The following is a 288,358-nucleotide window of genomic DNA, read 5'->3' as shown; positions in this document are numbered from 1 at the left end:
TTCTTATGAGAAAATAATTATGGGCTTTTAGTTATCTTAAAGAGAAAGAGATATGAGTTATTTACCATGGTTTTTATGCATCAGAAACCAGTTGAGATGAACAGATATGGAATGAGATGTCTGTTGTGGTAGGTAAAGTTCATCTTAAAGGGACAGGGCATTCTGGTAAAGATTCTGAAAATTAAATAGAGAAACGAATTGGACTCTAAGCCTGGAAATGTGGTTTATGCACCTTGTTTTACTAACTAACCCAGTTTATAAGTTTCTTTTTTTCCACTGGTGACAGCTGAACACCTGCTCCCTATACTCTGTATTTCGAAAATGACTCAGTAGGTGGTGCCTTGCATAGCAGCTCCTTTCACGGTACAGGTGTTTAAGATATAGGCCAGTAAACACATTCAGCAGGTTCCAAAGTTCAGCTGCATTGAAACCTTTATGATTTTTGAAAATTGTAAAGGCATCTGAAGCAACGCCTTGATGAAAATACCATTAGGAAGTTATTTCCTATGAGACCAACAACACAAGTTGATCCAGAAGGGAACAGGAGTCCACAGTTTTGTAAATAATACACTAATAGCTCTGTGTTAATGAAATAATTTGAAATTTGCAAAAGTGAAGAGAATGGCAAAGAAAAGAACTATTACTATCTTCTAAGCATGGCCTAATGTTAAAATCAAACAATTGCTGTAGGGAAGTCTTTCTAGTAGCTGCCTTGCAATAATTTTGTTTGCAGCAAGGTTAAGTATCTGTTTATATCCAAGTTTTCAGCATTTTTATTCTGTTTAAAGTTGAGCACTGATTTGACTGGACCGGAAGCTGGAATTCAATTTACTCATATCACTCTGTTAAGACAGAATCTTATTCAGGAAATTTGAAATGCAAAAAAGCACTAAATTCATGCAAATTAAAACCACAATGAGATACCACTTCACACCATTAGGATGATTATAATCAAAAGGACAGACAGTAACAACTGTTGAGTTGTTATGACCAGAATGGATGTGGAGAACTTGGAATCTTCATATTTTGCTGGTAAGAATATAATGTAAATTGGAGCAGCCCTGCTGGAAAGCAGCTTGGGCGTTTCTTCAAACTTTTAAACCCCAGAGTTACCAAACGACCCAGCAATTACATTCTTTGGTGTCTCATTCCCAAGAGAAATGAAAACACATTAATGCCCGTAACAGTATGATAACTCATAATAGCCCAAAAGTAGAAACAACTTAAATGTCTATCAACAGATTGAGGGATAAATAATACTGGTACATACATAGAATAGAATACCACTCAACAGTAAAAACAGATGGACATTGAAAAGACTATGCTCAGCGAAAGAATTCAACTCCAAGAGGACACATGTTACAGGACTGCATTTATGGGGCATCAGGAATAGGCAAGAAAGTGGATTAGTTATTGCCAAGGGCTGAGGGGAGTGGATAACGGGGAGTAACAGCTAATTAGTCTGTGGTAATGGTTACACAATTCTGTGAATATACTGAAACCATTTGCATTATATACTTTAAATTGTTACATTTTATGGTATGTGAGTTATATCTCAATAATGATGTTAAAAACTAACATTATACTTAAAAAAGACAAGCTAATTTTTAGATACATCAGATGCAATTGTTCCAGGCTATGAATTGCTCTTTGAGAAAAGAGGCTTAAGTGAGATCTGTATTTTTGTCTTGCAAAAAATGAGCTGGTATCCAATGGTGATTTTCCTCAAAAGGAAAAACAGCTATTACCTTGCTGCTTAGTTTATTCTACTTATAGGCATTCACTGTATTGTTTCTAGCTGACCTGAGTCTTATTACATTAAGATGTTTACCTGTCTACAGCAAGGATATTAACTGTTTGGAGGGTTAAGTTTCTTTCTTCAGAAAAATGCAAGTAGATGTAAACCACAAAGTCTTGCATATGGTTTAGGAATCTTTAGATTAACTCTGATAATTACTTAATGTGGACTGATTAGTCAAAATGACCCGTAGTGCTAAGTCTACAAAACATAATAGAGAGTCAAGATGACATGCATGTGAGCTCAGAATCTTGGACTTCTTTATAAATCATCATTGGGTAAATTAAAGATGTCTGGTCCTTACAGTAAAAACTAACAAACAACCTAAAAAAGAAAAACAAAAACAGAGGGAAAAAATGAGCCCAAGTATAAACCATGTAAGAATAGATATCTTCAATTTATTTGTGTCTTATAAAAAGTTTCAAGTGTTGCACATATCAAAAATTTAATAAATGCTAGTACAATGAATGAGCAAATAGCTGAATACTCCCTGTGTACATTAATTGATATCTCACATATCTATTAACTAGTCCAGGACTAAACATTTCAAACTCTATTCGTGGAGTCACAGAGTTATTTAGAAGTACTCCATAGGTCAGATAGCTTTCTTGTGGCATTCCATATCTGCCTTTCTAATAATAATTCACTTTAAAGTTGAAAATGAAATTGTCTCAAATAATAAGTATTGAATAAGGAGCAGTAAGTATCTCTAGCTTCTGTGCCTCCCTTTGGGAAATACAGTCTTTATAAACTTAACTAGCAGTATGCAGCATTTTTTCCTTGTTTACCTGTTAGTGGTTGTGGGTTTGGAACATGAATTATTGCTGGTTGCTAAAATGGTCATTGGGATGATTATGCCACAACGCCAGAATTATTTTACACACGGGAGATGTGTATTATAACATTATCAGAATTTACTATTATTGGAATGAAGATCATATCTGAGGATTTGAGAGAATTTGAGTGTTGATGGTTGGTGGATGGAGTGCCCTAAATTTACAGAGCAGCTGAAAAAAAAAAATCGTCATGGGCCATAAGGCTATGTCTGCATCAACATGATCACAGTAACTGACCAGATACAAGTGTGATTCTCTGTCAATGAATTTAACATCATGGAAATTTACCATGTGAGAAACAAGCTTGTCACTAAGGGACCTGTGCATCTAAAAAATAATAATAATAATCTTAGTGCTTCAGTCTGCTCTCGGGTCAAATAAGGCAGCTTTGATTAGATGAGCTCTGAGTTTCTTTTCATATAAAAAAGTAGCCTAGACGTTGTCACAGCACACAGATCCTTCCAAGTACATGTCATTCAGATTAATTAAAAATCTCAGCACTCTGGGATACATGTATTACCGGCACTGGATTTGTTCCGACAGTATTAATGTTCTTAAAATCTTCATCAAGTACAACTCTGTCATAACTGCTCGATTCTAGTCCACCCAGCCATGAAATGAAGGAATGAAGGGTACAGTCAGAAGAATGTGGTTCTACTCCCAAGTTTTTTAATCAATTGAGAATGACAGTTACCAGGTTATTTTATCAGTTAATTCAACAAATATTTAATAAGCACCTATTGCAAATCAAGTGTGGGTCTTGGTACAAAGGTTACAATGGTAAATTTGTTCTCTCTCTTTGTGGAGAATGGGTTAATGAGATTTGTTAACTGGTTGGTGTTTATTTGCTTTGTGATTTGTGTGGAGCAGAGCAGGAGTCCCAGCCTCGGAATTTTATAACTAGAAGAAACCTTAGAGTTTATATATTTCCACCACTTTATTTAACAAATGGGGACCTTGGGACCCTACAGAAGTAAACAGGCTTGTCCAAGGCAGTAAAACAAGTGATGAAAGATTTAGGAAAAGCAGAAATTCTGATGGCTAGCCAAATCCTCACTGTCTGTTTATAGTAGTTGCATGAATGACACGTTGCCCAAGAGCAATATAATGCCTCGTGTGACTGCGTTACACTCTGACCTTTAGGATGATCTTTGCTTGTTAGGTGGCATTACTGGGAAACACGAATAAGATAAAACACCAAAATGCCTAAGAGTAAAATCGGATTCACCTCCCATTAACACACTGCTCATGAGTGCTTGTCTTCTAGGGGTGCTACTTTGGAAGGCAGTTCTTTCAGGATTATTCCCCCTCATATTTTATGTTTATTATTTTATATTTGCTTTCCTCTCATCCTCTTGTGAAGATTTACCATGATTGAATGACTTTATTAAATTGAAAATTAGACATTTTTAAGCAGACATCTTGAAAAAGACCTTTCTATTTGCTGCCGACCAGACAGATCTGAGTACAGGGCTTCATTGTTTTGCGGAAGCCCTGCCATCTAGAGGGTGTCTTTGGACAGTCTTTACAACTGTCTAGATATACTAAGTGGTGTAGTGTACCAGTCCAAGTCTCAGAAGACCTTGGATTTAGCCGCAATCCTGTCTGCATGATCTTGGGTCAGCCACGAAATGATTCTGTACCTCAGGTTACTAATCTGTAAAATGAGGGAAATGTATAATAATCTTAAAGCAGCTTTCAACTCTGAATACTGTTCCATTTTGGTTAGAAAAATGAAGTTAAATGCCTGTTCGGGTAATTCTTATACTGGTAGTCGCTAGTGCTGTCACTGATACGTCTGTTTCCTCTTCTGGGCACCTCACAGGTTTGTTTTCCCTCATTCTCTTGAAGTTATACATTGCTGAGCCTGCTGTTTGATCAATAAAATGTAAGTGGAAGTTCAGTAGGATGTGAGACCAATAGCCACCAGTTACAAGTCTCAGGGCATCAGATAAACTCTGGAGAAAATGCTGCAGAAGTTGAGACTTTGTGTATGTTGTATGCCGATTTGTGTGTGCATGTGGAATGCTATCTGTAAGTTTGCTTATTCTGCCTCAAAGCTGGATGTGCTTGAGCCTCTGGGAGGCAGGTTGTCAGGACCCATGGTTAGGTACGTGTGGAGGTGAAGGAGACACTGCTTCCGTTTAAGAGGATTCTGCTTCACAAAGGAGAGCTTGTGAACGAACAAGGAAAAAATTCCTTGCTTTGAAAAATCAAAGATTAGATTTAGTCAACAAGGAAAGAACTGAAATTTGAAAATAATTTGGTAAAGAACTGGTTTCTAGGGAAAGTAGAAGAGTAAATAGTCAACTGGTACTGAGAAAATAACATCGAATTCTTGGGCAGTTTAGCAAACAAAACAGAGAAGGAAGAACAGAAATTTTCAGGAAATTAGAATTAATGCAATCCATTAAAGTTGTGGAATTCTGAAATATTTCTTTATTCTCTGTTCAAGAAACATCAAACGTATGGGAACATTGCCTATTAAACCGTATTTATAGATCCATTGTTTAGAACCCAGGATGAAAATTTCTTACAGTATGTTTTTTAAAATGGACCCCAAGATGTTTTGGCCAACAAACATATTTAAACACTAATATCAAAGTACTCTATAAATATTTTTTCTAGTATGTGAAATATAGTTACAATGCTGAATACATAAAGGAAAGACAAAATAAAAAACAGCACTATCTTCAGTTTTTGAAATAATGGAATAAATTCTTAGCTATGATTCAAAATATAAAAGAGACCATAGTAGAGAAAGATATCTGTATAGGCTTATGACATTGTTTTGCCAAATTACATGGAAATCAATCTAAGAATAAGGAAAATATTTAAATAAAATTCATATCAAAAGAGTTAAACATCTTAAACAATCAGTAATAGAAGGAAGAAACCAAGAATGTTATTCTTCTCTGAACTTGGAGTTGAAAAAAAACAAGGCTGGTAGAGATGTATTTACAAGTTAATTCTTTCTTAAATACAACGAATAGAAATTTACCAATACCATGTTCAGAAAAGTTTTAAATTAAAAAAGAGAAAAATAACACTGATACTAAAACCTAAAAAAAGAGAGCAAAAATCCAGCCTCACTTTAAAATACTATGAAATATTAACTAATATAATTTGGCAGTACATTAAAGTGAAAAATAAAATTAAAATAAATTCATCTAAATATGTGTTATTTAAATTTGTGAATTAAGTAGCATTTTTTATTTATAGGTCAAAGACAATGAACATGTGATCATTTCAAAAGTGATGAAACAGGAAAGGATTATTTCTTAACCATATTTTATACAGTGCATATTTTAGGTTATTTGCCTTTTAATTTATCATCTATTCATAAATACTACATTATCTGTTTTATTCCCCTATTATAAATCCGTATGTTATCCATTTAGTTATATGATACATATCTCAAAGTACTCATAAAACGTTTAAGGATGAAATGTAGAATCATAATCAAAGCAATAAAGATACGATTTAACATAGTGTTGGATTTTGTCACAGGCTTTGTTGAATCTATTAAGATAATCGTGGTGTTCTGTCCTTTATCCTATGGATATGGTACACTATCTTAATTGATTTCAGATCTTAAACCAGCTTTGCATTCCTGTGATAACTACTTGATCGTGGTGTAGAATCCTCTTTGTATGTTTCAGGACTTGTTTTACAAATATTTGGTAAGCATTTTTGTGTCTGTTCATGAGGAGTATTGATCTGAAGTTTTTTTGGGATATATTTGGCTAGCTTTGTTGTCAAGGTAATACTGGTTTATTTTGTTGTAACAGCTTTCACCACTGGGAGCTCCTTCAGGTTATGTCCTATGTTCTTTTAACAAGCACCCCTCATTTCTTTTAGTACTTCCTTACTTTGTGCCTCTACAGTATACTCCAGACTCATTTGTGTTTTCTCTGTCTTAGCCCTAGAATCAGATCAGCCATCTCTCCAAGGATCCCTGGTGCCTTTCATTGGAGAACAGTATTAAGTTAAGAAGCCAGTATCTGGGCACTAGGTGTGCTTACACCTACTGAAGTATCCCTGCTTCCAGACCCTCAGCTAGGAGACGTGTGCCTGTGTACTAACCCACGTGTGCGTCCTTAGGAATCATTATTTCTCTATGTATCTGTGCGTGTGTTTAGTATGAATATGGGCTTGTACTGATGTTGCTATAACCCAGCACCACAGGATTCATTTTGGTCTCCCCCATGTTGATTCATAACTTCTTTCTATAACAGTGAGAACCTGGCTCCCATTATCCATAACTCATTCTCTGTCTTTGTTTAGTCCTAGTATACATGTAATGTGATTTCAGAATTACTAACCCATAGCCCTATGAGAAACACATTTAAACACAAGAGTGTAGCATTTGTGTAGAGTTCTTTTTGTGTCTAGCTTTGCAACATCCAGACAAAACATATTGCCTACATTTGCCACCCTCTTCAGCAAGGTTATGTGTACATTTATAATCCAGTCATAGTCATTTGTCACCGTCTATATTCCATCCTTGAATCCCCCAACATCCTGATTGATTTCAATTTGCATGTAGTGAAGTTCACTTTAAAAAACTTTGTTTTTTAATTTACTATTTTGATGTACACTGCACATGCATAATAGTGCTGTGCATTCACTCCCTCAGTGTTACATAGAACAGTTTCATCACTTTAGAAGTATCACTGTGTGGTCCGTTTTTAGTCAACCATTTCCTTCTCCACCAACCATGCTAGTCTCTGTCTTCTGTTCATAGATTTTTGATTTTTCATTCGTACATCTAGTAGGGATGCAAAACAGGATAGCCATTCTGGAAGAGTTTAGCCAGAATATTCTTATTATTATAATGAAGAATCTTAACTTTAATGCCATCAAAATTATAAATCACTCTATAATTAATGCCTTTTAAATCTGCAGGAAGAAAAATTTTTTTTTGTACATATGGGTCATGCAGATCTTTTCCTCTAAAAACTTCATTTTTTAGCTTTGTTTTTGACGTACATAATTCCCCCGAACTGATTAGTTACCTGGATCCTTACATAAGGCTTACCAATTATCCAAATGCTGTTTCACTATTTATATGCCTTTCCTCTTGATTATCGATCCTGTTTACTTTCATCTTCACACATCTGCTCAATTGTATTAAATACTGAACAATACATGTAAATGAAGTAGAAGTTTTAAGTGATATTTTCTATCAGAGAGGGCTCCCTTTTTTATGCTATGCAGACAGGGTAATGGGTTGATCACCTCAATCAACCTCCCAAATGAATAGAAAACTGAAATGGGTCAGAACTGAGATTTAAGTAACAATCACTCTGCTACGATTAACCCCTGATCCTCAGGTGTGGCCCCACTGCGTGTCTGAGGGGCTCTGTAGCTTCTTCCTGAAAGAATCTGGGAGGTCTAGCTCTCTGACTTTCCCATCTTCAAAATCTGGTAAGTGCCCTGATTGCCAACAATTTTTTTTCCTCATCACTTCAAGTTCTCTGCAGGAGTTCTCATTCAGAGTTTTAGAAACAGTTGGCTTAGTTACCTCACTCCTCAGTAGTACTAGGATTTGGCAAATATACCAAGAAGAAAACTAGCTTCATGTCTGAGTCTCTTCAAATTCCCGATTGTCACAGCAGCCATTCATGTTTCTCTTGTGCATAATCAGCAAATGTCACAATGGTTTTTAATTGAATAATTCTTTCTTGTCTCTTCATTAACATGTGAACTTCAAACGTGATATTTGCCTGTATATTTTTCAGAATACTAGGTATAAGGTAGGCATTCAGTAAATATTTGTGGATGAATGAAAAATGTATAATCCTTATAAGAATATTTCATTTTTATATATTTTGTATTATGACCATTTTATTGACCACATAAGTATAGCTAATCAATTGGATTTATTAATTATTCTATTTTTGGTAAATTTTTTTGTAAATTTTTCATGTTCATTTACATGGTTATTATTCTCCTCTGTTGAATTAAAGTCCAGGGATATACCTGAGAGTTAAAGCACACACAATACTTTTGTAAAAAAGACAATGACAGCTTGGTCACAAGTGCAGTAATGTTAGGTATTTGTGTTCATGTTTTATTACTGATTTATAAAGCATATAACTGTCTCTTCAGAAAACTGTATTTTACTTTCTTTTAAAACTATTCATAAATATCTATAATATTTTCAAATTTTTGAAATAGTCATTTTTAACTTATTTCTTCAAAGTTTTTTTAAATTTAATATATATTTATGCAAGTCAAAACTTTGAAAAGAAGAATACATGATACCCTACAAAGAAATGCAAAAGATATACTAATCTCATGACCTTTAAAGTACCTTCCTAATTTAAGCCATAATGACATTTCAGCATGTTCAAGAGAAAAATGAGTGGAGCATCCTCTGAAGTATTACTCTGCTGATGTAAAAGGTTAATGAAAGAAGTGATCCTTTCTAATTTATATAAATGCCATTAAAAGCGTATGACAAAGTGTAGCAATGGAGGGTGATAATTTCTGTTACAGACAATGTGCTCTAAATGCTTTTATTTTTACTAGAATCCTGGTTTTCATTAGTAGTTCATTCTACAACTGATAGTGCTTTATTGAAGTGGAAATGCAGAACCAAACATCTGAAAACATAGCCAATGAATACTGTCTTCTCTTTTTAAATTTAAAATGTTATCGGATCCTTTTTATACCAGTTGCACACAGTTGCCTTAGATGCACTGCTCAGTAAGTTACTCATCAGCCTCACATGACTATTTACATTTAACTTAATTAAATAATATTTAAAAGTTGGGTCCTCAGTTGCATTAATTGGCCTCATTTTAAGTGCTAAATAGCCAGATGTGGCTGGTGGCTACCATCATGAACAGTGCAGGGACAAAACATTTCCAGCATCACAGGAAGTGTTCTTGAACAGCACTGACTTGAGTTTTCAACAGATTGGGGTTGGAATTTGTGCTTTTCATTGAAAGAGAACTAGATCTAGACCAGTGAAGCTGCTTTTGAGTTATTTTCATTAGTTTCCCTTTGAATGTCATGTTTTGGAGCAAGACATGGGCTGTGAGCCCACTTGAGGATTATTTTGTCCAGCTCTTTTATTAATCAGATAAGACTGGACAACCCAGGGAAGGTTATTTTGTCACAAGGAAACAGGCTGTTGGTTGGTAGGTTAGTGGTAAAGCTGGAATTGGTACTCAAGTCTCCTGATGTGAAGTTTATTTCTCAGTCTACTAGACCACGTTGTCTCATTTAAGATCATTCCACTCTTGGTACTTTACTACCACCAGAAAAACAAAAGAATCAATGACCTCGTTGACAGTACATCAGTGTGAAATCATCGGTTACTCATTAAATTATGTTACCAGAAATTTATTTTCATTGTGATGAGGAAATAGCACATCATTTCTGGATCCTAACTGAGCATTATATTTCCTATCATTTTTCCATATCATAATTATTTGGTAGTATCCTTTTCATAAACAAGTATAGATTTATTTCCCAGTGGATCTGAAAATCAACATTAATTGTAAGTCAATAGAGAAAAAAGACCTCACTCTTCCCATACAACCTGTATTCACTATGACTGTGGCATAAAACACAACATATTAGGTCTACTTACACATCTCCCAGAGAGATGGAGAATTTCTTCTTCTTTGACCATTTTATTTATTTATTTATTTTTAATTTTTAAAATTTTATTTTTTATTGACATATAATCAGTTACATGAAAATGAATGTATGTATGACCGGGACATGAGACTGTAAACCAGAAATTGACACATTGAAAATTTCTTAAAGTCACTGAACCACATGGAAGTTTTGTGATCCATGGTCATTCATACTTATAATGAATATAAGTTAATTTTTAAATGATTGAGTAAATCTCTGGTACCACTTGGCAGTACTTAGCTTCTTTATTATCTGCTATTTCCATATCTTTTGATTATGTTGGGCTCTCGATGCAAACAGCATGAACTTTACTCTTAGTTATCTGAAAAACAACTTACTGATTTATATGACTGTATCTGTATTCCACTGGTTTTTAAGAATCCATCTGAAACAAGGTGTCTTAGCTTTCATATGCCTCTGGGAGAAACGGCTAACTTCAGAAACAAAAACTAGTTTATACACCCCCTGTAGTAAGAACCCAGAGAGATAATCATAGCACTTGTGTTCCTGTTAAAGCCAAAACTGCTGTGACAAACGGTCCTGAGTGGCAGTCCAAGTAGTGAAGAGCTTACTAAAGAGTCGTTATAACCGTCTTATAATTGTGCTTGGAAGGCTTCTCAGGAAAAAAATCAGATGGTTAAAATGGTAATGACAGGGGAAGTGAAAAGACTCTAATGTTTTGTAAAATAATAATCTGGTATGTTATAAACATTTTCCATAAAATTAACAAGCTTCATGAGGTATTTGGGGGTGTTGGAATAAGAAGAGTAAGTACATTCAGAGAAAATTAAAGGCAAGAAAATACCCAAGTTAATTTGCAAAAGATAACTAACCTAAAGAATGAACAAAATATGTCTCTTGGTGGTGATACGGGATTGCAGATTTAGGAGGAACCTTATTAAGTCACATATTCCAGTCTCTTGCTCATGCTGGAATGCTTCCTATGACATTTATTCAAAAAATAATTTTGAGCACCGTCTATGGGACAGCACCCTTTTCGGTCTGTGGGTGTGGAGTCAAAACAAGAGATGGAATTACATTCTAGTCATGGGATTCAGATGCTAAACAAATAAACAGAAGTATAACAAGTTAGGTAAAGAAAAAGGAAATAGAGGTGAGGGGTAATGGCTGTGCTGTGTGAAAAAGAGGACTCAGGAAAGGTCTCTTTGGATAAGCTCATTTTTGAGCAGAGTTTTCATCGAAATGAGAGCGTAAACCATGCAGATAATTGGGAGGAGACATTTCAGACAAATGAACATTTTAGGTAGAAGGAACAGTAAGGTCAGACACCCCATGCCAAGAAGGTGTTGGTGATTCTGTGGTCAGCAACAAGGTCTGAGAGGTTGGAACAGAAGGAGAGGGGGGAAGGGCTATAGAAAGTGACGTTAGAGTCACTCAGACACACAGCAGCGTGAGACTTTGTTTGCACATGAACTTTGGGCTTTACTCCAGGTAAAAAGATGTTATCAGAGGGATTTGAACAAAAGACTAACAGGATTGGGTGTGATTTTTTTTTTTTTTTTAAAGATTTCCTAGAAGAGAATAGGCTTCCAAGGCCACATGTGGAAGCAAGGGTATCCTTAAGGAGCCATCACAACAAGCCAAGCAAGCGATGAGAATAGATAGAGATGGGGTTTGGTTGACATAAGAGACAATAAATGGGAAGAGTGATGAGATCGTCTGTTCATAGTATGCATGCTACGCCATAGGATCTGCTGTTGTATTGGATGTAAAAGATGAGAAAAAGAAAGGAAGCGTTTTTGTGATTCTTTGACTTTCAGCCTGAACAGTTACCTCTGAGATTGGAAACGTAGAGGGTAGGAGCCGATTGGGAAGATTGAGAGCTCCTTGAAGGGCGTGTTAAATTTGAGGTGCCTAACAGACATCCAGGAAGGGAGGTTGGGATACATTTATTTAAGTCAAAATTATCCTACGTCCACCTCATACCTAATGATCATTATTCTGTTTTCTGGAAAGTAAACGTAAGGAAACCATTTCTCTCCCATCACAGCCTGTGCAGACTGCAAGCAGATCACTTTGCCCTGTTGATCTTCTCTCGTGCAGGCTAAGCGTCTCACTCTGACCAGTCCTCATCTCACACGGTTTTCCAGTCATGGGTGTTGCGAGGTGAGTTTCCTCATCCCCTCACCAGGTCTTTAACAAGCATGCATATCAAAAGGTCTGGCCAGAATTTGACATACGGAGTTTCTTTGTGCATCTGACTTGGGTGTAAGTTTATTTGTACCTTCCTCCTCCTCCTTGTGTCGTTGTTGAAATCATTATGTTGTACAGGCTACACACTACGTACCTTTCTGCACCACAGCCTTCAAAACCGATCGCTATAATTGCGATTTTTCTTTTCTTTTCTGGTTGGCATTTATTTCTACCTTTAAAAATTCCTAGGAAGGCCACCAATCCTTTTTAAGAATACTATTCCTGGGCAGTAGATTGGTGAAAGAGAAGCATTAGCATGGTTGCCTAGAAACCATAAAGGCATTCAAATAAGAAGAACGGGGAAAATAAATGAAAACATCATCATGATGACATTTGATTCAGGTGGGAAAATGACTGAAGTATTTTGTGCAACCTTGATTTGATGAAACAATCTTTTTCACCAAGGAATCCTCTTTGCAGACGTGAACTAACTTGAAGATTAGTCACTATATTGTGCTATACTGTATATCTTCATCACATTTACAATATGCCCTTTAAATTACTGTATTTGGCAATTCTCTTGTTCATGTCACTTACAAAAGGTCAGTCTTTATCCCCATATATTTTCTTTCATACCTGTTTATGTATGAAAAACTGTTCAGAGGTTTTAAAGATTTTTAGTAGCAAATATTGGCTCACATACTAAGTCAACAGTTACTTGATTTTGGAAGAGAGAGATTTGATGTATAATACTGACAAGAGATTAGACCTGTGATCGGACACTCTTCCTTTCCTTATATGTTTTAAAATTCTATAATCCAGTGAGCTTGCAACACTTAGTGTTAGAAATAAGGAATTGAATAAATAGATTTGGTTTGCTGAGTTTAGAACCGAGTGAGATATATTTGGATATCCGTTTTTCAAAGCTGCTTTGTTTCTCTGAAATCACTCATGCCATCCTTTCACCTTTAAAGTTCTGCTAAAAAGCAGTTACTAAACTTAACGTTCAGCTGTATTCAACAGCAGAAGGCCAAAAGGAACTTTTTGTCTTGCAACTTAACATTATGCATTTTCAAGAGACGATTACATATTTCTTGGTTCTTTTTTCTTTTTATCTTACCTCATTTATTCTTAAATATTTCCAGAGTTGTTGCTCATCCACTTGATACATTGTTTTGTTTTACAGTCTATTAAGAATTTTAATAGCTGAAATATTTGTTATTCATTTCTAAGTGGACTAAGTCACTAGGTAAAGGATCAAAAACCCAAAGTATTTTGATATAACAAAGTAGAATATAGCAAATAAAAATCCAATCAGAGTGCTTTAAAGAAAATTAAGAGATAAGAAGTAGGTAAAGATAAGGGATTCTTCTAATTATTTTTATTAAAGCATTAAGTAAAGGAATGTCATGTGATGTCATAGAATGATGGAACTATAAAAGTTTTAAATACAATTTAGGTTGATAAGTTTCAGAGAGAATAAGCGGTCCATTCTCTCACAGCCTCTTTTTCCAGCAGATGTTCATTCCCAAAGCACTGATGCTTGTGCGAATGCTGTGTGGTTCCCAACTACAACTGTGGGTAGAGGAGAGGACAGGGAGATTGTTTATCTTTCAGGAATTACAAGTGTGAGGCCAGATGCAGTAAGTTGATGAGGGCTTGTTGAGCTAAGTCATAAGTAGTCAAGGGCTGGAGTTGATAACATGGCGGTCTTGCATATGATCGTCATCTACCAATTCCCGAAGGGAAATCTTATAAAATCATGAAAGGGAATAATTGAGAGTAATTGACTCTTCTCTGTGTAATGATCTCTATAAGGTTATTAAATGGTTGCTTTAGATAAAAATATTTGCAACAAACTAGCCAGATTGTAAATTCCATGAAGATAAAATCCTTGCTCTGAGCTCTTTCTGCAAAGTCTACCAAAATAATTAGCACCTAACAGGTATTACTTATTGTGGTTCTGATATCACATTTTTTTCCTTCCTTCTCCCTTCTAATAATTTATTGACTCTTTCCACCAAAGATAAGTAGCTGTGGTACATATTTTGCCTTTACCCTCTTAACTTTTCATTTTCTTGGTACTTACTTTATCATTCACTGACCCTTTTCTGAGTCTGGCTGTTTTACATGTAAGTTCATGCTGAATGGGAATGGGTACTTTGTACTAATAACAGCAAACTAGAGGTCCCTGGGGGAATCCTCACAGTCGACAACATAGAGCTTAGCCTTCACTTTACATGTATCAGGCAGAAGGCATAGCTTGGTGGTAGAGCACATGCTAAGCATGCATGAGGTCCTGGGTTCAATCCCCAGTACCTCCATTAAAATAAATCAGTAAATAAATAAACCTAATTACCTTCCCCCAAAACAAATCCAAATAAACATAAATAAATACACATAAATAAAATATTTTTTATAGTAAAATATTTTATCCATGAAGTATCTTTGCTTCTGTCAGATATAAAAAGTGCTAAAATTTAGTTGCATTTGTTTTCCTTCATCAAAATACGGGTGGTGTTGAGATCAAGCTGAAAGTGACTTTCTTTTCTTTGTCCTTCCTGCACTCTTGGGCTTGCTGTGTGTCTGAATGCAGGAGCAATGGGAAGGGGCACCCAAGGTTGATCATGAAAAAAAATAGCTTAAACCAATAAACTTTATGAAAAATGACACTAGACCGGGCAGAACACATCAGTCCTCCTCTCACACATTTCCCTGAACTGTTTAGTGCCCATCTTTGCCTGGGCGCCATTGCCTTTCATATCTCTAGGCTCCAAAGACTACCTGTGGGAACTGAATTAGCCAACTGCTGATTATGACGTACTTACTGTGTGTCAGGCACTGTGTTTGGTTCCACACATTTATGACCGTAGATACTCTGAGATTTATTCTGCTAAAAACTCTCCCTTGACATGGAAACAGTTAGTGAAACTGCCAAGAAAGATCTTGTAGGGACTTTCAAATTATTCAGGGTTATTTTAACACATTGAATATAATCAGCTTTGTTAGAATAGAAGTTTAATGATGACAAGGCAAAAATCTGACTGATTTTGCATGATATCCTAATGCCCAGAATGGTACCTGGCTTATAGTAGGAACTCAACAAATACTTACTGAATAAATGAAAGAATGTCAAATTACATACAGCCTTTTACAGCCATTGATAACAATGGAGGTAGAATCATCAGTGCTCATGAAGTGATACCAAATAAGTGAGGACAACCACAAAGCAAGAGCTGCATAGAAAGTTTGGATCACAAGATTTTTCATGAAGCATCTCTGGTCTATATGTGAGAAAGTCATGAATGAGCAAAAACAGACACTGCTGACTGAGGAAATTCTTTTTACCTGCATAGCTCTGAAGAAATAAACAACATCTGTGAGTATCAGTTTCCTAATATCAGTTTCCTATCTTCTAAATAGGACAACTACACCTACCTTTCAGGGTCGCTGTGAGGATTAGAGAAAAATCTATACATCATGGTGCCTAGTTCTTAATAATCATAAATAAGAGGCTTAATTTTTACTTATTAAGCACATATTTATCAAGTACCTACTGTGTGACAAGCACTCTGGTAGATACTGGGCTATAATGTGAGCAAGAAAAACACTGACTCATTGTCTCAGAGCTGAGATTTCAGTGAGAGGAGGAGATTAATCGAAGAACCATTCCAATAAATTCAAGGCAGTAATTGCTTTTATAATTAGTAGTGCTTGTATTAATATAATTAATATTAATGATTTTAGTTTTAATTCTGCAGATGCTTCTATAAAGAATGAAAGTAACTGGATGTAAGAAATCTGTAAAGGGGAGGGTTGCTCTCTTTGCCTGTTGGACATTTAGGTGTGATACTTTAAATTACACAATCACATCGCATGAGAAGCTTTTACAAAGCTTCTAACTTTTGAAAGGGACTATCAATTCTATGACCACACTCCCAACCAGTTTTTCTTTGTATTAAATTTGAAATATGATGACTGAAATATTAACACTGAATACTAAGAAATTTTGAATCATCTAACTTTTATGATAAATGATACATTGATCTCCCTGCATTATTAACAGAAGTATCCACAGCTCCTGTAGAGCTGACCTTGATAGATGCTTTAAGTCTCCAATTCACTGAAAACCTTTATAACCATGCAGCAGGCCAGAAATGAATATGATAAAAGTTAGAAAAATGACTTGTGATAAGAAAGGGTCTTAATTTACTCTTTTACTCCAAAAGGAGAACAGAATCTAGAGGTAATAAAATAAGTAGAAGAAGATAGACATCCAGGTCTTAACTTGACTTATGTGTTCATCTTATTTGAACAGAAATCTTACTATTTTTGACCCACTATATCATTTCAAATAGACATAGAAGCCTTGGAAGTGAAATATTTGTTTATGAAATATCATTTTAATCTTGAGTGAAAGTAATGATCTTTGTAGTAGCATTTAGTGAGAAAATAGATAATGTTTTGTCTCTTGAATTAATTAATTTGTATTAGGGCTAGTATATATTAGTCAGAGAAATGAAAAAAAAAATGTATATACATAGAGAGAGAGAGGTTAAGAGTCCCATGATCTGTCCACAAACTAGGAAACAGGGGAGCCGTGGGATAGTTTCAGTCTGAGCCCAAACTCCTGAATAGCAGGAGAACCAATGGGGTGAATTTGGTGCAAGTCTGAAGTCCTGAAAACCTGAGGGTCAAAGGTGTGAATTCCAGGCTCAGGGCAGGGAAAGACAGATGTCCCATCACAACAGTCAGACAGACTCTGAAGTTTTGATAGTGCAAGCTGCTACTTTCATCACCAGTTTGTGATATAAATATTTTAGATCATTGAAGCCATCCAGAGTGCTATCTTAAATAGCTTATACCATACATTTTATAGTTTGAATGCTTCATTATTAAACACTATTACTTTCTAAGATTCACACATTCCTGAGAGCAGAGACACAGTTGAGTTAATCAGGGAAAACTGTAACCTATGCACCTTCTTTTTAAGTGAAAATCTGAAAGAGTGACGTTTCCAATGATTTGGAGGGTGTGACTAGTAATTTCTTTTGCCAGTCACGGAAGGCTATGTTGAGAGCCAATATCAACGGACTAATACTCATTCCTGACAGCTATGTGACAGTCACAGCGTGTGAACACTCTCCATGTGTTGTTTCACTTGATTCTATCCCAAATTTGACATTTATATATATATTTTTTTTTCTGGAAGAGAAAACTGAGTAAACAGATTTGTCAAAGTTGATGTAACTTTCAACAGCAGATCAGTGGTTTTATCTCAGATCAGACCCTTAACTTCCTTTTCAGAGGCAAAGTGTGGAGAGATGTGGCAGACTAACAGACTGCCTCTGGTCACCCTGGAGGGCATGCAGGAAGCTGAGCTGAATAGGACCAGGATTACCTGCACTCATCCGCTCATCCGTGACCATTTCCCTCAGAATGTGATTAAAGTGTAGAATATTCATTGTTCTCCTTTACTTTTCAAAAAGATATTTTTGGAATAAAAGTCACCAGGAGCATTCAGTTTTAATAAGATGAATAAATGTGTCTGAAATTTCGCAGGGAAGTATATGGCTAAAGAGCAAAAGTAACAAGATTCAGTTTAGAACTTATAATTGTTTAAGACTAACTTAAACCTGGTATTCTAAATATTCCAGCAAGTTACATTTGCTCGGGAAAAACTCATTTTTCTGTATAGGAGGAAGAAAGAGGAGGGTAGAAAGTAAAGAAATGGGTATAAAGCAAGGATGGAGAATAAATGATGGAGGGACATATACATGAGGCTATTTGAAGGGAGCACTTCAGGTCACTTCTTTAAGAAGCTAAAAAGCTACAAAATCCATGCCTTGGTATCAAACTAGAGTAATCACAGTAGGTATTTTCCTCTTGCATTGATTCAAGTTTCTGTTACATCAATTGTGCATATTGCTAATTAATTTCCTCCTAGAATTTGGCAGTTGAAATGCTCATTGCAGCCCAGAATTTTTCCAGCTTGCTTTAAATAAAACCTCTTGGTAATATCACAGCAGAACTCCTCTGTTCAGACACAGCTCTCTGGATCAACTTCAATTATCATGTTTTCTAGTGGAAACCAGTAAAAGCAACTAAGTCTGCCATCTGAGGTTACTCAGATTATCTAAGTTAAGGTTTCTGAAGAAAGAACTGCAAATGATACTCCAAGTGTTTGACAAGGAGACTTGTATTTTTCTAAGAGGCTACTATGTACGAAGGGGTTAAGTCAGATATTCAGGATACTGGAAATCTGAATCTACCTTGAAAATTAAAGCATAAAACCACAAGAAGCTGCTGCAACTCTCTGGGTAAAAGGCATAAACACACAGTCAGTGAGGTCACACAGTTTCCTTCCTCTCCCTGGAGCAAACAGAAATAGTTGCCTAAGGGATGGAAAAAACAAGCCTTTGGGCTTTCTGACTGCATAGGAAAATTCACAACTGGAATCAGCTTCCCCTGTGACGCTTATGGAAAAGGCTTTCGAGAGGAAATAAAACTACAATGGGCCCATCGGTATCCACAGGTTCTATACCTGCAGATTCAACCAATCACAGATTTAAAATATTTAGGAAAAAATTCCAGAAATTTCTAAAAAGCAAAACTTGAATTTGCCTTGCAGTGGTAACTATTTACATAGCATTTACATTGTAATTTATAACTGTTTACATTGTATTAGTTATTGTAAGCAATCTAGAGATGATTTAAAGTATACTGCAGGGCATGCCACAAGCTATATACAAAAACTGTAACATTTTATTTAAGAGACTTGAGCATCTGCAGATTTTGGTATCTGAGGGGCTCCTGGAACCAATCCCTCATGGATATAGTTGGAATAACTGTACCTAGCAACCCCAAATATAAAGATGCTCTGGTACTGTGACTGAGATGTTTCTCTTAAATCTAGAATTTAGGTTAAATGGGTAGAAGAATGAAATTTTGCCTGGAGCTTCAAAATTAGTGTTAAAGTCACATTTATTTTACTGGAGTAAAATATGTTTATTAAAAGGAAGTACTTTCTGATGATTTTTCCTAACTTAATAAGAGAAACCACTATATATATGTGTGTATGTGTACATATACATATAATTGTTTGCACTCAGATCAGTGAGGTTACAATAACCAAGACATGATCAGTTCTTGATTGATAATGATTAAAATAAAGAGCAAACTTAGTCAGAATTCACCTTTACCTTAACAAAAGACAGAATACTTTGGCATAAGTCTAAGATTCAATTTTAAGATCTCAAGATACGGAATAAGAATGGATTTAACTTTTGGGTAGCTGTTTTGCATTTTAAAAGAGCTCTGCTTGGTTTTTATATCGTTGATATGAAATATTTGATTTAATATCTGATTTTTATTTTGTGCTCATTTGATGCAGTTTGTTGTGCATTCTTATGAGTTTTAAAATATTTTGCAAATTAATTTTTAGTGTCTTTAAAATATTTTATCAGATACAGATCTTTATTGCATTTTAGCTAGATTCCTTTTTCTCTCATGCTTTGTCTTCACTTTTTGAAATACTTTTTTCATGTTCCAAATTCCTCATTTTGTTGAATGTACTAAGAAAGTGCAGGGTCACTTAGGGTCCCATTAGGTAAAAACGTTCCAAACAGATGTTTCAACTAAAAAAACTGTAAGGAAAGTCCTACTTTCAAAGTGTTGCCAGTAAATGTAACCAGTGTTTCAGTTTTTTGTCCCATCTCAGAAAGAATTTAGAGACAAGATGCAGTGGTTAAAAAAAGTAAAGTGAGAATTTATTAAAGGATGGATAGTACACTCTCAAGGGGAGAGCGGGCAGGCTCAGGTGAGCGGCTGCCCTGAGTTTCTTTGCCAAGTTGGTTACATAGGGTGTAAAAATGAATGCGCAGAATATTCATTAGGGAGGGAAGGGTCTGGGGTCATAATCCCTGATTTTCATCCCAACTCCACCTTCTCAAAGGGAGGAGGGATTTTTGTCTTTATTTAGTCTGCATTGAAAGTGTCATGGCGTCAGTGCATGATGGGTACTTCTAATCTGCAAGGCTAATTTTATGGAAATGAGGGCATAATGAGCAAAAGGTTATATTCGGACACTGGGGATTCTTGGCTTTTCTCACTTTTCTTTGTTGGCCAGAGGTTCCTGCTTTTCTTTCTCTGCCCAGGGACCCCTGGTGCTTATGTGATATATGCTTTCTTGCATTTGGCCTGTGGCCCTCCTTTCTGCCCAGTTTCTGCCATTTGGTCTGTGTCCTCCTTTCTTTGCTCATGTCTAGCTATCTACCTGCTCTAACAAAAGTGGAGTCTGGGTAAAGGGAACAGATAAGTGTAGTGCAGCACCCAGAAACTAGCAACTATGGGAAACCATCATTGTCCCTTAGACCTGCAGGATCCAAGGATCCTTCTGGAGACTCCTGTGAGTCAGAGCCTTGGAGAAGGAACCAACATGACGGATTATACAGTTATGCAAGGATTTGGCCAGGCCATTGCCAGAAGTGCACAGCCAAAGCAGAAAAAGGGAGAAGTCCAAAGACTCTGTTTCCACTCAGTGTCCAGTCTCCTGACTGTGTGTCCCCCAGATCTGGTCAGTTGGAAGTCAGATGTCAAGGATGGTTGGGTGATATAATCAGTAGGGGCCAAGGCAGGTCTCAGGGCACAGGGTAATGAAGAATAAAGGAAGAAATGGGTCTTGGGAGCAAAATGAGTAATACTTCTTGGCATACTTTCTAAAATATAATTCAGTTTCCAATGGCAGATCATGTTCAAATTATGTTTTTCTTCTTCCTTCTTAAGTATTATACTGTCTTTTTTTCCATGCTGCCAAATTTTTCAGTTTCTTCATTTCATTTAGTTTTTACTTACCTTCATTTATTGGGCTATCAGGTCCTGTTGGTTTTATACATTAACAGAGCCTCATGTCTTTTCAGTCTTTCCTTTGAATATTTAACTTATTGCCATTAATATTTACCTGATTCTATGCCAGATAGATTTTATATGTGCTTAATTTCTTAATATCTTTCTCATATCTCTCTTTATCTTAATATCTAAAATACTATCTTGAGTACATTTTCCAGCTTGAGGAAATAGTCCCTGATCTACTGCATGATTTTCTCACTTTGATTTTTTTCCCATGCCATCTGAAGCAGTCATTTCATTCTTTTTCTTTCCTTGCAAAAAAAATGACAATTTCTATAATACTTAATCCTTGAACTGTTCCAAGTTAATTCCCTTCCACCTCCACTATCCATTATAAAGTGGCTCCTATATTTCACTTTATTCGCCCTCCTTTTTGTTGCTTATATGATCTGGTAACCCCTGAGTAATTCTAATAGAAAGAGATATTAATGGGGGAAATTGAATCAAGAAACAGCTCTCTATCAAAGAAAACAGGTTCCATAAGTGTGTGTTTGTGTGTATCTAATTCTCTTCCCTCTGGATGGTGAAAAATTTGTATCTGTGCAGTGAGATAATGCAGTAAAGTAGATTGCCACTTCACAAGGGTAGTTAATATCTCTCTGGCTTCGTGTAGATGTGGTGAGTGGAAATTACCCAGCTACTTGGAAGCTCATTGATAAGCAAGTCCACTTTCAGAAGCGTTTCAGAAGAACAGAGAAAGACAGAAGAGACTGCTTAGGTGCTACTAATTTTTCATTATCATTACTCATTATTTCCTTCAATTAGTTCTTATATATACATCATGTAGATGAGAGAATTCTTTTTCATACTTCCTTGCTTAGAAGACATTTCTTGGAGTCTGTTATAATTTCTTCAAGAAATTAGAGTTGAGAAAAAAATTTTTCATTGACAGTGGGAAGAATCTATCTAATTTCTTCAGCCATTTCTTTTATATTTTGGACTTAAATTTGTATAGGCAAATACCTTTAAGATGAGAGCCTGGAATAAAGATCACATTTTATATTTATATTAAACAATTTTGTACCTTGTTTTTATTTGAATTTTTAAGATTGTGTTGTATGTGCTGAAAACCTAGATATTAGATTTTTCTTCAGGGAGTTTTTTTTTTTTTTTAGGATCTCATGTTACTGTTTGAGAGAATAGTTTGGGGCATTAGAAAATATTGCTTCTCTTATATAGCAGGGATTAGCTTTCTTTCCTTGATTAAACAGTACTGGTTTTGAAAATAAACTTACTTCTTATTGGTTCTGTGAAACCATATTTGTAATGTCTTTGATAGTTTCTATGAAGTAATTTACTGTGTCTTTCTTTTTCTTACTAGTTTTTCATATTTAAAATATCTTTTTTTCTCTTGTCCTCCTTACTTGCCCCCAAATTCTATATACTCCGATATGTTAAGTATTTCGATAATCAAAGAGAGAAAGCAGCAAAGCTAATAATTTTATAATTACTCCAATTCCTAAGGTAGAGCTATACCAGTCGATAACTTTCAACTTCATACTATCTGTTAGTATTTAGTCTGATTGCTTACTTTTAAAGACAAATTTTTAAAACATAAGTACAACATTTTAATAAGTAACTATTAAAAATACTCAGGAACCTTCAATATAATGTATGCAGCTTCACAGAGAGGAATTCAATGACAGCTTTAGTATACTGCATGGCTAACACACCTATGAAAGAAAAAGCGTATTTCAAAACTCCAACCAGTGGAGTAACCTACAGGGGAAAATAAGCTAACATCTTTCCATCTTTACAAATTGCTGATCAATAAATTACACTTTCAAAGGAGCTGAGTAATTGCTATATGAGGCTTGAAGTAATGGAAGCCTCATTTACATATTAACAGACATTTACAGCAATAATTTTTGTCATGAGTATGTATATGTTTAACATGACAAATTATACCAGTAATTCATATTGATTAATGCATAATAAAAAGGCATTGCAAAGTCTGAAAATACATATTTACTTAGTATAGAAAAAGTGCAGCATTAATTTAAATATTAAAATTCATTGTGAAATACATGTAGTCATTCTTAAAGCAGCTTCAAATTTTTCAGGGTAGGAGAAGGAGGAGGGTATATTCCTAGGTTTTAGGAATGATAAATTTTATAAAAGGCAGCAACAAAATTAACCAGGAATGCTAAAATCATCACCCCCCTAAAAAGGAGCTCCATTCCCGTTAGCTGTCACTTCCTAGTCCTTTCTCCCTATAACTCCCATCAAACGCAGATATTAATTTAAGAATTTTACAACAGTATATTTTCATTTCCCTTATCCTATCCATAATCTGTATATTTTGGAGTTTGTAATATATATGTCAAAGTAAAATGTACGACATTGTACAACGCATAGGGTATGAGTGATAAAAATATTCCAAAATTAGCAATGACGGTTGCAGAACTCTGAATATACTAAACGCTAACCTGCATACTTATTAGACTATAAAATAGTAGAATATATAAATTACATCTCAATAAAGCTATTACTGTTTTTTTAAAAAAAAACATTGAACCTTGGAGAGCTCTCTCTCCACACACACACATACACACACACAACATACACATCTTCACAGTCAGGTGCACAATTTTCAAGAAAACATGTATTTTCCTGGTTTTGGGGAGGGACGGACAGGATTTTGCTTTCTTAAGGACATACATACATTCACAAAGATCAGTGATGTAAATGAATTTAACTAAGAAATGATGCAGGCGATGAGACTTGAGTACATTAAGTGTGGCTCATAAGGCCAGTTCCTTCATTGGTCTGTGACTGACTCTAAACTGAAACTTGACTAGAGCTCCAGACTTTTCCCAGGCTCAATTACTATTAAAGTGCCACTGGAACCCTTAGAGGACCGTCTCCTATCCTTTCTCCTCTGTTTTATGGTCCATATTCATTTAAGAAACACTTGCTAAAAACATATTTTGTTCCAGATATTATTAAAAATAGGCCTCAAGGAGTTCGATAGGGGGCCAATCATAAGATGGAAAAATGGGTTTATACATATGTATGAGCAAGGTGCTGTGGGCTCACTAACAAAGGGATGACTTAATCTATAAGGAGTGAGTGTTTGAAGGCAGGCTTTCCGGAGGACTAAGTGGGTGGTCTACACTGGATGTCTCTCAGGCCTCACTTCTTCCTCTCCCACCATTCTGCTGGAACTGCTCTCCACCCAAACTGGGCAGATTGGTGACCACATTGCTGCTAAATTCAACCTTATTAAAAGTACCTAAAGTAAATTTGAATGAGGTTTAAATTTATATCACATATGTTAATTTCCCTTATCACATAAATAAAAGTTATTCTTGGTGGGAAATTCAAGAAACACAGCAATTAACATAAAATTCTTTCTGTACCTCAAGCATACAAGTATCTGTTTCCTAGTTAGCTAGTAGTATTATTTGTTTAATGTTATGGTCACTTGTTTATTTTTATTAAGCTAATCATCTTTAATTTTCATAATAATTTTTAAGGACTCTATACTATGATGCCTATAAATTGGTATAAGCTCTTTTTCTCTCATGCAGGCTGCATTTTCTTTCCAAGTTTGTCACTTGCTCTTTTGGTTGTGATGCTTTGGTCTGGATCACTGCAGGAAACAGATGGCGCAACCGAAGGGTTTAATTTAAGCGTTTACAAAGCTCTGGGCGTGGTTAAGGGACCAGACGAGGGATAATGAAACACCCAAGGATTAGCAACAGCAGGGAGCCACCCTCTCTAGGCCTGGAGGGGCAGCAGGAGGGAACCATGTTACCGAAGTCCAGCCAGAACTGGAACCACAGAAGAGGATCCTTCTGATCTCCTGCTGGTGCATTCATAGGCTCATATGATCCAGAAGCCTGAAGGCAGTGGGAGCCCAGTGTCCTAGTTCATGGGAATTGGTCTCCAGGAACGCAAAGCAGAAAAGAGGAGAGCAAAGACTTGATAGACAGAAGTTCTTTGGTTTATAGAAGTTTCTGTGTTTCACGTCGTCAAAACGAACTGTTTTCTTCAGTTAGTTTCCAATTTCCTCATTAAAGTATCTTCTTCACCCAGAGGTCATATAACATTTTTCTCATACTTTTAGTTGAGTTCTGGGTTTTGTTTTTTAATTTTCCATCTGACTGGACTTAGTTCTCCGATGAGTCATTGCTCTTTCTTTCCTCAGGACTTCCACTCTTCTTTTCCTTCTTTCTATTATAAAATTATAAAATCCTTATTTTTTTAATCTCTAACAAGTCAGAGATCTTACGTTCACAAGTAAGCACAGTGCCTGGCAAATGGTAAGCGCTATTGCGGTCTTGGAGCCAAATAATCACTTCACAGTGACAGTGTTAAATTTTACCTTGGTGCTCCTGGAAATTCTCCACAGGTAGTAAGTCTCCCCACTCTTCTGTGCTCCAGGATATGGTTTCATGCAAAAAGCTACCCTTATAAATATGACATAAATTAGACACTCAGATGCCTCTTTTTCTTAAATATGACCGGACCAAACAAAGACTCTCCAAATTTGCTCTTTACTTTAGAAATGATTAGCTGAATTGTTTGTACCCACTGACTAATACCTGCTAACTTGACTTGAGCACTTTAAACTTCTCTCCCCCTCCCCCACCTTGAGCAAACATGAGAACCCAGAACAACAGGTTCTTAACAACCTCTCCCGAATCTGCTGACGTTAGAAAAATACATCGACTGTCATATCAGATGGTTGCTCATCTCACTTCCTCACCCTTGAATCTTGCCTTGGTTACACCTTTCCATAAAAGAAGAGCCTTTTACCTACCTGACCTTTGAGTCACTTAAAGACGTTATGGTCCTTGTGGTCAGAGTGCAATATCCCTTTCCTAACCTTTTCTCCCTCTTGCAAAGACCCCTCATCTTTTTTGTTAGAGACCCACCTCACTGATCACAATCATCCTTTTGAATAAAGTCTCTCTTTACTTAATCTGAGCTTGTTATTAATTATCTGGCAACCCTTTTGCCCTTGCCCATTTTATGGCCGCTGGAGTCTGGGGAAGGGCTGCTCACTCACTCAACATTCATGGAGCCGCAGTTCTGTGCTGGATACTCTGCTAGATGGTGGAGAGACATGAGGAGAAAGGCATTGTCCTTTCCCTCGGGAGTCACAGGATGGTTACAATGCAGAGTACTGAGTGCTGTCAGCACACAAAGAAGCAAAAAAAAAAAATCGCTGTTGACTTCTGAGAATACAGAGGGGTCCACTTATCCCTGGGGGAGGTAAGTCAGAGGATGTTTTCAGAAGTAGGTAGTGTTTCAGATGATCAAAATGTCTTATAGAATATAATCAATTCAGAAATGTATATTGTAGGCAGGAAGCCCTGCTCAAGCTGGAAATGTCAGGCGTAAATAGAGCTGAGGCAGTCAGCAAAGGCTTCATTCGTAGACAGGGGAGGTGAGCCTTGAAGAGCAGCAAGGCCTTGGATGGCTTAGAAAAGTGTGCTAAATGTTTCAGACAAGCTTTATGGGTACCGGGAGCTGGAGCAGAGATGTGTGTTGAGAAGAAGGGACAGACTCGTAGTCAGTGTTTCCAATTCTGTGCTTGCAGCACCCACTAGAATCCACACTGTGTTTAGCTCATATCATACCATTAAAATCATCTCTTTTATTTTCTATTCTCATACTTTGTTCTCATTTTGACACCAGTTCTAGATCTAAACGCACAAGAGAGCATAGCCCCTGCACACATTTTCCCCGCGCAGGACTCAGGTGAGTGTCGGCTCTATTTTCACGGCAACGTCAAGCACTTTAGTGACAATGAACAGCAGCTCTAGCTCCAACACTGACTTGCCACCAGACCATTTCAGATGTCACTGTAGAGAAGACTTCACGACTTTATGGAGTCCATATGCTGAAGTGAACATCTTTGGGCTGAGGTAGATTTGACAGTTATCCTAAGGATGGAGCACATTTGTCGGAGTTTATTTTCTGCTTGTGACAGATCTGCCGTGATGGTCCAACTGACTCAGACCTTATGGTTAATTTCTCGCATTAGAATGTGATTTCTACCTTGGTAATCCAACAGATGGTCTCTTTCTTGCTGTCTTGGATATTATGAGAAAGTAGATCAAATTCAGAGTCTGGTGAAGCCACTGTTGAACTGCTGACACAGGCCATGGGAGCCTTCACATACATGCACAAAAATGAGGTATTTCTGGCCCTCCCTGCCAGCTTACGAAGATGAAGTGCTGTGGCCCCACATTGTGCTAAGGAGCGGGGCTGGGGAGAGAGGTTCCAGGGACACAGACAATCCTTCCAGTGTTTACTTTGCTAAATCTCATGGCAGGAAGTTTTCTGTTGTCTTCTAGAGCAGAAGATAGTATTTTTTTTTCCCTCTAATGTTACCAACCAGTGTGCTGGCCAAACTCTCACATAAGAGGTGTTCAACGTGAAGAACTGCAGTTTTGAAAATAGATGTGCTTGTAGCATGAGAGTAATTTTGATTGAGTGACAAATTCACATTTTTAGCTAGGTAGATTATATAAATGTTACTTGGTTTTGTGAAAGCTCTACTGGAAAACTGCATTTTAACCATCAGGAAATGTATTTCAGTATTGGCAGCTTTTCCTGGCAAAGATGTGTGAGATGATCACTTTACTTCTTACCACCCCTCATATTTCATAGCCACTCTCTAAAGCAAGAGTTTCAGTTACCGTATAAAGCATGCATTATTTCCATGTTTATTGGAAACCTTTCAATATCTAAACATCATTAAAACAACAGATATTATTTTTGCTATTTTATATTCTAAGTTCACTGAACATTTTATCAGACGTAATAATTTTGAGCCTTTATTATGAGCTTATTTCTAAATATTTTAAAAGAAATTGTATCTCCAATTGAATATAAATATAAATCCAATGTGAAAATGGATTTGGTATTAATAGATATAAGATGCAGGCATTTTATCAGAAATTTTTAATTCTGTACTATATGATGTATTGAGAATAAACTATAAATCTAAATGTGTATATATCCAATAGAATATTCAAATTTCACAGCATTTATGATGACAAGAATTGGCTTTATAAAATAGTTTATTTTTATTGTTAGAATTTATTTTTCATTGTTAGAATTGAATAACCTTGGATGAAAATTTAAATGTTATCTAGAGGCCTGTGAGTTGACCTGAATAGTTTTTATTTTCAAGCTGGTTATCATAGCCAGCACCTGTAGAAATTTCACCTAAAAGTTCATTCTCCTCCATTATGTCTTCACTAGAATGTGCAGACCAGACTGCTAAAGAAATGGCCTAACTGAATATAAACCTAGAATTATCTTAAGATGTATGATTTGATATTCAAAATGCCTAACAGTGCCTGGTATACCGCTGATGGTCCTCTTGACCTCCCCGTCTCCTAGTAAATAACAGGGCACATGTTTTTAGTTCCAGTTTCCTTTTTACTATATTAATAGACTAATAACACAAAATTCAATTCAATAAAAGTGGTCAGATCAGTGCTCTGGCTTAATGGCCCAACCCATCCTTTCACACTCAACATTGTCACGTGCAGAAAAGTCCAGTCAGTTATCTAGTCCTTTCAAGGATTTGACTCTCTCCGAGTTCTCCACTTGAACATCTCAGCACGTGGCCCCCCACAGCATGTGATTTGGTTATCTCATGCCTCTGCCCTTCACTCTCCTGACTCTGCGGCTTTGCTTATTTTGCTGCTTCTGTCTGAAATACCTATAAATCCTGTTCATCGTTTACACCTAGGCTCCACTATCACTTCTGCTCTAGGACCTGGACCAGTCTCTTCCATAGTAGGAACAAATCCCTTCTTCCACTGATTGCCCAGATTACTGTTCTATACTTGAATCATAGTGGTTCCTTTATTTTAGTATTTTTATGCTTGTATCTTTTACAGTAATGTCCTTAACAATGGGTAGGACCTGTTTTGTCTGTACTCTTCACAATGCCTTGTCCACTTGAGCTTACAGTAAACCACTCATGATCATTCAAGGAAGAATGAAAGAATGCATGCTTCTGAGTTTAAAAAAAAAAAAACTGTTGAAGAGCTATATACAAATTTTAAAAATAAAAATTTATAGACACATATACATATTTGCTACTTTTTTTATTTGTTTCAGTGTTACTGAGGGCTAAATCTTGCCCCTCCCAACTAGAAACCACTGGTTCATTCTCTATTATCTGTGAGTCAGTTTTGTTATATACATTCATTTTATTTTTTAGATTCCACATAAAAGTGGTAAGATACAAAATTTGTCTTTCTCTGTCTGACTTATTTCACTAAGTGTAATATCCTCTAGGTTCATCCACATTGTTGCAAATGGCAGAGTTTCATTCTTTTATATGGCTGAGTAATATTCCACTGTGTTTATATGTACACCACATCTTTATCCATTCATCTGTTGATGGATACTTAGGTCACTTCCATATCTCGGCTTTTGTAATAATGCTGTTCTGAACTTGGGTGTTCATCTTTTCAGATTAGTGTTCTCATTTTCTTTGGATATATACCCAGGAGTGGAATTGTTAGATCATACAGTAGTTCTATTAGTTTTTTGAGGAACTTCCATTACTGCTTTCCATAGTGGCTGCACTAATTTACATCCCCACCAACAGTGTACAAGGGTTTTATTTTCTCCTCTTCCTCACCAACATTTATTATTTGTGGTCTTTTTGATAATAGCCATCTGACAGGTGTGAGGTGATATCTCATGGTGGTTTTGATTTGCATTTTTCTGATAATTAGCGATGCTGAGCATCTTTTCATGTGCTGGCTGTCTGTTGTCTTCTTTGGAAAAATGTCTAGTCAAGTGTTCTACCCTTTGCTTGTATTACTGTTCTTACCTTAACTGACTTACTTGATGAGAATGTAAAGTCATAAGACTGCACATTGTCAACATATTCCTAACCAAAGACTAACTTGACATCTCCTGATGAGCTAAATCCTGCAATCCCTGGCACATGGCTGTTAATCAGAATCAAAAGTAACTCAATGAATGTTATATTAAAATCATACACACATATATAAATACATGCGCAAATATCTTGTTTCTCAATATTTACTAATATTGAAAGCACCGTAACGCGCTGAAAGTGCTTTTGCAGGTAGATGAATTCATGTTAATATGCAAATTGAATTTTCCTACCAAATAAGGCAAGGTGACCAATTCAGTTTATTTTAGGAGTTGATGTAAATATAGAGATATATGTGCATATAAATCTGTATGTATGCACACATACATCTGTATATATATGTTATACACAACTGTGAAAAAATACTCTGTTTTATTTTCTTAGTTTTATGGATTAGAAAATGATACTTACGTAGAGTGTTTTGCCCAGACTCACACCGCATGTTAGAGATTATACTCTAGAGAAATCCAAGTCGTAGGGTTACCTTCAGACTTCCCAACTGAGTCTGAGATAATATGGAACAAAGGAAAACCATTCGTTGTTGATCTTTGCTAAACTTCTGACCCTCCAAACCCATAAGCATAATCAAATGGTAGCTATTAAGCTGTTAAATTTCTGGGTACACAGCAAGAGAAACTAGAACAACATACAAAGAAAGTAGAAGTTGCTGCTTGCTCACATTTTAACAACAATATGGAACTATAGGTTTTTTTCAGAAGCAGAATTTGATATTCCTCACATAGCTTCCCAGGATGATGTTCATCTTTTCAAAATTGCGAGAGGTTTTTATTGCTTAAAATGGGGAAGAAATCACTTTTTTAATTTTGGACATCTCTTTTATTCATTGACATTTAAATGAATTCCTATAAAAATAAGAATGCTTAAGTCTTTGGATTTTAAAATAGATTTTCCCTAAATAATCGTTTTGCATTACATTTCCATCTTAAAAAGTATAGTACTAGCTCTTAAAATGCACATTGCAATTTTTTTCCTTTGTGAAATAGAGAAATGTAGAAATACGGCAGTATATAAAAATATTAATATATTACACATCCTAATTTAATCGAATAGTTAAATGCTTTTGTCTACAACTGTTTAAATATCCTGATCATTGTATACTTTTTGACATATTTTCTAAGTATTAAATTATATATTCTTTTTAAATAAAATTATTACATAACACCAGAATTAATGTTAACATGGTGAAATTTAATCATGTTCATATTTTTATTGAAATTATTATCAATTTTTTTGTTTTTATAGACACATAAAATATATGGTAAATACACATAGTATTTTTAAGTTCATAAAGTCAGTTTATCCATTAAGAATTTTCTGAAATTGTGTAACGTTCAAAATTGTACTTGATAGATACATCGCCCAACCATATGGAAAACAAATTTCCTTTCTCTTTAGCACTTTGATTCCAGTATATGTGAGGGAGATGTGAGAGTTGGTTTGCTTTTTATTTTTTATTTTTTTCTGTTTTGGATAAAGCATCCTGGGGAGGAGGCCAGAGAAAATATCACGAGGGTTGGAAGATTCACACAAAGTTCATTTACCCTTTTCATTGTTTGGAGCTGAAAAGTGCTATTTGTTCTTCTACCTGGTGACTTCCAAGCTGTTGTGAAAGCAATAATCCGGTGCTTATGTAAAGGTGAAACTGCACTCTGGCACGCAGATGAATGAGTGTGAATGTCAAACTCTGATTAAGAGTTGTCTACATTTTCTGCTAAAGAGTCTGCAGGACTTTTTTTCTATCTCCTTGCCAAACGCAGTGCTTACACAGTTGGCTGGGAAATAAAGCCATAGAATACATAATATTATTCGCTCTAGAATCTTCAAACTGTATTTATAATCCTCTTCAGGAAGATGGTTCCTGATCTCAGTTGTTTCTTTATTCTCACCATAGTCATGGGTCTTTAAGAAATAAATTAATTTGTACTTAATTATGTAGTTAGTATTCATTTGTTGAGTCCTTACTACATGCCAGGCACCACCCTAATCACTTTACAGAAATTAATGCATTTAGCTTTCACTACTACTGAGACAGGACCTATTGTCTTCTTCATATTATAGCCAAGGACACTAAAGAACAGTTTACTCAGGCGTCATCTTTTCCAAGAACTCATCCTTGAATTTTACTGCTGCCAAATAATCAATCCTTCTTCTACTTTTCCTATATTATTCAAGTATTATATGCCCCATTACATTGAAATAAGTTACCTATTCATTTTATCCCTACCAGACAAGTGTTTCTTTTCCAAGAAAGGAAAAGCAATATAATTCATTTTTGTGTTCCTAGAATCTAGGAGGATAATAGATATATATAATACATGCTTTCTGAGTAAATGAATGTGAAGATTAGGGCTTAAATCTTTAGTGAACTGGGTCCAGGCCGGTAGACCATCTAGATGGTCTCAACAACACCTTGCTCTCTCAGGGAAGGCTGTGTCCTCGAATACGGTTCCAGCTGTGGGAACAGTGGGCAGAATGTATTCCAAGGACAGGCGAAGGGGGTGAGGATCCTCCCATTGCCAGGGTACAGCTTGTGGATCAACAGGTGGTTGTGTGCCCTTGATGACCTCCTCCAATAATAAACTCCCCTCTTAGAACTGCTTTTGCTGCATCCCATAAGTTTTATATGTTGTGATTCCATTTTCTTTGGTTACAAGATACTTTTTATCACCCTTTTAATATTTTCTTTGATTCACTGGCTGTTCAGGAGTGTGTTGTTTCATTTCCACTAATCTGTAAATTTTAAGGCTTCCTTCTTGTTACTGATTTCTAGCTTCATACCATTGTGGTTAGAAAAGATATTTGATATAATTTCTATCTTCTTGAATTGTTGAGACTTGTCTTGTGGCCTAATATGTGATCTATACTAGAAAATGCTCTGTGTGCACTTGAAGAGAATGTGTCTTCTGTCGCTGTTGGATGGAATGTTCTGCACATGTCTGGTAGGTCATTCGATGTTATTTAAATCTCTGTCTCTAAACTGATTCTTTGCTGGGTGATATATCCATTGTTGAGAGTGGGGTCCTAAAGTCCCCAACTCTTATTGCATTGTTGTTAAATTCTCCTTTTAGTTCTGTTAGTATTAACTTTGTATTTGAAGGTGCTTCTATGTTGGGTTTATAAATATTTACAATTGTTATATCTTCTTGGCTTATTGACCCCTTTATCATTATATAGTGGCCTTCTTTGACTCTTTTAACCATTTTTAGATTAAAGTCTGTTTTGTCTGTTATAACCATAGCTACCTACCTCTGATTTCTTTTGGTTGTCATTTGCTTGAAATATTTTTTTCTGTCCTTTCATTTGCAGTCTATGTGTGTCTTTCAAGCTAAAGTGAATCTCTTGTAGACACATATTGTTGGCTCTTTTTATTAATCCATTCAGCCACCCTATGTCTTTTGATTAGAGAATTTAATCCATTTATGCTTAAAATAATTATTTATAGACATGGACTTACTATTGCCTTTTTGTTTTTATTGTTTTCTGGCTTTTATAGAGCCTTTGTTCCTTGATTCCTCTCTCAGTGTCTTCTTTGTGATTTGATGGCTTTTTGTAGTTTGACTACTTTATTATAATATTTTTGTATATCTACTACAGATTTTTCCTTCGTAGTTACTGTGGGGTTTACATCAAATATCTTATATTTATAACATTCTCTTATAAGGTAATAAAAACTTAACTTTGATAGCATACAGAAATTTTGTACTTTTACTTCTTCCTCCCTCATATTTTAAATTATTGACAATACAATTTACATTTTTTTAAATTCAAGTATAGTCAGTTGCAATGTGTCAATTTCTGATGTACAGCACAATGTCCCAGTCATGCATATACATACATATATTCATTTTCATATTTTTTCATTAAAGTTTATTATAAGATATTGAATATAGTTCTCTGTACTATCCAAAATTTACATTTTTATATATGTATCCAATAACACATTATTGTATTTATGGTTGTTTTTAATATATTTGGTTTTTAACTTTTACATGAGAGTTGTAGGTGAATTGCACACCATAATTACAATATTAGAGAATCTGACCTTAACTGTATATTTACCATTACCAATGAGTTTTACATATTCATACATTTTTACAATATTAACTAGTATCCTCTTACTTTCACTTGAAGAACACCCTGTAGCATTTCTTAAAAGGCAGGTCTAGTGTTGAGAAATTCCCTCAGCTTTTGTTTGCTTAAGAAAGTCTTTACTTCTCCATTTCTGGAAGAGCTTTGCCAGCTATAGTATCCTTGACTGAGTTTTTTTCTTTCATTTAAAAAAATATATTATCCTTCTCTCTCCCGGCCTGCAGATTTTCTGCTGCACAATCCACTTACAGTCTTATGGAGGCTCCCTTGTATGTGACAGATTGCTTCCTTGCTGCTTTTGAAACTCTCTCTTTGTCTTTGAGTTTTGACAGTTTAATTACAATATGTCTCAAGATAGCCCTTTTCAGGTTTAACATATTTGAGGTCTTTTGGGCCTCATGAATCTGGATGTCCATTTTTCTCCACATTTTTGGGACATTTTCAGCCATTATTGCTTTAAATAGACTTTTTCCCCTTATATTCTCTTGGGATTCCCATAATGCATATATAGTCTCTCTCAGAGGTTTCCATAAGTCCCATAGGCTTTTTATTTACTTTTTTTAATTCTTTTTTCTTTTTGCTTCTCTGACTGGATAATTTCAAGTGACATCCTCTGGTTGCTGATCTCTTTTTCTGCTTGATTATGTTTGCTGATGAAGCTTCTGTTGAATTCTTTAGTTCAGCCATTGTATTCTTCAGCTCTAGTATTTCGGGGTTTTTTTTGTTTTTATGATTTCGAGTTGTTTGTTGAATTTCCATTTTTTTTCATGTATTGTCTTCCTGATTTTGTTTTGTGGTCTGATTGGGTGTTTTTGTAATTTACTAAACTTGAAGAGGATTATTCTGAAGTCTTTGCCATACAGGTCATAGGTCTTCATTTATGTTGAGTAAGTTACTGGGGCTTTATTAGTTTCCTTTGGTGGTGTCATATTTACCTGTATGATCCTTGTATCCTTACTTTGATGTCTAAGCATTTGAATGAGCAGTCTCCTCCTCCAGGCTTCGTAGTTTATAAAGGCCACAGGTACTGCTCGACAGTCATCCAGAGTCACTGCCATGCTCTCTGGTTATACAGGCCAGTGACTATACTTAGCAGGTGGGCGGTGCTGCTGGCCTGGTTCCCTGACTTAATATAGCTGTAGGGTGGGCTCCCTGGCTTACTGTATCCCCTGGACAGGCTCCCTGGCCTGGTGGGACTGAAGGGTATACTCATTAGTTGGGCATGGCTGTGAATTCATTTCATTGCCTGGGAGGAGCCACAAAAACAGTTCTATGGCCAGTGAGGCTCACTAGCTGCAGTCTCAAATCAGACAGAACTGCCCACCAAGCTTCCTGGCCAGACGGGGCCACCCGCTCAACTCTGTCAATGGGCGGAGCTACTGCCTGGATCTCTGCTTGGGCACCAGGCAAGCGCAGCCGTAGGAGGGGCTATGCGGCTGCCTGGGTTCTCCCCTGGCCGTATTTGGGTTTGATGCTTTCCTGCCTCTGAGGATAGTGTGTGCGTGCGTGTGTGTTTTACACTTTGGTATACCCTGTGGTTTTTTTCTTGATAGCTGGACATGATGTTTTGGGTAAAAGGAATTGCTGTAAATAAGCCTTTATTAATGAGGAGATAAGGTACATGTTGGGGGAAGCATTCTATAGCACTGTAATTTGGTCTCGGTGTCTTATTGAGCCTGTGTCTCTGGAATGTAAACTTCCCAAGTGTTGCTCAGTCTCACTGCCCCTTCGGGGGGACAGGACAGCTGGAGTGGGCAAGGGTTGGATATTTCCCTTCTCCCACGTGGAGAGCTGACTGCAATTGGATCTTCCCTTTTTCTTTAGGTCAGGGCTCTCATAATATCCGAGATAATTACCTATTTTCTCCTGAGGAATGCCTTGTTAATAAGAATAGAATGGTCTAGTGTATTTCAAAATTGTTTTCCCCTCTTCCTCCTCGAAGTATGAGGGGATTTTTTCCATGATAGTCACTGTGTGAACCTGGTTGAGCTTCTGAAGGTAAAACTCACAAATACATGGGAACCCCTATGACTGGCCCCCTCTGGGAGTTTTTAACTCTCAGGCTTTCCCACGTGCTAGCCTTCAGCAACCGATCAATTACAGTTTACATTTTCCTACCCCCGTGCTGGTTCCCACAGGGGTTTCCGTTTGTGAGTCTGTGTTTCCCTGTGCGTCTCTCCCATCCTGGGGGCAGTGATTTGCCCTGCTTCCAAGAAGAGTTGTTGATTTCTCAGTCTATTTTTACTTATTGACAGACCAGAGACTTCCAAGCTTCCTGCATGCTGAACTGGAAACTGGAAGTGCTGCGATTGCTTCTTAAAGGGTTAAAAGTGAAATTGCTAGGTTAAATATCATATACATGATTTAAATTTTTATGCATATTTTCAAAATATTTTCTAGAAAACTTGGACCAAGTTTTATTATATGTTAAAGCTGCCGAGTTTTATGCCATCTATTCTTCAACTTGGTGTTGTCTAAGGGAGTCAGCAATAGACCCTTCCCCTAACTGTGTGAGCAGATAAGGGACAGGTCCACCAGCTGTGAGCTCTGGAACTTGAGGTGGTTGGAATGAAGTCATTAGTCATTCTTCTCCCTTCAACAAAGTTCTGTCTCTAAAAGGGAAGGGACTGGAAATTCGACACCATCTTCCAGAGATTTCCAGATACTGAAAAGATGCCAATCAGAACCACTCTGGCAGAGATGATTAGCTGTCCAGCACGACTGTAAGGTTGACCTTCCAAAAGATGCTAAGTGCCAAACTGCTCAGTAAGGAGCTACACTTCCTGGTCCCACCTGGAACCAAGTATGGCTGTGTAACTAGTTTTGCCCATTAAATGGGACTAGACGGCCTAGGATTCAACTTAGAGTTTATAAGAATCAGTTGGAGCATTTTCTTTATGCTCTCTTCCTCTCACAGGCTGGATGCAGAGGGTTCTGGGGACATTAGCAGCTGACATAAGCCTGGACCCCTGAACCATTGTGAGGAGGAAACCCATCTAGAGCAGGAACCTCCATATTGCCTTACAAATTTTAACAAAACATTATTTTTTTAAAGTATTCATCACTGCTATTTATGCCAGATAATGTTACCCTAACTGATACATAAAACCAATAAAAATAATTAAAATGTCACCAATTATAATAGGAAATAAGCAGACCTGGAGGAAGATAATATCTGCTGTAGATGTGCCAATAACACTTAGCTGAATCCTAGCAACCTATGCGGGTGATGCAATTCCAGAGTGAATTAAGCTGATTTGCACAACTGGAGGTAAAGACACCAGCTCAGCCTAATCTTAGTTCAGTACAAACTGAAGGTTAGGCTTCTGCTCAATGTTTGCCGACCTCCGAGAGTGCCCGGCATGGACAGTTCTCTCTGCAAACACATCTGTGCTACCCGAAGGCATCCAACCTGCGAGAGAACAGTTCTCACCACACGGTTTTTCCCCTGCTATGTTCTAGATAATGTGCTGGAGACACAATGCCAAGAGAAAGTGATTCAGCTTCAGATCTAACAACCCTGGTAACCCATCAATAGAAATAGCAGCCTAATCAGAATGCCACTGTGCAGTGACCCACTCACATTTTGGATGTTTCTCTCCAGTGTTGGCAGTCTACAAATGAAGGCAAAGGTTAAGAGCGGTTTTCAGACCCACCATGACGTGATAGTTCCACTGTCTGTTGTCACTTATTGATAGAGCTGGCAGAACTAGAATGTGCTTTTTCAAACTCAGTTAATCTCTGAGCATCCATCCTTTGCCCTGGAGGAATGTGACGACACACATCTGTCAAGTCCCAGTAAAGAAGGAACTGTAATCCCACTTCAGGGACTGAGGCTTGCCATCTGCTAAGGGCTCAACTGTGCCTTTTTAGATATTTCAGTAAACTAATAAGGAATGTGAAGACATTATCTCAAATTTTGGTGAGTTGCTGTGAAGTCACAAATTAAATTAAGCACAAGGCTGATGTTCTCAGGATGAGACAGAAAGTTTCCTGTCTGGATATTTGTTGGCTGAGTAATTCTTCTGGGAAGAGGATGAAAAATGTTTTATTGATGGACACTCTGTTCATCACTTGTTGTATAAGACTAAGAACTTGGCATAATTTTACAGTAAATTTCGCTGTTTAATAACAAATATATGGTTTTATGATCCACATTTTATAATTGTAGGTTTTCTTCCAGGTGCTCAATTCATTCCTGTCCAGTGAGTTTTAAAAATACAAACTCTAGTGTGAGTTAGGGTTGTTAGAGAAAAATTAAAATCACGAAAAGTGAAAATTGAATTAAAATCACCCTTGATCCTCTTTTAACCATTTTCTGTTTTTCCATCTAGGCTTTTTCTACACATCTTTGTACATGATTGAGAGCATGGTACACACATATGCCCTGTTCTTTTCACTAAATTTTTAAAACGAGTTTCTCATCTTGCTTTATCACTACCAACTTTTTCTTTTTGCTGTCTTCAAATGTGCCAGGCCTGCAGACAACTCACATGCAACTTCTTCTGCCTGGAGTGTTCTTCCCCCAGCTGTAATTATGCTTTGTTCCTTCACTTAGTTTAGAGTTTTTGTTCATATTTCTCTTTCACAATGCTCCATCCCTTCCTTTATTTTTGTCCCTGGCTTTTATTGCTATCCAACGTACTATTTACTTTGCACATTTATTTTGTTTATTGCCTATCTCCTCCCCTAGAATGGCAGCTTTATGAATGGAATGTTTTTCATTAGTTTTAAATACTGCTTTATACCCAGTGCCTAGAATAGTACTTAACTCATAGTGGACACACAATAAGTATTTTTCAAAAAATGAGTGTATAATGGATAATGTTATATCATTTTATCTATCATATTTTTTGTCCATCCCCTACTTTTCTGATATATTGTTTTATATTTTATTATAAAAATTTATTGCAAATATTTAACTTAAACTGTAAATAGTGAAGCTTTTTAAGTACAAAAATCAATAGAAGAGGCCATAAAACTTACATATTTGATTCAATAAAGATGCAAAATTTTTATATATCAAGAATATCAAAATCAGGAAGAATACAAATGAACAACTGTTGCCAAATGTGGCTACATTCATTCTGAATGCAGAAAATACGGATTTGGAAGTCTGTGTGTCCATCTTTACTTCCTGAATGGCTCTGTCAATTTTAAGTTCAGAATAGTTCATCTCCCTTCAAGAATGTAACACATTTATGCTGATTTTATTTTGTATTTCTTATTATTTGATGTTTCACATTTCGTCTTTAACTGTATCTGTAAATTTAATTGTTTGTTGCCTTGTGTTTGTCTTTAAGTGACCAACTCTGGTAGACAACTATGTTTCTCACCTGTCCTGAGGTCAGTTCCCTCTTCCCCTGTCAACAGCATCCTGATTTTTCTCCGGGATCCCTTCCCGGCTTCTTTATTTCTACTGTTAACTTAGTATTCTCATTACATGGGAAAATGATTATTGTTATAATGTGGGAAAACTTAATGTGAGTATAAATATATAGTATTTAGTCACTTTATTAAAATCTTAAATTAGTTCAAGAGGGCACTTAACTCATTTTCTTGTGGTAGCAATATGGCCCTGGGAGAAGACATCTGTCCCCTCTGGCTTCTTGTCATGTGAATATCATCTAATGTGGCCTTTGGGTTGGACATCTGTGCCGTGCTGGCACCAGTGGAGAAATATGACACAGTCTACTGCTGAACTGGTTCATTCTTCCATACTAGCACACTTCATAAGCATTAAAATACACACTTTGAAACATCACGCTAAAAGTACCTGCATCCCCTAGGGTCTTCGTAACATCACTGAGTCTGAGTATGCTTCAGCCTCTTTACACAGCATACGGGGACACCTGTTTCTCAAGGTCAAATGATATGTGTATGAGTATATTGGATTTATATTTGTTTATTGTATATTCTTTCTGTTCTTCTTTCTCAGATTTGAGTGACCAAGTTTTTGTTGCTGAACGTAAGTATGTGAGTTAGGAAAGAAATTAAAGTTTTAGGATTTTTTTTAAATTTATTTTTTGTGATTTCTTAAATTTATCACCTTGTTTTCTCCCTAAGAAGACAAGAATTGTAGCACTCTTCTGTATAGCTTCAATATAATACATGTGTATTTGCACCAAAAAGTAGGTACAAGGAAATTTTAGCAGCAATTTTTTATAATAACAAAACTAGAAACAACCCAAATGCCCATTAAGAGTATGATTTTAAATGGTTTTATATATTCACACAACAGGAAAAATATAGTAGTTCATAAACTACTGCTATATTTTATTAAAAAAAATAGTGTATAACATAAATATAATGTGATAAATAAAAGACTAAACAATAAAAATTAATGTTAACAATAATAATAACAAAGTACAGCTGCATGCAATAAAGTGACAGAATCGTTCCACTGCCATTTTGAGCTGCACATACCAGGTGCAAAAGAGTATGACTCTCTGCTTACATGAAGTTCAGAAATAGCCAGAACGAATCCTTTGTCCCCTGGAGAAAGCAGCCGGGGTGGGGGCAGGTCTCCGGAGGCTGGGGATGCTCCTGTCTTGGTGTTGAAGTTTGTGGTTTTCTCTCTCTCCCTTGATCTGGCCTGTGGTTGTGTCCATAGCCATTTTCTGAGCTGTGCACTTAAGATTAGTATGTTTTACAGCCTGTATATAGCATTTCCAAAAAAGTTAAGAGTAAAAACTTAACTCCAACCTGCCCTCTTACTACTGCTTCAGTCTACCTCTTCCTTCATAGCCCACAGCCGCTCATCTTCCAGATGCAGACAACTCAAAACATACTCGGTGCTCTGGATGGGTTGCTCACTTGTTTTTTTAAATTCATTTCTGGAATACGTATTCCCCTTTTGTTTCTCTAGTTTCTCCAGGATTGAATTTTGTGGAGAAGTCAATAGCTGATGCTTGTTTATCATCACAGAATTGACCAGCAGCTTCCTAAAATTTTGTAAACGACCTTTAATATGCCCAAATGCTTTCCAAAGTGAACATATAAATGTACTATTCTACAATAAAGGCAGGGGTAGAGGGTCTAGCTCAGTGGTAGAGCACGTGCTTGGCATGCACAAGGTCCTGGGTTCAATCCCCAGTACTTCCTTTAAAAAAATAAATAATTAGCCCCCCCCCCCAAAGACAAAACAAACATACAACCGATGCAGCAGTATGCTGGCTTTAATGTACTATCACTAGCTTTTGGAATCATATCTTAATGTGTATGCCTTGTGTATCTTACCTCACTTTTGTTCACTTACATTCATCTCAATTCTAGAAAAATCAAACAATGTCTGGTATATGTTTATTGTTTGTGTTTTCTTTTGAGTCGTTTTACTATGCATGTCCTTTGCATACGCATTTGTTAGGATTGTGATGTTCTTGTGATGGGGAATACACATTTCACATTGTCAGCCATTCTATTTCTTACTTCGATAATTATAGGGAAAAAAATGAAAACATTTTGAAATGTTGTGAACTCAAGTACAAGATTAAAGAAGCCAGACCTTCTGTCTGTCAGAAGGCAGGGAGTGAGGAATGTGGTATTTTAATCACTGAAATCACAGATGCTTTTACATCGAAAAGTGCAAACATTATATATACTTTATTTGGTTCAGAACCTACTTTCCGAGTTAATGGTATTTTTGTTCAGAAAAGAAGCTAAAACACCGGGGGCTTCTACTTTCTTGTAGTCTCACTTTACTTGGTGTGATGCTGGCAGCAGAGCATCTGTCAAGTAGAACAGATGTTGTCGGGAACAGAAACTTCTCTGCAACCAAGTTTCAATCTGCTATTTGCATATGCTGCTGAGCACATAGATTACAGTTTCCTTTCAACAGAAGAAAGACAGTTTATTTCACCGGCATGTGTGTTCCCTCTTTGGCTCCTAAGAGAAAGGACAAGAGCTGAGTTTTATATTGCTATTCAAAGAAATAGAAAGAGAACAATTTTCACAGGAAATTCATAGCCCTCAGTGTTTCCCTCTACAAGATATTAAAGTGGATTTTTAAAGCATAGACAACATTGAATCCACAAGAGTGGCTTCTTTGGAAGCAGAATGGAATGAGGTACATGAGGTGCAGATCTATTGAGCAGCTTCTTTAGAATCATGGAGGCAGAGTTGTGTAATAACATACTTTGTAATTGCACGGTTTTATGGTGACTTCGAGTCAAATATTACAAATAAAAGCCTTGTAGCTTCAAATGGATGTGCTCCGGGCACTGCCTTTGTGGAGGAGCTGCATTATGCTTTGGGAAACCCATAGAACAAGATTTTTACTTCTGTAAAGAAGCCTAGAATTGTGGATAATAGGAGGAAGAAGGAAAAAAATAATGAAATATAACATATCTTAGTAAAATATAATTTATAGCACGTTCTATATATTCTGTTTTATAGTAATTAAATTCTAATCCCTTCAGTGGTAGGAGAGAAACTGGATGAGTATGAGTTACCACAGCTGTAGCTATTTCTTTTTTTTCATTTTTATTGGGGTAAAGTATATGACATAGTTTGCCATTTTAGCCTCTTTTAACTGTACAAATTTGTGGCATTAATTTACATTTACAGTGTTGTTCAACCATCTCCACTATCTATTTCCAAACTTTGTCCTCATTCCAAAGAGAAACTGTAACCATTAAGCAATAGCTCTCTGCTTCCTTGTCTCCCCGCCTTCTGGTAATGCCTGAGCTGCCTTCTGGCTCTGAGTTTCTCTACTCTAGATAAATGGATCCATGTGATATTTGTACTTTTGTGTCTGGTTTATGTCACTTAGCATAATGTTGTCAAAGTTCTTCATGTTGCAGTACCTATGAGAACTTCAGTCTTTTTTAAGGCTGAATGACATACCATGTGTATATATGATATTTATTTAGTCGTTTGTTGATGGACACTTGGGTTGTATCCACCTTTGGTTTTTTGACTTTTAACTGCTGACTATTGTGAATGATGCTGCAACAAACACTTATCCAGTCTCTGTTTTCTTTCTTTTCTTTCTTTTTCTTTTGATCTGTGTTAAACCTCAGCTAATTTGAATACCAGTAATCCAACATTCATGTCTATTCAGGCGGAACCAAGGCTGTGTTTTTGTGTCTGTACTTGGCGAGGTATTTGTTAGCTTTTAGTTTGTGGTGTGGTTGCTTTGTGGAAGCCTGGCCATTTTCACAAAGTATGGCACAGCTGTAAATGACCATACACACCTTGCTGGTGAGTGTAGACCCACGGGGGCTTGTCCAAACTACTGGGCCGTTAACCTGAGCATGAGGAATGTGAAATCAATAACCCTGATTGCCAAATAAATATCCAAAGATAAATGTGTGTAGAGACCTCTGGATGCCTTTTCAAATCCTCATAGCGTGGTCCTCAGAGGCAGAAACTTTCTTACTGGCCTTTTAATCTCACGGGTTCCTTGTATGGTTTTTCCTGTTTATCAAACTCGGAGGGAAGATACTGTTTGCATTGCTGAGCCCTATCTTTGACAGTATGTTGTTACATCATTTTAATTTTGAATGACCTTAGATGATTCTCCAAAGGCCAGGCATTTTCTCTTTCTTTTTATCAAAATAAATCTAATAGGACCTCTACTTGTTAATAGGTTTTTAGCCTTTAGCTTATGGTATATGTGAATGATGACAACCACTAAGACCACAATGAAAATAACTAGCATTGGATGGGTGCTTGTTCTGTTCTTTCTGTATATTAGTGCATTTCATCCTCTTGAAACTTCCAAAGGATGTATTGTTTGTATTCCATTCTATAGATGAGGGAACTAAGGCTCAGAGAGGTAGCTTCACTTGCCCAAGGTCACAGGGCTTGAAAGTGATCAAACCAGAAGCTGAACCCAGGCAGACTGTTGCCCAAGCCTGCCTTTTTAACCATTACACTATACCTAACAGTCAAAGACCACTTCTTTCCCCAAACTGCTAAGAATGAGAGAGATGTACTATTTAGCAGCAGATTTTGAGAACCATGTACTTACAGTTCTGTTGGAAAGGGTACTCTCCCCGCCAGTTTTATCGAGATACAATCACATATAATATTGTATTCGTTTAAGGTGCACAACAAAATCATTTTATACATGTCTATATACTGTAAAATAATTACCACAATAAGTTAAAGTCTATGACCTCACATTGTTACAATTTTTTTCTCCTGAGGAGACCTTTTAAGATCTACTCTCTTAGCGACATTGTTAACAATACAGCACTGTTAACTATAGTCATGAATGCACAGAGAGGCATATGAAAGACACACAGGGAGAGCACCATGTGAGGATGGAGGCTAGAAGGGAAGCAGCTAAAAGCCAAGGGACGTCAGAAATTGCTGGCAAACCCCCAGCTAGGAAGAGACAAGGAAGGATTCCCTGCAGGTTCAGAGGGAGCATGGCCCTGCTGCTACCTTGATTTTAGATTTCTAGCCTCCAGAACTGGCAGATAATAAATTTCTGTTATTTTAAGTCCCGCAGTTTCTGGTACTTAATTATACCACCCTAGGGAACTAAGACAACTTTCTAGTATGTCATCAAAGTTATTGTTTTTTCTGAAAGGCATTTATTAATCTAATTTTATCCTTTACCCATCTGGTAGTTAGTTAACTTGTTGAATTGCTCATCCTGCCTCCTGATTTTTAACACTGCCTTTGTCATATTCCAAGAGCTTCTTTTGAGAATTTCTCTTTCTAGTTTCTCAATACTGGTCCGTTGATGTATTCTTTTATTGCTGCTTTGATATCAAAGGGAAATTTAAATATAGAAGGAAACATCCTCTTTTATTCTTCATATTCTTCATAACTTTTCTGTATCTTCATGGCTGTTTATTTTTACATAGATGTTTTAAACTTATCTTTTAGTTCCTCAAACTTGGTGGGGATTTTTATTTGAAACACACTGAATTTACCAATTACGTTTTAACAGATTATTATCCTCGTAAGAGTGGGTCTTCCAATACAAGAGCACGTTGAGTCTATATAGGTTCTCATTTATATTCCACAGTAAAGTTTCACACATTTTCCTACACAGATCTTATGCATTTTTAGACTTACTACAAGACACTGAATTGGTTTTGCTCTGTTAATGTTTTCTTTTAGAAATTACATGTTCTATATAAATTGTATAAATATTTGCTGCTATTGAATTTTTATATTTTGGTCTTCTATCTGGCACTTAACAATACTATTAATTTATCTGTAGATTCTTTTGGATTTTTCTAGGAAAACAGATTGTCTGCAAATAATAACCTTTACTTTCTTTCCAGTTCTTATATACTTCTTTGTCTTGTCTTTTTGCACTTGAAGGGACCACTGATACATGCTAAATAAGTCTTAATAGTGAATTTTTTTCTTTTGAGAATTTGAGAGGAATAGTTTTGTTTATTCTGGTTTCATTTTTCTGTCTTACAAATTTTAAAATATGCTGTTTACTGTAGGTCTTTACTAGACATCATTTGTCAAATTAAATAAATTTCCTTCCATTTCTAAGTTCTGATCTTGAGTGTTATATTTTTCTCCTTATTAATGGCTTGGAGATTGTAATGTTACACTGTTTGAGTTCCTGTGAAATAGAAAGTTTTCTATACATTCTGTGATTTTATGCATTGTTTGATTCAGTTTGATACAGATTTTTGTATCTGCAGCAATAAAAGTGATCTGTACTCTGAATTTCCTTTTTCTACGATTTTCTCCGATTTAAGTACCAGAATTTCACTGGCCTAATAAAATGAGTTTGAGGGATATTACCTATTTTTCAAATCTCTGAAAAGAGGCTGCTACTAAATCTTGAATATTTAGTAGAATTTGCTTTAAAATTTTTTATAAGCCTAGAGCATTACAGTGTATTCATGAAGGTAGTAAGTTTCTCAATGCTGATTCAGTTTCTTTAATGGTTATAGGTTTATGATTTTAAGTTTTTTACTCTTAAGCCAGTTTTAACAAGTTAAATTTTTATTAAAAAGTATTAATTTTCAAATTATTGATTTGAATTTTTCATTTTATGCTATATTTTTAATCAGTTATGTCTTCTTCCTCATGTCTTCTTTAATCTTTATTTGAATAGTTTATTTTTCTAGATTGACTTTGCAAGAGATTTTAACTTCTGTTTTTTTCAAGAAGAAGCTTTGGCTTTTGTAATCTTCTCTAACAGTTATATGTTCTGTTTTATTAATTTTCTCCCTTGTCAAAAATATTCCTTCATTATTTATGTGGCTTATTTTGGTTTTCTTTTTCTTTCTTCTTAAGATGGATGTTACCTCAGATTTTTTACCTCTCCTCTTTATTGCAAAAAATCTATACTTTCCCCTCAAAAAGATTCTTTGGCTGTGGGGTGGGCAGAATAACACTCCCTGCCCCTCACCAAAGACGTCTGCATCCTAACCCCTGGAGCCCATGAATATATTATGTTACATAACAAGGGGCCTTTACGTGGCAGGTGGAATTGAGTTTGCTAATCAGCTGACCTTGAGATGAGGAGGTGATCCAAGATTAGGCAGGTAGACCCAATGTACTTACAAGTCTCCTCGTAAAGGAAAGAGAGGGAGTCAGAGTCAGGGTATGAGATGTGAAAATGGCTCAGCAGGCTGCTGCTGGCTTTGAGGGTGGAAGTGGGTGTGGATGAATGAATGCAGGTGAAAAAGGCCAGGGAGCAGATTCTTCCTACAGCATCCAGGGAGGAATGCAGCCCTGCTCAAACTAACTAAGACCCATTTGACTTCTAAGGTCCAAGAGAGTAAGATAATAATTCATGCCGCTTTAAGCCACTAAGCTTTTGTCAATTTGTTTTAACAGCAATAGGAAACTGATAAAGGCTGTATTCTGGGAATTATTCGGTTTTGAATCTTTAAAATGTCCATTATGACTTATTCTTTGAACCATGAATTACTCACATTGACTATAATTTTGAGGATTTCAAAATCCAATGAGAAATCACTGAAGTTGCTAATAAAAAACAAATACTATTTTTAATCACCTGGCATTTTCCAGTGGATTATAGGTGTTTGAGAAGTTCTTAAGAGATGATTAAACAATGCGGATATCTGTATTTAATATCTAACAATAGTAGATGGCTACTCCACATTCTGAGTACTTTCATTTGAAAATTAAAGGGAAAGCTGTTACACAATAATAAATATCTGTTCATTTAGAGAAAAAACATTCACACTCAGGGTATTTCCATGTGATTCACCTACCTCCTGTGTGAGATCAACTTTACAAAAAACCTAGGAAAATTGTCTTTATCATAGCTATGTATGAGTTTAACTAAAAAGATCATATGAACCAGGACCAGTTTGATAGTGAACTCACTATTTTACCCAACTAAGTTGAGCTAAAGTCTGAAAAGGTATTTTCAGAAACATTTGACAAGGCCCTCTTGTAATCTCCAGATAAGAGCCACACATGTTGGATCCTGTAATAGATTTTATCATAATGGAGTTTCCCAGAGGCACTGTTAATACATGACATTTTTCTACCGGAAAAATTAAAGTAGACACATGGTCGGCTTTAGAAAAGGATTTTTACAGGAGTACAGAGTTGAAAGAAGGGAACAGGGCTTTCCCTCCAGGTTACACCTTTGGAAGCCCTAAGAATAGTAGGGCTGCCTTTATGACTTTGAAGCTCAGACTGGGGCTGATTCATGTATCTTGAGTGACTACTCAGCAGCCTGAGCCCGACGGTGGTGCGTGCAACTTTGGCTGGTCATTTCCTGTGATCCACCATCCCCTAAAAACAGCATTATTTCAGAGACTTTCAGACACATATATTTGTACCGTTTAGGATTGCACCGTGGGGATGCTATACATTGCTGGCTTCAGCTACTAGCAAACACATTAGTTATTCCCCAGTTCCCACATGAACGACATCCTATAGGCTCCCCCTAATTGGATTAGAAAATAGAGCTCATTTTCACATCTTGGAACAAGGCGATTTGATTAAATTAAACTGTGCGTGACAAAATCGATAAAACTCATCAATTCAAATCAATCAGTTCCAATAAACAGACAATCTGGTTAAAGAAAAAAAAAAAGGAAAGCAATTAAAACCATAGCAATGTTTTAACCTATTCTCTGCTGATTCACTCAAAGTTTCAAAACCCACAATGTATATGGAGGAAAACACGAAGTAGCTTAATTAAGTGTTCTTTCATAGTTAGGGTGTCTTGCTCTGCTTCTGTAATTATTAAAAGTGATTGTCTTTCACAAGCAGCTGTAACAAATACACGCAGGAACAGAATTAGAGAAATTCCAAACTGTAACTACACAGGATATGTATCTATATTTTGTTGTTGTTTTATTTACTGGAACGTCATAATCAGTCCCCAAAGTAATTAATGTCACCTCACTTTGTTACATCAGCTTGACTCCTTCAGTGGCCCTTTATTAAGTCGTTTAAAAAAAAATCTAACAGAGACATTTTGGGTGTATACATTCAATTGTTACTAAAACTCTACAAGTTACATATGTGTTCCATTTAGGCAGAGTAATAACAAAAAGCCTTCCAACATGCATGCTGTTGGGAATAACTATTATTCTTCTATACTTCTGAGTTTTCAGAAGTTGCCAAAGGATTTATGTCTAAGGTTTGATAGTCGGTGGGGTCAGTGTGACGGGTCCTGAGGGTGAACTGAGTAGACTGAGGCAAGCAAAGCACCCACTGAAGCCCACGCTACCTGTCTGGCTGCCTGCATAAATCTATAGGGGAGCCGCCAATTTTTCTTTTCTAAAACTGATCATTTATCTAAAGTGATATATGTCAACTTTCAACTATGTCTGTCATTCCAAAGGTCCTTTAAGTGGATAAAACTTGACAAAAGAAGATAGTCACTGTGCCAAAGATGCCTGAAAGGCACTTGACAGAGGTGGTACGATTTCACTGATGGTCTGGCCAGATCCAAGACACCAGGTGGGCGGAAGGCATTTTGCAGAAGCCCATCCGAAGCCTACCCTGTGTGTGGCCTATAGCTCCTTGGCAGCACTCTCGGTCAGCCACCCTCCCCACACCCTCATCCCCGTCCGGCTCCCACTTGTCCTTTCCTGCTGCCTGTTCCTCCTGGGGCACAGATCATTATTTTACTAAGAGTATCTGGTCCCCCCAAAGCCGTGTCTTTTTAACCGTGTCTCAAATGAGGCATGATCTAGCTGCTTTTCCAAACAGCAACGCAGACACTAGCCTCTGAGTCTGAGAGAGGTTCTCGCCCCAGGAGAAGCTCACCTCCAGAGCAGTTGGTGTGGCTGTTTGCTTCTCATTTTCTCAGTTCCCAGATTTAAGAGACTTAAACCCCTCAAGTTGCTTTGGGATTGAAGAAAACAAACACAAATCAAAGCCATGTCTCTCAAAGAGAAGGCAGAAAACTGAAATAAAATTTTTGCAAGAAAGAAAAAGCAATCTGGACATCAAAGTCAAAGGCTTAAGAGTCAGAAGCAAAATGTGAAAAGTCAAGTTACTCATTGTTCTGCAGTCAGTAAGAGATTTCCCAGACATAGGGAAGAGAGCCCACATTTATGGATGACCTACTGCGTAGCCCATTGACTCTCTCTGTGTGACTTCATTTAATGCTCTCTACCAGGTACTTATTAATATCCCTTGTATGAGAGCAAAATCACAGGCTTAGAGAGGTTAAGTACCTTGCTCAGAATCGTGCAACTGCAAGACACTGGTTCCAGTAAAATGCATCTTAGGAAGAGATGAGAACAATGGATGAGAAATAATAAACTAATTCCCCAAGAGTCTGACATTCGTGTGACCTGAACAATGATCCACTAAATTCTATGCACCTTAGATCCACCTCCACGTACAGAAAGATTATACTATTAGTTTTACAGTATTAAGTGTTGTTAGAGACATGAAAAATGAACTAAAAGAATAAGCTTTTAGTAAAATTTGTTGATTTCTTGCTAAAGTACCTATAACCCCCTTGTTATGTAGTACAAAGTATAGGAGGTCAATACGTGAGTGATTGTTATTTGATTTTGTTGTAATTTTTAATTTTTCAGTGAGATAGTTCTCCGACAACAACTCATTTCTGCAAAATTTTTATGAAAAATGTGAGTAGCAAGCAGAATAGATTTTTGAAAAAGTATCCATAAAACCAAGAGAGCTGGGTCTCAAAACATTTAAAATTTAGGTTTTGAAATTTCTTAATAATGGGCAATAGAGGGTGAACACATAAGCCGTGAGCACAGACGATTTGCTTGCTTGTTTGTTGACCTGGGAAGGTGTTACCGGTAGATATAACCGGTGTTCTAGGTTCTTGTCCCATCCCAGAAGGAATTCAGAGACAAGACGCAGTGGTTAAAAAAGTAAAGTGAGGATTTATTAAGGGATAGATAGTACCCTCAAGGGGAGAGCAGGCAGGCTCAGGTGAATTTATTTTGGCAAGGTGGTTACATAGGCTGTAAAAATGAACGAGTGGAATATTCATTAGGGAGGCAAGGGTCTGGGGTCATAGTCCCTGATTTTCATCCCAACCCCACCTTCCCAAAGGGAGGAGGGATTTTTTCCTTATTTAGTCTGGATCGGAACTGTCATGGCATCGGTGCATGATGGGTACTTCTAATCTGCGAGGCTAATTTTATTGAAATGAGGGCGTAATGAACAAAAGGTTACATTCGGACACTGGAGATTCCTGCCTTTTCTCACCTTTCTTTGCTGGCCTCTGGGCCACTTATCACCCCCAAAGGTGTGGCCACTTATTAGTCCAGAGGTTCCCGCTTTTCTTTTTCTGCCCGGGGACCCCCTGGTACTTAGATGATGTAGGGTTTCCTGCATTTGGCCTGTGTTTCTCCTTTCTGCCCATTTCCTGCCATTTGGCCTGCGTCCCCCTTTCTCTGCTCGTATCTAGCTATCTGCCTGCTCTAACAAAGGTATTATCTAAATCGATGAACCATCTTATTCATCCCACATGCCTCCAAATGATGTTTTGATAATTAGCCAAATCAAAACCTCTTGTCAGTGGATTGCAAAAATTCTACAACTCTTCATGTATTCCTGGCCTTTGAAGTGTGACTCTGCAGCTTTCTCCCATGAAGAGGTGGAGTCTTTTCCCTAACCCTTGAGATGGAGGGACGTTATGACCTCTTTAACCAACAGAAAGCAGTGGAAGTAGCAATGTGCCAGTTTCAAGCCAGCTTTGACTTGGAGTCCTGCCACTGTCATGTGAGCAAGCTTGGGCTAGCTTGCTGGGGAATTAAACCCCGTGGAGCAGAGACCAGCCATCCCAGGTGAGACCAGCCAGGCCCCCTTTCTTATAAGATTTGAAGGTTCTTTTGATGACAGGACACAAAATTTAGTGACTAAAAACAACACTTTTTTTATTTTTTCATAGCCCTGTGGGTGGGCTGGCCTCAACTGGGTGCTTTTCCTTTAGGACTTTTTGTATAGTTGCCCCCAAAAGGCAGTCACGGCCTGAGCCATCTGCAGGACCCACAGGCTGGTTCACACGTGGCGGGCAGGGATGCTGGTTACTGGCTGACAGCTCAGCCAGGCCTGTTGACCCGAGGGCCTACACGTGGTGGCCTTGCCCTGTGGCTTGGGCTTCTCTCATCATGACCAAGGGCTGCTGGGGGGAAGTGTCCTAAGCAGGCATTCCGACAGGCCAAGGTGGAAGTTGTGATCTTATGATCTAGCCCCCAAAGTTCCAGAATGTCATTTCTTCTGTATTCTGTTATTCAAAAAAGTCATTAAGGCCATCACAGATTCCTGGGAAAAGGAATTCGACTCCACCTCTCAATGGGAGAGGTAGCAAGGAATTTGCAACCATCTTTAATCTGCCATTTCACTCTCTAGTCAAAGACAGTTTATCTTCTTCCTACATGAAAAATGCACTCACCCTCTCTGAAGGCCCCCAGGTCTCATCCAATTACAGCACAAGCCGAAAGCCCCAAACTGTGTTGTCTAAATCAGGTCTAGGAAGGGTGAAGCTCCTGAACTGAGGTTTTTCACGTGCAGCAACTCAGGAGTAAGTCAGCCCCTTAAGGTTCTTAAAAAGCTCTTTTTCTACTCTGAAATGTTTGTGATTCATGCTCTTAGATTTTTAGAGGATCTCTTCTTCTGTATCGCAGAGGATCTAAGAAGCTCACCCTTAAGGTTCTTAGAAGCTCAAATAAGCATAAATTAAATCTTTCAGGTGTCTCAATAGTCTTTTACGCACATGCTTGAGGTCTTTATCCTGAAGCCGTGCTTTACTGATACTGTCCTAGGCCATCTCTAAATTAGAGTTTCTTTACCAGAAGGAAGTAGGGATAAGAAAACAGAATATTTTGATCCCAGTTCACATCTATATCCTATAAATTATGCTTAAAATTTGACAGTTCCTTCTTCAGGGTATCTTCCTGTCCATGTGTTTAATCATGGACAGCATTTGGCACCTTAAATCTCCTGCCAGCTCCATGATCTCTTTCAGTTTTTCACGTCACCTGCCGGTGATGGTCTGGCCAAATTTTCTGTCACAACTTGGCCATTGTTGCTTTTTCTCCAGCCTCCAAAATTCTGGCCTCCCTTCCCTCAGTGTTACACTAACATCCTGAGGCTCTGCTCACTGCTAAGTTCCAAGACAAGAACATGCTTTAGATATGAGTTATGATCGAAACCCACTTCTAAGTATCAGCTTCTGTTCTAACTATCTGATACCCCTTCACAGCATTACTGTGAGGTTCATGTACTATTTCCTCTAAGATACTTAAACTTTGACGACAGCTGATGGAACCTAGTGCTAACTTTGGGACCACTATGGCCTGGGAAAGTAGTTTGAGGAATACTGTTACACGCCTAGATTAGTAGATGGAAAGGAGATAGTTCGTCATTGACTGTTAACTTGCCTTTTGTTCAGAAATATCACAGGTGAGGTTGCATCTGTGTAGGAGGAACAGCATTCTTCTTTATTTTCATTCCTTTCCTGAAATTTATCACAGAATTTTTCAATAATACGCTTTACGAAAGGAAATAAGATGTTCTCTCTTGTCTGATGCAGAATTTCTAGATTTAAAGATTTTTTTCCGCTAACATAAGGAGTATATAACAGTCCAGCAGAACACATGAGCTTCACCTAGGGATGGCACAGCTACTGAATTCTGTTGCTCTTGGTTTGATAATCCATGCCCCAGGCATCAAGCAGGCAGGAAGCCACCAGATGGTCACTGATGTAATTTCTGTCATTTATTTCTATTGATATTCAGTCTACGAGGAGTACTGGGAATTATGAAATTGGTTGTTTTATTTTAAAATCATTAACTTTTTAGTGTCAGTCAGAACTTAACAGACAACCTCTATAAATTAGTCTAGAGATATAACAAAAAATACTTCAAAGTCAGATGGTGTTGACCTCCACAGTTCTGAGTTGGGGCTAAAATAACAGAAAAGAAAGCCAGAAGCAGGAACAGCCACAATCCGTGGGCACTTTGTTGGCTTGTTTATGTAGCAGTTCAGACTGAGGTGTCATCTGAAGGAACAAAGGACAGCAGATGATTTAAAGAGCTAGAGCCATATTGAAATGTTAATATTTTTGATGATTTAATGATTTTTAGGGAAATTAGAATATTCTTTTTCTGTGTAATAAAAGGAAATGTCATACTGAGTTTAAGACCACATGTCAAAGTATATGGAACTCCAGATTAACCCTTAAATAGCAGAGGATGAGTAGCGACCACGTATTGTGCACTTAAAGTGTGCTTGGAACTGCACTAGGTACATGACATACTGTCTCATTTAATCCTCACCTGATTTCATGAGATGGAAGATATTTACTTATTTTAGAACTGAAGAAACTGAGGCCAGAGAAGCAAATCATGTGCCAAAGATCACCCAGTTGGTTAACAGAGGTGCCAAGATTTGAAACCAAGTTTGTCTAACCTCAGCGGTCAGGCTTTAACCATTATTTCTTAGTCACTGGCCTTGTAGGCCCTTGGCAACCTCACTGAACCACTGACACCTGTTGAGTTTGCTGTCAGTTGTATTTGTCTGTTTCACAGGTGTTACACATTGCCTCTTTTCTGTGCAATTGTTTTGTTTTGTTAAAAGTTAACTTGCATGATACTGAGAAAATGGACTGAATCCATTTACTGCCACTTGCTCTGAGAACTTGATTTACAGAATATCTCTGAGCTCGTCTCTCCGTCCCCAAAGTGGGAACAGTAGTGTTGGCACTCAGCTCTAGGCCTGTTCAAGAGCCAAGATATTTACCTGTTCTGTTCATTGACGTATTTTAAGCATTTAGAGCTTGGTTTGTAGTAAGTGCCCAGTATATAACTGTTGAGAGGGTTGCTACCATCACAAGAGATGTTTCGTGTGTGTGCTTAGAATGTTGCCTTGGATTAGCGCCAAACCATTTACTCTCAGTGCATGGTAGGTATTATTATTAACTTGAATTTTCAAAATGTAAAGAACAATACATATGTCTGTTGTTATTTTTAGATTTTTCCCGTAATTCAGTGTATTGAGATACTGTGATTTTTTTATTCTCTCCTGCAGCATATTTATCAGTGCTTCTATTCCCATATTAATTGAGCATGCCTCTTATATTTTTTTCTGACTTAATTATATGAATATAAAACTGGACAGGTCTTAGAAATATAAACTTGTAATAGAATAGGATGTCCGCCAGGGTGGGAGACTGTGAATTTAGGCTTCTATCTAGAAGGCTGTTTATTCTTTCAGACTCCTAGAGATTTATCGCTGAAAAGTGACTGATAAATCACCAATATTGTAAACCAAAGAGCCAAACAGCTTTTAGCAAGTGATTACCCCCTTCCTCTCTGTCTCCCTCCTGACCGTTCTCACCAGGTCCCTGAGCGTCAAAAAGCATCTGGCAGAAGACGGAGGACGTGCCTGCTGGGATGTCTTCTGACCTCATTTGCCATTTGCAGTAAAGATTTATCAGCTCCAAATGGAAAGAAATAGGAATTGATTGTGAAGGCAAACGTCAGGCTTTCATTCTGAAAAAGAAGCAAGACATCCCTAATTTCAAGGGAAAATTTTGCCCAAATATTAGAAAACACAAAGAAAAAGACCCAGATAGTTTTCTTCTTACGGTTCTCATCCCAAATCACTCGTAAAATTGAAAAATCTCTTCTTTTTTTTTCTATTTAATTGATTTTAGTGAGGTGTACATTAGTCAGAAAATCAAACTGTTTTTAAATTTATCGTCCTTTTCAGTTATCCTATCATAAAACATTTTTTGAAACTTTAGAAATGGCACTAGAATCTCATTTTGAAAAATCAATACAGAGACATGGTAAATAAGATAGACTGACTACATGAATTTATTTTCTCTTCTTCCACAAACTCATTAAAATAGCACAGATGAGTGAAAAAGAAAATGAGCTACCCAGGACAAAGGCAACGAGAGATGAGGCAAGAGCACAGGAAATTTCAAATAATTTTTGGAAGAGGTTAGAGTGGTGGTGAAACGACAGAGCAGAGGAAGTTATAGGCTAAGTACTGCCAAGGAGTTCCAGTGAAAATCAGGTTCTCAGAATCCCTGAAAAAAGAGGTGAAGAAAAGTGCTAGGGAAAAAAAGTGGAATCAGTTGAAAATTCATATACAAAAGGCTGAGACATTCAGGTCCCCACCTACGTTCTAAGGAGCCAGGTAATTATGACTCTCCCATCCCTACAAATTCTTTGTAGAAACTGAACCGGCAAGTCTCTTGATCCTGATAAATCAGGTTTAATGGAGTACAGCTGTGAGGGGCTGGATTGTACATGAGAGAATTCAGGAGTGACGTTACCCCAGACCAGGCTGCGTGGTAACGTGGTGGCTCATGTTCAAGCGTCTAGTCTCTGCTAAGTTCTAGAAGATGCCAAAAGCTTTTCCTCAAAAAGAGTAGTTATCCACAGGGAATGGCAAGATTTGCTCCAAAATCCTGAGTCTTCACTGTGATTCACGTATAAGGGCCTAAGTTTCCAAACATCACCGCTGCTTGCCACTGACACTTCAGGCACCGTCGAATCTACCAGACCACGTGGTGCAAGTGGCCGCGCCTTCTCTTGCCCCAGGCCACACTCAAACCCAGCAGCTTTTTGGGTCACTTGGTAATGGGCTAGAGCAGAACACTCAACAAGGAGTAAGTTGCCTCCAAAACCCAAACAGCAGGCTCTCTAGACACTGTGTGACCCCCTTTTTTTGGGGGGTTGTAGGAGGGGCCAGATGCAACAACTCTGCCTTCACTTCAGAAGGAATATCTTGACATGTGCTACATTACTGAGCCCCTAGAAATACCACTGAGGTGGAAGTTCCCTGATTTTTCTGTTGCATTTATTTCGCAGCCTCTGACAACCAAGTATCTTAGCAATAAGTTCAGTCGTTGCTACTTCCTGCTCACTGGGTCCAGTCCATATAACATAATCAATGTGATTGATCAGCGTGTTACCTTGTGGAAAGGAAAAAAGAATCAAGTTCCCTGAGGACTCAGTGGTGACATAGGGTCAAAGGGTTGATCTTCCTGTGATAATGGTTCCATTGCTGGCTTTGCGCGTTGGAAGCAAGCTGTTCTGATGGTCTTTACTAACAAGTGTCAAGAAACATTATTTTGCCAGATCGATAGCTGCGTAACAGATGCAGGGCACGTAGTCATTTATTCCAGAAATGAAACCCCATCTGGAATAGAAGCTACTGTTCGAGTCACTGTCTGCTTAAGTTTGATCATCCGCAGTCATCATCTAAGCTCCGTCGGTCTTCTAGCCAGGCCAGAGGGGTGAGCTGAGTGGGGATCGGTGGCAGTCACCACACCATGACAGCCCTAGTTCCACAGGTCAGAGAACGAATGCAGGAATTCTGCCAGTTCTGAGTATGTCTGTTCTGGTTAGGCATTCTAGAACTTACTCTCCCATGTCCTTTAGGGTTTTGCTCTAATATCACAGTGTTGGTGAGTCCATAATCACTCTACCTAAAAACACACTTTGTCCCCTGTTTTACCAAGCCCAGGCACTCTGTTCACTTTCCAGACTTCATTTTTTTTCAATTGAATTTATCTCCATTGATAATATTACGTATTTTATATATTGTTAATTGTCTCTCCATGCAATAGAAGCTTCATAAAGACAAGAATTTTTGTCTGTTTCATTCATTGCTACAGCCTAGAAGTGTTTAAAAATTTTAGATAATTGAAATAATTACCTGGCACAATCAGAAATAGAAATTATGTATTGAATACTTAGTATGTGCCAGGTCCTTACCCAAAGAACTTTTCCATGTGTTTTATCACTTAATTCTCAAAATAACCCACTGACGTATCATGCCCAGAAGGTCTTTTCAGCGCCATTCCATGTCAATGACATGGTGCAGGGAATAGCTTTTATAAGGGGAAGTTCAGCTGACATAACTGGGGGTCACCAGGCAGCACGCCCACAGGGCCCCAGTCTTCCCGTTACTTCACATCACAGCCAGGAGGTCTGTGATAGGTTGTAATTTGGAGAGTCCCCCATCGCCCCATTGAGGGTCTTCCTTCTAAAAATATGAGGAAGTGGCCTCATCAGTGGAGAAATGCACACAGTGTTTGGTGCTCCGAGGTCTGGATTTGGGGTGCCGACACTATCAGGTTTCCTAGGAAAGACAGCTGCCCTCTCCTGGGACTTTGAAACCACAGGGCCCTTGGGGGGTCATAGACAGTCCTGGCTCTCCTACCGGTGAGGGGGGGGGGAAGCCTGGAGAAGCTGAGCTCCATGCTGTGCTTCCAGCTAGGGAAAGGAATATTCGTGCCTCATTCTAATGGGTGTAATTATTGATCTGTGGTTCGGGAGCAGAGGCAGAAGTCAAATTGAGACACAGTTGCAGCGATGCCATCAGAACAAGCATGGCAAGGTCTGAAGCATGGAAGGCCCTTCAGAGAGGTCTCAGGTTGGCCAGCCCTTAGATGCCACGGATCCCAGGAACAGGCATAGACTCAGGTAAAGCAGCTCCCTGGTGGAGGGCAGTTCACAGCCGGGTGCTGATCTTAGGGCTGTCTGGAGCCTGACCTGCAGCTGGAGAAGTAAACACCCTGGTGGTCAAGCCGGGGGACCCGGCCAGTGGACCGCGGCACGCGCTGCTGTCTCTGCTGTGCTGCTCAACCAAGACATGGCGCTAGGATTCACGATCCTACCGACCTGCAGTTGGTTCCTTCATCCCTTGTTGCGATGAGCACTTAGATACTGAGCAGCCAGAAAGGCAATTACACAGAAAAAGAAATCAACACTGAAAGGTCTATCTTTGTTGAATAATAAACAATGAAATCATTTGGGAACATTTTTATAATACAGTGCTCCCGGTAACTCAAAACACACAAAATTTTATTGACAATTATAAATATTTAGAGCTGAAAACTAATACTAAAAACTCAAAAGTGCTATGCAAATAGTAATTTATTCATTGCTTAAGGTAGCGGGTGAATTATTATAATCTATTGTATTAAAGTAATTTGTCATTAGAAAGTGATTAGTAAGGAAATTGCTATTAAACAATCTCTTCAGTTACACAAACTAAATTATTGCAGTGTGATAAATTTGTGTAGGCAATAATCTTAAGCAGAACTCTGTGGGAATTGAACCATTGAGTTATGTATCAAAATGACTAAATTCTTAAGTGAAAAAGTATGTGAAGCTGATTTATTATTACTATCACTACCACTAATTCATGGAACACTAAATTATACTTCTAAGCTGTTGGATTTAGTGATATTAAGCAAGTGACAGTTCTCTCTTTGCTTTAGTTTCTTGATCTATACCACTGAAACAATACTACTACCAGTCTCTCTTCTATTGGACAATTAAAATAAGCATATAGATGTGAAGACTTCGAAAACTAAATAGCAATAAAGAAATGTAAATTGATAATAATATTTTAGATACTTCATAATGTTGACAGCCAAAAAACTGTGATGGAAAGCCAGAACTTAATCTCTAAAACTTTATATTTTTTAGAGCAGTTTTAGGTTCACAGCAAAATTAAGAGGAAAGTACAAACACTTCCTATAAATCCCATTACTTCACATGCGTGGCCTCCCTTCTAACATCCCCCCCAACCAGGGGGTCACATTTGTTACAACTGACCAGCCTACACATAATAATCACCCCAAAAAACTAATTTTTCATTAAAAAACTTTTGAGTCATATGTGAAGCTAGGTGAATTAATCTTTTCAAACTTTGCTTTTTTCATATGCAAAAGGGGATAATATCTATCTCACAGAACTATGATAAAGATATAATACTAATGGGAACACTTAATCTAAAAAATTATAGCTGTATTGAGATCCTTACCATTAGCATTTCCACCACACCATCACATCATCACCATCATCACCCCCATTCCTGTCACCACCAGCATGATGGTCTCCTGTCATCCTGTGTCCCCTCAAAAGTGTAAGAAGCAGAGGGAGTGCCGTATTTCAATTTATGCCATCAAATTGTGCATTTCCCTTTGTCCAATTAGAGGCAAGGAAGACACTGGCAAACAGTTACAAGTTAAGGAAGGAATAACCTTCCTTAGCGTTTTAAGTGACACAGATTAGGTATAGAACAGAAGTTTCTGCATAAGGCAAGGTGAACCTGCTCTGAATTTTTTTAATTTAAGGAAAAAACCTGATAAATAGTGATTCTATATTTAAGATAATCACCAATATCATATTTAGAGTAATTAAAAATTTCAGGACAAATCCACCCAAATCTTTATAAATTAAATTAAGATTTATCAAATTAAATCTTACTTTTAAGATGGCAGATCAGTGGAGCTTATGATTTATAACCTCTAAGTCATTCAAGAAAAACGTCTAGTTTTGTTATCTATAAAAAGAGATTATTTTTTATCTCAAGGACACTTCAGTGCTGGCCTCAGTAAGATTTTTCAGAATTCTCAGAAATGCTTCTCAACAGTTGATGTATCAAGTGTCCTTTTTACAAGCAACCTTTTTGCTAACTCCTGAAGTCCTTATTGCAAATGAAGTCATAAACACATTGGTCACAGTATTTCTGAGAGTTACTAAATCCGGGAGGTGATGGATTCCCTCTGCCTGTATCTGGTAGCTGGTTTCTAAGGTGGCCCCTGCTGATTCACGCCCTTGCAAATGCCGTACCGAATCAGTGTTGTCTCTGCCTCTGTGTAACCAACAGAATATGGCAGAAGAAGTGATAAAAGGGATCCCACTGTAGCTCTGCTTTGGTCTTCCAGATTGCTCACGCTGGGGCAGGCTGCTGTGAGGCCATGGGGAACCTGAAGCAGCCCCCTGGAGGGGCCACGCTGGAGATGAGCTGAGACCCCTAGCCACAGCCAGTGCCAGGGTGCCTGACCTAGGAGGGAGGCAGCACACAGGTGGATCTTGCAGACTCATTCAAGCCTGCAGCCCCAGCTAACATCTAACTGCAATTGCTCGAGAGAACTCCAAGTAATAAATTCCCACTGTGCCTTTTCTGCGTTCTGGCCCCCCGAATTCACCATCACAGTAAATTGTCATGTTCCACCAGCCACTGGGGGAGGGTGCAGTTTCTGATACAGCATTCGATAACTGAAACACTATGCTTTTTTCAATTCCCAGAGGAAATATTCCATCATTTTATTGCTTTGCTTAAGAGGTTAACAACTATTTTAAGTGTGTGTGTGTTTGAGAGATATAATAGACAAAGAGATAGAGAGCACACTGTTTGAGGGGTTTTGTGAAAATCTAAGATATTTCCTCAATAATAATTAAAAGCCAAAACCAAAACCTTCAGTTAGAGTATTTGATGAAGCAGAAATGGCTACTTATCTATCAAAATCTGTTTTCCCCTTTTATGGAATATGATCTCAGTTAGAAATTGGCTTTGGATTCAGATATTACATGTCCAACAACTGCCCTCCCTCCATGCCTTCATGGCTTATTGTGATCACTGCCCTCCTCTGAGGTACCGCAGAGGGGAGGGACATTCACCAGGCACGGATAACTACTTTGGACTTAGGTAGTGAGACAGGAATTTCACTATGTAGATTTCATTACATATTTGGACAGACTATTTGTTTTGTATGCTTAGTATAGCAGGACAGATATATTTAGATTCGTAGAAGTAAATGACTTTTTGGTTTATCTTCTGTGCTCTTATATCACTGACTATTTTCACATGGATTAAAGGTTCCTTAAGAAACCCACCCCCTTAATAAAGCCTATGGCTTGTCATTTACTGAAGGTTCGCTATGTATTTTTTGAGATTAGGATGAGGACATTTTGATAATTAGAGTACATAGTGGTGTAAATGCAAATAAATAATAGTTTAAAAGTCTTAAGACCTAGGATATAAAACAAATACCAAACTTTACCTAATGCTTAAGATTGATCTTGTGTGTCAATATAAAAAGTTCATACTGGAAATGGAGAGCTATGGATGCTGTATGTTCATTTCCCCATGATTAAAACGGTAGATTTTTTTTTCCTTAAGAAGAACTTACATATCAAAACATTAGAGACTTTGTATAGTCATATTGTATGTATGAGTGCAAAATTTACATGTCAGATTTATAAAGCATTATAAGATCCAATGCATCTCGACTAATGAGAACCCTCACATGGCTTAGGCACTAAAAGAAAACTTAAGAGAAATGTAAAACATTTCTGAATTAAATATACTCAAACAAACCCTCAGAGTTTTGAAAAATCACCTTGAAGCAGAAAATCAAAAACTAAGAGTGGGAAAAATAGAAAGAAAATGAAACTGAACAAAGGAAAGAAGCGGAAGAATAAAACAAAAATTGTCTCAGCAATGAAGATTATGAGTTACCCAGGGGAAAATACAGTCAAGTTAATATTGGACACAAAATAAAGGGGATGAAACAACAAGAGAACAACAGCAACAACCCAGAAGTCACAGCCGTCAGGAAAAACACGGTGAAAGTGAAGGCGGGCAAAGAAGGAGCAACACCCGTAACTGCTGTCCCAGAAGGCAAACGAAGCAACAGAACAGATATCCAAAATTCTAACCCAAGACACATTCTCAGAAGTAAAAGAAGACCTGTATTTCTGTATTGAAAGGATACGTCTGAAACTTAGGAAAAATTAGGAAAGATCAACTGTAAGACACAAACTAGTAAAATTATTAGACTTCAAAGATAAACAAGGGATACTTAAGGCCTCCAAAAAATATCCAATAACTTACAAAGGCTAAAGGCAACAATAGAGCAGCTTTAAAAAAAATAGTGAAAGAAAACACTCAGTGAACCAAGGCAGAGATGTCACGTCCAGACGAGCCATCCTTTAAGAACAAGGCTACAGAAAACGTTATTAAACACACAGGGACTTGAGGGGTTCTGTATCTTTGGGCCTTTCTTGAGGAATCTGTTAGAGCATAAGCTTAATCTAGTAGACAGCGGACTGGGAGAACTTCAGTAAATAAACTAATTATGAACATTTTAATATATACGAATGGAAAACGAAGAATTAAATGGAGGTGGGGACAAGCGTGGAAGACTCACGTGTATGGTTACAGATGATGTAACACAGCAGAAATAGCGAAACTGAAAGGAGAGAAGTCGGGGAAGGAAGAGAGTCTATAACCTCACTTTTATGGCCAGTAGTCCATTACTGGCTAAGGGATACCATTCAACAAGACAGCAAAATAGTAAATAAGAGATGAAGGGATTAAAAAATTTTTTTGACTTGTATAAGGAATAATGTCACCAATCTTCTCAAATGCCAAAATAAATAAATGAATAAAGCAAAAAGGATACACACTTGTAGGAAAATCCTATGGCAAATGTAACAGAATACAGAACCAGTCCTATTAGTAAATGAATGATGTTAACTCACTTTTTTAAAGAAAATGATTTTTAATGTAGCTCACAAAGCAAGATCCAAATCTTTGCTCTGGAAAAGATATTCTAAAACAAGTGGATCCTGAACACTATAAATAAAGAAATGGCCAGAGGCATGCCATTCCCATGAAGACAAGAAACCAGGATGTGATCTTGATAGCAGACAAATCAATTTCAGTAAAACGCATGAAATGTTACAAAGAAATATACTTTTAAGCTAAAGTCATAATTCAAATTAAATACAACAAAAATAAATACATAAAATAACACATCAACCATCTCCATGAAGCAAAAACGACAGGAAGGACAAAGTAATAATAGACAGAATACTAATTTACAAGACAGCAAATGGACAAAAACATAAAAGCAAGATGAGGAAAATACATCCGTAATGGAAAAGACAGACATGTATCAAAATTTATACTACAGTAATAGAGAGTTTAACATCTCCTCATACGCTCAGGGAGTATTTTCAAACATTGACTTAATGTAGATTACAGAGAAACCATCAGTAACTTCCGTAACATAGCAATATTGCAAGTGTTATGATCCCTCAGATCACCGGGCAATAAAGCTATAAATTATTTTAAAACAGCAATAAAAAAAACATTTCCACCTGGAAATTTTTAAACTTTCTATTAAACAAAGGGTAAGCACAACTTACCCTTTCCAAATAAAAGTTTCCAAATAAAGTACAGAATGGGAGAGGAATAATTCACAATAGTGAACTGATAAATAATAAAGAAGTATTACAAATAATAAGCTAATATTTGAAAGCCTTGGTAAACTAGAGACATTTTTCAATATATAAAATATTTGCATATAATTTCCTCAATAGATACAGAAACTATTTGATAAAGTCTAATCTATATATAATGAAAACTCTATCATCAAACTAAGATTAGACACTAGGCACTGACTTCCTTACAAGTTTACTTGTACCACAAAAATCTATAGCAAATAATCAAGATATGTTAGAAATATTCACTTTAAGTTTTAGAAGATGAGCCTCTACCCTAACACATGCTGGTCTTCTATCCACTCCTGTAAGGAAAGAAAGGGGAAAAAAGAAAGATGTTAAGGATGAGAACAAAAGAGAAAAAACTATCATTATTTATAAGTTATAAATTATTTCTAATTATCTCGAAAACTTATTATTTCTATCTCATGGAAATAATAAGCATTATTAGAACTCACAGAATACTAGGCAAGTTTACTGGGTACAAAATCAGCTTATAAAAATTAGTATTATTTTTCTATAATCATAACTGTCTAGATAAATATATACTTTTACAATGGTAACAAAAACCATAACACATCTAAGGATGTATTTAACAAAAATCACTCAAGGTCTCTCTGATGAAATTTTAAAATTCTATTAATGGATTAAAAATATCTGAATACACTGAAATTACATGTTCTGGGATGGGAACCATTTAATAAATAAGATTTTAGATCTCCTCAAATTAATCTAAAATTAAATGTAACCCCCCCAAAAACCACATCTGGATCTTTTTCAGCATTTTGTAAACTCATGCTAACATTTATATGGAAGAAAACTAACATTACAAAGCCACAGTAATATGAAACTGTATACTCAGGGAAAAACAGACATATATTCCTATGGAACATAATGGATTCCACAAAAGTATATGTGAATCTACTATACAAAAAACATAGCGTCTGAATCAGTAGAAGAAGAAATAATTTTGAGTAAAAATTGCTAGGAATATGGGCTCCCTGCATAGAGAAAAATAAAACTGTGTCCTAAATACACAACACAGAAACAGGGACTCCATATAGATTAAAGACCTAGTTGTCTTCTACAGAAGAGTATCTTTCAACATAGGAGTCCTAAATAGAACCCTAAAAGTACAAATCAAAATGACTGAGGTTACAAATAATAATAGTTAGGAATTTCTTTTCAATAAATGATACAGTGGGCAAAAGAAATGAGAGATTAGAAAATTATCATCTATAAAACAAACAGGGAATAATATTTAGGACATAGAAGAAATTCCTAGAAATCAGCAAAAAAAAAAAAAAACCCAAGAACCCCTGCCCCCAAAATAAACAAATGCTATCAATAGGCAGTTCATAAAATCTGAGCCCCAAAAGGTGAACAAGCATATGATATTTAAACTTAGTAATTAGAGAAATGCAAATTAAAACAGTAAGATATAAGTTTGCACCTGTCAGATTGAAAAAAAAGAAACGCTTATAATGCCAAACTCTGATGGTCCAAAGGGATATTTTATTTATGTATTTATTTATTTGTTTGTTTATTTATTTATTTATTTATTATATATATATATATATATATATATATGATCTAGCTTTCCATTCCTGAATCTACATCCTTGAGATAGTCTCACACCATTGAAAGGGATGATTGTCAGGGTTATTTGTGATAGGGAGAAGTTGGAGGCAATCTTGTTAGCCATCACTGGTGAACAGAGAAAAGTAAATCTTAGTGGATGCACATTGTGGAGTACTTGGGTAGGTTTTATGAGCAATGGACTAAATATACAACATAAATATTCGAATATATTCTTGAGTTAAGTAAGAAAAACAATAAGCTCTCCAGCACAATTATATTCACATGAATTAAAGTAGCTTGACTTAAAAGTTCAATGCAAATTTCACAATAATACATAGAAATAATACACATCAAATATATTATAATGGTTGCCTACAGAAGGCACAAGAATGGACCTGGCAAATGGGATAAAAAGGAATACATTTATACACACTTTGGTGCATTCCCACATGCATGTACATATATGTACTCATGCAGATATACATGCATACATGCATAAGACGAGAGAGAAGACACGTGAACTCATGACCATGGCGTGCCTTGAACCGAGGAGTTGATAACCACAATAATCTACATCTGAGTGTAAAAACTAACAAGTAAGTCATCCAAATCCAAAATAATATAATATGAAAAAGGAAAAGAACAATTAAAATGTTTCACATTCATTATACACTCAGATAAAATTTATTTTTGATCATTTTTTAAATGATCAAAATTAAATATTGGTATCTGCCCTTACTTTAGGTAACTTGCCAAACTGTCTTGCAGTTTCTTGGCAAGCTGATAGTAAAGCAGGTATCTTTTCAGAGAAAGATATTCTGGAATTCAAAGCATTGGGGGAATATTTATATCATAGGCAAATTTTCATAAGACTTAAATATTTTATATCTCATTAACACATCAATAACCATTAACATAATTGTTTGCCACATTTTAAGTTTGACCATAAGGCTGTATTATAATGTGTGGCTGTATGTGTGTATGTTTTGTAAAGGTAGGCTTTCTTCAATGTCATATTCTATCATTTTATTTATTGATTTCTTTTATCATTTAAGAATATAAACATCTACCTTAATGTAAAGAGATACATTTATGTATATTAGGATTTACTATGGGATAAACAACATATTTTCTTTAGTGATCATTAAACAAAAACATAGCACGTGGTAAGAAAGTACATGGCAATATTCATCTTCAATTAAGAAACTACACATATTCCCATGGGGTTCCGTTCCTTGTTCTTCATTTCACTGGCTGGTTCTTCTAATTTAAATTTCAACACCGAAGCCATGTCCTTCCTTAGTGCGTTCTTCTCTGACCGCCAAATCCAAAATAAAACCCCCATCATGCCAACCTTAGTTTTTTTGACAGCATGTATCATTAGAAATTTCCTTTCTCTCTCTCCCTCCCTCTCTCTCACCACACACACTCTCTCTGTCTTCTTACTTTGTCTCGAATATAAGCCCTGTAGGAGCAGGAACCTCACCTGTCTTGTTTTGCTATATTCTCAGCTCCTAAAATACTTAGTACATGGCAACTGTTGAATGAATGGTGGAATACTGAAGGAACAACTAAATAAGTTAGATTTAATACAGTTTCAAAAACTGACCCCTTTGGGGCTGTTGTCGATTAACACACACATTTTAAAGTTTTTAAAATTTAAGTAATAGATGCACTTGATTAAAAACCAGCAGATTTTATAATGAAAAGAAATAGTCCTCTTATTCCTCCCCTCTCCTAGTCCCAAGTCCCAGTGACGACAGTTGTTGGCATTTCTGTTTTTAATTTTTCCAGCAGTTATCTTCCTGCCTTCCAGTGTGATGCTTGCACTGGTACAGGTGGGCAAATCTCTGATGTTATCTGTTGATTTCCTTCTGAGATAAAGCTCTAGATCACTTACACCATATTATACCTTCACTCTCTGTGCTCCAGCTTTAGTAAAACTCCATCACAATTATCATTTCCAACACTGGTGATCCCTGCAATTTAAAATAACACAAATTTTAACCCCTCAGTATATTTCCCCATCATCTCTGGATGGCATCTCTCATTCTACTGATCTTCCTCCCTCATCTTCCACAACCTCTCACACGCCCACCCCAACATCTGTACATTTACCTTGATTTGACATGACTGATGACACTGCATTTTGTGATTTAACTATAGGTTGATTCTAAGTATAAAAAACATAAACAGTGCTTACATTTTTAGGGTGAACTTACCACAGAGCCAAGTCTTGTATACAAATAGTACAACCTTTTCTACCGATTCAATGTCATACAGTGTCAAGTTGGAAAAAAGTCGTATTTTTTTTAAACCTCCAACTAAAGCGTTCAGTACTTACTCATGTTTTTGACTGTTTTGTGTATTCTGGCACCTCCTTTTTCTTTACGGAATACTTTCTGCCCAGAGGCATCCACCTTCCAGTGCTGGCTTAACTTGAATGCTCCTAGTTCCACTACAGACCTGTCTCACTGGGGAAAGAACCAACTGCCTTTCTGGTTCACCTAGTGTTTTGTTTTGGGGGATTTTTTTTTTAATAACATGACTGTCTTCTTTCTTGATTTATTCCTTTTTTTCCCCAAAGAGTTTATTCTCAATTAAACAACCAAGACATTGCCTGTAGAAGGAATTTAATTTAGTTTTAACTTTTATATGTCTGAAATGCCATTTCACACCTCACATTTTAAAATAGTTTGTCTGGATATAAACCTTCAGTTGAATTTTTTTTCCCTCCAAACTCAGAAAGATTATGACATTGCCCTCTGTTATCCTAATATACATAATGATGAGTCAGACACCAGTCTGAGTCTCGATCCTTTGCAAGATACCTGTTTATTACTTTCTAGATGCTTTTCAGAATTTGTACATTTTCCTCTGGGGGAATTCGTCCGCACTGTCCCATTCATGATGCCCTCCCCGTATTATCTCTGCTCTCTCTTTACTGGTAAAGTATAGAACCTCCCTGTTTCCTACTTTATTACTGAGTTGTTCATTTTGCAAACCGATTTTAAATTTTCAATGATCTTAATTTTTAATTTCTTTCTTTTCCATAGCAGCAGTTTTTAAAAGAATGCAATAAACACTTGAGTCTAAGGATATAACTTAGCACTTTCTTTTTTTCTTTTTTTTTTTTTTAAATTGAAGTATAGTCAGCTACAGTGTGTCACTTTCTGGAATACAGCATAATGTTCCAGTCATGCATATATATATATATACATATGATCATATATACATACACATATATATATATATATATACATATGATCATTTTCATATTCTTTTTCATTAAAGGTTTTCACAAGATATTGAATATAGTTTCCTGTGCTATACAGAAAAAAATTTTTTAATCTATTTTTATATATAGTGGTTAACCTTTGCAAATCTCAATCTCCCAGATTTATGCCTTCTCAAGACCCTTTCCCTTGTAACCATAAATTGTATACTATGTCTGAATCTGTTTACTGAGTCTGTTTCTGTTTTGTAGATGAGTTCATTAGTGTGCTCTTTTTCTTTTCTTTTTCTTTTTTTAGATTCCACATATGAGTGATATCATACATTATTTTTCTTTCTCTTTCTGGCTTACTTCACTTAGAAAGACGACATCCAGGTCCATCCATATTGCTGCAAGTGGCATTATTTTATTCTTTTTTATGGGTGAGTAGTATTCTATTATATAAATATGCCACAACTTTTTTTAAAGCTTTTTTTTTAATTGAGTTATAGTCAGTTTACAGTGTTGTGTCAATTTCCAGTGTAGAGCACATTTTTTCAGTTATACATGAACATACATATATTCATTGTCACATTCCTTTTTCTGTGAGCTACCACAAGATCTTGTATATATTTCCCTGTGCTATACAGTATAATCTTGTTTATCTATTCTACATATGCCTGTCAGTATCTACAAATTTCAAACTCCCAATCTGTCCCTTCCCACCCTCCTCCCCGTTGGCAACCACAAGTTTGTATTCTCTGTCTATGAGTCTGTTTCTGTTTTGTATTTATGTGCTTTTATTTCTTAGATTCCACATATGAGCAATCTCATATAGTATTTTTCTTTCTCTTTCTGGCTTACTTCACTTAGAATGACATTCTCCAGGGACATCCATGTTGCTGCAAATGGTGTTATGTTGTCATTTTTATGGCCGAATAGTATTCCATTGTATAAATATACCACATCTTCTTAATCCAGTCATCTGTTGATGGACATTTAGGTTGTTACCATGTCCTGACTATGTACTGCTTTTGTGAACATTGGAGTGCGTGTATCTTCAAATTTGAGTTCCCTCCAGATATATACCCAGGAGTGAGATTGCTGGATCATATGGTAAGTCTGTTTTCAGTCTTTTGAGGAATCTCCATACTGTTTTCCATATTGGCTGCACCAAACTACATTCCCACCAGCAGTGTAGGAGGGTTAGCTTTTCTCCACACCCTCTCCGGCATTTATTGTTTGTGGACTTTTGAATGATGGCCATTCTGACTGGTGTGAGGTGATACTTCATTGTAATTTTGACTTGCATTTCTCTGATAATTAGTGATATTGAGTATTTTTTCATGTGCCTATTGGCCATTGGTATGTCTTCATAGGAGAATTGCTTATCTAGGTCTTCTGTCCATTTTTGGATGGAGTTGTTCGGTTTTCGTTATTAAGCTGTATGAGCTGTTTTTATATTCTGGAAATTAAGCCCTTGTCAGTCTCATCATTTGCAAATATTTTCTCCCATTCTGTAAGTTGTCTTTTTGCTTCACTTATGATTTCCTTTGCTGTGCAAAAGCTTGTAAGTTTTGTTAGGTCCCGCTCGTTACTTCTTGCTCTTATTTCTATTGCCTGTGCAGACTGCCCTAGGAGAACACTGCTAAGATTTATGTCAGAGATATTTTGCCTGCATTTTCTTCTAGGAGATTTAGCATGTCTTGTCTTATATCTAAGTCTTTAAGCCATTTTGAGTTTATTTTTGTGTTTGGAGTGAGGGAGTGTTCTGACTTCATTTATTTACATGCTGCTATCCAGTTTTCCCAGTACCATTTGCTGAAGAGACAGTCTTTTCTCCATTGTATATTCTTGCCTCCTTTGTTGAAGACTAATTGACCATAGGTGTGTGGACTTGTTTCTGGGCTCTCTCATCTGTTCTACTGAGCCCAATATCATGCTATTTTGTGCCAATATCATGCTATTTTGACTACTGTAGTTCTGTAGTATTGTCTGAAGTCTGGGAGGGTATTCCTCCAGGTTTGTTCTTTTTCTTCAGTAATTCTTTGGCAATTCCGGATGTTTTGTGGTTCCATATAAATTTTAGGATTACTGGTTCTAGTTCTGTGAAAAATGTCCTTGGTAATTTGTTAGGGATAGCATTAACTTGGTAGATTGCTTTGGGTAGTACGGCCAATATTAACAATATTTATTCTTACAATCCAAGAGCATGGGCTATCTTTCCATTTTTTTTAGTCATCTTTAATTTCCTTAATTAATGTTTTGTAGTTCACGTATAAGTCTTTCACCTCCTTTGTGAGATTTATTCCTAAGTATTTTATTTTTTTGGATGCAATTTTAAAAGGGATCATTTCTTTACTTTCCTTTTCTGGTACTTAATTGCTAGTATAAAGAAATGCAACTGATTTCTGTATGTTAATCTTGTATCCTGCTACCTTGCCAAATTCTTTTATTAGCTCTAGAAGTTTTTGTGTGGCGCCTTTAGGGTTTTCTATACAGTTTCATGTCATCCACATACAGTGACAATTTTACCTCTTCTGATTTGGATGCCTTTTATTTTTCTTGTCTGACTGCTATGGCTAGGACTTCCAATACTGTATTGAACAGAAGTGGTGAGAATGGACATCCTTGTCTTATTCCAGATTTTAGTGGGAGGGCTTTCAGCTTTTCACCATTGAGTATTATGTTCTCCTCAATTACTGTTATGAGTAATTTGATTTCACTGATCAGCTAGCTAAATCAAAATAACAGCCAAATGTAAGTGGCTAATATTTTATTGAATTTACTGATACAATAAAACTAAGTCAGTTGTACATGTAAAATGCACTGGCTGAATATCAAATATGGGTAAATTACGTAGCAGCAAGATCTGTGAAAACTTTATGTTGAAAACCATAAGTATAATTCCTGCGTTTATTAGGACCATTTGAGTGACAGTGGTAAATTAAACACAACTTGACAAAGATGCTGGAATTACCAATGTTCATTTTTTCTTGCAGATCTCATCATGACATGGTTCTTACAAGTCCATGTTCTTTATGCTCAGATTAGATTTATTAACTAAATCATTATCTCTTACTACAACCATCAGTTTAATTTTTCTCTAGCTTGAGGATGGGATTAATAAAATTTTTTCCTTTCATAAAGAGGGTATAAAGAAAAGCCTTGTTCTGTCATTTCCAACAACTACTTTTCTAAGTATGGAAGAGTAGAGGAGGAAATATTAAGGCCACCTCTATACTCCGCTTTACAGAAGAAGAAAGCGAAGCCCAAAGAGCAGTACTGATGTACTCAGCTTTAAGCAAACAGAGAAAGGGTTAGAACCCTGACAGTCCAAGACTGCTGCATTTCACACAGGAACATACTTTTTAATCAAATATCTGTGGGGCATTTTTGTTTGTAGTTGTTACAGAAAACTCACGTTAAACATGACCAAAGCAGAAGTCAACATCTTTGCTGAAAATGAGCCTCTCCTCTTTTAATTCGTAATTCCATCAGGGACATCATCGTCTCTGTCCTTTGTACAACGTACCTGGGAATTACCCCCTACCTCTCCCTCTCCCTGCGTCTCCAGCCAATCAGCAGGTAGACTGGATTGGTATTTTTTAACTTCATTCTAATTGATTTCCTTCTATTCATGACCCTTTGCCTTTCTCGTTTATCTGGCAAGGATCCCGACTCTTTGGTGTGTTATTAAGGGTCCTCTCTTATGTGGCCCCCACCTCTCCAGCCACCCTCTCCTCAGTTCCTGCCTGCTCAGTGCTGGTAGGAATGCACCGTTCCTTCTGCTGCTTATAACTGGAATCTCTCCATCCGTTATGATCAGGCAAAAGCAACTTACTAAGACTCACATTAATCATTATTATTGAATACCATACCAACATCTGCTAATGGATAGGAATTGTATGTTTCTCATTTTGTATATGCCAGCACCTAGGGCAAGCCTGACGCATTTGTATACTTCAAGATTTAATTGATTATTCACTTTAACACAAAGAACACCAGAAAAAGCCAGGAGAGCATATACTTGCAAGTGTCCAAATTTCCACCCTAGCTCAGCACTAATAATGACATTACAGTTAGAAGAAAATGTTTGTATTCTAAAAAAAAGTTATATGGGTATTTGTGGAATTTTCAGATGAAATTATGTTTGCAGTCTAAAATTGATTGCATAAATGAACAATTTTTCTATTTCATCAGGTATCTAAGCATTTAATATTTAAAATCAGAAAATTGGAGTGATAAAAATATGTAACCAACAACGTAAGTACCATTTGAAACAAAAAAGACAAGAGTAGTTGTTGGTGACTATTTTGAAGCAAAAAGGCTAAACAGGAAAGCAATGGGCCTTTTTTGCTCCCAGGAAGTCTGCTGATTGGGAATTATTAGGGAACTAGTTCTCCTTTGACTAGCCCACACTGATGAGTGTGATGTCGTCGCCGTGTTCTGGTGTACACGAGGACCAAGTGGGAAAAAAAAGAATAATCATATTCATTATTGATGGTGAATAATGAATTATTCTACTTGGTTACTACTCATAAGTCATTAAAATAGAATGAAAAGAGAGCTGGACAGTTAAAATGATTCAATTTCTGCACTTCTAAAAACTGGTATTTATGTTCACTTTAACCAAAAACTTTCCTGCACTGTCATTTAATGTTGACTTTCCTGCAACTTCCTTTTTTCCAGTTTGATAATTTCACTCTCTCCTGACTTCTAAGGCTCACCAAAATAACCTCCCAGCACCATGCTCACACTCTGAGATGGAAAAAGCGTTAGAAAAGTGCGGGTGGGATGAATGCTAAAAAGGTTCTAATGAGAATATCTGTTTTCAAGTGGCTGTTTGCCTGATACTGACATTTTTTATTCTTATTCTTTGTTGTCCTTCAGTCTTTGCTATACAAAGCCTTTCTTGCTTTCTTCCTCTCCCAGGCTCCCGGCACAAATGAGAGGAGCGATTAAATCCTTGAGCAGAAACGGTCATAAAATGTGGTGGAGAAAGGTCAGTCTTGAATTTCATTGAAATATTTTGTTCAGTCAGTAACAGCAAAGGTCAGTTGGGCTCTGAATGGGGTTTTTGCATTCATTTTCTGCCCGCCTCAAGATGGTTCATGTTTGTAGAATTCTATCTTTGAAATGGTCTGATTTCTACTTGAAGTATTGTGTGTGTTCAACAGACATAAAAAGTAAGGATTACTGAGTAATCAGTAAACACTAGTGCTGTTCAGTGCATCACGGTAACGTTCAGGGAAGAAGTAGGTATTTGTTATATCCTCTAACATTTTAATATGAATATTTTGTGAAATTATGTGCTACTAAGAAATTAGGCAAAAAGGACTCACAATGAAGAAGTTTTTTTTCTTACAATCCATCTATCTACAAACCCAGGTACCTGTGCATCTGCCCACCTTTCTTTCTTTCTCTCTCCATCCTACCTATCAACTCTTCCATCCATCAACCCATGTATCTACCTATCCATTCACTCACCCTTCTTCCTCCCTCCCTCCCCATCCATCCACCTATCTATCCATCTTTTTACCTACCTACCCTTCTACCCACCCACCTTTCTTTCTCTTGGAAGAACACAGTTTATCAATACAAACATCAGAAGGTACTCAGTGGCCATTTCCTCTAATTCCTTCATTTTGTGGATAATATAATCCATCCATTGATGTTATGTAACTCAATTAACCCCACTTTCTCAATCTATAAAAGCAGCAATACTCTGAGTACATTAACAGTAAACCTCCTGACTCTTTGAGAGGCCATTCCCTGATCATATCTATTGTTTACAATAGATTGCTACATAAAATCTCTCCTGCCTCAATGTGTTTAACCCATCTTCTTTGCATATAGTATTTAAAAGTCCTGCTTGCTTAGACAGAAACTTTACTGTGGCCAAGATTTCCTCCTGTAAAAACAAGCCAGAGAGTAAAGGAGAGATTGAGAAAGAGATAGAGAAACATACAAACCAATGGTTTCCAAGATACTGAGCATTAGGCAACAAAGAGCAGTGACCCCTGAAATATGGGAAACAAAGCAGGTCAGCCCTCTGACTGCTACTGCTTAACGCCTGGAGAGGATTTGTAGACACGGCGGAACGCAGGGGCCGCGGCATCCTCTGCGGTTACACCCACAGTGAGGAAGAGGGGAGCCCACACCGAGGTGACTGGAGCTCTTGGGAAGAGACTTCCTGGTATGCAGCAGAGTCCTGACTGGCCTGTGGAGGTGTGGAAACAGACTGAGGCTATTGAAAGAGCCCGCTAAGACGATCAGAGGCAGAAGTACCCTCTGGGGATACTTCTGAATCTGAGTCTTGACATGGTGTGACGTATTTCTGAAAATATGTTGAGTGTTTACTATGTGCTGTGCATTTGAGAAAGAGTAAAATAATTTTTGTCTAAGTGTTTAGGTGTTAGGGATACAGCAGGGAACAGAACAAAAACCTGTGCCCTCGTGGAGCTTCCGTGATATCATTTACATTTTCGCTTGAGTGGTGTCCTTTTAAAGTTTATTCTGTGCTCTCTTACGTGACCCTGAGTAAGTCACAACTCCCCACCATAATGGCGAGATTCTGTTCATTGCTGCCTGGGCGTACATTCTACAGTGTCAGTCCTAAGTAGCTTTCCACTGGTAGGATTTAAGACTTGATATCGTACCACATTTTAGAGCATCAGTTACAGAGGAACAGCATTGCTGTTCAAAAACTTATCTCTGGCTATTTCATTATTCCTTTTGATGAGGCTCCACGTCTGACAGGAGAAGATAGTTTCATCTTCTTCTGAGGAAAGCTGAGGGACTGAAATATGGAAATGCCACCAAGTAGGTGCCTGAAGGTGTCAAATACACAGTGAGTACCATCTGCAACCACTTAAAAACATCCTCATTAAGGAATGATAAAATCTCTCATAACTGTTAATACCTTCCACAGCAAACAGCTCTTGGCAGTTTTTTTTACCAAGTACTGGATGGATAAATATATCAGTGAATGAATGAGGTGAAGGGGGCACAGGTTGTAGAAGTGTGTTTTCCAGCGCAAGCAATGCACGCCCACTTCTTTGGTCCACTGAGAAACAGTGAAATAATTCTTGTCTAAAGGAAGCTCAACTAGTTCCATCTTATTCCTTACGTTGTCTGTTAGAGAGCTGTCTCCTGCCTTGTGACTAATTATACATGCCAGGTACAGAATTTATTCTAACACATTCCCAAACACATTTTGCTAAAGCTGTGATTCTCACAGCAGCATTAAGAGCCAAAAAAACAAAATGCAAGTCTACAGCCTTTCGATGTTATTTGTTTCCAGAATGATGGCTATTTATATTTGAAAGGTTCGGTACTAGAGGTAAGTCAACATCATATAATCTTCTAGAGGATATCTGAGGTCAAAGTTACAGAGCTTTGTAAATCACTGTGAGAAAAATGACCTGGAACTTGAACACAGGAGAAGATTACTGGGTATCCCCTGAGTGAGGGCTTGTACTTTTGACCGACTTTATAGGGCTGGACTGTTTTACAACTTCATTGGAGCATAAGCTAATTTGGAGATTTTTGTCTGGTAGAGATGCAAATATTTTTTATTTTGGCATAACAGCCAGACCCCCAAATTACGGTGTATTGTAACCTGCTTTCTGTCCAGCTCAGCTCTGCGAGTCTGCCTATAAATACCTCGCTCCTCACATGCTCTTTAGACCAGCTTTACCGTCTTGTTCTCATTAATGTAATGAGTTCAATGCAATCTTGGACATATGCTCATATAATATTTGTATGAAAATCATGGTTTTCAATCTTTTGAAAAATTTTTAAACAATAGATCTTTTTACTTACTACCCTTTTTTATCTTAGTGGGTCCTGCAGTTCTCTTTTAAGGGGCTCGAAAGCCCCTTTTCCAAGGGGCTTTTTTAAGGATGGCATCATTGAATGAACTCTACCACAAGCCTAGTCCTCTCTCTCAATACTGCATAACCTGAGTAACGCCTCCTCATCCGTACACGGTGAGGTTGTACTGGATGGTGTCTCAGTGTGAATTCTAAAGAGTGAGTACTAAATAGATACAATATGAGACTTATTTCCTACTTAAATTTTAGAACATTAGTTTCCGAGCATAAACATGATTATTCACTAGATATTAAAGGCTTCACTTAGCACATACACTGAAACTGGAGCAATTCAAAATACATTAGCATGAGCTTCCCCCCAAATAATTTTATGAGTCAGTCCATATTTTTATGCTGCCTTCTCTATGTAGTTTACCCTGATTGCTCCAGCTTGAAGGAGTATCACCCTCCTTGAAAACTACAACTGCACTTTATATGCCCCTTACATGACGTGTGGGTCTGTGTGTGTGTTTACCCCCGTCTTCTCAATTACAGGTAGGAAGCAGTAGGGCCCCGTGGCTCCACCTAGCCTGCACGTCTCAGGGAAAGGAACTTGGGCTCTACTACTGTCTCTCTCTGTGTGTAAATTAACAAGCACTGGGAGGATGAGGCCTCGGTTCTCAGTGGCCAGGAGAGATGGAGAGACTATACGAGATGGCACGTTTCAGAGGGAGACGTATCAGTATTTGCTAACCCGCCACCTACCCATTTCAGTCCTGACCCGTCTGTTTTTCCTTTCTCCTGGGGAAGACGTGGTCCCTAGTAGCTCCTGGAAAAGCGTTACGGGAGGATGCAGTTATATCCAGTACTTGGGAAAGAAGTGAATGGACTTGGGAGGGGGCGGGGTAAGTGAATCAGAACTGATGTGGCCCCTCACCAGCCACAGGAAAGCTGATCAGGTCTACAGATCTTTCTTAACTGGATTATAGTTCGAGAGCACTGAGGCTGAGATACAAACATTATTGGGGGGAGAGGTGAGTATAGAGAGGATACTGAACACACTAAGCCCAGTTCTCCCCAATGCTGAAAACAGTAACCAGAATTGATGACGCATCTGCCACTTACTAAGAGCTTTACTTTCACAGCTGGCAAGGAAGGTGTGACTTTCATCGTGTGGATAAGCGAACTGACCTTTAGCAGGGTGACTGTCCAGGCCGAGGTCACGCAGAGCGGAAGAGCGGAGCCATGACGCAGGCGCGGGTCCGTCTCTGCTCCTCTCCTTTCCCTCTGGGTTTCTGCAGCGCTGGCTCAATCATGCTGAGACCACCAGGACCCCCTACTTCAGAGAAAACAGGAAAAGGAAGTGGAGTCTTTCCAGTTGCCTCAAACATTTTGTTGAGAATGAGTGGTTAATTAGCCAAAACTAACTCATTAGTGACAAGAGAAATACTGAAGTCAGCTGACTAATACTTAAGTCCATAAACACAGGCATCTCAGACTATTTCCAGGGCTGACTTAATATTTCACATGCATGGTCACTGGTGAACTTCCTTGGCTTAAAGTGCTGCAGAGTTGATTGTCAACGATTCTTTTCATACTAGTAGCTAACAGTTATCGAATTTTGCCCTGGGCCAGAGGCTGTGTTCAGCACTTATGTGGGTTATCTCATTTAATGCTCACAAAACATTTGTGTGTTGGGTAGTATTACTGTCCCCACATTGTTTATTGTGTAAAGTAACTTGTCTAAGACTTTGCAGATAAAACTATTGATTCACAGCACCACTGGGTTGAATTATATACACTTGGCATTTTCAAACATTAAGATGGTGTTCTCACTTGAAGTCTCATTTATAAAACAAATACGATGAAACCAACATTCTATGAGCAAGATTAGAACATAACGAATAATAGTTCAAAACTTTTCTGCTTAGAAGGCTACTTTTGGTGAAATCAAAAGCAAGTGATAGAAAATCCTAGATATTTAAGTTAAAGCATTTTTACATAAAACCGAATCATGGATAGCACAATCATATTATACTTACAAACACTTTATAGGTGCTGGACAGTGACAGTCTCTCAGCATGATTGGGCCATTTTTATAGTTTCCCATCAGGAACAATGATTGTATCCATGGCAACAGGTACTACGAATGTATTGCACTGTTATTAACTCTCTGGGCTTAAAGATTTCATTCAGCCAGGTTAAAAAAAAGTCATCTTCTTACTTAGACAAATAAACAAACATATGCCTCTGTATCAATATGATAGTGGTTTGGTATCTTAAGGTTTGTTTTGGGTTTGTTTATATATAAAGTATATATGTGTAAATAAACACAAATATAAATACTATATATATAAAGTATTTTACAGTTTTTGAGTAAAAGTTTTTCCAACATTCACCTCATCCTACCTCAAATTTTGTCTGGTTAATTTCAGATATGCATGATTGTGTCTGACTTTTAAAATATGAATGTGGATTCAATTTCTGACATCAATTATTTTCACTGGTTCTTGTGTAGATTAAAAGTACACCACAGAACTGTAATATAAGTGCTACTGCCAGTTAGCCTTAGCACTCACTCATAAACCCCAAATTAGAGTATTTTCTTCCATTTTAATAGTCTTGTTTTGAAAACTGCATTTCTCAAATGGTTTCATTTAGTTCCTGAAAATGTGGTACATCACGATGCCGGTAATACACGCTGGGCTCTCCTTTCTGCTTTTTGGATGCTGCCCACTTCTGAGCATCAGGGGCAGGTAAGGACGCCAGGGCCCTGGCACAGGCCGCGCTCCTCCCGCTCCCCCGCCCCCTCCTGGAGAAAAATCTCACCAGCGGTATTTTTCTTGAGAAGCCTATGATTCCAGAAAGCCCTGTATTACAGTGCTAACCGCCTGTCTTACCTACCTCTGGCCATTCTTTTTCCTTTCCGCAGGTCTGGATGGGGAGCAGGGAGGTGGGGGAGAGAAAGGGAAGCCTGTCTTTACACCTGGGGGCTTCACTTCCTTGTGCCAGGACAAAGCGGCATTTAAAGCGTCTGCCTGCACAGCCCCGGCCGGTGCAGCTTCACAGCTAGCTTCCTTCCCCTTAGGTATGTGTTTCAGTGCCTTGTGATGCGAAGTTACTTAATTTGGTTTTGATTATTTTTTTTTAGATGAGAATTTCAGAGAAAGCAATGAAGAGAGGGAGGCAGGGAGGGAAAGTTTTCCCTACCCTCAGCAGCTGAGTACGAAGTGAAGACCGTGGAGCGAGCAGGAGCCTTTACTGCGCTCACCTGACCTCAGCCCAGACCAGGGGATGGAGGGTTCTGTGACTGGGCAGAGGCAGGACAGCCCTGGAAAGGGAGTGGCCCTGAGTCAGCCCCCCAGGTTACCTTGCAGACGCCCTGGGAACGGGTGGGAAGCTGGGGCCAGCCCTGGAGAGGATTTTGCTCCTCCTGGCAAAGGCCTCCTTTTCTACCAATTCGCTTTTGATTCCTCTTCCATTTGATGGGGGCTGTGATTAAATACAGGGTGATGAGCGTAAAAATTGTGAGTTAGAAAACAGCTGCATTAGTTAGTGAACTACAGGCTAACTAAAAAACGAGCAAAACTGGAGGCTGAAATAAAACTCGGGGTGATAAGGATCGAGACACAAAGGTGAGGGAGTGGAGGGGCAGGGACACCCTCGGGCAGCAGGGACTGCTGGGAGGCAGGGGCGTCTGCGTGAGAGGCTGACAAGTGGGGCGGGGAGTCTGGGTCCTCGCTCACAGTCCGCAAGTCAGACTCCACCCACCCTCCAAGCACCCTGAGGACCAGGGCAGCGTGGCCCTTGCGCGGCCAGTTAGATGCCCATTCCCTGAGCTTTAAGAGATCCTGACTCTGAGCACTTTGCAGCATTCTACGAAGCCTTCCTAGACTCTTACTCAGCTCAACATCCTCATCCGAACACAAACCTGGTGAGTTACACCTACTGTCCAAGTGTAATGAGGCCCCAGAGCTCAGCCCCGGCCAGGATGCACAGGAGTCCAAGGTGGACGCTTCACCCACCCTCTGCGGCCTCTCGGCAATGCTGCGGTGCTTCTAAAGGGGGGTGGGGACTCCTGGATGCAGCGTTACCTGGAAAATGAATCAATTTTCCATGAAAAAGGCCTTCCGTGAACATATCTCTTCACCTTATCCTATTTAAAACACACGTGTGAGTAATTTCAAACTGCCCAACCCCCTACAGACATTCCTTTCTTCCCTGTTTGATGTGGCTGTGCATAGACTACAGAATTAAACTGCAAGTTGAATCCATGCCAGATAGAAGTTAGATAAAATATTTGCGTAAATATCCTATAGGCTATCTTGAGATAATGATTTTTATATTGAAAGCTGTCACTGTGTATGTGTGAGTGAGGAAGCTGCACACTTCACTGATATTTAAAGAAAAATCTGAACTAGGAACTGTGTCTGTAGTGTTCAAATGATCACCCCCGTTGTACATGTAAAATTATAATTTTATTTATCAATTGTACCACAATAAAGCTGAAAAATATGGTAAAATGAAACTGATATATACTATGAGGAAAATGGGTGTTAGCAAAATAAAAAAGAACAGCCAAGAAAAGCTAAAGACTTAAACTTTATACCAGGCTGTTACTGGTCTGTTAATTTTAGTGATAGATTGTGAGTGCACCAGAGTCCAGAATGAAATGTCCTTATTTGGTGCCCCCTCTTCATCTACTTCAGCCCCGGCACATGACTGACAAAATGGCCACAATAAATGCTTAATGAGTAAGTAAGTGATTTATGTAGACTAAGTGGTTTGGATTCATCAGTCTAAAGTACAGATAGGCTCTGTCTGACCTCTGCTACCTAATTTTAAATACCTGCTCAGAGATGAAGGGTGGCCATCAGGTAGGAGAGGAATGCAAATACTATTAGCCAGGAAAGACTTAAACATAAGACAAGACACTATACACCTCCTAGAAGAAAACATAGGCAAAACATTTTCTGACATAAATCTTAGCAGTGTTCTCCTACAGCAGTCAGTCTACCCAGGCAACAGAAATAAAAGCAAAAATAAACAAATGGAACCTAATTAAACTTACAAGCTTTTGCACAGCAAAAGAAACCATAAGCAAAACAAAACAACAACCTACAGAATGGGAGAAAATATTTGCAAATGATGCAACTGACAAGGGCTTAATTTCCAGAATATATAAACAGCTCATACAACTTAAGAAAAAAACAACCCAATTCAAAAATGGGCAGAAGAACTAAACAAGCAATTCTCCATATAAATTCCCAATAGGCACCTGAAAAAATGCTCAATATCACTAATTACCCAAGAAATACAAATCAAAACTACAATGAGATTATCACCCCACACCAGTCAGAATGGCCATCATTCAAAAGCCCATGAATGACAAATGCTGGAGAGACTGTGGAGAAAAGGGAACCCTCCTATGCTGTTGGTGGAAATGTAGTTTGGTACAGCCACTGTGGAAAACAGTGTGGAGATGCCTCAAAAAGCCAAAACTAGGTTTACCACATGAGCCAGCAATCCCACTCCTGGACATATATCTGGAGGGAACTCTAATTCGAAAAGATACATGCACCTCAATGTTCATAGCAGCACTATTTACAATAGCCAAGACATGGAAGCAACCTAAATGCCCATCGACAGATGACTGGATAAAGAAGAGGTGGTATATTTATACAATGGAATACTACTCACCTGTAAAAAGAATAAAGCCACTTGCAGCAACATGGAGGGACCTAGAGATCATCATTCTAGGTGAAGTAAGCCAGAAAGAGAAAGAAAGGTACCATATGATATCACTTGTATGTCGAATCTAAAAAAGGAAAAAAGAAGACACTAATGAACTCATCTACAAAACAGAAACAGACTCACAGACATAGTAAACAAACTTATGATTACCGGGGGGAATGGGCAGGAAAGGGATAAATTGGGAGTCTGAGATTTGCAAATACAAACAACTATATATAAAATATATAAAAACAAATTTCTACTGTATAGCACAGGGAACTATATTCAAAACCTTGTAGTAACCTCTAAGGAAAAAGAATATGAAAACAAATGTATGTATATGTATGACTGAAACATTACATGGTACACCAGAAATTGACACATTGTAACAGACTATACTTCAATTTTTAAAAAAACCCATAAATAAATATCACTAGCTAGAGTTTTGTCAATATAGTTAAGGATGCCTATGAAGTACTGAAGTTCTGGGACATCTGAAACGTCAGCAGACGTAGACGAGCACTCAGATGTAAATACGTATGTCTGCAGGAGGTAACAGAACAGGAAGTCTTTATGTCATTAAATATTTAAACTAGTCTGAGCAGTAAGGTTAACGCTAGGAGGAAGACTTCAGTCAAGGTCAGTATGGAGAAAATGGTTAATAGCATTTTTACCTATTTTGAACTAAACATGAATAAAAGCAGAAATACAATTTTTACTTGGAGTATTTTTTCTAAAGCTAAAAAATAGTCAGTGTGGAGGCAAACCCACAAGCTATTGTTCTTTTCACAATGCCTGGGATTTCGAAGTGACCAGTGCACGGGGAGCAGGCAAACACAGTGTTCCTTAGCTGCAGATGTGTGGACCCGGATGGTCTAAAAGGGCACGGACATCCCTTGACCCGTGGCCCCACACAGTGGTCCATTTATCCAACACTTGTTTGCAACTACAGGGAGAGTACTGGGCTTCTCTTCTGTGCAAGTGGCAATTTCTTTATCTGAGTGCAGGTGGTGTGAGGTGCTTAAGATGGAGAAATGCCTCACTATGATTTTTACAAATGCAAAAAGCAGCAGGACAAGAAGGGAACTCCCAGTTCTTGTCACCAATCCCATCGCAGAGGGCAGGAGGGTTACAGCCGGCTCCTGAGAGTCTGGCAGTTTGGAGGTTCCTACTGGTAGGAAGAAAGGATAAATAAGGTGACTGTTGTCATTCCTATCTTGCAGAAAAATTTTCTCAGCCAAATGAAAAGAATAGTAATTTGGTCAATTCCTGCCAAATGCAGTAGGCATTTGCAACAATGAGATAAAGCAGTGCATTCATGGATACCTCGGTTCTGTCGCTGCCGTGAGGCCGGGTACTCAGCTCCACATCTCCAAGAGGTTGGGAGGGCGGAGGCATCTGAGGTGGGTGCTAGGTGTTCGGCTGCAGAGGACAATCGGACCGTCTAACGTGCTACCGTTACTGGTCTGGTCCATGGACAAGCAGCACAGTTGTTAACCGAGTGCATGTCAGACACGCAGCAATCTCATCCCCTGCCCCCGCCCCCCCGCAGGCCGGACAGAATTACATCTGCATTTTAACAAACATAATGCCCACTGGATTTGCCTGTACACTAAAGTTCGCGATGCAGTAGTTCACAGCATTCAAAGAACTGGCCAAGCGCACACCTGGTCCTAGAGAGCGTTACCCTGTAGAGAGGAGAGCCAGCAGGCAGAACACAGCGAGGGAAGGGGTGTAATGGTGATTCTGTGAGTCAGGCAGCCATTCTGGTCCACAGGCACGCTGCCCGGTGCCGGCAGGCCTCCCGCACCCTAAGGCCTGAGGGGTCAGGGCTGGGAAGGGGGAGGCTGAGAATCCAGCCTTATTCCCTCAGGAGGTGGTTACATTCTTGGTGGAAGGACTAGGCTATCAGGAAGGCTGGACGTCAAGTCCGGGTTACATTTCTAAGCAGGGATTCAGGATGCTGCTTAGAGGACATGCAGTCTGCCTGCATACCTGTGGGACTAAATACTTGAGTTTGAGAGGATTTTGAATTTGAGAATCTTGATACTCAGGGTCAGTTCAAACACCTGCAAGAGCACATCCGCCCTGCCTGACCAATCGCAGCAACTCCAACTCCCACTAGTCTTAAAGGGTGTCTTCGCTGAACCTCCTGACACGCTGCCTTCTCTGGTTAGGGTTGCCTCTCCAACCTGAAGGCAGGGCTCACCGGATCTGTAGGAAAAAAAGGAGGGCAGGAGATAATGAAGTTGTAGGTTTCCATAAGGTAAGCATCACCATGTGTTCAGAACCATTTCCTTCATCATTAGTACTTATTTTTACTATGAGAATAAGTGAAACAAAGTTTTAGAAAACTATTGTGGGAACAATTTGCTAATGATTGCTGGAAACTCAGAGAGCAAGGGTGGTACCCTTAAAAGTCCATCGTTGTTCATTCTGGGCACACAACAGAAACTCCGAAGGAGCTTTTTTAAAGTGGTAAAGTCAGAGTCCCACCCCCAGAGGGAAGTACGAGGTCCAGGCAGAGTGAACAGCTGCTGCGTTATGAGATCCTTGGTTCTCTGGGGCAGAGTAGCTGAATGTAGAAAACATTTTTTTTAAAGTATCTATCACTTGAATTTCTTTAAAAAAACTCCTGATCATGCAAACCAATGTTAATACATTGTGGGGTTTATGACAGAGCTAGAAGTGAAACATAAAAATAAGGGCACAAAGGAAGGGAGAGAGTGAAAAGAATTATATTGTTGTGAAGTCTGCTACGTTGCTCAACTAATACTATTTGCAGATAAGCTATAGAGATACATGTCGTAATCTCTGACAACCACCAAAAAATAACAAGAGTGGTGTAGCTAAAAGTTCAGTAAAGTAAAAGAAAATGTGAAAAGACAAACAAACAAGCAAAACCAATGAGAAATGAGATATATAAGTAGTTACATTAAATATTAATGGATTAAATGCTTCAATTTAAGGGCAGAGTTTTCAGACTAGCTATAAAACATTCAACTATACACTGTTTAAAATAAAAACACTTTAAATATAAGGCACTGACAATCTGAAAATAAAAGGGCAGGAGAGGATCTTCCATGTAAGCACTATGGATAAGAAATTAGTGTGATATATTAGTGTATTACAGACAATAAAGAAATGCAGAGATTCCTCATCATGGTAGAGAGGTCACATCATCAAGAAGATGTAACAATCATAAATGTTTTCCCATTAAAAACAGAGCTTCAAAATACATCAAAACAAACACTGGCAGGACTGAAAGAGGACACACAAAAACCACAGTGATGGCTGGGGACTTGAACAACTCTCTCTCAGTGACAGAACGGGGAACCACACAGTCAGTGAGTACATACAAGACTGGAACAGCACATCAGCCAGCTTCCCATAATTGCTGTGTACAATGCACTAAACTCAACAGCTACAGAACACCCAGTCTTCTTGAGTAAAATAGTCCAGTTAGACCATACGCAGGCCCTAAAACAAGTCTCAACAAAATTTAAAGCACCAAAAACCTTTACAAATCATGTGAAGCTGAACCAAATTTTATTCTTACTGCTTAAAGACTTGTGTTGTATCTATTTAAAAAATAAAGATTTGAGCGTAAGTGTCTATAAAAGCATAACAGACATCATGTATCGGTTCTGGAGGGAGAAGACACCACTAGACGTTTGAGATAAAACGACTGCCACAACTGCATCTTGAGCTAATATTCCTAAGCCTGAACATGAAAAGAACGATGTAACTAATTTTTGTTATGTAACTGTTTCTACAATAAAAAAAAAAATACACAACTTGATTTGCAGAACAATTTGGGGGGACCTAATTATAAAAATGTTTATTACATAGTAATTCGTAAAACACAGGAAACGCATTTTCAAGCACTTCAGAAGATTCTACAGTCCTAAACTCTACCAATTATAAAGTGGGAGGAAAATAATGTCATTAAACTGCCGATTTCTTTATGTTAACTTAATAGTCGAAATTAAGTATACACTTCAAGCCTGTTGCTTAAGACGAGGTCCTCACAGGAAAGCTGTATTTCGGGATTGTGTGTGGGAGTGTGTGTGTGTTTTCAGCTGAGTTCCCACACCCTGAGGAGTGTTACCTCTCCTGTAGCTTTAGACCCCTCATTTGTCTGAGCTTGAAGATGTCCATCGTGGTTTCCTTACGTTTATAATGATGCACTTTTAGTTCATCCCCCTACGAGAAGGCATGTGGTCAGGGAAGTAGGCAGTCCCCTGAGTCAGAGCCCACAGACAGGTCAGGTGTCAACGCTGCCATCCAGTCTGTGAGACGTCAGGAAGTCTGGACAGTTTTGCCAGAGGGGAAAAAATGTCTGTATTTGGTAGGATGATATTAAGAGTTAAATAACATAGATGTATACAGAAAAGCACTTTAAATCAAAATATATGACTATCATAAAATATATAACTGGAAACAGTGAAATAAAAATCAAATCTAATAACCAAGATTTAAGAGAATTATACACCCATACAACTGCACAGTATGTAACCAGCAAAAACCATGCATTTGGAAAACAGACAATGATAATGGGAAATGCCAATAATAAATAAAAATAAAATTTTACTTTGTAACGTCCGTATCTATGGCGTCCAGGTGTCACAAACGTCCCTGGAGCGCACAGTGGAGTAAGTTATTCCAATTAGTTTACATTAAAATTAGCACATTGACTTTTCTGTCCCAGGGACACCAGCTGATGTGGAATCCTCATGCACCTCTGGAGGACCCCCCGGGGCCTCACACGTGCTCACAGCCTGTCCGTTTAGCCTGTCAGTGAAGGTAACAGGCATGCTGTCCAGCTTTCCTGCGCAGATTCTCCTGGATGCTGACCCTGCCTGAGAAACTCCCTACAGCCACACAGCCCCACATGGGGCTTGTCTCCAGACCCTCCAGAAGAGGGCAGCCTTGAGTCGGCAGAGCGGCTAGAGGTTCCAGCTGGAAGTGGGTGGAGTCAAGTCCGTGCTCGTGGGCATCTGGCTCCCAGGGGAGCACTAACTCCCGGAACAGTCCCTCCAGCTTTTCGCCTCACGAGCTCCCCTCGCTGGGGCGCAAAACGCACTCAAATAGCCAGAAGGAGCACAGATGCCAGTTTTCTCCAGCCATATAAATCTTCACTGAATGCCATGCACCAAAAACGCATAGACAAAGCCCTTGTCCCGTCTAATTCCACCTCTGCAGAAAACTTTAAAGCCCTCACGTTCACCAGCTTTGCAAGAAGACAGAAGGCCTTTCCATAACGCCCTCGCCCTTCCAGATGGATTACAGCCGATCACTTCTCCTAGAGCACACTCGTGTCTGTTATGCTAGTCCTGGGCTGAGACAATTTCTTCTTTGCTATGATCTTATTTTCTGACTTCTCTAGAAGGAAAAATCAAATTTAATTCTATGATAACATTCCAGGAGAAAAGAGGAGTGAATTCAGAGAAAAGAGAGAAAAGCCTAGTTGATTTAATTTTTTACTACCATAGTTTTCTGCTTATTGTTGGAAATCTATATACACAATCAATATGTTTACTTGTTTGTTTGAAAAAAAAGCCAAGGACATTTCAATCCCTAAAATTTGGCCATGTAACTTAAATACAAATAGAGAGGTGCATACCTGTATTTCTATTTATACCTCTGGGGCAGCTATGTTTTGTTTTATTTTGTTTTGAATACCATAATACAGAGTAATTCCTCATTACTCGTGGATTTGTTTTGTAAAATGATTCACCTGAGAAGATTCCAATTCCATGGGAGCATGACCAAAAAAATCATTCTTCATTCTAGTTTAGCAATGGGGCTCTGAATTAAATTTGCTCTAAAGGTCATTTCGTTTCAGAAGTCACTAAAAAATAATAATAAATTGTACATTTTCCTTTGCTATTTTAAATGTTGCAACTGACTCTGAAATACATACTTTCTTTTGGGACTGCATGTTCATAAATAGCAGGTTTTAAAAGCCTTAGAGTCAGAATCCATAATGCACTGGCTCACACAAAGGAAGAAAATTTAAAGTCAGAATGAAAAGAAGTGAGAGTGTTTGAAGAATGGGTGGAGAAGTTAATAGCTATGGTCTGCAAAATTCTGCACAACCTCTTCCTAACACTTAGAAGACACCTATCACCACAACACACACACACACACACACACACACACACACACACTTTACATTTGCCTTCAGGCACCTCTGCTCTTTCCCCTAAATAGAATAATCTTTAGATCCATGCAATGGCCCTGTCTTAACTTTAACACTTACTGGGAGATGTCACAAAAAAGTCAAAGGACAGGAATGTAGGGTGGCCCAAGAAATCTTCTGTATTTAAAAGAGCCAATAATTTGGGGGGATGACATTGCTTTCCAGAAACTCACCTCCTATTCTCAACTGTTCTGTCTCTTTGGCCACATTAGTTGTGTCTTTAAGGCTTTGCCGATCAATTATGCTCTTCAATTAAAAAAGAATCAGAAAAGTTGAATGGTACTTATCAGTGCGGAAAAGGTTAAAAGGGAATTTTGAGGGCAACTCCTTTATTAGTGTAGAATGTGAATTTGAGAAAAGTACCACTAGCACGAGGGGGACCGTTCAGAATGTGAAGTGCGTTAGCTCCAGAGTCACACTAGGGAAGCTGCCTCCTGCTTCTGCTTCTCCAGTTGTGTGTGTCCTCTGGCAGTTTTCTTAGTTTCTGTCAACATTAATTTCCTCATCTATAAAGTAGAGATAATGACGGTACCTACCTCTCGGGTAGGGTACAGTAAAGATGGAACAAAAGAATGCACGTAAAGTACACAACACACAGTAAATACACTAGGAGTGTTTATCGTTATTAAAGTACATTATAAAGTTTAATATTTAGACCATATAAAATGGCTTTTATCCTGATAAAAGGTAAACATTCATTTTATAAGTGGGGATTGGTAATGTGTGGATATTTTTAATATATCAGAGTTTAATAAGGAAGAATGATAAAAAACAAAAAAATTTTATTAACAATCATTGAAAATTGTCTTCCAGTATTTCTGCAATTGAAGTGTTTCCTTGTTTAAGTTTTCAGTAAAACAGTGATTTTTTTCCCTAAACAGATGAAACTTCTACAATATTAAAAAGCCTGTCATAACTGTTTTCATCATTCACAATTTAATCTACAATTTACTGTGGGCTTACTTTCTAAGAGGTTTATACATGACTCCTTCCCTCACTTAAAATGCTATCAGTTACATCACATGCAATACGTCAAAACTGTTTTTCGGAGGCAACTCGAACACCAAAATGTTGCTCAACTTTTCAAAACTGAACACTGCTTACTTCACAGTTCTACACAGAAAGGCAGCGTCGCCTAGCGCGCCCGCGTCAGCCGTCCACACGACTTGGCTACACAGTTTGGAATATGTGTTCTCTTCTCATCACCCGGGCAAGACAATTAACAGTATATGATGAGTTTTCAAATAAATGTTGGGATTGAAGTAAAATGACAGCCGTTTAAAGCCTCATTTGAGTCTTCATCACTTAACGTATGATTTAAAATGTTGATTGAATGAGACCAGGTATTTCCCCACCTGGCTGAGTTAAACAGAGCTTTTACCAAATGTCAGAAACCATTTTGCATATTAATTAAAATACGAGTGGCTCATTTGAAGACAATGTCAGTACAGTCCCTAGAATGGATAATTAATGACTTTTTACAACCAGGGTGTCTGCCATTTAGCAATAACACTAAGAGTCATTCATCTACCTGCCTCATTGTACTGACTCCACAGACAGTTCTAATACAACATTCAGTTTAAGGTCAGAAAAATGATGTTAATGTTAGCAGAGCTTATCACTTCCTCCTTATTGTGTTAAGAAGCAAGTGGTAAAGAAACTAACGTGTAAAGAAAACAGGAAAGGGCTAAAGAGATGTTCGTTAGCGTGATTCTTGTCCCGTGATGTTATTCCTATTATTCCATTTTTAAAATCCTGCTAAGAGGAAGTAATGGTTCGCTGCAGCTTTTCTATTTCCGTCCAATTGACTGAGTAGACTCACTGGATGTGCTCAGTTGACCAAGTCAGCTCAAGTCACAAATCTCATTCTTTACCAAAGCAGTCATCGCATCCATTTTGTTTCCTTCGTGCTGCCTGTGAAACCTCCCAGCAGCCCCCCCCCCCAGATTTATTAACTGCAACCCAGCCGTTTGTGCGGCTCTGCACTAATTTGTCTTATAGACCTAGAGTCACCTTCACTCATCCTCCATCCGGTTTTCAGCAGCTCTCACCAGCTCTCTATCATCTGAAGGTGTTCAGTAGCACCTATGAACTGATGTCTGCAAACTACTCGCCAGTCTCTGCCCCTCCATCATATGCCAGACCATCCTTCCTGTGCTCTCTCACTCCCCTGTTTCTACCCTAACTGGATTGTCCTCACAGATCTAGCAGCTTTAATCTTATCCAGCCCTTAAAGGTCAGGTTACATTCCATGCCTTCAGTGAGGTACCTCCTGACCACAGTAACCCAACATCATTGGCGCTGATTATCTTCTCTACCATGACAGAGCACCTGGTCTTACAACCTTACAACACCCACACCTCAGTCCTCTAAGTAGATTCAGGATGTACTGAGGGCAGGTATTTCTTCTGTCACTCTGCTGAGTAACCGAAATAAACATCAAGAGACTAACGGATAACTGTGCAGTATTATTGTCATTTTTCGCTATTTATTAGCTTTTTTTTTTTGCCTCAAAATCACTTAATAATTTCCACAGCAGCAGGAACACTGTTGAAAAACACAGACTCTAAAAAGAAAGGTTCAAAAAAAGGAAAGTAAAGAGTCTTTCATCACAGGAGATAATTAAAAAGCTGACATGAATAAATTCTTGTCAGATTTCCTGCATTGGTGTTTATAGACTAGATCTCAAAGTTCATTTTTAGATAAAGAAACTAATCTAAAGGAACTAGAAGATGGGAAGATCTTTTCTCTCTCAGAAAGGTCTTAACAGCAGCCTTGATGATCGGGAATTTAAAGCGAGGTCAATGAAAACACACCATCAGCATACCTTGATATGAAGTCCAGAGTAAAGATGACTGGGTTTTTCTTATTCCTTCTTTTCTGCAGATTCCTTTTTTCTAATTTCTTAGATCCAGAAGAAACACTCTAATGAACAATACAAAGAAAAACCCCTCTTAATGTGGAGGGGGATTACAAAGATATTATTGAAAAAAGTTACATAGGGAAATTGGACGTAGGTTAATGTTCCCTTTAAATCTTAGACTCCAGGTGTCTTTAGACATACAACTGTGGAAACCTAAATACTGGCAAAGGCATGGAAATCAACATACAGTCTCAAATACAGCTCTGCTCTAAGCTCTATAAGGTCAGAGGCTGTTAACACTCCATGTCAAAGACAATTTCTAACACATACCAGGCATTCTTAGGCATTTGGTAACTGAATGAATGAAGAATCGTGCATACATTTTACTTAGGCTGCAATTATTTTATGATACAAAATTTTAGTAAAATATATCCAGATTTTAGTGACATATATAGCATTTTCTTAATTTTTCTTATTTTTATAGTTGAAAACTTACCATGGGAAAAGTTCCATTTGCTATCATAGCGTTTTCTCTTCCCCTGTCGGTCACACCAATTGCTTACCAGTCATGATAGACGATGCTGGGACCTTGCATACCCTCATATGTTAGCCCCCTTTGGCCTATGTGGTTAATGATAATTTTTTCATTAATTCTCCCTTATTCCTAAAATATAGCTATTCTTGCTTGGCAATCATTTTAGAAAACAAAGGGGAGGGGGAAGGAAAAAAACAAAAAAAGGAAACACTCCTTTGTCGGAACCATCAAGTTCGTCAGACACCGCAGGTCCACAGCAGAACGGTGTATGTGACAGAGTCATGTAATTCAGAGAAAGCGACAAAGGCGTCAAGAGAAGAGGCTCCAGGATGGCTCCTCTGGCAGGTTTTAGTGAAACAGCAGCTGGGTCCTGGCAATAAAACACAGTGGAACCTGTTGATAAAATATGCTGACAAGTGCTTTCAATCTGTTCAAAGATATGGTCATTCAACAAGCATACGTTTCAAAGCACTTAAAGATGCTTAACAGGAGGATGTACTGCTCTGAAAGATTACATTTATGAGTCAACAGTCATAGCTCTATTAATGAATATTATCTTTCATTTAGGATTTAAGAAACGTAACCTGAGGAACATTATTTCCGTGTCTGTAAATTTTGCTAAAAACTTTTTTTTTTTTAATGACTTCTTCAGGCCTTTTTTAAGTAAAAGGTAAAAATTTCAGGAGCTTGATACCATTTGACTTGAATGTGAAGGTCTGGACATTTTAGGAGTTTTATTGTGAAAAATGACCAAAACAAAGGTAGCTCCCAGAGCTAAAGACTGCGACACAAATATACTATGGAAGGAGCATGACTCAGCACCTAAGTCACAGGTTAGATGCTGAGATTTAACACTTAATTCTGATTTTTTTTTTCTGGGTGCTAGCTTTATTTCTTATCGGCAAACTATATAACATCACATTAATTATCCAGGTGAAAAGTAAAAATGGAGCAAATAAGTCAAAACAGAAAATAATTTCCCATTATATTTACTTTTTACATTAAAAATAGCTTAAACTTTACATTAGACATGTTGAATGTACTTACTATGTTCGAGTATCATGACAGCTCTCAAATACATGATGAAATTGCATACAAAGCATGTCAAAAAGTGGCTTTTTCTTTCTGCTATCCTGTTCAACCCACCCTGCAACAGCATCACCTGACCAAGTGCCACTGACAAGGAGGAAGCTGCCTTCTACTGTGTTGGTTCAAAAGCCCCCAAGTTGAAAAAATTAGTTTTAAACTGAGAAAAGATTTCGAACTTTCTACCTTTCATGGTCTAGTCAGAATGAAATGGCGATAAAAGAATTAAAGTCAGGGTCTCAACGAGACAGCTAACTCCCATGTTCACTGCAGCCACGACGTGGGAACAGCTTAAATGCCCACAGAAAGATGAATGGCTTTAAAAAAATGTGATAAATGCATACAATGTAATATTAATTAGTCTTAAAAAAAAAAAAAAGAAAGAAAGAAATACTGCCATTTGTAACAACATGAATGGACCTGGAAGGCCTGCTGAATGAAACAGTCCACACAAGGAAAGACAAATACTGTGTGGTCTCACTATATGTGGAGTATGAAACTGTTAAACTCATAGAAGCAGAGAGGAGAATGGTGCCAGGGACTTGGGTTGGGGGGGATGGGGAGGCGATGGTCAAAGGACACAGAGTTACAGTTACAGAAAGTAAATTGTGAAGGTCTACTTACTGTACAGCATGGTGCACAGCTACGATGCTGTTCTGTATACTTAAATTTTCTAAGAGGGTAGGTCTTATGTTGTATTCTTACCCCCCCCACACACACACACAAATAATAATAATGAAGGAAGTGGGAGGAAGCTTTGGGAGGCGATGGGTATGTCTACGACCTTGATGGTGGCGACAGTTTTATGGGTGTACACTTACTCCCAGGCTCATCAAGTTGTGTGTATTAAATATGTACAGCTCTTTACATGTCAGTCATACCTGAAGTTAATTAAGTGCTTTTGTTAAGAATGAACTGGTGATGATACCAGCAAAATACTTTTAGCAGAGAATATGCTAACACCATTAAAATGTTCATAACAATTTCTACAGATGAACGTGTACATCTCTGTCTCCTCAGTTTTCAGTTTCCCCATTTAAAAAGTGAAAAAGACAACAAGGTTAAAAAAACCCTACTCATGAGCTAATTGCTGACAGTGACCATGGGTACTGTCATTCAGATGTCAGCAGAATGCCCCGAAACGTTAACTATTCTACTCCACTGCCACAACATTCATTTTTCCATAAAAACTGAAATGCAGCAGCATGATATTTATCATTAAGCTTCCTGGATGCAACAGTGGTATTCACAGCTCCTGCAAATGTCACTATTGGCTGCCGAGAACTGGAGCTGAGGAACCCATTTGTGGATCCAGGAATTATCCAGGGAGCATTTAACTATTTTAACATTGTAAACTGACTTAATATACACTACTGTCGCTCCAGTGTGTATCACATGGAGACGTACAGAGTCAACCAGAGAGAGACTGCTAACTCCAGCTCCTGTCCTCTAGTGGACTGTAGATGGAAAGTGGTACGCTACCCTGAAGGAACAAAGGTTATAGAGAGTGGGTTTGGTTTCTTTGTTAAATCTTATCCTTTATTGTTCATTCACTTGAATAAATATATCTGTATGATACCAACTGCTGAGCCTAAAGCAGAAGCAGCCAGAATAAACGAGATGGAGCCACTTCAGGGAAGGAGCTCTCAGGGAAGCGCAGAGGCAGACATTTCAGTAAGCAAGCACAGTTTAACGAGCTAAACGCTGTAACTGAATCATCGTTTTGAGTGTATTGGAAATAGGGAGCATGGAGCTAGGCATTAGGAAATGAAGTAAAGCTTCACTGAAGATGGGGCTTTGTCACTCACAGAATCAGAATATTCAGGACCAATATGATAACGTCAGCAAAGGAAAGAAAATCCTACACAAGAGGAACAGTGTGTGAGAAGAGCCTGGTGCTGAGTTTTGACGCTGTTTTACTTCCCTTTGTGTTTGCTCAAAAGAGAACGAACAGAAGAAGCAACAGAGCCAAGAGACGGGAACCACAAGAGCTAAATTAAGTTTAGAAAGGGAGAAACTTAGGAAAGACTAAAGGGCACGTCTGAGGTTGCCTTGGGCTACTTCGTTCAGCAACCTGGCCTCGTGCAGAAATAGCGGGTGGACAGGTGGGGACACGGCTTATGACAGAGACAGAATAATTAAGGCACGAAGTCCAACAGAACGAGCTGATCCACAGACTTTCCCCTGATTTGTAGATGCTTCAAGCTGAGCGGTTCTGCAAAACACTTGGTAAATAACAAAGACTCCAGAAATACAAAAGGATATTCATAGAATACGAATCTCAAATATCAAATTGTAGAAAAGACTATAAGGAACATCCGTGGATCTCTCAAACATGCATACTCTAAAATTACATAACTCCAGTGTAATTATTTCTGATGGAAACTGAATTCTCTTGGTCCCACTTTGACATTTTGAACATTTTTAGATTTTCACCAAGACCCTAGTGATTTAGTGACAAAAGCCCTAATTCTACAGAACACACAGCCTCAATTCTCGGCTGTATCCCGGAGCTGCCTTGCGTCACCTGTCTAACCTCCAGGGTCTGAGATCAACCACGTGTAAGCTGGGGGCAAACCTCAGTGCAGCCTCCTACTGCAGCTCAAGATGGGCCGCTGGAGTTCAGTAAATATTGATTGATGGTAATAGAGACAGCATCACTCTTTTTAGAGATGTTGTCACTCTGCCTGCAGGAAATCACTGAGTGTCTGTGCTATTCAGGACAGTTTCCATGGCAGCAGAAATTAAACCCCAGCAAAGTGGAAGCTGCACAAAATTCATGGGCCAACATCACTCAGAACCTTGCATCACCCATGGCTTTTCGTACTGTCTGGGTGCAGACGACAGACTGAGAATTGTCAATACGCCGGCACTGTTAGCAGTAAAGTTCTGGTGGCCGTGCCCTGGCTCTCGGGGGATTATAATCTTTCAAAGCTAAATTATGCATTCTTGGAGTGGTGGAAAGTGAGACACGCAGTCCCTTCTCAGGTTTTTGCCTCAGTCCAAGGGGGAGAAGGTTTCTGGACTTGCTGAGGCTGTACTGGAGAGAGCACGTCCAGACTCTCCCTACACTGGCTCGCAGCTTCCCGGGTTAGAGCGGCCAAGCTTTTGGGCAGAATTTGACATATTCATTGGGCTACATTATTCACAGTTGCATACCACTCTCTTAAAGGCATCTCTCCCTCAGTTTCTTCCTGAACTTTGCCTCTACCATCACGGACACTGCGCTGGTACCACGTGGTGCCCTCCTCACTCCTGGAATTGGTGGCCCTGAATCAGCTCTGAAGAGGCCCAGTTTCCTCTCTTCTCTTCACATCCTCCTAAGAATGTGAGGACTAAGACAAATCTATTCCAAGTTTCACTTCATCTTTAAATCTGAACCAAGACTTTTTTCACTCAGCTTTTGCCAATACTTTCCACCTGTATATGAACTTACATTAATAAAACAAGCAGTTCATGATTCTTGTGCGTGTACATTACAGAAGTCCAGAGTGGAAGGGGAGAGTGTAATGGCTATGATTTTAGCATTCTAAAATTAACATTATCGATCCAATATCTGACAGTAGTAACAGCAGCTAACACGCCAGGTATCCCTTTCAGGGTTTTACACGTGCTACCTGATCCACTCCTCTGAACAATTGCTAGTATCATATCCATCCCATATACACGGACAGGGAGGCACAGAAAAGTCCCGTAACCTGTCCAAGATCCACAACAAGTAAGTGTTTGAGTCAGGAGTACAGATGCAGGCAGGACTCAGGAGGTCTGAGTTTTCAAACACGATACGACTGTGCGCTCTTTGAAAGCTCCCTCATGAGTAAACTCAAATATACCACGATGGTGAAACTGATTTTAAAAATCGGAGTATATGCCAACATTTCAAACTTGCGAACTGCTACAGTCAGGCAAGTGGAAAGGCTGAGTAAAGACCTTACAATAAAGGTTGAAGACATTTGAAAAAATACCCCTAAGAAGCATGCAGGAGTCTGGGGAGGATTAAAAAGGTGAGCGCTGTACTTTCAAATGCTGTTTACCTTTGAAAAAGTAATGGGTTTCATGAAGGTTCTCTGAACCTTTGGGGTGATGTTATGAAATAAGCTTGAAACTTCTGCCACAGTTTCTTGCTTTCGTAAATTATTAAAATAATGTACCTCAATAGTAACATCCACAGTTGGTTTACTAGAGAAGACATTTTCACCCCTAAAATCCATTGTAATTAGCATATGGAGACATGTGAATTCTACATTTCTGGGGAACATTAACAGGTATAACAACATTTCAAAACCTTAAAATTCTCTTTGACCCAGGAATCCCACTTCTGAGTGTCTACCCTAAGGAAACAGAGATGTGTAAATTATTTAAATACAAAAGTGAGTATCGTGCCGGTCATATCCAAAATACTGAATAATTGGAAACTAGAGAAATCTCCAACAAGAGGAACGTGGTGAAAACAATCTAGGTATTGCATACATGTAATAGAAGACCCTGCAACCATTAAACCAAGACTGGAAAGAATGTTCAATAACATCACACACTTAGGTTTAAAAAATGCAGACAAAACACAGTGCATACAACATGATCTCAACTTTTAAAACGCCAATTTGTTTAAAAATAAGAAACACATAAAACAAAAAGTCAGTAATACTCTAGGTTGAGTCTTACGAGATATTTTTATTCTTCCCTAATGTTTATCTCAATTCTATAAACTGTCTTCAAGAACACTTATTTTCCTTGACGTAAATAAAAATGAATATAATTTGGGAATGAGTTGCCTTTAAACATAATATTACAATATATTTCAAAGCGAAAAAAAAAAGCAATTGCAAAATTGGTCATATCCTGTTTGCTATTGTAGGCTATTCATAAACTGATATAAACTGAAAGTACTGTGCATTAAAATTGTGTGAGTTGTTATGGAAACGCTGCTTAAAAAAAAATAAGGCAAGAGTAATAGCCAATAGCAGCCAACAGACAAAGACTTTCAGTCAATAATAATCTTGAAATATTCTGCAGCAGAAGTCAATTCACTGAATAATAGTCTTTAAAAGTGGAGGGATACACCCTGGACTAAAACTCAACCTTTAGGAAAAGAAAAGAACAAGAGAGAAAAAAGAAAGGAGACGCTGATATGGAAAAGGGTAACGATATTCTCTTCCTTCTAACCTGTGAGGCAATGTTATTGATTATCACGAATAAGGATGTCATAAAACTTCCCTTAATTCTACCCATTGAATCAAATGAGTTGTTTTTTTTTTTCCCAAAAGTTGCATCTGCAAAAAATATCCTCTGTGAATAAATACAAGGGACATTGAGTATTAATAGGTAAAATTTCCATTTTCAGTAATCTGGAGTGCAGAAGTCCACACGTCACCTTTTACTTACATACATATGTATAAGCAATGCTAGAGAAATGTTTGTAAATAAGTCTTTTTTAATGCATTTGTGAGCTGAAAAAAAGTAATGAACTTAAACTAAAAGCAAGTCTATAATAATGGTGGGGACACAAAATTAAGTGGAAGAGTAGAGTCATGCCCACTTGAAGCCATTTGTTGAACCAGAGAAAGTCACTTTTAGTTTTCTTCTCGTCTGTGGGTCTTGAAAGTATAGGAGACAAAACAGAGACAGCCTCTGCTTTAACAGACACACCTCTTCCCTACTGGCTCCCCTCCCCCACAAAGCCAGCAGCACACAGGGGTGTGTGCAAGCCTGCAGGGGAGGCGGGAGGAATGCAACCCCCGCCCCAACCAGGGAAACACAAGTCTGGGTGTTGATCACAGAGTGAAAACATCTTCCCTGACATTCAAGTCTTCATTAGGGCTCAAATGGTTTTGCAGCCAAACTTCAAATTTATTTGGATTTTTAAAAAAATCTCAGGCCAGGAATTAAGTTAAAGTGGCCTCCAAGGACATACAAGGTTCCAATCTAGTGACACTGCTCACTCTGGGAAATGTGGACTGGAGAGAGAATTCCTAGATGCGATCCCTTTGTACTATTTGAATTTTGAAACATCTGTATTATAACATAAAAATTAAGCAGTCATAGACTGAGAATGTCTCTATGTTCCTGGTTAAGGATTGCTCATAGAATATTCCCAGAATCTGTGGATTTGTAAAGATTGATTCTTTAGAAAATATCACACAAACTAGAGTATAAAATAAAGATGTTCTATAAACTAAATGCTCCCTATTTTGTTAAATAATCAGACAACACCTCTCCTGAGGACCTCACCTATTATTCTGAACCTGTGTGGCTGTTTTATAATATATAGTGATATGACCATTTTTTTCTCATGTTATTTTTAACTTCTTTGGTCTGAAAGATACCTTGGAATCAGAACTGCCTCTAAAAATTAGAAATGAAAGACCTAACACTTCAGTGGCCCATGCATTTGTTTTCTTGTTTTTAAAGAGCTTATTAGTTTCAGAAACAAAGCAAAGGAAAACAAAGAAACCTAAGGATGGAAAAGAAACATTCAGGCACAAAAGTGCTTAAGATTTCTGCTTGCCAGAAGGATGTTGATACCATTGCTCCAACTTTAAAATAAAATCCAACAAAGGATGCCTTATAATAATGAACTTAATTTCAAGCTAACTGTAATGGCTTTACGCATGTGTGCGTGCGCACACACACAAATACATTTGATTCACAGAAAGTGCCAGAATATGTGTAAGACAGAGGAGAACACTTGGGACTCTACACATACTGAGTGAGGGGTCTTGGGGGAGTCAGGACATATGAAGCAAAGGATCTAAAAACCAGAACTCCTGAGCAAAAAGCTGGTTGCACATTTCTAATGCGAATTTATCCGTCCTCACCGTGGGGAAGAGAGTTCAGGTTGCTATCTGGAATTGAAAGGCACGTGCAGTTATCAGAGAGACTCAGAAACACTTTCCTGGTGGACACTGGCTCAGAAAGTGGCCACGTGTGATGGCCCAGCTCCAGGGACAGTCCCCGCCCCACATCCGAGCTGGAAACGAACTACGTGGACAGAAGCAGGGAGAAGAGGCCTGCTCACAGAGAACACGTGCATATTAACTGAAATAGGATCCTCTTCAAATTGTACTCTTGTCAATTACCATATTTCTCGAAGCAAAACTGAAAACTAGGCGTAAGCAGAAAAAGACAGTTAACACTAATGGGATGCTTACTGCTTACCAGCTACTATATTGGACACGTTTATTGTGTTATCACCTTAATTTAATAACACACTTATGTCAGATTTGTACTCTTATTCCCATTTTGTATTCGAGGCAAAATGAGATACAGTAAACTGCTTAGGATTTTTTTAAAGCTATAAATAGAAATGTGGAGTTTTGGTGCATTTGTCTTCGACTGTACATGAAGAGCACTGCACCAAACCTGAGCCCCACCACTCACCGCACACACCGCGGTCCGAGCCTACGTGTGATCAGTTACATCCTATCCTCCAACAAGGCTGTGTTCTTAGTTCCCACTTTCACAGAGAAGAAAAACAATGCTTAAGAGATTAAGTGATAACCAATGGCACAGAATTTCAACAGCTGCAGCCAGGAAGGAAATCCGTACCCGTGCAACTTCAAACTCTAAGTATTCATCACTGCCCTCTCCTTCCTCTGTATTTACAATTCTTGCCTGGAAACTTCTACTCGCTCTGGGACTTGCCGGATTATTAGCACTGACCCCTTGACGTTCTGGGCTAACTAAACAGAATTATAAAATCTACGACATCGCATTGACCTCAGGATTTTAGCACCATGATAGGACTTAGAACAGCCTGTCTGATAATAATTCCGGGGACCAACCTGTAGTTTAAGACAGTTAGGGATTATTGCCTGTTGTCATAAGGGAGGACACTCTTAGAAAAACCTGGAATCCCTCTCTCCAAAGAATCATATAGAGTTAATTAAAGAATTTGGGCATCGGGTAAGGAAGTGAGAGTGTAGGCAGTTTTATTAAGCAATGTTTGTCTCAAAGTAAAGCAGATCTGTGTGTAAGGAGGCTAATACCAGTCCTGGGCTGCAAAGTAGATTCAGGGCTGTTTCCTTGGGAGATACAGTGTTAAGATAAACACAGAATGCTGTGCCTGGAAATCCCTTCTCTGGAATCTGCAACACTGCTTCTATGCATGGGAGACTCAGCTGATTCACAGAAAAGTAGGCTGTTCCATTCTTAGTGAAATAGTATCAAACAGCAAAGTGTCTCAGGGTCTACAGTTTTACTTTTCACAAAACTAAGTCCTTTCCTTCTGCTAAAACACAAACGAAGTTTTTACAGGTTTACAGGGTTGAGTGTGCAACTTCTCAAGCCTAATGCAAAAAATGCATGTCTATCAAGACTCCATAAGTCTCAGCTCTTCTCCCCAGCACCTTACTGGCTTAACACCATTCCCATGGCCCCAGTGGCTGAGGTCCCATGAGCAGCAAGGAGCCACGCTGAAGGTGCCAGGCAGGGCAGAGGAGCTAGGGCAGGAGAGAGTCCCTGGGGATGACGCTGAAGGAGGCGGGAGGCTCCCTGTAAGGTGGGCGTGTGTGGACTGGGAATGGATCCTGTGTAGCTTCAGGTAAGCGAACAAGGCAGAAAATACTGAAAAAGGATAAAATTTTCCACACTCAAAAGCAGAAAAACTGACAGGGAAAGTAACAGGAGTCCAGCAGTCTCTGGGAGGGAAAATGAGAGTAAGGGCGGCGATGGCTCGTGCCTCGGACCACCTTTCAGCAGCGTTTCAGCAAGAGTTTAAGAGGTAGGATGTTGGAGAAAGAGACTCAGACACAGAAAACAAACTAATGGTTACGGAAGGGGAAGGGATGGGGAGGGATAAACAAGGAATTTGGGATTAACAGATACACGCTATTATATATAAAATAGATCAACAACAAGGTCCTACTGTACAGCCCAAGGAACGACACTCAGTATCGCATAACAACCTATAATGGAAAAGCAGCTGAAAAGAATATATATATATATATATATATATATGTTTGTGTATAACTGAATCACTTGGCTGTATACCTGAAACATTGTAAATCAACTACACTTCAGTTAAAAAATTTTTTTGGAAGAAGTAAGATGGGCAGGGAGGGTATAGCTCAATGGTGGAGTGTGTGCCTAGCATGCACAAGGTCCTGGGTTCAGTCCCCTGGACTTCCATTAAAAAAATAAATAAATAAACCTAATTACCTACCCCCTCCAAAAATAAAAGTTAAAAAATTTTTTTAAAACGAAGACGTTGGAGATGTAACCAAAGGCAACAGTTTTATGTAAGAGAAGAGAAAGCTAAAGTAACGAAATTTAGTTATTAGAGAAGATTACAGCACTCATCATTTCCTCAGTTACAAATGGAAACTCAAGAGTTGTGCCCTGGAATGGCAGATACTGCTAGATGACTCTTAGCGCTGGCTCTCCACTCACCCCTTCTCACCTGTAATAGAGCCTTCGATTCCAGCTGGGCACGTGGCTGTATTAATAAATACTACATTTCCCACCCTCCCTTGAAGCTAGATGTGTTCATGGGCTAATACATGGACAATAAGAGGCAAGCAGAGGTGGAGTGTAGAGTTCTAGAAAATGCCCCTGATTACCATTTTTTCCCTAATTCTTTTGCAAGTGATGGCTGGAACCTGAGCTACATCCTGGACCACGAGGTAGAAGCCACATGCCAAGGAAGGCAGGTCAGCAACCTAGACAGGGCCCTGATGATTTCATGAAGCCATCATATCAGAGCTAGACTGCCAACCTCCAACATCACTCATGAGAGAAGTAAGCATCTGACTTAATCCACTGTCATCTGTGGCTCTCAGTCGCTCACTACCACACACAATCCTAGATGACACATTTGTCCTTCGCTTCAACAGCAAAGTCCTAGGGCTGGACAATGGCTGTGCTGTATCGTGCCCCCAACTAATGTGAAATGCCACAAAACTGTATCACTTACAGAGGCAAGTTGAGATTAAAACATAATAAATAATATTCTTGGGCAAAAACATGTCACTGTATTTGAAACACATAAAGATTGAATAAAACTCTTACCAGGCTGATTTTTTAAACTGGAGGCCACGAAGCATAGTGCTCAAGAGTTCACAGTCTGGAAACTGAATCCTCTCTCTGCCGCTCACTGTGTAAATGTGGCCAAATTACTCTGCTTCTCTTTGCCTCAGTTTCCACATCTGTTAAAATGAGAAGCATTATAGAACCCATTCTCCAAGGCTGCTGTGGAGAGCAAACGAGTTAGTATTTGTGCAGTGCTCAGACTACTGCCTGGCAAATAGTAAACTGTATCAACCAGCCTACCTAACTGAAAACCATTCCATTTCCATCAACAGCTACATTTAAGGTCGGATAACAGAATGCACTTGTTGAGGGGGACACAGAGTAGGAGACAGCACTGAATGTTACTGCAGAAAGTAGCAGAAAGAGAATTTATCACCCACAAGCCCTCCTTCCCCCGGATCATTCTAAATGTGTAGGAGAACTGGCATAATTCAGTGTTAGGGTTTGCAAATGTCACTACAACTGTCAATGAAATGGAAAACTCTGTAATATATTTAAAGAAATAACCTGAAGTATCTTTTTTTCCCCCATGAATTTAGTTGCCTCCCAATGCTGACTGCTCTAGTTAAATAATGAATAACTCTTAGTAACTATCTGATAGAATTTTTCCATCTATTTTTTTGATATACAATTGGGTCATAAAATAAGTCTGGAAGTAACAGACTAAATTTTTTACAAAGGTCATCATGCATTATTTTTTAATTTCCTGCAAGAGGAAAAATTACAATTTTCTATGAATTTTTCACAGAAAGTTCAGAATGTTACGGATATGGAAACTTTTAAACGGTCCTTGTAGACTGTAGACTTCTGTATAAACCAAACAGAGACATGAGAACCTCTCTTCAGTAACATGAACAGGTTCAAACACTGTAACTGTCAGAACCACAGTCAAGGATGCTCCTTGTCCTTCATCTTCCCTTATTGTCAGGTTTTGGTTTTTTCCTTGATATGTTATCTCAGTCTTTACACGGAGTGAAAGTATGCCAGCCAGTTCAAATCTCTGTCACCACTCAGTATACGGAAGATAAATTTATAAAGAGTGAGCTTGGAAGGTCTGGCTGGGAAAATACAAAAGCTCAAGGAGGAATCACGCAGATGAGCAGCTGGCCTTCCTTCTCATAGAATCGCAGTTCATAAACTTCTCTCTATGAGGCTTTTGCACCACACTGGGAGGCTCCCAAATATAACTCCATTACAGAACCATCTGAAGAAGCTAAAAAACATCCACAGAAGAAAATGTATGATGTTCAGTATTTGTCAAAACATTTCACCTCTGCGGCCACTGACCCCGTAGTGACAGGACTAAGATGGTTGACATCAGAAACACAGCTCGTGCTCACTGGAGAAAACTGAAGGGGAATTTTGAAATAAATCTTTAAGAGTGGAAGACATATTTTTAAAAGTATTTTTTGGATATTTAAAATATACTAAAATAATTTCCCACCATTAGCTGCCTTAAGAAATCTAAGGTTTTGGTTTTCTTTTTCCTTAGTCCACAGGTCTTCACAGTCAACAACATTTATTATGACCCCCTTGTACTTGGAACTTAACTGGGCATCTTGTATTTTATTTTTGCTCAGAGATTTATTCTGCCAAATTCTGCCCATTCCAAGTCTACAAACACAGACTGGGCAGGCGAGATTACTGGAAAGATTTAATACTGTGCTGGTTACCTTAGTAATGAATATAGGGACAATTACCTGAGGGAGTTTGTTTAAAAATCAATATAGAAATGACCAGAGCGTACCTAAAATTATTTTTTCTCCCTGTTTGTTTTGAAATTTTCATTGGGTGAGATTTTATTTTTAAACTCTGCTTCCATCTGTTCTAGTCAGAGTTCTGCTTAAGTTACTTTGGTAACTGAAGGATCCCAGAATCTCGCAGACTCAACACCCGGGCTGAAGAAGCAAGTTTGAAAATGGACCCAGAGCAGTGGAAGTCCAGTAACTGAAACTGCAGTTGAGATCATGTCATCAGATGAGGCTGGTGCAAATGCCACTTCCTCTACCACTGGCAGGGCCGCTACTAAGGACACTTGGAGGCGCGGCTTCATAATGGGCGAGGCCGTGCCTGCGTGGGGGCCAAGGGCACACGGGAACTCTCGCGCCGTCTCCTCTACACTGCTGGAAAGCCATTACCACTCTGAAAAGTAAAGTTATTAGAAAAAGAACAAAGTATGGAAAGGGAAGAAGAGTTTAACCGTAGGTGGAGAAACCGGCAGACATCATCCTAAACAAAGTGATCAAGTTACTTTTTAAAACTTTTTTACTGAGATACAGTTATATTAGTTTCAGGTGTACAACATAACAATTTGAAATACGTCTATATTGGAAAATGATCCCCACACTAAGTCTAGTGAACATCTATCACCACAAATAGTTATAATGTTTTTTCTTATGATGAGAACTTCTAAGATCTACTCTCTCAGCAACTTTCAAATATGCACAAGTATTATTAACTATAGTCACCATGCTGAACATTTTGCCCCCAGGACTGACATTTATAAATTATAAATATTTTTATCTTTTGACCACCTTCACCCATTTTGCTTACCATAACCCCTCTACCCCTGCCTCTGGCAATCACCAATCTGTTCTCTGTATCTATGAGTTCTGTTTGGTTTGGTTTCTTTTTTTGTTTAAGATTCCACATATCAGTGAGATCATATGGTACTTGTCTTTTCTCTTTTGTACTTATTTCATTTTGCATAATGCCCTCAGTGTTCAACCAGGTTGTCACAAATGGCAATAGTTTCCTTCTTTTTGTGGCCACTGTGTGTGTACACCACATCTTCATTTGTTCATCCATCGGTGGGCACTCAGGTTTGTTTCCAAGTCTCGACTATTGTCAATAATGCTGCAGTGAATGTGGGGGTGCAGTCATCTTTTCCAGTGTTTTTATTTCCTTCACATAAATACACAGAAAAGGAGTTGCTGGGTAACATAGGAGGTCTAGTTTTAATTCGTTGAGGAGCCTCCCCACTGTTCTCTGTAATGGCTGTGCCAGTTCACAGTCCTACCAATAGTGCACAAGGGGTCACTTTTCTCACATCCTGGCTAATACTTATTTCTTGATAATAGTCATTCTAACAGGTGTGAAGTGATATCTCATTGTGGTTTTGACTTGCATTTCCCTGCGGATTAGTGATGGTGAGCACCTTTTCATGTACCTGCTGGCCATCTGTGAGTTCTTTGGAAAAGTATCTATTCAGATTCTCTGCTAATTTTTTTAATCAGATTTTTTGGGGGTTTTCTGCTGTTGAGCTGTATGGGTTCTTTACATATTTTGGGTATTAGGCCCTTTTCAGATATATGATTCGCAAATATTTTCTCCCATTTGGTACGTTGCTTTTTCATTTTGCTGATGGTTTTCAAGGTTTGATGTAGTCTCACTTATTCATTTTCGCTTTTGTTGCCTTTGCTTTTGGTGTCAATTCAAAAAAAAAAAAAAATCATTGCGAAGACCCATGTCAAGGTGCTTATCACACCTATGCTTTCTTCTAGTTTTATAGTTTCAGGTCTTTATGTTTAAGTCTTTGCTTCATTTTGAGTTGACTTTTTGTGCATGGTGTAAGACAGTGGTCGAGTTTCATTCTTTTGTGTGTTGCTGTCTAGCTTTCCCAGCACCATTTACTGAAGAGACTGTTCTTTCCACACTGTACATAGTGGATATCTGTTTTGCTTGATCAGTCTCACTTTGCTTTTCCTCTGATAACAAAGGACTTTTTTTTAAATCTGGAAATGCTCTTCTTCCACAAGGCAGGAATGTTAATCACATGCTGGTTTCCATGCCTTCTACAACCAGGCTGGGTCATCTGAGTGTCTCCAGAACCTTGAGATGAACTGATGGCCACACCCAGAACATAAGTCCTTTTATCAGGTACAAGCAGAATCTTGGAGAGAAGGAAGCTTTCCGAGATCATGGGTTGCCAGGAATCACATGGGCCAGGCAGTGCTTATGGGCTCATAATTTAGCTCACAATCTGAGATTTAGACACATAAGCTCAGTTCACAGGTGAGAAGATGAGGACTCAGAGACCAACAGCTTCCTCAAGTTCAATCAGGAAGTAAGCAGAACCGTGGGAGCTTTCAGAAGATAACATTAACTTCTAATTATTAAGAAAAATGACACAAGATTCTTTTTTTTTGATTGAAGTATAGTTGACTTATAATATATTGGTTTCAGGGGTACAGCACAGTGACTTGATATTTTTATAGATAACATATAAACAAAATTCTTTTTTTTTCACTCCTTTAACCCACAGCTCAACTTCCAAAGATCTTACGCTTAATGCCTTATCATAGAAAAAATAAAGCATCAGCTATTTCCCAGGCATTTGATCTTACTCAGACTCACTTTTCTAGAGTCTAGGAAAAACTTGTGAGAAGAGAATAAAATAACCCCCAATTATCACGTATAATTTTGAGTAAGCTCAAGAATGCATGCCTTGGATTTAAAGAGTGCCTCTGTGTCAAGCACAGTGTCTCACACTTTCCGAAGGAAAGCAGATGTCTTCCTTTCGAGCCTGTGGGAGATCTTCCTTGCACAGTCCTGTTACTACTGCCACGCGCGCTGTCACAGCGCATGTCAGCGGCAGAGCAGCCACCTAAGCAGCACCTGCCCGTGAATGTGAGCAACAAGACTAGAAAATCCCTCTCCCGCTTTTGCCTTGATTTATTCTGCCAACCGGTTCTGTGTCCACACTCCAGGCCGGGCTGATACGTGAAAACGCACAACTTATGCAGCACACGTCAGGGGTACACCAGCCCCCAGATAAGCCGAGAATTCAGATTCTTTGCCCAGGCCAACAATGTTAGCCATGAAAACAAAGCTGTCTCCAGCAGCCCACCTGTTATTAAAATGTATGTGACAGACTCGCGCTGATCTGCCACCTGTCAGTGAATCATTTGGCAGGAAATTTTCTCCAACGTTATAATGTAATTTTCATGTACGCCCACAACACCTATGGTAAAAGCAAAACAAAGATCTGTATTAAGAACTAATATGTGCCAGAAATAGTCATTAAAAATGTTCCATTGGATTTAATCCTGCCAGATATCCTATAAATTCCCTCCCTTTTCAAATAAACTATTCAGAGAGGTTAATAAGCTGACCAAGGTCACAAACTAGCAAGGGAAAGGGGTGGGAATCAGACCCAAGCCTTACAACCCAGGGCAAAACTCTCTGTGCTCCCACTACTTCTTAGAGGTTTAGATGTACGCCCTAACGCATCTTTGTTGTTACTGTTGTTTTTGCACAAAAGAAGTTTAAAAAATACGCAGGTTCTATAGGACTACAAAATTCACAGGCACACTAAACACATTAGACCTTACACCTTCTTCACCTCCAGTTAATTCCATGCACTAGTATCTTACACACTGGCCCGATTGGTGGCTGCCCGATCTCTGAGCCCTCCTGGGAGCCCGGTGACAAAGAACACACCGAGTTACAGAATAGGTCATTCAGTGTTTGGAAATTCTCAGACATAAGAAAGTTTCTAAAATTTACATTGAGCAGAAAGGTCCCTGTGTTAAACATCTCTCTCTCCTAGTCTCAAGTCAGACTGAATAGAGTTATTTATTTCCCATCACGACACTTTCAGAATCAGAAGACAGTGCTGATTCCTCCCAAAGTCTGCCTCTGGGTGGGATCAACACTGCATCTTTAAATGGCTCCCCCACCCCCTGACACAGTTTCCAGTCCCACTTCTCTGGTACCCATAAAAGAACATAATATGCCAGCTGTGGACTGACTAATACAACAGGGTAAGGGAGGAAATTTCTCACAAATTGTTCTAGACACTATATTTCTGTTTATATAGGCTAAAATTAAATTTGTTATTTTTCTACATGTCAATCATGCCACATTGTTGACTCATAATGAGTTTAGACTCAATTAAAACACTTGATCTCATATAAATAGCTAATAAGTCAAAGTGGTACATGACAATTAATATTTAAACTAAGATTTAGGAGTTAATTATCTATATATTGTTAGTTTCAGGATTAACTGAGCAGTTTTTAAAGATTATAATTCTTTAAAATCATAATCCTTAATAATAACTAAGAGATATCTGTTAATATGTCTACAATTTCTCAGGCATTACAGGTCTTATTGAATGAATGCTTACAACTGCCCCATGAACTAGATATTATTATTCCCTTTTTACATACACGGAAAGCTAGAGTCAGCCAGATTAAAGTCCCACAAAGCAGGACATGTTGCAATGAGGTTTAAATTCAGGTGTGTTTGATTCTAAAATCTCAGTTCTTTCCAGTAATGGACCACTTTATGTCACTCTACAAATGTGACACATTGTCTTCTGTAATCCTTTAATGATGAAAACGCAAAACCATAAAATCTGAATAAAATGCAAGTAAAGACCCCCTACAAGGCTTAAAAAAAGTAGAAATCAAAATCTTCACAGGATGGAGAAGTGAAACATCTATGAACCCACTTAGCGTCGTTACTTCATCCAGCTTCGTATTTCTTACCTGCAAGGATATCACAAGTCTTGGCCAAATGCTTTACAGACTCTCACCTCTCTCTGCTTCTGTCGTAGCTCTATGAAACCATTAACCTTACTAAAAGAGTAAGTGTCAGCAGGTGTTATTCTGATTTATTTTAATAAATTCATGTTGTAGTCTAATTATTGTTATTTCCATGTTTAAATATTTAGAAACATGTATTTAATAACCTGCTCTAAAACTTTGCTATCTCAATATTAAGAACATTGTTTATATCTCCAGAATGCAATTATTTCTTTCCCGCCCTCTTTCCTTCCTTCCTTACATAAAAGTCACATTAAGTACCTGCTGTATACTAGACAGTATGCTTGGTGCTGGAAAAACATACACAGAAACAAATCAGGGTTTAACATATTAGTGCAAGAAAGACATGTTAACACGTCAGTATAGCAAATTAGCATTCACTGTAATAAAAATACGTACAAAGCATTGTGGCAACACAAGAGAAGAAGTGCATAATGTGGTATGGGGCCGATGACATTTACATTTAAGCAAGTCTTTGAAAATAAGGAAATGCTCTCCAGGTGGACACACCAGGGGAAGGACAACTCAGACAGAGGCAACAACAAATGGAAGATAACAGAAGCCACAATCAGTGGGCCGTCAGCTGAAGACGAGACATCACAGCCAATGACATATTTTGAAGGATCTTGTGATGCGTGGTCAATATCTGGTACTTTATCATGAGACATAAGAAGCCATTGGAAGATTTTAATAGATCATATTTATCTTCTGGAAAGATAACTCTGGTAGCCATGTGGAGGACAGATTGGAGGGAGGTGAATCTAGAGTTAAGAGGGCCAATTAGAAGGTTATTGTACTAGATCAGGTGAGAAATAATAACAATCTAGTTTAAGAAACTGGCAGGGAGATTTGTAAACCTTTGTGCCATGGGTGTCATGGTTAAGAGAATGGGCCCAGGAGCAAACTTACTAGCCACACAACCTTGGATAAACTAACATTTTTCTGTCTCACTGTGCTCATCTGGAAATGGAGTTAATAGTGATACAATGCATATTACGCCAGATAGTTCTCAAAAGAGATCTTAACCATCTATATTATTAATACTATTATTAGGAAGAAGAATCAGTTTTGAGGCTCAGATGCAAGATGATGAACTCACATACTGAATTTGAAATTTACGGAATATTCTCCCTGGGGCTCCCGAGAATTCTGGATACATTGGAGTCTCAAGAAGACACAGCGTTATGTATCTGTGGCTCTCAAAACCATCAAGGTAGAAGAGACAATCCAGGAAGGATCAGGAGGAAGACAAGGTTAAGGCTGGCACTTGGAGGAACACTTTCTCTCAGAGGCAGATGCAAGAAGAACCTGCAAGGAGATTTAACCAGAGGAGTGGGGAAAGAAACTGGAAAGAACGCTCCGTAAGTCTAAGGAGCAGAAAGGTTGAAGAACAGAGGATAGCTCAACAGGACCAAAGGTGAACAAGAGGACAGATAAAATGAACACAGGCAGGGATGGTATTGGCAGAATGATGCTGGCAGAATGTGCTGTGTTAAAGAATCAGTGGGATGAACGAACTGAAGAAAGTGCACATCAGTGATGCTTTTAGGAAGCACGGCTCTGGAAAGAATAGTGGCTGGAGGCAGTACTTCTACAACAGAAAATGGGAAGAAGACAGTGAAGGAGAATTTAAACCCTGAGGAAAAGAAGGTAATTTTAAGTTGTACAGGAGGTTAGAGGAATGAGGATTCAAGGCACAAGTGCAGACTATAGCTTAATAGGAAGAAAGATAAATGCTTTCACTGAGAAGTAAGGAAAAGACATAAAGATAAATAATACTGCAATCCAGTAACATGGGTAGACCCTGTTTCCTCCGTGAAGTAAAAGGCACAGTCACCCCCTGAGAGTAAGAAGAATGGGAACAGTTTGGGAACCACATGAAGGGTTGTTATACATTAGCAGTTGTCCCTGTAGGAAAAAGAGAGAAAATGAAATAAAAATTTCTAAAAGATCACCATGCTGCACTGAGGACCAGATCAAGGTTGAAGACCGTAATCTGTACACACATCTGTACTGTTATGTCATTTTCTTCAGTAATGGCTGCCTACCAGAGTGTAGCAATGTGTACTAAGCATTTTAACCTCATTTTTCTCCCTAGATGCCTAGAAATGTGCCTTGCACATGGTTGTTCATTTTATTTAATTTATGGTCTTAAGCAGATGATTCTACAGCCTTCATGCTTGGATGTTTAGTTTCAAAGAGAGAATCTAGTACAATTTGTTTCTCTAAATCCTGGCTGTTAGATATTCCTTAAACACCCCACGAGAGAATGATGCAGATGCATGAAAATGAAAGTGAACCTCAAATTCCTTAAATGTTATTCTTACAGCATAAACGATTACTGAAATGTATTCTTTGGTAGATTTGCTGTGCCATCTGGAATGGCTTCCGGCATTCGGAGTTACACTCCTGTTCCCAAGTCATGGTGGTTTCAGCCAACTAGAGACAAGGCCATCTGGAAATCAATAATTAGCACCTTTTTTGTATTACTTCTGCTCAATATTTGCTTTTAGGTCACTAGCTGGTTTAAAGATTCTATATTTTAGTAGGTATTGACTTTTTGTAGGCATTTTTGCATATTTCTATGTATTTCTACTACCATCCCCCGCAATGTTCTATTTCTAATAGTGTTCTCATTACAACTAGCTTTGCTGAGTCTGTTCCTTTTATTTTCGATTCATGTTCATGCAAGTAGCTAAGAGGCTAAATGTAATTGGGAGCCTCTATTTTTCTCATTCTGGATATATTACATTTTTTTTCCATCAGAGATGAGAAATTAACTATTTTTGTCTCCATAAGAAAGTTTTCGCCAAGTCAATTTTATATTAACTGGGTGTTTTCTTTTTGTCTTTTACAACTGCAAAATATAGCCTGAAATCCTTCTGTGATCCTAAAGGAAACAAAGTCAAAATAGGATTATTTATACCTGCAGAGAATAGGCTTAGAAGATAACCTGTAATGACTGCTTCACATGCAGTAGGTGCTCAATATATATGAATGAGTGGCTAAAAGCTTTATCACAAAATAATATATAATTATCAAATGATTAAATATTTATGGTACTTTTCATAAGAAAAATAAAATTATAGTTGTAGTAAAAATTTATCTACAATTTAATATTTAAGCCTATACTTTCAACTCATCTGTATTGTCCAGTTGTTAATTCAAACTTTTTTTTAATGATTACTCTGACTTTTACAGAGTAAGAGAACACATAAATATAAGTGTTTCATTCATTAAGTAGATAAGGCACATCTTTCAAAATAAGGCTTTCTAATTCATCTCTTCTGAAGTGTTAATTAGTTCATCTTGGCTATCTTTTCCCCTTGATACAAAGATTCGAAAAAATTCCTGTCAAAAAACGATGCCCTGTAATGATCGTCCTGGTGTTCCTTAAGGCTAAGATATTATCTGATAGAGGCTTGAATCAGATCCAGACTCATTGCCACCACAGACAGTGCTAAATAAATACTTAATGATTGCTATGAATTATGTTAAAAAAATAATATCCAACTGAGTAAACCTGAGGATCTAATTGGCTTTATTCAATGATTCATGAGTAGGGTAGCATCCCACGCAACAAACAGAAAGGAGTTCCAAAGAACTATGCAAAACGTGAGAGCTTCACCGCAGAAGTGGGCAGCGAAAAGGAAAGAGCAGATTACTCTTCTTCCTCTGGGTGATAGAAGGGGTCTATGAGGCAATCTAGAGATTACCTCACTACCACTGACCAGGAAATTCCAGACTGACTGGCTTAAGATTACATTCCTGGGAGAAGTTGAAACTGAAATTAGGTTGGGTAGTAAGTGTTGGTTTGCTGATATGGAGCTTGGCATAGGTGATTCCATTTTGGGCCTGTTGTCTCTTTTTTAATGATTATATTTCTAGTATCAGCTCTGCCAACAACTACCAGTGTGACCTTGACAGACAAAGAAAGGAAATTTTCAAAAAGGTCTATTCAATAGGAAGATAAACATTTATGTATATCTACACATGCAGCATCAAACTGCATAGAGCAAAAATTTTAAAAGAGGTAAAGATAAATCCCCCAAAATACAAAAGAATTTTGGCACATATTTCTCAGTAACTGATATAATGAGCAGGCCAAAATATCAAAAAAGATGTAGAACATTTAAAGATATTTCAACATTAAATAATTTATACATAAAATACAGAATTTAACAACTGCACAACATATTACTATCAAGCACACATGGAACATTTGCAAAACTTGTTATAAACTAAACCAAAAATCAAGTATCAATAAATTTCAAAGGAGTGAAATAAAACATATCTCTGTCAGTGGATCTGAGCTAAAAATAGAAAGGAAACTAGAAAACCCACAAATGTATGAAAATTATGTAGCATATTCAAAATAACCCATAGGTCAAAGAAGAAATCAAAATGAAACTTAACATGTTTGAACTTCAGGAAAATTAATATATAGCAAGTCAAAATGTGTGGGATGCAGCTAAAGTTGTCTTTAGAGAAAAATTGATAATATTGAATAAGAAAAACTGAAAATAACCATCTGAAGATTAATTTCGAGGAGCTAGAAAGAGAACAGAGAGTTCTATTCAAAGAAAGTTATGAAGGAAAATAATAAAAAGAACATAAATCAATAAATTGGAAATCAAAAAATGAGTCAAGAGAGCCAATAGTTGGCTTCTTAATAAACTGGCCACAAGGATGATCAAGGGGAAAATTAAGGCACAAATATTAATCACCAAAAATTTTAAAAGAAAATATCACTAAAGACTGGACAGATATTTTAAAAAGTATGTAATATATAAAATTATGGGGGAAAAAGTCAATTTGAAAATTTAGATAAAATACCAAAAGTTCCTAGCAAAAGATATTTTAACACCTTCATTGTGGTATGGTTCCTGGATAGTAATCAACGCGTATTTCAAATGCACAATTGGATGCATTTTAATAGATACACACACCACTGAAACCACTACCACAGTCCAGGCAGCTAGCATTTCCATCACTCCCCAAAAGGTGCAATTTTAACTGGCACCAGGTAAAAATAGCAGAGCATTTTATCTAATAAAGATACTGAATCTGTAATCAATTTTTATAAAATAAAACTTCAGGTCTAGATACTGGTAAAATCTTCCAAACATTTAAGAGAGAAAAAACACAATCTAACACAAGATCTCCTGCACTGTATAACAAGAGAAGATACCTTCCAGCTCATATTATGAAACCACTATTACCTAGATGCCAAAATCTAACAAGGACATCCCAAGAAAGGAAAAGCACACGCCAAATTCTCTCATTAACATGGTATCAAAAATCTCTAAATAAGATATTAGCAGTATGTTCCATACAATGTTTCCACACAAAAATGAAATTATGCTTTTAACAATGTTTTCCTGGTAACTACTTTCTCTCTTTCTGAAATTCCAGTTTGGTTCAGATGAGTTTAAGAATATCCCACCAGACAAGAAAATTTGCAGAGTTCTGTGCTTTGTTTTGTTCAAGAGGGGTGGGTGTGACTAAGGTCCTGAAAGGGGAAAAGGAGTTTCCACTTTTGGCAAAACTGTCAGGAAACACCTTCTACCAGAACACATTCTCGCCTCTCCTGAGCAGTGAATCATCTGCTCCTTTTGGAAGAGCTGCTTTAGAGATCTTAGATTTTCCCTTTTTGTGAACATTTGTGATAATTTTTGAAATCTCAGATATTTATGATAAATGCATACAGAAATTCCATTTGATTCCCCAAGATTTGACTGTATCATCTCTTAAGGGATATGAAGCAAATACACATATTTATTTATCACAGGGAAACAGTACACTGCATTCTAATAATGTGCTTCATCCTTCACAATTTATCTACTTGGAAGCCTCTGTTGGGGAAAATTACATAAACAAGGTTATCTGTGAAGAATATAAACTCAAAGAAATATTAAACTTTTCTATAGAGATGAGATGTTGTGATGGATACCTTCTAAGGGATCCTTCTGGATAAACTGACGTGACTTTGTTATCAGAAGTGATTTCCACTTAGGAGGATACACGCTTTGGCCTGATGACATGTCGCATATGAATCACCATTCCACCTCCTGCAGGAAAAAAATGCCAAATTTCTTGTTTAGCTTAGAAGAATACGAACTTAACTTACTGCTAAATCTTTAAGAACAAAAGGAGTTTTCTATCGCAAGTTTTATTGTCAAAGATAGCCACTCTCCTTTTCCTTCTATTTTTTATGCACTTCGTGTTCAAGGCTGACAGTTTATCAAGGGGCTGGATTGCCCCTAGGGTACCTGGAACCCCTGGTAAAAATCTTTCTTGGGACCCCTGTCTACATGAATAATTTGAGTCACCCCGAATCAAGAGGCCAGCACCATCCTGGTCACCCAGTCTCATATGCCCCCGGAAACAAATAACAACTTGCCTAGCAGGAGAGAGACATCTGCCTGGCAGCCCTCCTAGAAATGGGGAGACCAGAATAATGCCACAGGTGCAAAGCTAAGAGCTGCTCTGGGTATCTGGTGGACCCCACGCCAGGGATAGACGGTGGGAGAGAAGGAAAGAGCCACAGGGACTAGGAGCCTCCATGGATCTGGACCAGGTTCAGGGAGCCCCTCTTAAACAGTGCTGCCACCCAGCAGTTTCCAGGCACACAGAGTGGACTTACAACAATTTCCAAATGTTATATGAAAATGATGATGTATTTGATATGTCATAAATGTACATAACATATGATGTATCAATGAGAATATTTAAAATAGAAACTATAAGAGAAATCTACAGAAATATTATATAAAAGGAAACTATTACTTTATATTTGTCAGAAGAGATGGAATAACCAAAATATAAGGATCTTGAGACAAAATAATGATATATATCAACCTATGTATACTGATAATAAAAAATAACTTCTTTTGACCTGGTCACACAAATACATGGACAAACTTCAAAAAGTATAATAATACATAAGATATTCTCTGACAACAGAACAATAAACTATAAGCTATCAAAAAGGAGTGGGAAGATAAAGGAAGGACCAATTTAATTACTTAAAGGGGTAAACTTTTATTATTAAAATATCTTGAGTAAAATAGAATAGCAAAATAAAAATTACAGAATAATTTTAAAATATTGGTAACAACACAGTTATATTAAAACCCCTAGAAGTTTCACTTCTAGTTATAGTTAAGATCCTACTGGAAAGACCTTATTTTTTTTTTCAAATAATGGCTATAAGCCCTGGACATTATAGAAGGATAGCTACCTCATTAGGCATCCCATAGCATAGTTACACGAGTCATGGACAACTCTGGCAAGGCGTACAAAAGCAAAGGAGAGAAATTGCATGTTGTGCATTCACAACTTTTTTTTTTCTCAGGTAAGTGGGCTAGTGAGGGCATTAGTGGAAAAATACGGTCATCCCTGATTGGGGTTCCTAAAGAATAAATCCCAGAAGACATGGGCATTCGAGAAAGAGTAATCCCTCGAGGGAAAGGGCTAGATGGTCGTCACCAAGTTTGACTGACCTAAATCTATGACTGACTTCAGAATAATGGATGTCCACCAGCCAATCACCAGTCAGACCAGAGCTGCTATTGGAAAATCAGAGTTTACAGTTTAAGTCTCATTTATATAAAATGATAAAACAAATGAAATAGCATTCATCACAGAAAAATATTAGAATCCAATGCCCTCATAACTTCTGTCATAAGATCCAATATGCAATTCAAAACTATTTGACAGCCGACACATCAGTAAAATGATATACAGAAAATAAAAATCAATGGTAACAACTCTGAGTGAACCATATATTGGAATTAACAAAACAGAACAGCTACTATAACCATTACCAAAGATGTTCAAGAACAGAAACAAGAAACCAGCCTTGTGATGAAGCAAAAGGTACAAAATATTTTCAGTTAAATAGAAATCATTTTTAAAAGACCAAATGGAAACCCTAGAAATGAAAAATAAAATGTTTGAAATAAAATACTCACTGGAGAGACTTAACAGCAGATTAAAGATAGCAGAGGTAAGAGTACATGAATCTAAAGATAGATTAATAGAAATAGCTAATATGCAGAACAGAGAAAAAAGTGAGCCTGAGAGACCCATTATAGATAATATCAAAGCATCTAACATAAATAATTGGAGTGCAAGCATAAGAAAAGATAGAATGGACCAAAAAAGTATATAAATATATTTGAAAAAACAATGGCCAAAGTTTCCTAATTTTGATACACACGTATATAAATTTAAGATACTTAGTGAACACCAAGCAGGAAAAACATGTAAAGGACCATGTGAAGACACATTATATTCTAACTAATCACAGCTCAAAATACACAGCAAAAGAGAAACGAGGAATTTGGTCAGATCATTTTGAATTTCCTTCCAGAGGAAGTGGTCAGAACCCACAATTTGATCAACATCTCTCCTTAATTCTATCTTGGCCGATTTATCTGTTCTCTTTTCTGTCTTTTTTTGATTTTTTGTTTTGTTTTTTTGGTTCAGTGTTGGAATCAGAAAATGTAGATGAGAACAAATGTAATTTTCTAAATTAGAAATTTTGCACATTGAGGTAAAAGCATAACAAAAAACATCACATTTGATTATAAAAAAAGGAAAAGGTGGTTATCACCAAGAGTCAGATGAAACAGCCAAGTCCTTGCATAGCATTTTAAACAATCTCTTAAGTAGAAATGTTACACGTAGAGTGGTAGATCTAAGAAAAAGGTCAGTAGACCCATAGTTTTCACTCCATTTCTCAGGTCATTATCTCAAGCTTCTTGCAAATTAAACTTTAACATGCCTCTCTGTGATAGAAATCCAACTGTCTTTATTTAGCGAAGATAGAGGCAGCAAAAATTGATTTTTTTTACTATGGCATATTATAACAAATCGTGGTCCATTATACTTTATGAAACCTGCTTTATAGAAACCTCTACCAGAAATTTAAATGTTTCTAGTCATATGTAAATTCCTTCTCTCAATATTATCCTCAGGGAAAAATAAATGCCAGTCACAATGACATCCATAAAAAATGTCTCCTGCTCATTTGTATAAAAGATCAGCCCGAGATTTCCGGAAGATGGCGGAGTAGAAGGATGCTCGCAGGTCACCCTCTCCCACAGATACACCAAGACCCACAACTACAGATCCACTCAGCCAACCAGAGCACCGGTGGAACTCCGACAGAACATCACCCTCTTCAAAAGATAAAGACGCCAAAAATCTGGTAGGAGAAAAGGAAAAAAGAACAAAATGCAAAGCAGCTCGGGACGGGTCCCGCGGGGAGGGAGCGGCAGGGGAGGACTGGCGCTCGCTCGCTGGGTCTCCCCTCTCCAACTGAGAGGCCAGCGGGACGGAGGGGGAGCCTCCGAGGCTCAGATCTGTACAGAGCAGCCCTTGACTAACAGAACTAAGTTAAACGGGCACACAGCGTCCCCCCCACACCCAGCCTGAGACGCGGGCCGGCAGCGGCGGGCAGGGCCAGGCTGCACAAGCCGGGCGGAGGACGGGGGCGGTTGCACGGAGGCAGCCCCGGGGGAACGCAAGGGGCTGCGCGCCGTGGCTGTGGGTGCACAGGGCAGAACAACCTGGGCCCTCCATAAAACAGAAAGGTTGACGTGCTCTCCGGGAAAGGGTGCACACCCCCATCTCTGAAATCCCGCGGAAAGTTTTTGGGGGAAGAGAGGCGGGGCTCAGGCGCAGCCGCCAAATCCTCTGCGCTGAGCGCCCAGGCGGGGACGGGGGCGAAACCTGCATCCGCACCGAAGGGCTTAGCAGCCTCAAAGGCCAGACTGAGACTGGCCTGCAGCCCAGGGCAGATAGGGTCCTTCCATCCTGGTCACTCAGAGAACTTGCTCCACAAAGACAAACAAGGAGCTGGGTTCTGGCTTGGAGCAGGGACAGGGCTGTCCCTCCGTCTTCCCCGAGCCCACCCGCGGAGCGCAGACCAGGGCGGAGGCGCAGCCGCACAGAGAGCAGAGCTACCGGCCGCGCAGGTAGAGCGAGAGCGGCCCCCCGCCTTTCGGGCAGGAACACAGCCCCTAACCGAGGTGCTGGGAGGGGGCACGACCCGCCCTCCTACCCGGCCAGTCTGCAACATCTGACTGCGGCATCGGGAGGGGCAGCGACCCGCCCGCCCACAGCAGAGAGCTGCACCTGACCCAGTGTTAGGAGGAGGCGCGATCTGCAGGTGCTGGGAGCAGCACGGAAGAGGGCGCCAATGGAGGGCCTCTGAAAACAGCAGGCTGAGCTTCCAAAACAGGACGAAGAAAGACTTCACATTAAAAGCACACAGACTCCAGGAGAACACCGACAAACCCCACTCCCCCTTTTTTTTAAAATCTGTTTTTACCTATTCTATTTCCTATTACTCTCTTAATTTTTACTTCTTAATTCATTTCTATTTCTCTTGGGTTTTGATGTCCTGTTATTGATTAGACACAGGTTTCAAATACATCTATTCATCTCCCCCCCTTTTTTGTAAAGGTTTTAAAAGGACGTCTCAACCCGATTAATACTCTGCCTCAACTCGCTCTTCTATTACTCATTATACACTGTTTTTAAACCCTCTTTCTCTCTTCTTTTAAAATTCTTTCTCTCTCTTATTTTTTTTTCTCTTTTTTCCTAAGTTCTATTCCTAAATAGGCATTAGATAGATAAAATCCTTAAGGACCAAAATAAACAACTGATACTTCATAAACCAGTGCCAGAGAGGTATGAGCAAGATGAAGAAGCAGAAAAACCTTTCCCAATTAAAAGAACAAGAGAAATCCCCTGAAAGAAAGATCAACGAAATAGACATCGATAGCCTACTAGATCAAGATTTCAAAAAAGGAGTGATCATATTGCTGAAGGAATTAAAAGAGATAGTGTTTAGAGATATAAAATATGTCAAAAATGAAATTGAAGCTATAAAGAAGAGCCAAGTAGAATGGGTAAACTCATTGACAGAGATGAGGAATGATCTAATAGCTGTGCAAAGCCGACTACATAATGCAGAGGAACGAATTAGTGATCTAGAAGACAGGGCAATAGAAAGCACCCATTCAGAAGAACTACAAGAGAAGCAAATAAAAAATAATGAAAATAGCATAAGGGACCTAAGGGATAACATAAAGCGTCCCAATCTTCGCATAATAGGGGTCCCAGAAGGAGAAGAAAGATCAAAGGGGATTGAAACGGTTTTTGAAGAAATCATGACTGAAAACTTCCCAAACTTAAAGAAGGAATCAGATATCCAAGTACAGGAAGCTCAGAGGGTCCCAAACAGGAAGAACCCAAATAGACCCACACCAAGACATCATAATCAAGATGGCCAGAGTCAAGGATAAAGAAATGATTCTAAAGGCAGCAAGAGAAAAGCAAAGAGTAAGTTACAAGGGAACCCCCATAAGGCTCTCAGCTGATTTCCCTACACAAACACTACAGGCCAGAAGGGAGTGGCAAGATATATTCAAAGCCCTGAATGAAAAAAAGATGCAGCCTAGGATCCTTCATCCAGCAAGGCTATCCTTGAGGATAGAAGGAGAAATAAAGAGTTTCACAGACAAAAAAAAAGCTGCAGGAGTTTAGCAACACTAAACCCATGCTAAAAGAAATATTGAAAGGGCTATTCTAAATAGAAAAGCAGCAGGATGCTACAGAAATGAGAAACTCACAACTGGAAAGGTGATAACTCATGAATTACAAATAAAGTAAACATGAAATTACAAAAGAAGACATACAAATCACTGAGAGTGGGAGAGGGAGGCAGGGAAATATAGAATATTTTTTTCTTTCTTTTTTAAATTTTTTTTAACAGTAGGATGGGTTTGAGATCATGTTACTATCAGTTTAATAAAAACAGTTATAGTAATGGGTTGACAGATTTACAAAAAAGGGTAACCACAAGCCAAAAATGTACAAAGGAGTCACAAAAATTAAATAAAATCCATGATATTACAAAGGAAAATTACCAAACCACAAAAGGAAGAAGAAAGGAACAAAGAGGATATACCAATTCAACTGCAAAGATAAGTTCAAAATGGCAATAAACACACATCTATCATTAATTACTGTAAATGTTAATGGACTAAATGCTCCAGTCAAAAGACAGAGAGTGGCAGACTGGATAATAAAGCAAGAACCTTCAATATGCTGCATACAAGAGACCCACTTTAGGGAGAAGGACACATATAGATTGAGAGTGAAAGGATGGAAAAGGATATTCCATGCAAATGGAAAAGCCAAAAAAGCAGGTGTTGCAGTACTGATTTCAGACAAAATAGACTTTAAAACAAAGGCCATAAAGAAAGATAAAGAAGGACATTTTATAATGACATTTTATAAGGAGTGATACAAGATGAGGATATTACACTCGTTAATATATATGCACCCAATATAGGAGCACCTAAGTACATACAAGAATTACTAACAGAGATAAAGGGGGATATTGATGGGAATACAATCATAGTTGGAGATTTTAACACTGCATTAACATCACTAGACAGATCTTCCAGACAGAGAATAAACAAGGCAACAGAGAAATTAAATACTACAACAGAAAAACTAGATTTGGTGGATATTTTCAGAGCATTACACCCCCCAAAAATAGGATATACATTCTTTTCAAGTGCACGTGGAACATTTTCCAGGATCGATCATGTACTTGGGCACAAAAGAAACCTCAACAATTTTAAGAAGATAGAAATTATCTCAAGCATCTTTACTGACCACAATGCCATGAAACTGGAAATCAACAACAGAGAAACAAAGGAGAAAAAAAGGAAAGCATGGAGATTAAACAATATGTTATTGAAAAAACAATGGATCAATGAGGAAATCAAAGCTGAAATTAAAAAATACCTAGAGACAAATGATAATGAAAGCACAACCACTCAAAACCTATGGGACACAGCAAAGGCAGTGCTAAGAGGGAAGTTTATAGCGATACAGGCCTTCCTCAAAAAAGAAGAACAATCTCAAAGAAACAATTTAACCCACCAACTGAATGAATTAGAAAAAGAAGAACAAAAAGCCCCCAAAAAGCAGCAGAAGGAAGGAAATAATAAAGATCAGAGGGGAATTAAATACAATAGAGATTAACAAGACCACAGAAAAAATCAACCAAACCAAAAGCTGGTTTTTTGAAAAAGTAAATAAAATCGACAAACCTCTGGCCAAACTCACAAAGAAGAAAAAAGAGAGAGCACGAATTAGCAAAATAAGAAAGGAAAATGGAGAAATTACAACAAACAAAATAGAAATACAGAATATCATACGAGAATATTATGAAAAACTATATGGAACCAAACTGGATAACCTAGAGGAGACGGACAAGTTTCTGGAAACATACTGTCCACCAAAACTGAATCAAGAAGAATCTGAACACTTGAACAATCCGATCACTAGAAAGGAAACAGAAATAGCAATTAAAAACCTCCCTACAAATAAAAGTCCAGGACCGGACGGCTTCACCGGGGAATTCTACCAAACATACAAAGAAGAACTCATACCAGTCCTTCTCAAACTCTTCCAGACGATTGAAAAGGAGGGAATACTCCCAAACTCATTCTATGAAGCCACCATCACCCTGATACCAAAACCAGGCAAAGACACTACAAAAACAGAGAATTATAGGCCAATATCACTGATGAACATAGACGCCAAAATCCTCACCAAAATTTTAGCAAATAGAATCCAACAACACACAAAAAAGATTATACATCATGACCAAGTGGGGTTCATCCCAGGGACACAAGGCTGGTTCAGCATACGCAAATCAATCAGTGTAATACATCACATCAACAAGAGAAAGGACAAAAACCACATGATCATCTCAATCGATGCAGAAAATGCATTTGATAAAATTCAACACCCATTTATGATAAAAACTCTTGCCAAAGTGGGTATAGAGGGAACATATCTCAACATAATAAAAGCTATATATGACAAACCTACAGCCAGCATAGTACTCAACAGTGAAAAACTCAAAAGCTTCCCACTAAAATCTGGGACAAGACAAGGATGCCCACTATCACCACTCCTATTCAACGTAGTCCTCGAAGTCCTAGCCACAGCAGTCAGGCAAGAGAAAGAAAGAAAAGGGATCCAAATTGGAAAAGAAGAGGTGAAAGTGTCATTATATGCTGATGACATGTTACTATATATAGGAAACCCTAAAAGGTCCACACAAAAGCTACTAGAGCTGATTGAAGAATTCAGCAAGGTAGCAGGTTACAAAATTAACGTTCAAAAATCAGTTGCATTTCTTTACACTAACGATAAATCAACAGAAGAAGAAAGTAAAGAAACAATCCCCTTTAAAATAGCACCCAAAGTAATCAAATATCTGGGAATAAATCTAACCAAGGAGGTGAAAGAATTATACACAGAAAACTATAAACCATTGATGAAGGAAATTAAAGAAGACTTTAAAAAATGGAAAGATATTCCATGCTCTTGGATTGGAAGAATCAATATTGTTAAAATGGTCACACTGCCCAAGGCAATCTACAGATTTAATGCAATCCCTATCCAATTACCCAGGACATATTTCACAGAACTAGAACAAATCATAATAAAATTCATATGGAACCATCAAAGACCTAGAATTGCCAAAGCATTACTGAAGAGAAAGAAAGAGGCTGGAGGAATAACTCTCCCAGACTTCAGACAATACTATAGAGCTACAGTCATCAAGACAGCATGGTATTGGTACCAAAACAGACATATAGACCAATGGAACAGAATAGAGAGCCCAGAAATGAACCCGCAAACTTTTGGTCAACTCATCTTTGACAAAGGAGGCAAGAATATACATTGGAATAAAGACAGTCTCTTCAGCAAATGGTGTTGGGAAAACTGGACAGCAGCATGTAAAACAATGAAGCTAGAACACTCCCTTACACCATATACAAAAATCAACTCAAAATGGATTAAAGACTTAAACATAAGACAAGATACAATAAACCTCCTAGAGGAAAACATAGGCAAAACATTATCTGACATACATCTCGAAAATTTTCTCCTAGAAGAAATAAAAGCAAGAATAAACAAATGGGACCTAATGAAACTTACAAGCTTCTGCACAGCAAAGGAAACCAGAAGTAAAACAAGAAGAAAACCTACGGAATGGGAGAAAATTTTTGCAAGTGAAACCGACAAAGGCTTGATCTCCAGAATATATAAGCAGCTCATACGACTCAATAAGAAAAAAATAAACAACCCAATCCAAAAATGGGCAGAAGACCTAAACAAGCAATTCTCCAAGGAAGACATACAAATGATCAAAAAGCACATGAAAAAATGCTCAATATCACTAATCATCAGAGAAATGCAAATCAAAACTACAATGAGGTATCACCTCACACCAGTCAGAATGGCCGTCATTCAAAAATCCACAAATGACAAATGCTGGAGAGGCTGTGGAGAAAGGGGAACCCTCCTACACTGCTGGTGGGAATGCAGTTTGGTGCAGCCACTATGGAAAACAGTGTGGAGATTCCTCAAAAGACTAGGAATAGACTTACCATATGACCCAGGAATCCCACTCCTGGGCTTATATCCAGAAGGAAATCTACTTCAGGATGACACCTGCACCCCAATGTTCATAGCAGCACTATTTACAATAGCCAAAACATGGAAACAGCCTAAATGTCCATCAACAGGTGACTGGATAAAGAAGAAGTGGTATATTTATACAATGGAATACTACTCAGCCATAAAAACCGACAACATAATGCCATTTGCAGCAACATGGATGCTCCTGGAGAATGTCATTCTAAGTGAAGTAAGCCAGAAAGAGAAAGAAAAATACCATATGAGATCGCTCATATGTGGAATCTAAAAAACAAAAACAAAAACAAACAAACAAACAAAAACAAAGCATAAATAAAGGACAGAAATAGACTCACAGACAGAGAATACAGACTTGTGGTTACCGGGGGGTGGAGGGTGGGAAGGGATAGCCTGGGATTTCAAAATTGTAGAATAGATAAACAAGATTACACTGTATAGCACAGGGAAATATACACAAAATGTTATGATAACTCACAGAGAAAAAAATGTGACAATGAGTGTGTATATGTCCATGAATAACTGAAAAATTGTGCTGAACACTGGAATTTGACACAACATTGTAAAATGATTATAAATCAATAAAAAATGTTTAAAAAAAAAAAAAGATCAGCCCTTGGTAGCTTCCATTGTAGAGGCAAGCTCAAGTAGTTCACTTTGACAGGCTCTGCCAATTGTAGTGGTAACATTTTCCAGTTTATTTTATTTGTTTGTGCTTAATAGATGTCACTTTTATTTTTTATTTGTACCTGTGGTCTGACATTTCCTATGTGTTCATTTCCAGAATTTCTGAACCATAAAGCAATTCAGGAGCTGATCCCAAGCAAGCTGCTGACCACAGCTGCCTACAATTAGTGATATTTCACATCAGCTGAATTCTACTAAAGCAAAACAAAAACAATTTTTTGTTGTTGAAATTCCTAGGTTGGTGTTAAATCAAGAAATTCTTAGGTTGGTATTAACCACTTCTGAAAATTCATTTTTTGACAGGTTCTTGACTCCAAGCTCTCTGTGGCAACACTTTAGGAAAAATGTGATGTTAGTGAAGCCCGTTTTGTGTTGGTCCCTACTTCCTGATTTTCTGTTTCTCTCATCTCGCGGTGCCTCCTGGCCTCACCTGCTCATCACCCCCAAACTCCCATTGTTCATGGATTCTAGCTCCGCCTCAGAAGGTTTAAAAGTTTTTTATTGTAGACATCTTTTGTATTTAATTGGAAATAATGAAGAAACTTTGTACAAATACATTTTGTGCAGTCTAACAGAGAGCAAAACCTTCAACCACCAATCCACCTCCAAATAGATAATTTCAGGTACCAAATTGACTGACATCTCTTAATTCCCCTGATATCACAGTCTGGCAGTGCAGCTGAGCTGGGGGTTATCCTGCCACAGTTTTGTGGGTGCCCATCAAAGATGTAAGTTTCCTGAGTCAGATATGAAGGAAATTTTATTATTTACATTTTAAAACTGCAAATTGCAGTAGCAAGAGTATCATCTTTTTTTTTAACCAATTTTGCAAGCTCCAATTTCCACAGGGTACATGAGGAAGACTAGATAGCATCTACACACACAGTGGGTTGCACTGCAAGAAAGGAAACCAAATTTTTATAACAGTAAAAGGAAGACATTATCATTGACTTGACTGCGTTAGACAGTAAGCATGCCTGCCCATTGCTCCAGAGGGAGAGGCACTGCCTCTAGCTTCTGAGGTTTTGAGCTAAACATCTTGAAAAAATCACCCAGAATTAAAGACAACTAGTGCTCAAAAAAATGGGTAGAAACAAGAGAGATCCATGGAGAATTATCTTCCAACAAATACTTGGTAGTTTTTATTTTATAAAACCTTTTTTAACTTGTGGCAAAATACCATCAAAATAAATCTGTAAAAATTTTGAACACAATCAGGTTTTAGGCTATTTTTTAAGTTATCAAAATGCATTGGATTTGAGACAAGAGTAGTTTGCTTGGCATACATGATGGGATTGTTTCCAAATAAAGAAGTTCCAAAGTTCTCTTGTTAAGTCCATCAAAGAGTCAGTGACTTCAGCTAAACAGGAGAAAACAGAAATGTCTGCTGGTGAGTCAACTCAGTGAAAGTTAATGGGAAAGTCCCACATCTAAGAGCTGCCATTGTTCTCAGAGGGAAGAGACCCCTCAAGTCACAGTAATGGGAGCTGGGGCCTGAAAGGCAGCAATACCAAACCCTAACTGGAATCAGGTATCCAATCTAAATTGGTCCTAAAATCATGCAACATACTTTCCTATAAAAATAATTAATGTTTGGGGTTTCAACTTTCCAAAAGAACAGGAAGCATATTATATATTTTCAGTAGTACACTCACGATGAAAGGCCCAAGTGAAAGGCTTTTTGTAAGAAAATATTCGTTTAGTATCTGTTTATTTTCAGTGTTATCTCTAAATGCAAGAAAATTAGCTTGCAATAAACAGGATAAGAAGAGAATCAACTAAATGGGCAACTATAGAGCCTTATTTTTCGAATATCTGAAAAGTAGTTGAGTTTTCCTATTTTATATAGAAGTGTGTCTTTAAAATGTGGAGCCTAATTAGCAAGCAATAAAACTGTCTTGCCAAGTGGTTCTAAAGGTCTAGCTCATTAATAACAAGAAGAATCAGCACCAAGCTAGAAGACACTGCTACTTTAAATGAATTACACATGATCTTATAATTTGGGGGTTTATAGCTTTAATTGAATGTTTGCACCACATACAATGTCACAGTCTTAAAGATTTCACTGAGCAATTCCATCTGAAACTTGACACATTATCCTGTCTTAACAAGGTTCATGTGTGTGTGTGTGTGTGTGTTCACCTAGATTTCCTTTTAAAAGAAAAAGATTAGGTTTTTAGACAGGCACAACAGAACATTATTTTCTGGTTTTAATTTTCTTACAGTGACATTAATTATTTTTTCCAAAGTTATTGAGCACCAGATATATATGAAATAGCATGTTTGTCACTGGCATACTAAGATAAATATGTCACAATCTTGCACTGGCAAAATTTACAAGCTAGTAATTGATTCAGATATGCAAACAGTATTTTCCTAAGAACAGCTTTTCCTAGCTTAATCTGCTTAATTCTGAAATACTTTTTCTTCAGATAATTTTAGTTTTTAGAGCTAAATGGGTCTTTAAAACTCATTTGGTATGATTCACATGTTACATATACACATATCCAACACTATCAATCATAATTATCAATTATAGTATCAACTGACAAATATATATCAATATATAATTGATCAAGTATGCATTAATTTTATATATATATATACATATACACACGTATATGTATTTAGCATCTCTTTGGGATATCTACATCTCTTGCACATCTGTCCAACGGGCTATAAATCAGAGGTTCTCATGACCTCCTCCCCCTTTCGATTAAATTAATTAGCTAAAGTAACTCACAGAACTCAGGGAAACATTTACTTACATTTACCAGTTTATAATAAAAGGATATGATCAAGGACACAGATGAACAACTGGACGAAAGACAAGGTATGTGGGGTGGGGTGTGGAACTTCCATGTCCTGTCAGAGCTCACCACTCTCCCCACATCTCCAGGAGTTCACCAACACAGAAGCTCCCTGAATCCTAATCTTTTGGGTTTTATGGAGTCTTTATTACATAGTCATGATTGATTGAATCATCAGCCATTGCCAATTGATTGAAACTCAGCCCCTCACCCGTCCCCAGAGGTTGCGTGGGGAGGATACTGAAAGTTCCAACTGTCTAACCACAGGGTTGGTAACCCTGGTAATCAGCCAGCAAGCATCCTAAGGGCTTTCCAAAAGTAACCTCATTAACAATATACGATACCTTTATGACTCTTATCACAGGAAATTACAAAGGTTCTCATGAAGCTTTTTACAGAGAATAACAAACCAATTCTTAATTTTACATTGAAATGCAAAGAACATAAAATAGCTAAATCAATTTTGAAAAAGAACAGAATTTGATCATGATTTCAAATTTTAATTTAAAACTATAGCAATCAATATTGTACAGTATTGCTATCAAGATAGGTATCTAAATCAAAAAAAACATTCTAAGGAAATCAGAAACATACCCATATATATAAGGTTCATTGATTTTCAGCAAAGTCATCCACACCTTTGGGCACTGGGAAATGATAGTCTTTGTACCACACAGTCCCTGAATAACTAATGATCCACATAGTAAAAAAAAAAAAAAATTAACCTTGATCCTTAGCTTACCCCACACATGAAAATTAAATCACAATGGATTACAGACCTAAACATAAAAGCTAAAACTCCAAAATATTTAGACAAATATCTAGAAGAGTCCTTCAGTCTTGGAGTAGGCGAAGATTTCTTAGCTACGTAACAAAAAGCAAAACCTTCAAAATAATTGATAACATGAACTGAATCTAAATTTTTAAAAATCTGCTCTTCAAAAGTACATTTTAAAAAATGCAAGTAAAGATGTGAATGTCCTGTGTATGCTGATATATTCTGCACTCACTATTAGATTAACACAAAACAAGCATGGAATAAATAAAATTACTGAAGCCAAAAGTCAATTCTATAAAAAGACCAATAAAATTGACAAATCTCCGGCAAGTCACGAGAGAGAAAGAAGAGGCAGAACAATAAAAGATTATTAAGAAATAAGAGGAGTTTAACTCAGATATCACATTAAAAACATCAGGGAAGAATTTTATGGACTTTCTTTTACTATACAGTTGAAAACCTAGATAAAATGGAAACAGTCCTAAAATATATATAACTTCAAAAATTACTGATATTATGAAAGAGAAAACTTGAATAATTCCAGTCTTACACAAACTATCCCAGTGCAGAGGAAAAAAATAAAACACTCTCTGTATTATCTTTGAGTCTATAAAATCTTCAATATCAAAATCAGGTAAACACATTTAAGAGAAAGAAAAGTTGCTTGCCAATCTCACTCACAAACATAGATGAAAAATCCTAAACAACTGTAAATTAGCAACCGAATACAACAAAGTGGCCTCTTCTATTCCCTCGAAGTACAATTGTTCTTTGACCTCCAGGACCTTGGTGCTTTCTTAATTTTCTAGGTTATCAACTTCCACTTGGCTTTGATTGTTTCTCTCCTTACCTTGGACCCTATAGCTAACCATCTCACTTATGGTATCACTAACACCGCCCATTCCATAGCTCCTTGTATTTTCCACCAAATCCATCTTACAAAATATTTCATCCAATGGTCCATTCTCTTCACTCTTGATACATATTATTAAAGAAAAAGGCACAGCTGTGCTTAAAATAGCTGCATTATAAACATAATTTGTAACCTCATCTGCCCTTTTATTGGTATTTTCAGTCATTTTAATTAACTCCTTTCTCTCTCCTCAAAGAAATTTCATAATTTTTCTTAAGACTTCACACTTATCCGTATCAGTGCCTCTCCAGTTTGTCCCACCCATGAAACAAGCGGGCCTACCTCCTGCTTCATAAAGACAAAGAATGTAAGACATAAATTCTCTCATTTTCACTTCCCTATACATTCAAACATAGATATTTTTATCCAACCCATTTTTCTTTCTCTCTAGGATCGTGAGTCATTCTTTTCATACTGGAACATTCTACCTACTGCCATGCTTCACTGGGACATTCATTTCCATGGGATTCAGTGGGATATCCATTTTTATCAGCTTTCTACTTTCTTCACTGCCTGGCAATCACAGCAGATCTAAAAAAAAAAATAATTAGACTTTGTGGTCTATATTTCAAATACTCTTATCAATATCTCATATTATGTTGACACATCATTCATTCTTTTACTGCCCTATAAATTCCACCCATGGAACACAGCTATTTGTCCTTGTCTTCTCCATACTTGCTTCAGTTTCCTGAGTATTTTCAATAAAATTAAGTAACCAGGATATACAAATATATATAATTTTAAATAAAATCATAATTTTATTATCTTTTCCTCTGAAAAATATATTAACCTCTGACAAAGCTATCACACAGCTCTCTTTCAGATGACTAGATAAGAGGAAACTCCACATTGATTTGAGACATCTGAGCCTTTCCTGACTACCAAAGTCCCCTTTTTTCTTCACATACTGGTTCAATCCTTTCTTATCCCTCTGGATGGTGATATCTGTCTCAATCTTGCTATGATTATACAATTTCTTCTAATAAACTTTGCAACTGCCAAGGGGGCAAAATCGTTATTATCAGAATTCAATCTCATGGCAGCTCCTCACTGTCTATGTCACATAGACAGGAGGATTCACCCTGTCCTTGGCCTTGTTAATGTGGTTTGTCCACAGACCGTTTCATCATCTCCCAACTACAAAGATGTGAGAATACCTCACCTCTCAATGTACTGAAGAGAACTGGGGAATGTCAGAGACTTAACACCCAGATGGACATAGTCATTAATGATTATACTTCTTATGAATGAATCCAGTCACTTTAGAAGCAAATTAGAAGGGGTTAACTCTCACTCGAGCCCTGGGCTAGCTCTGAGGATTATCTGATTGGTAAACAATATGCCCAAACCCTTTCTCTTCTACTCTCAGCAGGACCATGTGCACAAGAAGAACAGACTTCAGGAATGTGAGGGACACTTATACCACTCAGAGCTCCCCACTGCTGCCCAAGTATCTTGAGACAGAATTTCACTTGTTCTTCCATTATTCTTCAGTGCTAACTGTCCTTACCAACTGTGACTCCTAGGGTTTTTGAAGAAACTTGGCTTTGTTTAGTAACTCATGGCTATTAATAAGAAATTATAGTGCATTCTTGTTATTCACTGTAGTCATGTCCTATAAAGTCACCACAAGTACTGAATTAGCAAATATTCAGCCATCACTCCTAGAGGAGATACAGGGTTAGGTTCCTACAAGCTTCTGGTCACATTTTCATAAACCAATCAACACATAACCTTACTTTATATATTTCTGCTTAGAGACACTTTATTTAATATATCGTTGATTCATTGACATTGAACTCACAGACAACACTATAATTCGCACCTGAATGAAGCTTATCAAATCCAAGTATTTTCTCCATCAGGCACATCACAGCCTTCTTGCACTTAGGAACACTAGACTGCACTTCAGCAATTAGCTTGGGAGCCAGTTTAACACCAAAATCACCAACAAAAGCACCAAAATGTGAAACCCATGGCACCAAATAGACAACAAAAAAGACGCTTTTTACAGTATGAGAACTGAAACATGAAGGCAGAGCATTGCCTTGCTGGAATTGTGAATCTGGCAACTCAAATTTTTCACCACTCTGTGCATGTTCACAACCAACCATGAAAATGCTACAGTACTGATTTTGAGTTACAAATAAATTTTAGCACGTAGATGAATGCTCAAATATGAAACTTGTGAAAATTTCCCACAAATAATGAGGGTAGACTGTATATATGGATTTGCTGCAAGATGTGGTCTGCAGATGTCCTCTGTTGGGCCTAATAATATTATCTACTATATGCTAAAAATAGATGGCATTCTTTATTTATTTAATTTTTTTATATTTAAGTATCTTTATATATTTAAAAATTGGGGGATTTAATATTTTTAAAATGCTGGATTTTAGCTGTTTTTTACAATTTGAAGGATATGGCAACAATTAGGCCCTAGCTCCAGTATGGCAGCAATAATCCACTAGACCCAGATAGTGGCTGAACCCTTCAGAGGGGCAGGGCCTGTGCTTTCCAGTTCCACGTTTTCAAACAGCTGCCTGCTACGTTAACTGATACTGACCAATGCTGGCATTGAGTTTGATATCCCTGCTTGAAAACTCTAGTGCGGTCTTGTTTTTCTCCACTAGCAAACAACCCATACCAGTAATTCCAAATCATGTTTGCCTTAGAATCTCCCAAAAGTTGCCAGTTCCTGAGGATTCATGTGCTGATGGGTGAGCAAATAAAACTCTTCAACTCAACCACCGCCCTTTACTCTGTGTTTACAAAGACTTAATTTCCTTAGAAAAGTGTCTAAGATTATTGGGTAAAAAATATTTTTCAATTTACAACTTTACAAGTAAGCCTCTTAGGCTCCCTTAATTTAGTGAGTTGATACAATTCTGAATAAATTTAGTTCTGCCTCTAGTACAATGAAGTCATGAAGAAAAGATTCGTCCAATACTATAATTCTAATCCCAGAGAATCCATGCCCCTTCTATTGACTTGAGTTATTTCAAAACCTAAGTACACCTCTTATTAACACCCAGTCCCTTGCAGTGTAATTCCAACATTTGAGTGGCCATTGCAAAAGTGTGCTTTGAGCTCAGTTTCTACAGTAATGATTTTATTCAAAACATCACTTTTGAGTCTTTGTCTTATGTCTAAAATTCAAAATGGTGTTCCCTAAAATGTACGTCAGTTAGAGCTAAGTCTAAAGCGGTCAATCTGAGCACAGCAAAACATTCAAAAGAAACACAAGTTCAACACAAGAAACCTTCAAAATAATTTAGATATTTGTATTTTTTAGGAGGAAGCATCATGAAGAAAAGCTTTCTTAAAATCCTCTTTAGATGTATCTCTGTCTTACTAGAGATTCAGACAAAGCACTGCTAGTAAATACTGCTATCTTCTTTCATCAAGCTCTCTTTTCAATGCTACGAAGCTCTTTTGTTTACATAATTCCTTTTACAAGTAGTAGGCAAGAACTACTTCACAGTCCCTCCATCCAATATACAACATCACTTTGAGCCTCGCTCCTCTGAGTCATGTCACACTAATTTGAAATATAAAAAGTGCACTCTGGTTGAATGCCTATTTGTTTCTTCCACTATATTGGGAGTTATTTTAAGGCAGAGACTATGTCTTTGGTACCCCCTTGTATCCCTTGGGACAAGCTGATGGCAGGTACTCAACGTATGTTAAAACTGAATGTCCATTTACACCAGGTCATTGTCAATGGAATACATATATATGTTCAGCACAGAGATTTTCAACACTTACATGTTGCTTCAATTTATTAGGTAATGGCATAGAATATTTAGAATAAGTAGTGCCAACTTGAAGACTTGTATTGAAGAGGCTTAAAACTTTTGCTGCCCAGGCAGTTAATCTTGATGATTAGTGGAATTTTATTTTTAGGTCATGAAAAAATATAGGCAGTTGCTTTAACAGTTATTAATGGCAGCTGTCAGGTGTACAACCACTGACTGGAATTGAGTAAGACTGACCATAAAAAAGCATCTGTGTTCTGAACACAAACGGAAGAAGAAAGGTCCTGTAATTGTTTATAAGCTCACCAAAGAGAGTCTGCTAATTAAATAGTAGAGTGTTTACCTGCAACAGCCATTATGGGAAACTAATGAACTTGTTCAAAGGATGCAAACAAGTTATCACCTGCTCTATCAGTCGATAATACTGGAAAGAAGCAATTTCCATCACTGTAGGGACCCACAAGTTAATTCAGAAGCCACCAGATTTTAATGAGCCTCAAAGCCTACATACTGGGTGGTGAAGTTTAACCATCCACCTTTTTGTCATATAAAAGTCATTTTAAAAATATAAAGCATGGCATACCATTGTACAAGTCTCTACATCGTTTATTCTATCTAGAAAAGGAAGGGGAGAAAGGAGAGAAAAAAGGGACAGGAAGGTAGGCTGTTTTTGCTAGGGCTATACTGCATTCAATAAAGAGCAGAAGAAACCGGTAAGAACTGAATGAGTTTAAAAAATTAAAATTAAAAATTAAAAAAAAGAATGAGTTAATCAAAATATCATTGTTTACTGTATATTCAATAGTCTTATTAGAGAACATTAACCGTGACACAGTAATGTGACTGTTTCTGTAAGTTTTAGAATAGAACTCTGTAAAATTATATCCAAAACAAGTATTTAACACTGAATTATATGAAATGCTGTGATTACTTTAAAATGAAATAGAACAACTGAATTATAGTTATTATGTGATTAAGGAGAATAAGTTTATTTTATTGTTACAGGGAGCAAAGACAAGAAACAGACATCTAACAGTGCAGTTAGGAAGGAAAACTTGGAAGGTATATTTGTCTTGGAATCCAAAGTAAGAAATTGACTCTTGAATAAATGTCTTTCCCACGCATCTGAAAAGTATCAATAAGAACATCTACAAAATAGTCATGAAATCATGAATAAGATTCCTTAACACTAGATTGAGCTTCTGTTTCAGAAAGATTAATTTTTATGCAGGAGTGGACATTTGGATTATTTCTAGCCTTTCACTGTTAAAAATAAAGCAGCTATGAACATTCATATACATAATATTTTCATTTTTTAATTTTCTTTTTTTGGATTATTCACTGTTATTGCATAGAAATACATCTGATTTTTCAATGTTGATTTCGTATCCTTTAGTGTTGCTTAATTTAGTCATTAATTTCACAGGATTGTTTTGTGGAATCTTTAGGATTTTCTATATATGGAGATATGTCATATGTGAACAAAAAAATTTTACTTCTTTCTTTCCAATTTGTATGTCTTTTGTTTCTTTTTCTTACCTAAGTGCTCTGGCTAGAACTTCCAATACTACGTTGAATAGAAGTAGTAAACGTTGGCATGTTTGTCCTGTTCCTGACTTGAGGGGAAAAGCTCTCAGTGCTTCAACATTAAGTATGATGCTAGTTGTGGGATTCTGTATGGCCTTTATTATTAAAGTTAATTTTCTCATGATTTTGAATTCATCTTGTCAATGCTTCCCCATCCTTCATCACTTTTATCTTCCCTTGGACTTCTTAGACTTCCGTTATATCACTTTTATACATACATACTGAAGTTAGACTGCCTGGGTTTACATGGCAGCTCTATCATCACTCATGGCTGGACCTTAACCACCTCTTTAGCTAGTGCTACATAACAGACTATTCAAAGCTTGGTTCTTTAAACAGCAACTTATTATTATTTTATCTCTCGTTTTTGTAACTCAGGAATTCATTCAGTGCTTCTTTCTGTTTAGTGATATCTGGAGCCTCATCTGGGATAATCTGAGTGACTGCTGGCTGCAATAGCTGGAGGCTAGCGGGGGATCTTTCTTTTTCTCTCTGTGGTCTCTGCAGATAACTCGCATATGATGGCCTCAGTGGTTCAAGAGAACAAGGAAGAGACTGCAGCCCTGTCAAAGGCTGGCTCAATGCTGGCACAGTGCCACTTCTATCATAGTCCATCATCAAAAAAGTCACAGGTTCAAGTAGAAGGGAAACAGACACCATTACTCTAGGGGAAGAGTGTCAAAGAATTTGCAGACCTTTATAGTGCATCAGTAATGTCAATCGATACTGGTATTCCTAGATAACTCCCGATTATGTAACATTTTCACATTCATTAAATTAAGATGGCTTTTCCATATAAGTTATCTGGACATCACTATTTTTTAATTAAAAGGTTAATTGGTACCTGATCATAAAATTTAGCCATGCATGCTGTTGGAAATCTGAAAAGTAAAGCAAAAATTGAAGTGGAAGAAAAAATTGACCATAATCCATCCAGAAGAAGCCATTCTTAATAGTTTGTAAAAGTTCATGCCAATGTTTTCGTTTCTTTTTAAAGTCTTTTTCTTATTATAATAGACATAAGTGCTAAAATTTTGAAGATTAAAAAAATTAAAAAGAAAAAAATCCTATCTTAGAACTAATCAATGGTAACATTTTATTCCTTCTTAATCTTTTTTACTATACTAATGCTATTATACATCATTGAAATAATGTACAATAGTTATATTGTGCTTCTTTTTGTGGTGTTTCCAAGTATTTTTCTCCTAACTGAAATATCATTAAACTCTTTCACTTATCAAACATGTGTTGAGAGCCTCATATATCAGACACTCTCCTAAGTTGTTAGGAACTTATATTCTAGTCATGAAGACAAACAACAAAGTAATGAGAAAATACAGGAAGTGATGATTACTTAAAACTAAACAGGGTGCTGACACTGGAATTGGCTGCTTTGGCTGGGCAGTCAGGAAAGCTGTTGTTCATGAGATGCTACAGAAGCTGTGATCTGAATGACAAGGAGCCAACCACGAAAAGAGCTAAGAAAAGACAGTCCCTGAAGAGGAGGCAGCAGATGGAAGTGCCCAAAGGCATTAATGAACTTGGTCTGTTTGAGAAGGAAAAAGAAAGCTATTATGGCTGGAACATGCTAAGAAGAGAAACATGTCATGTGGCTGAAGAGTCAGAAAAAGCCAAGACCACGTAAGACCTTGCAGACAGGGTAAAGAGACTTAGAATTTTATCATAAGTGCCAGAGGGAGCCCAAAAGGAAGTTAAATGACCCAATTTATTTTTTAACATCACTCTGGCTACTGTCTGAAGAATAAAATACAGGCTGTCCATTGGAGAAGGCAGGAGGCTAGTTTGAACTCTATGTTAGTAGCCTAGCCAAGAGCTGTTGAGTGTTGGAAATAGGGCAACAAGGATTTAGAAAAAGTAGTCATACTTCAAATATAATTGGACAATTGACAATACTTCCCTATGCATTGAATTTGAGGAAAGCAAGAAGGAAGGAAATATAAATGTATTATGGGAACTAGATTATCTATAGCATATTTCAGTTCTAAATCAATTATCTGTGCATAACATATTTCTATTTTTTCTAGAGCTATTGAATAATAAAGTTGTATATTTAAATACCATCTATTTTTAAGGTTCATCTGTCCTCATTACTGGTATTTTTTTTTTTAATGAATTCAGCTTCAACTGCTCTATTGAGTAAGCCAGGAAAGTTAATAGCTTACAGATGAATGGGCTGTCAGTGCAGAAATTCACTACCATGTAATATTAAAATATATTGATTTTTTTTTAAAGAAAGAGACCAGACTTGGTAAAATGTGACAAATTACAAGATACTGAAGTAGTGATATTTAGATTTTAGTGTTATAAGGAAAAAAAGAGTCAATAATATTTCTCATTTACTATACAATGACCTCAGATACTTGTATCTTTTGCTAGTAGTTGAAGGTTCATAACCATTAAGCACAAGTTGCAGCTTGATCTAAAGAGACACGGTTTTGTACAAGAGGATAGAGTCCTACACTCTGTTCACTTGGATTTTACACAAATTCTTCTTTCTTATGTGGAATCTCTTAGCTAAAGATCTACAACTTAGAAAAGAAGCTCAGAAATTATTTTCATCTGTGAACAATTAGCACCCTTTTTCACCATTCCCAAGCAAACTGCAACAGTTCAACACCTGCTGTTTGTCCCTAGGTGTTCATACAATTGCTAGTGAATCAAAATCAAATAGCCAACCATTATATACCCCACTGCAAGAAGCAGTGGAAACAAATAAATAATTTTCCTTGGCTTTCTCAGTGGCAAAGATTAGGAGCCATGACTTAACAAGTAAAATGTTGAGTTAAGTGGCCTCTTTGAACACTCATGTAAACCTTCTCCAAAGAGTTTAACTTTACATTCCCACCTAAATCTGTTAGCATATTAATCTACCCCTCCAAATGTGAAATTTCATAATTAAAGTCAGATTTGATGAAGTAAAGATCTGCAGAATCATCCAGGTACTTAACTTTATTTTGATTTGTATAATTCAAGTGAAAATAAAGATAGTAGTCAGTGATTAAAAAATGTGACAAAGCTGAGTATGAATCCTGGCCCTGCTAAGAATAGCATTATAAACTCAATATTGTCAACAACTGTTTTTCCCTTGAAAAATTAAGACAATGATGGAATTATCCTCACATTCATGGTAAAGATTGAAGTACAAAAATATATTGCAGGTGCTTAGCAGGACGCTCTCAGTTCTGCTTGCCTTGTGTTGGCGACTATCGCCAGGCACCATTTTTTGCTGCGTATGGCAAGATGCCTACCAGCGGCTCACATTTAGCCTCCAAGGATCCCCCTTAATTCCCACACTGAATGTCTCCTTCAAAGGCCCTAGAGTTGATCCCACATGCTTGGATTGAGTCACTGAGATACTATGTTCTGATTGAGCTGGACAGGACTACATGTACACCCCTGGATTTAGGAAGAAAATCCAGAACCTCCCAAATCTCATGGACTGAGGAGGGTGTTTCCCCAGAGGATCACAGGTGTCTGCCATGTAATCCAAACCCTACACTCTATATCCCCTAACTACGCATATCACTTGAAGTTTCTAAAGTTCTCTGTGTCTCTGGATTCTCAATTATAAGATACCTTATAAAGTTGCTGTGAAATTTTAAAAAATTGTATACATATACATTAAACAAACTAACTCACACTGGGCACATAGTAGGTACTAAATACATGTTAATTCTCTCTCTCCCTGTTCTTCTTTCAGGAGTGATACAAAATAAACATAGCATGTATTGATGCTTAAAGACAGCTATGTCTTCACTAATTTTTTTTTTTTAACTATTGCAAGCTCAGAGCCATCCATTATTTCCTAATATTTCTTGGTTTTAAGCTACTTCATCATCCTGGTCTCTTTAGTCTTTCATTATCCCACTTGAAGTGTAGTGCACAGATCAGAAATCAGTATTCTAGGCATTTCAGTGGGAAGTTGGCTGCAATCTTCTTTGAGATAAAAGTGAAAACACTTTCACTGATGGCACCTGAGATTATCATGATGGTGCGGCATTTTATTCCCCACAGATATATGAGCCAATTGAAACCCCAGACTTTGTCTACAAGCTCTGCTGGTAACCTGTCCTCCTTCTGACCTGTGTCTGTGAAGCTGCCCTCTGGGGCATATCCTAGGAAATTCATTCCTATTCAGTGTTACCCTTTTAGACTTTGACAATTATTTATGCTTATCAATTTGATTAGTGACAACATCCTTTTCAGTATGGATCAACCACTTATCAAAACTTTATGGTATATACAAATTTGACCAGTGTTCCCTAGTATCTTTATTCTCAGTAAGAACAAAACCAGGACCCAGCAGACGATGGTCCTTCAGCACAGCACATGTTTCCTTCTGACCTGGCAGTGGTCTCACCAGCAGCATCCAAGTCATCCAGTAAATCCTGAATCCTACTCAAGTACTATTATCTAACTGATATGTATCTTGTTTATAAAGGACTATGGTAATTAACCACAGCAGGTTCTATCCAGTGGCTGCGTACATACAATGTTGTCAGTTTTATCATTCACCCAGCACTGCCTATGCCTTTGTTTGTCACCATTTTCTTAACACTTCTTTCACAAGGAGCTTCTTCGTGTAAGAATTCCCAATGTTTAATCAAAGCAATTAGCATCTAGGCAGTATGAACAGAGGTACATCTAAGCAACTAAATGTCAGGAAATAAAGGTTATGGACACTAAGACAGTATATCAAATAGATTTCAGATGAATTCAATAAAAATCAGATGTAGACAAGAGGGCTGAAAACCAGACTAAAGAAAATTTGAGTTTCAAGTGATGTCTGTTAATTGATTCTGTTCCCAATGGAGCAACCGGATGGCCTCACTGTCATGGAGAAGAAAAGGTCATTTATCAAAGCTGCTCTCCACAAATAAAGCAGTTTGACTCACCTGTGTAACAAACATATTGCAACCCAAAAAACTTTGTTGTGAGACCCCTCCAAAATGATGTTACCCTTAACAGTTGAAGTCATTGAGCATAAGAACATGAGGGTGTGTCCCCAGACTCCCACTAGTAACCCAGATCAGTGAGGGCAGCCAAATACTCTCGGAGCACATGAAATCTGCTCTAGAAACTCCACAGAATTGTAGAGAAGGAAGACCTGCCGGAGAGAGGGTTTGGTCCCTGAAGCTGTACAGGTGGGAGAGAGGCCACAAAAAGTGAGCATAACCAATAACATGACCTTATTTGCATTTCTTAGCTAGGGAGGACCTGGGGACATTTGGAGATATATACATATGTGTATATATATGGTTAGTATAACCAAAATACTAACAATGACTCTGGCTAAGGATATTTATGGACATAGAGATTATAAATAATGAGTAACTTTTTTATTTGTGCATCTATTATCTATGTTATTTTTAAGTTTCCTATAATCAAACAGGATTTTTTAACCAAAAAAACTATCATAAAATGAATTTATGACTAACAAAACATGGCAGGGTTCCCACATGCTTCATTATCAATCTGCCTGTCCAATAGGCAAAGTGGTTTAGTCTTGAAAATTCTGCTCAGTGCAAAGAAAAAGCTGTTTGAAACAAAGTTGAAAGTAAGGTGTCCTATTTTAGAAGAAGAAAAACAACAGCAACCACAAGCCACAGCTAATAAGGACACTAAGATATCCTTGCTCACATCCAAATGTACCGTCTCATTCCCTCTCCAATACCTTCCTACCGGCTGTCACAGGCATGCAGCAGCTTTCTAACCACCCTGTGAGTCAGCTGCTGTTGTGTACAGGCGTGTAATTACAGCAGTACAAACCAGGAAGGGACATGCAATAACCCGGTCACGCCGGAGCCCTGCCTGTGTGGGAGGCTGTAGGAGGGTTATAGATGAGATGACCCCAAAATAATTTATATTTCTATGAATACTAATTCACCAAGACTGGTTCTGAAATCTACACAAAGTAGCAAACTGTAGAACAGCACAAATTAATCAGCTAAAGTTCAAAAAGGAAACAAACAAAACCTCTTACACAGCTCCACATATTCCCAATGTAGTCATAATGATTAAACTCGTAACACTTGAACTTTTGAACGGGAATGCTTAGGTTTATTTTGCTTCTTAAGATTATACTGAAAGAATGAGAGAATAATTTCTTTTTAAACTCTCCAAACTGTGACTTGATTATAAAATGCGTTGTGTTCTTTTTTCGGGGCATCGCAACACCATTCACTACCAGAACCAAAGACATAGGGTGTAAGCAGAGAGCAAACTTCTGAGTTCACAGCCAAAGTGAGGTCAAAGCACACCCAGGATATTTTTCAGAACATAAATGACTTACATTTAAAGACACTACAGGAGGAAAGTGCTTCACCAACTCCATGTTTGCCAGACAAAAGGAAGGAAGGAGGGAAGGGCCTTAAATAAGAACCCAGGTGGAAACAGGGGTTTAAATAGAACTACTCAGGAATGTAACAGGGAAGAACAAATCTGGCTCCTATTAGATCTGTTCCTTTAGCTCTAACCCTGTGCTCTGTTTCCTATGCTTAGTCATGCTGATTCTGCACCTTTTGTGAAAGAATGCTGCCCACAGCCTGAAATAAACAGGAGAGCCCATTCTCAAGGCTCTGAACTTTAAGGGTATAACACTTTTCCATTCATATAGGGATTAAAAAGCTGCAGAACAGAGAATAACATTTGTCTGGTTGGAGGTTTACAGGAACACCATGACCTGACCTACGTGGACAGCTGCAAGAACAAAGGACTCTGACACCAAGACGTTTGCAACAACCAACCACACCCACTCCCCTTTTTAGTGTAAAAGGAGCCTGAATTCTGGCTTGGGTAAGATGGTTCTCTAGGACATTAGTCCCTCACCTTCTCCATCTGCTGGGTTTCTGAGTAAAGTCACTAGTCCTTGCCTCAACAACGCATCTCTTGATTTATTCACCTGTCGTGCGGCGAGCAGTACAAGCTTGGATTGGTAACAGGAAAAGTAAGCAGTGTCAGAGACATATGGGCATTTCAAGTTAATTTTCATCTTGAATTGCAACCAAATACAAAGCAAGTGTAGTAACCACTATAAATTAATGCTGATTCACAAAAATGGAGATTTTAAAAATTAATAATAAAGTTTTTATGTTTTCTCCCTTCTGAATCTGACTTCTGGAGAAGACATAACCCAAATATTATAAAATAAGGAGTTACAATTCATTTAAGAAACATTTATTATTCCCTACAATTTCCAAGTTAATTTGACAGACATTGCAGGGGATTTGGAGGAATAAAAGAGACTTGATATGTGCATGAAAGTTGTAATTTAAGATTCATTATGATAAATGACACTTCAATAATTCAAAGAACTATAAGATTTTAAAGAGAGAAAGCCACCACTTTCAGTCAAAGTGTATTAAATGGTATCATGAACAAGGTGGCACTGGGCTTAGAACTTAAACAACAGCTAGGACTTCAACAGCAAGAAATGAGGGGAAACTGTTTAATTCAGGCAACACGTATGAAACTTCTTCTGTGAAGAAACAGGAGTGAACAGGGCCACTGGCCGAAGGACTCATGAAATAATTAATAGTAGAGTAGGCAGTTACTAGAGTGTGAGGAATTTTACATGGAAGTTTAAGGAATTGATGTAAAACTGAGTCATTTTGTTTTTTAAGGAAAGGAGTCTGAAATAAAAATCAAGATCTAGGCCACAGCTTCTTTATCCAGTCGTCTGTCAATGGACATTAGGTTACTTCCATGTCTTGGCTATTGTAAATACTGCTGCCATGAACACTGGGGTGCATGTATCTTTTCAAATTAGAATTTTCTCTGGATATATACCCAGAACTTATTTACAAAACAGAAACAGACTCACAGACATACAAAACAAACTTATGGTTACTAAAGGGGAGAAGTGGGGGGGGGGGCGGAATTAGAAGTTTGAGATTAGCAGATACAAACTACTATATACAGAATAGATAAACAACAAGTCCTACTGTAGAGCCCAGGGAACTATATTCAATAGCTTGTAATAACCTATAATGAAAAAGAGTATTTAAAAAGAATGTATTTCTATAACTGAATCACTATGCTGTACACCAGAAACTAACACAACACTGTAAACCAACTATACTTCAATTAAAAATCAAATCTAGTGAAATTAATTTGCATCTCATGACGAATTGAACAGGAGAGCAATTAGAAGTAATGTGACCCTCTCAGAACTAGAGCTAGGTAGCAAGATGGATGGGGAATGAGGTGGAAGAAACTTACTGAAGAGGATGTGCTACTTAGATCAGATGCTGAAAACGAGAGAATATGAATAAAAGAAAGAAAAGGTCTGAATTCTTTGGAGTAATAGTTGGAGCTAATTTGATAAATGACAACTTCTAGAGAAACCATGTAGTAAGATGAAAAAAGGAAGTTGAGGGAAACCTTTGGGGGGGGGGGTTGAGAAGGCGGAGATGGGGAAGCCAGAAAAATAAAAGCATCAGTGGAGTTTCAGAGAAGGCGAAAGCCAAGAAGCAGGTGGTCAATAATACCCAGTAATGCAGAGAAGAGGAGGATGAACAGAGGAAAACAAAGCTATCAAATTTCATGAATAGATAATTGCTAAATGTTGAGTAAAGAGTTTTGTACAAACTGTGCTTTGGGAGGAGGGGAGAGTCTAGAGCTTCAGGCAACACTCGTAAAGCTGGTTGTGGGTTCTGAGGCTGGTGCAGTGATCAGAATGGATGACCTGACAAGGTCCTGTGCAAGGAAAGGAGAATATGCTGAAGGGAAGTGGGATTTCAGAGCCTAAAATGCAGCCAAGCACAGGCCACAATATGGAATATGGGCCACGGGGACTAGAAGTGAACGTTTAGCAGAGAACAAGACAGATGCTGATTGTGATCAATTTTGCAAAATTCCGATGTCGCTTGCAATACTCCTTTTGCACATGGTTCACCATTTTCATTCTGGAATATGAGTTTGGTCTAAAACTAGAGTGGAGATGAGGGAGCATAAGCAGTGTGTCCAGGTTAGTTTTGTGAAGTTTTAGAATGAAGGGAAAGTGTGAATGATTTGCAATGGCCAAGAAAGCTTATAAAGCAGTATTTTTATTACTTTACTTTTAAAAAGAGAGAAAATCTAGTTGAAAGGAAATTATTATATATGTAAATAAGAGAGGAAATTAATTTCTGAACCAAAATTTAGATGAGGTTAAAAAAAAAACAAACACAGACATGATCTAGCACACGTTTAGCAGAACTAAACTTGAAACAGAAAAGGGATTAAAAAGAAAGAAAACTATTGACCAAAATGTTCTTAGTAGGGAAGATGGTGGGAGTAAAACTTTTGAAGCTGAGAAAAGTTTAAGAAGCTTTATTCTTCTCAATGAAACTGGATTGTACATCTTTTGCTAAAATTAGTAAGAGATAGGATGAAATTGCTGGCTTGAGGTGAATGGTAAATACAAGGAACAACTTGTGAGAAAACAGAAGTGATGTGAGAAGAGTAAAATGAGGTGAGGCAGCCAGGACAGAAAGGATGCAGCCAGACGCGTGCTGTGATTTTCCCCTGCAGCGCTGGACAGTCCAGAAATAGCACCACATTTTGCTCCCATTCAGTGCTTAATTCTCCTGGATTTGCAATTTGACCCTCTGGTGTCTGAACTTTAATCTGCATGACTGCTGTCACTTCATTTTCTTTTGTGCTTTCCCATTTATAGCCACAGGCTGTGGTTTTATTTTTGTCAAAAAAAAATTTTGTTCAAGAAAACATCTGATTATAGTGTACACAAAATTGCCCTCCAGAGAGGAAGGGCTCTCTTTCTGTGACCAGGAGCTCAAGTGCAGACAGGGCCTACAGGGACTGAGTAAAGCTGATTCTCAACCACTGGCTGGAGTTCTGAGTGAAGTCTCCAGATCTGGGGGAAAGACTGCATGCAGGGTTGGCTTTAGCATACCAGGTGGATGGCAGAGATTTATTCTTTTTATGTAAAGGAGGTCAACGTTGAATGTTGCATGGAATTTTCTTTCAGGAATTCCATCCCCACCATTAATGAGGCTTATGGTTAAATAACCTCACTTATGCTTTCAAATTTCCAGAGTTTCTTTGGTCCTTGGAGAAATGCCCATTGAAGGCCTTAGGAGCCCTGGGGTTCCATCAACTGTTCCCTTCTCCCATGTACAAAAATGTGGAAACCCACGTATTGTGGCTTTATTAGCATGAGGAAATTAGTTCCAGCTTGGTAATGACCTGCCATCTTCCCTGAGACACAGAAGAATGTAGCCTGAGGCAAATCATTAGAGAAGCATTTGCATTTTTGAAAGCCATTATTAGGAAAGTTATACAAAGAGAAAAATAGACCTCAGAAGAGACAACAATGAAGGTCAGCTAAGGCCCTTGGATAGTTTCCAAAACCATCTTAAATGTTGTATTTTCAAATGAAATTTAGGCTGGAATTCCAATTATGACAACAGAAGTATCTTTTGAGTCCTGGTACCCCCTACTAAATAACAATTTATATTTTAATAAAACTGCACTGAGGGCATTATCAATCTCATTACATCTGACTTTTCATTTTAAGCCTGTGACCACATAAGCCTATAAGAGGTGGTTCATTGTGGAGGCTCACAGGATAGTTCAGTCCATTCCTTTTGTTCCCCATGGTTGTGATTTCCTTCCCAGGAAAGGTGGGTTGTCACATGGGACACATGCCTTAGCCTCCCCACCCCTTGCTGTATGGTAAAGAATGTCCAGAAGATAAGGATGAAGAAGAATCAGATTGCAAAACCGGATATTCTTCTTATGATATCAAGGTACCAAAGTGATCCATCAGTACAGGAGTACTTCCCTGGGGGTGGTAATCAAGGAAGACATTTTGACTGAAAAACAGCAAGCTCCCCCTTCACCCAGTCCTTCATCCGCTTCCTGCACAATTCAAGTGTTAGAAGGATGAAGAAACTTACTGTTGGGATATCCAAATATCAGCCAATTAACCAATGCAATGCCCTGAATTCTATATATACCTTCCACACTTCTTTTTATTTCCTTACTATGGTGCTCTCAGCAGTTGGGGAATCTTAACACACCCTCCATCAAACTATGGGTGGCCTCCAGTCTTCAGGCTCTTCTCTCTCTTGGCCAGCAATCAGTGGGCCAAAAGACCAGGGCTGAAGGCGAGCCGTCTAGGCAGACTGCTGACCTGAACCCAGCCCCTGATCAGACCAGGAAGAAGCCAGTGCTTCTCTAATCACCCAGCCCCCAGTCTGGTCCTTCTCCCAAAGTCTGACACCTGCCTGCTAGATCCTGTGCACTGCCTGGGATATGAAAAGCGGTCGGAAAGCATACACTTCTTCCCCTTGAGTTTCTCCTAATAAACACTCTTCCAGAAAGCCTGGTGTGTGCCTTCGGGTCACTAGCTTCAGTTTCCTCAGTTGTTTTAATTAGTTCCAAGGATTTTCAAGTATTTTTAGATAATGACATAAAGTCAAAACACAATGGCTAGTGAGAAGATAATTAATGACAAGTCAAACTTTGAATCAGCTAGTGAAGGAATCAGCAGAGCGTAAGTTCCTGTCTTCCAGCTACAGAAAGCTGTTTACCATCCAGTGGGTAAAACGAGCAGTCTCACTTGTTACTCTGCCTGTCAAAGATTTCTCTGACAATGTTCTTTAAAATGAAATGTAGCAATGATTTTAGTTCAGTTGTGTTTACTTTTTTTTAATTTAACGCTGGCAGACACAAGAATTGTAACTAATACAGTTACTTGCAGTCCCAAGAATTCACGTATCAATTTCCCCAGCTCATCTCAAACCCATGTTTGATTGGAGTGAGGCAGTGGGAGAGTAGGTAAGTGAGGCTGTGGTCAAGCCAGGCTGGTAACGTAGCATACGTTCTGCGCTTTATCTGGGATCCTGGAAACTACACTGTGGATGGAGAGAGAGCTAGAAATCCTATGCCCAGACATTAAGCCAAGCTGGAAACAACGAGGCTATCCAGATATCCCCAGAGAGAAAACCAGGAAGGAGGCTGGGGCATGGACTGCATCAGATAGAACTGATAGTTTTCTGTTGTCTCTATTCCTAACTTGTTTGATTGATCCAAGCACTTCTGTAGCAGCTCTGTCCCAGGATCACTGCTCCCTGACTGTCTCCATAGTCAGGCCTCTTGTCAGGGTCAAGAATGGGGTGAGCCAAGAGTGTCCCTTACATGGGACACAGCAGACCTGGCGTGGAGCTCAGCAACAGCAACGTGTGAAAGTCCGGGCAGAGAGGCAGGCGGGTGTCAGGGAGACCCAGCAGCTCGCAAAAGGCAGGCCCAGAACACGGACGAAGACTTCAGGGATGTTGTAGCTGAAAACAGATGTTCAGTCTGGCCTCCTCAGGAGACACTCCTTTCTCTAGGGAGCTTGGGGTTACTAGCAGGAAACCAAGGACCAATTCAGGTAAGGAGGAAAAGACAGTATGGTGGGCTGAATAATGCTCCTCCCAAGGAGGTCCCCCTCAGAATCCCCAGAACCTGTGAACAGGTTACCTTCCATGCAAAAGAGACTTTGCAGATATCCTTACATTAAGGATTTTAAGACCAGAAGATTAGCCTGGATTTTCCTGGTGGGCCCAGTGTAATCACAAGGGTCTTTGAAGAGGAAGCCAGGGTAGGGGGATTTAAGTCAGAGGATATGTGATGCAGGGAGCAGAGGCTGGGGGCTGGGTGGAGGGAGGAACAGAGAGAGAGAGATCTGAAGATGCTAGGCCCCACTGGCTTTGAAGATGGAGGAAGGAGGCCACAAGTTAAGAAATGCAAGTAGATTCTAGAAGCTCGAAAAGGCAAGGAAACAGATTTCCCCTTAAGGTTTCCAGAAGAAACACAACCCTGCTGACATATAACATCTTGATTTTAGCCCACTGAGACCTGTTTTGGACTTCAGGCCTCCAGAACTATAATACAATAAATTGTATGGTTTTAAGCCATCAAGTTTGTGGCAATTTGCTACAGCAACAATGGGAAACTGGTAGAAATGTGCATATATACCTGTTGTCATAAATCTGGTAGAATACAGTGTAAGGTGGTGTTTGGTTGCAAGGCAAAGGCCTAGAAATGTTAAAGTGGAACCAACAGCAACACTGAACTGGCGCCAAGCCACTGACTCCCTTTAGAACCAGACTGCCATACGTTTTTTCTACCTAGAGGCTCAACTGGCCCCAGAACCCGGTGAGATGCTGAACAAGAAGTTCAGCAATCAGTGGAACCACAGCCAAAAATCAACTCAGTCATCTCCGTGCCTGGTATGTTCCTTTACAGTCGTTCATCCATTCACTCAGCATCTCTTCCTTCACTGAACACTTAGTGAGCCAGGCTGCTCAGTGCTGAGCCAGAGCTAAGAATAAGATGGCTGAGGTTCCTGACCTCAAGGAGCCGCGAGTCATGATCCACAGAGCTGGTGTGACACCTTCTCTGGGAGCAACATTTTCCTTTTTGCTTATTGGGAACTGTCTACCCAAATAAAGCCAAAACAGCAAAACAGAGAGGCCCTGTAGACACCAAACATGCACGTGAGTGAGGCAGATTAAATACAGTGATGAAAGCAGAATTTCATGATCTGAGTACTGAATCCTGTAATCCCCACCTCGGAAAAAAAAAAAAATGAGGAAAGCTATAAAACAATGTGAGTGAAAAGCAAAATGACATGGATATTCAGATTTTTAAAAAATATTCTCCTTCAGAAGCCCTGCAATCACACAAGAATCCCCTGTTGGAAGGCGGCAGAGAAAAATATATACCTTGAGCCTCAGGGGGAAAGTACAGGGCTCTACCAGGGACTTTACCGAGCAGACTGAACGAGGCTGACTGCGAAAGTTGAACCATCTTGAGCAGAATGGAGATTCTAAAAAATGTCTGGAGAATCACATAGAAAGAATACTCAACCTCCAACTATAGGTTGGTTATTAGAATCAAACACACACACAAAAAAAAAAAAAAAAAAAGAAAAAAGGAAAAAGAAGAAATAAAAGTAGGGTTTCTCCAAAAGGTTGTAAAAGAAGAGAAGAGGGCAAGGCTAGGCGCTTTTCCTGTAAGGACTAAATAAATACTTTAGGCCACCAGGTGTCTGTCTCAACTCCACATCTCCACCATCACGGTAGGAAACTAACCGCAGATAATATGCAAGTGAACGGGTTTGGCCGTGGACCAACACAGTTCTACATACAAAACCAGGCAACAGGCAGTATTTGGCTCACTGGCTGTGGTTTGCCAACGCCCGCAACAGGCCCTCTTTACGATGAATTTAAAACTCAGACATCAGCTCAAATGCGTGACATTTTTGCCACCATCCCTTGCTGCCATATTCATGGATGAATTTCTGTGTGATGCTGAGCAAGTGACTCAACTTCAGTCAGCCTCTGTTTCCATCTACACCCTAAGATTGCTGTGAAGGTTGAATGAAGCGATGGATTAAAACAGGGCCACGCCTGACCCACACTAAACAAACAATAGCAGGCAGCTCTTGTCGCTGCCCTGGTCATCGCCCAAAACCAGTTACTGCACTGTGCTATCAACAGCCTTGCTCTGGCCACGGCCTCGGGTCTCTTTATCCATTGTTCTCCCCTGGTACTAGACTCCAAGCCCACGTACCTACCCTGTTCTTTGTCTTTCTTTGCACTATTCAGAGTTCCATACTCCTCTTTCTTGTTTCACACTGGTTTGTTTTCTTGCCTTTATAGCTAACTTTAAAAGCTCCGAAAAGCCAAGGCAGTTGTATAATAGCTTGAAGGACACAGCAGGCTATATCCAGTGCTCTAAGAGTTTTGTTCTGATTTAAAAATGAGTCTGAGGTGGGAAATAAAGGCCTCACCAGAAATAGTCTGTGAGGACAGAGAGAAGGTAAACAAGCTATTTCCAGAAGCCGAACAAACTGAGGGCTGTAGAAACAGGCTCAGGGACTCCAGGCCCAGGGCACTTCTGATAGTGCATATGACATCACAGGAGTACAGACTCCTATTATATTTTCTGAAAGCCTTAAGGTTCCTTGCATAGACTCAGACACCGTAAGCCACTGCAGACAGCACATAGGCACAGAGGGGGAGGCAGACGCTGCCTTTTGAAGTTATCAGTCTTTCTGGCACAGAAAAAGAGATGACCAGAATTTCTTCTCATTATGTGTACAAAATTCTTTTCTGGCCCATGCGTTCCATCTTCTTAAAAGTCAAGACTGCGTGTAGGAGTCCAAGGAATAAACCTCATTTGGGAAGTCAACAGCCACCTATTGTGTGTGCCCAGGACCTCCTCTTCTGTCTCCCCCACTGGACCTCCCACCCCACCATGAGGGCACATGCAGGAGGGGTCAGAGCTGGCTGACAGCTGGAGGGAAAAGCACAAGGTTTAACCCTGGGAGAGCCTGATACCTGATGCTAGATTCTTGGCTAAGGTAAGGGCAATGGGGGCTGTTCAGGATTTCTCGCCACAAAAAAAGAAGCAGTAATTACGTGACGTGATGGAGGTGTGAGTTAAGGCTACGGTGATAGACATTTTACAGTATGTGAGTGTTTGTCAGATCAACACTCTGTGCACCTCAAACTTACACAATGTTTTATGTCACTTATATTCTGATAGCTGGAAACTAACAGCAACAACAAAAATATAAACAAGGAGGAAGAAACAAATATCCCGAACTTTCTTAGAGAGCCACATTCAAACACTGTCGGCTTCCCGGACCATGAGGGTAGGATACATGCAAACCTGAACTCAAGTGAGGCACGGAACTATAAGTAGAATTCTCGTGGGAGAATCTTTGTTCACCCAGAGCCAAAGCAAAAAAGATACCTTTCTTTGGTACTTTCACTGAATCCCACATATTTTAATATGTAATGTTTTCATTGGTGGTCAGTTCTAACATGTTCTCATTTCCAATAGGGTATATTTTGATCCACAAATTATTTCATAAATACATGAAGATGTTCAACTTCACTCAAAATCAAGGAGGAGAAAATAAAAACAAGGTATCATGTAATTTCCTCTAATGGGCAAAAAATAGTTTGGGTGGGGATGTGGAGATGGAGAAATTCATACGTAGCTGATAGAAAGGTAAACTGACACCACTGTTTTAGAGAACAATTTAGAAACACCCCATAAAGAGGAGAGGCACAAAATCTGTGAGCTCACGATTCCAACTCCAGCATGTTTCCTAGGAAGTGTGCTCATTCAGGGGCACAGAGATGTTTGCCAGTCTCTGCAATCACAGAAAACAGTACGCAACTTAGCATGGACCACAACTTGTTCTTGCAGTAAATACTACAGACCACTTAAAATGAACAAACTAGAGCTGTGCATGTCAACAAGCACCTCAGAAGCAATGGTAAGTGGGGAGGAAACAGAAAACTGGAGAGAAAGGACACAATTCTCTGCGATACAACTCCTGTAATATTCAAGTTCCCCAAATGTTGTTTAGGATCTTTAAACATTCTATGTAGAAAAATACAGATAGGAACGTTGAAATGATATGAACAGATTCGGTCTCACTTTCAACTTAGAACCAACCAGAGTGAGCCGACCTCGCACCCCTCATCACGCAGAACACCCACTCCTAGTTGTCCTGCCTGCATGTAACTTCCCCAGGCAGCAGCGTCTAATCAGGGCATGGCTGAAGCTCTCCCTTTTTTCCACTATAAAGCTTGCCTCCACCTCTGCCTGCATTTGAGTCTCTGACAAAACACACGTGTTGCGGGCTGGCTCCCTAGCAAAGTCTGAATAAACAACCTTTGCAAATTCTCAAAAAAAAAAAAAAATCAGAGTATTGATTATTCCACATAGAGATGCAGAAGGGCTTTGGGCAAGTATCACAAATGTTATAAGCTGAATTATACATACTGAATGAAGCTGATACGCTGACTGACAGCCAGTGAGACACTAAGACAAAAGACATGGACAGCACTAGCCGTTCCTGGGCCCACACACTGCCCCAGTTCCTTTGTCAGTCTCATCCTGGAACCTGGATGACACAACATACTCCAGTTATCACTCTAAAAATCTTCTCTCTTTAATTTTTAAACTGAGTTGAGTTAAATTTCTGTTATTGACAACCAAAAAATACTTCTCAGTAATCTTGAAAGGATGGAAGTTTCAGAAAAGTCTCCTTTCCTGCAACCAACAGGCATCCTGACCATGCAAACAGGCCTGTTTCGGGTGTAAGGGAAGCATATTCGGGGGTAGCATACCCTGCAGATTTCTAAGGAGGATAAAGGATGTCAGAGACTTGAAGATTCAAATTCAATTTAGAAGCAGACAAGATCCAGCGAGACCAAAGGCAAAGGTGAGACATAACAGTTTGTGGGGGTCTCCTCCTTCTCTGGGAGGAGAATTGAATGTCTGCCTGGCTAAGGCCCCCTCTAGTCACCGTGTCACTGGTGTGTCCCTGTGTCCAGTTGAAAGATAAGTCCTCTGCAGTTTCCTACGAAACCAAGTCCTGAAGAGTGTCTGGAGTTCTCCTCCAGCTGATGGAGCAGCCACTAAATTATTCCTATCAATTAGGCCTTTATTTGGAGAAATCGTCCCAGTGAGGGCATGCCCCATTCATCCTCTAATGTCCCTTTGGTCAGACTGCCCTCTTAAAACATCCGTCTACACCTGCTGAGTGCCGCTGTGCTGTAACCCCGCCTCCCTGTGCTGCCCTCCGATAACGCTGCAACAACAGATATGTGTGACCTTTGAACTGGATATTTCTACTCTCAGGATAGGCTATGAAAATAAGATCCCCAGAGGAACCTGTATTATCTCTCTATCTCCAGTATTTTACAACTTTCCTCTCAGAATGATTTTAAAGATGTGATGGTTAATTGTATGTGTCCAGCTTACGGGGCTAAGGAATGCCCAGACAGCCGGTATAGCATTACTTACAGGTGTGCCTCCGTGGGTTAGCACTTGACTGAGTCGACCGGGTAAAGCACCTCACCCGCCCCAGTTGGGTGGGCATCACTCAATCCACTCAGGGCCCGACTGGAACTAACAGGGCAGAAGAAGGAAGAATTTGCTCTCTTGCTTGAAGAGGACATCAGCCCCCTGCCCTGGTTCTGGGGCTTTCAGACTCAAACCAGGACTTACACCCCCATTCTCAGGCTCTAAGTCTCAGACTGAATTTCACCACTGTTCCTCCAGCAGCCGACCGCAGAATCACGGGACTGCTCAGCCTCCATGACCATGTGAGCCAATTCCTATCATAAAGCTCCCCCATTATACATACATAAATGTAATACCTACATTATATATGTATATATAATGCTCTGTTGCTTGTTTCTCTGGAAAACTCTGATCAATACCTCATAAAATCTTTATTTTTAAGAGGAAAGTACTCTCTTAGAATCTAGGGTTTTGTTGTTGTTTTTTTCATGATTTCTTTATTTGTAATACATTCCCCTTGTTTTGCTCTGTCTCTAACTGGGTGCAGGCAAATTTGCCACATCATTTGCATGTTTGATGGTCTTAAAACACACTCCTCTTTGTTCCGTATTTTTATATTGTTTTCAAAATATCTGCCGAGTTGATTGCTTTTCCCCAAAACAATATGGGATTTTTAGAAAGCTTATCATTCGATTCTCCTCAAGCATATCACCCATATTTCATGTAAATTATTTCAAATGGCTTTTACAACATGCATAAAATAATTCATGCAGAATTTTTTCTGAATAGGTTTTCAGCAAATTGGAGGACGGGGAAAATGAAAGCACACGTACATCTGACTGCAGTGTTATTAGCACTGTACATCATTTAGGGTAAATTCTTGGCCAAAAATCAGGGAAAAGGGTTGTTCTTTTCCTTCCTGGCTCTACATTGATTAATTGGTTAATTGTGAAAAGCAAGGAATGAAAAAAACTCCAAGAGATAAGCATGAGTCACAAGGGTTTTTGACAGAGTTTTTTAAAATTTAGGATAATATTAACTAATAATCAGATATTAACCACACTGTTTGCTCAGCCTTCTGCTCATGTGGTTTCATGCCTGACTGCTCCACACATCTGTGCACAACAGGAGACCCTCACCACCTCCAACGCGCCTGTCCCCATCTGCGGAGGGTGGGCAGAAGAGGTGTGTGCGCAGCCAGCCTCGTGGTCACATCAGGACTGTTCTCCCTTACAAAATGGCCTCTCTCCAGCTTTCACAGCCTCAACAACTTAGGGTAATGACATCCAATTACAAATTTTCCTTTCTGTTTAGAATGCTGAAAGACTATACCAGTTCTCCAGCTGAAAATTACTATGAAGTGGTAGGTATAGAAAAATTCTCACAATACAGTAGGAGATAAGAAGAATGACAGCTATTTCATTCTCTTAATTCTTTGCTTTAGTTGAATTAAGACCTCTTGGCACACCCCCAACCTCAGTCCTTCCTTTCAATGGCTGCAGGAGTCTTGAGGTTACATTAAATTTCTGCATTTGACCAAGACAAGTGTCTACCTGGCTTGACAAAATCACAGTCACAACTAATGATTAATTATAGTATTATTATTATCTGATTAATTAATATAATATTTTGAATAGCTTTACCCACCATTATAACAAAACGTTATCTGGCCTAAGCATTGTAAACCACAGCTGTAGTGACACCACTGTTTTTACTCCCCTCACCATCTTCAGGATCCTGAATATTCTACCCTGCTAATAGAAACATTAAATTTACACTCACATTCATATTTTTCTGGAGACACCTAATATGCTTAATAAATATGTCCACACACCAATCACCCCAAATACAGTGTAGTAAATGCTGGTGCCCTGCCTACATCCCCTGAGCCTTACACAAAGGTCTTTCAACTGCCTGAGAAGTTTCCCTCGAAAAGCAGGGCTCCCTTCTACTCCCCCGAGTAAGTCAGAAGTGCCAGAAAATTTAAGCTTCCCTTACCACTCAGAAACAACCCTCAACAATTCCTGATGGAGGTAGGGGTATAAAAACCCCAACTCCCTGCTTCACGGAGGGAGAAACAACTGAGGCACATGCTGTGCACAGAATCCCTGAGTTCTCCCAGAGGATTAAGCTCCAGTTGAAAACAATGGTGCTAGCTTGATAATGCACCTTTTTTTGGCTGTCCTCGCCTTTGTGGCTCACTTCCCTGTCCCATACACCTGTCTTGGGATTATCTTCCAAATAAATGCTTTAATTTAAATTTTTGTCTCAAGGATAGACTCTGGGGAACCCAAACTCACACAAGTGGCCTACAGTCTATATGTGTGGCAATGGTTGTTAGCAACTGTGGGAAGGATGAGGGGATATCCACTGCCATAAAACTTTCATTGAAAACATAACTTCAAAAGTTTCTACCTGCAGTGCCGATTCAAACTACCATAAGTTTTCCACAGAGAATTTATTCTGAAATTCACAATGTCTAGACTTTGTATTGATTTAACATAGTGGGAAAAATCAGACAATCAATCACTTGACTTGGTTGATAAATTCGGGCAAAACAGTGTACCTGGAGACCTAAGAAGACACACTATGAGAATAAAGATTGAGGTCTAGTACGTAGCAAGGAAACTCAGCTTGGAAATCTGGATCTGCTAATTAATCGTGGAGATTTTACCTTCTAGGAGTTCCGAAAGAAGCAATGTTTTTATCCTTTCTTACACACTAATTTTATAGTTTTACTATATGCAGAAACTTTAACATAGAAATGTGATATTCCAATTTTGTATTTCAGTGCTAAATAAGCTATTTATTTCTGTCTATATTCTTGTGTTTTTTTTTTAATCCTGGGGGATGGATGGATGGTTATAATGTCAATCAGTGAATAGATTTTACTTATTTTAGCTTTATATTTGGGATTCTCTTCAACATGAAAACTTAAGTCGTTTGGAATTTTCTTTCATAACTTATTTGACCATTGCTTCTTTGCATCATGTAATTTATCTTTTCATCATCTTCTCTTCCTATCCTGTATATGTATTTTAGATCTCCTGTTCTTCTTGTATGTATATACATAATTATTTTTGTGTTTTAGTTCTCTATTCTCCAAGTCTTTTGCTCTTTCATTCATAATTTCATGTCTTCATCATTTTCTTCTAAATTCTTAGAGAAGTCATTAATCCCATCTTGAAAATCACTGATCTGGTTCTCTGAAGTCACTTAAAGATCTCTGATCTAGTTCTATACTGGTCTTCCTCAACCCCATAGAGGAAATTCAGGGCAAAAGAAGGGAATCAGTTTTGAGGAAACAGGCTGTTCAAACAGGGATTCTTAACCCTAGGGTGTCCATGGGTAGAATTCAGGGGTATCCATGAACTTCGATGGGGAGAAAAAGTATCTCTAATGAAAGTTAACAATCTTTCCACAGTTTACAACCAGAGTAGAAGTAGAAATGCCTGTGAGTTTTTCAGCATTAGAAAGCATAGCCATTTTAATGTCAAACAACAGTTGTTACATATATATCAAAAAATCATTTACACTTTTACCACTTTGAAATTATCGAAGTCATTTATCAACTCTCCACATTAATGTAATTCTAATCAACATGCCAGAAAATTTGTTTGTGGGACTTGAAAATTGATGCTCAAATTCATATAGAAGACTGAGGACCAAGAATAGTCATAAATATTTTGAATCAGAAAATTAAAGAGCACAAGTATCAAGTTATTATTAAGATACAGCACTTTCAGGACAAAACAAGGCGATATCGATGCATAAAGAACAGGGAAAAACAGAGGGACTAGACACACAGCTATTCATCTATGAGTTTTGTAATTGTCATTACAAAGCAGCAAGAGAAAATACAAACTATTCAAAAGTGGTCTTGAAACGTTCGGGTAAACATATAGAGGCAAAAAAAAAAAAAAAAAAAAAAACCCAAAACCAAAAAAACCCCAGAACTCTTAACCTACTATAGGGAATTATAAATTCCATACAGACTAACAATTTAAATAGAAAAAGTAAAACTTTACAAGTTAGAATCTCAGGTTCAAAAGAAGTCCTTAAACAAGACACAAAATGCACGTGAATGCACGAGGAGTTATGATGATTTTTCACTCCACTGGAATTAAATGACAAAAGATTCATAGGCAAAGTTCAACTGCAAGATATTGAATGGGAAGAGAGATTTTCAATGGAACCAAAAGGATTATTATCCATAATAAAGATATCTCATTATATCTTCTAAGTAGATAAGAAAATAACATGAAAAACAGCAATTATAGAAACATGCAATTCACAGAAGGTGGTTAATCTCATTAGTGATTGGAGGAATGAAAATTAAAACAATAGTACAATATTATCTTACATCCATTATGTTAGAAAATATTAAAAAGCTTGACTATGCCAAATGTCTATAGGAATGTGGGAACCTGAGGCATTTCATAGAGTACTATAGGGAGAATAAATTCATGCAAGTGACTTTGGGAAAAATAATGGCTATATGCAATGAAGTTCAAGATGCACACTCATAACCAATGATCCAGTATCTCTATTTCTAGAAATATGCTATAGACAAACTCTTAGACACCAGTGGCAGTGATATTTATTAAGCGTTGGTTGTCACAGCAAAAAATATAAATATCTTCCCAGTAGAAAATGAATAAATGAATTGTGGTAGAAATACATAATAAATATCTTTACAGTAATGAATATGAATGTGGCAGAGCCACATGTATCAACAGATAAATCTTAAAAATGTAATGTCAAGAAAACAAAACAAATACCGAAATAATACAGATGATGACATTTATGTAAATTTCAAAAAAAATTTTTTAAATAATTTTACCTATTATTTAAAGATATAAACATATATCAAAAGCATCAAAAATATAAAACCAACTTTAGGATAATGGCTAACTGGAAAAGGAAAAATGGGGAGAGGACAGAAATTAGCATAGCATAAGTTCCAATTCTATCAATGATATTTTAGTATTTAAGAAAACCTGCAGTATAAAATTAACAGTATGGAGATACCTCAAAAGACTTACTACATGATCCAGCAATCCCACTCTTGGGCATATATCCAGATGGAACCTTAGCTCAAAAAGATACATGCACGTCAATGTTTATAGCAGCACTGTATAAAACAGCCAAGACATGGAAACAACCTAAATGTCCACTGACAGATGACTGGATAAAGTAGTTGTGGTATATTTGTACAATGGAATACTACTCAGCCACAAAAATAATAAAATAATGCCATTTGCAGCTACATGATGGACCTGGAGGTTGTCATTCTAAGTGAAGTAAGCCAGAAAGAGAAAGAAAAATACCATATGATATCACTCATATATGGAATCTAAAAAAGAAGACGAACTTATTTTCACAACAGAAACAGACTCACAGACATAGAAAACAAACTTATGGTTACCGGGGAGAGGAAGGAGGTGGGAAGGGATAAACTGGGATAAATGACTTTCTGGGATGATAGAGACTACAGGGTGCCCACAAGTTAAATGAAGGCTCAAAATAAGGCATATTCTTCTAGCATTTCTGAAAACTGAGAATACAAAAAAGATCCAAAACCACAGCTGGTCCCTGAATAGCATGGGTTTGAACTGCACTGGTCTACTGACGTGTGTTTTTTCTCATCTGAAATTGTCTCAAATGTCTCAACTTAAGTAATCCAAGAACTAGAAGATGTGTCAACCTTTTTTGTCATTATTATTACTCAGAAACCAAAGCCAGGACTGTTGGAGCTGCCTGCCCCAGACATTGTCTGCACCCCAGAGTGACCACGCCCACACCTGGTGTGACCCACCTGTGCATGGTGTGGATGGAATGCTCAGACTAATGCTCTCTTTCCAACAAGGTTTCACCTTCTACATCTTCGTTGTGCTAAGCAGGGAGAGCCTTCTCCCCCAATACTTGGCTTTGACTGATATTCTCCACATACAGAATAACTAAAAAACTGGTATTTTCACGCTTACAGCTACCAAAAATATTCCTGTCTCTGCCTCGTGTATGAAGATTTTACCGCCCAGGCTATAACTGTCTCCACTGCCTATCTTTCCCCACTTCTATGATTTCAGAAGTGCTTTCTTTTCTTTGATGTTCTCAGACTTGTAAGATGAAGGTTGGCTTCTTTTTCATTTTTTTTTTCTCAAGTCAGTTCAATTCCGATCTATCTGCTTCATAGCAAGTAGGAATTGTGCCCGTATCCTGCAGTACAGCTATATTTGGGCCCTCGATCGAGGTGTGGTTATGTGTTTTCACTTTGTTGTTATGGTTATTCACTTGGAGATATTTTAGTGAGAATCTGGAAAAGCCTGCAGTGCCCATATGTCTTTAAAAACAGAATTTGAATTTAAATTGTGAAAAAACAGTATAAAGAAAATATAAAAATTTAAAGTACTTTCTCTGTACCTGCTCTTAATACATTTCAATAATTCAGGTATTGAAAATAAAAGAATTCTTTGTTTTTCCCAGAGCACTTACTGTCCAAAAACAATTTCTAGACCTGAATTGATACAGCACTAAGACGACTCCTGTACATTTTTCAATGTGTTATAGGGTTTCGAGTGTTTATTTGTATTTTTCAAGCCTAAAAGACCTTGTATTTTATTCTTAAATAATTCTACGGATGCGAAATAAAGGAAATTAAGTAGCATTCACAAAAGTTACACATAACCAGCTAGAGGCAAAGTCAGAACTAAAAACCAGGTCTCCTTGAGTTATTTTTATTAGAGCAACTCGCTGAAATCTAATTTTATATATATATATACACACACATATATATACACATATATGAATTTTAATTTAATATTTTCTTTCTATTTTAAATTATTCTGTGATTTCCATTGAAGGAAAATTAGTATTTCTTGTATGTGGCTTGAATTTTCAATTTATTCCTGTTCAACCTTAAATCCTGATTTCGCGCTGAACGACCTAATGCATGCTGAAACAGCTCTGTCTGCAGGACAAGCTAACCTAACTGTGGGAACCATCTGGTTCCAATGTGTCGCCTGCCTGGTTTATCCCAGATAAGAGTCTGGCTTTCTGGCTGTCAAGCATAGACCCTCTACGCGGCTCGTCCTCTAAGATGAGGCACGGAAGGCGGGTACCGGTCTCCGTATGACAGGCATGGAATGAAATTTCTGCCCAGTATATTTTATTTCTCCCTCATTTTAATGTAAACTACCCTGGCATGCAGAACAAACTCCCAAGAGATGCTTCCTTGAGACTATCTATACTCTCATAACAGACCTGAGTTATCATCCACTAATGCATTGAGCTTTGAGGATGGAGACAAGAGTGCAAATATCCAATAATAAGTTGAAAAAAATTCTGCTGCCCTTATGGGAGGTAAGTTTAAAGCTCACAAATGCAAGAGCAAGAATACACAAAAGTCAAATATGACCTCCCATCAGCTGGTGGAAATGCAAGGACCCGGTAAACTCAGGGCCATAGGAGGGAAACGCAAAGTGCCCTTCCTCTTCCCTTCTCACGGCAGCTTCAGCATCATGTTTCCTGGCACATTTAGTACCAACTGATTCACTATCAAACTTCCTCTTCACGTCTAATTTCAAGGTTTTACTTTTAACTGCCACCTCCTCCAGCTTCCTAGTAAGAAATGTGTTGGTGTGTTTAGAGTAAATTTATCAAGATGGTTAACTTACATGAAATAAAATAAACTACAAATGTCAGGAGTGTCTGAGAGCTGACTTTGAAATAACATTTTTCTAATAGTTCTAATAGGGTTTGAAATGGAATAAAAATAACGTATATCATAGAAAGTGTTAGACTCAACCACAGAGGGAGGCTATTGGTTTGAGTTGTTGGGGCTGTGGTTACTTCAGACTGGGAAATAAAACCAAATGGGTTGGGACCACTCAGGCATACTGGGCCGAATAACTGGGAAGGGCGAGGATGAGTCTTTCGTCTATAGAGGACCATTTAAATAAGGGTGAAAACAATACGGTAAAAGAACAGTGCCCTTGGGCTGGATGTGGTAAACAAGACGAATATTCTAAAGCCAAAGCCCAGGGACGCTGTGTGTCTAACTGCTCAAGAGACGGCCATTTTCCATGAGGAAGGCAGTTTCTCACATGCACACCTCCTGTTATTTGACCATCTCCTCTCTAACTTGTCACCCTGTACGTGAGAACCAAACAACCCAAACTAGGCAAAGTTCCATTTTCTTATTCAAAATCATGAGCCCACATGGCTTTCGTCCTCACGGAGGTTCCATTCTAACTATATGATCCATAGCAAATTACCACATACTCAGTACGCTTTCAAAACAATCCCCACTTACTCACTCAGTTCTACAGACAGAAGCTGGACGGGTTTAGGCTGGGTTCTGTGCTCAGGGTACCACAAGACCAAAATCAAGGTGTTGGGCCACGTTCTTACCTGGAGGCGCTAGAGAGGAACCCACTTCTAGGCCCACTCAGCTGTGTGGTCTGAGGGATTTTGACCCTACCCCTTTCTCCAAGTGTAAATGAATTCTCCTTGTCACAGTGATAGCATCAGAGACATGAACTTATCCATGCACAGTACGTTAGCAGGTTAGCAGAGAGGCAGGTAAAACTCTTTTGTCCCATGTTTGAAGGAAGAAAAGATTTTTCTCTTGTTTATGGATTAGCATACATACGGTAGGGACACTTTGCTACCAAGAGGGTAAAGCCATCACATGAAGAAAGGAATTGATGAACAATCAGAGAAACAAAACTTAAGTTCTTACCAAACTATACTTGAAGCCTGTCCTTCCAGCGGAGCCCTGCCAATTACATTTCCATATAATTCAAGCTAGTCTGTACTTGATTTTCTTATTTGTAACTAAATACATCTTACCTGATACAATGAGGCATACAAAAATGAAAAAATAGAGAATGAAGCTACCTACATGAGATCTGATTTTTTTAGTGTCTCTTTGCACTATGATTATAAAGGAAAGTATTCTGGTTTCTAATAGTGTTTTTCGACAGAAACTATTACATATGAAGTGAAAAGAGTATTTTGTTAATGCAGAGCAAAACCACTATAAAATAAAGTTTAAGAAAGAAATAATGGAGTAAGAAAACTTTCAATTTCTAAGCTCACTGCAGGGGAAGTAATTTCCATTTTCATTTTCTCAATTTTTCCTCATTACATTTGATTTGTTAGCAATGGTGGAAGGTCCATTTTTCAACTGCTCTGCAAGCTTTATGCCACTGCATGGCATATATGGAAGTTAGTATTTTGGTGCTGGTAATAAAGTGTTTGCAACCCACAGAAACACCTACATAATATTTAAATTGCCCTGCCATTGTGAAAGCTCATTTCTGCCGGGTGCTAAGTTCAGGTATCACATTTGTCAAATGGTATAATCATCTTTCTGCCTGAAGACAAGAACCCAGGGAACTTCACAAATGTCATCTAGCACTTAGCCAGCAAAATTTGCTGAAGGCTAAGAGGCTGGGATGGCTAAATTCATGCACCATGAAACACATGTGAGCAGTCACTCATTTTTTTAAATTAGCTGAAAAACTCAAGTGTTTTGGCTTATCAGGATAAAGAGACAGTAGGATTTACAGCCTAATTTAAAAACTCCCTCAATATAAAGAAAGCAGACAGTCTTGGATTGAAACGTGTGAACCTTTCAAACTTGAGCAAGTAGTTAATCTCCTTAAGTCTCTGGCTTTTTATCTGTAAAACTAGGATATTAGTATCCACCCAACAGAGTAGTTATCAGGACAAAATAAAATCTGGTAATGTGTTTCTAAAATTAAGCGTATCTGAAACTTCAATGTAGATTTACGGTTGAAATGTTTTATGTGAAACAAGAAATTTTACATTTAGTACAATTGTTCTTAGCAGGACATAATGTTCTAGGAAGAAGGAAGATTATTCATTGTTTATTCTTAAGACTCTTTCGGGTTTGGAGGGGTGGGGGTTGAGGTCAATCTTTTCCATTTTTGGACATTTCATTGCCTATGAAAGGGAAGTTCACAGAGAGAAGTTAAGGCATAAATGTTAACCTTACCTTTCAGCAACAACTACCTCTATTCCAGCCCCAGCCCTGTGACTGAGGCCTAGATGTGCTGAATGTCATTTCTGTTGCTGACAACCTGAGTTCCTAGGCCTATGAACATTAGGCCTCTATTTCTAGTAATCAGCTCCGTCGACCTGTGCTGGAGAACCACTGGGGATTATCCACAGTTAAACCCGAAATCATCCCTTAACACAGACTGACAGACTCACCAAGTTCTCCTCTTTCCCATAGGTCCCTTGGACTCAGCCAACAATTCTTTCCTCTCTCATGCTTCCAGGATTCACTCTACTCCTTGGAGCTTGTGGAAGATACAGCAGTGCTCAGCAAAGATTCCTCCACTGGCCTACATTCCCAGGCCTTGTGGTCAGGTAGGGTTATGTGACTAGTTCATCTGATCACCGGCCTGGAGAGGGGATGATATAAGTCTCTTCCAGGCCAAAGCATTGACCTGATGGTACATGATTCCTGCGTTCCCATTCCTCCACTGTGGCTGCCAGCTACATCCCAGATGGTGCAATCTCAACCAGCCTAGGTTCCTGAGTGATTACATAGAACAGAACCCCTCTCAAAATTCACAATGGGCACGCAGCCTAAGTGATAAAAAAATCTTTATGCTTTAAACAAGTGGCACATTGAGATTAACTTGTTATTCTAGATAATCTAACCTATTGTGATTGATTCAGGGCTCTTCATTTGAAATGTGAGAGACCATTACCGAAGACATCCCCTTTTAATTGCTCCCAAAAGCAGATACAGAGGCCATGTTCATTTTAGGTATTATAATACTAATCACTGCATAAGCAATAACAAAGTATTGGTTGAGATATTTTTAAGCTGAGTTACAGAGATAGAAAAGTATTAGATGAATATAGAAAAACTAAAATGATAGATATAATCTGTGAGAAGAAGAACAGATATTTATATATTATATTCAGTGAAGAGAATCACAAAAAGGAAGTTGGAAGAAGCAGGGAAGTGGCGGAGGAGATAACTAAATGAAGACTGGATCGTGATTAGCCTTGCGTGTCAGGGTAAAGAGCCGGCCGTAGTAACAGAAACATGAGCGTGACTCACGAGGGCATTTAACATTAAGCAAAAGACCACTGACACTACAGAGGATTAAAGACAGAGATGCATCTTCTTCATACAATAAGAATTCTTCAAGCAGTTAGTTCATGTTTTGAGCAGTTAGCTGCTCAAAGAGTAAGGACCCAGGCTCCTTTCGTTTTTATGTTCTGCTATCCTTAACACGTATCTTTTGTCCTCGTGATCTCAAGACGGCTACTACTCTCCAGACACCCAGTCCTCAGGCCAGCCTGGAGGACAGGGTTAGGAATAAAGAGGAAGAGGCGATGTGAAATCTTCCCCAAAATCCCAAGCAGATTTTTATTTTAAACTCAAGGTCAGAACTGACTATCTTAATGGGCAAGAAAATTAGAAAAGTGAGTATTTTTAACCACATACATTGGAGTTGTATAAAATATACAAAAAAAAGAACAAACATTGCATGTGTAACTAGTCATGCCTGCCTTACCATGCTACCCTCCAAGCTCTAAGTTTTATAATGAATGTCAAATCCAGGTTCTCTCCTCCAAAGTTTAGCTCATCTTAATGTTCTTTTAAGTTTATATTCTGGGTTCATAGATTATTTCCTTAAAAGCTATCTTATCATGATTATTACAACCTGGAATTAATCACTGAGAAATCAGTCATTTATCAAGTAGTTCCCCATGTGAGATCATTAACGGACTGTCATTCTTTTTTCCAAGGATACTAAGTTGGATTGTTCTGGGAACCAGGACTGATTTCCCTATTTGACAGTGACCATAGCAGAGGCAAGCCACCCACATTGCTTTTTTTTTTTTTTTTAGTGGTTATTTTAGAGATTACACTATCTATCTTTGATTTATAAAACTCTAAATAATTAATTTACCACTAGGAACTTACAACACTTTAACTCCTTTTATCTACCTGCTGACTTCTGCATTATTGTCATGTATTTCAATAATGCATATATTCAAAACCCTACAAGAATTTATTGTTTTTGCTTTATAAATCAATATTCACTTGTATTTACCTAAATATTTATACTTTCTGTTGCTTTCATTATTTCCTGCAATTTCTGTGGATCCAACAGCTTAGAGTCATCTTGGGTGAAAGAATTTTGTTTTTTTAATGATTTACTGTCCTCTCCATTGCTTCATCTACAAAAACTGTTGGTATCTACAATAAATAATTATATTTACCATGTTTTAAAATGCTTTTAAAATGACATGAATCAAAAGAAACGTGATTTTTAAATGTTTCACTAAATTGTTTCCAATGTCTTTTCTGTTGTGTTGTTGCTAAACAAAGACTGAAATGATTCAATATTATCTCACAGGGGATTTTGTGCATTATTGGAAACATAACTTGAAACCTGCTCAGTATAAGAAACTAAGAATTAACACAATTATTTTAATTATATGTAATACCTTTTCATGTTCAGTCTCACAATTATAATATATATTTGAGTTCTGTTGTATTTTACTTAATAATTGATCATAATTATTTCCACTGTCATCATGATCATTATTTTGTGGTTTTGAATGGGTAACTCCATTGAGTTGGTGTACCTAAGTTGACATAAGCAGTTTACTATTGTTGAAATTAATATTGTTCACACTTTGGTATAAATACTCTTGTAATGATTATTTTTGTGCACAGAGCTTCCCTCAAATCTGTAGGGTATAGAGTTTCTAAAGGATCAGTCTTAAGTTCTTTTCTCGTCTCAGTATTTTCTCCTTTGATGAGCTCATCTCATCTCATGGCTTTAATGCCAAATATGTGTCAATAACTTTCAAATTTGCATTACCAGCCAAAGATCCTTCTCCCAAACTCCATGCCTTTATATCCGGCTGCCTATTCAAGCTTCCATTTAGATATCCAAAAAAATCTCAAACCCAGTGTGTCCCAAACAGAACGCCTGGTTGCCCTTTGAACAGTCGTCTCCACATGCAAGTTTTTTCATCTCAGCTGGTGCAGAATCATCCCAGCTGCTTAGACAACAATTTTGGAGCAATCCTTGACTCCTTCCTTTATTTCATATCCCTCTTTTTATCTGACCAAAATTCTACTTATTCTACATTTAAAACCTACTCAAAAAAAATGCAGTTCTTCTCACCATTTCATCATTCTTGTCTGAAGTACCGTTGTCTCTTCCCAGGGTAACAGCAATAGCTTCCTATACAGTTTCTTATGGCTGCTGTAACAAACCACAAACCTGGTGGCTGAGAACAACAGTTCTGAAGGCCCTATGTCCAAAATCAACATCACCTAGCCAAAATCAAGGTACCGGCAGGACCACTCTCTCTCCAGAGGCTACAGGGCAGAATGCATTTCCTTGCTTTCCCTGTTTCCTTGCCATCTCCAGCAACTAGAATTGCACTCCTTGTTTTCCTTGGCTCATGGTTCCTTCCTCCATCTTCAAAGCCAGCACTGTGACATCTTTCTCTGACTCTGCTTCCATCACATGGCCTTCTTGTCTCTGGTCAAGTCTTCCCCAGCCTCCCACTTAGAATATATATATGTGATTGCATTTAAAGGTCCTACCAGGATAATCTGGATAATCTCCCAATCACAAGATTCTTAATTTAATCACAACTGCAGTCTCTTTTTTTGCTATACAAGGCAACGTTCACAGGTTTCAGGGATTAGGGTATGACTATTTTGGGGAGAGTCATTATTCAGCCCACTGCATTTCCTAACTGGTCACCTGACCTCAATCATTTCCTCATTATGGGCTATTCTCAACACAGCAACAAGAGTGATCCTTTTAAAATGTCAGAACATGACACTTTTCTCAGAACTTTGCAATGGATACTCATTCCATTCAGTGCAACAGACAAATTCCTTACAAGGACAACACAATCCTATATGATCTGGCCTCCCATTTCTGTCAAACTCCACCTTCCACTACTTACTTCTTTGCTCACTCTGCCACCTCCAACTGGCCTCTTAGTTCTTTCTGGAACATTCTAAGCATGTTCCTACCTTAGGAGTGTTGCATTTGCTGTCATCTTCCCACAGCTAATCATATGATAACCCTTTCTTGTCAATGCTTATGTATGACTTTCTCAACAAGTTCTATCCCAAAGCCCCATTTAAAATTTTAACCCTTAATTCCACATTCCTAATTCTTACCCTATTCTTTTTTCCCAAAGCACTCATACACCAAATATTCTGTATAATTTGATCATTTATAATTATTATATTTATTATTAGTCTGTCATTCTCTCTTAGAATATAAGTTCCACTTTATTCAGTGATATAGGTTAAGTGTCTACATCAGTGCCTGGCATATAGAATGTACTCCATAATTTTGTTACATAAATGAATGGCACTTTCTGCTGAGAAATTATTTCCTCAGAATAAAATTTTATTAGTAAAGTGGTAAGTCCAGTAAGCTTAAATATGTCTGTGGATCCTGAAAGAGCCTTATTTCGCTCAGCATAAGAGCAAAGACTTACAAAGAGCCATATTGCTCTAAATGAGAGAATAAACCGTTCACAGTATTTTATAGTTTCACTATCAAAATGAGTTTACCTGTTTCACCATCATCTCATCAGAATTGAATCTGTTCTTCTTCCCTTTGAAACAAATTACAAATGCAATGCTTTTGACCAATATGGTTTTGATCTACTTCCAAATTAGTCAACAGACACATACTAAGGATCTACTAGTATTATGGATTATTTTATGTATTCATAAGGGAGGTATAGGATAATAAGATCCTCAAAAGCATCATCTACATCTTCAACAATGTCACAGTTCAGAGGAGAGGGTACACATAAATGAGTAACTAACTATCATGGCAAAGGGTGAATAAACACCATCAAAAATTCACCAAGGGTACTACTAAAGTTCAAATTAAACTATTATAGATTGTAATTTGATACACTTACATAAGGCTCAAGTGAGAAAAGTGGCCCTTTTTCTTATTCTGTTTCTGCAGGGGTATTTTATTCTGCTATTAATTTCCTGACATAAGACAGAAGCAATGCTTCAAGGAACCTCTCTCTAGTCCCTAAGGGTATGATTAAACAGCACAGAGTAATGTGTAGCAACTGCACTTTTATTCAAAAGAGAAATATTTATTTTATTTTTTTAACTGCAAAGTCTCATGCACTACTTCCCCAGGATTTCAGTTTCAACAAAAACAGACCCAGAGTTTGAACTGATCGTGGGAAGACCCAGATCAGACTGTGTAGCTTTGCCATGACTCCAGCCAGATCTTCCTGGGATAAAATCAGATCTAAGAGTGGCAAATCGTGCTCATGAGGGTGACAGTTTCCTGAGGAGCTGAACTGTACCAGGAACATTTGGAGCTGAAAAATCAAACACTGCAATAGAAAAAAATGATCCTAAAGATATAAACTTCCAAGTATAAAATAAATATGTCCTGGTGATGTAATGTACAGAATGGTGACTATAATTAATGATACTGTATTGTACATTTGAAATTGTCTGAGAAGATCTTAAAAGTTCTTAACACAAGGAAAAAAAGTATGGTGACAGGTGGTAAACTAGACTTATTATGGTGACCATTTGGAGCATAATCAAATTATTATGCTGTAGACCTAAAACTAATACAATATTATATGTCAATTATATCTCAATAAAAAAAGCAACAACAACAATAAATGCAACAATTCCAAATACTTCTCTGGCAATTCTACTGAAAGGACTATATTCACCCTGAAGGGTATCCTGTACCTGGTTTTCATCTCTCCTTCCTTTGTCCTCAGTTCTCTGTGCTCCTACAGTCTTATGTTTCAATTCCCTTCTATACATGCTCAGTGTTATTCACATATGTTGAAGCAAGCATTTTGCTTCCTGAATGCTCACATTTCAATCCCCTCTGTGACTATATATCAACGAGGAGCAACCACTGTACTTAATCCTTCTTTAGATCAGAAAATGAGGAAATGGACAACGATACATACCAAGAGCCCTTTAACACAAGTACAGGTTGGGTACTCATCTGCGGTACACGATCTTCCTATGTGCCCATTTTGCCAGCCTCCTTTCCCACCGCTGACCCCGCATGGTGGCACTCACTGCCGCAGTGAACCACCTGGGGTCCCCACACTCACCTCATGTTTCACTGGCCAAGGCTCCTCTCCCACCTCTCTTTACCTGGCTAAACAATCATGTTTCTTCCACTTAGCTCAGTTTCCAGTACCTCAAGGTAGCTTATCTTGAACTTTTTGCTTGGCTTCCGTCTCCCCTTAAACAAACCTCTTGCAGGAATGACCTATTTTGTTGACATTTTTGGTTCGTCAGTCAGTCTCTACCACTGTTCCACACAATCTTTTAGAACAGAAACTCACATGTATCTCTTAGCACAGTGACTGACAGGGAGTAAGCAGTCATTAGCGTCACTGGTTGAAATATGTATTTATTGATTAATTTGCTGTTGCCATTTTAGCCCGTGAACTTCTTGAAGGTACAGTTACATTCTCACTGGCTCTAGCCTTGCAAATTACACCTGTAATCCATCAATGTATAGTAAATAACTGCTGGTGATGCTTGCTTCTTAGAAAACACATTCATGAGTGATTTACAGAGAGAAAATTTAATAATAAAAACAGGCTTTTTAATATACAGTCTTATCTTCAAAATATAATAAGAGAAAGAGGAAAGCAGTGAGAGAGAGGAAGAGGAAACAAGGGAAAGGGGGAGAACAGACAAGGACAGAAATCATATGAGAGGAGACAAAAGTATCTCAAATAGGATTATTTGAAAAATTGATTTTTAGAATGGTGGTACACATTTTTAATGCTGTTTACTTGAAAGCAAAGCTCAACAATGACAAATGAGAACCATATTTTATCCACATTTTCAACAGTCATAACATCATCCTGAATGTCTGCAAATGATTTGTATGCTGTATGGCAAGCACGCTCCATTGGGCACAATTATATGATTGTTTATTGAATAATTGCTCTCCTTGTCAAATGTTTGATTGAATATTTGCCTGCTCCCTGTAATATTTTCACTGAGTAATTGTCTGCTGTGGGTAATACCTTCACTCAGTAATTGCTTGTTCTGAATAATACTTTCACTGAATCATTTCCCATTCAGCATATTTTACCGAATGGTTTTCTTGTTGTGAGTCATGTTACTATATGTTCACCGAGAATTACTTTTTGAATTACATATTTCCTTTGCATTACTTGGAAATTAGATCCGAGTCCTTGCCCTGCACCTTCTCCAGGTTGCTGAGAAATTATACAACAGCTTCTTAAGTTGTTTTCCAATGGTGTGGAACCCTGGACCTGATCTCTGTGCCTAAAGTCAAATACAAGTTCTGCTTTTGTGGGAGCAAATGACTTATTTTAGGGAAAAATGGAGAAAGTGAATTAATCTTGGTGGGACAGGTAAAGACTGGTATGAAACATGGATAAGCTGTCCCAGAGACTCATGTGGAGGTTTCTGGAATCAACTTTAATGAGACTGTTAGTGACCAATTTAACAAAGTATATAGTACCAACAGATCTATAGGACTTCATATTTAATGTTTTTTCCTGCTAAACTCTGCTTTCTCATGTCAGTTATATCTTATTTCTAGTAATATTCAATCATATAGCTATTTTTCCTATTGATACCATCTTTGGACTTTTTCAAACACATTCTTTCATCTTTGCCTTATCCTAATGCATAAATTCAAGAATGTATCAGTGGAACACATCATCACTGATTCTTCTTTTAAGTAGACTCAAATACACACAGTCCTACAAAGCTAACCATGTATTTTGATGGTACAGAAACCCAAACTTACGCCTGCAAGAGTATCACAATTCCTCTAGTGCAGGTATAATCAGCCGGTGCTTGGGTTTGGTTCAAGATGAAGCGCATCCTAGACTTCCACCAGCTACTGCACTGTGGGAGTCATGAGTGCCATTTACCAAATACTTCAGCTTCTCCCCCAAGACAGACAGTAGTGTTGTGTTTCTCTTCCTCTTTGAGGACAGGTGTGCCATTTGACTTCTTCTGTCCAATAAAATTTGAATAGAAGTAATGTGCATCATTTCTGGATAGAAAGCTCCACGAGCCAGGATCAGATCCAGCACCAGATAAGACGCAGCAAGCATGCTGCACCCATCTCTCACACGTGATACAATTACAAAATCTAGACAGAAATTTGCAGTCTCTTAAAAGTAACCTGCAGCAGACATATTGGAGTAAACACAAGAATCTGAAGTACCATTATACTAGCAGTGGACCTCCCATTTTTTCCTACAATATCTGCCAGCCTGGATTTAAGGTGGAAGTAAGCACTGTGTCACAAAGGGAGCTCCAGGAGGAACCCTCTAGTTCTGGCTTAAAGAACAAAAGGGGGAGCTCCTAAAACTCAGAGAGAACAAGGAAATCCCACTTTCACTTCTCTTTTTCCCATGCTTTCACAGTGCGTTCTTCCCCGTCCCCAACCAGGCAATCCTCCTGCAGTGGCGGCAGTGACCAGTAACGGGACTAGCAGGAGCCAAATCTCTGAGGGAGGGGACCTTTCCTCTCCAGTTGGAAGGCCTGAGATCCCAAGAATGCGGGGCTGGTCTGTTCCTTTTATTCCTTCTCTGCTCTTTCATGGCTTGGGCACAGAGGTCAGCCCAAACACAAAAGTGTTCAGCAAAGTGGGGTAACTAGAGCCCCAGGATTTGGGACATAATTCTGAAAAGGAAAGACTCAGGGAGCCAGAAAATACTGAGGAGATGGCAGAGAGGGAGGACTCCATGAAAACAACCCCATAAAGTTGTTCCTGAGCTCCAGGGCCCATCTCTGAGCCTCAGGTACAAGGGACTTGATTCTAATTAGCAGGCCAAAGACTTTGTGAAATGAACTAAGGGGTAAACTACCCCCTGATCACTGATCATATCTGAAGAGCACAAGAAAGGTTTTGAAAACTGAATTGACCTTGGAACCACAGCTTAGAAAGACAAATTGGAACTTACAGTCAGAATCGAACCACTTTTCTAGCATGAAAAATACTACATTCTTTGTAGGATTTAAACAAGACCCAAGTCTTACAAATTCAGCGTTCAAAATGTCCAGGATACAATCCAGAATTACTCAGCCTATGAAGAACCACAGAAACTTGTATGGGAAAAGCCAATCAGCAGACTCCAAAGCCAAGATGACACAGATGATGGAATTATCCAACAAAGACTTTAAGGTGATTTTTATTCAGAGCTTAAATGAAAAATCATGAACAACAACAACAAAAAAAACATGAACACTTTTGAAATCAATGTTGAAATAGAAGGCATTAAGGATCAAGAAAAGCCAGTGCTCCACTCACCATGTGCTCTTTCCCTCTGCCAGAGACCAGCAACGTTCCAGATTTTGTCTACTATACCAGGTCCCCAATTAAGGACAACATAGAGAACACTCACCAGATGTGTGACAGATGTGTAACATAAATGAGAAATAATCCTTGTTATTTTAAACCACTGAAATGTGTGTGCTTTTTTCTTGCTGCAACATAACCTAACCTATCTTGGCTGATAGAGCTAAATATTCTGAATTTTATGACATAATAATATCCTTACTGTGTTTGTTTCTAGAAAGTGGAAAATTTGGATCAAAATTAGTATTTACCCCCTGTTAAATCTTCTGATAAATTCTGTAACTCTTCCAAAATAATCATCTAGTGGTTGATCAAGTCTTTACTTAAGAGATACCTCCAATGCATCTTTCTTCCAGCTCTCTTATTTAAGCAGGTAACTGTATCTTTTGGTGATGTCTACAGTGAAAGGAAACCAAGAGCTGCCTGAATTTCCAACCTTAGTAATAATAATGATGAGCCAGCCAAGATTATTTTGAATCTTGGCAAAGAACCTGTAAACAAAATTATGTAATATTAGACATTTAAAATAAATTCAATTAACTATGGTTTTCATGTAATGCATTCTCTCCTTGCCAGGTAAAATTGAACATGTCATTTTTAGGCACCTGGTAAGTGTACTATATTTTAAAGTTATTAATGAATCTATACTGTTAGACATTTACTCAATAAATTTACTTGAGCTGTGATTATCACTGCTAGAAAGCAGTACCAAGGTAGACAGCATAAAAAACAGCAGATATCAACATATTTTGCATACTGTTTTCCAGGTTGTAGAAAAGTATTCTATAAAACAAAGAGGGGTTTTTAACTTAATTGAATTTATGTTGTGCTTATATAATAAATTCAAAGCATAATCTTACTTGGTTTACTCAAAGCTTTAATTGAGTTTAAGAAGACTTGGATATAGTATTTAACCCAATTATCCATGTTCACTTATTTATCTAAATGCTTTTTCTAACAATTCTAAAAATTCAATGGCCAAGAGTTGCTACAATCCAGCTTATGTAACATCTGGAATGACTGCTTGAAATGTGATGTCTATTTTAAGTACAAATAACCAGGTTGGCTGGTTATAAGCTTGACAAATTAGTGGCCTGCTTATTCTTCCCTTTGTCATTTATTTTAATAACTTGATTAGCAGAATGAGGTTGACTCAGGAACTACTTAAACCAAACAAGTGTAACGTAATTGTCATTAAGCATCAATAAGCCGTGTTTTCCCTCTCAGGCAGATTGGGCTTCACTTGTGAATCCTCCTTGAGGAGCAGGAGGGAAGGTGAATTGTTCTTTCTCCACCTTCTTCATCCTCTAGTGAGGTTCCCCGATACTTATTCCAGTAAGATTTATGTGGGGATATTAACAATGGGAAGTCTTGTAAGAGTTCTTTTAAAAGTTCCTCACTCTATTATCATCATGAATGAGAAGGAAAACAGAGCTGCGTGGGAAATTATTCACCACATTTTACATCTTTAAATTATATATATATTTGAGCCAGAAGTAGATCATCATCACATTTCTCAGTGACCTTGATTTTAATCCAGATAGCTTATACCAGATCGAACAATTAAGCTTTCATTTAAAAATATTCATTTTATAATATCCATCAGCAAAAAAACCCCATAATTTTTCAAAAACTAGTTTTATCAGTGGAAGTCACATGTTGTTAGGGAGTTACGAAGGAAAACCATGGCTTGCAAACGTAATTCGTTCAGTTATCAGATGGAGGTCCCTGTGACTTCCCCTCTCTGTGACTCCTGATCTCTAAGTAAGGTGTTATTGATGGGGATATGAGGAATTTTTAAAGACTCCTTAAAAAGAAAGTGGATTGGTGCAAAAAGCATAGAGTTATTCAAACAGAAAGAAACCTAGAATTGAAGTGAACTGGCCACATAGAATTATGTCTGAGAGCAGAGACAAGGTTCTAAGACTAAGTTTATCTATGTCAGCCAAATGCACAGAACGGTCAGGGAAGACAGAAATTCCTAATAAGAAGATGAGAAGGAGCAATTAATGCCATCACAATTACCCTGAAATGGAGTTTAAGCAGATAAAAAGAAAAAGTAGTAAACCAATGGGAACAAAACCAGAGAGGGGTAATTCCAACCTGACTTGCAATACCAGAGCCTGGGCATTTAGATGAGCCCACCTTGAAGAGGAAGGCTCTGAGAAGTCGGAAGGGGCACCCTACAAACTCAAAGACTCTGCAGAAGTGTGTTCACAGAAAGAACAGAACCATGCACCCTAGGTGTTCCAAACAATTGATACATTTGAAGTGGATATTTTCACTCAATGATTTTTTATGTTTGGTAAATGTCATGCACCATAAAATGGTCTCTAACCTATATTTACAGTTTTAAGCATTTTTCATGGTTTTTTTTTTAATATGTTACTGTTCTCTGAATCTTTGTGCATTTTTTCTTTACTTTTCAGACAGTTTTTAAAATTTATAATTTGTTCTTCAACAGTTATGCATGCTCCACTCATTTGGCAATGCCTTCATGAATTTTAATTTTTTTCTTTCCAATTCAAGTCAACATTAATATATTAGTAACTTTCTGGACCTCCAGTGCTTTTATTATTTACAAAACATTTTTAAAATGTTGTTTACCTTCTATTTCACATTTTAATTTTTAATTCATTTTTATCCATTAATGCCAATTTTAACTAGTAAGCATGTTTTTGCCATTCTGAGTATGTTTCATTTATATCTAAGCAGCATTCCTCATAAAAAGCTAACACCTGTAGGAGGGAAAATGGTTATTTTTACTGGATTTTCCTAAAAGGGCAATAAGATTTTAAATGCTACTATTTTACATAAGGATGTAAAATAAAATGATGAGAATCTTGTCTAGATCATCAAAATTCTTCTACTCAGATGCATCATTATATCTTACATCTTATTTATACTAACATATTATCAGTGCTATTTCCAAAAGTTGACAAAGAATTATTTATGAAGTGAGCAAGTCATCATACACTGAGAGGATGCAAAATGAGTGACTTAAAATACAACCCAAGTGTTTTTTACCAGTTGAATTTTTGCAAATCTACTTTTTAATCTTTCAGTCATTTTCTTCAGACTGCCTTGGCCCCATAATCAGCAGTGTCCATACAGAGTTCAATGATTAAAAAAAAAAGTTGCAGAAAGAAGAATCGTGCATGAACACAGCAGTGAAGCCACAATGAGGAGGCAGCATGTTATAAAAGGAAGTATAAAGGCTTTGTGTTCAACAGCCTTGGGTTCTGGTAAATGTTCTGTTACATACTAGCTACCTGGCCTTGGATATATTTTCTTCCTCTATAAAATGAGAGAAAAGGATTTTTATTAGCATTGAATAAGCAGTATGTGTAAAAATACTAACAAACAGTATCCTATTAATGCCAATTTCTTTTCCTTCTCTTACTCTCATTTCTCATTCAAGAAATACATATATTAAGCACTATAGAATTAAAACACTGTGACAGGCACCCTGTGAGATACAAAGATGAATAAGATGTGATCTAAAGAAGATTACAGACCAAATGAGGAAGTTAAAAATATACACCATCTTTTTAAAAGGCCAAAAAACAAACAAACAAACAAAAAAAACCAAAAACCAAAATAACAAACCACATTCGGTTAAAGTCATGCAATAAATACTTGTTCCCTGTTGAACTGGTTGAGTTGGCCAGCTGGTTAATGGAAAGGTCTTACTTTCCATTTTGGAGCAACTCTGCCTTGTTAGGTGGAAGGCAGGCCAAGAGTGGGCATGGCAGGGGGCAGGGATGGCCTGTGTTCAGTGAACAGTGGGGAGCAAAGGACGAATGGGACCCAGTGGGATCATCTAAGTGGAGGAGATGAGGACAGCTAAACAAGTCTCTGTGAACAAATGGACACAAAACCAGATATTAAAAGGAAGGATTGGTACTGGTTCTGAGGGGGTCCTGGAACAAATCCATGGACAAAGGAGTCTCTCAAGGAAGACTACTGAGCCCATGGTTCAGGAGCGGGTGCCCTTAAAGGTGCAGGGATCTCTGGATGAGCTCAAGATCTCTGCAGCAAAGCAACTTCCCAAATGAACTGGAAATGACTGACTCTGAGAACCTGGTTATGTTACTGCTGTTCAGCTTGTTCAATTCTGTGAGAGGATTTACTCCCTGAGAGAAAAGAGAGGTCTGACAATAGCTCTGAAGAACATCCCCATCGACTTGCAGGATGAACGCCGCTGGAGGGTGGGGTTGGGGGACGCTATACCCAGAAGAACCCAATTTTCAAATTGACTCATAAGTCTTAGGGCCAGCATGATATTAGTGAGACGTAACAGGGAGAAAGTGCCTTTATCCATGGGAAGCCCTGTTCCCACCTGAACACATTAAGGTTTGCTTGCCCTGCATCACAGCTCTATCACAGACATACAGCTTTAGGGTTGAGCATAGCTGAAGCAGAACAGGCTGTGCTAGCTTTTCTACATGTCTGCCTTTCCTCCAGGATACAAGGATGGAGTAGATGAGGGAGGGGTGCCAAACACAGACCAAAAAACTGATGGAGATCATATACATTTCTTATGCTAAGGGAATGAACTCAGTTGTCTTCCTAATATCAAATATAGTTTATATTTTCTGCCCATTGGAGATTCCAATAGATACAAAATCCATTAACTACTAGATCATGCTGGCCCGTGATGTGAAAAAGCCAGAAGCGAGCTTCAGAATCCATGGAGGACCATTAGGAGTAACACTTAACCTAAAACCTTTAAAACCACAAAAAAATCAACTCACAAATGTGGAGGCCTTCTACCCAAATTCTCAAATATTTAAGTTCTCATTTTTGAGGGTAAAGATGAGCCACCAGCTTTCAAGTGGACAGAGGACAGGAGAGGTGATTCCATCAAGATCTCCTGAGGAATACGGTCAAATGTTTCAGTATCCATGGTTTGGTGCCAAGTTACCGGGATAGAGGGTGGGCAGGGAGTACGTTCATGACAGTAACTTTCAGAGCTCCTGTATTATTACACAGTGCTCCATAACAAATTACCCTCAGACTCAGTCATTTAAAACAACATACATTCATTATCCTACGATTTATGCAGGTTATGTAGCAGGGCACAGCCTACCTGAGTTCTCTGCTTCAGGGTTTCTCTCAGGACTGTAATTAAGGTGCCAGCCAAGGCTGGTCCAGTTCACGCCAAGGGGCGCAGATTAGACAGAGATGTGGGCACCAGGAGGCAGGAATCCCTGGGAGCCATCCCAGAAGCTGCCTATCACCACCCCCACGAGACTGTAAGACCCTCTTTCTGGTCCCCTCCCTCATCTTTGGTTTCTTTTCTTCCTAAATGACAGGCTGGTCCACTGCCTGCTTAAATCCTGACTGAAAACACTTGGGAATAACTTGGAAATAAACTTGAATCAGCCAGTCTGAACTGGTTTGTGGAAAAGGCAAAAGGCTGGGGGGTAGGGGTGCGGTTGCTTATAGTCTTTGTTTTGAGGGTGGGAAGTGCAAACAAGAGTTGAGGGAATTTGAACAAAGAGTGAAGATCTGGCTTTATTTCATTTATCCACATCCTTCCATTTTTCTATTGACAGAGCTTACTAAGAGCAGGATATGTCTTAAATAAACAAATCTGAATACACCTTAGAGACCACGAAAAGCCATACCCTGTCCTGGCCAGTTGGAGTGTGTGTGTAAATCAGCTGAAGTCAGTATGAATAACACCTGAGTTACTTGAGTGGCAGGGGACACTGGATTCAGCTCACAGAGTTCTCCTGTGGTGGCCGAGTACTGGAGACTTCGCTCTGCCAGGCACCCCTGCTAAGGATTCTGTGGGCTCAGAGAGCTCCCTGCACTTGAGGACCACCAGGGCCAGACCAGTGCCCATGCGCAGAACTTGCCAGGCCTCTGGAAGCTCACCTCACGATAGGATGCACACCATGACTCTAGAGATCCTATGATGCTCTGACAGATGCCAGCACTGCTGGAAACCTGATGTCTCACCCGAGCTCACAGGACTCCGCGTGCCTCTCAACAAGCTCCCTGCCCGTCCCACTAAGTGCCTGACATGCTGGTGCCAGTCCCCCCAGCGCCAGACCGACTCAGAGTCTCACACTGCTGTTCTCTCTTTCCCTGACCCTGTGACCTTCCTTCTTTCAGACCTCAACTTAACCAACACCCACTTAAACACAAGTTCCCCAAACACCTAATATCAAACTCTTTATTTTCTATTATTGAAATCAGTCTATTGCATTCATACTTCAAAGTCTGTTTTTTAACTGCTTGCTTATTTGTTTAATGTCTAACCTCCCCAGGAGAGTACAAGTGCAGAGAGGACAGAGGCACATCTGTCTTGTTCATTGTTATATCCTCAGTGCTCAGCACAGCGCCCGGCATGCAGGAGTCACTCAACAACTACATGTTGAATGTTGGGTCGTTTTAACATTCAAAGGGATTCTAACTCATTTTGAAAGTTCATTATACTCTGAGTGTGTATATTTTATGTGACAGAGAGAGAAAGTACTGAGGTTGAATCGGAAAGGAATGTAGTTATGTAATCATGAAAAGATTTAAAGTGTATTCAATGACAATGTGTACCTAGTATTGTCTTATTTATTTGTTTGAATTTGCATTGTTTGTGTTTAAATGGGGTGTGTATAAATAGTCTGTGTAAATTATAAAACACATTTTGAGGAAACATTATTGCTATAAGAGTGTAATCCAAGACTGACATCTCAGTGATACTGCTCGAATTCCTGGGACGCTTGAGAAAGACTCCTAAGAAGCCAGGTACTGAGCAGCACAAGGAGCGACCAGAAACGCAGTTTCACTTGTGGAGAGTCTGTGAATCCTATTAAATATGATACATAGTAATGAAGTAGAAACTAGTGTACTGCTAGTGCTTTATCATTTATTTCTCCTTTTATCCAGCTCTTCCTGAGAACAAAAAAGGATTTGTTGTCAGGGGGCGGGGACGGTGGATAGTGAATCAGATTAAAGATGTTCTGAGCTCAAATTCTTGCTCAGTCACTTACTAGCCATATGACCTTGGGCGAGTCACCTTTGCTGGACCCACAGTTTCTTTACACGAAAAGGGTTTTGGTAAAGATCATATAAGATGAGGAATGTAAAGAGTTTTGTAAATTACAGGATGATGTAGAGAAATAAGGTGTTTCGTTCTTCAGGGACAATGGAAGAAATCTTTGTCATTTCTTCTTAAGGTTCTTGTCAAAAATTTTCATTCTTTTGGCCCTTTTCAGATTGAACAAATTCCATTTGCTTAAATACCGTGTAAATTCCTTATCTCTCTATAGGATTTGTGAGGGGCTAATATGTAGATTTAGATCTGCCTGTCTTGGCTCACTCTGAAACAGAACACCTGCATTTCAGAATCCTCTTGGTTTATTTCACGTAGATGAAACTTATGTTAATGTCTGGCTTTGTATTAAATACTGTTTGGAATCTTATTAACTGATCATGGATGTTGTCTTTTTTTTCCCACAAATTGGTGACCATCTCATTCTATCCAGGAACCCTTTATTTTTGTTATGAACTTTTGTTTATTGTGGCTTTCACATGCTGCAGAAAATAAGAGACTGCACATAAGCTTCAATTCTCAGAGCTTTCCTTTAGTTCTTACTTCTAGAATGCATAAAACCTTTTTAAAAGGCTCTGCTTAGAGATTTTTCTGGAAGGAAGGAAGATGTGAGGAAACCAAGTCTTCTCTATAATGTTTCTCCTATATATCAGTTTGAAATCACCTGTCTGGCGGCTTGCCACTGCCATCTTGTGTATGGATTTTTGTAACGTTCGGTCAACATCCCATCAGCCTTCCTGTTTCTGCTGTCTTAATCTCCTGCTCCTGTTTTGGTGGATTAGAGGAGTTCAGGATGACTCTTAGGGTTAAAGTCTGGCTCCCTTCACCGTCCTTGGTCAGGGGAAACTAAACATCAATCACCAGGTAATCCAGTCCAATCACCAAAACCACCACTGGCTTGTCCAGTGATGGCATCTGACCTAAGGGTAGCCAGGTTATTGACCCATTGAGTATATTTCTGAGACAGTTCCACCAACTTCCTATAATATTGACTGTGCCAACTGGAGCCTTTCTTGGGAAGTTTGAATTTGAGGCATTCAGAAGAGCTAAGTAACCGTTCCTGAGGCAACAGCTATCAGAGTTCTTACTGAGTGCCTAGTACTGTGATCAGACTAGTAAAGCCATGGCTACATTCCTGTTTTACCCTCTATATATCCTTAAAAGAAGATCCCCATTGCCAGAGGTTACCAAGTGTTTCTCCTTCCTTGCAATGGATAAAAACAAGGTTTCCAACCTAACGCTGCCTGTTACCATGATCACACTCACACCTTGTAAACTGACTTCAGTAACTGACTCCTTGTCTTGGTGCTTCACCTAGTATTGGAGTCTTAGACTCCTGGACCCCTGTCACGTTCTCTCCGGTAACCCCAAGGATTGAATTCTGTCTCCTAACTCCTGGCATTACAGCTGGATTCTCATTACTTTTGCCAGATTTTTCTACTGCCAGTTGGCTTGCTGAGCTCTGCTTATGATCTGCTGCCAAGTTCTCTGAACTCTTGTCCCACCCACCTGAAAGCAGACCTCCCAGATGGCAAAGTGTAGGGTGATCTGTAGGTGGCTCACCAAGAGGTGATGCACCCTCCCACACTGCCTGCAGCATCCTGCCATGCTCCAGGTCCCGCCCTGGGTTTGACCTATCTGGATCATCAGTGCAGCCCTACTCTGTCTGTCTGTGATACTGTCTGTCCCACTGCTCATTTGAGGTGAATTTTCTTCCACTTTATGCCTAATTGGTAATTTTAATAACTGCCTAACTGGTCTGATATCCCAGATCACTAATCCCTTCAGCACAACCTGTAAAAACTTTTCAGTCTTTAAATGAAATTTTGGTAATTTGCCCATATTATAAAACTAGTAACGAAAATACTTCAGAGTGAATTTCTTATCCAGAGGACAAGGCCCTCTTCAACATGATAACCATGTACCACCCCCTTTACCTACATGAACCCTCTGGCCCAGCTAGGAGTCTTGCTAGCTTTACTTTAGACAGTCCTTTTTCCTTGCTCCTGAGTATTATGTTCTGCTAAATTATACTATGCCTGAATCCTCTCTAATAACTGGAATCCTGCCTAAGTATCATGTAATTCATTAATTCAATCAAAAGACAGCTTTGAGTGACCACCACTTACTAGACACAATCAGCTGGTAGTTATTCAAAGAGATATATGACTGCTTGCTCTCAAAGAGTTCAGAGTCTGAACAGGAGTCAAACAGGAAGCAGAGAAATTATTGGAGAGCATACGAAAGGGAGGAGGCTGTAAATTCTACCCAGCATGAGGAAAAAAGCAAACAGGAATATCTTTAAGGGTAGATCCTTCATTTAGGATTTAGATCCTTCTAAATCTTTATTTGATGATAAATACTTTAAAGTTCATAGGGATGGGGAAGACACTGTAGGCAAAGGAAGTTACAGGAGCAAAAGTGTAGATGTTAAGATGCATGTCGTGTGTACACAGAACAGTAAATGTCAGAAAGGGAGTTACAGTGCAAGATGAAGATGAAAAGACAAAAGTCACATTATTGTGTCTCATAAACAGAAAATAACACGATCAGCTTGAATATTATAAAGGTTGCCTGAGTCTCTCCTATCTGCCTCTTTGTTGCTACAATTCTTGCTTCTTCCTCTGCCGTCAATTACATGGATATTCTAACACTCAAACTCGCCCATATTATTATCACACTGCTTCCTCACCCTCATCCCTATTTTCCAACCACAATGTTTTAGTATTTAATCATTTCTTGTCCCTATCATGTTGGAAGACACCTCTCTTTAAAAATTGTAGCAGTTAATTCATTCAACAAACGTTTACTTCAGTGGCTGCTGCAGTACAAGTGTTCAATTGCAGTAGATAGTGTAGTGTGCCACCAGAGCTCCCTTTAGGACCTAGGCACTCATCCCCCTTTCTGAGTCTGTTACCTGTCCAGAATTCTAATCTTGCAGAAGGAAGCTTCCTTTCCCAACATTTGCCCCCTTTCCAGGAGTGGCTGGCATCCAATTACTGGTACATGTTCAGATTCAAAGGCTGATCCCCCTTGCCTGCACTCAGAACAAGACTAAAGATCCATGCCAGCTCCAGAGCAGCCTGCAGTTTACAACTCATCTCAGTTCACCTTCTCCTTCTGCCCAATTAAGCTTTACTAATCTCTCACAGGTATTAACTCCAATAAACAAACTCTCAAATAGACTTCCTGAATGCAAATCTCAAAATCTCAGAGGCTACTTCCCAGAGAATCCAACCTACAACATTATTCAATGCCAACCATCTTTCCAGAAGGAGAGCTATGAAGAAATTTTATTAAAATCTACCAGGCACATCCAATATGCCAAGAGCAGTGCCATGTCTGGCGATGTCACAAAAGGCAGGACATGACCTGCATAAGGGCAGCTCATCCTCCCAGTTCTGGAGGGAGGAGAGCCTGCCAAGGGGGAGGGCTGCTGGCCCTCCATCCCGCCAGCGTCACCTGGGATTAAGATGGAGTGATCTTGTTTTACCCATTCTAGTAATTTACAGACTCGGAAAGTTGTAAAAAATCTCCTTTTTTTCTGATGCTTTAAGAACAAAATTAATTTCCTGGTATCAAAATGGTGACTATGATCCTCTGTAGAAGCAGAAGAACAAACCAGATGATGTCTCAAAGTTCTTTTCAGGCAAAACTTATTGTCAAAACTAAAACTGAGGCACAGTTTGAAATAGAAGCTATTACATTCTTGATCAAGAATGCATTAAGGTCCTAAAGATTTCCTTAGGGTATTTCCCAGTATGAGGACTATTTATTGTGGGCAGACATCATCTTCCATATATCTTAAACCTACTTCTTGGTACTATTTTTAATATAGTTTTCTGTCTAATAAGATTGTGTAGTGCAATAATAAATTATAATCCTGTGTTGAAGCCACATATCTGTTACTTAAGAGTTGCAAGAAATGGCCATCAGCATTTTTATTAAAAGAGATGATAATGATTTTTCCCCTGACAAACAAGCCTGCTGTATCATCCTGGACTACTTTTAAATGGATATGGGTTTGCAACTTCAACGGAAAAAATTAAAACATGCACATTCCCTTGAGCTGGCATTATTTGTCAAAATGACAGTGTGGCCATTTTTCTTACAGTTTAAAATGGCACATCGGTGATAATTACTTTAATCTATTTTTTAGTACACCATAAGATGCTTGAATTGCTGATGTAATTTTGAAGTCTATATTTACAGTCATAAGTCTCCCATGGTGTAAAGATTGGTCATTCATAAAAAATCAGGTAGAATAGCTATTCATAGACTGTGCCAATGAGGAGTAGATGCTCCATTTAGAACGCAGAAGTCAAACAGGAAATAGAATTGATTAATTCTACCTCAAATTTTATGCTATGTCTTTGATTAACCTTCATGTAAATAAAGTCATTCCTCTTTCCATCGGCCTAGAAGTCTCTAGACTTACTATCTAGGTATAAGAAAAGCTCATTCATTTACCACTCAACAGATATTTATCTTGTATATTTTATAAGCCAGTATCTGGAGAGAACATAAAAAATATAGAGAACCCTACGATATAGGTTCCATTTGAGCAGGAACCTTGGCTGGTCTCTTCACTGCTCTGCTCCAGTGATAGAAAAGTAGGCATTCCGTAATCATTTACTGACTGAATAAGCAAGACGTGGTCTCTGACTTCAACAAATGCATGACTCTATAGGAAAGTTACCACTTACTGCATTTTTAAAGTGCAAAGGGGCCTGCTTTCCAAGCTGTCACTCAGCATGTGACACAAGACTCAGATCTGATCTTAAATCAATAAATCTTTGAGTTCTCTCATTCTCTCCAACACCACCCAACGTGGGGTGAGAGCCAGAGTCTCTTCTCCAGGACACTGACCACTGTCCACTTAGAAGTCTACCTCTCTAACTTGCCTCTGTTTTTTCCAGGCAGGAAATGTGTAACTATCCTGGAACAAGAGTAGAAAATACCGCCTCAGAAAATTTTCTTTCAAATCTATTATAAATTGAAGGACTTGAATTGACTATTTTCTCTCTTTCTTTGCATTTTTGCTATAACAACTCTACTCAGAGGCACTGGAAGCTTAATATCTAGGAGGAGGAATGATGAGGTTTAAAAAATGGATTTGTACTTGCACGTGGAAAAAAAGAAACAAATCCCTTATTATTTCAAATGCTAATCCAGACACTGTACTATTTCCATTTTATAGATGAGAACATTGAGTCCTTCTGAAGCTAAGCAACTTGCTCATGTTTACACAGTTCATTGATACAGATTCGGTACTCAAATCCATGTCTGACTTCCCCAAATTCTTGCTCCTAATTACCACATGGGGTATTATCCCCATTTTTGTAGGTGAGAAACCTAATCTTAGAGAGATTAACTGATTTTTTAATTCAAAATCACACCATTAACATACTGCAAAGTCAGGGTTAGAACCCATATTATCTACACTACAGTGTATTTCCTAATCCAGTGGCATCTCCACACTGCCTACCCATTTTCTCGTGCCTTAGATTTGCCATTCACCAAGAAAACAGTAGTTTTAGAATTGTGTCATGGAATCAATGGAGTTAGTATTTCCAGTTAGAGAAGTTTCATGATTTAACATTACCATGAAATAGAAATTATATTTCCACAGAAATCATCCGTATTTACTTACGTTTTATCCTGCCAGTTTGCAAACAGATTTGGGAGCTAGGCATTAATAATACATTAACAACAGTGATTATATAATGTAATCTCAAACAATGCTACATGTAAATTTGAAGGTTAATGAATATTTCTATGTCTGTCACAATAGAAAAACAATGTCTTTAACATAGAAAATGCCCTAACTAACACTCTGATATTATGAAAGAGCTAGTAACCTCCCAAAGTGCCTACCGGTTTTCTTGGACTATTTCTCTCAGCAGCTGTGTCTGGCCCCTGGAGCTGCCAGAGAAGACCTACTGTAGATTCTCTGTATGAAAATAATTAACCTAAGGAGAGTAAACAAGGACGAGAGAGATTTCCCTTGGTAGACACATTCACATTTGACTCATGGTAACAAGGCAGTAGTGATGGCCTAACTCTACTGAAAGAACATCTTTTATATCTGCAGTTGATATGCACCTGTTGCTTATTTCTCTTTCTCATTCAAAATTCACTGTTTAATTTGGAAAAAAAAAAAACAAAAACAGAAATCTCCACAGCAACAACCAAAGTATCAAACTGACATGATAGCTTTAAGTTTGGGAATTTGCAGGGTGTTCCCTCCAGTTTTCTTGGGCCATAGTTTCAAGAAAAAACAGTGTGTGGTCAATGCTATATAGGCATAATCATGGCTGAAAACTCTATGTTAAATCTTTTTTTATGAGCCATAAATAAATGTGTATTCAACTGATATTTTAACTCAAGTAATTTTTCACATTCAAAGAAATGAAAAGCAATAAAGTGTGCAGTTCCAGGAACCACACTGAGCAACTCGTATTGAGGCTCTGATCTTACTGCCAATGTTAGCATCTCGTTCTTATAACCTTATAACGTCCTCTTTGAGAGTATTTTTGCTCCAATTAAATCAAAATCTGTAACACCCCTGAACTGATTTACAAGATTATCAGCCAATAAAGTTAGAGTTCATCATCACCATCTCATAGGACATCAGAGTGGAACCTAAGACACTTGGTCAAAGAATACTTCTCTCAGAGATTTCTGAAAACAAATTTCAATTCCAGGGACAAACAGCCCACATACCCTGAAATATAAAAATAACATGTTTAAAAATGTACTGAAAAGTATTTTTAAATGATTTCCTGAGGGAGCAAGAAAGTGAAGAATATTCAGAAGGTGAAAAGAGAGATAAAGAAGATACCTAGGAAATTTAAAAAGGCATTAAGCCAGCTTTTTCCAGGGAGCATCTGCCTAACCATGGTAATTGCAGTTTTTGTTCTGACAGCAGTGCAGACCATGGGAAATAGGTGATAAAATCACAGACTGTCTAAAAGTGAAGGGTCTAACAGAAGATTGCTGCATCAGATCAAGATCTCGGAGGGTGAAGGCTCCCTGATGATTTACAAGCACAATTTCGCTCTAGAAATCTGTATTTTTTTTTCAGCCTGGACTCACATACTATCTATGTGATCAACAAAGGGTTTCAAGTGGTCCCAAGTTGGCAATGATATCAGGTAACTAGTGGAAGCCAAAAAAAAAAAAAAAAAAAAAAAAAAGAAGGAATGCAATCCTATCCAGGCTTCAAAGAATTATCACAGCTGAAGTCCAAGGACTATGAGCTCACAAAAGAAAACCATGAAATATGTGAATAAGGTGAATTTAGTGATAGCCAGCAAAAAACAGGATACTAGCAAATATTTCAGACATCGGAATTTTTCAGAAAATATAAACTGAGTACTTTTCATATGTTTTAATAAGTAAAGAATTTATTAAAATTATGAGCAAGGGAAAAGAAAGTATAGAAATTAAATCATAAGAATTGAAGTGAGTGAAATATATCTTTAAAATGAAAAATAAAATAAAGTTTAAAACTTGGTTGATAGATTGAAGGGAAAATTAGATACAGCTGAAGAAGAATTTAGTGAACTAGAACACAGATACAAAGAAGTTATCCTGAAAACAGCCAAATATACAAAATATGGAAAATAGAAAAAAGGTTAGGATGGATTGAGCAGGTGTAACGTCTGTCTAATCAGAGAGCCAAAAATATATGGTAGAAAAAAATCAGAATAAGGCAATAATCAAAGGAATAAAAACAAATAATTTTGCTGAATTATAAAAGTCACAAAACCTCTGATCCTAGAAACCCACTGATGGCCTTAAATAACAAATACATATATAATCTATACTAACATAATTAGTCATCAGATGTTTTTGATGAAACTACATAGAGATAAATGCAAGTGTGATATTTAAGGAAGCCTGAATTAAACTGAAAGTTATAATAGAAAACAGAATAGTAGAAGGTTCTTCCATGTGACTAGAAAAAATAAATACTAATCTAGATCTCTATATAAGAAAGCTACATTTCAAGTACAATGATGAAATTTTGTTTGTTTTCAGCTAAACAAAAATTGAAAGTTTACTACAAACTCTCACTAAAGAAAATTCTAGAAGTTCTGCCTGACTCAAAAATTATCATAAAAGTTTGAAATGCAAGTAAGGAAAAACAGGCAGCAATTTTGGTAAATCTATAAAACATTGTTTGTAAAAATAATAATAATAATAAATGACATCTAAAAATATAGAATAGGTAAAAACACTAGACATAAATAGACTATATTTACTTAGGTAGTTGTAATTAGAGTTGAAGCATTTTAGGTCCCAATACATTTCAAGTAGTAGATAAAGATATTGATCAATTTCAGATATTGTTTAAATCTGCATATGAAACTATCTAGGATAATCACTAAAAATAAATATGTACAGTTTCTAAAATAGTAAAATATAATAATTCAGAGCCTATGAGAAAAATAAATCAACAAAATGAAACAACAAAGCAAAAAAAAAAAAAACCCAAATGAAGACAAGTAAAACATGAAACAAAAAAGTCAAAAAATAGAAAGTAAAAATTAAGATGTACTTAAAGATTCAAACATATCAGTAATAATTATACAAGAAATAAACTTGTCTGTTAAAAAACAAAGATATCTTGCCAAGTTTTTAAAAACTCCATCTATGAGTCATTTACAAGAGACCCTATTAAATACATAGAAGCAAAGAAAGTTTATATACAAAAGGATGGAAAATATATGTACCAGGTTTGTAATTTAAACCAAAATAAAACTGAGGTTACATCATAAGTATTGTATAAAATAGATACTGATACAGAATATTACTAGATCTAAGAAAAATACCTGCTTAAGTTCAACTCATTAGGAAAATAAAACAATTCTAAATCTTTTTGCATTTAATAACAAAACCTTAAATTACATCGTTCAAAATTGACAGCTGTGCAAGGGAGAGAAAGTCTGATGTCATAGTAGAAAGTGGTTAGACATGTCTCAGGAATTGCCAGATTAGGTTGATAAAAATAGTAATAAAATCTGTAGCATTTGAACACTGTAACTAACAATTATGAGCAAGAGACGATGTTACTCTAACATTAGTCTATGAAATCTATGGAACATTACATCCAACAATTAGAGACTATAATTCTTTTCTAAGTGCACATCAAATATTAAAATTCACCAAATGCCAGGCCAGAAAACAAGCCTCAAACTCAAACCAGCAACATGTAAAAAAAATCAAATAGAGTATGAATAACATAAGCTTATCTAGAAATGCAAAGTTGGTTTAACATAAGAAAGTCAACTAGTGAAAATCACCATAATAACCAATTCCAGATTCAAAGTAAATTATAATTTCATCAAATGCAAGAGAGGCATTGTATAAAATTTAACAGCAAGTCATGATATTAAAAAAAGTCTAATAAATTAAGAATCAAAGGACACTTCCTTAGCATAACAAACCCTCAGCAAATTATCTTAAACATATGACATTGGAAGCACTTCCTTTAAACGCAGAACCAGCAAAGGATGCAGACCATCACCACTTATTTTCAGTAGTGTACTGGTGATTCTACACCATGCAGTAGAGCCAGAAAAGAAACAAGAGGTATAAGGATTGGAAAGGAAGAAATCAGGCTGTGATTTTGGCAGGAAGTAAGAGTGTCTATTATCCAATATAATCTACAGATTATCACTCCATCAGTTATGTACGAATTTTTATGTTTATGACCTATTTGGCATTATAAAGAGTGCTACAGGATGCAAAAAAACAACAACTGGTCATTTAATCAAATCAATGAAAGCAGAGGAGGTACCGGGAGATATTAGCTGCACTTCTTTAAATAGTGGAATGGTCCCCATGTAATATACCCTCTACCAATGTTCCAAATAATTTTTGCCAAACATCCCCTTTGTTATCATAGTCCCCAGATCTCCCCTCCTAAAATCCCTATAAACATCAGAAATATTGGTGATATTCTGCTCAGTTCTCCTATTATCTTCTTGGTCATTCATTCAAACCCTGTGACAGACAACATGGCCCTAAGAAAGCATCAAATAGGATGAAGCCCCTGCCTTCACAAAGTTCACAGTCTAGTAATTCAGTCAGTAACACAAACAGAGCAATAAGATGATAAAAATATTTCTGAATATCCCAAGGTTACTGGTCCAGGAGCATTAGTGATGTGAAATGATAAGAGCTGTATCACAAATGCTATGAACACATGTATATAGAAACAGATCCCCAGTGTCTCCAGAACCCCAGTCATTTAACAACAAACAGTAAAAGGTTCTTCAAAATATTTCTTAACTACCCTTATTCTAAATTGCATACCCTGATAAATGTGGAATTTTAATTTTTTTTATATTAGATTCACTTTCATACAACATTTTTAAAAATACAAGTATTCTTAACAAATAACAGAGGGAGTACACACCCACTAGTTTACCTAATACTGCCGGTGGGCTCGGACCACTGCGAACGCGATTCTCTTTCTGTCAGAATGAGGAGAGGTGGACGGTACCTCACCAGAACAAGGCATGTGACATGACTGACCGAATAATCTACCGTCTCAGGATGCTGGTGCTCCTGAACTCTTGTGGGGATTTTCCAGGAACTTCCCCCAGCACTAAGGGCAGGGTGCCATTATGCAGAACCAGAGTTCTGTGCTTTTCCTGGCCTCTGAAACACCAACATGGCTAATGTTGTCTCAGCCCAGTTGTCACACCCATGGTTCCCGCAGCTCTCACGCCCAGCACCTCTTAATAGCAACTCAGCCAGCTTCACCTCCAGGAGACAGTGAGAGCCCCATCTCACAGCACTGGAGACAGAACAGCCCAGAGTATACCCTAACTGGCATCTTGGAATCCAGGATAGCTCCAAGTACATTCTAACTGTCATATACAGGAATAAGAGAAGGTAGAATGGGCTTCTTCCAGGTCACTCACCTCGTGACTCATCAGGGTAAGAACTAGAATACCCAGCCGTACTGCCATCATTCGCTACCTGAAGAGCTCAAGGATGGGGACGTGCAAGGAGCAGAGGTGGAGGAGAGCAGTCAGCTGCAGTGGGATGAAAGGCACTACAGGCCAGAGGCTGAGAACTTGGCCAGTGGAGCCACATTACCTGAGTTCAGAATTCTGGTTTTGCCATTATAAGCCCTGTTACCTTTGACAAGTTATTTATCCTTTCTGGGGCTTGGCATTCCTCATCTGTCAAATGGGGAGAACCTGACCTCATAGGGCTATTGTGAAAACTGTGGTGCTTGAGAAAATGCTAACAGTTTAATAAATATTTGCTTTTTTCTAGATTTCCTAAATACACTGAGCCTTCCATATCCACATATTCAACCAACTTCAGATGGAAAATAATCAGAAAAAAGTTCCAGAAAGTTTCAAAAAGCAAACTTGAATTTGCTGCACACTGGCATCTATCTACATAGCATTTACATTATACTCACAACTATTCACATGGCATTTACATTGTATTAGGTATTATAAGTAATCCAGAGATGATTTAAAGTATATGGGAGGCTGTGTGTAGCTTATGTGTAAATACTTCACCATTTCACATAAGGGACTTGAGCATCCATGGGTCTTAGTATCCATGGGGGCTCCACAACCAATCTCTCTTGAACACCAAGAAGTGACTATATCTATTATTTTCAGTAGTACTATTATACCTTTCTCAAATAAATTATAGTTCTCAAGGAAAAGTTCTGATTTCCACATAACATAAGCAATTGAAATATGAAAAGTTCTGCCAACCAACTATTTTCACCACATGCTTTCTCCAGAGAACAGATGGACTTTCCGAGACAAACTTGAAGGTGAATAAATAGACTCACTGTTTTGGCATGAGGCAATTAAGTCTTGGACACAAAAGGGTTTTGTGCTCCTTTTGTTTGTTTTAAGGATTGTTATTCACATTATCCATGGAGTAATCTCTGCAATAAAATAGTTACTGCCTCCACTGGAAGGTAATACATAATTCAGAAAAAGAGTCATGATGAGCATCTTTCTAGCTGTGCACTGTACAATACAGCAGCCAGTAAGCTACTTGAATCTAAGTATTCAAACTGAAAGTAGTTAAAATTAAATAAATTTAAAATTCTGTTCCTTAGTCATACTGGTCACATATTAAGTGCTCAACAGTCATGGTGACTAGTGGATATGGAACACTTATTTTACCACAGAACTTCCTGTTGGGTAGCGTTGAAGAGTATAAACTGGAGTATCTGGTACCGCTTCTCAGCTAATCTGATTAGTAACAATCATTATAGAGTCACTGGTGAAATCAATCTTCAGTTTAGAGTCTAGTGTAATAATTAAGAAACCTTACTTTACAATTATTCGTCTTCGTTATTCCCAGGCAAATTTTATAGGCTATCACATCCGTATTTTTCAAATCTAATATTGGGAAATTCTATAGTACCGTATGTGTTAAGGACAGTTAGTAATTTGAAACGCACATAAGAGATTTTCCAAGCCATCATTTCTCAGCATAATCATCTATTAACTATACAAATGACTGTCTGGATTCCCCAAGTCAAGTCTACACAGCAAAAATAACATTGTTCAGGAAGCTTGCGCTGTGAAGGCAGCTAATCTAAACTAGTAAAACTGTACAACCAATACCTTATTCTAGGTTTTCCCTTCGAATACATTTTTTGGTATCTGAATTTACTACTTTAACATGTAATTCTTTCCTTGACTTCAGCTCACTGTACCTGAATTACCTGTTCTTTCAATATTTTAGTTTCATTACAAATATCATCATGAATCACTGTTCCAGCTTCTCCTGCTACAAGTCAGGCAGCCGCAGGTGGCGCACATCTCCCAGGTCTGGCCCTCCAGGCCCCGGGGCTCTGGAGGACCCACTGGGTTAGCACCCCAGCTATCACTGTCTCCAGGGAACCCCGCTTGTTTCTGGGATCTGCTCTGACACTATTTACATCTCCTAATCTCACTGTCACATCCTTAGACACAGGGAGGTGGTCACATGAATTACAATGAGCCCTAAGTAATCGAGCACGAAGAAGAATAGCAAGAAAATAAAAATGTCTCCTGTAAAAAGAATGGGGAGGGGGAAGGAAGGACAGTGATGGTTTCTGGGGTTTGAGAGGACCTAAGGGCTTTTATGGGGTAGTGGGAGGAGGGAGTTGGAAGACATTTAAGAGTCAGAATTAGATTTTGAAAGAAGCTGTTTAGAGGCTGTTTCAGCGTTCCAGTTTAATAGGTGAGTAAACTGAAGGTCAGAGAGGACAGGAGTGTGACAGTACAGGATCATGATTGAGACTGTGGACTTCTGAAGTCAGATGATCAATTGGTGGCTCTGCTACGTAGTGCCTGAGTGAAGCTGAGCAAGTTATTCAATCTCTGAGTCTCAATTTCCTCATTTATAAAACAGAGATTATAATACCAGTAACTACCACATTGTCATTTGCAAACATTAAATGAAGCAACATGTTTCGAGTGTTAGAGCAGACTAACAAACCTTAATTTTTGATTCATGGGGCAATGATGGCCATGGTGGTGACGATGATAATAAAGTGGTTACCCAAGCCTACCTTCAAGGTCCTAGAAAAAATAAAACGAATCCAAGTTTGTAACTTCTAGTCTGATGCTCTAATCCATGCATCAGCTTCCTGCACTAGTTAGTTCAACAATAAATACAACCTGCTACCAGTTTACTTTTTATATCAATGGATGTGAATCTCATCAAAGACTCCAGAAACAAACTTCTCTAAGATTGTCAGAGAGTACACAGGAAGAAGTCATCAAACTTCATAATTTCTCCTTGCTATGGACCTATTATGTACTAATTTATTAACAGCTCATTTTCAAGATAAGGTTATAAAGAACCTGGTTTCTTATTCTGGATGAAGCTGAGGCCCCCAGACGCTTCTTGGCTTGCGTTGGGCACACACCTTGTTTTTCTGTTAGAAGATATTATCTCCCTGTTTTATCTTGAGTTACGCTGCTTTGTGTCCACATGTTATTTCCTCTGCCCTCTCAGGGTCATGCCATCCCAGATGACCAGACAGCAGCTGCTTTTGTCTCCTGCAGGTATCCATTTTGGCATGTGCCCAAATTAGTGCCACAGCAACTCAGTCTCGTGCAGGAAACTGGCTATTTCCCAGGACTTCATTGTTGTTACAGTGTCCTTAAATTTCTGGACTTTCTACCTCTACAGATCCCAATTTCAATAAAATATAAGCCTGGAGAACTGCACTGCATAACCTGAAGTACCAACGTGAAAAAAACCAAGGACGCCTGGCTTAAGATACCTTTTCCCCCACTTACACTCATTCCAGATATAAAATCGTCAACCGCTAAAATGTAACTTGAGCCTCCCTTCAAGCATATGTGGAAGTTTACACTTTTCTCGAACTTTGAGATATTTTCTTGGAAAAGCTTCTTGTAAAAATCTATACATTTGCTTCTTGTAAAAATCTATCCATTTCTCAATTCCCCATTCTTGTTTGGGAATCTGGATTTACAATGTCATGCGCAATATTGGAAAAGTATCCTACCAACTGATTATACACCATGTGCTTATGAATAGTAATTAGCAGCCCCCCTACCACCCCAGAAACATCTGTCTCGGTTTACTGCCAGTCTATTTAGAGCCACAGCATCATTATTACCTAGATCCTTATCCTCTCTTTCACCATTAACGTATTTATTTAAAATGAATAGATAAAGCTCAGAGCATTTCTGGAGAGACAGCTCAGAAGAAAAATCTAGATGCCCACGCAAATTTTAGGTTATTTTACTGGTCGGTCTTCTGCATGTCAAACTGCTAGGTTTTCACACTGCCCCTTCCCATGGCAACTTAACTTACAGAAAGCTTCGAGCTTGCAAGAAGAGTTTCTCATCAGCAGCTTAAGAAAACAAAAACAAAAACAGAAACAAAACACACTTTCTATTCAAGGGAGAATAAGTAACGAGAAAGTAGAGTTGGTTGTTTTTGTTTTGTTTTTGCCAGTTTACCTACCTTTCATGTCCAAGGAATGTCCATTTTTCCCAAAAGTGATGGGGCATGTACTCTTCTCATGATTCTTGCGAACAGAAGTAGGGCATTTGGAACAATGGAGGTAATTCTTCATCCTGGTGATGTTAAAAAAAAAAAAAAAAAAAAAAAAACTTCTTTGTGTTTTTCAGATTTAAAGGCCTCAGCAAACTTAAGGGATATATACAGACCCTGAGCAGAAAAGGTAAAAGCTCTGTAGAATTAAAAAAATTGTGTATCACAAATTGGAAACTGAATAGAAATTCTCAAGTTGCCAAAAGCAAGTGCGCTTCAAGAAAGACAGCAACGCGTTAGTTCATACTTACAATTAGCATATCTGTGGACAAGAGAGTTTGTTGTTTATACCAATGAAAATGTTACAAAAACAAGCTTTCTTCATTTAGTCATCTATGACCTATGACATGCTTTTGCTTTTCAAATCATTCAAGGAATTGTATACCTATATAAGTTCGTTACTGCTACTTTCCATTCCTGTGAAATTCAGTCCACTATTATTAGAATTCATTTCCTAAAAGATCCATGGAAGCCTTGGAGTGAATGATACTTTTAAACAAGAAAGAAAAACTCATTTGTGTGGGCTTTAACTCATTACATTATTCTTAATGAAGACCAGTGCATCATTTTATCAGTAGTGATCAAGACTGTTTTCTACCATGCACCATGACAAAAGTGTTTTCCTAATATAGTACTCATTGTACAGTAATTTCACATACAAATCTATACAACATACACACACAACACATAGGAAAGGTGAAAAATAGTTAATGGTAAGAGAGTATCATAATGGTTTGTCTCTCCCACTCTCAGCTGCTTCAACTTCAGTACTGATTCTACTACCTTTTCCTGCAAATTTCACTCTTTTTCTCATCATATGATTTGTTGCAGCCATATGAGAATGGAAAAATTAATCATGAATGTTTCCATATTTTTTAGAAAGGGAAAATATCCCTGAAGTAATCTTTCCTGACTTAGCGTTTTCCTATACTATTGGATTCAATATTTATATTGGCTGCCAGTTTGTGAAGTTTATCAACCATAGCCCCTTATTACCAAGCAAATGGGTGAAATGAAGTCTGCCTACAACTCAGATCTCTGTTCTTTAAAAACTTTTAACTTAATCCATGACCAAAAGGGGAAAAAATCCAATAGGTTAATTTCTGTGTGCATGAAGTCAACTACTTCGTTTTCTAATCTGTTTTTAAAAATATCAACCATGTTAAAAAATAGGAACATCAAGGCAAATTCAACCCGACATATGAACTGTCCATAAATCAATGTTTAAATCTTAAGACCAGAAAGGATCATATAAAGGATCATACGGTTTTCCAGTTTTGGTCCATGGGACACTAGAGATTCTAAAGAAGTGCCTTTGCTGTATGGTAAGTGAAACATTCAAAGCAGATTCAGACACAATCATTCAGCTCAAATCTGAGCTACATATTAGGTTTCAGTGCATTAGTTAAAGAAAGATGTTTTACAGATATTCCACTCTGGACTTACATCCTGCATCAATTCAGGCTGATCACAGCTTACGGCAAAAAGCAGGAAGACCAAGGTTTTGTTCTGGCTCTTCAGCTCTTGGGTATTAAAATGTATGCTTTAGGGTTCTTCTCAGGAAGGCACCATCCTTTAGAGAAGACTATTGTTGGCATATCTGCTAAACATTTTCACCACTTTCTTGAAGACACCAGTGTATAAGAGAACTACAATCTATGAAATGTCAAAATATATTCCAGACGGTGACAATAAACTTACATTGACAATAAACTTACAAGGCATGTAGAATCCTGGGATTCAGAGAGGGTGAGTAACCTCCCCTTATACGCAGAGACAGATTCAGGCCTAATCTGACCTTAAGTCATGTTTGCTCTAAAATACTGTTTCTATGAAGCATGAATTTTTAACAGACTCAATATTCCCAAGGGGGAAGATAATTTGGTACGAGGAGTGGTTAGTGGCCTGCGGTTTTAAGAGTTCATGGGGAGCAGGGACAAACAGAAAAAAAAAAGTCTAAAACGGCTCCTTGGTTGGGGGTGGGGGGTAATAATAAAGAGTTTCAGATGCATTTACATAAAGATACTACATATTTCCCTCTTAGACCATTTGGATTTTATTTTCTAATGTCATTGCTTCCTTTCATGAATATCTACTGAACTGTCAAGGATACATGGGGGGACACAAATCTCTCTTCCAGAGAGGCTGTGTGCTTCTGCCCTCAAGCCTGGGTGCTTCAGCATCAGTTCTGATGACTGGAATGCCTGGGGTGGTAATGTAATGGTCTTGTCGCAGCTTTAGCCAGAGACAGTGTGGTCAGGAAGAAATCTTTCCCCACACACCAGTTTTCTGGGACTTGCTGTGTGAAGCCAAGTAGAAAACATCTTGTCAAACTTGTGTGGAAGAAATCAAGTAATGCTGAATGGAAGCCCATGGGACATTGACTGATTTATAAATACCTGGAGTATTTCCATGAAACCTGGATCTTGTCTTGGATTTACAATGAGAGCCCAAACTACACGCTCTAAAATTCTCTAAGAACTTTTTTTATGTCCTAGATTTTAAGATGAAAAAAAAAAAAAGCCCATCAGATTTGTTATTTATATTTTCCTTAAACTGATCCTAATACATTTTTCCAGTATATTCTTTTTCAAAGAGTACCTAGCATAATTTTCCAGATAAGAAATATATTTATCTCATTTTAATTCTATAACCCTAGTAACTATATTTATCATTATAATAAAATTAAAATATATCTATAGCATATATAATAATGCAAATATAACTTTAGGAACTAATGAATTCATTTCAACTTCATATAGCACCAGCTACATAATTCAAAGCACCTGAGAAAATAGAAGTAAAGTTTTTGTTTCTCCTCTAAGCGACACTGAGTTCATTTAGGAGAAAAACAGTTAAATTCTTCACCTGCACAGGCAGCAGAAATTTAGATGAATTCCAGAGGAAATCTAAAGGAGGAAACACTTTACAGCTATTATCTTAAAGATGACAAACTTGTTCCTAAAGCTGGAGGGATAGAAATAACTGGCCCAGAAGAAATAAAGACACAGCCCACCCCTGCCTGCCTTCCCACTTCCTCCTTCCTCATGGGACCGAAACCCCCTGTAGCTCTCCAGCCCTTCCCTTTCCCCACAAGCCCCACATGCCTCATGAGAAGCCACCTCTCAGAGCAGGCTGAAGAGCTGCAGGTAATCCCAGACCTCCTGCCAATAATCTACTCAGGAACGGGCATGTGGCTTACATTGAACCAGTGGTACCTGAGAAGTGGTTTGCAGGCATCTGCTAGGAAAATTTTCTGACTCTTCCAATAAATTTTCTAAAGCCACCTCCCTGCTCTCTTCCTGAACACTGCCATGCATGGATGTGAAGCCACAATGTCAACAGACATTTTACCAGCCTGAGGAGAGAGTATGGAGGAGAATTCAGAAAAGAAATTTCCAGGAACAGTAATGAAGCCAAGATTATAGGAACCCGGACCAATACCCTATACCCAGACATCGCATTAAGTGAGCTAATACTTTCTGTATTATTTAATTTGATTTGTGTTTCTGCTACAACTGAAAGAATGCCATCAGATACAAAAGTTTAAGGCAAGGCCCACTTTCTCACAATTACTGAAATATGCACTATTAAAATTACTGCTTTTTGACAAAATATTGACTTCAAACTGCCCATGTTTAAATTGTATTTTAGGCATTTTAAGACATACCTCTTAGACTAAAATCTTAATATGTTATCACTGGCATAGACTAGCAAGAACTCACTTAGGAGATTAGTTAGTTAATGCCTGGAGAAAAGGATCATTTCATTAATTAAACATATATTATATAATTTGCACTTGCAAGAGAGTCCGAGCCAGGTCAAGAGCAGTAATATGCACGTTGTTAGAAGTCCAGTTACAGGTATATTTCGAAGACAGAGCCAGCAGGATAGTTGATGAATCAGATGTAAGCAAGAGTCAAAGATGGCTCCATGGGTTTTTGCCCTGAGCAGCTAGAAGAATAGAGGTGGCATTAAACTGAGAAGAAGATTACAGCAGAACAAATTTCCTTGGAGGGGTGAGGAGTCAGAGTTGTTTTGGGACTTAGTAAATTTGAGCTGCCTATTAGAAGCCCAAGTAGAGATGTCAAGAAATCAGCTGATTCTAGGAGACAGGATTCTGGAGTTCAGGCAAGAGCTCCAGGCTGGAGTTATAAATTTAGAAACTGTCAGTGTATTATTGGTACTGAAAGTCAGGAAATTATCTGGAGAGTAGCAGCAAACTGTAAAATAAAAGATCCAGGAACTGAGCCCTGAGAAGATGTGACAAGTATATTTTAGAGGATGAGCTCAGTAAAAGAGACAGAATCCCTATTTCCAATCAGCCCAAAGACTCTGAGAAACAGGGATAAAGGAGATAGGACTCATGCCTAAATGGTTGTCTTTACAACTTTAATTCTCCCACTCATATAGCATCTTAACACAGACTGAAGATTTGATTTTTGTAAGTGGATGCATTAGCCACAAGTATTAGAAAGCCCAGGTTCATATTGGAATAAATTATACGAGGACGGTTAGTTTCACATGGCAATAAACCTTAAGGAAGCGCAGACGCAGGGCAGGGAACAGGGCTCACCGCAGCCTCCCTGGGCTTCTGTTTCCTCTGCTTTCTCTGCGTTGACTTAGGCTTCAGGAAACTACCAAGGTACAGCTGCTCCTGACCTCACAGCCAGGCTACATTCAAGAAAAGAAAAACAGATCACCTCTTCTGGTGCCTCAGAACATAAAAGAACAATTAAAATGGTGAGGAGCCAGAGAGACCTACTTCAGTGAATGGGTGACGCAGAAATTAACAACATAATGAAGAAGGAAGTGGTTCGGAAGAGATGTGCAGGGATGATCTCCTCATTAGACGCAGAGAAATTTTCAAGTACTTTCTAATTGCCTTTTTCCTTCTTCTTGTTTACCTTCATACAGCCAACCTTTCAAGGACATTACCAAATACCTTCAAACCTTTTTTCTTCGTTTCCTCCCTGCGGACCTCCATCACTTGCTCAAACCTAAACCAGCTATTTTCTGAGCCTACTGCACAGCTATCATCATGGGAAGGCACTTTTTCTTCCCCAGGTGTATTTTCTGGATCCCATAGGGAGCTCTTTCCTAGAAAGCTCCAACAAGACATCTCTTCTAATTTCATCGGTCAAAACTAGCTCCTACGTCCACCCCAAAACCAACCAATGGCAAACAGGATAATCATCACTAGACTCATAAGGGTTATTTACAATCTAGAGATAGGGTGCTTCTCTGAGGAGCTAATGTCTGAGGACATCAGTATTTGATTGTCAGGAAGAAAGAGGGACTGGGATGCTAGGTAGGCAGTCAACAGTATCTGATGTGTTAAGGATAAAAAAGCTCTATTTAAAGTCAAAAAAGGACTCATGAATTATAGAAAGAAGAAAATATAATTTCAAAAATTAAACAGCTATCTATTTTATTCCAAAAGTCTAGCCTCATGAAATATGAAAAGACTGGAAGACTGATTTGGATTTTTAAAGTCACTTCTAGCACTAACATTTTTACTTCAATACTATTTTGATTAAAGAAAAAAAAAACCTTGTGAATTGCTATAAAACACCATAAAATATCGCTGCTCTACTTTAGAGAAATCTTAGTATTTAATGTAATTATTTTAGAACATTAGCTGGTTGATGTAATATTTTAAACATTAAACTGCTGATTCCAGGTAAATGTAAGACCAACTTTCCACTGATGGCACTCTGGTAAGTTTCAGACCATAAATCACTTAGACTTACACCAGAAAACAGTGACTGCCTGATTTTTAAAATGTAATATAATGGAGCTGCTACTGAAGTTCCAGTTCGGACAAAGCTAGATTAATAGTTGATTAGATAAATGCTGGTGATGTCAGTCCCAAAAGCTTGTGACTTATCATGTCTATTTTTCTCTCTTTCAGTGAGAAAACTCTAAATTAGTGCTTATAAAAGCCATAAGTCATCCCTCCAAATCTCTCCTATTTTTCTCATCAACCATGTATCCTACGTCCTGTGGATTCTGACCTTTACTTCACTTCATCTGCTTCTAATTGGGTCTCTGTCGCATTAACTGCATTTGAGAAGATTATTTTAAGAAGGTGGAAAAACACCATGTTATACATGTGCAGGATTGTCATTTGAAGAGGAAATCTCTTCTCTCATCTAAAAATCAAATTTCTAAAAAATATAGAAATATACAGCACAACTCTTTCTGTCTCTGGCAAAATGATGACTAAATATTATTCCTCATCCTTTTCCAACTGATAGACCACTGGCCTAAATATATCACTACCATTGATTTTCTGCTGGACAGGTTAATAGCATGTTTGTTCTTATGTGCTTTCAATTTCTATATGATGTTTATTTCTCTGTTTTTTATTAGTGTTATTCTCATTAACGAAAAATCATTCAGTAAATTAGATTATCACTATTTACGCCAGCAATTAGGTTTCTCTGGTAATGAGGCTATCAGGTAATACATCAGAGTTCTTTCTTTCAGAGAAAGCACCTCTCACTCATTTTAACTTAGATTTGAAACATGAATCTCTCTGCAATTCTTTAAAGATAATTCCAAATTAATTATTAGACTGTACCAGGAGAAGAAATGCGAATCCTTTAAAGTAAGTAAATGGATAAACTGATACTTCATGAACTAGTCACCTGAACCTTTTCTTTCAGATTTAAAATAGCCTTCTCAAGGTCAGAGTTGACATAATTCATAAGAATTATTATATTATTTTTCTTTGGAAGTTTGAGATATAGAGAATGAAGCCAGTGTCTGAGAGAAGCTATTATCACTTGACAAAATCACTTAGGGGACAATGGTGAGAAAAATATTAATTAAAGTTTCCAGATTACATACATTCAGCCATCTTTTCTAAACCTTCCTGACTACACACAGGTTATTTATACTTTAGTCATATAGGAATCTATGCTATATTGTGCTGTATAGCAGAAACTGATAGAATGTTATAAACTGACTATACTTCAAAAAAACAAAAACAAAAACAAAAAAAAAAGAAATAAAGTTATAAAACTAGGCTCACTGATATCATGGAATTAAGAAGCCTGAAATCAACAACAGAATAATATCTCAAAAGCCCCAAATATTTGGAAACAACATTTTTTTTAACTCATGGATCAAAGAAAATAGTCTCAAGGAAAATACAAAATGTTTTAAAAGAATTTTAAATAATACAGCATATCAAGATATGATAGATCAAAACAACTACTGCTTAGAAAGAAATGTTCCTATTACAAAAAAAAAAAAAGGTCTTAATGATCTAAGATTCCTAAGGAACTAAAAAGAGTAAATTAAACCTAAAGCAAGAAGAACGAAAATAAATCAGATGTCACTTAAATAGAAGAGAGAAAACTATAGAGAAAAATTAAAGAAAATAAAAGTTGGTTCTTTGCTATAAATATAATTGATAAACCTATAGTGAGACTGTTCAACTTAAACAGAGAACACAAATTACCAATATATGTAGTAGAAAAGGAATGACATTACAGATAAAACAGATCCCGAAAGAATATACGGAATTTTGTAAATAATTCCATGCCAATAAATTTTATAAATTAGATTAAATAGACTAATTCACTGAAAGATGCAAGCTTCTAAAACTCAAACAAAAGACAGATTACCTGGACATTCCTGTATCTGTTAAACAAATTTAATTTGTAATTTAAATCTTTCCCACAAAGAAAACATCAGGATGGTTTTGCTGGTGAATTAAATGCTAATTGTATAATGTATTTGAAAGAGCAAAAGAACTGAGACAATTTTGAAAAAAATAAACTTTGGAGGACTCTAATTGTATTTAAGACTAAGTATTAAGGAGTAATCAAAAGCAAAATGGTATAAGAAAAAAAGATAAACATATAGATCAATACAACATAAGAGAGAACTGTGCATATTCTAAGTGTGCAGGGGTACTTTATCTTTTTTATTTACTGTATATCTCCAGCCATTAGAAAAGTGATTGATTGTGAATAAATATTTGTAGAATGAATGACGAAATGATTCCAACACTTGTTTCTCTATGAGATCTGAAAATATTTGTGGAGATATACCAAATGGACTAGAAAACAGAGTCTTCTACTTAAGTATGTAAGGAACATCTACTGTTTAAAAATTCAGTTTGTTTCAAACTGTGGGTACCAAAGGGGAAAGGGTGGGGTGGGATAAATTAGGGGTTGGGGATTAACAGACATACATTACTAACTATAAACTAGATAAACAAGGACCTCCCGTATAGCACAGGGAACTATATTCAATTTCTTGTAATAACATATAATGGAAAAGAATCTGAAAAGAAATATATACATATATGTGTGTATATGTATAACTGAATCACTTTGCTGTATACCTGAAACTAACGCTGTTAATCAACAACACTTCAATTAAAAAAATTTTTTAAATAGCAAATGACAGTTAAGAAACAGTAAGCTAAACTGTTATAAAAAATGAAATCTACATATTTATTATACAGTCTAACAAATGTAAAAATAAATCATATAATTAGGTAGACATATTTAAAATCATTCTGAAAAATTCATTTTTTCCAGTGATACTGTAGGAAGTGTTTAAATAGATTTTTTTACTTGAATATACTTGAAAATAAATGATTTTAAAATATCAAAACAAAATTCAGCTTGTTTCTGCAATGTAAATGTGTGACTGATTTTTTTCCCTCACCTTCTCCCTCACAAGTTTCTAATTCAGTGAAACAAGTCCTTAATTGTTACTCTTCCTCCCACATAACACCACATGTATACAAATTTGAATCAAGTTTTCTTTCACAAATTTTTGGCAACATCAAATTCATACTAGCTCTGGGGGAAAAAAAGCACTTCCTTCAAACAACTAAGAAAGCCTCACAGTTTCATTGTCATCTGTTTTAGTGAGTTTATGTTAAAAGAAAAGACAATTTGAGAGAAAAGTACATAATATAGTATCATAGTTAAATATGGGGAACTGCTCAAATGGGAGTATGCCACAGATTTATTAATAATTTATAGTTTATCTTATTGTACTTCTCTTATTGGAAGTATAATCTCCTACCTCTATTTTTTAAGGGTTATCTTTAAAATTAAGGGACTAAAATTGCCATTTGAAACCTATAGTTTAAAAATCATATAATGAAACCCATAAGGATTTATGCTTACAAGAGAATTTTACAAATTTTATCATTCCCCAAGGAGCTGAGTTCAATCTATAAATAGGCCAGAAATCTTATTCATTCTGTCAGATTTTTTTGTCAACAGGAATAATATAAAAATGATATTTTTATGGTTGAGGTTACTAACCAAAACTTATAAAAATGTACCTCATGTGTGACAGTGAGCCATCTAAATTAGGTCAGGTCAAAATGATACATCCGGTTATCTCATGCTGAATTCTGGATTTGCAACATAATAATTCATTAAAATATCCCTAAATGTGTGTTCATACAAGATGATCTCGAAATTCAGAAGGGCAACTTATAAGCACAAAAGGTGAAATAAAACAAGCTGGACCAAAAGAAGTATCTTTTTAAACCCTAGAGCAATTTTCTATTTTAACTTACTTTTAAAGAAGAGGATAAAAAAAGTTTGACTTTCAAATAACTGGTAGTTTTAAGCACTATTTAACAATGAAAAGTTGTATTAAAAGATACCACTATTTTGAGAGTTTATTTTAGTATCCACCCTTACGAATTCTGACTGGGAAAGTATTTTGGTGGTAATTTTAAAACTTATTTTAACGGAAACACTAAATTATTTACTATTATTAAAAGTTATTAACTATAGCAATCAATAGCAACATTATAACAGTTTAATGTTACAATGTTATAACAGTGTTAACATATTATATATTATATATATAAAATATAATGTTAAACTTATAAAGTTTTAAAATAACAAGTATTACCTTCTTCCTGCCCTTAAAATTATACATTTTGCATGAATATGATTTCTGGTAAGATTTGGTTAATATCTAAAGGCTTTCTTAATGAAACAACTTCATGTGAGACAAGAAGTCTTCTTGCTCATTTCTCAGAGCCTAGAACCATCGCACAATAGTACTTCCTTCAGATTTGCAATTTCAGTTAAACAATTACATTTCAGTTCTTTGAGTTCCTTTGAGTGTATCATCTTTTGTAAACCTTTTTAAAATAAATTTCTTTTTTTCCCGTTCATTGCTCTTTGGGAGGGAGAGGGTGGTAACTAGGTTTATTTAATTATTTAAAGGAGGTACCAGGGATTGAACCCAGGACCTCATGCATGCCAAGCATGCACTCTACCACTGAGCTATACCTTCTCCCCTGTAAAACTTTAACAAATTCAGCAAACTAATTGCAATTTCTTCCTCCTCATTATATTAAATGAGTTTAAACTTACAAGTTTACTAGAAATAGTCTTAGAAAAATTACTAATACTTTTCAGAATTTGTGTTTTCTCAAATACTCAGGTCTCTAAGTAATGAAGACAGAGAAACATGAGTAAAGTATCACACTATATTCATACATCACCCATCCACTGCTACAATTTAGCTTCAAATATGCAAGGGATCTGGTTGCAGTAGGAGGCATGAAGTTAATCCCCATTTATTCACATTTTCAGAAATACTACACATGATCAGATTGTTCAGGGCATTTGTGGTTCACAAATTCAAACCAGAGATGACCCATTTGAAAGATGACATAGGTACCCAAATCTAGACAAGCAAAAGTAGAGAACAGCAAGGCACCAATCAAAGGACGCAGATGTTACATCTCACTGTATTTTGATTCAATGCTCAGTAGGACCAATGACACATGCTAAGTATCTAGATAGGTAGGTCGGTAGATAGACAAAGACAGACAGATAGACAATGTGTTGAATAAAAAAAACAAAAGGTTAAGTAAAAGTGACTGGTATGGCAATAAAAAGTTGCATTTACTCTGATTTTTAATTAAAACTGAAACCAGAAAAACAGGCATTCTCCTCTGAATTTGCATCTAGCATACACGTAATTATATGTGAATGTTAAAAGACTTTGGGCCTGTGCTTCACAGTTTCTTCCTCTTACATCATATAGTCTAGAAAGTACTATAATAAGCTTCACCAATTTAGCAAAAGCTCCCCATCTTGTTCCTTTTAATAACTTTACAGTGATTATAAATAAAGGTGAGGAATGAAATCATTATTTTTGAGTAAAATGCTAAGCACATTAATCTGCCAGTCTTATTAGCATCTCTTTCACAAGTAGCATAAATAGCATGCAATGTGAAATTGTCATAGTAAAACTGCAGAGCCTTGCTGAGTTTACTTCTGTCTCATTCAGGGATACAGTTCCTAGTATTATATTTTTGTAACAATCACTAAAAATAAGATTCCTGAGTGATTTATTTATGCAACAGAATTCCAAAATCTCTTATTCCTCCCTGCAATTATATTAGAGTAAACCAATTAGGTTAATTCTCATTTCACTGGCTAAGTTAACTATTAGTGAAATTAGGTTTGTGGCAAGAACTTTAAAAGGAATCAAATATAGTCCAAATGTAAGCATCTACTGAGTTGATGCAAAATGTCATTTTCTCTATCATACATCTGATAAGAGGTTAATATCCAAATATATCCAAAATTATAAAGAATTCATATAATTCAATAACAAAGGTGAAACAATCTGATTTTAAAATGGGCAGAGGAACCAAATAAACGTTTTTCCAAAGATGACATACAGATGACCAACAGATACATGAAAAGGTGCTTAACATCACTAATCATCAGAGAAATAAAAATCAAAACCACAATGAAGTATCACCTTCACACCTCTCAGAATGGTGAGCATCAAAAATTCAAGACACAACAAGAGTTGGCGAGGATGTGGAGGAAAGAGAACACCTGGGCACTGTTGGTGGGAATTTAAATTGGCACAGCTACCATGGAGAACATTATACAGGTTCCTTAAAAAAATTAAAAATAGAACTGCCTTTTCCTTTTCCTTTACTTCTCTAAGAGGAGAAACTGGACCAAAATCCTGAATCTCTTCCATGCATCTACAGACTATGAGTTTTGGTTAACATTCTAGATCATCTGAATAACCTAATAGTTACTATGTACAGCTTAAAAATTAAAAAAAAAAAAAAAGAAATTTAGAAAAAGATAAAAGTGGGGGAAAAAAAGCCATTCTAATTTTAGATGGAAAATATCTCTGAAACGAAGGCAAATACTGCATTCAAGGTCTCTATCCAGGTCCAGCCTCACCTCCTCCTGCTACACCCTGGACTCCAGCTCCACTGGGTTACTTACCAAAGGTCTGACTCTCGCAGAGGGATGTCTTACTCTTCTACTCAGGCTACCCTCTCTCTACAGGTAACAACATCCTAGTCATTCTTCATGGCAAAGCTCACACATTGTCTCTAGGAAGGCTTCCCTACGACGTTACACCCTCTTGTTGGAATCAGCTGATTTATTACTCATTCGTCTTTGCTCCCACAGCATCTGTTCGAACTACTTTTATAACAAGCCTCCCATTGTTTTAGGGTTGTCTGTGTACACCCATCTCCTCTACTAAGTAGACCTCTGCAAAGACCTAACTACCCCTCTCTTTCATAGCAGAACACAGTAAGCACTTTGGAATGTGAGTTGCATTAAACAAGAGTCACATTCAGAGGTGCTATCCCTGATTTTATCATTTTAAAATACATTTTATAAGATATGGGATGGCACTCCTCTTCAGTGTGAGTACATGTGAAGCAGCCACATCACGAATTCCTGGAAGCCTGCACCACCAAGGGATCCGGGCATTTAGCGCAATAACACAACTAGGCGACCTTCCTTAGAGAGCTTTCTTAAAGTCCACCCCAACTACTTCTATTTACATGTCAATGGGCATATGTAAGGAAGGCTGCAAAATGGAGTGTTTTAACTGGGAATGTTCTAAAGAAATTCAAGGGGGGAAAGGCAAAAAGGCTGAATGCATTGTGTAATGGCAGTCTCTGACAGACCAATATATTTTTAAAAATTAGAAGTATGAGTGGAAAGGAAGAAATATATTTGTTATAATTTGTCAAGGACAAGGTTTTCTGCAAAGAAAACCTAAGAGAATCTATAGATAAGCTTATAATTAATAAAAGATCAACAAGGTTGATGAAAAGAACAGAAAAGATAAAGAGTTCCTATAGACCAATTTCATTTATAAAATGTAGTTTCATAGCAATATTATACACATATACACACACAGTAATAGGAAAAAATCCAATAAAAATGCATTAAGAATTATAAAATGTTAAAGACATAAAAGACCAAATTAAATGATGGTATAAACTATTCCTGGATGGAAAAACTCAGTATTTTAAGTATATCAATCCTCCCCAAAATTAATCTATAAATCCATAAAAATCAGATCAAATTCCAAAATCATTGTTTAAAGAATTTTACACAGTGATAATAAAGTGTATGTGGAAGAACAAAATGGCCAGTATAGGCAAGAAAATTACTAAGAAGAAAATTAAGGTGGGTAGACCTGCTGTAATGAACACCGACATACTATAAAGCTGTTAGTAACTATGAAACTGTAGTAGTTCAAGAATAACCAAACAGACAAACTAAACAAAAGATCCAGAAACAAACCTCACTCCTATTTGAAAAGCTGACTTAAGACAGAGACAGCATTGCACAGTGAGAAAGCAATGGATCATTTAAGAAATCGTGTCAGGATGATGGTTGGCTACAAAAGGAATAAACAAACTTAGATTTCTACATCATAGCGTGAAAAAATAAATTCCTTTAAAAGAACATATATATTACCTCAAGGTAGTGAAATATATTTTAAGTAAGGCACAAAAGGCATAAATTTATAAAGAAACTGTAAGACATTTTACTACACTAAAATTTAAAATTCTGCTCATTAAAAGAAACTCAAAAAATACAAAGACAATCTATAGACTGGGAGAATATGTTTGCAATGCACATACCTGACAAAGAACTGGCCTCCCACCTGCATCATGATGTTTAAAAACCAACAGGACAAGAACAAGTGACCGAACAGAGTAATGGGCAAGGAGACAATGCACATCAAAGGAAGTCTTAAAGCCTAACAAACGTAAAAGCAAATAAAAACTCCTGAAAGACTTTTAAAAATATTTATCCATTTGACTAACATTAAGTGTTGACAAGAATGTTGGGAAATTGCAATTTATGTATTCAGTTGTTGGAAGTATAAACTGGAGAATAATTTAATAAAATGAAAGATATAGATAGCTTTAACCCAGTGATGCCACTTCTGGGTATATCCTAGAGGGAGTCTCAAACGTTACAAGAAGACATTTAGAACATTAATTACAGCATTTTACAAGAGCAAAAAATTAAAAACAACTTTGGAGGCTATGCTACTTGGAGAATTACTAAAATAATGAATAGATAAATTATTGTATATTAATGCAATGAGATCCTATATAGCATTTTAGAACAAGCTAAGTCTGCGTATGTCATTGTGAATAAATCTTAAAAATATAGGTTGAGTGAACAAAGTAAATTGCAGAATGATATGTATACAACTGTTGTTATATATTAACTTAAAATATACATAATACTATGTGTGGTTGATGGATGCTTGCACATGTAGCAAAAAACATAAAACTCATAAACCTCTGAATAGTGATTACCTCCAGGAAAAGACAGAAATCAAGTGCTTTATCTCAAAAAATTAATTGAAAATATCCAAGCAAATGAGGCAAAAAGTTAGCAGACAAAGTCTCATACAAGTACAAAAATGTCTGTTATTTTATGTCATTCTCTATAGTTTTGTGTGTTTTAAGTAATTATTTTGAAAAGAAAATGAGTGAAAAAGAAAAGCACTTACTCATGATGAAAACTGAAATATATGAAATAACCATGAAGAAGAAAATGGGGAGTTTCGGATTAGCAGATACAAACTACTATAGACAGAATAGATAAACAACAAGGTCCTACTGTACAGCACAGGGAACTATATTCAATACCTTATAATGATCTATTATGAAAAGGAGTATTTATGTATAAATGAATCAGTATGTGGTACACCAGAAATTAACTCAAATTGTAAATTGACTATACTTCAATTTAAAAAAAAAGAAACCATAATAAACTTGATAAATTGGCCAAAAAAAAAAAAAGAAGAAAATGATTGCTCAGTGTTTTGCTGTATTTTGTTTCAAGCAGTTTCTATACTGTTTTGCATAGTTAAGAATATATTTTATTATCACTTTATTCTGGTTTTCATCACAATGGTGGTACAATGTGCATGAAATGGTTGTGCAGTAATTTGTTTTGCCAGTCTATATTCTGAAGCACTTAAATTTCTCTTATTTTTCTTGATTATGAAAAAAATCAATGTAAAAATGTCTTTGTACCAAGTTTTTTATATTTCTGATTGCTCTGAGGATTGCCTAATTTTATAAGAAGCTTTAAAATCTGTAAGACCTTAAAAGTTAACCTTGGTAAGCATGGTAGAGCTTCAAAACAAATCTTAATTTAAACAACAGGGATGGAAATCTACTATTCTGGACAAAAACCAACGTAGCTCCTTGCTAAGGGATCAATTTGTGTGATATATTTGGCTTTGTCACTTCTGAAACTCAAAGTAGTGCAGTGATTACCAGCTGATTAAAAATAAATAGCTGGAAAATCTTTTGTCTCCATAGGGGAATCTGGGCAATGATGTAGGTCCCTCTGGACACCATTTTCCTCTGCAGAACCAAATGCACATACCCCAGGAGGGAGCCCCCAGGAGAGCTGTGATGCCAGGCAGGTGAACCACTGCTGCGACTATGAAATACTAAGATGTAAGATTACAAGACATCCAGGAAATACAAAAAATAGATCTTACAAAAGGCAGGCACACAAGCCAACAAAAGAAAACCAGTATTATCACTTAACATTATTTAATATGTAGTATTTAAAAACAAAAAATCTCCAGCATGAGAATCATGTAATGCATGGAAATTCTAAAATCATTACTATGCACTGAAAGAAAATTCAGAAACTCCTTTAGCTAGCTAGCTAGCTAAATAAATAAATAAATAAATAAGTAACATTTGAAGAGAAAAACTCTTTTGCCTTGAATATAAGTCTGTTGTAGAAATGGCTGGAAATTTTTATCAGTTTCCATTAGATTTTTCTTAGCCAACTTATTAACAAGTATATGTCCTACAATTCAATACATGAATATAAATTAAAATGTGGCTCCCTCTAAGCTTATAGTGCTGAAAATAAAGATAAAATAAAATGCAGGTTCCTAATTTTTAAGAGCAACATGTTTCTTGGACTTTTTATTTCTATTATTATCATGGTTTCATTTGTAACGGAATACAGATGCTATCCAACTGCATTAGAGCAAACTCTAGTGGTAAGTGGATAAAAGTCTTTCAAGAATCTTCCTCTTACAGCTTTGCAGGAACGATGATTTTTTTTATGTCCAAAGACTGACTTGGCAAAGCCAGGAGAATCGAATGGAGAAGTCTTTGGGGGCGCAGGGAAACAGAACTCTTCAGGAGTTCCTCATTATCCCAGAGCCCACAGGCATACCCTCGCAGTGAAACCCCCAGCAGACACCTCAGCAAGCTGTCAGGGCAGCCACCCACACCCTCCTACGGTACAGTGATCATTAGCTTTTCATCTCAAGAGCACTTTACAAACATTAACCAATTAACAGGAGTTCACAGACGTAAATACCAATAAGCAAGCAGAGCTGGAACACAGTTATATAAAAGCCCTAGCTCAGATGTGTTTACACATTTGGAATTTACAATCTAATTTCAGTAAATGCCATATTCTGGAACAAAATTTAAAGGTCAAAGCTATTAATGACATTAAGTTCCTTTATTATTCATGAATAGGTGCTTAATAAATTCTGAATGGAACTTAAAGGAAATTCATTCTATGCCCTCTTCAAAAGGAAAGAAAAGAAAAAAATCATTATTTATGTGAACACTGATTTTTAGCTAAAAACAAGTCAAACCCTTGAAAGAGCATTCTTCTAAAAGCTGAGTCTCCCCACCTAAGATTTATGGAAGCAATGTTGTAGGGAATAAACTAGTGGTTCATTTTGATCCTAATTATGCATGATGCATATTATAACTGAGTTCATCCATTCTGCATTGTTCTTTATTTAGCAAGGTGCTTTACCCTTATAGATGTTATAAGTAAAGACAGTACCACCTGCCTGGTTACTATGGGTCAGCTTGAGAAGAAAATAAACCTCCAAGGAAAAAATTATGCATCTTAAAACATTTTAATTCCTCTGCATCTATTTATCAAGATGCAATTTCGATACTTTCTATTGCCACAGCAACCAGACATCCTCAGTGATACATAGGTAAATGTATGAGACACAAATGGTGAGACACCTTACACCTAGGTCATCCACTCCTGTGACCTCAAGGAGCTGGGCATTGTCCTATCAGGATGCAACTGAAATGGAGCTTTGATTGTAGAGTAAACATATTATCATTAAAATTAGTTTAATATGCTTACTGTGCTATATATGGAAAATGGACATGGCTGCTCTGCACTGCTTTTCTCAAAACTATCACAGAATAAGAAAAAGAGGAGGGGCATGCGACAACACAATCCATCTGAAATAGAAGCAGAATTTATCTTTACTATCTCCTGCAAGGTTTGTACCTTTACTCGCCTGTACTGAACAGGTCTTCTTCTTAGTGAATCACACTCCTCATAACCAGTAATGGGAAAGACAAAGACTAACTTGCAGATATTCTGGAGAGAGAATCATAGGAACGATATGGAAAACGCCTGAAGCCAGCAATAATCTAGTTTATTAAGCTAGCTCCAAATTAAAAGGCCTAGCATAAGAACTGTGTGTAAAAGGAAGGACATATACTTTGGAATCAGATAAATCTGACTGCAAACCTTGGCTTCAGGTTTGAGAACCTGAATCTAACTCTTTCTTAGATTCCGTTTCTTCGTCTGTGAAGTAGCAGTATTCCAAGCCTTCAAGAACTTAATTATCGAATTACGTGAAAGGGCCAGATAAAATACATGGCACATAGTAGCCAGGGAACATATATGAATGGAGGGATAGTTGGAGGGATGTTAGAAGATCAGCAGTGGATTGATACAGGCAGACAGACGACAAATAACCTCCCTCTGTTCATCATTCCTTTCTTGTGACAACTTTAGACCATCAGATCGTCACAGTTGTTTAGTATTATCAACAATAGTGCTTAACTTTATCTGAAGCAGGCTCCCAATACCAGCAGCCTTTGAAGATTTGAGACAGGAAACAACGAGAAATGAAGACAATCATAGAAAATCGCCTCCCTCCCCCTTGCTGGTGATGACAGGTAGAAAAGGCCCTGACCCAGACGTACTGGTCTCATCTCTGACTAGCAGATAAACAATGGGGTTTCTCTAGCATAAGAAATTCACCCTCCCTGGCCATGACAGTGTGTTACCAGTATCGAGAAGGGACACAGTGCAGTGGTTAAGTCGGCCCAGAGCCGCACAGCTTGGGTTTAAATCTTGGCTCTGCTACCTATGCACTCACCTTAGGCAAGTTGCCACTTACCACCTATGTGACCTTATATAATTTACATAACCTCTCTGTGCCTCAATTTCCTCATTTGTACAATGAGGTTTATATAGGCTTATTTCGTTGGATTGCTGTGACAGCTCAAGACCAAGTAAGTCAATATACTTAAAATTCTTTAAAAAATAAAAGTGCTTATTCTTCTTATCTTTTCCTACATGTTTCCAAGCCTAGTAGAAAGGTATAAATTAAGTACTTTTAGATTTTCCCAGGAATGTTACAAAAATTTTGTTTTGTTTTGTTTTTTAAGTTTTTTTAATTTAATACAATTTTGAAAGGTTACATTCCATTTACAGTTTTTACAAAATATTGGCTATATTCCTTGTGTTGCAAAATACATCCTTGAGTTTATCGTACACCCAATAGTTTGTACCTCCCTCCCTGCTACCCCAGCATTGCCCCTCCCCTCCTCCCCACTGGAACCACTGGTCTGTTCTCTGTATCTGTGAGTCTGCTTGAAAGATTTTATTTTACTGCCCATAAAATCTCAGCAAAGTTAGAAACATCTTACCCCATCTTCAAGAAAGAATTGGCCTCTAGGCCTCAGAAATATTGCACAGGGTCAGTGCTCTTTTAACTCAATGGGAATACCTATGGTGTATTAGGGGAAAGAAAGCAAAGGAACTAGTTGCTGGAAAAATACAAAAGCATGAGGATATTATACTCAGGATTCTGTACAAGAAAGGGAGATGTAGAAAGATGATAAAAAGAAAGACTCAGGGATAAACCCTCTTCTGCATTTGACCTGAGTCTCTAGTCCTTAGGCCAGTGGTGGGGCGATCCCTGGAGTCATGCTGGACTCCTCTTTCTCTCTCATTTGCCTTGGCTACCAAATCTCTCAGATTTCTGTCCATCACCCACCATCTGTGTTTTGTTTAGGCCCTCATCATTTCTCCCCTCAGTTACTACATCTTAACTGGTCTTCCTCCTAGTCTCTCTTTCTCCAACCCACCTTCCACAAAGCTACTGAAAAGATCTTTCTAAGATGTAACTCTGGTCATGCTGCTCCTCTGCCTCATATCCATCAGTTATGCCTCATGGTCCTTATAACAAATCTCAACTGCTCAGAAAGAAATATAAGGTCCTGATCACCCACCCCTACATACCTATCCAGCCTAATCTCTCATCCACCTCCTCCTTTCAACTTGAACTTTCTCTCTCATCCTCCAAATGACTTCTAGTCCACTTCTAGTCCTCCTCCTCATTGCCCTCTTACTGAGGTGGGAAGCCCCATGAAAAAGACGGCAAGACCCCCAGGCAGGGCCACTACCTTCCTGTCAGCACCATTCGGTTTCCTGGCCCAGCGGCATTATCTCGCTTTTTAACTCTGAAACAGCTTACTTCTAGGAAAGCAGAACTTATTCCTAAGATTCTATTGGTCTCTAAGCTCACTCCTGACTGGTCCATTTCTATCCCTCCTGATTGGTCCATTTATTTGTACCTTATTTGCATATGATGTTGCAAAATGCTGCAAAGTCTAGACTGGTAGCCTATAAAAGCCTATGTAAACCTACAGACAGGGTCCAGAGCTTGGAGTGTTAACTCCTCTGGGCCTGCTGGCGTGATAAACCTGAGTTCTTCAACCCTCTGAGTGCTGCTTGGTCTCTCACTTGGACCCAGATTGCCGTCACAACTGAGCTGTAACACACTTTGCTGCAACACTACTTAATTGAATCTTAGCTTCCCCTAGACCCCCTGAAATGGAGGCTCTATGTTTGAAGTGGCAAAGGATATCCTACAGCACAAAAATCCCACAAAATTAAAAAAAAAAAACCCACAGAAATTTAGCTACATCAAAATCTCTAACTGACAAAAGACCTATTAAAGTTAAAATACAAACTACAGACTTGGAAAGATGTTCCCAACTCATGTAACTGACAATAGATTTGGATCAAGAATATATATAAATAGGTAAATGCCCAGTACCCAACAGAAAAATAGACAAAGGTCATGAACAGACAATTCACAGAGAAGGAGGCATGAATGTATAAGCAAATGAAAAGATTTTTCAATCTCACTGGTTATCAATGAAATGTTTCACACTTGTCACACTGACAAAAGTTTAGCCTGACAACACCAAGAATAGGTGAGGTGGAGAAAGAGAAATGGTTATACATCACTCTGGGTGGTGTAAATTGTACACCACACTGGGGAAATAATGGTATGATTAGCTATAAAATCCAAAAATTCCTTTTATATTGATATATTCTGGAAAAACATACACAAGTGCTCAAGAAGATATGTACCAGGATGTTTACTGCTTCATAGTTCATAATTGGAAAAATTTGAAAACAACCTTAATATGTCTATCAGTAATGGAAAGGATGAGCAATGGTGGACTTAGAGAATACAGCAATTAGAATGAATGAATTAGATCTATAAGTATCAAGACATGAATGTTGATGACAAAATACAAAATTAATAAAGTAAGTTGTGGAAAGACTTAAAGGAATTCACACATGTAAAATTTTAAAACACTTTGAACAATACTATGTTTATGGGTACACCCAAGCATGTGAGTAAAGTTGTTAAAATATGTGTCAGGAATGGCACAACCAGCTTCACGACAGAGGTTATCTCTGGGGTGTGAGTGTAATTGGGATGGAGAGGAGAGCCTTAGCTGTAGCTGTAAAGTTTTGCTTTTTTAAAAAATAAAATTACCTGAAGTAAAGATGAAAAACTAATATTTAGTAAATATGAGTGGTAGATGTCTGTCATGTCATTTTCGGACTTTTCTTTTTTTGAAAGTTTACTACCTAAAAATTATCAGATAAATGGATAAAACACATTCCTCCATGCATTCAAGACAGACCCTGTGCTGGGTGCTAGAAAAGCACAGCTAAATTAAGGCTACTGTAGAATCTAAAGTCGTTGATGGGCAATGGATGCGTAAACAAATCCAAACAAATCCTTGAATGTGTGCTGGTGGCAGATCTAAGTAACAGCGCTGCAGGGACGAGTCAGTCAGCGCACAAAAGAGGGATGATCAGTTTTGCCCAAGGTGAGGGGGTCCTGAAGGTCTTTGGGAAAACGATTATGAGTGGTTTCTCCTTCAGTAGGAAGAATTCAACTCAACAGCAGTGCTTCACATTTTAGCACACGCACAGTTACATCAGCATCTGGACGAGGAAACGGAGCCATAATACTTGGAGTCAGGTTCCACCTCTGTCATTTTAAAGTGCTGTGCCTTGAAAGAACTCCAGTAAATAAATCCTTGTGGAAGAGCCTGACTATGGCCCCTAGAAATAATAACAGGGCTTAAACGAGTTACGTGAGTATAAATTTGGCGAAAGAGGTCATCAAAAGTCAGGTTCAGGTCGATCCTTAAGCTGCACATTTGTCCCAGCTGGACAAACCAAGGTCAATTGCTCTGAACTTCGCGAATCCCAGCCAGCTCTGTGATTGTATCAGGACCCCACTTCCTCATATCATACAACGGATTATTTTTCAGAAGTTCAATCTATATAAAGCTCCTGGGGGAAGATTTCTTTCCTTCATAATTGCTCAAGGAACAGTGCAAGCTACAGGCTCAATTTTTTCCCCATATATTTACACGATCTAGCAGTACCCAGGATGTAATCCATTTGTAGTTTTAAAAAGCCACCCCTCCAAAACGGAAAACCAGGTATGAGCAGAGTGATCATACTCTGACTCAAGCCAGGACACTTTGTTGTGTGTGTTTGCCAGAAGTTATTCTTTTACTCAACATTGAGAGGATTAACATAGAGTTATAAGGTCAATATCCGCCTTCCAATGGAAGTTCTTTATTAGGTTTAATTCCATCTTCAGATACAGATGGGCAATTCCAGAACCTTCATAATGGCCGTGGATCTTTGCAACGCTGAAACGCCTTCAAAGTTTAAAACTGGTGCCCTCCCCCGCAACACACACACCAAAGATGTTCAACATATGCTAAAATTAAAACTTGGATCATTTTTTAAAAAGATTTTTTAATGATCCTTTTTGTTTCTTCAACTCCTCAAATGCAGGAGGCAGAACCAATAAGAAGCATGAAAACAAAATTTCTGGGAAAGTTACTTAACATTAGCATAACATTTTCAGTAAATGTCTTCTGTAATTACAAATGTTATCAAAAGGCATCAGAGGAGCAAACACTTTTGACAGTAAATGAGGTACTATTAACAATCACGGCGGGACAACAGGCCCTGTCTAGACTCTCCAGGCCACCAGGACATACGGTCACCACAGGTGCACCTCCTGTGGATCTATACATGGTTACACATGGTCACGCCTCATGCAGGCATTAGAGGAATATCGTAATCATTTTATCTTGGAGCATTCTGTAGGAAATCACATGGCTTAGAGTTTGGATGTTCTGTGCGTCCCTTCCTGAGGTTTATTTTTATGGCCATGTTGGGCATTTGTTAACACCCACTTTGAAACTGTTCCAAACTAAAATTCTTGTGGCCATGTTTTGGGGGCCTTGGTCATCCATCTGTTCATGTGCTGGAATAAACTCTAAATTATTTTTAGGGAAAAACCTTGGCTTCCTCCTCAGCACTTGCTCCGCCCATCACTCTGCAGAGTTGGAGAGGCCTCCTACTCTAACACAAGCAAGTTCATAATTCCACATGGAAAATTACATTATCAAAAAGACAGAGTATAATTATTAGTCTGGAGAAAATACATGCAGAGAAGACAACAGCTCCCACAGAGTGTAGTGAGCCTTCCCCAGTTCAGAGAACGCCATCACTTACAGGTATGTAGGTCTGCATTTAACCAGAGCAGACTACCTGTATCCCCAAACACTTACTTGAGAGGCTAATGTCAAACGTACTGCTGCTCATATAATTCTCCTGCTAAACTGGGCTGATATGTTCTACCAACAACCTGCACAGAGTATGGTAAAGTCCTATGGAACTTGTGGTATTCATTTGCTGAAGATATCCTTTATTTTATCAACAGACGCTTTTCTATAAGGTCCTTTAGAATACATTTTCTCAGGGCTCAGAACAGGAATAATTGTTGTGTTCTGAAAAATTGGCGTTTCATCTTATGGGCACCATGGTTCCTGTCTCTCAGTGTAGGCTGCTAGAAACCTGACAGCCATGTCTGTGGCTCTAACAGTGGGAAGTCATGACATGTATTTTGTGTTCTAACTTCACCTGTCACTAGAGCAGATCAGTCCATCCTTTCTTTTCTCTTCACCATAGTTTCCTCGCTTATAAAAGCCCTGCTGTACTGTCCCTGTGTCTGTGGGTTTCAGGAAACAAGGTAAAGTAGGTACAGATACACATACACATGCATTCAAAAGAAAGAAAACCTACCAAACCATCTAGCCTCATTTTCTCATCTGTAAAGTGTGACGGTCGGATTCTGTAATCTCCTGATCATTCCAGTGCAAAATGTAGGTAATTCTAAATTCTTTTTCTCAAACTGCATCAGCCTCTGATTTCCCTTAACAACTGGAAGGAGACTACTCCTCAACTTCCCCATCTGTGAAATGGCAGTCACGTTTTATTTTATCCATATTCCTTACAGCCACGTGAAACAATGTGGTCTCTAGGACAGACCTACTTACTTTCCCCAGACACACATTACAGGCAGGAGCCCACAAGAACCGCACCACAATGCTCTAGAAAATCACTTCGTGTCACTTCCTTTCTGACAAGCTGCCACCCCCCACCCCCCCACAAACACAGCTTTGACTTCATATTAACCCAAAGAAATCTTTTTTTTTTTTTTACAAGTCACCTTTCAAACCTGCCATAAAATTTTCATTCTGGTGTTCTTCATATCGAAAGCATAACAAAAGGAAGACATCTCTACTTCTTAATAGATGAACTGACACTATTTCAATGTTGGCATACTAATTCAGTTGAAAAGACCATAAGGCAAAATGTAAAATTACCACATTTCCAGACAGAGACTGAGACACAGTATAGCCTAGTGGTTATGAGCACAGACAGGGAGTCAGATTGCCTGTAGTCCAGCTCCAATTACCCAACGCCTCTATGCCCCTATTTTCTCAACTATGAAATGGGAGTAAGTTGATAGAAGGATCAAATGAGTTAATACAGTAAAGCAATGGGCAGAGCGTAGCACCTAGAAGCACATGATGTTGACTGTTAGCACTCAGTCCTAAAAGCCATAAAATTTAATAGATTAATAAGTAACAACCACAACGAATTGAACTATAATTGTTCATAATAGGAACACAAATGCATCAAATTTCTTTTTAAATAGGCTTTTTGTTTCCTTTTTTGGACAGTAGCAATTGCTAATCAATAAGAAATGTAGAATACAAGACTGTGAAAAAGTCATTCAATTACATGCCAGTTTTCTCCTGGTAAAATAGAAAGCATTACACATCATTAATATTTTAAAAGATTTGCAGAAATATATGCATGACAATTATGTTAGGATTTTCCTATCTTCTTTTTTAAATTATTTGCACTGGCCCTTGTCTCTTGGAGTTAAATAAAACAAATGAAATGAATGGAGGAGGATCAAGGGTTTTAAGACACTCTGATGGCAGGAAACAAAGATGGCTAAAGTGGCCATCTGGTCACTCAGTTCCCAGTTCTTGGCCCAACACACTGACATTCACATTTCACCAGTGCTTACCCAGACTGCAGAAGCGGTGACCTGTGTGGCACTTCTTACACACGATGTTTCATGATTGACATAACTTATGTAATTTTTAAAACCTTAATTCATTTGGTAAAACTAGCCATAACTTTTTGACTTTTGGTTCCCCAAATGAATAGCACTTAATGTCCTTTTCTCAGAAATGTTGAACTGGCTATTTGTGTTCAGAGGAAGTGATTCTTCTCTTTATTTTAGACTCATGTTACAGCTTTGGTTGTATGTGCCAATTTTTGAAAACAATTTTAAAACTCACATCATGAAACATGAGTTATGTGCCCACGGAGAATTGTTTAAATTTCCTGAGGGAGCGTAGCATTCACCCAGGCCATCTGGAGAGCATTTCCCAGGCCCACTGCAGCGCACCTACCTGGAGAAATTGAGTTTTTGTCTAACTTCAGCCTTCTCAATTGATTTAGAGGCTGGTAACGGCTCAGTGACATCACTTTTTAGTCTTTCTATCATTCATTAAAGTGTTTAGATCTGTTACATCATTCAGGCTTAAGTCTTTCTTCTGGAAGCCAGAATGACTAATAAAATATCACACGAAACAGACATCAAACACTTGACTGAAAGAGGCTGTATTTGCAGGCATCGCCCAACCTGTCACCATCTTCATAGTGAACAGTTCATTTCCTTTAAGTCACTTACAGAATCTCTTTGGGTATCATGCTCCAACAGCAGGACCTTGTTTTATGTCATACTTTCAACTTACTACGTACTACAGCTAACTATCGTATAGATTTATTTTCCTTAATACCTCCCCAGAATCTGAAGAGGTCAGTCCTTGCTCGAGGGTTCCTAGAAAGGTCTAGATACCTTGCCTTTCTTCTGTAACCAACAAAATAATTTTTCTTGCTTGATTTATTTTGACCTGTTTAGCTATTTCAGCCAATGTAACTCTTGGAGGCCAACCAGTTATTACTCACATTCTTCCTGGTCGCATCATGTACACTGGAGCCACCCCAGGAATGAGCTCACTCTGGGGGACAGCGCTCTTCTGCTCACCCCCCTGCAGATTTCGCTATCAGATCTGCAGCCAGAAAAAATATCGTTCAATAACATGCAGCTCATCACAACTGCCTTTTTACCATTTGCCATCCTGGCTTTTCCTGGTCTGGGTACAACTCAGGTAATTGTCTTATGAGGTTAATATATCATCAGTTTTATTCACAGTACCGTCTCTTTCTGACCTCTCTCCTCCACCTCTTCCTGAGGGGTAAAGCAGAACAGCTACACAGAATGTCTCAAGTGGCTGAAGCAAAAAGCATTTCTCATGTCACTAGCTTTAAAATGAAAACATTTGTCACCTATTCAGTCACTCAAACCTATTTCACGTTGACTTCATGACAAACACTGTTCTCGGTGCTGGGAGTGTAGCTGTGAACAGCTCAAGTGGCATACATGTGTGTGGTCCTATGAATGGTCCATTCCAGCGCAGAGCGGGGAGACAGGCACTAAACAAGCATGAACACAGCACACGTCAGGTGTGGGAGGAAAATAAAGCCGAGCAAAGGAAAAGCCCGTGAAGAGTGTGTTGCAGAAGTGAGAGAGCTGCTGTTTGAACTGAGGTGGGTACCATGCACGTTGTATGGAATACCTGTCAAACACATGCACTCTGAGCCAGGTCACAGGGGCTGTACACAAAATAGCTGTGAGAACGTTCTGCTTGTCTATTGCCGTGTAACCAATGACCCCAACACTCTGCAACTTAAAACAATAATCGCTTATTTGACTCCTGAATCCATGAGCTGGGACTCCTGACAGTACAACAGAAAATGCTCACCTGTGTACAGGATGTCTGGGGCCTCATCTGGGTGACTTTAACAGCTGGGAGCTACAGCCTTGACAACCGGGGCTCACTGAGCAAAAGTCCTTCTACATGTGGCCCCTCCACTTGGCTTCTTTCAACCTCCTCCCAGCATGATGACCTCAAGGTCATCAGACTTTTACATGTGTCTCAGAGCAAGCATTTCAAGAGACAAAAAGTGGAAGCTGCCAAATCCTTGAGGACTGGACCTTAACACTGGCAAAGCATCACTTCTGCCATATTCTACTAGTCCAGACAGACAGAACCATTGGGAGATGACTCCTCTCAAAGGGAGAGTGACATTTTTACTGTGTGATTTCTCTACACCTCCATTTCCTCAGCTGTTATTATGGATAATAACAGGATCTACCTCACAGCTTTGTTAGAAAAATAGTTAATAAAAGTAGAGCGCCTGGAAAACAGTAAGTATTCAGGAAGTATTCACCATTTCATTGTTTTCAAGCTGGTTTGCATATTCCTTTAGTGTGAATGCTGAATTTAAAAATACCTTTTCCTCTTAGACATGTATCAACTGGACTTTAAAAATGTATGATGGTAAAGAATCTGCCATCAGATATTTCCTCTGGGAAGGTACAAATGCTGATTAGTTTTACAATGAATGACAATGGTCACTGCCCCTTCAGTTCCCCAGCCCCTAAACACACACATGAAGCCCCGTCCTTTTTCCCTCTCTACCCTAGGAATGAGCTGGCGAATAAAGTCAGGTTCCTGGTTGGTAGGAACGGGGTCAGAGGAAAGAAAACGAGGACCATCGTGTTTTGTTATTGGTGATGGGGTTCTTACTTTGGTCGCAGGAGGTGAGCTTATGGAAGAACAGATGTACCATGGGAAATAGTTTTACATGGTCCTGAATGATTCTGTAAGAACATCCCAACAAGGCCAGGCTGCAGCAGAATAGAACCCAGCATCAGGGAGGCTGAGAGGCCAGCACTCAAGCCTTCTCACCTAAAACAGATGGGGACCTAACCCAAGGCCACCCTCCTCCCCACCTGCTCCTTTGTCAGGTCAGTCCTGTAACATCTTCAGTGGCTGACCTCCTGGTTTGGACCACACCTCCCCCCTCCTCCCCGCACTCTGTTAATGACCCCTCAGAGTCTCTTGAAGCCAATATTGAGTGCATGGGACAATAACACCACTGTCCTTCACTAACATGTGAGGAAAGGAGTCAGCTTCCTCTTGTCTCACTTCAACAATTTGGCCCTCACACCACCCCTTAAAATGTGTTATAACGTGCTTCTTCAGTTTATCCAATGGAACATCCTTCAAATTTGAAACAGAGCCTACCAATTTAGTTACCTGTCCAGGGGTGATGACTACATCTGAGACACCCTTGGTCACTCATCTTGTTTCCTTTGTGATGACAGGTGCTCCACGTGTGAGGCTGAGACTAGGGTTATAGGTCCAGCTGAAATCAGGAACCAGTGGACACTGGCTTGTTCGTGAGGCTGAACTCAAGACCTTGACCATGTCAGCAGTGAGTTCACTGAACACAGGCACTCCTCATGCCAGTATTTTCAAGGCTAGTTTGTAGCAGGACTTTTGAGGAACCCCAAAACACAGACTAACTGAGCTAGAGATAGTACTCATCACCCGATCTTAAACAAAAAACAACAAAAATAAATATATCTTCTCACTACAGCCCAAAGGTAAATAAATGAAGGTACATTAACAAGGAAATTGTAATGTGTTAATCTTACCTTTATCATGGTTTTATGTATCACCATCATAAAAAAATTCATAAAGACTAAGCTAAAATCCAACTGCTGTTCTGATTTGTGGATTGGCCAACATGCAAAATAAATCAAACACAAGATCTGTGTGTCCCCCTAAAACTGCTAGTTTGTAACTCTAGTGAGAATGACAAAAAATGAACTTTGATCAGTAACAATTTCTTGAAAAGGAAAAGCAGACAAATGCTATTTCAAAAAAAAAAAAAAAGGTAAGACAAATATAAAATCCAAGAAAATTTGTTTTTAAATGGATACATTGATTTATATTCTGTTTAACTTTTCCTTTTCCCCCACTAACTCACTGTGGAAACATCATTTAATAGGTGAGAAAACAGTGTGTTGAATCAATCAATGTTGATTGAATTATATTTAGTATCTGTTGAAGATTCAGAAATCTGAAAATTTGAAGGAGATTTTGGTATCTTCATTCTCATCCCAACTTGAAGCCAGGATATCCACACAATCTGCCAGACAGTCAGGATTAGTCAGCACAGAAGGATGGATGAGGTGCTCCTTTTGCAGGAGGTATTTATGTACTTGTCAGATTGTCATGAAATAGAGCCAGTTTAAATGTGCATTTCGCCAAGATGAAGGAGTTATCTCAGAGGGTAGCTTGTAACCATATGCTTTTTCATCTATTCAAGTTCTTTCCCTCACTGTTTACAATTAATTGGAGAACAAAAGAATTGGGGAGGATCCCAGAGACAGTGTCATTCAGTATTTCCATTATGTATTACTGCATAACAAACTATGCCAAAATGCAGTGGCTTACAGCAATAACGTATTATTTCTCCTGATTCTGAGCTCACTTGGGTAGTTCTTCTGCTCTCTGTGCTGTGGCTGAAATCACTCATAAGGCTGTATTCAGCTCAGAGCTCAGCCTCCTTCCAAAAGCCTGTCATCATTGAGTAACCAAGCCCAAGCTTCTTTAGCACAACACCTCGCTTCCAAGAGGGAGAGTTCCCAGATGACAGGCTCCAAGACACAAGTACTCATCAAGCCTCCACTTCGGTCATGCTTGCTAATGAACCACTGGCTGGAGCAAGGCACATGGCTGAGCTCAGTGTCAGTAAGCAAGGTGATTGTACCCAGACCAGGGAAAGCCAGGATGGCAAATGGTAAAAAGGTAATTGTGTTCTTCCAACTCCCCATGTCTTCAGCTTTCTGGGCCCAGTATTCTCAGTCCCTTCTTATCAGCCTGGTCCAACTCGCAATGACAATGGCAAATCAGGTCTCTTTAAAACAAACTTGAATATTCTCTTAAATTTCTCACAACAGGAATGCTGGCTCATTCATAATAAGTAGACTAATTTTTAAAGCAACAACTAAAAACAGTCCTCCAGGACAATTATAAAAGACTCAAATTAAAACACAGAGAAAAAAGGAAAATGAGAGGGAGTTCAAAACGGGAAGCTGGCTGTGAGAGGTGCACTTTCATCTTACATAGTGTTGAGAACAAAACTAACCTTGAACACTTGCTCTCCATCATGTGGAGGGCACTCAGATGCACAGGACATAAAGACCCTTCAATGGTCCAGTCAGTCATATACTAACTTGAGGAAAACTACAAAAGCAAGCCCCACCCAGGTAATTGGAACTTTCTAGTGATAGATCCAGAGGACTCCAGCCTGCATGAAATGGTCTAAGATTCTGATCCTATTCAGACATTCCTTCCAAGAACACTCTAAAATAACTTGGATTTCAAATCTTTTGCAATGAACTCCAAAGGCCAGAGCAAACTACAACCACTCCTGCCCAACTCAGAGTATTTCAGGATATCTTCAAGCCCAAATTTGGACATCACCTCTGGAAAACTTTCTGGATCTAGATAATCACTCATTGATTGAACAGATTTGCTAAGACAATTACAGCTCAGATATATACAGGTAACCTCACACTGGCACCATCAAAATAGAAACACAAAGGGTAGGCAGAACCTCTAATCCACTCTGCAGCCGAAACAGTACAGCCCCATGAAGTCCCTGCTGTGTTATTGGCAGCTATGGGCAACTGACTGACCATACCCGGGCCTCTTCATCAGTGGTACAGAGGACTTGGTAATTTGCAAATTTTCTTTTGCCTCAAGTCTTGTTCAAGTCTCTGTCCATTCAGAACATCTCTCCTCTCTTCTAATTTGATATTGTTATCATTTGGACTCCATGAAGATAGATTCTGAGACAGAGATAAGCATACAAGTAATGTACTGGGAAACTTACGGGGATCGACACTTACATAAAGGAAGAAAAAGGAACAAAGTAGAATTGGGTGAAGGCAGAAGCTGGCTTCAGCAAAGCCAAAGTCAGTTCAGCTGAGCCCCTGAGGAACAATGAGGCAGGAATGGCCGTTCTGGTCCTGAGCTGGAATGAGAAGGCCAGGCCTTTATGCCCCTGTGTTGACATTTACAGGCTTCTCCAGGAAGGGACAGGCCTTGAGGGGGGCAGGCCTTCTCTGCCAAGACACTTCCCAAAGAGAGCTGAGAGGCATCTGCTGGTAACACTTCCAGCGGCTGGGGAATTAGTCTTTCTTTCCTGAAGGACGATTTTGGCAGCATACCCAGAGCCCATGCTTCACATTTAACACAGTATTCTTCCCATGGCCACAGGAAATAAAACACAGCTGCCCGGGACAAAGTTTGAACTTTATCTCATAGAATTTAACTCATATTGTGTTTAGCCACAGTTTGAGACCAAGGTCTGAGAATTTAGAGACCTTGAATTTCAAACTGACTAGTTTGCTTTATTTCAAATATTCATGTCAAATACACCAAATCTCTAAGATGCTCCCTTTTTTTCTGAATTCCTAATACATATCTGTGCCAAGGACAACTGCAACAAAAATACCACTGTCATATACAGTTGCATCCACTGAATAGGTCTACACCAAAAAAAAAAAAACCAAAAAAACCCCAACAAATTCAAACAGTTTATTGATTTTGAAATTGTCTTTTTTTTAAATCACATTTTCATTAAACCTCAATAGAAAAATAGGGTATAAAGATAACATATGGTTTCCCTACTATGTCCTTAACACACAGAAACAAAAAACTATCCATTGCCAGTTTAGTCTGCTAAACCAAGCAGAACAATTGTTTTGACACCAGCAAGACTTTGTCTTACTCTCAGTTGATTAAATATTTCACCCCCAATTTTATCTACTGAAAAAACATTAGTTAAAACAGTACATGCACGCACACGCACACACACATACACACATACCCTTACTTATTGGTAATACAATAGCTTCCCCGCTTAAAACTAGCATTATCTAAAATCTGGAATTTGATTACTTCAATATCCCTCGACACTTTCTACTTAAATTAACATATCAGAGCACCAGGATGAAGTCTCTTAATTTCTTTTAAATTTAAAACCTCCAAGGCACATGCAATCTGTGAATTATCTGGGGAGGAGAGTTGATTTATATGATTCTATTTCCCCAACATGCATCCCATTTTTATTTCATTCAGTTCAATTCAACAAACCCTTACTGAAGAGCTGCTATGGCCAAGATGCTATGAGAGATTCAAAACTTAACCCCACGCATATTCTACCTCTCAGATGTATATGAGCATGTGTGTATTTAGAATTATATAAGTTAATTATACTAGGTTGAAGTATATGAAAGTGAATTTTTTTAATCTACAAAAAAAACAGCCTAATATAACTTAGAGGACAATACAATTATTTTTTTTATAACAGAATGACAAAGTATTACAGAAACTAGGAGAAAAAAACATTAATTCTAATTAGGGGAATTAGAGAAGACTCATGAAAGATTAAAAACTTGTCTTGATAGGTCGGTTTCAGCGGGTGACTACAGATGGCTGGTGATAGCACAAAGGACCAGCCTGTGTAAACGCTTAGAGACAGTAGAATTCAGCGCTCTGTCTAGGACTAGAAGACAACAGGCTTTTTTTTTTTTTTTTTTTTTAATCTGGCACTTCTAAATGCTCTCTCTCGGAAGCTTTTTCCAACAAAAGTATTTAGGGTTTGGTTGGTTGGTGGTTTTGGTTTGTTTGGGGCTTTTTGATAGGAAGGAGTGGAGCCTCCCAGATGGAAGTGTACATGTATGTGTGCTCTCTGCCATTGCAGAAGGAAGATTTCCACCTCTGAACCACTGTGGGTATAAAATTCTGCAGCCGCTGTCTAAAGAGGCTGAGATTTTTCCTGTTAGCTACCTCGAAAAATGTAGAGTTGCTATTTCAGGAAAAGAGACGATGAATCTCATGAAAGCGTATCTTTCATTTAGTTAATAAAAATGTCCACCCACCTATTCCACCCACACTAAACAATCGATGGAAATGAAATTTTGGCCCACACAGACTGAAAACAGTAGGGCCAAAGCAAAGAAAGATGCCAGAGAAACATTAGCTGTAAACTCTTAATTTCAAAAATTTTCGAAAACTCTTAATTTAGAAAGCTTTCCTCATGCAAAAGCACTTGTGTAAGTATTTAACACAAAACTGAGGTTACTGAGTGTGGCCCTTCATTCCTAAGCTGAACTTACTTATTACCAACTGGCTACTCAAGGAGCAGTGGTCAGAGCTCTTTGTTCATTACTTGTGGGTCTATGCTCAGTCCCTCCATTAGAGAATGCTCCTCCAGGGACCACAGACCACATCTGTGAGAGTAATTCAGTGCTGCAAAGATATATGACGTTGTTCTCAGGGAAAACAAGAGAAGAGTGTGTATATGAAGGCGTTTAAATTTATCACAACTCTTAAGACAACCTCACTCCATTACCCAAACTAATAGTGGGTCAATATGACGCACAGTAGAAAAGTCAGCAGCACAATTTTAAGTCTATACGTAAGTCCAAGATGATAGCCACTAGCCACAAACAGCTATTAAACAGCTGAAATGTGGATAGTCTCGGTTGTAAACTACACACTGAATTTTCAAGGCTTAGTAAGAAAAACAGAATATTAAATGTCTCATTAATAATTTTAAATTAATTATACATAGAAATGATAATGATTTGACATACTGGGTTAAATGAAATATTATTAAAATTAATCTCACCTATTTCTTTTTACTTTGCTTACTGTGGTGACTATAATATTTAAAATTACGTTTGTGCTTCGCATTACATTTCTATCTGACAGCACTGGTCTAACAGTCACGACTCAACATCTCTAAGCCCCAGTTTCCACTTCTGTAAAAAGGAGAAAATAACTCTTGCCCTTTCTCACTGATTTGTTGTCAAGATAAGCAAACTAATGTGTTGGAAAGCATTTTGTAAACTTTTACACACTATATAAATAAATACAAGCCACTATCAAGAAGAATACTTCCATATGAAAAAGGGTGCATATTAAATAAAGGAGGTAAATACAGCTTTCAACTACTCTGGCCATAGGATTTTAATGCATCAAACAAAACTAAGAAATGTGGATTTGCCCTTCAAACCTTTCAATGCTTTCAGTTCACATAAATTTGAAATGCTAAGCACACCAAACCATCTGACAGGCTCCATGATGGATGAACCCTGCTCACATTCCATGAGCATGCTCAAGGGAGGAGGTAAGCTGTCACCCTCTCTCAGAAGCCAGCCTGGCTTGAAACCTCAAAGGCTGTGGTGTTAGCGTCCACCTCGGTGGTGCGTTTTTCAGCACAGCACTGGCAATAAATAGCCAGCCATCTGGACACAGGGCTTGTGACCACTGGTGATTGCCAAAACAATGGAATTTTCTAACCTACCATAAAAATATTTTTAAAAACTCAGCTTAAACTGGAAAAAGCTAATATGCCTAACCTAAAAATTGCTTCCTATTTTCAACCTTTTTTTTAAAGAGTTGCATCTGACTTTCCTGGAAGTACAAGGTGAAGGTACAAGGAATCTCGAGGACTATGAGGCTGAGATAAATGAAGGAAAGCCTGAAGTCCAGCTGCCTTGAGATTCTCTCAGCAGGTAGCACAATGTTATGTGAATGGGCAGAGCTTCAAGGGAGCAAACTTAAAGTCCCCAAATACAGAAGAGGGAACGGGGAGTCAACCAATTTTATCCACCATCCAGCCTCATATTCTGACATATTATCTCATCTTTGACAGTTTACACACTGATAATATCAAAACAGTTGTAATTCTCCAAACACGTCAAGCCTCAGATCTTATATGTGTGCTAATCTTCTGCTGGAACCGGCTTACACTGCCCCCAGTGCTGTTTCCCTGGCAACCTCCTACTCCTTCCTCAAGAGTCAGCTAGTGTCACCTCCTCTGGGACTCTGTCTCTGACACATACTACAACACTTGGACCTGCATTAATAAAACTAACCTCCCTAGAATGTAAGCTGGTACAGCTTTACTATGAAAAACAGTATGGAGGTTCCTCAAGAAATTACAAATTGAACTACCATATGATCCAGCAATCCTACCTCTGGGTATATATCCAAAGGAAATAAAATCATCATCTTGAAAAGGTATCTGCACTCCCATATTCACTGCAGCATTACTCACAATTGCCGAGATACAGAAACAAACCAAGTGTCCATCAACAGATGAATGGATAAAGAAAATGTAGTATAGATACACAATGGACTATTATTTAGTCTTTAAAAGGAAGGAAATCCTGTCATTTTTAAAAACATGGATGAACCCCAAGGGCATTATGCTAAGTCAGAATAAGCCAGATAGAAAAAGACAAATGCCACGTGGTACCACTTATATGTGGAATCAAACACACACACACACACACACAAACACACACGCAAAACAGTTGAACTCACAGAAACAGAATAGAAGAGTGGTTGCCAAGGGATTGAGCGTGGGAGAGAATTTAGTGAAAGGGTACAAACCTTCAGCTATAAGATGAGGAAGGTCTAGGGATCGAATGTATGACGTGGTAACTGTAGTTGGTAACACCATACTGTAAAGTTGAAGTTTACTAAGGGAGTATAACCTAAATGTTCTTACTAAATAAAAAAATAAATAAATAAGGTGATGGATGTGTTAATAAACTTGACTGAGGAGGAGGAATCCTTTCATGAAGTATATGAATATCAAATCATCACACTGTGTATTTTAAATATCTTACAATTTTGTCAATGATACCCCAGTAAAGCTGGGGGGGGGGGAGAAAAAAACCTTATCCTCCCTACATTTCTGTATGTGGCTTTTTATTTGACTGAGCTCTTTCAATCTAGTCTAGTATGTTGCAGCGAACCTCTGTCCCTTGCTCCTTAAGTGTCCATGCAGGGGGCCCTCCACTGGAGTGACAACTCCTGGCCTCCCCCCATCACTCCTCACCCTGCTGCTCCCAGCTGGCAGATGAGTTAGAATAAACCGGCCACGCTCAGCCCTAGTTTCCTAGGGAAGCCTGTCGCACTGGTGTCTTAGCAAACTCATGTGGCTGACCTCAGCCACAATCTCCGTGTAATTCTAGAGTTATTATGAGACATTATTTTATCTCCAGCTATCAGACCCAGACATCTATGCTCATATCAGTTGGTTCCAAATACAGGTGGGAAGAAGGGAGTGTTACTAGTCTCCTAAAACTCCGAACAATCCTTGTATATTTAATAAATAAATCTTGATGCAATACTAGACCCCTAGGGAAAAATTAAAAAACCAACCTAGGAAAGCATAAGCAGCTTAAGACAGAACACCTGGGAAATACAGGCAGCCTGGATGTCATGCCAACAAAGTCCTCCTTGAACATGAGGTTGAGCTGTGACAATAGCTTTGGTTATTGACTTGTAGTCCTGCCCTCTCACTCCCTTTCTTTATGGCAGAGGCTGGGTGTTACCCATTTTTTTGTGTCCCTAAAACTAGCACCCAATAGTAGGCATGCAAATAGCTGTTTAATAATGAAACAAAACTGAATCATTACATTGTACTACTGAAATTAATATTATATGTCAACTATACTTCAATTTTTTAATAAGTACCAGCCTGCACACATTTATGGGTTAACCCTGGAGGAGAGCAGAGATAGAGTTAGAGTCTGCTCATGACAGGCTCAGAACTCAGGTGTGAGGTGATGGATGGAACAAGCCAGGAAATGACATCCAAGAAAGAAGGTCCTGACGGAGCCTTGGCAACGGTGGTGAGAGAGGGGCTTCTACACGTCTCAAACCCTTAAGGCAAGTGGGTCCTTAACTTTCGAGACATTGCGGAACAATAATTAAGATGTAGGTTAAGCAGTTGAACTGGCTGTCTTCAACTCTTCTAAGCCTAAGTTTCCTCACTTATGAAAGGAGGTTAATGAAATTACTGACATCGTAGGATTTTTGCGAGAGTCAAAGAACTTAGCTCCTGTCAAGGCACCACTCTGTCGCATAGCCAGGCTGGACGCCATGTAGGAGCTAGAGCAGCAACAGCAGTAGCTTAACTTGGCCATTCAGACTTAGGAGAACACAGACATAGCAAGAAAAAAATTGTAAGGGCAAGAGAAGGAAGGGATAATTTAACATGGTAGAGGTAGATCTATTAGCTAGATGGAAAAATTTGTAATTTTTACCCTACCACGGAGTAAATTGCTATGTTTCACAATTTACATAGCTTATTTTGTATATTTTTTGACATTTCTATCACAATTCTGACAACAATTTTCCCCCATCAGGAACATGGCATTAGATTGGGAGCGTCTGAGAGCCACCATCTTCTACAATGTATCCTTTCCTCCTGATTCTAACCTCAGGTCAGAAATGTGCAGGTCTGCTCAGCTGGGTTGTATTGGGCTGACTCTAACTAAATATTAAATTTTAATTCTAATTCCATTATCTATTTGCCAAAAAAAAAAAAAAAAAGACTAACAAACTAAGATTTTCCCTAACTTTCTCCTCTCAGATTCCACACACAATTATCTGCCTCAGGTTGCCCGTGAAAAGAATTTTACATGCAGAGTTCTGTTATGCTTAAACTCAGAATGGAGAATGCTGTTTTTAAATCCATCTTGTACTAAATGTATCAACATTTTTAGATTTGCTGGAAAGAAAATCACAGTTCCTTTTCCCAAAGCCAGGATTTGAGTTGGTAGCCTGGAGCTTGGAAAGCAGTCACCCACACTTCAAAGTTCTGCGAGTTGCTATCCTTAAGCTGCTTCCTCAAGTTGTAAACACCTGTCTTCTTAATCTCCTTTCTCATACTCCCTAGACACCTTATAAATTTAAAAACTTAATAGATTTACTAAAATCAAAACTTGTTTCCAAATTTACATATCTTTCCACACACCTACGCAAAAAAGTAATACAGGTGTCATATTTAATGAGCTAAAGTTGGCTTCTTAACCAAATACTTGCCCCATCTACTCTAAAAAGAAGAAACCGCCAAAATATTCAAGTTCATATATCAAACATTTTAAACTCTTCTAAAAGAGTGACCAATGTATGCAACATTTCTACATTAACCTAAGTTTAGTAAAATTACTAAAAAAGAGATACTACAAACTAGTTCACATAAAGATCACTCTCCTCTGCCCATTTTTAGTTTGGAATGCCTTCCTCTAACCTGATCAGTTTCCAACATGCACATACAACTAAAACTTTTAAGGACACTTTATAAATAGGCCATAACATCTGTGCTTAGTGTAACAATTCCAGTATAGTTTCTATTCTATTCCTCTAACTTGCCATTAAGTTTCCATTAGAGCAAACTGTACTGCTACTGCTTGAAATTTCTTACCACGCACGCAAAGTCTAAAGTCATAACCAACTTTACTAATAATTCCCCTACAAACCTAAAAACGTAAAGGTCAGGTGTATTTTATTTTCTCCAACTTGGTCTCCTAAAAATAAATCACAGATATATTCCCCATCTGCAGTTTAATTACCCTCTGGAGACCGGCAGGTTATGGTTGGAGGGTGTCATTCAGCAGCCTTTGAGGAATTGGAGCCTCTTTCATTTGCACTGCTTCTTTGTAAAAAGAATTCAGACAGACTCTGCCTTTTTTTCCCCAGAAAAAGGTCACAGTCTATCGTTAGAAGCTTAAATGAGAAATGGTAACATGGGTATTTTTAATGATAAAAGTTAGAGACACTGAAAACAAATAACATATTGACATTTAAAGTATTCATTTTTAAAACAGATGGCACTTTGGTGTGTCATTAGTACGTTCCTCATTATTGCATTTTCATCCATTTACAGAATCTCTGGGTTGGAAGGGGCAATAAAGGTCATCATGTCCAACTACCACCTGATGCCTTGAAAATTTTCTTTTCCTCTCTAAATTGTTTAATTCCATGCTTCTGCTTTATCCAGATCTGTCTGTATTTCTTTCTTCCTTTTTTTCAAAATCCTGTCAGTTGCCTGAGCTATGATTAAGCATTTAGAAGATTCTCAACAAACTAATCCCATAATGAGAAAGCACTCTGAACATACTTGCAGCTATGGAACTTTAAAAGCACTAAAACTGCAATATTAACAATATTTCAAACTTGAAGCCATAACAATCCACAGTTTAGAGGGAAGTGGAAGGAATCCAAATGTGAAGGAAAATGGTTAAATATTAATATGATGAGGTTTAAATTATAGGTCTGAAAATCCACTTGAGAAAATTTTCTTCTCAATTTGTAGAAAGTCACAGCTATATTAAGACAGATTATCAAACTCTAATTTCCTCACTATTCACTACCTCCTCCTTTCCTATTTATTCACTAAATATCCTTTAAAGTTCCCATGTTCAAACCCAATGGGAAAACAAAACAGAAAAAGTCAACAGTTATTTGTTTTGCTGTTTACTTATTAGATTGATTGGGTGGGTGGGAAGCTTAGGGTTGTTTGTTCTTATACAGAAATTTTTTTCTCTAATACTATAATAGAGGGCTCAAGGTATAGGAAAAAGCCATCATTTGATGAGATCTTTAATTCCTCCTGGTACACCAGCATTTAATTAATGCCCAGTTCTTTAGTATGTTTAATGTGCTCTCAGTCAATTCAGTGTTCAATGTACTGACTGATACTGACTTAAAGTACTAGATTTTTCTATATTTGTTTCACCTATTTTGTAACACCTAATTTCCCCTGGACTATCTTTGAGATTGTGCCTCACAAAAATCAATACCCATGAACTGTAATGAAATTAATTCTATCAATTTGTTTTACATTCATGTTATCCCTGAAAACAATTATATTCAAGTCTATGGAATGTTTAATGTGGGTGTAAACCAATCCCTGAAAACCTTAGTAAGCAGATTTCCATATACTGAGTCACTGCTATAATAAATACGACGCATTAGAATTGGTATTGCAATACTACGTACCGATTGTACTTTAGTTTCATTTATATAATTTTCACCATTCTTCAACATGAAGATCAATGTCTGCTTCAACTTTCCTTTTGATTCTTTCTGCTTTAGAAAACTCTGCTCCCTCTGCTACCCCACACTTTACCAAATGGGTCCAGTGATAAAACACATTTTCACCCACTGCACTATTCACACCCACTTACATCTATCTCCAGTATATTTCAGTACCACTTCACTAAGTGTTATGTTAAGCTATGCACAACAAGCTCCCTGTCCTTTAAGAATATACCATGTACTTGAAGAAGCAGGGCATACCCTACGGAGATAGTTACTGAATTAAAAAGTAAATGAAAACCTTTAAAAGGAATGTGACAGGAGTTCTGTTCAAGATCGTGACATAGGGCACTTGTGAACTTATCTCCTCCCATGGACACACTGAATCTTCAGCTACATATGGAACAATTCCCTCTGAAAGAAACGGAGAAACTAGATGAGCGGCATCCAAATGCTGGGCAAATGAGAAACAGTGCGCTTGGAGACAGGTAGGAGAGGCTGCAACACAACCTCGCCATGAGCCTCACCCCCAGCACAGCAACACGCATCAGGGAGGGAACTCCCAGCTCCTCCCTGAAGAGCGAAGGGTCTGAACCCCACATCTGGTGCCCCAACTTTTACCACCTGCTATCCCTGCTTCCACGCCCATCAATTTCGATTCAGGATACCATAGTCTCCCTGATCACTATTAGTACTTCTAGACTTTGTTCCTCTGCTACCACTTTAATTTTTCTTCGTTTGAAGCCTGAATCATCATCTTAAGTCCTTCCGGATGCTGGCTTAATGTCAGTGGGTCCTAGAAATCTTTCCTCATTTCCTGGGTCTGAATTACATACCGTTATTGGACTCCTGAAGGACTTTATGTTTACAGTACTTTGTGCTTAAAAAGCTACTTAATAATTGTCTATTCACTTGCATGACTCCCCCTTCAGTCTCTCAGTGCCTTGAGGGCAAGGACTGTGTCTTCTTCTCCTATGTATTCTTGACACACAATCTATTTCCTGACTTGAACACTGAAGAGTCTCATAAATTCTTGCTAAATGCATGAATCACTAAATCCTGCACCTCTGTCGTCCCATTCTCATCACAGGTGACAGAGTTTAAGACACGTTACCCCAAAATATGGGGCCTTGGCATACTGAGTATTTCAAGCTGAAAGAATCTGAAAAATGAGAAGTGCAGGAAGGATCTTCTGACCTCCTAAAGCAGGCCATAAGACCCTCGAGTGAGCAGTCCCCTTCCTGTCCCCAGAGGAAGAGTATCCTTATCTCTGGAGACAGAGGGGCACGGAGAGCAATCTGAACGAACAAGCCTTGCTGTTTCCCCCAGTTCATTGCATTTAGTTTATATCCTTTTTCATCCCATCAGTTTTCCACAACTCTTCATCAAACCTAACACAAAAACACTCAGAACTCTTTTTTTGAAGTATAGTCAGTTTACAATATTGTGTCAATTTTTGGTGTACAGCATCATGTTTCAGCCATACATATGCATACATACATTCCTTTTCATATTCTTTTTCATTATAGGTTACTATGATATGTTCCTCCTTCCTGAGGAAATTTAGCACCTTAATATCAATCCTCTTTCTTCCATCCATTCCTTCATCACTCTCTCTTTACATCATGTTTTCTTACCTGGATTTAGTCAATCCTCTCCTAATTCTCCGCTACTTCCCTTCTCAAAAGGACCTCGCTCAGTGTTATGAACTTAAGAGGCACTCAGGAAATACATATGCTAATGAGCTGAGTAGCATCAGACTCACAGCGAGTCTCCAAAGGCCTCGGGCTGAACTGATCTTGCAGCGCACCTCCGGAAGTCGTCTCTGCTGTCAAGAATGCAAGTCTCTTCACCAGTTAAAACTCTCTTGTTGAATATCCACTCTTTCTTCTCCTCCCTATCCCCCTCTTCCTCGGGATTTCCGGGAAACTAAGCAAACAATGGTCAAGTTCCAATGTCACTAGAAACAGCACTGACACACAGCCATACACTTTAGGGCTTCACTCTCTTTGTGTCTTCAGAGACCTTAACTCTGAGTTACCACGTGTGTTAGATTGTATTATTTGCTCATCTTTTTATCCCTCCATATCCTTAGCCTGGTTCATTGTTCAGTGAACCATAGCAAATACTTCTATGCCCCAGTGCAGCTGAGCTTGGCCATGGGACTTGCTTTCACTGAGAAAATGTCAGTAGAAATAAAACTGTCAGTTTCCAGCTACAAGCATCATACATTTCTGTTTGTCCTTTTGAATTTACAGCATCCTTTATGGAAAAAACAAGCCTCAGGTAGTCACTGACCTCAGAACAAAAGACCTTTGGAGCAGACCTGAACCCAGCCCACAACCTGAGACAGAATCACACTAGCTGACCAGCAGAGCGATGACCAACAAATAAATGTGTTATTTTAAGCCAGTGAGACTTGGGGTTTGGTTGTTAGGCTGCATTACTGATGTAGAAACCAGACTGATACACCACGCTCAACGTACGTTCCCTAAATCTCTGCTTTATAGACCAGAGTTAATAAACTGGGCTTTAGCTAGTGAAATACAGCATAAGGATGGGCAAAATCCTATTTTAAAAATCCATGCTTATGCTAATAAAATTTTAGAAATAGCTCAAAAAGGAGTGGTCCACATTTTACAATTCACTGGAGTTTTATGATGCTTTGGATTGGTTATTGTTACTGCTGCTTACCAGCATTGATACTGATCACTCTCTTCTGTTAATTGACACGGTTCAGGTCCTATCTGCCATCTTTCTCTTCCTGAATGCATTAAGTGATAGTCATGATTATAGCCTTTTTTTATGTGGATGCTCAGCTCAAATGATACCCATAAACTTCAGCTACATTGTAACTTCACTGTTCAAGTAAGGGTTTTTAAGATTTGTGAAGAGCCACAAAGAATATGATTATCATTAAATATAAATGATGTACAGTGATGAATTGAATATGGAAAAACACCCACATTTTCAGGCAAAGAAGGTATAAAATTGACTAAAAGCATTTTGAGTTTAAAAAAAAGTTTAAGTTCCTAATCCCTGACATGATTAAAACTGCTTTTTTTATTTCTTATTTTTATTCCAAATATAGTTTCAGATTCCATATAAAATTAGGACTCAGGTATCTTGGGGATTAATGAGCAGTTGGGAAACTCAAGAGTCCAAAATTGGAATCCTTATTCAGCCTCTGATTTACTGTATGATACTTAAAATATTGTTCTTTCATCTCTACAATGAGTTGATTTGGCAAAATATTCCAGTCAGCAATGTTTCAGCTATTTTGGATCCAGTCTATTCAGGGTGTCTTTAGATATCCCAGAGGTAGTAGAAAAACCCTCAAACTATTGGGGAAAAAAAACCTAGTTCAATTTAATTTATAATTTAAGCATTAAGACATCAAAATGTTTGGATGGTTGATTCTATGTGATATAGTAAATGTTAGTAGGAACAACCCAAATTTTAGAAAGAGTCATGTTTCTATTTCAAAGGCTGAATAACATTTGGGAAGCTACTCAACCTTTTTAAGCCTTGGTTTCTTCATCTGGAAAACAATAATAAAAGTACTTGAGGATTTCTGTGAAGACGGAGGTAGAAGCAGCATGTATATGTTGTATAAAACCACAAGGTCTGGCATCGTTAGAGCCCAGCAAACATGAGAACTAGTTTTTACTATTAGTGGAGTGAAATCACAATAAGAATAAGATATCCAAAACCGAAGGCTTAGGTGTTGTGACAAATGGAATTACTTAAAGAGGTAAATAAATAAGATTTTTGTGGTTTGGGGGATTGATTGCTCTCTTACAATTCTTGAGTTTAAGTTTAGGACATCTAGGGAACAGAAGAGCAGATAGACAGAAGGGCCCTGTTTGAAACACCTTCTTTAGGAATCAAGAACAAAATAAAACACACAGGGTCTTCAATTCCAAATGTTCTACACACACTAGAGCCATCACAAACCAAAGTTACCAAGACCGCTTGGTTTATTCAACAATCACCTCCTTTTCAAAAGCATACTCCAAGCCCAGTTCCATCTGATTCACCTTGCCAAGTTGAAAGAATAGCCATCTTTCTCATAATACCAATAATCCTGACCTTCACTACTGAACACCAACTCTGTGCCAGGTACCATGCTACCTACCTGACATACTCTTAGATCTCAACCAGGCTGAAGGGATTCTAGAACCCTAATTTTAAAGATGAAACAATGGGGCCACCAGAAAGGTAAAGGATCCCCCATGTCACACAGCAAACAAGGGACAGAGCAGGGATTAAAACCCAAGGTAATCCGACCCCCAAAGTCATGTTTATGCCACAAGGCTGTGATGTTAACAGTCGAGTCACAGCAAGCTAGAGTCTGGGGTTGGAAGGAAGCTGAGACCTCATCTGATCAGAGCTGCTTTTTATAGATGACAAGACTTAATTCTAGATCAGAAAACCCAAGTGACTTATCCAAGTTCACAAAATAGGAAGGGATGAAACCAAGGTTAGAATTCTTTCCACATTATCCTTCTACCTCCTTCAGTAAAATCCTACTACAAAGACATGTATTAGCAAGCAAATCATGCTGCTTCCACGACTCCCAGACTTTAGCTCTGTCTCTGTCTGTCGGTCTCTGTCTCACACACACACACACAAGTGGGAAGAACTGAACTCTGCTACTGCCAGATTATGCCACTGAAACCCTGTGAATAAAGGCAAAGCTTGGCTACAGAATTTCTCATGTGGTACTGCAATGAATATTTTTTGAAAACCTGCATTTACATATTCAGTGGACTGTGAAGAAATTTCAGGCAGTTACCACAGTTTTTATAAACTCCTGCTTGGAAGACAGGAGGATGAGCTTAATGAGGTGCACAGAGTCGATCCAGAGTCTCATCCTGAGCACGTGTTTTGTAAGGAAGCAGAGCGAGTCAGCGGCAGGGACACTGTGGAAGGGAAAAGAACCAGCCTCCACCAGGTTTTCTTCTTCACACAGGGTCACGATCCTGGGGACTGTCCCTACTCAGTCACCTCTTGCAGACAAATGTGCTTTCTGATGTCATGCTGACTGCTTTGATTTACCAACGTGACTCTGAGGTTGTGCTCTTGGGCAAGGGGTCAATATGGAGGCTTTTTTTTTTTTTCTTTTGGTTATTGTACTGTTCTGGCTACAATATTCTGCAAATTAACAGCCAAGGTTGAAAGCTTTGTTTCTAGGCAGGGCTATAGCAAAACACATGTTGAAGGCTGCTTGAGTCTGAATCCATACACTTTAATGCTGGTACCTACAAACCACAGTCTCCATTCTTCTACTACATCCAATTCAACTTTTTCAGCAACTTTGCACATGCTCACTCCATCTCATTTCATTTAGTTTCATTTTAGTTGCTAGTTGCTATGGACTGAACATTTGTATCCCAGCCCCCAAATCCGTATGTTAAAGCCCTAATCTCTGGTGCGATAGTATTTAGAGGTGGGGCTTCTGAAAGGTGATTAGGGTTAGATTTGGTCATAAAGGTAGGACACTCATCATGGGACTAATGCCCTTATAAGAGAAGGATGAGACACAAGAGCTCTCCCTCCCCACAGGCATACCCTGAGGAAGGCCACGTGAGGGCACAGCCAGAAGGCAGTTACCTGCAACGGAAGCAAGCTCTCCCCAGACCCTGAACCTACTGGCGCCTTGATCTTGGAGTTCCAGCCTCCAAAACAGTGAGAAATAAGCATCTTTTAAGTCACCCAGTCTGTAACATTTTGTTATAGCAGCTTGAGAAGTCAAAGATACCAGTCAAATTTGCAAAAGAGAGAATTAAAGAGGATTCCAAATTCCAGATTGTTACTGAGTGTGTGTCTGTGTGTGTGTGTATATATGTGTGTGTGTGTGTGTATATATATATATATATATATATATATATATATATATTTTTTTTTTTTTTTTTTTTTTTTTTTTTACAGATTAGGAAATACTTTCCAGGAGTAAGAGTCCCATTAAATATTTTAATCCTTTAGGGATATGACCACCACTACTCAGTGAATCCTGAGGGTCCCTTTGCCTTGGCTTGTGGGGATGGTGAAATGATGCAGAGGGCATGGGGATTTGTTCAGACACAGTTTTCAGGTCCCATGACAGTTCCAAAAAGGCACAATTAACTAGGTTCTCTAAATGAAGGCTACAAAAATAGAAGAGCAAGCATTCTGCTTTTTTGCATGTTTTGTTCAAAAGGCATTTTTCCCCAATAGGAGGAACACATCGCCATGAATTCTAGACAGAGACCCAGACACTGAGTGACCTGAAACAAAGGCAACATGAAAAACGTGGTTCTCATAGTAAGGGCTTGATGCACCTTCAAACGAATCTGTCCTGAATAATACATCAAGTATCTAAGAGCTCACATCTTAAGCTATTTTTTAAAATACATTGTAAAGTGCAAAGCATCAAGAAAAGCAGTGATGTTCCCTGACATTTGAGACTAACTATCAAAAAAAAAAGTTTGAAATTTTTTGGATGAGTACAGAAGAGAATTCCTGAGGTACTGGTTGAGCAACACAAGGACTTTCTTGCTTTCAGATGTCTGAAGTTCAAAGACACAACCCTGGGTCAGAAGTACTGCAGCTGAGATTGCCACACAGAAGTGCCTCTGAGAGAACTGTCCTGAGAAGCCGTACGTGAAGGAACAAACAAAAGCACAGTCAACCCACAAGCCCTGACATAGACACCAACAGCTCCGACAACCCCTTCTAAGCAATGTTAATGACGCGTCCAATATTGTAACTGCGGATATTCAGAAAGAGCTGCTTGTTGTTTGAAGGAAGATACTTGCTGGTCTTAAAACAGCTCTGAAAGAGAATCAAGAGCATTTACAGATTCTAAACTGGAAACTGGTAGGTTAGAAAACAAAGAGTTGCAGGGGCTTTACCCATAATCTGACAGAGCTTTATAAAGTTCAACAAAGTGGTCTGGGTATACAGGAATATATACTCTTAAGGAAATATACAGTATCAAGTGAAATTATTTTTAATGTTATAAGAAGCCTCAGCACCCAGAAGAGATGCAGTCATGAACAGGAGACCCTTTCTAGGGTCCCTTCAAATGATGCACATCTTACAAAAGTTTTCCTTAAGAGGTCCCTTGCCTATCAGTGTTCCTGCACATCACAGAATGCTCCTTGTATGCTTTTGGTCTTACTATAGTTGCCCAAAGGTAAAGCTAGACTGTGAACTCCTTGAGTGAAGAGAACGTGTCTTAGACGTATCTCTTCCCAGTGCTAAATAATGCTCTTGGCACATAATATATGGTCAATTAACATTTGCTAAACTTTAAAAATGGCCCCCACATGGCAAAGTCTATGAGAAACATCAGTAGATCCTTTCATTTTATTCTCACACCATCAAATGTAATTACAAGTTGAGTCTACAGAGCTCATGGAATGGGTAGTGCCATGAAAGGGGCCAAGATTCCTTTTTAAACACCTATAACTTATTCCCGAGAATGGCTGAGTGCTACAAAATGTCTCTGTTATTGACTTAAAAGGACTAATTGGAAGCAATTGCATATGAGGTCATCTGTGTAGAGTAATTCCCAGAAATGCAATTCTATCACCCTCAGTCCGTGAGGTACTAAGTGCCCAGACAGAGCTAGCACAGACAAGGAGGGTTCAGAGGCACGATCAAAATAAACCCCTGTAATAAAGGTAATTCCCCAGGCCTCTATCAAACTACAGCTAGCTACCCAAGCTAGCCTCCTACCTCCTCAGGAAAAGGTCCTTTCAATTGTTTATATTCAGAATACAGTGGAAAATGAAAGACAATCAAAGCAATGGAAACAGATCCACAGATTACATTTCTAATCTATAAATTGGCAAAGCTTTCTCTTATTTCTCCTCATCCTCATGGTTGGATGTAATAACTTCTAACATTCCTTTAGCACTGGAAATCTAGTGAGTGCTCTAATTTACACTGTTTTGTTTAACCATCACAACAATCTGGAGAAGTAAGTAGGGAAGCCATTATTTTCATTTTCAAATGAAAAATGGATGCCAGGAGAAGGAGAGGAATTAACCCAATAGCAGATTCTGACTGCAGAGCCAGTGTCCCTTTCACCACCCCACTGCTGTCCGAAGTTGGTCTCTGGGCACCTCACCTCCTTCAGCCCAGCCGCCCAGCCAAGCCGTTTGTTATTAAAAGGATGAAACCAGCACCCATATGTGTTCTCCAGAATGGGAAACTACAACTGATGGGAGGAGTATTAAAGAGTTGAGAGACCCATAATTAACACAGAAATAAAAATAACTCTACAAAAACTCAGCAAATGCTCCAATAATAGTCACCAAATAAACATCAATAATAGAGATGAATGTAAGTCAGTTCCTCAGCCACGAACGACCATGACCAGGCCAGACGGAGACAAGGACATCCTCCAACGGCATCATCTTTCTCCCTCGCTGAAACCTCATTAACAGAAATTGAAGAGGAACAAAATAAATAAAAGGGTATACAACGTATGTAGCTTGAAGACTCAATATTGAAAGATAGTCTTTCTCTCAAATTGTAATATACAGATTTAATCCAACTCAAAATTACCATGGATTGTTTCGTAACTTGACAAGATGATTCTAAAACATATAAAAACTCAAAAAGCTAAGAATTGCCAATATCTAAAAAGAACAAATTCTATTTGATAGAACAAGCCTATCAGAATATCAACACATGACACTTTTAGAGCAGTATTTTAGAGTACCACACTTTTAAGAAGTGTAGTGTTGATTCAAGAATAGACATCTATCAATGGAACAGAATTTAGAGCTCGGATACAAACCCAGACAAATATGACCACTTCATTTATGATTATTTTGCAGAGTAGAGGGAGAAGAACCAACTTTTCAATGAGTGGTAACTAGGTTACCCATAGGGAAAAATTACACAATTCTACTTGACATTTCACAAGCATTAGTTCAAGGTGTGTCTGAGACTACATTCCCTAGGAAATAAAGATTTGCAGGCTACTCCAATCACATGAGTTGCTCTGGAACTGAGTTGATTATTAAAAATTGCCCATAATTTAGACAAAGAGGCCAACCTTTTATACCAACCACTGAACAGACACTGGATGCAGATTGCCCCTGGGGCAGGGGCAGGACTCTGGGCAAGGCGGCCCTCTTGGGAGGGGGCAGGGCAATACTCAAAAATGCCTTGGCTGAGAGCTGTCAGTCACCTGTACTCCTAACAGCTGGGAGAAGGAGGCCTTGGTCCTAAAGGCAGAGGGAGAATCCAGGTGACATGGGTCAGCACCCACAGCAAGGGGGAAAGTAGATCTACATACAATCCCTAAACTTATAAAACTTCAGAAGTTGGTGTGAGAGAATATTTTCATGACTCCAATGTAAAGGAAGTCTTCTTAAAGAGAACCCCAAAGGCACTAAACATAAAAAGGGGAAACTCACAAATTGGGCTACATCAAAAGGCACCACTAAGAGAGTAAGAGGGAAAACCACAGGGTGGGGAAAAATATTTGCAACATATATAGTATAAAAAGAATATAACTATAAATAGTTTCCATAAGTCACTAAGAAAAACAAGCAACCAAGCAGAAAAATGAAAAATAAGCAAAAGACTTGAATTGGAGATTAAAGAGAGAGAGAGACAGGGACAGAGACAGAGACAGATAGATCCAAATGGCCAGTAAACATTAACAGTACGTCAGTCATCAGCCAAATGCAAATTACAACCACAATGAGACACTACCACACCCCAAAAGAATGGCTAAAATGAAAAGCACGGGCAATTCCAAAGACTTGGGGGGTGTGGGGAAACTGAATTTCTCATATACTGCTGGTAAAACCAGGGTGGGAAACACCTTGACAACACCTACTAAAATGGGATATACACATAACCCAGATGCAACGATTTCTCTTCAAGGTATGTGTGTGTGTGTGTATATATATATATATATATGTGTGTGTGTGTGTGTGTGTACATATATGTGTGTATATGTATATATATATATATCCTCCACATTCTAGTTTAAGCTACATCAATATTCCCAGTTGCTTGTAAAGATATAAAAGTGAGTTCTTCCAACATAGAAATTTCCCATGTAAGGGCACAGAGGTTGAGGATCATCAAAAGCAACAACTCGGTTCACCAAAATTCAACATCACTCTTGAAGATGTACAGACAGGCAGTCTCTACTGTTCCAGATGTGGTGAGAGAGACCCCAGCACAGGCTTAACCTAAGATGCGTACTCCTCGAACTCTTGTGGCCAAGAAGTAGGTATGAAATCCTTTGATTCTGATGAATGCAAGGATTTGTTGGTTAGGGCACAGTTCATTCTTCAGATGGCTTTGTTGTTAACTAAGATGAGTCTTGCATATTAAAGCTAAACACAGTTCTGTTCCCCAAAGATGAAGGTTAATGACCAGAAACAATGGTGAACATAAGCCACTAACCAGCCTGCACTAGCACACACATCAATGACCTATTAGCAAACCTGAGAAGAACACCGCAGGCACAAACCACTAAACCCGTTCACACAAAAACACAGGCGAGTGATACAACCCAACAGGCGAGTGCCCACCCCTGGCTAAAGGCTACAAAGTAAGTAAGTTGTATTAACGAAATTTTAGCCTTCAGTATGCTAAGCAGCTGCAATGCCCAAACACTTCGGACAGGGCTAGAATACATCTAGGTACCACTGACATCGCCACGACGCCTGCACTTCACTGACTCTCAGGAACCACTGTCTGTAAACCACACCACGATTTTATGTCCTGCTAGGAAAGAGGGGAAAATGTTGCCAGTTAAACAATAACAGGCCATCTATTGTCAGAGGTATCCCAATTAGAGATGATAAAATGTTGGAGGGGAAATGTGTGTTTTAGAATCAATAGAATATGGTAAGTTTCCCAGTATATCAGATTCGAGTTATGTCCCTTATCTCACCTCCCAAGAGCTGGGAATTTTACTTACCTTTCCAGTGCTGCATGAAACAAGGATTTAGCTACATCTGTTTCTATGAAACCACTGCTGTTAATTTTCTGTTATTGCTTTTCCCTGAAGAAACTAATCCTCTCTTTTTTATTCCCCCTGTTCCCAATTATTCTACACTCCCTTACAGATATCACACTGTGTTCTCTGAACAAAGAGACTGTTATGTAAAAATAAGGTGGATAACACGTGTCAATATTTTAACTTATTTAAACAGTTTTGAGAAAAGTTTTTTTTTTTTTAATGGCAGACAACATAGTAAGAGTATACATATATCAACCTTGAATGCAACAAACCGGCCACAATTAAGAAATGCGGGTGGCTCCTTAGAGCCTTTTCTTAATCCTCTGAACTATCACACACAGAACTCAAAAATGCAAAACACAAAATTGACTCTTTTGGGGATGTCCTCAAGACTGATTTTGCCCAATTCAGATTTTGCGTGTGCTGAATGATAAACATATCACTATTAGGCCCACAGAAAACAAGATGAAGTACTCGTCAGCTGCTTTACAGTGGTATGATACACCTTCTGCAGCTGTTACTTAGTAAGGAAAAAACAGTATGACAAAAACAAAAAAAGAAGGAAAAGGAGGCAGAGAAAGAAAGGAAGTAGAGAGGATAAAGTAGAAAAGGAAAAGACAGAACAGAAGGGGAAAGGAGAGGAAATAAAACAGGAAAAAAAAAATAAAGAAAAGGAGAGAAGAGACTGTTTTGGTGAAATAGCTTGACAGATTTTCCTAGAACCTCAGTTGTTCAAGTTCTGCACTTCTACTTGTATATAATAAAGTAACTTTACAGTTGATCCATCTGAAACCCCCACTCAGTTGCCAGCAGAGGCTGACTTCTTATCTGTGTTTGCCCAACTTCAGCACGGTGCACATGGGGATGTTTGGGCTCATCAGTGATGATTCGTTGATAAGTGCATACAATTTCTGTTAGGCTTCTTCTTATATCTTATTAATGAAAAAAGTTGTTAAATGTTTGGTTACTCATTATGGAGGTTATTTGTTTGGTGTTTTTCAAATATTCATGAACATTTCTGTTTTTGAAAACAGGAAGAAAATAGCAAAACAGGCAGAGAACATTTGAAGAAAGGAGAGAAAAGAAAAGGAGAAATGAGCTCTGAACTGCAGGAAGGATGGAGTTAATATGAAGGAATTAGTTCTCACAGTGTGCAAAGAAAGGTATCAAGTCAGTAATTAAGGCTTTCTTCTGAAAAGAAGCTAAGTATAAGCTGAAGCAAGACCAGACAAATAAAAAGTGCTTGGGAAAATAAGTAAGTTGAAGAAAAATAAAGGGACCAATATGAAGTGAAATTAATAGCAGAACAATTTTTAAAATCTAAGACTTGCAGAGCTGGAAGGGCTCAGGTCACTGATCAAACCGTCCTTCTCCAGGAAAGGAAATGAACTGCTCGCTGTCCCTGCACAGGTGCCATCAGACACTCGGTCAGTAGACTGCTGCTCAAGAACAGAGAAGCAGCGAGATCAGAGCTTCCCAAACTTTACTGTGTGTACAAACCACTGGCGAGATTTTCAAACACAGATTCTGGTCTGAGATGGAGCCTGAGATTCTACATTTCTAACAAGCTGTCATGAGAGACTGGGGCTGCTGCTCCACAGACCACAGTTTAAGTAGCGAAGTCCAGGACAGTGTTTCTCAGAGGCTGGTCCAAGGACATAGGAGGTAGAATTATTGTGGCCCTCGTAAAACTCCATATTCCTGAGCTATATGACAAGCCTGTAGAAATGCTGAAGCAATTAATGGCTGTATTCCAAATTTCCTTGAAATATCGTGTTTTACAATAAGAGCATCCACAATACATAACCTAAAATTTAAATGTATTTTTATTACATTTTTTAGCCTGAAATGTATTTCCACTTTTTATCAGTTTCTTTGAATAATCACTTTGAGAAATTTAAAGCTAAAAAACAAAGGATAACAAAAGCAAAAGTACACTCTCCCCTTGTCAGTTATGACTTAAGTCTTTGTAATTCTTCTACATGTCCCATCCCTGACACTTTCTCAGTTCGTCAGAAGCAAGTCACCTTGTTTTCTGTTTTAAAATGCACTATCCCCAGGGATGGTGATGAAGGATGAAATTCCAGATTCTAAGGTACCTAATCCCAAACTCCCCACACCAGATTTCATTTCCTTGAGTCAGTAACATTCATCTTACCTTGGTATCTTGGTACCACCACAGATCTTGCTGACTCCTAAAACCAGAGTACTCCTCCCAACCTCTTTATGCTCCTTACGATTGCTAGTATTTTTATTCCTGTTAATATCATTTTTAGCTAATATTGAATTCTTGCTATGTGCCAAGCACAGTGCTCAAAAGTTTCTATGCATTGCCTTTGTTCTTGTCCCACAGTGCAGGGGAGAAGGGGAACCTTCATCTATTTTATTTTATAGATAAAGAAAGGTTAAGAAAGTTAAGTAGCTTACTGAAGGATCACACAGCTAGTGCTCAGATAAGCCTAGATTTGAACTCAGATTTATTTACCGAAAAGCTTTAACTAGTCACTTCTGTTGTAACTGCCATCATTACCCCAACACTGAATTAAATTTCTTTAAGCATTTATTTCTTAAGTTTGCATTTAAAAGGATTGTTTTTAGAAGCTTATCCCCCTAGTCCCAGTAGCCCTCTAACTAAATGTTTCTGTCCTTTTCTGTTATTATGTTATATTTAAATGAAAATGTTTACTAAAAATGAAAGTGCTCATCTCTTCCCACACTGTCACTGAGCTGAGAAGGGAATGCTCATACTGGTTTGTTCATATTGGGAAGTCAGCAGACACTCCAATGTGCTTCAGTTTTCAAGTATTTCCAAAAATAATATGAAAGATTTAAGTAACATTGTCACTGTTTCAAGGAGAAAAAATAAAAACAGTCACTAAGTGTATGAGTGTGGGTGTGTATACATAATGCCCAACATTAGCCTCCCACCTCAAGTTGGTCTTGAACAGCTCTCCAGATGGACCTGTGCACTAAATGGATGTTTGAACTCTGTTGGTGGTTTTTATTAGTATCCATCCAGCAAACACGAGGTCTTTGTCTTTCTTAAGATTGTCAGCTCTGATTACAGGATGAAAGCTGAACAGCCCCTTTGACCAAATCGTATCTTGGCAGTTACAGCTGTCATCTACTTTCTAGTGATTATTTCAAAACCCACTGAAATGAAGAAAATCAAGAGGGTGATGGTTCATCTGAGACTGTGGACACAAAATCATTTCTTGCTTTTAGACATACTAACACTATGTTTACAAAGACAAATGTACAGTAATGAGATTCATGCCCTGAATAAAAGACAGTAGGTTTCCCAAACAAATGGTAACATGGTTCATGACTTGCATGAAATCATAGTTCTTTCATCTATATATACATTTTTTTTTTCAGTTGAAAATGCAACTAGTAGTTAACAAAGAATTTGTCAAGCTTTTAGTTTCCCTTGGGTAGAGAACTAGATTACCAATTCTTGCACTGTATTTGCCTTTGAAATGTTTTTTTCCCCATTTTTAAAAGTAAATCCTGCACAGATACCTCAAAAGATGTAGTCTATTTGCCACACTTTCAAGAATGAATAAAAAGGCCTGCAGTTAGCTCACTAATCAAACACATTCTTTTTAAAAACTATTTGCACTTTATCTTAAGAAACACTTCTAAAAATTTGAAGAAGAAAGCTCAGAAATTAAATATTTCTACAATTGAGTACCTAGTGCCCATAATCACAACAGAAAAAAAGACAAAAATATCCACTTACAGTCACTATTTTTTCCTTAAATTTTTCATTATTGTCACCTGGATCAAATAAATTCATGCGTTTTTTGTTGTTGAGACAAGGTCATTCCTACACTTTCATTTAAATTCAATAAATTATAAATTAGGGATCATGAAAACATACAATTATAAAATACATTGAAATGTGATGCCCAAAAATATATACTCAGGGGAAGACAGAGTCTTAGACTGCAGTATCCCCCAAAGAGTAGTGAGTGAGAGAATTAGAAGTGCCCTTTAGCAGCTTTTAAAATTCTCTTGAACATGAAAATCTAATGGTGTGATTCTTCTTCAGTATGAAAAGCAGTGAATTGCTTTCTTGTTTTCTTGTTCAAAGGAAACAAAAAGTTATAAAAGAGCATTAAGAACTACAGCCATATATATTATACGTGGAATTTGCTCTCTATAAAATTTGGATGCAGACAATTTTTAAAGTAATAAAAGTTGATCAAAAACTAAAAAGCAATAACGTCAGCTTGTGGGCAGATTCCAAGGATGGGTTTAGAGACATGAGAATTTACAACCACGGGGTTGTTGGAATTTAATCCAATGTTCTTTTACTCCAACTATATGATACAAAATTTTTTATCTAAAAGAGAAAAATTCAACCCAAACAGATGAATGTTTTATTTATACAATGTCTAATAACTGAATGATTCCAAATCCATCCTATCAAAATTATTTCATGTGCTTACAGGAACCAAATACATTGTTCCATGTTACTGTTAACATTTCTTAAGTAACTTTTGCTAAATTTCATTTCAAATAAAGACTACAGTCATGTCTACATTATTGATACTAGGATGGTAATAAGGACAATTGGCAGATATGTTATTGAAAAAAAAAAAAAACCGAAACAAAAACAAAAGGTCAAGTTGTAGGTAGTTGTTCAAGTTAGAAAATCAAGCCAGAAGACCAGGGCTCAGCAAAGCCAAATTCTAGAGTTGGGGTCTCAGTGTGTCCAATATATACTACCCCTCTCTTTCTTACACAAATTCTACACCCACTGAGAGGTAAATAGAATGCAAATCGAAATATCCCTTTTATCACGGACACAAATATTTGGAGAATGTGGCTTAGAGTCTGAAAACAAATAAGGCTCACCAACACTCTCTACTAGTATAAAGCTTGAAAAAGCCACTAGTGGGAAAGTTTGGGTGCACAGACCACAAAGGCCTAGTCTGGGGAAAGAAACAGAACAGAAAACAGAATCCCCAGTAACAGATCAGCTCTGCCCAATCAAAGAAACTTACATCAGTGATTGTCAATCACTTATCAGGAACTTCCTTTCTGTTCCACGGGGCAAAAGGTAAGGAGAGTTACTCTAGAGAAGTCCCTCCACATGGAGCCCGAAGAAGTTGAGAAATATTTTCTCCCTAATAATTCACAGCTGTTTGTTCTGTCAACCCATTGGGTTTAACTATCAAGCCTACGTTCAACCAAGAGAGTCTTATCCCTTTCTGACAGGAGATCAGAAGTCTATTATAGCTGTTCTGGTCCACCTTCATGAGCCCTCTCCCTGAGTCCTGGCTATGGCTGTCTGTGGAGCCTCCTATTAATGCTGGTAAATAGCACTGAATTTGCCCCCAAAAGGTTCTGAAAATAGTCACCAATTAAATTAACTCTAAGGCCATATAATGTCTAAATTTCTCATTCTAAGTTATGTCTGGCCACATCCAACACAGGTCATCAAAGGTTTTGCAAAGAGATTGAATAACAACATCAAGATGCCATTTAAGAAATGCCAACACATATAGGAGCCATAAATTTGAATACAAATTATCTTCCATTGTAATTTCCTAGAGAGACATTAACGTCCCCAAATTAAATTCCCTTACAAGTTAAAGTCCACAGGATTTAAAGTCTAAAGTAATTCAATCCAAAATCAAATTGCCTTGTGTCTGTGTGTTTAATGTCCAAAGTCATTACAGAACAAAATAAAATTTTCTTGTCCTTGCAAGAAAAGTTCAAAGAAACTAAAATCAAAAGTTCTAAAATTAAAGTCCTGTAGTCACGCTTATCTTATTTCAAAAGCTTGTCTTCTTCTCAGTCACAGATAAAGGTGTCTTACTCTGAGCCTGAGTATAGTTGGGCTTCTTCAGCACTGCTGCCTGGGTTATCATGTTCCTTGAGAATGTGCATGTTTCCTCAGGACCTCAAAATTATAATCAGTTTCAGTTTCTTATGTGTCTCACTGTTTAACAATTCCAAAAAGTTGATAGACATAGAAGATTATATGCTCCACACCCAGTACTAAGTTTAGAAAATACAGCCATCTCTACCCCTTTAGAGCAGTTAACCCAGACAGAGTTGTGTTCCCTGAACCCAACCTTTGATGTTGCAAAAGCCACTGCTGACACTCAAGGAAACTGACTGAGGGCAGGAAGGTAAATGGGGAACATTTTCTCCTTTTAGTCTCCCCAGGAGGCCAGACTTTCCTGGAATCCATGAGCTGAGAACAAATTCACACAGAAGAAAGTGCCAGCAGGAGGTTATAATGGTGCTGGGATGTCCTTATTTGGGAGGAACACACACCTACCTCTACCATCTCCTCTCTCAGGTCACTGCATTAAGACATCACTGCCTTTTTTTGCGAACTATGCAAATTTGCAGTATTAGCAACCCAAATTCCCTAGTCATATTTGAGATTTCCACCCGCCACTTTTAAAGCCTCTTAACACAGTTCTTCTTTGAACTGGGTGTTTCTGGCACCTGAGCACTGTGTTTAGGATTCACTTAGTCTTCTGAAAAGGTATTTTCAGTTTTGCACCAACTCGGGCTGCTTCCATGGCTATTATGATGGAGTCACTCAGGCCTATAAAACGTACCTCCTAGGGGAGGCTTCCTTTTCATTCCTACGTTTTCTTCAACTGGAAAATCACCCTCAGAAGACGCCTGAACTAAAACCTCCATTGATATTCCTGAATCTAGTGCTTCTAGGGGCCACAGCTCTGCAATGTGATCACAACAACACGCTCCCTCAGGTTTGAATATTCTGGCCTGTGAATACCATTTCAAGTGCTCCCAGGAGAGAGAGGATGAGAAAAGCAGAAGGGAGAAGGCGGAAAGGCCAAGAAAAGGTCTGATTTCAGATAAAGTTCCAGCCTCAGCCTGAACCCTCAGGAAGTCTGGCAGTATAAGTTGCACCTTGGTGACTGTTGGGTCTCCAGAAAAGAAGGCCGGCAGTGGGCTTCTGCCTCCAGGTAAGGCAGCTCACGCAGCCCCAGGGCAGTCCTCCAGGGAAGGTGGCAGCTGCGAGCACGGAAGCTCATTTTGCACAACCTGCAAAGTATGCTTTTCAGTTTAGTATCTTGGCCTGTAGACCTGGCTGAAAAACTGAGTAAAAGCAAAATTTGTTCTGCATCCTAATACTCAAAAAGCCTATTTACAGGAAGACTCTTCTTGCCCTTTATTGAAACATGTCTCCTAGTTTGCTTGCCTACTGTCTGATCGCCAGCAATTGCCAGGTGCCCTGTAACAAGAGTTTACTAAAATCCACACCGTTAAAAACAGCCACCTTCCCAGCAAAGGCTTCATAAGCTACTGAGACCCACCAAGGTTAAAACCCTACATGCCCTGTCTTCCTAAAGCCACCTCTCAGCCACTCCAGGAGACTCAACAGTGTGTGTTTATTTCATTCCCCAAATTCTAACCCTTATCTATTTCTCAAGGCTACTAACTGATGCATCAAAATCTGAGTTTCTAATGAGGGTGTAATAAATGATGCTTGATGTTTCCCAACCTAAGTTTGTTACCAACTGAAAGGCAGACGAAGGGATCGGGTGGATAAGATTAAAGCATCTCCTTTAGAGTCACAATGCACTTGGAGAATGTATACGCACCAGTCTGCCCCCAGACATCAGGCCTACGCTGCAGAGGCAATGTCTTCTCCATTAAGTGTCTCACAGGGTGAAGAGACAGTCAAAAACGTACCTCTCCACAGGCAGGTAGATCCAAAAGAAGCAAAGAGAAGGGATGAAGCCATTCACATCCAGGGTCCTCCTTACATACCAGCCAGTCAGGGAGGTCATTCACTGTCCCTGGGGGAGGAGCAGAGAGGAGATGGAGAAGTCAGGGATATTGAATCTAGGAGCTCCATGCTCGTAAAACATCAGGAGTTGGGAGTAAGTGTTCTCGTCTAACAATAGAACAGCCGATAGGGAGGTGAGGGATCACAGAATGAGAGCTCAGAAGAGCTCAGAAGTCTACGGTCAGTGACCTAGAATAGTTTGCAATTGACCAACTCTCTTAAAAGGGCCAGACAGTTAATATTATAGGCTTGTGGGCCATATGGTCTCTGTTAGAACTACTCAACTCCGCTGGTGTAGCCTGAAAGCAGTCACAGATTATACCTAAATAAATGGGCATACACTGTATATGTAGGTTATATGTATATATGATACTGTATATATGTACATATGTGTATGTGTATATATATTCATATTCTATGTGTGTGTGTATATATATTCTCTTACAGCACTGTGCTGGCGAGGGACAGCTGCTGAGTAAATTATCTATTGCATGAATAGGATTGGCAAGACCTGAAGAGTAAGACAAAGCAAACAGAAGTGCTTGAAGGACACAAAACAAAAAGTATTTTGATAGGTGGTTATGTTGTTCTGGTCCATATGACTCAGCAGAAACCAGTCCCACCCTAGTTACCATGCACTCAACTCTGGCTGCACTTTGGGGTTATCCAGAGAAGTTTACAAAATACTGATGCTTAGGTCCCACCCCAAGAGATTCTAACATGAAAGAATGACTGAGGTAATATTTCTCCAGCCAAGATGGAACATTAGATAAAATGGCAAAGTTCTGTGAAGAACGTGTGTGGATGAAACAGGATAAGGCTGGGTAATTTCAGGAGGGACTGCAAACATTCCACATTCTGTTTTTCCCCCCTGAAACTACAAGCCATGGTTGATTCCCAGATTGAGTCACAACTTTGCAATCCCCTCAAAGGGGAAATATCCTATTTGGAAAGATGAAATCAGGCTTTTTACTTTTCTATTCCCTTCTGCAGATTTAGAAGGGATGTTAATTTTGAGTGGTTAATGGATTTTCTAGGGTTTGTCACTCTCAGCCCAGCTCTAACAGGGACATTTTGTCATTAAAAATATTTGGTCATTAGCTGCTGTCCTCTTTCCACTATTACCAGTGTCCATTGCCCATTCTCCTATGTTAAATGTAAAAATCTGCTTTTTGATTATCAGGAGATACAGCTCATGTCACCATCCTTAGTGAGAGGTTTTTACTTTCAGGGACTGAACATTAGCTGCAGTGTTTTCTACAACCAAGGTCTTACTGCCAGGAAAAAGAGGAAAATTGTTCTAAAAGCATTATAAATAGAATCTCTAGTTCTAAGTGAAGCAAAAGTGTGAAAATGTTACATTTATTGATTAGACTCTCAGGTCCTCACAGACGTGGAGATACCAATTTCTGATCTTTCTACTCTGCAAGGCCAATACAGATTTGCAAATTTTCTAGTTACGATCTAGGAAAAAATAGAAAACAATATCAAGGAGATAAAATTTAGTTTCGGGAATCACAGAAGGCAAAGAAATTTTATTTACGTCAAAGGAGTTAGTGAGGTCAAGAGAAGGGAAGAGCTTCCAAACATCGTCAGCAACCTGGGCCAAAGGCCTGAGAACAGAAAGAGCCTGGCACGTTCAAGGACCTGAAAGATGACCAATGAGTCTAAAGCACCGTCAGCAAGGACAGGAGTGGCATGAGGCCAGGCTGGAGAGGTGTGCACGAGTGTCTCAAGGTCACACGGAAGGACTCGGGCACAACATCAGACACAAGTGAAGCAGCTCCTTTGAGAAGCTAACCTTGAGGCCCTCTCTGGAGGTCTTTGGTCTCCTACTCAATTGTTCTGGCTATTTGCTAGTGCAGTCAGATCAAGGGAACAATCCGTTATCTAACACAACGCCAGATGGCTGGAATGGAGCAGGGAAGACTGGGGAAGGATCAGGCCTGGGAGAAAAACACAAACTCAGTTTCTGACACATTAATTTGAGGTGACTCTAATGAGAGACATCCAAGTTGAAAGTTAAGTATTTAAGTTAGTATTTAGATTAGAAGCTCAGAAAAAAAAAGTCTGGGCTAAATTTATGAACCTGGTCACCATGGCAATCAACAATAGGAATAACTCTTGCTAATTTAAGCAGAAAAAAATTTTATTGGAAAGATACTGGACAGCTCACAGAACTTCAAAGAAGTCTGGAGAAACACACTCAGAAAATAAGAAACCACAGGACACTGTCCAGCCAAGAGCACAGTGAAAATCATCCCACTGTTCCACTGCTGAGGCCACAGAGCCACCACCGCTGGCCCTGGACACTGAAGGTGGCCACTGAGTCCACGGTTCAGGTGCCCCCAGGATATGGACTTGGATGCTGCTCTTTCCCACCCAGAGGAACTCTCTACTGTCCCTGATTCTCTGAATCACTAACCTCCAGTTCAAACCCAGGCACCGGCACCTTGTTTGCCAAGTCCAACCTGCCCATACTCCATTGCCAATAATGAGGATAAATTCAATTACCAGGGATATTTATTTTGGATGGAGAGAAAGAGGACATTCTATAGAAATGGATAAGATCATTTAGGGAGCAAGTGAGAAAGGGAATGAAGGAAAGGAAATAAAAGGTACAGGACAGGAAGGGAAGAAATGAGGGAAGGGATGCTAGTTAGGGGAGCCTAGGGTCAAGCCTTGAGACTCTCCAGCATCAAATTTTGCCTGAATTAGGACTGTCAAGACCTACTCTGTGATGATACATTACACATCAAATCTGCATAGCATTTTAACTTGAAAATAAGTCAGAAATAAAGATGGTATCCCTCATTTGGGAGTACAATTGATTTTAACAGATGATTGTCAAAGTGAATTCTAAGAATCACAGTACAAATCTGACCCCTGGAGATGGCATTTCCACATGACCTTGCTTACTGCGAAGTCAACTATAATTAAGTATACCCATACGGATGTTAAATTATCCAACAATGACAGCAGCACAAAGAAAAGAACTGATAGAAATTCATACGAAAATTAATTGAAACACCGTATGTAATGTCTGGATGTACTTCAGTATTTTTAACTGACCTATGGCCCTTTGAGTAATTATCTGCGTATCTTCAAGTGGTGAGGCTTTAATCAAAAGCAAATAAAAAGGCATGCTACATCTTTTGTGCTGGGAATAAAACAGGGCCTAATTCCCCATGAAATAAATAACAGGCATTACGAAGAGAGTTCTCGTGGCAAAAATAAATAAAGTATCTATGTTGGTGGGTAGATGGAACTCCCTCCTTGCCAAGTTAATATAGTTTTTCCAGACATTCTAGCCATTAAATATATCCCATTTAAATTCCTTTCCTGTAGGAAAAAAAAATGCCTCATCCCCTTAATATCCCTGTCAAATATTTAGAATGCTTGATCTAAAACACACTGGGAAATTTTTTTCTAATGACTTGTATGATTTTTTTCAGCCAATTCTTGATACTAAAGCAGTAGTTTTCCAAGTGGGTACCAAGGAGCCCAGGCTTCCATGGACATGCTTTAGGACCCACCACAGAAGACAGAGTGCTGTGCTCAGAGACATGGAAGCACCTCATCCTTTCCCCATACCTTGTCCTACATATCTTTCATCTGGCTATTCCTGAGTTATATATTTTTGTAATACACTGGTGATCTAGTAAGTAACATGTTTCTGAGTTGTGAGCTGCTCTGGAAAATTAACTGAGCCTAAGGAAGAGGTTATGGGAATCTCTGATTTATAACCAGGTGGTCAGAAACACAGGTGACAACCTGGGCTTGCAACTGGCATCTGAAGTGGGGTGGGCTGAGGGAACACTCTTGTGAGACTGAACCCTTAACCTGTGGAATCTGATACTATGAGTAGACAGTGTCAGAACTGAGCTGAAGTACAGGCACCCAACTGCTGCTCAGGTAAGTGGTGAATGTGTGGTGAAACCTCTTATCCATTAGAAATTGGGGTCACAATCACCCTTTAGATGGATTAAAAAGCAAAATGACTATGTTATCTTATCTGACTTTCTTATCCTTCTGGGTTTCTTATTTCTGGGCACCATTTTATTGAGTATTTTATATTGACTAATAGGACCTCTCTTGTCCTGCATCCATACATCTATATACACTGTACTGTGCAGTGTTGGACAAAAAAATAAATAAATCTTATGGATAGGTTTTCATGAGATCCTTCAGCATCAGAAAGATCTTCGGCTACGAGAAAGACTAAGACTCACACTGGGTCATTTTGTAAAATGACCTGTTATAACATAAAACAAAACGTATTCTTTTAGTAAGGACCAGGTGCTTAATCTCCAAAAGTTGTGACATACAAATGTGGGCAGCAATTTTTCCCAGGTCATTAGTACTTACGGTACCCAGTTCAGTTAGGTTCAATCATTAGTCCCAAAATGCCCAAAGGCATACATTACAGAGAAACTAGAGTGTGAATTTCCTGAAAACAAAATTCTGTCAGGTTTTGTTCACTGCAATATCCCTGGTGTCTACAAGAGAGTAGTCACTCAGTATTTATACTTGTGCAACAGAAGAATGTTGCTCTTGGTAGATAGGCATTTTTTAGTTATAGGTGTTTTCAGGTTTCCAAAGCTCTAAACTTTGGAAATTTCTTCAAACATTCCCAAGAAAAATCTTTGAGTATGACTTGTGCTGCTCAGGAGCATCTTTGTCTCAATACAATCATTCCCTTTGTACCTTATATAGGTGTCCATAATTGTCAAGGCAACCTATGTAACTACGGAATAAACTTTGATTAATACAGAATTAGTGAGAAACCAAACTTGTAGAGACATTAACATTTATCTGACGTTCTCTGCTTTCTTATCACTTCTACTAAACACTCCATACAAAATTAAATTAGACAATTGAAAAGGAAAATGGGGACATGTTTTCAACATCAAACTGAAAAGAATGAATATCCATTCATTCAAGAGACAACTTTCACTCCTCCTTGATTTACCTAATCATTGATGGTGGAAAACGCTATTTGAAAACCAATTTTAAATACATCTTTGATTCAATTTGGATAACAGAAAAATAAAAACAATTAGAAATGTCTAGAGTTAAAGAATATATGTATAATCATAAATATAATACTAAAGCTCTCCCAGAATGCTTGGAATTACAGTCTGAAATACAGCATAATTGGGTTTACCATCAATTCCCAAGGGGGATTAACTACTAAGAGTATATAAAGTCATTATAAGAAAGTTATCCTTAAATCTTAATCTTCAACATAATATTGTAGCAAGGCTCCAACACATAATACTGGAAAAAGCATTTCAGTGGCATCCTAAAAATAAAGATGAATTCCATCATCCATCATGTTTTCTGGTCACCTTGCAGTTGACTAGGGAAAAATAATGATTTTATAACAAATACGGCTTTAGGAGCCAGACTGTGACAGCATCTGCATTTGATCACCACATCCCTTTGTAAGTAAAGCTTCTAAGTGAAACAAAGCTGAAGTTCAAAATCAGGGCACACAAAAACTCAACGCCTTTTTTTTTTTTTTTTTTTTTTGCTGATTTGTGCTACAAATGTAACAATCAGGAAACTACTGAAATCTTATCCATTAAAATATTAGTTTCTTCTGGTACAAGTTACATCAAAATCTAGTCATTTAAATTACTGCCCTACTAGCAAATTGTTTAATGAACATTATTCTCTGACAATGCAAATGGGTAATTCAACTTTCCTGTTTTTTTTCTATGGTTTGCATATACTCTTAAAGGTTAAAAACAGAGATTTTAATGTCTCTAAAGTCTCTGGAGGATGGCCCAGCCCCCAGGCAATCCCAAGGCAGAACTGACAGTGACAGCTATGAAACACTGCAAGAGCCAAAATTCCTAGGGAAAGGAACACCCTTCCCTGATCTGCAAAGCTGCAGTTGGAACACAGTAGGACAAAACCATATTGTTTTTTTCTCTCTGTCCTCCCTCTTGTTGGCCAGAACATGAGCCCAATCACAGCAGGACAAGAGAGGGATCACTAAAGCCCCAAGTGTCTGAACCAAGGACCAAAAGGAGGCCTCAGGGAATGAAATCACCTGGGAAAAGATGGAGAAGGAAGAGCTTGGGAAAGCAACTCCATAAAGCTGTTTATGAACTCCTGGACTCACTCCTGACATGTACCTGTATGATTCTGATCCTAAGTAGCATGCCAAAGACTTTGAGAACTGCAGTAACTATAAACCATTGCCTAGGCCCCAGACTGACCACTAAGTGAAACTCAGCCAGGATATATCCAAAGAGCACTGCAAAGGCTTTGAAGACTAAACAGATACTGAAATTATGGCCCACAGAAAGTAGGTAGGAATTTGTGGATGAACCAAGAAAATTTCAACTCACATGAGGAAAGAAAATCAACAGACATCAATGCCAAGACAACACAACTGATGGATTACCCAAAGACCAAAATACTTAAACTGGTGATTGTGAACACTCTTGCAACAAATGTTAAATTAAATCTGGGCAAACAAAAACAAGATACAAAGAAGAGCAAATTGAAAAACAAAATAACCGAAATAAAAATATATTGAATGGACTCAACAGCAGAATCAAGATGACAGAGCAAAGTCAGTGAACTTAAAGATGAAGTAATAGAAACTATCCAATCTGAACAACAGAAAGAATGAAGAAAAAATCAACAGAGACTTAGGAACAGTAGAAAAATTTTGCATGTCATGTCAGAGCGCCACAGACAGGAAAAGAACTGTGTTGATGAAAATATATTTAAGGAAATAATGACTGAAAATTTCCCAAGTTTGTCTAGAAACATAAATCTACAGATACAAGAGCAAAGCCCAAGCAGGATAAATCCAAAAAACCCAGCCCACATACAGCAAAATCAAACTGGTGAAAAGAAAAAATACTGAAAGTAGCCAGAGAAAAACAATACATTAATTATATGGGAACAATGATTCATAGAGGCCAAAAAGAAAAGGCATAATATTTTTTACAGTACTAAATGACTATAAACACTGAATTTTTATGTTTAGTGAAAATATTCTTCAGGAATGAGGGTGAGATAAACACATTCTCAGATGAAGAAATACTAAGACATTTCTTATCCAGCAGACCTTTTCTAAAAGAAATGCTAAAGGAAGCTCTCAGACCAAAGAAAAATAACAGTAGAAGGAAATTTGTAACAACAACAACAACAACAAAAAAAAACAGCTAGGAAAAAATGATAAATACCTTGATAAATATAATTATTCTCTTCTTGAATTCTTTAGAATATGCTTGACAATTAAAAACAAAATTTGTAATGTTGATTGATTGTGTTTACAGTGTAGATAAATAAGACAACTATGGCATAAAAGGGGAGGGCAAAGGGACCTCAAAGGTCCCTCTTAGTAAGATTTTTACATTCCAATTGAAGTGGCAAGATATCAACTGAATTATACTGTGAAACATTAATTATGTATTTTGGAATCCCTAGACCTATCAGTAAAAAATTATACAAAATGATATAGTAAAAAGTCACAATAGATAAATTAAAACAGAATGCTAAGAAAAAATTCAAATACTCCAAAGACAGGCAGAAGGGGCAAAGAGGGAAACAAAGAAAACAGAGAACAACCAGAAAATAAAGAACAAAATGGTAGACTTAAATCCAAATGTTATTCATAAGTGCATTAAATCTAAATGATCTAAGTACACTAAGTACTTAAAAACTAAGTACGCAGATGGTCAGTATGGACAAAATATAATGAATACACTCAGACTGTCCACAGTAAGCTCACCTCAAATATACTGATACAGGTAGGCTGCAAACACTAATCAACCAAAAGTTGTAGTGGCCATATTAATATCAAACAAAGTAAACTTCAGAGCAAAGAAGATTTCCAGGGATAAATAAGGATATCATCTATTGATAAAAAGATCGATTCCCAATAAGGCACAGCAATTCAAAATGTTTATCCATATTACACTGGAGTTTCAAATTACATGAAACAAAAACAAAGAACTGAAAGGAGATACATGCAAATCCATGGTTATAATTAAAGAATTTGACATTCCTCCCTTGGTAACAATAGAACTAACAGAAACTCAGTAAAGATAAGAACTGAACAATGCCAGTGACCAGTTGGATGTAACAGACATTAACAGAACATTCCACCCAACAACACGGTCTTTTCCGGTGTACACAGAACTTTCACCGAGGTATGTACTGGATCATAAAACAAACCTTGGGACATTTAAAAGAACTGAAATGATGGAAAATATATTCTCAGACCATAATGGAAATATACTGACAATCAATGACAGATTTTTTAAAAAGCTACGAAGACTTGGATATTAAACAGCACTTCTAAATAATCCATAGGTCAAAAAATAATTCTTGAAGAAATTTTTTTACTAAATGGAAATGAAGAAACAGCATAATAAAAAATTTAGGATGCTGCAAATATCTCTTAGAAGGATATTCATAGTATTATATCCTTATAAGAGAAAAGAAGAAAGTTCTCAAATCAACCTTAGATTCTACTTTAAGAAACTAGAAAAAAAAAAACAAAATAAAAGCAAATTAAGTAGAAGGAAATAAAGATAAGAGCAGAAATCAATGAAATTGAAAACAGGAAAGCAACAGAGGAAATCAATGAGGCCAAAGGTTCGTTCCTTGAAAAAGTCAACGAGATTGATAAACCTCTAGCAAGAATGAAAGTAAAAATAGGAAGAATAGGATTTACCAATATCATAAATGAAATAAAAATGAAAGAAATATGATTACTATACACACAAATGTAATTTCCCCTTCCATTTTGTTGAATGAACATCAGACTAATTTTTAGTCTTTCCATGGACTTCTGTTACTTCTTCAAGGAAAAGGGCAAGGATGAAAATGTTAGGATTGATTTCCTTGATGTATGGTTATGGATGCTGAATGGAATTAATGTGCCTCAATATTTTTCATGTCAGGAACTTGTCCCAGGATTTTGATTGGAATCTTAAACCAAACATTAGCCAAAGTTCACCAATTCAACCAGAGCAACTCTCTGGCTATTTCAGACCTTCACAAAGACATGTAGAAAGTTACAGAAAAATTCAAAAGATTCTCAAGGATTTTTCTTCCTCTAAAATATATCTCTTCCCACTGATTTACCATAATTCACCAGAAAACACTGGAAAAATTTATTGGGTTAAAACATTTTGTCCATAAATATCCTATTAAAATGCAAATATATTACCCAGGAATTCATATAATACCACTCTGTTTTCAGATAAGCAAAGAAGAGAACTCCGAGGAAACAAGAGACAGAAAACATTTTTAAGTCAGGCAATGAAAGTACCATGGTAGGACGTCCTAAGAATCAAACATGAGCATGAGAGTTCCCAGTATAAAATTTAAAAACAATAAAGCTATGAGAACAGGAGCTGGAGGTACGTTAGAAACCAAACCTGCTTTACACCTTGGCTAGAGCTTGCTCTGCTGATGGGACTGAGCATTTTGCCACGTAGAAAAAGTACAGTCATCCAGGATCTCATTTATGATGTGAAGTTTGTGAGCAAGCTATATGACCAATATAAATTACCTTGGATTCTATTCTTCTATCTAACTGTGATATTGTGATTTACAATAAGAAATATATATTTGCTCTTCATCCCCATTTCTGGCCCAGAGCTACTAAAACCCTTGGAATTTAAGTGATGAGAGCAATAAAGGTATCTTTTTTTATGTTAATGAGGTGGCTTTTGGAAAACACCCAAGGATAGCAATTGGTTGCCAGAATAGCCAATCTTGTGATTAGAGGGTTGGACGATCCCCTGACCTCTGGGCAGGAGAAGGGGTATGGAGATTGAGTTCAGTCACCAGTGGCCGCTGATTTACTCAATCATGCCTATGTAATGAAGCCTCCATAACAACCCAAAAGGACGGTGTTTGGAGAACTGGATTGGTGAGATGTGGAGATTTGGGGAGAGGGGTGCACCTGGAGAGGGCAGGGAGGCTCCTTGACTTTTCCCCATACCTTGCTTTATGCATCTCTTCCATCTGGCTGTGAGTTATTTCCTTTTATAACAAACTGCTAACTTAGTAAGTAAAATGCTTCCTTGAGTTTTGTGAGTCACTCTCATAAGTTAATCGAACCCAAGGAAGGTTGTAAGAACCTCTGATTTATAGTCAGTCAGAAGTACAGGTAACCAACCTGGGCTTGTGATTAACATCTTATAAGACTGAGCCCTTAACCTGGGGGATCTAATACTGTCTCCACACCGATAGTGTCAGAATTAAGTTGAATTCTCACACTGCTGATAATCTGTGAATTGTTTGTTAGTGGTGTGGGAAAAAAGCCCAAATACATGTTGAAATTGGGTTCAGAGAAATTTTACTCATGTTCTAATATATCCTTCAAAAATACCTGTACCTCTATTCTGGCAAGGGAGAACATGAACATGAAAATGGAACAAAAGCAAGATACAAATACGAAAATGATGAGTATCAAATAAAGTCTGAATCAATTCTGATCAGCAAGAAACAATTCATAACCCCAGCCCCAAAAGCAACAGGAACCTTTAAGAAGAGTGGCACGTTCTCTTCAGATGTATGTAAACTGAGGAGGCAATAATGGTCGAGACCAGACACTCCCTCTGTGCATTATCCATGTGGATATCGACAACAGCAACAAAGCAAAAACGATGACTACGAGCCCATGCACACAGACTTAAAAAGAAAAAAGGTGCAAATGAATTAAGGAGTTCCATTATCCATGCAGCTAACAATACAATTACAAATAATCCTAGAGAAGAGAAGAACAAGAGCCACTAATGAAATTAATTTGTCTGTAAGGAAACTCTCCAACTAATGAAAAAGATGTCTGCATAACAGAGGAAAATACAAAAGAAGAATACAGATCCTTGAAATGACTTAAGAAGGAAGAAACGCAGAATGAGCAGAGACTTGAAAAACTGGAACAAACAAGAGGGAGGAAAACGCACTTGCAGTGAGTTCAAAACTGAAGAAAAACAAGGAAGGAATTGAACCGGTGCTTGGGGCAGATGGCAGAATGTTAACAGAGGCAGAACGAAAGCAAAACACTCTTTTTTTTTTCTCTCTCTAAAATTTTAAATTCTATTTCTATCATTATTTCTAGCATGGAAAACTGTCTTAACACTAAGAAGCAGAAGAAAGTCAGAGGGAATTAAAGCCAAGGTAGACAGAGAATGTACCTACTTTAAAAGAGCTTCTGCCTCTAGTCCAAATGAAATATGCTCCAAATGCTAAAAGAACATCCAGATTTGACTGCACATCATGGAAAAATGAGAGAGGTGAAAAAAAGACTGGCAAAACTTGTTGCCATTTTCAAAAAGAGAAAAATTAATTGTGGAAATACAATTTAGTGAGATAGTGATTAATTTCCAAGAAAATTCTAGAGTGGTTTAGTCCACCAGATGGAAGATGTAGCCTAAAGGAGCCAGTATGAGTTTACTCAAGAGCAGATCACAAAAAACTAACTTCACTCATGTGTGCAGAAAAGATACTAAAGTTTTCCATCACAAGTCTGTAGAACTGCCTACTTCTGATAGTTCAATTCTCAATTCACATGCTACTTCTTCACAACCCTTCATGGACCACTAATCTACGGTGTCCTTCCTTCCTGCCGTCAGCATTCTATTTCCATTCACACTTTTTAATTTTCTACCAAACGTTTATCCAAAATTACTTTGCTTGTTTACCTGTTTACAAATCTGGCTCCCCTCACCCCTGAAGACTTCAGAAGCCCATGAGAACAAGAACTTAACCATTCCCCATTGTATCCCCTTTCCTAACAAAGAATGCTTGGCATCAAATAGGCACTCAGTAAGTGTTTTTGAATTAATTAATTAACAGATTATCTGAACTAAAGGGACATAAAAGTCATGTAGGCCACACACAGTTCTTACCCCTGCCTCCAACCAGTGACACTGGAATGTTTTTCTTAAACCTCCAGTGGCAGTTAATCGCCTCACTTCAGGCAATTTATTTCATGGCAGAACAATTCCAACAGTGGGAAAGCTCTTCTTGTACTAAACTGAACCCTACCTACTCTTTGTTTCCATCCATGAATGCCATCAGAACCCAGCTGCCACCAATCCTAGGGCCCCCAGGGACCCCACCCCTACCCCCGGGCCCTGCAGACAGCCGTACCAGCACCTGGGCCTGTCCACCAGCAGGCTGACAGCTATCGCAGGAGGCAGGGACTGGCAGCCAATGGAGCCAGGCAGCAGCCCCACCACAACTGAAGGGCCCATGCGGCCAGCACAGGAGACATGCCTAGAGCATGTGGCTCTGGTAACGAGAGGGGCACATGCTGTGGGTCCCACAGGATGTCTCCTGTATAAGGCCAAGTCTGCAAGATCAGGAAACCCAACCAACCTATCTAACACACAGAAATAAACACAAAGAATTAGGCAAAATGTGGAGACAGGGGAATATGTTCCACAGGAAGGAATAAGACAAAACCCTAGAAGAAGAACTAAGCAAAGTAAAGATAAGCAATCTACCCAATAAAGAGTGTGGTGCTTAGCATGCACGAGGTCCTGGGTCCAATCCCCAGTACCTCTATTTAGACAAATAAATGAGTAAGAAAGTAAGTAAAAATTTTTAAAGGTAATGATCATAAAGATGCTCAATGAACTCAGGAGAAGAATGGATAAACACAGTGAGAAGTTTAATAAACAGTTAGAAAATACAAAGAAGCACCAAATAGCTGAAGAATGCAATAACTGAAATTTTAAAATATACTAGAATGAATCAACAGTAGAGTAGATGATACAGAGGAACGAATCTGTGAATGGGAAGGCACTGGTGGAAATGCCCTAAGCTGAACAGAAAAGAGAAAAGAATTTTTAAAACGAGGATAGTTTAAGGGTCTTCTGGGACAACATAAAGCATACTAACACTCAAATTACAGGGGTCCCAGGTGGAAGAGAGAAAAGGGCAGAAAACTTATTTGAAGAAATAATAGAATTACTACAAATGATATTTCTCAATAGTCCTGCGGGGTGTGTCTGTGCGTGTGTATAGTGTAGCATGTCCATTTTAAAATTCTAAAATACTTTGCTTACAAAGAGTCTACTACGATCTTACTGTAAAAGAAAGTGTTATTGTACAATGTTTACTACATATTGTACAATGCTTACTACATATTTTAACATATTGTCTACTATTTATTTTCATGATGTGATTTATTTAATGTCACTCTGCGTGCAGGAGCTTCAGAGATGAATGCTGTGATGTTTATGTGTCTGAACCCGGCAACCGGGCCACAGCCCTCACCTAGATGGTGCATCTATCTTATCCTCATCGTATGCCAAGCTCTTAGCATAGTACCTGGCTGGCAGGCATTCTATAAATATTTGTTGAATTGAAACATAAAGGAGGCTCCATTTCCAGGACTGTTTGACTGGGAAATACAAACTGACCCTTCTACTGAAGACAACTAGAAAACCGGCACATTTCTTGAAGATTACCTGCTTAAGGGCACTGGACAGCATCAAGACTGGGAAAAATTCGAGGACAAGGATCCCTGGAAGGGCACACTTAGGAAGTACAGCTAGAAAGAAGAGCAAGGAAGTGATTGCTATGATGCAGGTTACATTTGAGGAAGGAGGAGGAGTCAGTGATTTGAAGCACGAGGAAGACTTTTAGGATACAGACAGTGTTGTTTTTTTTTTTAACCTAGTTGTTCACTTTGTGATAAACCATTATGCTTTCTATCTTTTTATTGTGCACGTCTTTGCACATTTGTTATATTTCACAACAAAAAGTTTTTTAAAAAATACCCTTAAAGTATAAACAAATGAGCCCTGATGGTGTTAATCATTGGAAGCACTTTGGGAAGTATACAGAAATTCAAGTAGGAGATAACATTTCCTTTCAGTAAATGGCTTCTTCCTGCTTCAGAGAATAAATGTTTTGGACCCAAATGGGCGGTCTCAGCCAACGTGAACCGTGGTAATGAGGCACCGCGAGAAGGGAATAGACGGACACAGAGGCACCTGAAGGTGCTGCCTATGCAAGGTCTGGTTTTCTTCTTGCCTCATGTCTAAGAGGCTGAAAGAGAAAATATATTTGTCTTACACAAAAGCAAAAAAATCAAGCTTTCCAGACCGATCATTAGAGCTTCCCACACATACTCAGAATAGCCATGCTGGACAGTGATATTCCTCAGAAAAGCAAAAGTTTCCAAGTTAATGCCACAGAGAGCTTTCTGCTCACATCCAGTCAAAAAAGTAAGATGAAGACAAGCACGTGTGCAGAGGACTGTGTATTTCTAATAAGCAAATCATGACAACGGGGAATACCTAAAAATCCATCAGCTGCTCTGAAGGCAGATCTCTGGGGAGACTTCATTATCTCTGTTTTGACTGCATTAAGAAAGAGGCTTGGGAAAGCCTATTAGAGAGCTTTACAAAATAATCTTTTGACAAGCAGCTCTTCTACTGGACTGTGGAAAACCTGACAAAACTTTGGTTTTTCATTCTGATCCTTTCACGGTTTTGTTCATAAGCAAGCTGCCATTTCACACACAGGAAAGTCTCCAGCAGCCTATGACAGCCCTTCCTAAGCACAGTACCCTGTTTTTCACTTAAACTTATTTTTCTCCCTTGTTAAGGATTGAGACTCCATCTGAGACTGAAAGGCAGACACTGCCCTCATCAGGTCAAATTACCCTGCAGAATTGGATTCTTTAGAAGAAAAGTAATAAACTGAGTACAGCAGGCATGCACGGAAAAGCAGATATATTGCAAACTTCCGGATGCTGCTTAAGTTATTTCTATTTAATGAAATCTGCCTCTAAAGAAGCTTATTTTAAATGAATCACTCTTTAGATAGATAATGCCAATACATGTGTTATGGTCTGAAAGTTTGTGTCCTCCTAAAATTTATGTGTTGAAATCCCAACCCCCAAACATGATCGTATTAGGAAGTGGGGCCTTTGAGGGTCCTTAAGACACAAGGGCAGAGTCCTCGTGAGTGGGATTAGTGCCTTATAAAAGAGACCCCTCCCCCACTCTGCCCATTGAGGCTCTAAGAAGTCTTCAGCCCAGGACAGAGCCAACCATCCAACACCCAACTTGCTGGCACCCTGATCTCAGACTTCCAGATCTCAGACCCATGAGCAACATTTCTGTCGTTTATAAGCTACCGAATCTGTGGTATTTTATTATAGCAGCCTGAACAGATGATACAATATACAAAATTGTAGTTGTAACGGACGAATCCCTAGAAAGACACAACTTAACATAATGGATACAAGAAAAAGTAGAAAATTTGAAATATTTCATAGCCAATGAAGAAACTGTATTTGTAATTAAAACCTTCCTACAATGAAAAATCCAGGCTCAGATTGCTTTACCAGAAGATTCTTTTATAAATTTAAGACAGAAATACTAATCTTACATAAAATCCAAAGAATTTAAAAAAGAAAACACATCCCATTTTATGAGGTCAGCATAAACTTAATATAAAACCTATCAAGAAAATTTATAGGCCAGTCTTGCTTATGAAGATAAATGTAAAATCTTAAAATATTGGCAAACCAAATTCAACAATCCCAAACAAGTTGGATTTTTTTGTTAATTATATTTTTAAAGTAACTGAGAAAGCATATGATCATCATTAGTAATTGAAGAAAACACTTGCTAAAACTCAACATCCACTGACAATTTTAAAAGGAAAAAAAGAAATGATTAGCAAACTAGGAACAGAAGGAAACTTTAAACTGAATAAAATTTAACAACAAAAAAACTGACAAACATCATACTTAATGTAAAATACTGAGAGCTCTCCCCTTAATATCAGAAACAATACAAGTATGTATATGAATCATGACTTCTATTCATCATTTTGAAAATGCTTGCCAGTGCAAAAAGACAATAAAAATATTAAAAAGGAAGAAATTAAACTGTCATTATTTATAGCAATACTATTGTGTATGTTGAAAACTAAAATAATCCACAAACTATTACATAATCTATTAGAACTAAAAAGCAATTTTACCAGAAACTTTTGATCAAAGTTTGTACAAAATTAAACTTTATTTCTATATACTGCAATAATTAGAAAATGAAATATTTCAAAATTTACCATTTTAATAGCATCAAAAATCTCACATACCTGAGAATAAATCAAACATAAAATATGCAAAATCTCTACACAGAAACAGAAGGAATAAACCATGTCTAAGGGTTGGAAAACAATCTTATAAAGATGTGATTTTTCTTCCAAGTTGATCCATAGATTCTCAATCTCAATTTTTATGGAAATTGACAAGTTGATTCTAAACTAATTTGAAAGTGGAAAATCCCAAGAATAGTAATGACAGTTTTGAAGAATAAGAATACACCTTGAGTACACGACAATTCATCAAAATGACATTAAAGGCTATAGGACAGAAGACAGTACAGTACTGGCAAAAGGATAGATTAAAAAAACCAATGGAATAAGAAAGGATCTATAAAGAGACTTGTACATATTCAGTGACTTAATTTCTGGCAAAAGTGTCGGGGCAGTGAATGTATTGAGAAAAATATGACTCATAAACAGTACTGGGTTAACTGGACATACATATGTTAAAAAGCATGAATGTTGATCCCTACCTCCACTATGCACAAAAAGCAATACTAGATGGACTGTACATGAGTTTGAAAGGTTTAAATATAAAGGTCCTAAAACCACAGTAAATCATCTTCACAACTTTGGGAAAGGCAAAAATTTTTTAATCAGGACATACATAAGATTGATAAACTGGTCTTTATAAAATTAGAAACTCTGAGTCATAAAAACGCATCATTAAGAGAATGAAGGGCAAGCCACAGAGTAAGAGAAGCTATTTTCAACATATATACTGGACAAAAGCTCTGTATACACAGCACAGAAAGAACGCCCACAAATCAATAAGAAAAATGCAGAACATCCAACCTTAAATGTGGGCATGAACCAATAAAAGGAAACCTGGGCATCACAGAAAAAAAAAAAAAAAAAAAAAGATATCTCACAGCCAGAAAGCATATGAAAAGGTGCTCAACATCATTTGTCAACAGACGAACGTAAATTCAAACCACAGTTAAATACCAATCTCTACCCATCAGAATAACTAAAACGAAAAAAGAGACGATACTAAAAGTTGGTGAGTACATAGAATAAGATGGAACACAGTAGAATAAGGCTATAAATTGGTGCAAAAACAATGGAGAATTTTTTTACAATGTTTACCTTATGATCTTCCAGTTTTGCTCCTCAAATTACTCAGAAATACATATGTATTTTCATCAAAAGACATGCACAAGAATGTTCACCAGAGCACTATTCATAAAGGCCCCCAAAAGAAAACAATTCCATTGTCTGTCAACAGTAGATAGGGTAACATACAGCGAAGAAAATGAAGCAACAACTGCCACATGCAACAACATGGATGCATCTCACAGACATAATGAAAGAAGCCACACACACACACAGAAAGTAACTGCTGTAGCATTTCACATACATAAAGTGCAAAAACAGGTAAGTCTAATCTACAGTAACAGAAGTCAAGATAGTAGTTCACTTTAGGGAGGGGCCAAGTAGTGACTGTGAGGAAGAACAAGGGAAGCTTCCGCTGTGCTGTTGAGTTTCTGGTTGCACAGTGTGAAGTCACTGTGAAAATCACCGAGCTTTATTCTTATCACATACATACTTTTGTATATATGTTATACTTTTAGTGAAAATAAAAGACAAACAAATGTGAAGATATTCAGTGAGCCAAGACTAAGATAGATGTACAAATTGCCCATACATTGTGCTTGGCTTTTGCTAAAGAGAAAAAGTAGCATTGTCAGTTACAATATTTTCAATATCCATAAGATAAAATTTTACCAATTATTCAGGAGAAGTACAACTGTTCTTGGTATTAAGGACAGATGGGAGTATCTTCTGGGGATTCTCATAAGTACAATGAGAAAGGCAATTAGCAGCATCCCTGACAATTTGCATTTTGTCTCATTTTGTTAGACTATTTTTTCTGTCAGTTGTCAGAAGGGAATGGAATTACACCAAAGTGCAAATGAAAACCAATTTTCTGAGAACCATAGGCCAGTTAGTTTCTTCCTCCTTCATGCTTTCCTGCACTTGCTGAATAACATCCATCATACCATTTACTTCACTCAGTTTGCATCTCCCTTTACAATCCACACAGTGTCTTGCACATAACCATAATCAATAAAAGTTTTATGACTGAATAAATGAATAAATGAATGAGGCATCTGGTATCCAAAAGAGGATGAAGAAGAAATGGCTGCAACAACAAAAAACTGTCTGCTTCACAATTTGGCAGGAGGCAAAAATCTGACATGTAATTTTCAATCTAAGACAGGTATTATTGATAAAGACAGATATAAATGACCTACAGTGACACTGAACCAGTATAGAGATTAAATGTCATGTATTAATCCTGTTCAGAAGCAAGCAATATAACTTTACAACACTTTTCTACAGTTTTCATCCTTTTTAAAATTTCTTACTCTAACCTGAAAATAGCTATTTGACAAGTCAGTATAAAATGCAAGATGCTATTATATGCTATACCAAAGTCTGAAACAATTAAGGGAGAAATCACTAGTCCAAGACTTCACTGCTTGAGCTAACTTCAGATTTTGTTATGCAAACCTCTTTTTTTTTTTTCCTGCTGGAGCTTTCATTTCAATTCTTTCCTCTTTCTTACATTTTAGCCAAGTCATTGGCTTAGTTGGCAGATGACAGAGCTTTCTTGTAGCTGAAATTGCATTTGTCAGTTTGGTATCAATGTGTCCTGTCTCTTAGGATTGGTGTAGCCTTATTTCTAAGTGAAACTATCTGTCTTGTATTTCCCTTCTGAGTGAGATTTATGAGGGAGAGCATTTGAATTGCTCATCTCTCTAATTCAGTCATCATTCTGACAGTAAAATGTCTCAGAATTTTCTCTTTATTGTAAAAGAAATGGTCTCTCCTTTTTTCTCTTCAACTAATGTGTCCTGCTTTTTGCCTATTAAATAACAGCACAAAATGGGGAGCATCTGGGCCCTCTGGGGGCAAGCATCTTCTCAGCTGCAGCCAGGGATACCAACAACACTTCATTCACAGCTGATTCATAATCTTTTTCTCTCTTAGTCTTCAAATTTTATTTAGTCATCTGACTAAAGTCTGAATGCTCTTAAGAGTAGTATGTTTAGTCCAATATCTTGTAAATAGAAGGAGTAATTAAACACTTGGCTAATTAATTACACAGAGAGAGATGGCCAAAACATACAGGTTTCATTGGGCAGACCCAATGCGTGACGACCGCAAGTGTATGGTTAACAAAGAAGGTAAAAGTCATATTCTTATTCCCAGTAGCGACTGGAATGGCTTGAGAAATTGGATAGATGCTAGTGGTGTATTAATATGGGAAAGGAGTGGGTTTTGGAAAGCATGGGAAGAATCAAGAATTCTGTTTTATAAATTTCTTCTGTATAACTCAGGGAACTATATTCAATATCTTGTAATAACCTATAATGAAAAAGAACATGAAAACGAATATATGTACGTATATGTATGACTGAAACATTATGCTGTACACCAGAAATTGACACATTGTAACTGAGTATACTTCAATAAATAAAAAATTAAAATAAATATTAAAGAGAATTCCGTTTTGATTATGTTAATTTTGAGGTGCCCATAAGACCTCTATGTGTGAAAATCAAGCAGAAAGTTAGTCTTTGGTCTGACAACTTGTGCTAGTTCTCTATGGTTAAGGGAATTTCATAAGGTTCAGAGAATAACTAAATTTCAGAACTTGCAAAAATTCTTAGAAGGCACCTAGGTCACTTAACCTGGATTCAGTGTGGTGCAAGCCTCACTGAGTTCAGCCAACGTTGCTAAGATTATAACCTGGGTTGTCCGATAGGTAGATCCTGATATAAGCCACTTTCTCCAACCCAGGCCTTGTCAGTAATAAACCTGATGCTCTGATTTACTTGCACCTGATTCCTAATTCTTGGTCCAAACTTGGGGGCAGGGTGGGAGGTGGGGGACAGGAGAAGCCATTTATTTATTTACCACCAACACAGCTATCCCAAATCCCAACAAGTTTCAACACCAGCCTACTTTCCTGCCCTGTGTTTCTTCAATCTCCATGGCAAAAACTAGCTAATTCTACCTATAGCCTAGTACTGTCCCAGATTCTGGGGCCTATTCGGCCTCAAAGAAGGAAAAATATAAAGCACTATGCCATAAGCCATCCTTAATGCTGTCTGCCACCTGACCAGCCTCTTTTTACACAGTTCTTGAAAAAAACTTTTTCCCTGAACCTATCTAAGACTAAAGACAACACAGGGTCCTTGCAGAACCAAGAAAACTAGAACATTACACAACTTGCGTTTGGGTGATACACATAGTTGGCCTAGCCCTTTTGTATGCTTTATTCATTTTTATGAAAATTTAACCATTGTTCATCTCCAGGTGATGAGTAAAATATGTTCTTATTTATTCAATTGTATCAAGGACATAGGATTTGGGGTTTGACAAGCTCTAAAACAGGAGATGTAGTTCGTAACATGTTAAATTATACTTGATGAGCCAATCCTTGAAAAAAGTTCTGAGATTGTATCTTCATGAAGCATAGGAAGTGAGGATTTCTATTTTCTCTGAATATTCTGAGAGCTCATATAATTGTGGGGCAGCTGCTACAAAAGGAAACTATACAATTCAAATCTGGGACACTATAGTGGAAATCCTTCCCCACATAACAAAGCAGGCAATCACAGAGAACAACAAAACTCAATGCATTATTCATAATTGTAATTCTGGATCATATACAATCATCATAAAAGCCAAGGATGCTTTCAGTTTATATTACAAGTAATTTAGACATCATATGCCTATTTATAAAATGCCATATCAGCTCTCAGAGGCAGCATGGGGAGTTACAGAGTTTCATTTTCTGTAAAGATGCTTTAAAATATTTATTGTTCTAAACCATGAAAGGCACAGATAAAAATCACTGTAATAATCCTCACATGAGGTAACAACTGGGATTAAATCCCTCAAAGCTGGTCATCCCTCTGGTTCCTTAATTCTTGGTTCCAAATGGAACACCCCCAAAAGAAATACTGCACCCTGAATCTACTTCCTGAAGTACAGCTCTTCAAAGCACCAAAATAAACTGCTGTGCAATGTCCACATGAAAAGATTTTTTTTAATCCTCAAATAAAAGTTCTATTTTTAAAAAAGGAGAGAAAAATCAGATTCTGAGATGTGTTCATGCTTACAGAGCATCCTAGATCTTGACACTCACTATATAAAACAATACAACAAACTGAAAATGAGAAACTAGGACCACAAACAATATCATCTTGGGGAAAACCAAAACATAAGGACATTTAAAAGAAAAGAGAAGTGGACCTTGGGTTTTAAAAAATTTGAATGGGATACACTACCACTGAGAGCTTGTAAAATCACGTACCCTTGTATCCTTGCTTACATTTCTGTATCAATATTGTTCAAGTGTACGTTCAAATATTTGGATTTTGGCTCCCTGGAGAGTCACGCCTGAAAGAAAGCACTGACAGACTGACCTAGGGTCCTGCTATTACAGCAGGAAGAGACATCGTTTCTCTACGTGGAGGGTTTGGGGGGTGGGGGAGGAGGGCATGCTGAAGAGAGAAAACACATTGGCCTGCTTTTACTGTATAGTTTCTTGGAAGCTGGAAATCTTTATTTGTCTACAAAATAGCTCAAAGAGAAGTCCAAACTATGACTTGGCCACTGCAACTGAGGTAGGTAGATCTGCCTACAGTAAATAAAGGACAGAGAAACCCAGTATTGCAGCTAGTTTTTCCTTTTGCTTTGTTTAAAAGCTGAGCCTAATTATTATAAAAACAAAACAAAAAAAAAACCCCAAAAAACCACTAAACAAACAAAAAGAACAGAAACAAGAGAGCTGGTTTATGTTCCACATCCCTCAGTCTCTACATCTCATTTCCAACCAAATAAAAGCCGGTATTTTACAACAGTCATCCTCCAACTGTATCTCAGTTTTAAAGCTTTTCTGATCTTTCAATGGAATTGATTTCCATAATAACCAGATTCCAGTGGGCAGCCTGTGCATCCTTAGGGGCACTGCCTGTATTATGCTGTCTACAGTTCATCCACCTTGATCCCTTAAAGATATTTAAAAAAACAACAGAAATATGCACTTTGTCAATACCATAAGCTGTTGCAGCAACAAGTCTATAAACAGCAAGAAAAATAAACAGGAGCCACCCTATTTTATTAAAGCCTAATAATACATACACACCAGGCTTTTTGCTTAAGCCCCAGAAATAAAGGAAAACACACCACGGCAGGAAAAAAAGAAATAAACACAGCCTTACTTACACCCTTAACTGGACATACACTCCACAGAGTTTTCCTGCCAAGACCCATCTCGCCCTGTGGCTGCTCCCTCACTCTCTGGGCTCCCTGTGTGGGTTTTCTCCTCTCCTACTCGCCTCTCCTCAGTTTCACCTGCAAAGAGACTCCACCCACATCATTAGAACTGAATTTACCTTCCTGAACCTTCCTAGAAAACTCATTGCTTTCAGCTGATGTTAGCCCTCCTCTAGTTGGTTTCTGTCTCTAAAACAAAGATGTTTCTGGAGCTTTGAAAAAAACTCTTCGAGGAATAAAATCTGCTTTTTGGTTTAAAGAGTACTGTTCTGGGATTCCATGAGACTACACATAAGAAAAAAGGGGGGAAAACCCAAATGAATGGTGGATCAAATAATCTAGAAATTTATTTCCTTCTCCAGGTCTCAGTTGGTGAAAAGTCAAGGATCCACATTGCTCCTAAGTCCCCACACGTGTACCAAGGGTGACCCTGGCCCTAACAGTCCACATGTGTTTCAAATCAGCATAGGGAAGAAATAACACTCATCTACCTCCTTCCACTTAAAGAGGCTATCTTACCCTATGTGCAAAGCAGTTCAGGAAATTTTTACCAGCAATGTGCCAGCTAAAAATCAGGGCTTATTTGTCTGAAAGGGAGGAATAGGTACTGGGAGGCATGCAGCACTTCCTACCACATGCTTGTCTCGTTATTTTGTGTAACTGAGCGTTAGCTATGCAATTATCTTGACACAAAATCATAGACAGCACACACTGTTTTCTCTGTGCTACGTCCTTCAAATGCATTGTTTCATATAGTCCTCCCACCAAAACCATAAAGCTGGTACTATTTTTAATTCCATTTTACAAATTTTTTAAAAAGGCTTAGGAAAGTGAATCAAGTTTCCCAAGGTCACATAGCTTATAAACAGCAACATAGGATTAAAGCTTAGGTGCATGCAATTCCAGAGCCTGACTCCTTTAATAAGCAATGCCACTCCTTCAGTTAAGAGACACCCTCCATAAATCACAACCATGCCCAAGTCAGGTGAGGCTGAAGTCAGCAGTCAGCAGTCTGCACTGTGTCCAAAGTAGTAAATATTAACCTAGGATGTTAACCAGTAACTATGGTGTTTTTTAACCATGCTACACAAACAATAGTGAAGACTGAAAACAAATACACAGTTTAGTGTCACAATGAAGTAAAATTTACAACAAAAGTAACATTTTAAGTCAATGACTGTGCCACACAAAAACAATTTTAAGCATTCATCTTTTCTTAATTACGAAATACTAGTGAGGCATTTAGATAATTTGGAAAAATCGTTTTAAGATTTCTCAAGGTCTCAAAAGTCTTGTTTTTAGGTAGTCATAACATCCAGTTAAATTGGTATTAAGATATTTTTCTTTTTTATCGAGGTATAATTGACATACAACATTATATTAGTTTCAGTTTTGATATTTTCCTTTTTTGTTATGTTTATATATACTAAGCATGGTAGATATGATGAAAAAATTTTGTACTCTGTACTTGGAACTAAGGCTTAAAATCCACTTGTATTTGTGGAAGGTTACATACTAGTTTGAACAAGTTTTTAATCTGAGAACTGAAAGTCAGAGGAAGGCACAGGAAGCTTAAAGTAGGAGAATGAACCCAATGATGGGGGAAGTTGCAAGAAAATGGATGGCTGGAGCCTCCAAACACAAAATTCATCTGCTTCATCACTGTACACCTTTCACATTCAGCTGAATCTCTACATTATGGCCCATACTATAAAATCCAAGACAAATTCAGTACTAAGTCAGATTATTCCAGATACTTTCTGAAAGCAACTCAAGCATACCTGGAAGCTCCACAGATTCGCAAGCCATGAGTTCACAGGAAGTACAGCAGAATCATAATCAGGGTCTTTTCTTTTATAGCTCAGACTGTGGTTTTAGACAATAACTAAACAGTATGCCCTTTACCAAAATACAGAATTTTGCATAAGTAACTTTTCAAAGCATCTTCTCACAGATAATCCTCGAAATAACTTTTTTATGTAAGTAGGTAAAGCAAGAACTATTACCTCCTTAACTGACCAAACCGATTACCAGCTGTATTAGTTAACATAAACTAGGTTAGGCTATGGTGACAAATGCTCCCCAAATCTCAATGGCTGAACCCAACACAGGTTTTATCACTTCTCACATACTCAAAGTCTGTGGGAAGAATGAACAAATCAAGTGTGATAGATTTAAAATGTCCACAAATGTTTCACAGGTCCAAGAAGTAGAATCTACTTTCCCTTCCCTCGAATCTTGAATCTAGGATGGTCTCATGATTTGCTCTGACTAGCCTGTGGAAGTAAATGTGTATGAGTTCTGAGCTAAGCCACAAGAGGCCACAGAGCTTCTGTTCCTGCTCTCTTGGAGCTGTCGCCAGGTGAACAGGCTCGGATTAGCCTCCTGGAGAAGGAGACGTGACATGGAAAGAGAGGTTCAGGAGCCACAGCTGTTCTAGCTGAAGCCCCCAGTAAGGAGTAAGGCCATACTAGATGCTCCAGCCCCAGCTCAGCTGGCCTGGATCAGAAGAACCACCCAGCCAGCCCATACTCATGAACAGTAATGAATAATTTTTGTTCAAAGCCACTACATTTTGGAATGTTTTGTTACTCAGCAACAGCTAACTGCAGCTGCCCTCCATAGCAGGCTTAGAAATCCAGGCTACCCCAATCTTTTGGCACCTCCATCTCTACAGTGCCTCCATGATGACCACAGCAGGGGAAGAAACCACTAAGAAGTCATGCTCTGGAAATTAAGTGCTTTTCCCCAGAAAGGTCCCATGTTACCTCTTCTCACAGCCTATTAGCCTTAACCAGTCATATGACTCTGCCTAACTGCAAGAGATGGTGAGGAATTGTCATCTTCCTGTGGGCCCAGAAGAAGAAAACCAAATGCAAATAAAATGCAGAAGGTTCATTACACTAGCAAATATTTTAAATGGGCTATTATTTTAGTATTTAACTCTCCCTCAGAATTGATGGCTTAGGATTCTTTAGTACTCATCTCATTATGATTATTTTTGGTGTTTTTCAATCGACTTATAAATTAAGTTACATTGTCCATGTATTGAATTTAGATTATCCCAGAAGCTGCCTGGCAGCTAGCCAAGCTACATATGAGCCTGCATTAACTTTCTTATGCTGTTACCACTTAATAAACCACTGTTTTGTAAACAATACTATATAGTTTCAGGTCACCAGGATTTGATGTCTAAATTGCACTACATGTATGTTGTATGTATAGTATAAGTCCCGAAATTCTTTCCTTCTTATCCTCCTCTAAAACAGAGGGTATGAATAAATCTTCTCCTTTAAAATGTTTTATAATAGACTACATTTCACCCCATAACAAACCAGTGAAAGAAACAAAGGTTACAAAGATTTATTCTACCCTCAACACAATGTAATGTTGTCAGAGGTCTAGAATGACTGACTGTCAGTTGTTCAGGTAAACCTTAATCAACAAGCTTGTCTAGAACAGTAAGATGTTGCAAAAGTGACTGCTGAGGAGCTCAAAAGATATTAGTTATCTTGCTCTTCAAATGTCTTTCGTAAATATGTATATAGCTTCAGATTTGGAGAGTCAAGGTTGAGCTGGCCAGGAAGTCTTGGATGGAGCCTCTAAGAAGGAGAAGCACAGTCAGAAAGACCTTTACCAGATTGTTTTTAATTATGAAGACTGGCCACAATATGTGTTTCCTATTGCTGCTGTTACACATCACAAATTCAGGGATTTAGAACAACATAAATGTATTATGTTACAGTTTTGAAGGTCAGAAATCCAAAATGGGTCTTACTGGGCTAAAATCAAGGTGCTAGCAGGGTTATAAGCTCCTTTCTGGAGGATCCAGGGGAGAATCTGGTTTGGTGTTTTTTTTTGTTTTTTTTTTTTTGCCTTTTTCTGCTTCTATAGGCTGCTCCCATTTCTTGGCTTGTGACCCCTTTCTCCAACCTCAAAACAAGAAATTGATAGTTGAGTTCTTTCACATCACATTACTGTGATGCTCCCTTTCCTTCCATGTTCCATATTTAAGGACTCTTGTGATTATACTGGGCTTACTTGGATAATCCAGGATAATCTCAGCATCTCAAAATCCTTAATTTAATCACATACAAAATCCCTTTGCCATATAAAGTAACATTCACAGGGTATCTTATTAAATTCAGGCTGTTATAACAAAAAAAAAAATCATAGATTTGGCTGAATAAACAATAAGCATTTATTTCTCATAGCCATGGAGGCTGGGGAGACCGAGATCAAGATGCCAGCAGATTTGGTGTCTAGTGAGACCTGCTTTCTGGTTCATAAATGGCCATCTTCTCACTGTGTCTTCGTGTAGCAGGAGAGTGAGGGAGCTCTCTGGAGTCTCTTTTATAAGTGCACTAATCCCATTCATGAGGGCGCCACCCTTCCCCAAAGCCCCACATCCTAATACCATCATATTAGGAGTTAGGATTTCAACATACGAATTTTGAGAGGACACAAACATTCAGCACAGGGATTAAAATGTGGGTGTCTTTGGGGGACCATTTTTCTGCCTACCATAGACACTACTCTCAGCAGCTGAGGGTAGCTTACATAACTAAGGTTCTTTTCCAGATGCAAATTTTTTTAAAAAATGAAACTTTCGTCAGAGGTTTGTGATCAGCCAAGAAGTAAACTGCCTGAGCAGTGCCCAGAGCGTTCAGTGTCAACCTGGTGCTCAGCCTTGTTGGTCATCAGTACAACCTCTGCCACTCAGGAAGGCTGAGTGGTCTTGCTTCCATCAGTAACAGGCTCCTACTCTGCTGAGTCGTTGCAATAACATTTCAGCCATCTTGGCCTGAATCAGTCGTTACAGAAAGTAGATTAAACTATACTTCAATGAAGCAATCTCCAGGAGGGAAATTGCAGTGATACTAAAAAGTAAGGATAAAGTTATGTCTCTGATTTCAGCTTTATTACATTTTTCCATTCTTGCTACTGCACTTTGTAAAAGAGGTTTTTAATCAACCTGAGCCTATTGGCTTCCTTGCAAACAAAACAGAACTGTTTTCCCTTGTAAAATCAAATCTAATAAAATTTCTTCATGAATCTTTTCTATGGAGAAAAATGTTCCAGAGCCTTGAGAGAGTAAATGAATGTAACAGACTAAGTAGAAGCTTGCAGTAGAAAATTATGGATCATCCTTTGAGCACAAACTTATGAAATATTTCATTCAGGATGTAGTATAGCAGCTGACCTAGGGAGATGTCCAAAAATGGGGCAGAAGATGATGACAAAGGGAAGAAGAAGAGTTAGGGGTCACAGAGAGGAAGCAGAGGATTAGAGTTATGCCTATATGACCCAATGCAAATGGCCATATTCCGTTCACTTCATTCAATATGTTTTTGCCTACTATGTGGCAGCCTTGGTGCTAGCCACTGGGGATATGACGGCATTCATCACTGGCGCTATGGAGCTCACAGTCTACTGATGGAGAGAGAGAGGCATACATCAAATAATTGAAGGAAATGAATACTATAAATAGGATAAGATCTATGATGGAAAAGTACAGGCTTCTGTGTTAGCATAAGAAAGAGAACAAAGCCTTGTCTGGGTGAGATGGTATCTAGGGAAGAGAAATTTGAGCTACGATCCAAAGGAAGAGTTGGTGTTAGTGGGAGAGGTGGCTAGAAAAGCAACCTAATAGAGGAATCGGGATGTACAAAGACTTTGCACCTAAAAACCTGACTGTTAACTGGTCTCCATTGTTGACAGTTTTGTAAACCTGTTTCAGTCCCCTAAGCTACCAAAGAGTTATGAATCAGGAAAATCATCATTCTAACCAGGTGATAATTCCAAACACAGAATTCTACAAATTTCCTGCAAATATTTTAATAGTAATATATGGTCAGCTCAGATGTCAAGGTAAGCAAAACAGAAAGTTCAGAATACTGCTTTTCTGTAGAGACCATCTGTAGTAAATTGTAACAACTGGGTAGAAATACACATATTTTTAATTTTCATTTGTTTTCTAGACTTTTCTAGCCTTCTGATTGCCTTTTGCACACATTCCAAATTAAACATTTTAAGTATTATTCACTAATTTAATATTAACCATATGTAAGTTGGATTTAACATAATTAAGAATGTTAAAGAAGCAATTGGTTCATCTGAAAGTTCAGCCATTGCAAAGAAGTTCCTTTCATTTTTTCTGAAGCAAATTACAGGTACTTTCCCATTTAGAAAAAGTATCAATCACAGCATTATAGCCCCCTTACCCCTTTCCAAAGTTTAAATACTCATTGTTCACTGACTGTACATCCTTAGATAATCTTTTTGTTTTTAATCCTGTCTCTGCACAGTGAGATTTTACACCTTGGAAACTACAGAAGCATTCAAGATATTGTAAGAGAAAATACTGTAACATTTCGGGGCAATTTGTTTTGGCCCAGGAAGTTTGGTATTTCTCTCAAATCTGTCAGAACTTTCTGGATTTACCCTCACCTCACTCAGTATGAGTCTTTTCATGTTTTTTCATCCCTAAAGTTTAGCTGACATTGTAAATCCACTCTTCTTTTATGTCTTTGCCATTTTCCCTGTTGCTTTTTCTTTCAGGGAATACCAGCTCGAAATCTTTCTGCTTTTTCCCCTCTACATCTGAAGATTGACAGGAAGCAATGACTATGCTGTCTTTTGCCAGAGGGTTCAATATAAAACAAATAAAAGTAAACATCACATTACTTTTATAAAATGCCAGCAATAAAAGTTTTCCTTATATTTAACCATCAATAAAAGGAGAATGATTTTGGTACATCTCTATACACAAGAAAAAAACAAACTGTCTTAGAGCACAAAATGCATATTTTCCAATGTTCTTATTATCAAATTATGTATTTGGTTAAGATATTAATGAGCATGTGTGAAAGACTGACCTCTGTTTTATTACCTTTGTTTAATCTGTTTTTTTGGCACATTTGGAAATGTATGAACCCTCTAGGGGAAGAGTTTGCAGAGATTCTAGAACAGAAGAGGCCATACTCGAGTTTATCCCATTTTCATTCATCCTGTAAATATTGACATTCCCTGTGGACCAGCCCTCCACTCACTTCTCTTCATTTTACACTCTCTCCCCAGGTGACCTCACCTAGTTCCATAGGTTAAATGAAATCTGTAAACTTCAGGCTCTTGCAAGATAAAATCTGAAAACTCTCCCATTGCAAACCTCCAGAAATACTGGACGGAATGTATAAAATTCACTTTAAATGTATGAATTGAGATTCTAAGAAAATAACGTGAGAAGTGAAGAGGAACTAGAACAGGAGAGGTGAACAAGTGAGGTAGTAATGCCTCCAAGTAAAATTATCCCAAGTTTCCAGTAGGTGACCTAAAAAAAAAAAGGCTTCAAATATACAAAGGAAAACATGGCAGATTAATGATAAGGTATCAACACAGCCACAATCATATAGGGAAACACGAATGCATTGCTCTACGATGCTGATAGATCAAGCAGACAAAAATTAGTACAGATATTAAAATGTGAGCACATGATTAACAAGTTTACAAATATATAATTTCATACCTAACAATTAGAAAATGCATATTTTTAAGTGACTAATTAATATTTTCATAAAAACTGACAGCATAGTAGCTTAAACCATTTCCATGAACACTGAAGGGACTATTTGGTATAAACCAAATTATATTGTCACAATGCAAAATGAAATGCAATAAAAAAGGAGGAAAAAAATTCTCACATGCTGAAAATGCAGTCACACTGTGAACTAAAGAAGAAATCATAATGGAAATAATAAAATATTTAGAACTGAAGGACAGCATATACTAAAAATAGTGGGACAGATACAAGTTTCTGGTAGTCAGGCAGATGGGAATTACTGAAACCTTATGCTGCAAAACACTTTTACATGTTTGGAAGAAAACATTGAAAATAAAATAACTTTTAAAATAAATGGATGATACTGCAAGAAATTAAAGGAAAAAGTTTGAGCCCAAGTACAAAGGCAGAACATCAGTCCAGGGAAATAAATAAATACGGAAACCACCAGCTATCTTATGAGTAAATATACATATATACCCTCCAAATACATAGGCACCCCCATTATATAGGCCCACAGCCTGGTTAGAGACCACACCAGGTAAAATTGATATTTGGGTGGACTATTCTCTCAAAGAAAAGGTAAGATGGAAAATTAATAAGATTAAATAAAGTCCAGAGGAAGACAGCAAGGAAGGCTCACCACGTAGGCAGAACCCTCCACAGAGGCTTAAACAAACTAACACACAAATAAATAAAATAAAGGCTTCCCTTAGACTCCATGGCAAATGGTAGGGCCACCTACAAATGCTTTAGGCCTAAATCTTGATGTCTACCAGTTCTAAAATCCACAAGCGTGAAAAAAAGGATTTAAGGCTATACATTTTCCACAAAGTGTCAATTTAACTGCATCACACAAATGACATGTAGTACTTTCATTTCTGTTCTGTTTCCTCATTTCTGTTTAAATTGTCTGTAGTTTCTTAGTTTTCAAACATAAGAAACACAAGTTTCTCATTATCATTTTACTATCTATTTCAAATTCAATTGCACTGCCATCATAAAATGTAAAATTACGATCTAAAACAAGGTCAATTTTCATAAATGAGTTCTATCTGTGTTTAAATGTGTATCCTCCAATTATCTGCACAGCATGCTATTAGATATTGTGACCAAGAGGCTTTATCATGGAATGCAGTGTTCGTTTAACATTAGAAAATTGTTCAAAGTACTCCAAAACTTGTCTAAACTAAAGAAAAGAAAATAATTTGTTTTGGAAGTTTATAAGAAACATTTAATAAATGCCAGCATCTGTCTATGATGCTTAAAATATCACTCACAAAAATAAAATGAAAGTTCTGTAATTTGATAAAGGTCATGTTACAAAAACCTGCTGCAAACATATTTAATGAAGAAACATTACCTGAATTTCTTTTATTTTTAGGCATAATGCCTGCTATCACCTAAACTATATTTTTCCCATTTCCCCATCTCAGTTGATAACTACTATTCACCCAGTAACTTGAGCTGAAATTCTAGCATTCCTCCTTGATTTCTATTTTTCCTTCACATCCAATATCTAATCCATCAGTGAGCCTCATCTTCTCTCTGCAAAACACAACCTGAATCTGTTCACTTCTATCCATCTTCACACCTACTGCCCAAGTTAAGCCTTCTCCATCTCTCATGTGAACTTCTGGAACAACCCCACAAGTAGTCTGTTTTTCTCCATGCAACTCTCTTGCCACACAGATCCAGAATAATCTGCTTTATTTTTTTTCAGCTTTGTAGAGGATTTGACTATTTTTAGATTCCACATATAAGTGATACCTTGCAGTATCTGTCTAGCTTATTTCACGTAGCCTAAAGCCCTCAGTCTTCATCCACGTTGTCACAAATGGCAGGATTTTCTTCTTTCTTGTGGCTGATGTAGAGTAATTTGCTTGAGAGGTGGCTGATACATTCTGTTGCATATGTATATGTGTATATATATAGCTCACATTTTTATTGGATTCATCCACTGATGGATACTTAACGCTGTTCCCACATTTTGGCATATCTTGTTTCCATATCTTGGTGAATGCTGCTGCAATGAACATGGACGTGCTACATTTCCTTTGGATATATATACCAGAAATGGGATTGCTAGATCATATGATAGTTGTATTTTTAATTTTTTGAGGACCCTCCATACTTTTTTTCATAGTGGCTGCACCAATTTACATTACCAATAGTCACAAGGATTCCTTTGTATTCACATCCTCACCAGCATTTGTTATTTTGCGTTCTTTTTGATGTTAGCCGTGCTAACGGTGTGAGGTGATAGCTCACTGTGGTTTTGATTTGCATTTCTTAGGATATGTGTACCCTGCTGCATTCTTTCCTCAGGGCAAGTATATAGTGCAGGAGAATGTTGTGGTTAATCAATTCATGGGATTTTCTTTAATATAAAATTTATTGTTATAAGTAATAATATTGTATATTATGTTATGTTACATTAAATTCATATATGCCTACAAATTGTATGTATATTATGTATAGAATACATACATACATATTATTTATGTATATATTATAGGTACACTTTTATAAATTAAGAGACTAGCAATTTTAAACAGAACCCTAAAGCTGTGTTATAAAACTGTGGTTGGCAGTATTAGCAATGTAACAAAGCCCAGTCACTGTCTTTCATACTCCTAAGGCTTTGACTTTTCCAGCAATTCAACTGTCGTTCAAAGATGGTGGCATCTTAATGCGTAAAGAGTGTATGTTTCCAGGTTCTCCTATTCCTTTTATTCCTTCCCTGTACTAACTCCTGCATTCCTGCTACGGTCAGAATGTAAACTACCTTTCTCTGAGCCAGGAAATAACAAGGAACTTCTACAAGTTGAAAATTGAAAGCAGAAAGATAACATCCCAGACACATGGAGGGAAAACCAATTAATCCAGGGTAATGAGTGGAACTGAGCTGCACAGACGTAAGTGTTTGTCAGTTTCTTCACTGAATAAATTTTTTATATAAACATTATTTGTACCCAGTAAGAGGCTAAGTTTGTTGATAATAATCATCATCCCTGCTCAAGTGAAACTGTCATTTGCATCAAATAAAAATGTATTTATATCCATTTGGGGACACTGGAATTAATATTGGTTTTAACCATTGTCTTCAAATATTTTTAAATAATCTCTAAGTTAAATTTCATAAATCACGGGTCAGGGGCAATAATTCTTTCCTGTCTCTTTTTGGTATGTTCTGTAAAAAGAAGGAGGAAATGAAACAAAGAGAAGGAAGGGGAAAGGAAGGGAAGAGAAGTAACACAGGCATTTTCATTAATAAAGTCCATACTTTTGTCTCTCTGTCCATCTCAGTGACACCACAGTGTCAGTCAACATTTACCGAGTTTAGGACAGCCACCTGGTAGGAAGGGGGAGTAGGGGACTTGTCTTGAAGCTGTGTTTACAGTGTGAACACACTGTTTCTCCTCAGGTCTTCTCACCACTTGTCATGGCTGGGATGATAGTGGGGTTTTAACGCCCCTCCCCAACTAGCCTTGACACTGCTATGCCTGCGTTCAGACACCCTGCATGTCTGCCATGTGCCATGCACTATCCTAGTTTCTCGGACTACAACAGTGAACAAGGATATTATTACTCTTCCAATGAGCTAACAGGGATGTAGGGAAATGAGCAAGTGATTATAAGAGAATGTGAGGATGGACTGTAACAAAGGTAGACCAACAGAAGAGGTACCTAAATCAGTCCGGGGTTGGGAGCAAGAGAGACCAAGGAACTTCTATCTAAACCAAGATCTGAAGAAGGAGTAAGGGCTAGTCTGCCAGAGAGGGGGAAATAAAAAACAATATTCCTGGGCTGAAGGGACAGAGCCAGAAGGAAGAGCAAGAACATGTTTGTTTGCAGCCCTCGTGGCAATTCGCATCCTCATGTACCAGACCGGAGGTACCTCCCCTATCGTAAGGGAGACTGTGTGTTTGGTGACAACACCTGGAGATGGAAGACCCATTCCTCTGCCTTAGAGGAGAACTAGTTCCTGTCTTTGAACCTGAAAAGTATCCAGGGTTAGAGAAGGGCAGAATCCTGAGGCCCCCTGGGGTAGTGTCCCAGAAAGAGCAGGACTTACAAGTGAGGATCCAGTACTGCCACTCGCTAGCTGGGTGACTATGAGCAAGCTACTCAACCACTCAACTGGCTTCAGCTTCCTAAAGAGCAAAATATCACCTCCTAGGGTTGTATTGAGAATTAAATGAAAATGTGCATGTAAAACACAGTGCCCCTTCTCTTAGTAGGTGCTCAATAGTTTGTTCCTTCCCCATCTCACCTCTTCCATCTTCAGTGCAAGTGACCTCTGAGAGCAAGTGCTTAGCTCTCCACCTACTTCATACACACACACACTCACATTCACCCAAAGCTCAGTTTCTATCCAAGAAGAGTCCCTAAATAACCCCTCCTAGCGCTGCTCTCAGTCATTTCTACTGGAACCACAGGTGCAGGAATGTAAAAGGCACCTTAGCTGTTTCTGTACCACCTTCCTCTGTAGAGTCTCGATGAAGGATGGGTGCGTGTGGGGTCTGGCACAGACCCTGCCAGGAGACGCAGTCAGACCTGTCTACACTGCAGCTGCCTCTCTGATCTCCACTTTAAAAGAGGAAAAATTCAAAGCAACATGCTCCCACTTGAGATTTTGTTTTGGTGTTTTTGAAATGAAAGTTATTTGTAAAGTTCTCCAATCTAAAAATATCTAAGCAAGTTGATCAAGCTTACAAATCTAAAGAACATTTAT

At 38.0% G+C, this 288,358-nt stretch overlaps 1 protein-coding gene and 1 long non-coding RNA gene across 17 annotated transcripts; both read right to left on the bottom strand.

Annotated features, from left to right (window-relative positions):
- Positions 1-65,305: 65,305 nt before the first annotated feature.
- Positions 65,306-77,660, bottom strand: LOC141574949 (uncharacterized). The gene is made up of 2 exons (XR_012502100.1): positions 77,614-77,660; positions 65,306-67,370 (listed from the first exon to the last, which is right to left on the bottom strand). It is a non-coding gene; the product is annotated as an uncharacterized LOC141574949 (long non-coding RNA).
- A 16-nt stretch (positions 77,661-77,676) lies between these two features.
- LOC105071405 (methyltransferase 4, N6-adenosine) lies at positions 77,677-276,139 on the bottom strand. 16 transcript variants are annotated; one of them, XM_074352513.1, is made up of 15 exons: positions 276,012-276,139; positions 194,820-194,932; positions 130,588-130,686; positions 115,375-115,492; positions 107,720-107,833; positions 102,850-102,986; positions 91,720-92,128; positions 91,188-91,285; positions 84,225-84,369; positions 83,482-83,621; positions 82,123-82,240; positions 80,354-80,516; positions 79,793-79,914; positions 78,465-78,565; positions 77,677-77,761 (listed from the first exon to the last, which is right to left on the bottom strand). In XM_074352513.1, the coding sequence occupies exons 7-10, from the start codon at positions 91,744-91,746 to the stop codon at positions 83,514-83,516; spliced, it is 378 nt and encodes a 125-aa protein (XP_074208614.1). In that variant the 5' UTR covers positions 91,747-92,128; positions 102,850-102,986; positions 107,720-107,833; positions 115,375-115,492; positions 130,588-130,686; positions 194,820-194,932; positions 276,012-276,139; the 3' UTR covers positions 77,677-77,761; positions 78,465-78,565; positions 79,793-79,914; positions 80,354-80,516; positions 82,123-82,240; positions 83,482-83,513. The 16 variants fall into 16 exon arrangements, with proteins under 16 accessions (XP_074208614.1, XP_074208621.1, XP_074208617.1 ...); XM_074352520.1 differs by having other exon boundaries at positions 82,215-82,240; XM_074352516.1 differs by lacking the exon at positions 276,012-276,139 and adding an exon at positions 236,502-236,724.
- Positions 276,140-288,358: the final 12,219 nt, after the last annotated feature.

The sequence above is a fragment of the Camelus bactrianus genome, chromosome 24 (assembly GCF_048773025.1).
Source record: "Camelus bactrianus isolate YW-2024 breed Bactrian camel chromosome 24, ASM4877302v1, whole genome shotgun sequence".
NCBI lineage: Eukaryota > Metazoa > Chordata > Mammalia > Artiodactyla > Camelidae > Camelus > Camelus bactrianus.
The sequence above is the reverse complement of the archived record's forward strand: the minus strand, read 5'-3'. Positions and strand labels throughout refer to the sequence as shown.

Coding starts and splice junctions, on each gene's coding strand:
- LOC105071405 (XM_074352513.1), bottom strand. CDS start 91,746: ATGATAGCAAATGGAACTTTTCCCATG. Junction 91,286..91,719: donor CAAATGGAACTTTTCCCATG/GTAAGTTTTCAA, acceptor ATTGTTCATTAG/AGTGTTTCTTCTGGATCTAA. Junction 83,622..84,224: donor GGGCGGATGTGCTCTTGCAG/GTGTTTGAACTG, acceptor TCCATGGACCAG/ACCAGTAACGGTAGCACGTT.